Raw genomic sequence first — 288358 nt, 5'->3', positions numbered from 1 at the left:
TTTGTCAAGCCCAATTGAAAATGTAAGGCTTAATGAAGTGTTGAGAAGGGGAAAAGATTCAAATTAATACATGTTCTTTTCAGCTGATGTCATTGCCAAGAATTTAGAAGTTTCTCAAATTTTCTTTTAATATAAGTAAGTAGTTATCCAAGGTCATTCCCATATTGATATGGCACAGCCATATCAATATCATTGATATGTCACTATCATTGATAGTGACAGCCATTTTAGCAACAACTAAATTTGTGACATCTTTTTAACTTCTACAGTTATGCTGATAGCCACTTTGAAAGAGAAATTATCATACAGAAGTTATTTGTGGTCTACCTCAAAGCTAGGTTTTAGTAGCCTAAAGCAGGAAAAGGTAAACATACTGCTAATGAGTAAGTGTGTGGATGACACAATATAGGGAGGCACAAGGATAAGCAGAACACAGTGGGGGAACAGAATGTAAAAGACAAATGTAAAAGACCTTGAGATCTAAAGGAAGTGAAATGAGATCAAAGATAACTAAGAATTGTATCACTATTTGTAACAGTATCTAAGATTAAAGTTAGAGAAATCAGATCAGGATCTGCTATGGTGAGATATGGCTGTGAAGAAAACATACATAAGGTATATGTATTGGGCACATTATTTCTGTCAGAGAGAATATAAAACATGATCCTGTTGTGCAAGACCCTGGCACAGTTCATCTGAAAAGCTGTGCACAGTACTAATTTCCTACAAGAAGTGTGAAAACTCCAACAGGTTCAGAGGAAATTTACCAGTGTGACCTAGTGTCTAGATCCTACATTTTCAAGTCCCTATTTTGCAAGGGTACCATGTCAGATACAGACAAAACTGAAAAGGTATATCATTGTTCATATACCACAGAAGTAAATTATGAGAAGAAAGAAAAGTTATCTAAGGTAGCAGACAATTCTGGCATGGTTTCCTGCAGATGAAATTCAGACCAGAAATTAGTAGAAACTGGCTTCTTGTAAGAGATAATGAGGTCTGGTACAGACTTCTATTAAGCATAAGGATAAAAGAAAAGAGAGAACTGCTCTGAAAATAATTTTTACTAGCTTTAAGAAAAGAGTTACAAGGTGAGGTTTTATCTGGCAGCTGATAATTGCAATTAACAAACTAGATCTGGTCACTCCCATTTTCTGTATTCTTAAAATCTTCTTGCACTTAAATACATTATCTTGGTTCTTGTATAAAATAAGCTGAGCCTATTTGCATCTGCATTCACACTAAGAGTGAAGTGTAATCATACTTGTGGTACAGATGCTTTAAGCACAGCAATAACTAGTTTGCAGAGCAGACCCTCAGGAGTTATTAAAGTTTGTTTAAAGACTTCCTTTCAACAATAGGAGTCTCCCTAGTCCTTTCTCTTTTCCTGACAGAAGTTAATATTTACTGAAAAGAACAGGTTAAAAACAAACAAACAAACATATATATGTATATACACTATATTTGCTTTTAGACTTCAGACACATTCAGACTTTTACTGTAGGTATGTGTGATTCATTCTATGTGGAAACCAAGGCAGTTACAAATGTTTAAGTGGAATCAGAGTAAGCTGTTAAAATTCTTATTTATTCTTCCTGTTTTGTATTTTTCTCAAAGCATAAATTAAGTGACATTCTGAATGAGACTATATAATGCTGCTCTTTGTCTGTGAAAAGACATTCCTCATGTTTTGTACAGTGGCTCAGAAAGCCTAATACCTGATGCATTATCCTTATTTCACTATGAGGATGTACATTATAAAATGGTTTTAGGTTGATCTTCAGAATAATTCTACATAGAAACAGCATTAATGAACTGTCTACCATCTTTATCTGTCATTGTTAATACTTTTCCCACACAGTTCTTGACTTCCCATCTGGCATTTCAGTATCATAAACATACTTTGCTCTTCATAATACTGCTTGCATATCTTCATATATATTGTACATTTCAGATAACAGGATACTTACACCTTCCTCTTCAAAGAGCATTTTAATGGATTACAGAAAGTCTCTCAAAGCCACTGGAGTCCTGCCAGCATCTTTTAATGAATGAAGGGCCCTGTCTCACTGTCTACTGAACTTCTGGACACATCTGCAATTTTACATTTTACACTGAGAAGAGACAGCTGAGTATGTTAGCAGTACTGTATTTGTCAGCAAGAAATCCCAAATACACCAGCCTGCTGGCACCAGAAGCTGGATTTAGACAATGGCCCAGTAAGGATGGATTTAAAAGACAGCAGAAGAAATCCTTTTTCCTGTATTTGTTAGCTGGTTGCTTGACTGCATTTCAATACACAGATTTCAACTGAGAGTGAAATTTAAAACATCTTGATTATATTTGTCCTGAAAATACCATTTCATTTCCTTCAATGCTTCTTTATCTAGAACCAGTGTAAATCTTGAAACAGGATTCTTTGCACAGATGCAAACATATCTCTAGAATGGAAATAAGTGTGGAAATAATCACACATTTTGGTATGTATGGATGAACGTAGCACAAGTATGACTTACAACCCATGTGTACATTTGGAAAACTGTTTTTCTTAGATATCAAGAGACACTGTAACTGTCTCCTGGGAGGCTGTGTGATCATACATGAAAAATGGAGTTTTCTAACACTCGTTCTAAAAAACCCCATCTTGTGTCTGAGATGAGTGAGACAAAAGTTGACCCATAGTTTCAATACTGGGTTTTTGAAGCACATCATTGTCTGAAGAGAAAGCACTGCCATCTTTCTCACTGAATATTTGGGCATGTCATTAAGAAAATCCTTGCTATATTGCACCCTCAGTGGTTTTGTAAGCTGAGGAAACTACATAAAGCATTCTAGAAACTGTTTATGAAATGTAAGGGAATGGGTAGCAGAGACAGGACCTTGAGACTGAATATGGTCTGGTATGGGCTTAAATTCTGGGTTGTAGGAGAAAGTCAGGAAAAAATATATGAGGAAAAATAGCCTCTGAAGAAGCAGGTGCTTCTGCTGGAGTATTAGAGCAGGAGCCTGACCCAAGTGCGACCTGGCCCAGAGTTTTCACCTGGCTTCAAAATTAATAAAGTAACTGACCAGACTGGTCTAATAATTTTATGAAGTGTGTGGTGTCCTCTACTGGTGAATCAAAATGTTACATGGACATTTGCACATTCTTAATTGTTACAACTCGATATTTCCAAGAAAGCCTGGCTTTTCTTTATTATTATTATTATTATTATTATTATTATTATTATTATTTTTACAATCCACAAACCAGAGATTGAGGTTCTGTCATGCTTGTTATTTCTCCCATAAGGTAAATGTAGTGGTCCATTATTTTATTGCTACTAGTCCAAGGGGTTCTATTTCCTCAACTTGATTTGGATTTCACATATATCTGGCCAAAAAGGTGGACACTCTTTTTTATTTTATTTTTTTTTGTGTGGTGCACAGAAATCGGATCCTTGAATTATTTCAGAGTACATCTGATATTCCCATGCCTAGCAGAGAATGCCACACTTGTTGCATTTTTATGTGTTCTGATAGATCATGAAGATAATGTAGTAAAGACTGATTTCAGACGATTTCCTGAATTATTCTTTTATTGCAAAGAATTTGTGTCTTGCTAGTATGAATTCATTTTGTACTGCTTACCTGGGCATCTCTTGTAAGAAGACGATTTCATATTCAGGTAGTTCTTACATGGCCTATCATAATTTATTATCAATGAAGCAATAGTTAATGGGCATTTAAGAGGAGGTTACTGCTTGTGCTCAAATTCTATTAACACTTTATTTGTTCCTTCATTGCTAATTAATTTGCTATATCTTCACAGAGATCTACTATAATGCAGTAGAAGTTCAGCCATAACTTCTAAATTAAATAACGGGAGGTTAAATAAGCTGTTGATTTTTCCTTCTCTGATAGGGCTAACTTGCAATAAAGTAGTAGCTTTTAATTTTATTTTAGAAGAGCAGTATAAATGTAAGCAGTATAAATAAAGGACTGACAAAATGAATGACAGGTGTGACATGAGACAGGGGACCAGAAGTAGAGCTTGTTAACTTGTCTACTCTTGCAGAACTGGTTGAAGTACGGGGGTTTTCTAAGGCATTTCCTTGAGTCTTTCAAGGTCTAAGATTTCAGAATTCACACTCTGTTAACACTAGTCACTGTGGCCTCATGAAAGACATACAGGTCTGGGTCTCATTTTCCTACTATACAAAACAAAAGTTGGAGCTGATAATAGATACTTCTTCGTAAAATTTTGAGATTTGTGAAAAGCATTCCAATAGGATAGTGTAGTCTTACACAAAAATTGACTCATTTTCTACCATCTACACTTGGTAGAAAAAGTATTTTCTTATAATTCTTTGCATATGTCTGCATATAATCAAAATTATATACAAAATATTATATATTTTATACATATAAGCCTGTCTCTATGTTCTCAATACACTGACTTACTATCATATGTTTATTCACTTTCCTGCATGCTGCATTCATGTCGTTTTGAAGTTTCTTTTTATTTAGAAATATTAGAGCTTCAATTCAAACATTACTATCCCAGCATTGTAGAAGGAAGGGAGAGCATAAAGGAAGGCTTGAACTACTTTTCACCAATAGCTTGACTGGAATATTGAGCCCTGGCCACTTGCTTTATAGGAGCTTCCTGGGTATATGGAAGCTCAGATGAATCAATTACAGGTCATTGTTTGAATTCCAATTATTTGCATCCATGTCCAGAAGGCAATTAAATGGCATTCTGGTGACCTGGATACTAGCTTTAAAATATATGACTTTTCCTTCACAATCTCTCTTCTCCTACAGTGTCTCCCTTTTTTTTTGCCCAGTCATGCCTAACACTGCCCTGGGAAACTAAGCTTCACATCAGCCATGCTACGGAGAAGGGTCTGGATCAGATGGTGTACAGACATCTCTCCAGAGTGATATTTTTTTGGTGGCAATTTTGTTGACAAAAGAAACAAAACGATGACAGAGCTGGGAAATTATGTGTCTCAAGGAGATGATGATTTGAATCACTAGTCATCAGCTTAAGCAACATCAAATTCATTTATAGCAGTCTCCAGCCATTTCATAGGCTGCTATGTTGCCAGTTGCTCAGCTCTTCCAGATGGCTTGTGTTTTCTGTTCTCATGTCACTGTCCTCTCTTCAATATATGGTGCCTACAACAAGACCTGCCATCATGGCAGGTTCTCCTTCTCCCATCTTTTCTGGAGAGGAGAAGGATGGACAGTTGGCAATGCCCTGTTGTGATACAGGGAGCTGGAAGGGTGAGTATGCTTGTGTAAGCTTTCATAAGTAGATATCTTCCTTGAGTAATTTCCTAAAATGCAAGGTCAGGACAAAAGTCCTGAAAAAATGAAACACACTCCCTGCTGTGAGAGCTGATCATCACCGTCAGTCATAGTAGTGTCAGTGAAAATATTCCAGCTCCTTTGGTGTGATTGTCAGTCTCTGTTCAGCTTCCAGAACCAAACGTAAGTTTGTATTGGCAGCATGCCCTACCACAGATTCCTTCCCAGGAGGCAAGTCTTGTTAGTGTTTAACAAAGACACCTTTTCGCAGTTTCAAAAATTCTAGTTTACAATTAATATTTATGTTTGTAACCAAAGCACAGATAATCTGGAGTTGCAGGACTGGATTACTGCAATAGGGGTACTTGTCCCTTGCCTTCAATCTTCCTACTCCTCTTGCTTTCTTTCTGCCTGCTCTGAGGCTCATCCAGCCCCTCTGTGGGTCAGTGCTTCTTGCTAGAGATAACAGTAAAGTATTGAGTGGCTTTTTGCTGACAGTGAATTGACTCACCAGAAGATGGGCCAGTTACTAGCGTCAGTTCAAGGGAAGTAGAGTCACCAGGTCTGGTGGAAGAGCAGGAGGACACCATTCTGATGCATCCAGCTGGGGAAATCTCACCCTGAGCTCTGTCTCCTATTTCAGCAATGGTTTTGTCAAATTTGGTGACAGAGCTGGGAAAGTCTAGGAACAGCAAGTATCTAATGCAGTCCAAATTGTTTTTGATGATGTTTTTTCTTTCACAGTCTACAGCCTGTGCCATTTCAAAAGCTGATGGAGGTTTCTGTTGTAACCTGTGCCATGTTCTAGCATGAAGAATAACAGGTTAACAATGAAAAGACTGTATTATTCCATGCAAGAAAAACAAGGTAGTTGAATACAGAGCTGAATTTTTCCTCCCTTTTGCATTCCAACATTGTTCCTTCTCAAGAAGAGGTGATAGAAAACAGTGTTTAGCTTGATTTCCTCTGAACAAAATGAAACCAAACCTGTCACAGAAGAATAACTCAGTGCAATACTGATAATAATGAGGATGCTCTGAAGAGCAGAAGTCTCTCAATCACAACATGGTCCCAACTGAACAGCATTTTAACAGATACTGCATTGTGAATTGTCTTGAGAAAAGCCTTCTGGCCAAAACATTGACATTCACAAGCAGCTGCTGTACTCAGAGAATGTAGGTTTTAATTATCTTGGGTAAAACAATCAGTTGGGAGTGCAAGGTAAGTTAGACTCCTGAATATTACTGATCACCTGGAAAATCACAATGAATGTATCCTTTTCTTCTCAATCTACCTTTCAGCCTGCAGCTCATTCCCTAGGCTGTAACAAATGCATTATGTTTTGCTTAGCAGAGCAGCACTGCTAAAGAAAATCCATGAAATTAAACTTGAAAGAAAGTGGATTACCTGAATGAAAAAAAAAAAAAAAGGGTATTCTATTGTTATTCACTTTCTCTGCATTCATTTCCTGTGGATTTAATATACTTGTCTGTGATTCCCAATGAAATAAAATTGTCCATCTACTGATCTCTTCTCGTCAACAACTGAACTTCCACTGTTGCTTCTTGTAGTTTTCTGCAATTTTTTTTAGACCATCACAACACCATACCTCAGATAGCCCGAATCATACACACTAACACTAAGTCTGTACATACATTCCCTATTCCTTTATTCTCTCCTGCTAGATCCTGTAAACGTCCTTCTCAAAACTGCTAGTAGTATTGCGTGCCAAGTCCAGAGCTGCTTCTCGATAAATTCAGGTCAATGCTGGTATAGTAACACCGGGTGGCAGCAGTGGGTTTTCAGCCAGCAAGTTGAGCTGTAGTGATACTGTTGTCTGAAGTAATGAAGACATAGAAATTAATTTTGTTTTGATTTCTGAGTAGAGCGCTTGACATGTTATCCAAACCCAAATTTCTTCAGTTTGTCATCTGTTCATGCCTCACAGTCCTGGATTCCTTCTTTTAACTTGACCTAACATTGTAATTGCTGTAAGAATGACAGACTCATCAGGGTTTAGGATATGGAAAGATGCATGGCCTATGTATCATCTGCTGAGAATTTGGGATTGTTGCCAACACTTTGTAGCTGGAGGAGAATTGGGCAGTGATTTGTCTTTAGGGCACATGTCATGTTTGTCCTGATCTTTGCCCCTATTTAACATGTCAGAGTTGTGACAAGTATAATAGAAGAAACCCTCTCAGAAACATATTTTGCAATTACTGCAAACTTTACTGGGCAGATGACAGACCTGGGGAACAAGCTGCCTACTAATGTTTTCTTCTGACAGGAGGTTTTGTTCTCGTGACGGGTCCCATCTGAGTGTGCATCACCTGGTTCTTGGGAGCAGAGCCCAGGGCAAAGACAATTTGTTGAGCTGTTTTCTTCCTTCTGTGGGAGATTAGGGTGAGGTCAAGCTCCAAAACCAACATCTTCTTACTTTGTCTGACATATGTGCTGCCTGTTGCTCTGGCGATTCCCAGATACAGTTTCTTTTTAACCTTGTAGAGACTGAAATATACTTCTTGCAGGAAGACAAGCGAGTGATGTAGAGTTTTGAGAATGTACACTTCAGAACACATCTCATCATTGGTCTTAGCTGTGAGAATTAGTGAAATGCCCTCACAAAGAAGGACTAGCTTTGCTTTCTAGCACTAGCAGTGCAGCAGCATGACTTTATATATTATTTTAATTTTTCTTCTCCTTGGGAGTAGGCAACAGTTTTCCAAATGTCTTATGCTCTTTTAGTCATTCAGACTTCCATCTTTCAATGAATTAGCTAAGCTAGCTCAGTGGAGTACCATGTTACCTCTTGCTTGCTTTCACTGCTGATTAAAGCCTAACCCTGCCAGCACCAGATGAAATCACTTATGACTAGGACCTCAGAAAAAAATATATATATATAGATTTCATTGTAGCAGACTTCAGTTCGTGCTGCAAACTTCTCTTTCAAATTCAGGGCTTCTCATGTGGTCAAACTATAACTCAAAACCCAATTAAGGCTTGTTTGCAAAGGCTGGTAATATGTCCATTTGCAGTGGAAACCTATTTGTTAAACAGCTGATGTCTTGAAAATCTTACACTGCCTTCCAAAAATTTTTCCTATCTTACTTTTTCCCCAACAGTCATTGGAACAGAATCAGTGTGGCTGAGTTCGTGGCAGTGCTGGTAATCCTAAATCCTAAATGTCTTGGAATTACATATAATTAGGTGCAATATACATAAGGATACCACCGGTGGGCTTTGTGATTTGACTACTTATACTAGGTCAGTGCTCAGATGTGCAAGCACCTAATTTCCTCTAGCAGCTGTTGGGTCATAATGAATAAAAGTAAAGATGAAGTCAGTTGTTTTTGTCAAGCATTGAGACATAAGTAAGATTAGAATACCAAACTGGACATGAATAAATCAAATTTATTTGTTTTTTACCATTAGCTAAACCACAAGTACCATGAGAGTTGGAGGCAGCTCCACATGGGGAAACCACTCCTGCATATCATGACAAAACAAGGGCTGAAAATGGGTTTTCATTCCTAAAAGAATATGAATATATATATTATACAGTACAAATATATATGTAATATATAATATGTACATAATATGTATGTAGTCAGCTATATATTTGACTCAAAATGGAAGACAATGTTTCTCCCTAGAAGCAACTGCAAACCTCGCAGAATGCGTTAGACTGTGTTAATTTGGGGTAGAAAGGGCTCAGAAGTCTGCTGTCTTTTCCATGGTGCTTTCTGATCACTGTTTTCTACCCTTTGTAGCATGTGCACTGTGCTCCTCTATGCTGCCTCCATCCCACCACCATGCCACCTACTTCAGGTCAAGCCCTCCCATTCATGTCCCCCCATGAGGTATCCAGAAACATCCAGTGCCATGCTCCAGCCCAGCACCTAACCCATTTTGCTGGTGGTATCATCAGCCCCAGCCATCTCTCCCACAATCATCTTTCTTCTTAATATTTCTCTGGGTTTGCCTACTTGGGTTTTGCCCTACTCTGACTTGCCCCTACCATGCTTCTCCACTGTCCCTACAGATGGTGCTGTCACTTCTGTGGTGTGAGTTATTCTGTGGTCCACACACCACTGGCACTGGGGTCAGCACTGCCTTGTGAGGTGGGAGATGGGGCAGAGCCTCACTGGCAGTGGAAGGAGAAGGACAGCTGAAGGGAGGGGGAGAGTTGGGTCTTTGGTGGGCTGGGATTAGATCAGAATAAACTGCTTCAGAATCAACTCTAAATCTCTTCTCTCAACACCCTCAAGTAGCTTATGCAGTCAAAACTGCTGACTGTTTTTAGCACTGAGGAAGCCACATTGATCATCTGTAATGCACGTTTACATGAAAGATATTTACACAGATGCAAAATGCAGCAGCTCGTTAAATAATTTTTCATCACATGTCACTTATGGAGCAGAAGAAAATTTGGCTGCTGCACAGCAGTTTCTACTGAAGTGGCTAGGACATAATACATTGACATTCAGCTGAAGCAATCAGCTTGAGAAATTTTGTATTGAATGTATTCTGAAGAGTAATTAAGCTTCCTACAGTAAGCAATGCTTGTTAAATTGGGTGTTACTACTTGTTACTTAAAGCAGATAAGGCTACATTGTTTTAAACAGCCTGTCTTATCTTCCCTAAAGAATGAGATTATCTCCTCTGTCTTGTTCTTCCCAGTCTCTCATGAAATATGCTTGAGTGCCTGTCCCTCAATCTGTTTTTCACATGGCCTTCCATAGTAATGCTCAGTAGTCTGTAGCTGTCAGAGTAGCAGTGAGCCCATAAGCAGTGATGATATTCTGCCATTATTCAGGGCCCATTCTGCCACTGTTGCTCACACGGTTTAGTATCTCTTGTTACTGGAAATTATGGGACTGTCTACCTGCAAGGCACTATGTAGAGGAGTAAGAGCAGAAGAGGCACTGAGACAAGGGTAAGATATAGGCACCTTTATAAAAGCAAGAGGACAGAGTTCTGCATAATTTACATGACTCATTTGGTTATTCAGGGCGAGGAGAATGAAAACTTGATGAAAAGGGGCTTGTTGTAACCTCCAAATCTCATTTTGTTTGTATAACTACAACGTCTAGGACCCACTGTTATGGTCCAGGACCAGAGTGTGTATAAAAAACAAACAAAATTAAGTTCACTGCTTCTCCTGTAAAACAGTTGTTGCTTTTTTATAATGCTATGTTAATGTGACTAGAATTTTCTCCATAATTTGAGTTTACGTTATGGAACACCTCAAAGCATAAATGACACTGTTCTCGATACCATGCAAATATGTATCATTTAAATGTGCATTATTTGCAAGTCCCAAAGGAGCAATTGAGTCAAGTAAGCTAATTCTTCTGAGCAGGATTAGTGTATCCCATGAGAAGCCATGTCGCATTACAACTGATCTCCTCTGTTTTTTTTTCTAAAAATTCAGTCACTGTGGTTTCTAGGTACAGTATGCGATCCATTTTCTTACATTTCAGCACTGGGATAGCAGTCACTGGGGAGGGTTTTTAATCCCATGACTTTTATTAAAACACAAGAGAAGAAGCATAAACCGCATTATTGCTGAAGGAAGTTGGTCTGCGAAGCTGAATTCCCACATGCATGAATAAGTGAATTACAAGTTAATCTATGTGCAAAAGAGTTTTAGTGATCTCTGCCTGCCTTCTGTGATTTCAGGTCTCCCTGGAAAAATGAACCAAACAACCCTACAAACACATATTTTTCCGCTGTCAAATATTTCTCATTTCTAGACAGAGTCCCTTGGCACATCAGTAACTTCTTTTTCATTCTTCAAGTGGATTACTGGTCACTTAGGCAACAGGCACAATTTCCAATGAGTGAGCAGACTTGCCATGAAAACCCACCAGTTAGTCAGTGAACAAGTGACATCTCCATGACTAGTAGAAGAAATCTCCATATGATCTCCTTTACTTACAGCTTGACAGAAGCTGCTAAACCAGGGAAGATCTGTAAAGTAATCCAAGATTATCAGCAGATTAAGACAGGCACTCTGTGCAGCAATTCTCAGTTTGAGTGTTTGTCATCATGTTAAGCTTTTCCAAAGTGTAAAAGTAACTGGAGGTCAAACTGACATCCTCTTTTGGCAGTTTGCATGCTTGCCCCACAAATCATGCATAATGCTTGGCTGTTCTAGAAACTTCTTGAACAAATAATGCAAGCATATTCCATCTATCTGTACTTTTGTGCAATCTCTGATATGTTGGTCACAACAACACATTTGCATATGACATAAGTTTTCTCTCCTTTTTGTAAACAAAAGCTAAATTATTCAAGAGATTGTGAGTGCAAGTTCCTTGAGAGAGAAAGGTGTTCATATTTTTTTTTTCCATTTTGAGTTTTCAACAGGATTTCCTATTTTAGTGGCATAATCTGTCCCCTATTTTTTTTTCCCAATAGGCCAAAAGTTTAGATATTAAAGTCATGGATATGAAGAAGATGAAAAACTGCTGTAGTGAGCCCTGTCAGGTACTGTCCTATACGCTGTGTTTTGGACAATGTCACCTTATTGCTCCGTTTCCTCCCTGTCAGTTGAGCACTGGAAGAGGAACATTCTTGTTTTGTTCTTGTTATTGCTCCAGCCAGAAATATTTTGCAGGAGAAATTAATGCTCACTAAAGTAATATTACTAATGACTGGGCTTCCAGTCTTGAAGCAATGTTAGTGAATGTGTTGGATGTGCTGCTTCAGCGCACCCTTACATCTCAATGTGTTTACTAGCAAATATTCTTTTAACAAAATTTAAACTATAATTCTAAGAATCATGGCCAAAATGATTCAGTAAAATTTATGTTTCCAGAAGTCTAAAATTCAGCTGTGGCCTATGCAAAACTCAGTCTTGCAAACTTTTGTACAGTTGCTTCTTACGTACTTCCACCTGTTGCTGCTGCTTTTAGGAGAAAACATTTGATATCAAAGTGGAACCGGGTTTGTAAGGATCACAATATTGCTTGCATTTGTCTTTCTTTCTGTCAATAAATAAGGTAAATATTATGAATGACTATTCAGGAATATCTGTGTCCTTTTTCTATCACCTTCAGAGGTTCTTTGAGTAGGGTGTCATCACTGACTGCAAATATCCCCAACCTGAAAACTTAGAATTGTTCACAAACAGTGAACAACTATTGTGTAAATTTGGCCAAATATTTACATGGATTTTTGTTTGTTTGTTTTTCTTCCTGTCCTTTACTGTTAAGGCAGTGAATGAGATTTTCATTTCCCTTTAGAGGCAGCGTGATTCACAGACATTTGCTTTCCAGCCCTTGTAAGGCTCGTGCTTCTGCTAATTGTATGAATTTCAGTCAAATGTTCAGAGGGAAAAGGATGGTCTCTAGACAGCTGCACAGAGGAACCTGAGACCCTAGATGAAACCTAATGCAAGGGCTATAGTGTAGATTGGCAATGTTGCTCATTAGCAAATTGCTTCTCTCTAAACTAACATCAGTGACTCATTTAGGTGAATACATGGACTTGTGAATTAGGTGAATACATGGACTCTACGCTCACAGAAAATATTGCACTAAATGAGATGTGATCAAGAAATATCAAAAAGCCAGAGACAGATTCTGAAGCTCAAGGCCATCTCAACTCATGCGGTTCTGGAAGTTTGAATGTGGAATGTTATACACAAAGGAGAAAAAAAAATCCCTCCAGAAATTCCCATAGTGTATGACCTCTTGGCAATTTTCTCAGTTGTGTTTTGTCATTAAAAATTGTCCCTCAAACTGAAATTTGTTTCTGCTTAGCTTTCACTGGAACCCAGCATGTAGCAGGTACCTCTGAAAGGATCATATCTGGGGCCCAAATCCTCAAAATATTTAAATGCTTAGCTTAGCTTAGCTTACCTTGCTTAGCTTGCCCTTCATTCTTTGGGAGATAGCTTCCCAAATACCTTTAAAAACCTAGTCCTTATACCCTCACATTTTTGAAAAGGCTAAAGTCCTGTACAGGACTGCATATGAAAACTTTTTGTACTTTTGTTAGAGTCAGAATAAAAAATATAGGCAATCCTCAAGAAATATAGGGCAACACTTCATAAAACGTGCAACACATTGAGAAAACTCCCCAAAGTATTATTATATATGCTAGCACCAGTAATGTCTGTGCCAGACAAAAAAACACAGGCCAAAATAAAAATTTGTTTAGTGCTTTCCATCCGCCTTAAGGCAAGTATATATTCCTGTGGTTTTGCAGCAAGGCCTCCCCAAATGGTTAAAAACATGAGCCTCAGAATTGCTCTTAGGCTCCATTATAGCCCTCTGGGCCTGACAGAAATATCTCAAAAAGTGCAATTCTGTAAGAAACAAACAAACAAACAAACAAATGTGACGTAAAAGTTTTACATGAAGAGGATAATAATTATGTTGAGTAATACCCACTGTGCTAGACACTTCACTAGATACTTCATAAGAGGAAAGCCTTTGCTCCAAGGAGCTCACAATCTCATAATTGCATATTCAACCTTAATGTTTTATTTATTTCCTTTGTTTGGAGTCATACTGTGACTTTAAACATTTGCTCAACATAGTTGGATGTTTGGGGTTAGGGTCTGAAAAATATAAATATGCATTTGAACGATAACAGTGCTTTTAGTGTGAAAGCTTTTATCTCAGACATTTGATAATAATTGCTCTATAAATAAATATCACAGTGCTAGCAATTTAATCTGGATGATTAATTTGTGGGCTTAGCTAATTAAAATTCACTGGCCAAACTACATCTTGCATATATTCAAGTCTGCAAAAAAAATAAAAATATAAACAGATAAATAAATAAAAAAGAGCAACTGGACAGAATAACAATAATTTTGGTTTCTCAAGACACTGACTCAGGCAGTGCAGCTGATCACACTGGAAAATCAGGGCCAGAGTGGACTTTGAAGGAACTCTGTAATGCTAAGGCAGAAAAACTTCTGTTACGCTGATATTTCTTGTTGTTGAATGCAGAACTGTCCTTTGGGTATTATTAAACTGGAGACAAACACATCCAAATTTCTGCTATAGTTCTCATACAGCAGGGAGCACAAATTTGGTTCAGGGCCTCCTGCCTTTATGTGTTTTTCTGTTTAGATTAAGGATAACAGAACATGTTAAAGCATTAAAATAATTTGCATCATGCTGTCTCCTTCTGCTACTAAGAGTTTTATATCTTGTTTCACCTGCTTCCAAGCCCACACGTAAGACACAGGTCACTGCACACAGCCCATGCTGAGGAAGGCATGCCACCACGATGAGGGATGAGAACTGAGACATTCGGTCTTGTCGGTTGATAGCAGCTACCGCTGTTTCTTTAGAGCAGCAGCCAGTGGAGTACAAAGTAAGCTCTTGGGAATGGCAACCTGGTCACTGCTTATGGCATTCCACACAAAAAGGTTTTTTCTAACTTTAAAAGTCCTCTCAGTCCTCTAACAAGGCCTTTACAATAGGTCAAAGTGGTTCTGGGGTCAACTGAATTTGTGCCCTACGGGATAGTTTTCTTCTCAGGTGTGTATTCTGGTCAAATCCATAGGCATAAAAGGTATGTCTGCACTGCAGGCATGACATTAGGAGGAGTCGAGCTGCAGGAGAATGGCAAATAAACCTTAAAAAAGCCCCATGCAAAGCCCCATACTGTCTTAGCTGGACTGCAAGCCAGCTTCATATCACCAGTTTTGGGCTGTCCCATTGCACCGCAGCTCAAAGACCTGTCAGGCCAGGAGCTGTGCTAGGCACTAAGCCAAAAGTACAGAAATCCATCACACTTCAGTATCAGCACTATCACATTTCAAAGTCACTATGTTGCTAAAAAGCTTTCTTTGGAGACTTTGTTTTCTGCATAGTAGTTAAGAGGAGAAAAGACGGCTACCACGTGTCAGCAGGTGCTGTTTAGCTGTCAAGCATCTTCTCTGACAGTCACAGTAGGGTATTTTGAACTCCTGAGTACATCAGAAAAGACCTTACTGTAGACTTGGGAATAGGGGACAAAATGAAAGGTGGCAACAGACAGAGCAATGAACACTGGAGCACAGCTCTGGGAAGTCTGGGCCTTGAACAGGGTTTCAAGTGCAACCTTGTTTCTATTACGATGGTCCCTGGTTTGGAAACTCTTTTCCGTGTATGCCTTTTCCAACAAAAGTGCACATGAAAACATGATTGTAATTTGAATACACCTTGTTCAAGCAGCCGTTTCAAGGATGGAAATGATCAAGTAACTGTCAGTCTCTGAAATATGTGATCTGCCGATTAAGCAATTAAAGGAAGAACTCCCTAGATGCTGACCAGTGGGTCAGGGGTGCTTGACTAAGGGGAAGAAATTCCTGGCAAATGTGATGCCACTCCCTGTGGGTTCCCCAAAATACCACCTTCATTTTCACAGTTAAAGACTGAAAACAAAGATTATAGAGAAGCTTTGGCAAAACTAGAAAAAGGCTGCTGAATATTTGGGTTAGTTTAATTCAGAATACAGCATGCCATAGAACTGAACTCTATAACAGAGAGAACAAAACAATTATTGAAATTTTGTTGGACCAACACATTTCACAATTTACTTGTGCTATCACAGCCTTTTTTATGGTAAGGTTAACTGCATTTTAATTTAGCTTAATTTGCCTTAGTGCACGTAGTGTATCCACAGCTCTCTCTCTTACATGCAATGGCTGATGTAGAACGTGGAATGCCTCCTTTTTAAAGTGGTACTCCTTTTATGCTGAGCTTAAACAAAGCACTTTATCCTAGCTGAAAAGTAAAGCTAAGCATTCTTTTCTGTATTTAACTGGTAACATACTTTGACCAAGATGGAGGAAAAGACTCCATGTGAGGGAAAAGCTCATGCTTTTAAGGGGTTATGACTCAGAAGCTTGTATAATGATTAGGATATTGAACTTGCAGATGTGTGAAAACTGTTCCCCCCCCCCTTTTTTTCCCTATATTTGAATATGTATTTCTTCATATTACATGATAATTACATTTAATATATTGCATATTCTAACTTCATTACATTTCCTCCATAATTTACAATGTAAAGGATGAAAAAAACAGACACAATATATGTTTAAATACACAAATAATGGATGAAAATAAGACAAAGAACTGATGTGATTTATCTCATAGATTGTCATAGAAGAAACAAAAACATAGGACTCAAAATTTCAGGATAGTATAAATTCTACCTGCCCATGTAATAAACAGTGCTCTCTAATACATATGTTTGCATAAGTTTTTATAAGAGTTGTATTGTCAGTTGGAAAAACAGTTACTGGATGTTGCCCAATTCAAAGTGTATTTTGAGGGAGTAATATTTTGTGTCATAGTATTTCAGAATAAAAACTGAGAATTAATACACTGTTCTTGTACAAAAATCACATCTATGTTGTATGTGGATTGAACAATTAGATAACAATAGATAACATTTTAACAATAATAATTAACTATTCATTTCATTGCTATTAATAGCTTAGATGTTGCATTTTATGTCCAGAAATGTCTTAAACACAAGTTATATTCACCAACTGTGTGTTTTTGACAGTTTGCTCTGTACCCTCATGCTGATTCAATGCTATTTCATGAAGAAAATATGACTACACTGGGAGCAAAACTTATGTTTTGTTAGAAGGGAAACCAATATTTAAATTAGTTCATAAGCTCAACATCAAAGAACAAATGCTGCATATAATGAGTTGCACAATAATCTGTGTATGCATGCTAGCAACCCTAAGAACAATTTAAACAAAGTAACTGCAAGACATAGGTTATAATCTCTCAGTACAAGTGCTTAAAGGAATGGGAAGTGTTTTCAAAACCTACAACTGATTTGTAAAACCAATATTACAAAACAAAGTGCGTGTGGGTGAACAAACGTTACAGACACTCAGAAACATAAAGCTGCTTTAAGCAGAAAATGATACTTGTGGGGAAACTATTGTCGAAAGAGTCCCGTGGTTTTGTTATATTTCTTTGTTTAATTTGCAAATTCTCCAGTGCTGTGTGTCTTGTAATTTTGCAACTGTTAAAGAAATTGTACATGACCAAATGAGAAAAATCTGCCAAGAGCTCATGAGTGCATGTTGATTTAGATTGAAGGCATAGATTGGCATTTTCTCCTTCATTCTGGTAAGGTTCTTTTGATAACTCTTACTTAAAGAATAGAGCAGATTATTAGATATCATATTGTGAATATTAAAATTATATTACAGCATACTGCATGTAGAAGTTGAGTAGAAGGAGAATTAATTAAATACTCAGCAAAATTGAAATTAAGGAAAAATTCAGTTCACAAGCATCTAAATTTTGTTTCAAAAGAATTTCAAACAGAATATGGTTTATTTTCAGGATTCTAGAATACCTCATCAAATCACATTTCTCCAGCTGTGGTACTGTTATCTTCAGGTTTAGTCTGAGCACTGATTATCCAGCTGAAGGAAATAACTTCGCTGATATCATTTTGCTTATTATGTTGTATGGTGCCTTAAGGATTATTTTTGGCCTGATTTCTTGAGGAAAGATGGGATCTGGATCTTGCTTTCCATCTCTTCTTGAGTAACTGTTGAGTTCCCAAGACATTTTCAGGCAAAATTATTAGAGGTCTAAAGATTAGTTCCTGTGTGTTTCCTAAATGGAGCACCCTGGGAGAGAAGGCAGTAGTGGGCGAGGGGATGGACCCAAATGAAGGTCCAGGTTGAAGAGGCAATAGAGCAAACTTGGTAGAGGTAGCTCCATCAAGAAGCTGCCTCTTGCTGTTGCAATGACTCTATTGGCAGCCTGGCCTCTGCATGGGAGTGGAGAAGGAGGGCATTGCCCTTTGGGCAGGGGAGAAGTGGAGGGCAGCCAGGTGCCTTGTGAAGTCTGGGTTTTCTGCAACAACGTGAGGTGCTTCGTAAATAATGTTGAGGAGTGCTATGGGTATGGGAGTGCATGGGACGACATTGGGAGCAGAAGAAAGGGAAGAAGTAAATGGGGAGGAGAGGTTTAGGACAACAAGTCACAGACCACTGGGCTTCACTAGCTGCACTACAGGCTTCTGCTCTTAAACAGGATGTATTTAGCTGGAGAAACTTTTTGTACATGTACAAAAAGGACATGGCCTGTATGACTGGGATAATTAACACATGGACAGAACTCTGGGGGACAGGATTAACAGGACCAGTTGCACTGGTGCTGGCAGTGGGGTGATGTTTCTGCTCTGCTCTAACAGGCTTGGAAGAATTCAAATGTGAAGCATCCATAGGTTAAGGTGGCCAGGACTCATTCCTGTTTGTCTGGCTCCTCTCTCATGTGATGTAGCCACCACCCAGTAAGGCCATGAAGCATCCTTCTCCTCTTGACCCAGGGCCAAATACTCAGGCTGGGGATTTAAAGAGAAGACCTAGTAACAGAGAACCAAGTTTACTTCCTTCTCCATGCTGACAACCTTATAGCTGCCATCTGCAAACTTTCAATACTCTCAGCTTTATTAACTACCCTTTCTTATCCAGTGTAACTCAGAGATGGTGTCTCCTGGTCCCTCAGATGAAAACACTGAACACCTTGGAGCCTTTGTTAGGGCTCCTGGCATTGCAAGTTACAGACTGGCAGTAATCCCATTTTTGTTTTTAACATTTGTTATTGAAGTATTTGTTAATGGACCTATCAAGTGAATATATTTTAAAAGATTACCTGATCCAGAAATATCAAGAGTAAATCTGATTCTCTATCCTTGTAATGTGAGCCCCAGCATAGGGTGATCTGTGCTTTGCCCCTGCTCCCAAGGACAATTTCTGGAGGACAAAACAATCTGGAAAATATTGTGTCTCTTCCTGAGTGAATGCAACTAACTTTCGTCTCAGTCTTCCCTTAGGTGTGTATCCTTTGTAGGTGAGGTCCCCAGAGCTAAGCTTTGTTCCAGCTGACAAACTGATTTAGTAATATGGCATAAAAATACCTAAGCTCACACTTTGGTCTCTGATAGTCATTCATCTGTTCACACAGATAGGAAAACACCTGTAATTACACCAGTAATACCATATTTCCTTTAGACCTTTAAGCTCTTGGAGACATTGGCTTATGTGTTCTAGCAGTCACAGTTTTGGTCAGTTGTTTGAGGAGGACAGAAAGGAAGAGGAAAATTGTTTTTGTTGTTGATGATTCTTCCTATTGAAGTAAATCCCTGGTATTTCTAGCAATATTGTTCCCTTGCAAGTGTTTTGCTTACCAAATATGAAAAGTAATGTTCTGGACAAATAGTGGGGTCTTTCTTTGCACTGCTTTCATTAGTAAAACTTGTACACAAAAAGTATAAATGGTCAAATATCAAATGGTTCAACTTCTTTTAACGAAGCATGGGCATTTTTAGTTGATGGAAGGGGAAAAGATTATATTTCGGTGTTGTCAATCTCAGATTGAATATAATCTTACACTTCTCTTACTTTATACGATATAAGCTTCATTTTTATTCAGAGTGAATATATATATATATATCTCCACTGGTATGAAATGTGTGATTATTTTCTAAGTCATCCTTTTCCTAGGTACATATGCACACAACTCCTGAAATGAATGTCAGTGCGTCTCCAGTGGCATCACAGGAAATTTGAAAGCTCCATCCCTATGGAGAAGTTTACTTTCTTACTTTTCTCTGGCAATGAGTCTGTGCAGTCTAGCTTACTGAAACCTAGAAGAGCAGAAAGGTATTTCAAATCCCAGGCACTCAATGAATGAGATGTGAAATGAATTTCATGTGGATCAGCCCCCTGGAGGCTTGTCACAATAGATAAGGCAAAGTGGATAGATGCTGCATTAGTTCATGTGTGCTTCTGAGTAGCAGAGCTAATAACTGAATCCTAATTTCACTCCAGGACACAGGGCTACTATATACTGTCCTCCTTTGATCTCTTCACCCTTTGCAGCAAACTAGAAAATATAATAACAAAACTTTCTAGATACATGCAGGAAGGAAAATAGTAAAATCTTATAAGAAAACAAAACAAACAAACAAAAACAACCCACCTACACACAAAATACTCCACTAGCATTTATTATTGACCCCTTTAAAAAGAAAGGTGCCAGACATACTTTTTGTTTTTAACTCCTCTGGATATCTAACCTTCTTTTCAACGGTTTGTATGTGGGATAGCAGAAAGAAAACACTTCATATGTGACAGACTGTGCTTGTGTTTTACATGTCCTTCCATTTAACTCTTATCGAGATGATGATATGGAGACACCTGAGCTGATACTGGAGTTGAAGAGCATATTTTGTTCAGACCACAGTGACTCATTTACCTTTTCTCCTTGATATATTAATTACGTAATGTATGGAGTATTGTTGAAGTGTTGCTTTTTACTGGCTTTCAGTAGCTGGGTACTACAGAGGCTGTGTGGGGACAAGAAGGATGAGATGTACTATTTTAGGACATTGATCAGGGAGTCTGAGTGTGGAAAGATGAACTACCATGGTTTCTGTTGGCAGTTGTGTCACTGTTGGGTCTTCCAAGTACCCTTTTCCTTGCCTTCCACATTACCAGGTGGGAAGTGCCACTCTACTACTGGGATCAAAAACTAGCACTGTGGCTGACCAAAAGATTTGGTTTAATATGAGGAAATGTCAGGGAGAATTAGCTGGTCCAGTTGTTCCTTCTCATCTCTGTACTTAGTAGTTCCCTCCAAATCATGCAGGCACACTGTAATCCCAGGAAACACCCAGGAGCAGATCTGTCTGGTAGATGATGCTTCCCCAGATTCTTTTGGTTGCTTATGCTGTCTCTGTGCAAGTCACACACCATTCAGCAGCCCCAAGTGGCCCTTCACCTCTTTGAAGGGAAAAATAAACAAATGCTTACTGATGTAATTTTGGATTAAAAAAATAAAAATAAAAAAAAATCACATGCATTAATTTCTTATATTAATAATTTTCTAAACATTCCATGTGAATTATAGAAAGAAACTTTCTGTTTTATAACTCTGTATTTGTTCTTTTAAATTTTTGTCTTTGATTTTTGTGTTCATTCCAGGGGTTCTGATTCACTTCTGCATCATGCAGAAAAGCCTAACACAGTGTAGACTGGCAGTGATTTTAGATTGTTAGGTATTTTATAGCTCAGCATTATGGCTGAGCAAACAAAGGGGGTATAGTGAATATGTTATTATTGCCTCTAATCTAAACTCCCAACAAGTGACTACCAAGAAAATCACTATCTTTGCAGTCAGAGATAAAATTACTTTACAAACCATCACCACTTTTGACTGGCTTCCTGCTCTGGTTGAATAAGTAAGGGGGGCACAACAAGAAAGCTTATCACCTCAATGTATCTTTCATTTAATATAAAATCTTCAGCAAGCGGGTTCTGGAATAATCACAATGTAGATACAAATAAAATTACTTTCCAAATCATTTGCATCCATACAAGTTAATAGCCTTGTACTTGAACCTTTTTTTTTCTGAGTGCTCCCTGAAAGAGGTAAAGTGTGTTCTTTGACTCTGAATAAAAGCACAATGAAAGATGATTAAACACTGATTTTTAGGTAAAAGAGAATAACATATAAATGGAAATCCTCCTTGCTCTTAAGGGAAATGAGGTCTGAAACACTTTTGAAATCAAGTTCTGAAATCAGAATGTTCCACTAAGACGTAATTTGAGAGATGAACTACTTGCTCCGTATCATCAGCCTACTTTATTGATAATAAAATGATGACATTATAGTAGCTATTGCTCACAATTGTTCTTTGGTATTACAATGTTCTCATTGCCACAGGCTGAGAATTCCCATTTCAGCAGCAGTACTCAAATCTATTTTAATTCTTGTTCTGTTAATCATTATTTCATTTTCTTTCCTTTCTTTTTCTTTCTTTCTTTCTCTTTCTTTCTTTCTTTTTCTTTCTTTCTTTCTCTCTCTCTCTCTTTCTCTCTCTCTCTCTCTCTTTCTCTTTCTCTCTTTCTCTTTCTTTCTTTCTTTCTTTTCCTTCCTTCCTTCCTTCCTTCCTTCCTTCCTTCCTTCCTTCCTTCCTTCCTTCCTTCCTTCCTTCCTTCCTTTCTCTCTTAGATTGTGTTAAAGGACAGGTTTTCTCTGCCACTAACTTAACTTTTGAGTTCATTCTCTTATGAGATTTCATATTGTTTATTTCCTCTGTTTCACAGAACAGGTAGAGTTTTGCTTGCAAAGCTTCCAAGCCTTTATTTCCCAAGCCATGAGTTTTCTAGTACAAAACCACAATCTAAGCTCCCATACCTATTTCCCATATAACTTAATAACTTTCATGGACAATTTCTCTGAATAAGTAACAGTTGTGTGGGTAATTCACACACATCTCAATTGACAAACAGTTTCTGGAGTCATCCATCTTAAAAACACATGAAAAATAAATGCAAAGACCCTGCCAGTGACAGCTGTAGGAAGGGCTTTTGTCTGCGGTTATACAAATAGGATTTTGCAATATATGAATTTTCCTGTAAAATTGCTGGGTTTTATTTTTTTAATGATTACTTAGGCTCTACAAATTGGACATAGAGATTGGTTCTTCCTGATTGCTTTTTCTGCAGCCCAGCAGAGACAGTGCAGTCAAGGCAGAACCACAGGAAACTGCTCTGTTAATCCCATTGGTGTTTGGGGTCCCCAGACTAGTGCCATTAGTAATGGAGGAACCCTAAGGTTGAAGCACAGTGTTACCCCACTCTGTATAAGGAACAGTCTATTTTTCAAAATCCAACCTTATTTTTGCTTACAGTGTTAAGGACACAATTCTTGCAATTCATGGGCTACAGTCACAGTGTTTGCCTGCTGGCGGAAAACACAAGGATACATGCAAACCTGCAGTAACTTGGGTGCCTAACAGCTTGGAAAATGGCCATTCACTTGTCAAGTTCTTTGTGGAAAGCATCTGAAAGCCTTGTCAGCCACACTTTGTTCTCTAATGTAACTAATCTTGTTTTATTGCAGCTTTCTCGGACAGATAGGTACAGCTCAATTTGGATTGTGTGTGTGTGTGTTTTTGTTGTTGTAGTTTCAAGTTTTTTGTTGTTGTTGTTATTATTTGTTTTGCTTTCAGCACAAGCTACCATGTCACCATCTTCCTTTCCCATCTCCAGTGTACAGTCTAAGCTTACTGGGATAGTATTTGTGGGAACAGAAGGATCATAAATAATGTTAGTGGTACAAAACATTTTACCTTGCCAACAATGAGCTAGAAAGGTTTGAACTTTAAATCAAGCATGTGGTGGTAGTATAGAGCATGCATGCTGTGCAGGATGTCCTGAGGGTTTTAAGATCAATTCAGCTTTGCTCAGCCATGTCAACAGCAACTGTCTTAAGATGCTGACATGGCTCAGCTTGATAGGTTGAAGAAATTTAACTGCTTTGATAAGGTTAAAGGAGGAATCCAGACAAGAACAGAAAACAAAACATAACACTGCTTAGAAGCTTGACTGCACACTGTAGCAACCCGTTGACGACTGACAGCACAACAACTGCAAATTACCTTTCCTCCAGAAAAAAAAAAAAAAAAAGCTAACAAGCCTTGTGTTAAAAAGGAATCAGTCGGTCTCTACAATCTTCCCTGCTCTATCTGGTGTCAGGCAGTGACACCAACAAAACCAATTACACTGCTGTTCTTCTCTGCATCACACAGCCTGTCAGAGTTATATCCTGAATTTAAACCTTTCTATTGGATAAGGTCTCAGCAAGTAGATGTAGGGCTATAAATTTATTTATTTATTTATTTGTTTCTGCAGGAATAAGGCAATGACCTGCTTCAAAATATTTGATAGAGTTTTAGAATAACATTTGAGGCCCATTTAAGTCAGTGCAAGGCTCTTCATGCTAAGACCTTCAATAAATTGGTCTCAAATGCATTATTGCATGTATGCAGTTCAAGTCTGCTCTTCAATGTTTTAAAGGCTTTATCAATTAGGTATCTAATTGCTTGCTAAATTAAAGTGGTTGAGGGGGTGAGAATGAGAAAAAAGTATGGAGAAGGGCTAGGAGGACCTCAAGAAGTCATTTTTAGGGAGCTGCAGGTGTAACTTAGCTTGGTGTAACTAGCACAGAACAGTGGGCAAAGTTCTTGCCCTTCCAGACACCAAAGTGTTTTCAAAGTGTTTTCAGCTTGTGCTTTTAGGACTGGACTTGATAAAATTCCATGGGGAAAAAAATAAATGTGATGGCATAGATTCAGGCATGCATTTTAACCTGCTTCAAATAAGTCTATGATATAAAAATCCCTGTGAATCTAACAACCCTAAGTAACTGAAAATATAGATTATTATGTCCCAGAAAACAATCCAAAATGTAAGGCTAAACTATGGATTAGAATTGAAATGCATGGGATCATGCAATGGTATATATCATTAACCATTATGTTTCTAGAAGCAGCCAAATCCGTGGCATTTCAGAGTTTTGATAAGATGACATTAGTAATGCTGATACATAGCTTGTGAGAGTGGTTCTTTTTCTGATATGAGAACATCATGTAGTGTCTTTATATTTAACTATCAGACTAAATTTAGAAGTCACAGAGCGTGCATCTAGCCTATTCAAGCTAATTTAGATGAAAGGGTTTGGCGGCTTGTTTTGGTTGCGGTTTTTGGTTTTTTGTTTTGTTTTGTTTGTTTGTTTGTTCAAATAGAAAACACTGCTTATTGCTTTCCTTCAATGGGTACCATGGTGCAGGAGATCGGCATGGTGCATGCCGAGATTAAAACTTTTACTTAATTTTGATAAATCATAATTTGGCTGTGTTTTTTTGTTTGTTTTGTTTTGTTTTTGTCCTGGTTCCAGTTAGGACAGAGTTAATTTTCCTCCTAGTAGCTGGTAGGGTGCTATGTTTTGGATTAGGATGAGAAGAGCGCTGATAACATGCTGATGTTTTACTTGTTGCAGAGCAGTGTTTACACCAAACCAAGGACTTTTCAGCTTCTCGCTCTGTCCTGCCAGCGGGCAGGCTGGGGGTGCAGCAGGAGCTGGGAGGGGACAGACCCAGGACAGCTGACCCAAACTGGCCAAAGGGGTATTCCATACCATCTGACGTCATGCTAAACAATATATAGGGGTGGCTGGCCGGGGTGGGGGGCGGGCTGCTCGGGAATAGGCTGGGCATCGGTCAGCGGGTGGTGAGCAATTGCACTGTGCATCATCTGTTCCGTACACATTATTATTAGTAGTACTATTATCATTATCATTATTATTATTATTATTTTCCTGTCTTAATAAACTGCCTTTATGTCAAACCACAGGCTTCACTTTCCCGTTTCTCTCCCCCATCCCAGAGAGGGAGGAGGGAAGGTGAGCAAACAGCTGTGTGGTGCTTAGCTGCCGGCTGGGTTAAACCACAACAGATTTTGTTTTGTTTTGTTTTGTTTTGTTTTGTTTTCCTACTGGAAACTTTGAAGAAAAGCAGATGTCATTGTGTCCCAGAGATCCAAGAGAACCATAAACTACAGCTAAAGAAGAATTAGATTTGTTAGAACAAGTCTGGGGGAATATGGTCCAGAAGGAAATGACTCTTTTTTTGTTGTTGTCTTCAGCCTAAAAGTTTTTTCATCTGCTGATAGCCAGAGCACCTTGCTTCCCTTCAGAAAGCACACTGGGCATCTAGAAACAGGTGCTTTGATAATTTGAATGATAACCTTGTCACTACTTGAAGCAAAGAAAGAATAAAGCATACACAACTGTTTTGGGGCTCATAGCCATTTTATGGAGTTCAATCTATAGGAGAACTTTGCTGAGATGCCACATTTCATTTTTGTAGAGTAGTATTCTAGGCAGCAGGAGGGTTACAAGGCAGGACAGAATGATGTGACCTCATCTGCTGAGGTTCTTTTACTAGTTTTCTAACATTTCCCTATAATGTGATTATAGTTAAATAGTCTGAAGATCAGTCATTCCAACCCAATAAAACACTGCTGTGACAAGCATCAGATTTGTGTTTTATTGGGTCTTCAATTTCTTACTATAGAGAAAAAGAAAGATTGAGGAAATTGTCATTAGTCCAATTTTCAGCCTTTTGTTTTACGGGCTAAATTCTTGCTATTTCAGCAGAAAATCAAAATAATATGTTTATATACTGGTGTATTACATTGTTTTTGTCTGTATGTAGTATATATTTTCATGTTGACTTCCTACAATGTTAACCATTAGTAATAATAATAATAATAATGTAATTATGACTGAATGTGAACTCTTCAAGAACATTTCTCTATAGAAATATTATATTGGTCAGTGCTGCCTTACACCACTGAATTCCATTGAAACTCTGCCACTCGTTTTGTGAACAGACTTGCTTAGGCAACTTCATTGCTTTACATGTGGTTTTTCTCCTGCAAAATTCAGGAAATGATGTTTGTCTCTTTTGGTGATGCAAAGTGCCACACTGGAGCTAGATAATGTTTTCGCAAGAGTAAAGGCTTGCCATTTTCACACCTGAGGGATTCAAGGTGAAGTAGAATTTAAAATGCAAAAATGGACAATAATTTATTTAAATTCATTAACAAAAATATAAGATGCAAACCTGCTGTCTGGGTTTTATTATTAAAAATAACTGTTAGAGATTGTATGTAGAGCTGATATATGGGTTATAAAGTGCTTTAACCATGAACACTGGGAATTTTACCTGGGATCCTAGAGATGTGCAATGGGCATTCCTGCTTCTGAAAAGAATTTTTTTCTAGAATTAATCCCAATTACCTTATCTCTATTTGTGTGATTGTATAGAGGGATAAGTGCATGTACAAATATCAAAATTAAAGGCAACACACCTTTTAACTTTGTTTTGCTTTCATAATCTTTTAGGTAATCCTGGTTTATTTGCCCAATCCAGTGCATTTGTATGTCTCTTGTACCACTTCTCACTGGAGTAAGACAGTGGTATCACAGCACTGACATTTCCCATTAATTGCAACAGAGAGGCTCTATTAGTATGTTTGAAAATTTGCTCAATTTTACAGGGTCCTAGCTTTCACTTCCATTTATTTAGCTGAATGTACCTCTTCGCTTTTAAATTTACCAATTTTCTTATTTAAGTCAAAATTTCTTCATTTTAAATTTATCAGTTTCTAGGTTACTTTTGTTTGATGTGTAACCAAATCAATGGTGTGTTGTCAGAAGTCCAGGTTATTTAATTTGACATTGTACTTTGCCTAGATTCTACCTCTCCTCCCAAGTTATGTCACTGTTTTGAGGAGACGATTTTAAGAGTGTCTTGAGCTTTCTAGCACAGCAATTGTTTTTTTTCAGATGATGCAGCATACCTCCGAAGGCTGTGAAACTGCCATTTAAACAGGCATCAGCTACGTATGTACCCACAGGCAACAAAGAGCTTTATGAACACTGTGGTTGTTGCATGTCAGATAATATATCCAGGAGGAAAACAACATGAAAAGATTGCTTAAATGATCAAAACAGAAACGATGAATAATGACATGACACTGAGAAATTCTGAGCATTGAACCAGTAACAAAACACACATCTCAATTTTCCTCAAACAAAGCCTGTCAGAAAAACAAAGCAAGTAAAAACCAAGTAGCACAGACAGGTCTTCTGTCTGCAGGCTTTGGTCCTTTGCCTGCTACTTTGAAGAGAGAATTGCATAATAGCTTGTATGAACTGTTAGCATTTTAATTATTTAAAAGGTCATCAGTGTGTGAGAGAGCTATGCTAACAGCTAGAGAATATTTTTGAAATCAAATAGAAAAGACAGGAACAAACTATTGGCAAACCTATAAAGGATAACTGAAGTGGAGGAATACACCTTACAGGAAAGCCTGCATGAAGACCATTGCCCCATTCACTTGACTCTGGTATTGAATAACTACATAGAGAATAAACATGTTAGAGTCTTAGCATTCTTATCTTCTCACTTCCCTTGTTTTAATTTTATCTATTCATCTACTGAGTGATTCATTAAATATCCAATTACCATTGATAACATTAGAATCTGCACAATGAAGTTTTTTTTTCTGAGGAGGAATGATAACCCACAATTTTGACTTGTGGAGTAGCATCTGCTACTTTTAAATGGAAACTGCGAGTCGGTTATGAAAACAAAATATTTTATACCTCTAAGAAAAATACAACAAATAAAATATGTGTTTTTGTTTTGTTTTGTTTTGTTTTGTTTTTTATGACTACTAAGTGGGTTGGAACCAGTACTGACACGTGAAGTTTCAATACATGTAGAACTGAATTTCCATATTGCTATAGACTACATGGTAGTCCTCCTCTGCAACTAGGCTGCCTGCAAGGATATGATCATATTTTATAACAAAACTAGTGCAGTCTGATACCCTGAAATACTTTAAGACTACAGAGAGACAGTAGTTTATGTAGTGCTTTAAAGGGTTCCTAAAGACAGTGCAAGCAGAGAAGTATTAGAAACTCCTTTAAAATGTGAAACAGAAGTGTGGTATTATAGTCACAGTTTCAAGATAATGCTGATTGAGTATATATATCTATGGGACTCCAAATTTTTCCTTTCTTAGCAATCCCTGAAAACTGGATTTGAACCTTTATTTGGAATACCCTTATGACAAAAACACCATTTTACTGTAAGGGTAAAACTTAGTGCATTAAATTAACTATATTTTCCTAAAGCTTTGGTATCCCCATGTTTTGTACAGTAACATTACGGAGATTCAAGCAACCAATCTCTTACTAAACTCATTCCTGGAGCTCCTCCAGAAGTCTGGGTGTTTGGAGTAATTGCTTTGGGTCTGGCCCATGGAACTGCCACAGTAAAGCTTCTCCCTGTTTTCTTTCAAGGATGTGTTCCTGAACAAGGCAATGGCTAGCAGCCTAATGGATAGTGGAGAAGTATTTTCTGTAAGAATTAATGTAATAGCAGGGGGGATGCATAGAGAGATTTGAAACTGTGCATAGTTTAAATACAGAGGGAGAGGAAACATGACATGGAGGATGGAAAGGCAGGAGCAAGGTCATCACCTAGAGGAAATGCTGGCTTCTGAGCAGCTGGCTTTTTGGAACAGATCACTTCTCTGAAAGATCTCAGCTTCTTCACATTTAAGACTGAAGCAGCATAAATCTAAACTGTAAATCTTTCAGGATGAGCATTCGTGGTGCCTCTAACTGCATTGTTAGATTTTCATAGCTGTCATCATCTTCTTCAGATGAGCCATAGTTAATTAAGAGTAAGGGACAGAAAAACACGGTAATTATGATGGCTAGCAGAGCATAGCATTAAACAATTGGTAACAAATTCAAAAATGACAATGTGAGAGGCAACCGGTAGTGGGATGCTGTTGCAATGCAATCACCTGTCTGTGCTTCTCTCCCCAAATGTAAGCATATTAAAAGCTTTATTTTGCTACTGTAATTGCATTAAAGAAAATTAACGATATCTGCTCAGGGAAGAAAATCAGTTCACCATCCTTTTAAGTCAGAGAACCTAGCACAAGTAGCTTTGGTAGTCTTCCACTTTAGATTATTCAGAGTGATCCACTACAATATTTCTCTAGGACTTTGTTTTGGAGATCCTCCCTTTTTAGACCTGGTGGCTACCGAAGAACCTTTGCAATGGGCTTGAACACACAGATCCTACCAAGGCTTTTGGGGAAATACTTGATTTCTCCATCTGTTAGGTCCTGGAGAAAATCTAAGGTGGAGGTTTCATTGGCAATAATCCCAGTAGCTTTGTAAGATTTTTTGGACATAGGTTTGAAGAGCAGGTTGGTGTGAGTATTGTAGGTAAACAATGTGGTATGTGGTAAAGAGAGAGTGAGGGAAGGCTGTGAATGTTACAGGAATGAAAGGGTGAGGTGTTGGAATTTGTGAGAGCTCAGACAGGAAATATAAAAGGAAAGAAAGCTTGATTGTTAAATAGTTCTGGTTTGATATTATGTTGAGCATCCACATCTAATACTCCAAGAACGTGTCCTGCCACTTAATTAAAAATTGCATAGAAGGCCAGAGGGGTTTTGCTCTTTCACTCTCACTGTTTCTCATTAAATGGTCCATCAAAAGCTACAAGAGGAGTATAGAGGTATTAATTTCCTTACAACTCATGTATGCCTTAATCTTTTTATCTCAGACTATTGTTGTTAGGACATCATGATTTTTTTTTCAAGGTGAAGCTGCCTTACAATGACATTTAAAAGCAGCCATGAACTCCTTCCATTTCCTCTGCTAAGCAATCTTACACAGCTCAACAGGGTCAATGTGGTCATCTTTTCCAGGCTGTAAAAGGAAGCTTGCTGTGCATGGATTTTCTGCCATCAAAAATGAAGACTTTGCCCCTACATTAGACTGCAGAGCAGGTGCTTTATGCAGCTCACCCCATACCTCCAAGCCTCAAAGCAGTGACAAGACAGGAGTGCACCACAGCTCCCTCCCAGCTGCTGTGTTCTTCCCTGAGGAAATTAGGGCAAGGAGAACAGTGCACACCTGGGATGCTTCCTGACATGGGGACAGCATGCAGACAGTGCATATCGCACATCCCATGGGACAGACACAGTGGTGAGCGAGTGCACCCTGCACTGTAGTTGTGTCCCCTGTGGCTTCAGAAGATTTCAGACTTCTGTTGATGTAGCTTTGCTATTTAAAGATAATATGTTCTTAGTGTCTGCATACTTTGTCTTCCTTCCAGCTTGGTCCACTGGCAGACTTGTGTTGTGGGAACTTGATCCTGTTCTGCAGAACCAACTGTTCCAACAGCTAAATCATAAATCACCTCTTATAACCTGTGACCAGTGCCCTGTGCTTACACCCTGTACCCACCAGTACCTTCTTTTCCTGGAAACTGTACCATCTGTGCCCAGCTGGGCAAACAGCTCCTCTGTCTCCTTACGCTTCAGCCTACCATTACCTAGAGAGCAGGATCGTCCCTGCTAGTACTGTGTCTCCTGCATTTCATAGCCCATCAGAATCAAGTAATAGATAAAGAAGAGGACATGCCTCTCACTTTGTACTCATAACAACAGAATCTAGGGCAGAAATAGGCACTGGAATAGAAAGACTTGCTCATCTGCAAACTACCAGAGAAAAAGACTGACTAGATGTGCCACCCTATCACTATTGCACAGTCTTGCAATAAACATTTGTGCCAGAAAAATATTGTTTTCACCAGCTTTACTTTTTAGACTTAAAAAAGGAACAGCAATTTTTACACAGAAAAAGATTCAGGTCTGAAACAGGTATTTGTTTCTTGAAATTTCTGTCAACATCTGTATTCCTGCTGCAGCACATACAACCAGTACTTCTCATGGAGAGAGGTCAACTATTATCTACAAGAGTTCAGAAATGGAATATGTTGCAGTAAAGGGGATGCGGAGATATTAAATAGTATTGAATGATTGTACATGTGTTGTACTTTTGCAAAAAGTAATACAGAGTAGGCATACTCACCGACAAACATGTCTTGTGGACTTCCTATGTGATGGAGATAATTAGGAAAAACTGGGAAGCAAGAAAATTAATGACTGATCAACTAACCTACACATTGCTATCCAAATGAATTATTTAAATCAGAGTCCCACTCAGTGCAACAGCTGCTGGTAGTAACTATTTCCTACTCGGCTTGCTGAAGCTCTTGGAGGGCTTGGAGGTTCAGAAGTACCTCCAGAGCTGGCACCTGAAGCAATGCCACTGCCAGGCTGTGCGGCTGCTGAGTTACTCGGAGCCAGCAGCCTGGGACATGATATGCGCAGCTAGGTCACCTGTTATTCAAAGCAAAGCACTTCACAGCCAGCCCTGTTTTCTGCCTGAGAACAACCTCTGGAGCACTGAGGTAAAAGCATGGTCTCAAGATGCTGCTTTGGTTCCCAGGTTCCCTTTGGGAGGCCAAATTAGGGACCTTTGATTTTTATTTTTGTTTCTAAGCAACGCTTTTTTTGAGCAGAGTGTCTTAGTACATCACAGGCTGTGAAGGTCTGTGAGCTAAAAAGCTATTCTTAGTCCCGTTCTACATAAAGTAAACTGGGAAAACAAAAAAAAAACAAAACAACAACAACAACAACCATCCAACCAAAAAAACCATAAGGGTTTTGCTTAAGAACCACATGGGAAATTTAGAGGCAAAATCCAAATTTTCAGGATGCCAACACAGCTGCCGTAGCACAGAGCCCATTTTTCTCCTCACAAATTATGTCCAGTTCCATGTCTTTACAACCCACATCTTTATGCAACAAAAACTATAGCAATCAGTATAAAATGAGGGTGTTGTAAGCTTTGGGAGGAATTCTGGCTGTTGGGACATCAGCTCTCTGCTCCTGGCTTAGCTGTGAACAGGCTTTGAGCGGGACTGGGAGGCTCTGGTTTCTACCTTTAAAAATAAAGGATATCTCAGTGGCATTTTGCTGTTGGATAATGCTTTGAGTTTTATAGATGGAACGTTATAAGGGGACGGTATATTTTTCCAAAAAAATGTTTTAATCTTGTGGTTTTATCAGAACAATGTATTTGGGAAAGGAATTTTTTACATTGTGCTTTGAAATTTTTTATGTACAAGGTTTTGGATACTGGAGGGAAGAAATGAAGACCACAAGTGTGTGCACAAGTGAGGGCCAAACCCACGATCTCTTGTTCTCTGCTGTCTTAAGGGTCAGTTCTTTGTTTGTCCTGGCAACATGGCTGCTTGTAAATTTGATAATAAAGTATGGTACATAGAGGCCTATAATTCTGTTTTGGACTATTTTTCACCTTTCCCCTTGGTCACAATAATTTTCCTTGACTAACAGAGCAGGCAATGACTCATACAGTGCAAATGAATAATACACTGTGCCGTCAGCCATTTGGTATGTCTGCCAGAGAGAAAAGTCAGCTTTTCTTTACTTTCAGCAGGTAAAGGAACCTAAGTGGTTTTACATCTACATGCGCACACCATCTCCAGAGTGAGAGAAAGAGAAATATAGAGCAGTTTGCTGCTTTCCCCCCAACCACTTTAATTTAATTTTCCTTATTTTTCAACTGCTCTGGGAGAATTCTCTCTCTCTTTTAATTCACAAGACTCCAGGGTGCACTCACATATATCTCTGTGAATGATTCAGGCCAGTAAGAGAAATTAAATTTAAACGTGGAAAACTAACCTTTGGGTAATACCTTCCAATTGTGGTAGTGGGTGTGTTTGCCTGATGCTTCCTGTGTAGTGCAAAGAACTGTCTGATGGATTCATCCTTTACAGAGGCTGCCACCAGTCATAATGGGAGTGTGTGTGCTCTTTCTCATTAGGAAATTCATGTAGTAATCTAGTAAGAAATCTCTTTATTACATCTCTCTCAATTTGCTCCAAACTTTTGCAAATGCAAAAACTACCTCAATGTGCAAATGTAGTCAAAATCGAACCATCTCCACTCAGGATTTTTATTTTGAGAAATTCCAATGAAATAAATGCTTCATCACTTTTTTTTTTTTCTTTTTTTTTTTTTCCTTCAGCCAGTTCTATTCCCTGGTTGTGTGTTTCTTCTCTTTCAAAAGCAATATGACATGAGTCCTGAAATCCATCGCACAAGATGACACCAGTGATAAACATGGTAATTTGTGTGGAGGGAATGATCTGAGGATACTGTGAGCCTGAAAACTCATACTACCCCATCCACTCTAGTACTGCAGTCAGAGTGCAGAACTAGATTATGGGTACACACTCCATCATTTCTAAATACAGCATTCCTAGTGGTTTGATGCTGCTGACATTTCTGTCTGTAAGCGTTGCTGACATGGCTCATCTGCAGCAGTCTGTAAGAGCAGAGGATCTGGGACCTGTCCTCAGTTCAAAAACCTTTTGTTATCTGTCACTTGTCACTAGAGTTCTGTTAATTTAGTCTGCTGTTAGTAAAGAGTGAATTACTTTTGCTCATTTTTCACCTGTAGTTGGTGTGCCTAGTACAAAAGAATAATGCTTTCATCTATGTCCTGTAACTTTATAGCTGCTCATTTTAGAAAAGAGTGGGGATATGTTAAGCTAACCATGGTGCCAGCTTTGAGAGCTGTAGATTGGCTCAGATGTTATTTTTGCAAGACAAGATCCATCACAAGCCACTCTTAAAAGAAATCTTTGAGCATGAAAATTTGCTGCAACAGTGTTTAGCCTGTAGCCAGAAGAAGCTTATACTTTCACAGTCCTAATTTAATTTTGCCCTAACATGTTTATCCTTGTCTGGCTTTCTCAATAAATTCCTAGCTGCTTCAACTGTGCAAATTTTTCTTTACTGATGGACACAGGACGGTGCTGCTATTGAGATGAATAATCATTAACTGTGGAGGTGGCTTGGGTAAAATAAGAATCTGCCTGAATTTTCACTCAGGTACTTTCACTCCAAGTACTTAATCTTAAAGCTACCTTCAGGCAGACTTCTGTTGAACTCTGGCTCATTTGAGACCTATGTTTCCCATTCGATCTTGAAAAATATCATGAATTTCTCTCGTGTTGCTTTTTCGTTTCCCCTTTGACTGAAAACTCTGAATCCATCTGTTTCCTTGTGTCTCTCTGTCTCGCTCATAACTCTTCTTTAAGTTTCCATATAATTGACAGTCTTCCCATGGACCTTAGATGCATACCTCTTTTTGTTGTTGTTGTTACCCAACAACAGGTTAGGTTTGGAGAAAGATCTGAGTCTCCCGTCATCTACTTGACTCACCTCAAATGAGCTGTTATGTTGAAAGCTATCCTGAGGAAGTGTTTAACTGAGCTTTGAGCATTTTGGGGGGTTTCATAAATACCTATGCAAACAAATAAATGCTTGAGCCTATTGATAGAATTGCTGCCGAGGTTTCCAAAATCAAATACTTTAAAGAAATACCTGACTGGGTGACTGTCTGGGAGAGTTCTATATAAATGTTACCTTACTGTCCTCAGTTGCCTGATGATGTGTGGAATATATCAACTACATATTTCAAGGCCCCTGACATGCCTAATGAATGGGTGCACTAAACTCAGACAATTAGGCAGGATCATCTACTGAAAATAGTTTTTATCAGTAAGATGTTTGCTGATGTATGGCAGATGGAGGCATTTTGTGAGAGACTCTGGTGCTGCAACTATGTCCTCTTGTAGTTTTCAGTGCTCCTTGCAAGACTGGGGTCTACCAGAGTCTCTGGAGTGATTTGGGGCAAATCATGCTAAACTTCCCACAACTGCCTGAAATGCAGAGCCCAAATTTTCTGTGCAGTCAGTGGAGAGGGGTGGTGATTGACAGCTCCAAAGCCAGATGTCTGAATATGAATAATTCTCGGTATGTGTTTCTCACTTCCTGGGTGCACAAATTTAGCCTCTGAGACTATTCCTGGCCCCAGCTTAAAACTTTTAAGAGTTGTTATCAGAACGAATAATGTGCTACATAATGCTAAATCCTGTGAATAATCAGACTTGTGAATTTCAAATGTAACTCAAAATCAGCAGAGACAATTTCACATCAGAACAATTCCACATCCACCTCCTTACCTCTCCTGGAGGCTGTGGAGGTTAAAGAATTGCTACTCACATGTGGCAGAAATGGGCTCCACAGAAAATCTTATGCTGAAATGCCCACACCTCTAATCAGAAGAACGAAACAGCATGCAGTAAATGAATCATAGGACCACGTACTGCACGATACAGAAAAGGAATATTGTTTATTTGCTACGAGGGAGGTCATGTAGCAGGAGAGTGCAGTGGCAATGGAGTTCATGAGCTAAGTGAGCCATGGGCAGGAGGCATTCTGGCAGGCTTGAAGGGATGCAGGGAGGCAAGAAGGGATGCAGTGCAGAGGGACACTCATTCAGCAGTGGCAGATGCCTTTGCCCAGCATCCATCTGCAGTGAAGGTGGCGGTAGCAGCATTCACAGGACATTATGGTCTGGGTGGGTTCACAACTACATTGATAAAAAATTATATGGTCGACGGGTCACTTAGGGTAGGGGTTAACAGATTTGCTCTACGAGGGTACCTGTCCCAGGGCTTATTATCTGTATCTGGAGATGACAGAGTGTGCTCTCATCAAGTTTGCAGATCACACCTAATTGGAGGGGACCAGCTGATGCATTGAGGACAGAGCTGCCCTCCAGGGAGACCTAAACATGCTGACAGGATTCTTACAAAATTTATCAAGGACAAATGCAAAGCTCTGTGTCTGTGAAGGAAGAACCTTGGGACACAGTGCAGGCTGGGGACAGGCTGCCTGGGACACAGCTCTGCAGAAAAGGACCTGAGGGTCTGGAGGACAGTAAGCTGAGCATGAGAGCAGTGTGCATTGGCAGCAAAGAAGGCCAAAGGTGTCCTGGATTGTATTAACTAGGGCATAGGCAGTAGATCCAGGGAAGTGATTATCGTCATCAGTCATTACACTACATTTAGAGTACTGTGTCCATTCAAGACATTGATAAATCAGAAGGAGTTCAGCAGAAGGTGAGCAGGACAGTCAGAGCTTGAGCACTTGCCCCATGAGAGGCAGATGAGGGAGCAGCACTGGCCCAAGCCTGTAGAACAGGAGGCTTTGAGAGCACCTAACAGCAGCCCCCAGGACCGTTGGGAGGTTACCAAAAAGGCAGTGCCAGGATATTCACAGCACAGTGGGAGGACAAGTGATAATGGGAATATGTGGGAACAACAGAGATTCAGACTGGATTTAAAGAAAAGCTTTTTCACAAAGAGGGTAACCAGGCAGTTGAATATGTTGCCCAGAGAAGCTGTGCGGTCTCCATCCCTGGGGGGATTCAGAGTTTGATTGGATAAAACCCTGAGCAACCTCATCTAGCCTTACAGCTGACCCTGCTTTGAGCTGAACTGAAGACCTCCTAAGATCCTGTCCAACCTGAATTATCCTATTATCTTGTGACATGACATAAGGGATGCTGGAGAATGAAATGGCATTGAATAGCACGTACTTGGGCATGTGAGTAAATAAATAAAAACTCACTGAATAATGATGATAAACCAAATTACTAAAGAGCTTTTCAAACACTGAGCACCATCAATGCTGTGCTCTGAGGAAGGCCTGGGTCCTATACAAAGATACAATGTGAGGTTGTTTAATTACTGGCTCATAATGAGTATTACCAAAAGAACAAAATTTTGATTTCATAGGGAGTCTGAATTTCAACATTTCCTGACTTTGTGGAGCTTGACTTTTCATCCTTACTGCCCTTTTAACACTGTTTTCCTATAATACACTATAAACAACAATACAAGAGGTTTTACACTGAAAATATGTTTAGATGTTTTTTTTGTTTTGTCATTCTGCAAAAGGTTCATCTCCTTGACAGATTGTCACACTGATACGGCTTGCTTTCTTAGCACTTAATCATGCATGAAGCATAAACAGGGTGAAGGGTGTTTCATTTCAAAGTCTATGAATGGTAATCTTGCTGGCTGCTGCACTGGCCAAGTACATTAGGATGTTATGCAGTCTTTTGGTTCAAGTGGCAGGCATGTAAGTCCCAGGAGATAAATGTCCATATTTTTGTATCCTCATGTTGGTCTCTGCCAACTGGACCTGTGTCAGGCTGTTTTTGGATGCTATCATCAACAGATCAATGCATCTGTATTCACACTCACATCAGTCATCTTTTCTATAATGAGCTAAGTCCCAAAATCCCTGTCTACAAAAAACTCTCGTTGACATCATCAGGAGGACTGCAGGATTTGATAAAACTGTTAAAAACAGGGAACATTTCAATAAAACATAAAATACTGTTCTACCATTAAATATAGAAGACAGTACAGTAGTAACCCCTACCTAAAGAAATGTACCATGATGTTATAGCTATATACATCTTCTATATTTCTGTACAGCCTCTGCTACTGGTAACCCCTGGTCATCTGGGTCCAATCTGTGCATGGAACTGGCAAAACATATTCCTCTGGCTAAGAATGTAGATATACAGCATATATGAACTGTTATATTTCATATGACTACTTTTGAAAGCACTAAATAGGGATTTTATGTGTGTGCATATACATATACATGTAAATTAAATCAAGAAAATGTTGACTTATGAAAAGTAAGTAAAAATGTGAAGGTGAAAATGCAATCTGTTTTCTAGTGCACAGTACACTCCTGTCCTGCAAGATAGGCATATGTCTGCTAAACTGGAACTACTGCATCTTTACTGCCATTTCTGGTACTGCTTATTCATCTGCTATCAAAGAGCAACAGCAATGACAGGAGCACGGTTTGCAGAGTTGATTATTATAAATTATCTTCCTCTTAGGTGGCAGAGTGTCCTACCTATAAAAAAAATACATACACCGGGAAACATTATTTGCATCACCACCTATCACAATAAGATCTTTCTGTTTTTAGAAATAAGATTTTTAATAGTGAGTGTATTAGTCTTTTGCCAGAGTCTGCTACAACTTGTGTTGGACAGAAATGTCATCAGGGAACCAACCTGTACTTGGAGGACCTAAAGCAGCTGAATAGGTCCAATGCGATTGGTGTCAGATGTCACAAAACCTTTGTAACTGAAATTTCTGATATTCTGGTTAAAATGGCACCTAAAAATAGTATAAAGGCAGCTTTGCTATTTGATTTTTATTTAACTGCTAAGATTTCTGAAGTTTTAGTGTCATGAAACTGTAGTTGGTCCTTCTTATATAGCATCTGGTTTCTGACAAGGCCAGAAGAAGGAACAAAGTTGGAATTTAAGAACTCGCATTTTTCTAACCTAATTGCTAATGGCAGAAGATTTCTCCCATCAGTAGAGAAGTACACTAGTTGTTCAGTAGCATTAATAACCATTCCCTGTCACTTTAGACTACATTTTCAAATCTGACACTTACTTCTGACAGCTGGGATCACTGGTTAAGGAGCAATAACTGTTGCAGTGATGTGACCATACAGTTCACTGGCTTCAGACACATATGCATGTGCAGCAACTGCCATCTTAACTGTTAGGAGGCAGTGAACAGACCGTTTCCAGCCCTAAAAATATAAGTCTCTTTAGCTTAAACAGAAGGACTACATACGGCAGATAGAAAATGTATATAATCTAGAGATCAGGAAGAGAAAGGGACTTAAAAATCCAATATCCAGAAGGTAACCTGTGGATACTTGAGTAGTTTTTCTTAGAGTATGGGAATTAAATGGTGATTTAGTAACATTATTTTTAAGGCACAATTTATTATAACAAAAAAATCATGGCTGAGTTCCAAATTATATTTCAGGAGCTAAACATTTTACCTGAGAACAATATGTTCTTGTTCTGAACACAAGACATATTTATTTGGTTTGCTCAGAAGTGTAGATATTTTACTGCTTATCTCTATTGAATAACATGTTTCATTTAGTACTTGAAGAGCCTACTTGCATGTAAAATTGAAATCTAAAACTGGGTTCATGAGCTGCTTGGAATGCAAAGATACCAATTTTTCATGTTCATATGCCAACTGGAACACAAAAAGATGCATTTTTGCATGACAGGTGCGCGCACGCAAATTTAACAGAGACACCTTAGGCCTCATACTTTCAATAATTTGGCAACTCTTCTTTGGAAGATACAAACTAGACCAAAGCTATCAAATATCACAGGGCAGTGAAATACCATCTTGTAGTTTCCAGTGCTGAAAATACTCTCTTGAGGTATGTGCATATCCTGTAAAAGAAGTCGTTTGTCTCTACATGAGTTCAGTTGACACATTCAAGTGAGTTGAAAGGTAGGATTTATATACAAAGTTATTTCTTCTGATAATTCTTCTAATGAATTTTAAATGTACTTGGACTGTTAGGTAATTTACAGAACTACAATATACATAACATAGTCTTCTGTAATGAGCAAGTATGCATATTTTAAAATGTTAGACCTAAAAGTGCCTTCAGAGCTTCACTGTTCACTGAGATTATTCTATTGTTAGAGTTTCTAGATATTTGCATGTCATGGGGGATTCATGTCAAAGGAATAAAGGAAAAACACTTCTGACTACAGCTGATCTTTTTGTTTTTCTTCAGAGGTAAGTAAACTCAGCTGAATCCCAGGCAGTGCAGTACTCCCAGCACCATCCTGGAGTTCTTAGGGCAGGTTAGGTTACATTGTCCTCTCCCTCCAAGTTGTCTGTCACTAAAAACTTTAGGATTTCATGGGGAAAAAAAATCATTTCCAAGATGAGCAGAAGAGGGAAAGACCTTGTGAATAACACTTAATAGATTTATTTTATTCAATAAAACTCTACAGTTTCTAAGATTTCAAAAGTCAGATCTGAATGAAGACAAGGTAGACACAACTTGGCAAAATGTATCTCTGGCTCCAATCCCTACATTGAATGGCAAGGGTATAGATGGTGTGGAAAGGCCTAGCCTGAATGGGAGTGGAAAGGTATAAGGGATCCCTTACTTTGTATTCCCCAGCAGACAAATTTATAGCAACGCTTGCACCCTACTAACTGTGTGACTTCTTTTGGTGAAATGGTCAACCAAGAAAGCCTCGATGTTCTCATACTGCACTTCACAGTCCTCCGAGAGGATGCACTGTGCAGAGCTGTGTGCAAAGAATTTTATTCCTTAGGGCTATTGCTTCACGTTCTCTGCACACTCAAGTGAATGACAGTTTTTCAGTGCATTAGTCACATATTCTAGCTCTCCAGTGCTCTCTTTTTCAGATAGAAATGTGGACTGTTAGATCAATCTAGATCATATTTATATCACTCCAGAGCCATGGTGTGGATGTTAAATTCTTCACGCTCCATCTAGCACAACTCACACATACTGCTCAAGAAGTAATGAGTCTTAAATGTGGTGTTTTCTCTTCACTGCAATACTAGTCAGAAGGGGAAGGATTTTTCTGATTGACAGAGTAAGTGTCAGAAGTTGTGTGAAAATGCGGCAGACTCTAAATGTGGCACTCAAATAAATCTGGACCATAAGATCAAAATTCACTCTTATTCATATTTTACATAATGAGTTGAACATACACTTTTTAGCTTCATCATTAGTTCAGGGCCTGTAAGGTCTTTTTAAAACTAAGTAAAAAAGCTGCTGGGTTTATTGGAGAATTTGCTGGGCAAAATCCTCTGTTGTACAAGAGGTCAAGCCAGATGAATGCGGTGGTTCTCTTTGGCTCCAAAATCAATAACTCTTTGGAATTATTGCAAAGACTTGGTGTGCTACTGCCAGCTCTTCAAAAGAAAAAATCTATTTTCTGTGTCCTTATACTCACCCTGTCCACTTTGAAATTATACTGCTCATTGACAGAATTAATGCAAGTGCAGTTTCCAATTTAATTGAAGTAGAATTTTTTTTCAGTGTAGAAAATACAATTCTTTGTAGTAACTGATTTGTTACGAGTAAATAAAGGGTAATTATGTAGCCTGCTGTTCATTATATTACACAATCCATTTAAGTTCCTGCACTACAGATGTTTAAGTCTATACAGATGCTTGGCAGCAGACCAAGAGCATATTTATTGTATATCTGCAGCTAGCAGGGACCAAAGTCACTAAATCTGTACAATGTGGTAAGAGATCACACAGATTTTCTAGCTGGTGTCCAGCATTTCATAGATGCTTTGTCATGGAGCTGCACACAACTTACTTAGCCCAGTTTGTGAAGGCATTAATTAGCTGAGGGAGAGCAACCTACAGATAAAGCTAGTCTTGCTTTCAGATGCAAGCTCTGTCTGCAGCTTGTCTGTGTGCCTCAGCATTAGAGCTCCCTGCACTTAAAATTTGGATGCCGGTTTTTCTGTTAGTGTCAGCTGTTTGAAGGGAAGATTTAGAAAGGAAAGCAACCAATGTAAAAGAAAATTCATATTTTAGAAAGTTTATCTTTGCCTATGTTAAAAGTGAGGATATGTACAATGACCTGTAAAAATATGGCAAGTAATGACAAGGTCTCAACTGATATTATCTATGGGAAATAAACCCCTGAAGAAGTCTCATCTGGCTGTCAAAACTAGCCCAGACATTACACACATGGCTCTTACGGCTAAGAACCTGGAACCAGAGTGTGCTGAAGTGCTAAACCAGATTCTGACAGCACTGGCATCTTGCAGGACAGAGAAAACATTTTTTCTTTCATTTCATTGCATTTTTTAGTTCCATTCAGTGCGTATGTAATTCAAAACCTGGGAAGCCAGCTGGGAATTGAAAAAGCATAGAAGCTGATATTCCTCTTCAGATCTCTCGAAAACTGGGAGGGGAAGAGAAGGACTCCTACTACCATTTCTCAAAGTCTGGTGAAATTGTGACTAGAAAGAACTACTACCGTCTAACTCACTAGTAGATATTATTTCCCATGTTTAAAAAGTCAGCTAATTATAAAAGTGAAGCTATTTTCTCCTTTTAAAGAAAAAAAAAAGAAGTTCTCAGTACATTTCAAGTAGTTTTTTCTTCCTTTCTGTGACTTCTAATTGAGTTCCAGTTGTTCTCCATATGAAGCTTGGTCCAAATTATCAATAAGAAAGGAACTAGCATCTGGTAAATAAGAAATGAAGTGGTTTCACAGCTTGTAATATAATAGAAATACTGGAGACGGAGAATAAGAGTAAATACTAAGCTGCTTCATTGTTTCATTCAGGAGGGTTTGACTTGTGATCTGCAAGGTCTGCGCAGTCTGCCAAGACAGTTCCTCTGGCTCACAGCCCATCCCTCATTGCTGCCTTTCCTAGTGATTTCTCAGGAGAAACCTGCAAGGCAGATGAAATATATGCTCTGTTGGCAGATGCCTCTTCCAAACTACCCTCTTTCCTAGGGATGCTGCCACTGGGTGGGTGCACATCCAGGTGTGTTGCAGGATAGGGACTGACGGGACTTGGAGAAAGGTGGCAGCTGAGGGTGCATGTCACCATTTTACAACATGTGAAGCTCATGGTCCAATGGGACCCAGATCTCAGGTGCCCCGAGGAACCTTTAATCAAAGTGCTAGCAAGCAATTATGTCCGTGTTCATAAGTTATCCATACCCTCATGTTTCGGTCAGAAAACCAGCCCATTTCCAAGCAGAGAACAAAATAATGTAAAATCATTGATTTCCTTCAGGGGATTTTTTTCCTCTGTGTGTGAAGAGGTTCATTAGGAGATTGTATTACTTTTAGCATATCTGAATGAGAATTTAGATTCTTGCAGCAGAAGTGCCAGCCATGAGGTAGAATGAGACATGTTGATTAAAGGGACTCAAGAGAACAAAAAAAGTATTGGTTTTTCAGAGGTGCAAATTGCAAGTCAGATCATGTCAAAAAGCTGCTTGTCTGCACTGTTTATTGCATAAGTTTTAAACATCAAAATTCATTGTGGAAAACTGGCAGATTACTGGAGCTCTGGCAATACTTCGGACTTCACAGTTTTTATTCATTTCAAGCTGTTTCTTCTCACTATTATAAAGGTTTTCTAGATAACAAGAACATAGCAATAGTATGATCGTACTGGCACCACTTAAGTGACAGACAATGTCTTGACAACAAGTCTTCCGGATTTTAATAGAACCTAAATGGGCTCTACTCTGTACAAGGCTATCAAAAAGGTCTTGAAAAAATCTTCTTTGCTGATTGACAATTTTTTTAAAAAAATGTCTTATGTATAAGAACAAAGATATAATAGTAATTATATTGAAATGTACTTTCTCATTATATTTGCAAACAAGTTTCCATTATGATATATGCTGGGGACCAATTCTGTAAGTTAGATAGACACACTTGAGAATCATGACCTTATATCCTCAAATTTCCTTAGGCATACAAATTGTATTACCTAATTAGGCTTTTGTGATGAAGGAAGGGGAAATGCCTCTGACCATTTGGTAGAAGAAGCAGACAGTTAATGTTGAGGTGGAACAGTGATTTATAACAGCAGAAAATTTCTATTCCCTAGTATCAAGCCAGTGCCAAGTGAGGGAAATTGCTAGAAAATAATATTAAGCATTCATTGAGCATTGATGACTTGGGGCTGGGTTTTACTAAACTGTTGATCATCTCCAGCATACTTTATAGATTTTCATTACATTGTAGAGAAAGTAGTTTCATTATCTGGCTCTGTCATTAAAATTATCTTCATGTTATAAACAAGATAGATAACTCGTGCTAACTTTGATTTCTGAAAGCTAAGGAGCAACTCTTCCCCTTTCAAAAGATTTGCAAATACTTCATTATGTTCCTCAGATGGAGGGTCATTGTGGGAAGGGAAAGGGAGATTTCAGAGCATGTACCATTCTGCTTCTGGCTTCCTGGAGTTTTTGTCTGCTGTACTCATTTTTCTGACCTTAAACCTCCATCCTGGAGACAGTGGAAGCATTCCTCTTTGTTATTAGAAAACCTAACCTGTCCCAGCATCATCTAGGGCAGCGATTTCCAAAGTTGGTGCACACACCTCAGAGAGAGTGGAAGAAAATCCAGTGGGGTGAGGCAATATTTTTTTTTCAAAAAATAATATAAATAAATAAATACATTTTAGAAATTGTGTTTATTTCATCTTTATCTAATCTTCATGTTAATTTCTATTTCTGTGTGTGTTTTGTACTGCACATAATATACTAGTATAGGAATACATGTATATAATTTATTAATGAGTATATTTATATCAGGGTACATGGTGAAAAATCTGTTACTGATACTGGTGTATGATCAGAAAAGTTTGGAGACCACTGGTCTAGGGCCATATATCTTTCAGGACTTCCACACCTGCCAGTATCTCATCTATTTTTTCCTGCATGTAGCTGAAATATAGCTAGAACAGCAAGGATTTTCCTCACAGTGCTTCTCCTGTGCCAGGAAGTCCTCTGGGGATTCTGCTGGAGCAAAGAATAGTTTGTTTCCCTAGCACATACTGACTTTCACAACCCAACATTTTGAGCAGGGTCTGGACCAAATAGAGGAGGAGGATATGGCTGCAATATTGATAGCTACAGCACTGCTTCTTCCGGGCTGGTAGATACCATGTGCTGTGACTGTTGGAGAGTTGTCAGCTTACAAGTAACCAAAAGTGTGAACATACTACCTCACTAATCACATTGCTCCATTTTTCTTTCCAAGCTATTTGGTGAGTTTTGCAGACATGGTTAAATATTTACATTCCGATGAAAGAAGTGTTGGGTTTTTGTTTTTGTTGTTTGTTTCACAGGATAGGGAAAATTCAAGGAAAAATTTATCCTGTTGTTCACAGGATAGGGAATGGTTACCTGAGAAGGTTGCAAAATGATTTAAAATAGTCAAGGAGGGATAAAGACATGATCAGAAATTTCAGTTGAGGGATTAAGAAAATGTGACTCAGAAATAATCTGACAGAAACAATGCTGCTGTGAACGAATCCACAAGTATGGGACATGTAGAAAAGGACTTGAGATCAGGGATAATGCCAATATATAGACAAAGGAAAAGTAAAGGGACCTGATGTATCTAAACAATTTCTATATGTTTAGGCAGAGACTTTCCACTTCTGATTTCAGACAGACACGAATGTTGATATTTCTTGCCTTATGTGTTTGCTCTGCCATTATTTCATTTTTCTTGATCATCAGTCACTAGTACTACAAAAATTACACCGTTCAGTTATCACTATTATGACCTGATTTTATCTATAGTACCGTGATTTGTTTTTATGTCCATTTTAATACATAATAATTGACATCTCTTAAAACATAATTTCAACTGCTCATTACAAACACAGGAAAAGTGTCAAGTGAGTTATGCATCAGTGGATGACGTGGTATTTCAAAAACATTAAGCTGTTAAAATAATGAAAAACAAACAAACAAACAAACAAACATGAACGAGAATTTACATATAATATCTGAACTTAAAGGGATTTGTGATCAGGCAACCAATAAGGAATAGAAGGGGCTTCAGTATGGAAACGTTTGTCTAACTTTTGCAAACAAAACACAGTCTAAGGTGTTTAAAGTAACAAGGTCAGTGGTGTGAACAGAAAATACCAAAGTGGAGAGTTGGCAGATCCTGTCTCCTTGCCTTTAGAATGAGGGTACAGAGCCTGATTCTTCATTTTCTCCTATCCAGGCTTGCTGATCTGAGAGCAAAATGCTAAGTAGGAATAGTGTTTACCAGCCTGTGGCAATGCCAAGGCTGCGGGTGGGTAGGAGCAAAAGGCAGAGTGCCTGTGGTGTGTTGCTTTACAGCCTAGACCTATTGCAGGCATGTCAGTTGAGCTCCAGATGATGCACACTAAGTCCCTGCCTTGCAAGGCAGCAGGAGCCACTTGTCTTTGGTGGTGAGAAAGGCAGCACTGGGACAGGCCATGGATAACTAACACAACCCACCTGTTTAACAGATGGAGTTAAAAACAAGAGCAAACTTCTCACATGCCTCTATATGGTCACGTGTGTCGGCTCCTAGTACTCACTAGGGAAGGCAGGGAGGGCAGCTGCAGGAGAGCACCATCATCAATCTCATCATCCATCTGTGTTTGCAGGCTTTTATCTATTAGAGGATGAAGTTTATGGTGGCTATAAAACCCCGCCCAGAGCTAAAAGGCAGAGCACGTATGGTAGGCTGGAAGCCATTCGTGGAAGCACGCATCTCACATACAAATGGTTACTCAGAATTGAAATTCTCTTTCCAGCTGCATCTGCTTTTTGAGGCAAGAATGTGCAATTTTTATAGATAGCTATGCAATGACATTGTTAGAAAATGGGCATGATATAAGTAGCATGTGCCATAAACAGTCATTACTTCCAGCACTTACTGAAAAAATACCAATATTGACAAGGATTTGAACAACTTCAAAAATTAAACTTAGATGATGAAGGCCTTAGAATGCCATAATAACAGCTCTTCCAAAAGCCATATATGATGGAATAATTCTCTCAGATGTGTTACCCAGTCATCTGGACATGCTGCTAAGTATCAAATACAGCACAATGATATATCTTTCTCTCTCAAATCAAGATTATTCCTTTTATGAGTTCCCTCTGGCTATGTCATAATGTAATTATTTTGATTATATTAAAATTTCTCACTGAATGTTGTTTTCTCATGCTGCAGCTATTTACAGTCATGTGGTGAGATTTAATTTTCTTTACAAAATAATTCAAGAAGGATAAAAATAATTTTAAATAAGCTTGTAAACTCATTTTCATTTGCTTCTGAAGTATAAACAAATATTTGTTCAGCAAAAACATGGTGTAAAAATTGAACTTACCTGGCAGAGACAGATACTTTAAATAAAAGAAGAAATATTATTTTGAATTCAGCACATTCCTGAAGCTTCAAACTAAAGAAAACGCATTTCCTGAAGTTCCTTGAATTTTCAGCACTTTCATTCATATATTTGATTTTAGAAATATAGTTTCTTTCTAAAAAATGTAAAGGGTAAAATCAATGGGGAAGGTAGCAACACCATAACTAACAAGTGAGAAAAGATTTTCACAAATAGTTGATTCTGCAGTCTTTCAGGATCAATTTTCCAATTTCCTAAATGTTTACAGATGGGAACAAGCAATAGCTTCCCTGGTTATTTTATTTTGTGCAGTTACATTATTTTGTGAGCAAGTGATCATTTCTGTTTATCGTGAAAGTCTTTGTGAAAGACTCATCTTTAGATTTTGTATCTGCCTCACTGAGCTGCCAAATGCCCCCTTGCAAAACGGAGTTCGAGCATATTGTAGCAGCCCGTTGTCCTACAGAAGTAACAGCTAATGCTTTAACACTACCATCTGTGCTAAGGCTACATCCACGTTAATATAGTAAACATGTCAAGGACATCCTCACAATGCACTTTATTTGTTCATATACTCCTTCTGTATAATTTTGACCAAAGCAGTGCCAGTCTGGGGTCAGAGGACAGCAAAGGCCAGGGACTGTCCAGTGGACATCAAATGGGCCCATGCAATGTAGTGGAAGAGAATTTAACTATTAAGGCACAAACTATGCAATGACATTGCCTGCTGGGCTAGAAAACAGGTACCATAACATTTTATTTACATGCTACTAGGCTACCATGATCTAGGTGTTTAACAGCACATTGACCAGTATGGGCCAGGTTCTTTCTGTCACAAAAAGGTGTGTGAGCCAGCAAGTTTTGAAGCACACATTTAAACTTACACATTGCTGACAAAGCTATACTTTGACATGGCTTGGCTAGTTGAGATGCCCAAGGCTAAAGCATAATGTGCCTATATACACAGGCGTTTGACAATGCATTAATTATTTGTAAAATATAGTTACCATTTTGGGATGTGGTTTAAGAGAAGGTTGCTGGTATTTATTACAGGAAAATTATATATATATATTTTTTTTTTGGTTACTTCCTTATTTTTTGATTTTTCCCATCTGTTTTAACATGCAGTCTTCACGTTGTCTGCCGGGTTGAAAAGCAATCAGCATCTGGGTTGTTAATACAAAAGCAGGGCAGGATAAAACAAGGTGTCATTGCTCCCTGGCTTCCACCTTCAGGCCTCTGTGTGTACCCTCACACTCAAGAATTTTTGGTCAGAATTTCCAAATTCTGTTATCCCTCTTTACCCACCCCATTTTCAACACCCTCCCATGGTTGTTGGGGCACTTGGCTTGTTGCCCCACGGTCCTCATCAGCTGCTCCGAGAGCCTGCCCCAGCTGATGTTTGCCTTCTTACCCACCTGGAGCCCTTCAGATGTATGCCATGAAACACACACACAGTGTCAACAGGAATCCAGCCTCTTCCAGAGAGGAGGAAGAAGACGAGGAGGCAAGGAGAGGGAAACACGGCCTTCAGCCCCTTCCCCAGCGTGGTCTGGCCCAGCAAGGCTGCTGTCAGCCTCCTGCACTCCCCTCCTCCGTGCTTCTGCAGAGGCTACATGCCAAACGCCTGCAAATCGAAAAACATTTGTTCTGTACTATAAAAACCAGTGGCTAACAGCTGCACATGTTGTCTCCAGTGTTGTAAACCTGTCATCAGCGCTGTATTGTTTACATATGGCTACAAGGCCCCGTAGCCCAGGATCCCCGCACAGTGCAGCGGCAGCGGAGGTTTTCGTGACAGCTGTGTCAGCTGGAAGCAGCACAGCCAGCTTATTTGTTTCGGCAGAAGCCTCAGTAACCCCCACCCCAAAGACACAAATCAGGTTCTTTCATTTTTTTAATGAGCTCACTGTTAATAATAGCTCGACAGCAGTGCAGATACTGGAATGGAAATAGCTGGCATTTCCCTAACAAGGCACATAATTCTACGAGAAATAATGGATTTCAACTGAAATAGTTACAGCCAACCAGGCAGCACTTAGAATTCACGACCAAGTGTCCAAATGAAATCAAAATCTGGGAAACATGCAAAGGTGCTAATTTTCTACATCAGTGGAATTTATCAAGTTCCCACTGATTAATATGAAAAGTTGTTGGGTTGTTCAATTGATAGAGCTTTGTTTTGCTTGCACAGACATCTGAAAGACATTGATTTAGATAATACAGGAACTTCTAGATTGGCAGAATGCTTTTAAAACAGTAAATCAATTCTCTCTGCATTATAAGTGGCAGTTATCAAATAGGGGAAGGTTTTTTTCTTTTTTATTTTTTTCCTTTTTTTTCTCCTTAGTAACAAGTTTCCTATGTATTGAGGTAAACAGAAGTGTTTTTATTTATTTATTTATTTTTAAATATATATATATACATATGAAGGCTTTTCTTGAAAAATCGGAATTTCATAAATTGTTTCTTCCACCATCTTCTGTAACATAAAAAATATTTATTAACCTTCCCTGTTTAAAGGGGTCATTTATCCAGGATACTTCGCATAGTATGATTTGAAGTTGCTTGGCAAGAGGGAAGGATAAAAGAGCAATACATAAATAAGCATTCACTTCAGAGCACATGCCATTCCCCATAACTCACTGCATGTCCCCAGATCATTAAAACTGAAGTTAACTTGCTTACCTTCATGTCAGGGATTATTTCAGAGTTACTCCTTAGGTGTAAAAGGGAAAAGCACAGGCACATGTTCTCCAACTCTGCCGGTGTACATTTGCTCCAAATGCTCCAAATTTTGCTAAACAAAATCTCCAGTCCTTTTGTGATGGAATAGACAGAGGAGTCATCTCATAGTGGAACAATGTCAGATTGGGAGTAAATATCATCAGTAATTTCTGGACTGAAGTGTCCTCTCTTTGCTTTCCAAGGATTTTATTTTGCATACCTTCATGACCCTTAGGCCTATTGACAACCTGTAATGAAAAGCTGCAACATTCCCAAGTTACTGTCAAGAAGAGCTGGTGCTGGTACCCGGCACAGAATGGAGCAGCGTTGTGGGTGCCCACGTGGGTTTTGAAAGCACTATATGCTGCTAATGCTTTGCTGATGTGATTTTTTTGTTTTGGTTGCTGGAACAGATTTGGCCAGCAGGCACTGGCTTGGACTCCACTGCATGGTGTCCACAGTCTCTCTGAGCGCAAGCCTTTAGAAGAAGTAATACCTGATCTTGCAGTGAGCTAAAATGTCCGAGTGAAGTGCAAAATATTTCACACCTCAGAGGTTTGCGGCACCTTGCACCATTGGGGTCTCCTATATGTCACTTCCCCAAGCACTACTAATGTTACCCTTAAGCATTACTAGTGCTGCAGTTATTTAGGAGGGGATACTTAATCACTACCGTAATAGTCGTGTTTTGATGGTCTCTACCAATTTGGGCTGTGAAAGCCTTGGTTTTTCAAAGCCCTGAGACTCGTACAAGAAAAATGCACACTGAAATGTTGTAAAGGTGCTAGACAATTTCATTGCTAGGAATGACAGAAGTGTGCTCTGCAGACAGAGTTCTTGGATAACGTTACTCTATTTGAAAAGGATGATTTGAGGCAGTTGTTCTCCTGTAAGATCATGCTTTGGAGCAGGTCTCAGACATACTGTCTGATTTTGAGGTGATCCTATGCAGACACAGGAGTTGGACTTGATAATCCTTGTGGGTCCCTTCGAACTCAGGATATTCTATGACTCTGACTGTAGGTCAAATACCTGCTGAGCACAACTGTGCTGGGCAGCCACCACTCCCCTCCAGTGGACACTCCACCAGTGACATCTGTACACTGCGGATGGGGGCTCATTGTCCCGATGGCCAGTGTTGCCTAGGAAAAATGTCAGCCCTCACAGTCATCTGGACAGAACACTCCCTCTATCTCACTACAGTCACTTTGGGTGCTGCTTTGATTAGTAGTCCCTGGACCGATGGGTGGTCACCATGCTGCTAACTATTCTTTAGTCTTCATTCTACCCAAAGGGCATTGATTCTATTTTATCTAAAACATTTTATTTGAAGGTTTTGCCTTTAAACAAGGATTGAAAGCAGCAGCCTGAACTATCTTTTAGTCTTATGTATTATAGATTATGCTAAATTAGATAGGATTTGAAAAATTACCTATAAATTTCTCATAATTATTAATCATTATCCAGAGTCCTTCAGCTCCCACAGGATGATCAAAGAACATTTGTTGCTTCTGTGGTGTGTTGCTAGACACTGGTAAAGGTTATGGCGTTTTCATTCAATACTTCTTACTTTCATAACATTAATAACAAAAACAGGCAACGAAAATGTAACATTTTTAGAATAGATTTCATCCCCTATTTCTATTCATTGGTTTTATTGAGAGCATCACATGTCATCTGATACGGTCTGGCATTTTAAAAAGGAAGATGACATTCTGGTGTAAGGGCACTAACTAATAAAATAGTAAAATAGCATCGTGTTGCAGCAGATATATACACATAAGCATTTCTTGGAACTAGCTTTACTGACCAGCCAATGAAAAGGGAATGAATCTGATTTATTATTTTATCATTTCTATCTAGGAATGTGTACATTAGTCTTTATGTGAATAATATATATAAGTGCCAGGGCACCTTTTCATACCCTTAGTAATTAGCTGTTGCTTGATGTGAAGCTATAACATTACTTAAAAGCAATTATAATCTATCATGTATTGGCCTAATCCGAGATTTAAATTTGGAGCTTTTTGGCAAGAAGGACTACAGCTTTATTAGTTGGTTATACTGCAGCTGTTCCACAAGGAAAGCCTAAAAATTTTCATGAACAGATTTTGTTGAAAGAAGAGCATGAAAGCATAGTAACAACAACTGTAGTTGTGAAAAAGACACACAGTTTTGAAATTTTGGGTACCCTCAAAATAGCATCAATCATTCTTCTCCAGAAAGAACATATGGATTGCAGTAGATGTCACCTGTTTTAGATGTTAGACTTGAACAAATACGGAATTGTTTTTTAGGAGCCCTTATAACATTGAATTTTTGAATATTCCTCTTTTTCTTTTCTTTTTTCTTCTGTCATCATTTATTTTATTTTTTTTCCCTTCAAAATCCGTGGGGCCCCACAGTAACATACGGCATAACATTTTTATTGTGATTTTTATTATGGTTAATTGTGTATAACTCTGAACCATGGCCCTCCATTGAACCAAGGTTTATAACTAGAGTTCCAATTTTTGAGATGTTATTAAAATTATTGAGATTCAGATAAGAAGAAAAGGATCAATTTTTGCAAAATGATTACAGGCAATTTTCAGGCATCTGTGTTTGTATTTGAAGCATAAGTACACACTGAGCTAATTACATGAATTGCCTTAATCAAATTCAGTCTTCATGGAACTTGCAAAGGTAAGTTCAGCAATCGAAAATGAAGGATAGAACTGAAAGTGTCCTAATGAGGATGTGGATAAACGCGTAAAGCAGGAGTTGCTGATGATGACTTCTGAACAGTCTTGGGCATTTTAGATGGCAGAGCTGAAAATTATTGATATCATTTAAAAGTTTTAATGTAATTTAAATATATCATTGCAAAACTGTGACTTTCTAAAATCTCAGTGCTACTGGAGCTGAACCAATGAGCAGAAATATGTTGAAATGCCACAGTGATTTAATTGCCTCTGACTAGATGTTAAAATGGTACCCAAGTCTATAGCACCAAGAGGTTCAGTACTAGTAAGTTATAGTAAATGAAATCTTGACACTTGTATGTCTTTTCTGGTGAGGAAACAGACGAAGGTGGACTGGTATGAAGTACCATTATGTTGCTATCACCAGGGTTCAAAGAGCTGTTTATTTCTTTTAAAATAACACATCCTTTAAACACAGTGATACAAAGCTCTGTATAATCCAGATTTCTGCCTTCTGTGTACATTGTATGTGTTAAGTCCTGATTTGCTGTCAGTTTGGCTTGAATAGGTGTGGTTCTGAAAAAGGGTCGTGTGATCATATGATTGCTCGCTTTAAAACCACTAGTAAATTGTGTAGTTTTTCTCTGTTCTCAAATTGATAAAGCCTCTCATGAGGCAGAAAAAACAAAGCTTTTGATTTTTCTTTCTTTGTACCCTTGTTTCTGACAAGGGCTTCTGACTTTGTCTTGTTATCCTGTTTTCCTTTGTTGTTTTTTTTTGTTTGTTTGTTTGTTGCCTTTTTTTTTCTTTGGTCTGAATTACACTGTTGTTTTTGTTGTAATTTAGCTGAATTTAAGATCTGATTTCATAGATGCCACCAAACTGGCTGAAATCTCCAGTTCATGGGGAGTGCAGCTGGCCGATACAAAGGTGCTCTATCAGTATTGATTATTGTAATAACAGAATATTTTTCCAAACAAATAGTGTTAGGGAAGACCGAAAAATTAGGTATAGTCAGATCCATAATTTGTCTGATTAGAAGAATAAGTACAATCTAGTGGATCATATGAATGTAAGGTTTTATTTTCAGTGAAATATGCCATTAATACTGGTTTAATTGTGTCATATATAGGGACAGGACTGGTATTTAAGAAGCTGAGTGAAAAATACCAAGTGAAGGATACCTGTTATCCTTCCTCTCAGGCAATGCTGGCAGAATATGTAAGAAACTCTAATGTAATGTAAGAAACTCTAATCTTGAAATGGCTGTCCATCTTGAAATGGCATGTTAACAAGAAAAGTTTTATTGCCTATACCAATAGATATGTGAATTTGTGTTGTGTTTGGCTGTAGTTACAAGCTGTGTGTTGTTTTTCTTGGCATAAGGAAAATCCACCCTCTGGAATGTCATTGCTTGTCTGCACACCACTCCCTGACACACTCTTGTGGCTCCTTTGGTGATCTGCTGGCTTGAAGCAAGGCAGGGAAAACATGGAGCAAGCACATAAGATATATGTAAAATAAACCTAAAATCTTAAGACACTGAAATCAGCACTATAATTGTTGGAGTCCACTCATTCTGGTATCTGAAGTCTGCACTTATAAAGCTGGGGTCTCAGAAAGCTGTGCACTAAGAACTGTGAAAATGCAGAGATGGGCTGCCCCATAACAAAACAAAACTGTGGGTTTGGAAATAAGGAAATATCAGTTCCCCTTAAAAGGTTATACATGTGAAGGTTTCAGAGGAAAGATTATTAACGATAAATCTTGATTTGGAGGTTCCTGTTCAAGTTTCTGACCCGTTTTATCCTTCTGTCCATCATATATAAAGAAATATCCATATGAAGATTTCTTTTAAATCACAATAAGAAAAGGATTTTCTTAACTTAGTATGTTGTCACAAGCACAAGTAAACCAATGAGGAAAGCATTCAGAGCAAAAATGAGCAGGTTTGTAAAGAGCAGAGCACAGAAATTCAGACATAGCCTTCTAGGAGGGACAACGCAGATGAAAAACTTGAAAATGTTTTATGATGAGGGTCATGAAAAGGATTTACGGCAAATGCTGTCCATGACAACAAGGATGTACAGGTACAGTGAGCCAGAATGTCCCTTCTCTCAAGCTTTCAAACTACATTTTAAAATATGTACCCTTACTTTGAAGTAGTTCTGGAGCAGAGACTAGATTAATTTTTGAAGCTCGGTGGTCTCCCTTGTTTAAAACTGATGTTATTGTATGTGCCTATAGGCATAGCTAAAAAAGTTATGAATCAGTGTTTTCAGAAAGTTATGTAATGAGAATGACAGCTGAAAAGAATGTGTTAAAGTCCTTTCCTCTTTGTGCAAGGCTAAGCAACTTTGCTTGTGATCATTTATTTAGGTTGTGTCATGGGATTCAAGTTAAACTCAGAACCTTTGACAAAGCTGGGTGGTTCATATGTTCCTCAGAATGTCTGCTGTTTCTAATCTAGATGCTACCATCTGGGCATGTGAACAAGAAAATGCACAAGATCTTTGGTGAGCTAAACCAAGTGGCTCCTACACCACTTTCAACAGCAAAATATCTGTAAAGTGAAACATGGTGAAGTATGCAGTTGCTTTTTCATTTAGGTTGAATGGATGCATACATTCAAGGGATGCACGCTATGGACCATACCCTGAAGTGAGTATAACATAGCAAAATTCTCTGAAGTTGTCCAGCAGCTGTTTACAGTGTCAGCAGTTTTCATGAATTTTTAGTCATCCTTTCCTTAGGCCTTAGCTTGAATGAGAGCTTCCCTGAGGAAAGATCTGAATGTGGTCTTTGCTAATTAAATGACAAGTCATTATTACTGTGAGACATGTAGCAAAGAGTTCTCAACATTCTGACTTCTTTAGAACTTACACAGCTGTTGCCTCTCCACATGTTTTCATGCATATACATAAATATGAGTATTTGTCAGAGTCCTGCTCTATAACAAGGATCAGATACAGAGCAAGACACCCTGATGACGTTTACAGCACTGCTAATTTCCATATATCAAGATCTTGTTGGGTCCTAAGGAAAGCTTTTATGGAACCAATTCTTCTCACCCTTGAAAACTGCACGTTAATTTCTGGCCAAGATCAGGGACATGCTGATGTAAGGAAGACTCTGAGACCAGGGTGAACCAGGTGTTTGGAAAGGACATGATCAGTCTGCTTTTGCTTAACCATATCACTGCTTTGGATGCCTTCCTGTCCTACTTTTCTTTCTTTAGGTTGATGGCATACAAGATATACTGAAGCCTTTAGCTTGATATAATTCCTGTGAACAACTTACAGTAAAGTTATTATGTGTTTTTTGTGTGTCCTGTTAAAAAAAAAAAAAAAGTAATAACACATTTTCAATGTGTCATTAATTCAGTTTATTGTAACCATAAAACGTATTACTAGGAGTAGTATTAAGTATATGTTTTTCAACCAGTTTTTCTTACTACAGAAATAATGCTTCAGCAAGACTAAATTTATTCTACTTCGTGCTTCATGCTTCCTGCACATTCATTCTTCTGCTAATATAAGTGAGGAAGTTATGATGCTGAAAGCAAAACTTTCACCCTCTGATTTTTCACTCTGAAAAGGCTGTTTGATTTAGTTGCTGTCTTCATTAGTGTAACTGAGAAAGGATTACAAATGTGAAAGTTGCTAGCAAAGGGCAAAAGCATGAACTATTCATAAATCAGTAAAGGCTTGAGGACCTTTAAATTATTTATTTTTAATTATTATAGTTAATAATAATTTAATGTAGCTAGAATAAATTAATTGATTATTATTGATTTTTTGTGATGACTTCAGAACAGAGAACTCTCACCCTGGCTTAACAAATTGACTGATAAACTGACTACATTGTTAAGCATTAGCCTGGAAGTAACAGATAAGAAAGCACATGCTTTGTCCTCTGATCAAGCAAGTTGTCAGTCAAAGTTGCAGAAATATAGCTAAAGAGTTTAAGAACTGAGGGAATATAAGTTCAAGACCCAGGAGGGGAAACATAAGACTAGACAATATGCCAATTAATGGAATTAAACTGCAAAGATTTAAAAGGGGTTTCCCTCAGGAGACAGCATGAAAGAAAAGACAATGGTTAATTCAATAAGGACAAAAGCATAAATGAACTAACTATGAAAAGATCAGAATATTTACAGATGATGGTGTCTGAAGAATTAAGGAACACTAGCTTGCAATTACTGTGAATTTATTATGCCCCAGTAGCACATTCTAATTTGGTCTCCTCTATCCTCTGAACAAATATGCTCATCTTAAAAATCCTGAGCAAAAGAAATAATCCCTTTCTAGTTGCAGTCAGACTATGAAACCGATTATGATCAGCAAAAATTCAAAGACTATAAAAAACAAAGCCAACTTCACTGAAGTTTCCTGTCCATCATCTGTATCAGCATTTGCAGGCTTCACAGCAATTTAAGATGTATTTTAGCAATGTTGTGTTTGTGAAGCCCATGAGACTTACAGGCCCTTATGATTCCCTTCCCATGCAATGCAAATCAGAGAAGGATAAGAAGAATGTAGAAAGTTCCCTTCCCATGCTGGACTCTGACAAGCATGAGTCTGAAGGTGTTCATGCAGACAGTGGTTGTTCCTCGTGCTGTGCCTCTTGCTGAGGAAGCTGAGACGTCTACCAGCAAAGAGACCTCACAACCCAACAAGAGATGTCTTTCAGAGGAGCTTCACAAACTGTGAGGAACATGTCTGCTGTTAATAAATACCTGTGACTCGCAAATCATATTTTACCTTACACATTGTGGAGATATATAAAATTAGAAGAAGGGAAATAACAAAAGTAAAGTAGGAGAAAGTTTTAGTATCTCTGTGATTGAGAGTCAGAGGGCTTCAAATATTACAACTTTACAGAACTGTATGCTCAGAAATTTGCATGAACCAAAATCCTTCCCAAGGTGAAAACTGATGCCTAAATATTCAGAAGGTCCCACAAATACAGTGTCCCAGAGAGCAGCCACATCTTTCAGTGAATTACAAAGCTCTGAACTGACAGGGAGGCTCAGCAGCCCCTCCAGGACAGAGGCATATGTTGTAAGTGAGCCACACTCCCCTGTCACTCCTTTTGAAGGGGAAAAGCTTCACCCCTTTTTGCTTCTGGCTTCCTGGCCTATGCCATGTCAGGCTGGTCCAAAGCAAATCAGAACTCTGAATTACTCATCAGCATAATGCTAATTGCTCATCTGTGTGTTCTTAACTGTGGTACTTGCTTCACATAGGAAGGAAACTGTTAGTGAGGTGGCCCCTCAGCTTCAGTGAAGCCTCAATTTTAGAGAACAGGACTGTGGAATTTGGTACAACAGAGATGGCTTTTCGGCAACTTCATCTTTGCTAAAAGCAAAGACCAGGAAACCAGCATCAGGGGTCATCGAAGACTGCATTCTCTTCAGTTTGTGAGTACCTTTCTGTTTCCAGTTTTGTAAATTACAGCTCCACAGAATTCCAGAATCACAAAACGGCCTAGGTTGGAAGGGACCTCTGGAGGAGGACCTTCAGACCTCTGAAGGTCTTCTAGTCTCCCCACCCCCTGCCTGGCAGGATCACCTAGAGCAGGTTGTGCAGGATGGCATCCAGGTGGGTTTTGAATATCTCCAGAGAAGACTCCACAGCCTCTCTGAGTAACCTGTCCCAGTGCTCTGACACACTCACAGTAAAGAAGTGCCCCTCATATTCAGCCAGAACCTCCTGTGCTTCAGTTTGTGCCCTTTGCCTCTTGTCCTGTCGCTGGGCACAACTGAAAAGAGACCGGCTCCATTCTCTCAACATCCTCCCCTCAGATATCTGTACACATTAATGAGGTATCCCCTCAGTCTTCTCTTTTCGAGGCCAAACAGGCCCAGCTCTCTCAGCCTGTCCTTCTAAGACAGGTTCTCCAGTCCTCTAATCATCTTCGCAGCCCTCCTCTGGACTTGCTCCAGTAACTCCATGTCCCTCTTGTACTGGGGAGCCCAAAACTGGACACAATACTCCAGGTGTGGCCTCACCAGGACTGAGTAGAGGGTCAGGATCACCTCCCTTGACCTGCTGGCAACACTCTTCCAAATACACACCAGGATACCTTCTTGGCCACAACGACACATTGCTGACTGATTGTCAGCCTGCTGTCCACCAGGACTCCCACGTATCTCTCCACAGAGCTGCTCTCCAGCAGGTCACCTCCCAGCCTGTACTGGTGCTTGGGGTTATTCCTCCCTAGGTGCCGCTTCCCCCTTCACTTGCTAGAATGCAGCTTCTTTGCATTTGATATCTAGTGAAAAGGCAGGAAAGTGCAAATTGCCTGAGGTCATTCTGTTTCTGTGGAGTCAGGAAATCCAGATATGCTGGCATAGCAAATATAGACAAGTTTGTAAATGCTAGGAGTTGGAAATTTCATGTTGTTGGGCTCAATTTCCTTCCATGACAATTCCAGGAACAGGGGAGTATTTCTCCTGCAGTAATTAACTTATGCCTCTCTGTACAGGGACAAGCAAAGAGGAGGTCACACAGTCCTAGGAAATCCTGTACTGTCATAAGCAGATACTTTGCCCTCACATTAGGTTTTTCTCCATTCTAACAACTATACTTCTTCTACCACTTCCCCAAAAAGAATTGCAAAGCTATTACTCTGTTTTATGAACTAATCATTTGCCAAATTAATTCCAATAAATCAAATCCCTACTGAGTCATGTACAGAGTTGTGTAGGTGGATGGTAGAAGAGGGGAGCAAGAAATATTGGCACTCATAAATTTAAAAAAGAGCAAATTGATATTTTTTAATTTGTTTAAACAAAAATTGCTCCCTAGATGGAACACTGTGTGCTGTGTTTTGCCTGGAGCAAATGTTTATGGCTGAGTTATAAAATAGAAGTTTGTGACATAGCACTGCACATGCACATACAGACACATGGACACACACAAGCCAGCTTCTGTCCAATTGCTTTACATCAGATTAAATCTCTGCTGTCTCAGCTATTAGTGGATGTCTTGGGAGGCATCAGGTTTGAAAAGGTCCTTCATCTGAAGCTATCTTGTGTCAGCTTGTTATGATGATGTGTGGCATGCTTTTGTTATGCCCTCCATGGCACATATCAGTACTTCAGGTAACAGCACAGGGAACGAGAACTAGAGTAGTCATGTCCAGAAGAGATATTTTAATGGCAACTCTAGAAGGAGAAACAGTGCTTTGATTTATCAGAATCAAGTGAGTGCTGAACCTTCTCTTGGCTGCGTATCTTTATAGACAGTACTAACTGAAAGAACACAATAGTCACTGGTGTCATTCTGAAGGGACATGAATAATATAAGTAACATCAATAATTCATCTTATTTACTTTTCCCTTTTACATCACCTACGGAGAAAGTGAAGAGTTATTGCTTTTACAATTTTTTTTCCTAATGTATACTGTACAGCAAATGATCATTACATGGAGCAGTGCCAGCCTGTGGTTCTGCAAATTGCAAATGTTGCAGAAGAACGGTTCATCAGTTGTCTTGGTCAGTGTTGCAAAACTAATTTTCTTTTTATATTGAGAGAAGTGCTTGTTGCTTTGACATAACATAAGCTGTTTTGCCTGCACTGTATAATAATGAGTTTAGTCACTAAGGTATGATCTTAATAAGCAAAACAGGCAGAATAATAATACAGAGATTGTGCTGACTGTGGCCTCCATGTAGATTTTGAACCGCCACTGGGACTGTTGTGTACATAAAAACCTACGCTGTAAAGGGGAGTAAGGTGGAGACTGTCTTACTCTAAAATTGTCTCTTGAAAGCCACAATGTTCAGCTTGTGCTTAGGGGTGCCCCCTTCCAATAAGAGGAGTCCGCTTCCACCCCGCACAGAATCATGTGTCAACTGGAGGACAAGAAATGAGTGAGAGTCTTGCTGTGGGGAAAGGCTCTTCAAAGTAATTTGAGGTTGTGATGTGGGCTGAATGCAAAGTCTCTCTGACTGACAGTCCTATTACCACTGATGACTCTGGATGCCAACCAAAACTTCCAAGTTAGGTCACTGAAAAATATTTATTTCCTTCTATCTTTCTCACTCACACTCAGGCATACACATTCAGTTTTTAAGAAAATTCAGCAAGACACCCCTCTGGAGGTATGTCTTTGGGATCAGGTCACAGTATCCTTTAAAAATGTCTTGTTCTTTCCAGGGAATTCATCTTATTTTTAAATTCTTTTAACGGTAAAATGATATTATTTACTATTGATAGTAAGGATAGCACAGGCAGCACCAGAGAAGACAGGCCTAGGAAAATCCCTGGTACAAATTCAGGTAGCTCTAAAAATGAGAAGGCACTACACGAGTGATGAGGATACTTTTTATTTTATTACAGATGCATTGGACCAATGTCTAGGACATAAGTTTCACTCCAAGAGAATTTTGAAAATGTGTTTTTTTTTTTTTTATGGAAGCAGAGAACTTCAAAATAATTTAAAAAGGAAATGGTCTCTTTTGAAGTGAAGTGTATGAGTTGTTCAAGATGAAAACAAAAATTCCACCCACCCAATAATACTTCATAGGAGATACACACAAAACCCCTCACCCCCTTGAACAAGATAAGTAGCATGTGATATTTCCTCAAGCTGCTACTTTACAGACCTCTCCTCTGGTTCACATAGCTGTCTTCTTCCTTCTGCTCACCAAACGCAGTGGGCGATGTTCTCCAAATGGAATGGCTGGAGCCCAAGAAACCTAGCAAATGGATTCTAACAAGGTAGATGGCCAAGAAACCAGGTCTCCTGACAGCATTTCTCTTTGATGGCAACAACATGGAACCTGAGTTATGAGGCCAATTTTTGTACCTATCTACAGGGAACATCAGTCAATTGGCTTTTTCAATTTGCTGAGGGCAGGAGGTGATGGTCTTTTTGCATGCTGGATTAGTTTTTAAGTTGTTCTATGTAACTGAGTGGTGTGACTTTCCTGACTGATCTGAAAACTTCAGATCATGACGTTTTAAGCCTGATACTCAATTCTCTTCTGATTTATGTTAGAATAAATCACAATTAAGTCTAAACCTTTAGTATGGTAAAAGGCAAACCAAGTTCAATATATGAAGCGTTCTGCAAGCATCGTCCCAACTGCAAATCAGTTCTGGTTCACATAGAGCCCCCCGGAATAGCAGCTGAATTACAAATCTTTGTAAGTACGATAGTGATCAGCACCCGCTCAGAGGCATAGCAGTTGCCAGTGCAGTCTTTCTGTTCTACAAATAATATGTACTCATAAATGCATGTTCTCCTCTCCCTATTGTCAAAGGCAATGAAAAAATGAAAAGCAGTGAATTTTCATCAGTCACTTGCATCTTGAAGCCTGTTGCCAAATGCCTGTCAATCAGTTCTGGAGTGAGGGCAGGAAAGAGGAGCTGTCTGGCATATGGGGGAGCAGATGGGGAGAGTGGGCAAGGAGCCACCTACCCCACCAAAGTGCAGGCAGCAGCCACAGCTGCAGGAGGACTGCTGTCTTCTGGAGGCCAGAAGTTTTGTTGGCTGTGCTTTTTAGAGTTGCTTTTTTTTTTTTTTTTAATAGCAGATATGGGCTTCATCACCTTTAGCACAGCCTGTTCCACATTTCTTTATGCTGGGTTTCCAAGGGTGTTCTTCTTTGCATGGTAACTGAAGTCATTGCTTTCAGCATCCATTACAGGTGACCAAAAAGAAACAGAACTTGCTTGGAGTTAGGACTTTGAGAAAGCTCTCCCCACTGCTCTCCTTCCCCCGGCTTCATTTATCTAGCTGCAATAAAATGGTCTCTCTATCAGGTTTACACCCTCCAAACCCTTTCTCTACTTAGCAGTTTTTTTGAGTTAAAGAAGGCACCACGACTGAAGGATAGCTGACAAACAAAAAGACAAAATAGTGAACAAATTTAGCTCATTAAACCCTAAAAAATATATCCACTGTGTTTGTTTCTGTGTGTATACAGTCCAAGAAAAGACTGTAGTTCCCTCCCATGTTTGGTCCCAGAAATTCTTTACAAAGTTTGTTTATGTCTTGTGATCAGAACTAGTGGTCTCAACCCTTAGGCTATTTGTTGAATGGATCAATTTGTCATAGAACTCAGTCTTCTGTGTAAACAACATTTCTTGTGAATTTTTCTATTCACTTTAAAGGTGTATTTGTGTGTAGCAGCTTTAAAGTGTTTTCTCAGCACTTGTGGTTAATAGAATTTGATCACAGCAATCTGTAAAAATCAAATCAAACACAGAAGAGAGTGTCAACACAGCGATGTTTTAAAATGTGCATGTATACTCAGCAAGGTTTGGGGAGGGAATTACTTTCTGGATAGTGGGGAGAAGGTGAAAGAGGATGTTCACCTGCTTTTCCAATATCTCTTCAGCTCCAGAGTATTTTGTAGCCAAACACATGAGTCATAAAACACGTGGCCAGGATGAACCTCAGAAGACCCTCATCTCCAGTTCTTCATTTCAAAGACTAAACTACAGCAGACAGGTGTTCATCAATCCCATTCTTGAGATATTCCAAGAAGTTTTGCAACCTACAATCCATTTAGTCCTCATATTCCTTTAGACCCTCTCACTTCCTTAGTTAGAAAGTATTTCCTGATGTCTAAAACCAAATTTCTTCAGTTAAACAACTGCAATTAAATTGCTTCAAGTTGCATATATTACATCTTATCCTACCCCCAGTGGACTTAGAGGACAGCTTTTACTCTTTATGATTGGTAACACATCTGGAAGTGCTTCCCCTGTTTTCTGCTCTGTAGACTAACTAACCCCAAATCTTCTCCAAATGCCATCATGTTTCTTAGTCTTCTGGTCAGTTTTTCTTCTCTCCCATGAACTGTCTTTACCGTGTCTGTCTCCATCGTAATTGTGGTACCCAAGTTGGACATAGTGCTTTAGCTGAAGATTTGCCCAAAAAAGCTGTTATAACTTATTTAGAAGTAATGACATATTGAATCTTTATGACATTCTTAGTATAAATAGGATTTATTTACATCATTAGTAGAAAGCTACTGCAGCATTGCAAAACCAGTTGAAACCAAATATTCTAAGTAAATTTCACATTATATCTTCCATGTGAGGTAGTTGCAATGCATTAAAAACTGTCATGATCATGTATACTGAAGCTTGTACTATTAATAGTGTGGCAGCTGAGAAAGAGTATTTCACTAATTTTTCTCCAAGACCTTGCTTCAAATTACCCACCAAGAGTACAGTCTTCGGCTGTCTGAAGTCCAATTTACATGGATTTAATTCTAATTAAAGAAGAGAACCCAAGTTACTTCATTCCTTGTCTTGAACTTTGTGCCAGTATGTATATTTGCAGGTTTCCAGCTATGGTTTGTATCTGGCTGTATGTTAATGATGCTACAGAAACAGGTGTATTGAGCACTGATACAAGTTGCAGCAATGGCAAAATGTATTTTCATGCCTTTGGAACAAAAGGTTTCAATATTTTACTTTTAAAACAAGTCTTTTTCATTGCAGAATAAGTTCCCTTCCCTTCCCTTCCCTTCCCTTCCCTTCCCTTCCCTTCCCTTCCCTTCCCTTCCCTTCCCTTCCCTTCCCTTCCCTTCCCTTCCCTTCCCTTCCCTTCCCTTCCCTTCCCTTCCCTTCCCTTCCCTTCCCTTCCCTTCCCTTCCCTTCCCTTCCCTTCCCTTCCCTTCCCTTCCCTTCCCTTCCCTTCCCTTCCCTTCCCTTCCCTTCCCTTCCCTTCCCTTCCCTTCCCTTCCCTTCCCTTCCCTTCCCTTCCCTTCCCTTCCCTTCCCTTCCATTTCCTTTCCCCGGGACCATCTTAGAACTATCTTAAACTGACAGTCAAACCCACCAAAGCCAGTATCCTCTTGAACTATAATGTCCACAGCCTCAGTTTGCCATTTGGCTTTCTAGCTTAAAATGTTACCTACCTAACTGTCGATTTAAGCTAAGATGTGAGCTTTTGGGAGTGTGCATAGTGCTGGCAGCAATTCTTGTTTTCCAGACTCTGCCCTCAGGTAGTATCCTTCATCAGAAAGGTGACCCAGACAGCTAAGGAGGTACACTGCAGCAAAATTTTTCGAGGGTTATCTGTCAAAGTCCATTAGAAACATGCTTTAATATCTCACTGAACCACATTTAAAATCATAACTGAGCATGAACCTCTAGAACATCGTTTCCTCTGCAGACTTCTGCTATTTCTTACTTAGGCAAGACAAAAAAAAAAAAAAAAAGGAGTTTTCATACAGTACTTGTATTTTTCTGCCCCCAGCCCAAGGCTGGAACATAAAATGAAAGGCCAACAGCAAGGAACAACTGTTCTTGAATGTCTGAAGATTCATGTTGAACATACGGCTTTCATCTGGTTTTGTTTTCCAGATTTTTATTCTGCATAACAAAACAAAAAAGCAAAAAAAAACCAGTGCATATATGCACATGTATAAGTAATTGTATAAAATCATCTATAATTACAATGTTAGTGTTGCTTGGAAATCAGCAGCCTGAAATGATTGTCTTCTTTCATTCACTCTGTTTTTCTTCCAAAATGTTAAATGTTTATCAAAACAAGGGTAAGAATAACTTGATTTTATGCATTACTGCTTCTCCACTAGTACTGATGTTGACGTCTCTCAACATTTATCACCTTCTTACCACATCTTTCCTTTTAATATTTCACATCATAAGACTTCATACAAAGGCACAAGGACAAATAAATATTTTTAATTTAGTGCTCTCCTGAGTAAGCTTTATGATAGCATTTTTGAGTGACCTTTTCTGTTAAATAAAAATCATTTCAGGACCACATCTTATTTATTACATCCATAAATTCAGATACCAAAAGCTTTTTTTTTTTTTTCATAAATTTTGCCACAGTCAGAAATATACTTATTTAGATATGTAGTGGTATACTGGAGTACACAGTATTACAGTACACAGTACTACATGTGGGATAAACAGGAGCCAGCAGTATGCCCTGGCAGCAAGGAAGACTAACAGCATCCTGGGCTGTACTTTACAGAGTTTAACAAAAGGTATCACTGAAAATTATTATTTGCTCAGCACTTGTTAGACCATACCAGGAATAGTGTTTCCAATTTTTGGTCTCCCCATAACAAGAAGGATGTTAATACAGTGGAACGAGTTCATTGGAGGGCCCCCAGTCCAGCCCCAGTCAGGGTCTGGAGCACTCCCTCCCTGAGAGGAGAAAGGGATCAGGGCTTGATGGCTTGGAATGACTTCCAGGGCACCTAGCAGTGGCTTCCTTGTACCTATGGGGAGGTTATAATAATGACAAAGGGGTTGTGCATGGTGGGAGTATGAGAGACAATGGACAGAAATTAAAACAAGATAGATTGAGATGTGATATAAGGAAAACCTTTTTCTAAATGAGCACAGGCAGGCAATGGAATGGGCTGTCCAGGGAAGCTGTGCAGTCTCCATCTCTGGAGGTTTTCAAGATTCACCTGGATAAAGTCCTGAGCAACCTGGTCTCATCTCACAGATGATCTTGCTTTGAGCTGCTTTGGCTGGACTAGAGAACTCCCAGGGCCTTTCCAACCTCATATTATTAAGACATTCCCATTCTGAGCCTTGTATGCATCATCTTTGTGGTAAGCTAAAAGGTATGTCTTGAACTTGTGTTTCAAGTGATTGAAACATGTACAAGTGTGCCATACCGATAACTTCCAGAATACTGAACATTTATCAGCACTGTCAGAAATGGTAGAATGCAACTCAGGCCATTTGTGGATAGGTTGTTCTCCATCAACAAGATGTCCTCTATTCCTCTTGTTGTACCAGTATTTGCTCATTCCCATCTCACCTGTCCCCCTCTCTGCTGTGCTGGCTCAGTTGTTTATTCTGCCAAGTAGGAAGCCACAGCAAAGAACACATCCAGTCGAAAAGCAATAGGCCAAAGTGGGATTAAAGGATCTTTAGGAGTGGGTTATTATCCTGAAAAAGATAGTAAGAAACATTTAGGCTCTGGTGTTTCTAGATCTTGTGTAGGGTGTGTGTAAAAATAGCTGTTACTTATGAAAAGTTTAAAGTAGGAAGGATGGTACTCAGACAATATGTCATTAGTGACATGGATTGACATGCAATGAGAGAACAAAAAGACTAGCCCAATGGAGTTAATGTAAAATTGTCAGGCTAACAGCTGAAACCATCACTTTCAAATATGACTCATAGCCCAAACAATTTTATTTCCAATAGGGTTAGTAGATAAATCTGACTCACCCTCAAAAGGGTTTGCTTTACAGGAGGAGCTATGCATTATCTTGAGATGAATTTGGGAATATATTCTCAAATTCAATGCATTTATAAATAATGTTGAAAATACAGTGAGCAGTGAAGTATAAAGTTTGCTGATGCTAAGAAGTTTTTCAGTGTTATAGGGAGAAAAGAGATTAGGGGAGTGTCCACATTAGCCTTTTAGTTTTTATCAGGAATGTGCTTTTGAAGCAAATTTTATGATCCTCAATTACTGCACTGTACTTGCGTTGTCAGGAAGTCTTTGAGTGCACAATCTAGATTGCAGCTTAGGAGAAACTTAGCTGGAAGGTGCACTCTGACTAATTAGTTTTCCATCCATGTGTCCAGGCTAGTTACAAGTATCCTCCCTTACATAAACCCCAAAATGCATGTACTGTGGATTCTCAGCATCATCTGGTTCAGCCTAAAATTGTCTCATTCCAAAATGTGTTCCTACTGAGCTGTACCGCTTACTAATGCACACATATTGTAGATAGAATTGCAGAGGAATATTATAAGATTAGACAACAAAACAGAGTTGAAATTCAGTTTAGATAAATACAGAACAATGCACTCGAGGAAGGTGGGGAGTCACCCCAGTGTTATGTGTAAAATGATGGTCTCTCAGCAAGATCTTGGGGATATGCTAGATCCATGAAAAATTAGCTAAGTGGTTCTTGTAACTCAAAATGGATAATCAAAGGCAAGTAACTACCTTTCTGTACAGGGAATGACAGAGTAGTCTAGGAAAACAGGTAAAACAAATCAAATCCACAACATTCTGACATGGCTGACTCAGAAAGGAAGGACAGGTGTTGACTCTTCACTGACTTTTCCAGTAGAACTGTCAGACAACAAATGGAACTAAGTAGGAGCCAGGTTCAAAACAAAAGGTGGTGATTCTTTAACCATTAGAAGGGCACTGGTGGAAATCATGTGGGTACAAAATATTTTTTCTTCTCTTGGTATTTTCTTGTGCCCACTGCTAGGACCAGACTGCTAAACTAGTTGGACCCACAAGCTGAAATAAAAAAGGTAAAGAGGCAGGTGAAACTGAAAGAAAGTGTGGGCCTAAAAAACCCTGCAAATCACTGTGTTTTAACCTTCATTTGTAAAATTGTCTGTTCCACAGTCAAAATCTCTTTCTGTCATCTCAGCAAGGTCAGTAACAAAGTACAACTGGAGTAAGAATCTCAATGACTCATTTCATTATTGTCATCTTGAACATAGTGTGGTTTACTTAATGCTTTTTATAACTATGCATTCTTGGTTGATTGCTGTAAGTCACCAAGAGGAAAGGTAATTTTTAAGGCAATGAACCTTTTTAAGCGATGTTTTGCAACCTGTATTCCAAGTCCAAGAAAGCCTACTGTTAGTAGATGCTTAAATCACTATATAGGAATGTTCTCACCTTCACTGGAATGCTTTTAGGATACCTCAGTCTGAAAATGACTCACTCAGACGTTTAAAGGGAGATCTGTTTCTCTTCAGTTTGGGTCCTTGAATACTGTTAAGGAATAGCCAGCTTCAAGAGTAGCTTTCAGTCTATCAGACTTAACTCAGAGCTGGTGGTGATCAGAAAACAAGAATAATCTGTGTAACATAAAGAGAGACAGAATGACATTTAAAGACACTTCCCCCTACCAAAGCAGAGTGCCTTCCTGAGCACTGTTCCCCTTAAGCTGGTGGGATTTGATTTGGTGGGAGGGGGAAATGTCAGGCAGGCACTGATAATAAATAAATAAATAATATATATATATATATGTATACAATTGGAAGATGTCATTTGCAGGAAGCAAAGAATTGAGCTCTTCAGGTGCCTTTCAGTTTGTGCTGGCTGAGAGCACCAATTGTCTGCTTGTTTATGTACTGCATTGCTCTTTCCACTTCTTTCTGCAGTTTTGAATATATGCTTTCCTGGCCTTGGAATTAACGTACCATCTGAGGCATGGCAGTTCTTAAAAGTGGAGCATCTCTCACTACTTCTGCAGCATACATAATTCTCCTTGTTCAAACCATCCTGATAGGAGACAACCGAACATAATAGAGTTACCCCAGGGAGGAATTTGGCCCATTAAGTCTAGCAAGACCTTATGGTCCATCAAACACGGCCTTATAAACCCAAAAGATAAAAATCCACCTGTATTTTATCTTTGCTTTTTAAGTCTCATATTATAGGTAGCTGTCATTTTACAGCTGCCTATTCAGTTGATTTACGCTACTTATATTGATGACTTTAGCACTTTGCTCCTTTTGTGTGAAGGAACTGGACTGAGATGCTTATTGTCTACTCACTGCTTTAACAACTTCAATACCATAAACTATGTGCAAGGGCTTTGCAGAGTCTGGCATTTCATTTGCTTCCAGCTGAGTGCCCCGCCTTGTGGTGCATTTTCTCAGCAGCTTGAACAGCCGTGGCTCACATTACAGGGACAGAGTCAGAAGGATTCAAAGGGGTCCTGAGTGGAGTACTCAGGACTCCGGTAGCTTGTGAATAAGAGCCTTAGCAGAGTGAACTCCACTGCAGTGGAGAGTGTTGACAATGAGACATGCGTGATTCTGTATTGGGTTTAAGTGGCAAGGTTTTGGAAGCAGGGGAACTGTAGGAGTGTCCTCCTTGAGCAGAGCCCAGCAGCTGTCCCATGTCAGATCAGAGCCAGCTCCAGCCGGCTCCAAAAGGGGCCAGCCGCTGACCAGAGCTGAGCCAGTGAGCGATGCTGGCTGGGCCTCTGGGAGAACATATTGAAGAAAAGGAAGAAATGGTGCAAAACAGCAGCTGGGAGAGGCGAGTGAGAAAAGTGAAAGAAACAGCCCTGCAGATGCCGTGGTCAGTGAAGAAGGAGCGGGAGAATGTGCTTCAGGTGCTACAGCAGAAGTTCCCCTGCAGCCCATGGGTCCCACACGGAGCAGATCTCCACGCTGCAGCCCGTGGAGGAGCCCCCGGTGGAGCAGGTGGATGTGGCCTGGAGGAGGCTGCGGCCCATGGAGAGCCCCTGCAGGAGCAGGCCCCGGGCCGCAGCTGCAGTCCGTGGATGGAGCTTTGCTAGCCATCAGTGTGAGACCACCACAGATTCTAGACAGACAACTTTATAATTGGAAAGAGATGCTAATTTGTACCCGTTGAAATGGAAGTTAAAGTGAGCTGAGAATGTTCTCAGTCTTCATCAACTTTTAAGCGATATTTTTGAAAAACCCCCTAGCAGCATTTTTCCTGAAATGATTATGAATTCTGTGGACATATTGCTGCTTATAGCCAATCTTCTTAATTAAATCCTTCTCAAGTGCTTGTGGCATACCAAAATCCAGAAAAAATGTTGTGTTATAAAACGCAGGACTGCTTGCACGCATGCATGCGTACATCAGAATGGAAATTCAGAAGCCCCAGTAAAAAGAGTACTTGTATCGGCATGTGTAATGTTCAGAGAAGTATAACAATGGCAACTGCCTTATACTGGCTCCTTTCAACAGCAAGTGACTATCCAACCGCCACTGTAGAAAATTAGCTGCTGCACCTTGTCATTTTACTCAGTCTTGCAATGACAGACCTCAGTGAGAACCTGCGCTTATGTGAAAGCTAAAGGCTAAACTATGCAAAGATAATTTATAACAGGAGGTGACCTGGGGTCTGACTAATCATCTCCTTTCCTTCTCACATCTGCTGTGTAAATTCTAATAGTCAATAAATCAGTTAACTGCTAGATATGACTGGAAACTATACTATGTCCCCACACCAAGGGCATTAGGGTAGCCTACTTTCTCAGTTCTCACAGAAATCTGAAGAGAAATAGTTCCCTAATAAAAGTTGCAAGGGGCCCTGAGATCAGGTTGGTCCTGGCCAGGCTGTCCTGCAGGGCACCTGTGGGTGCCTCCCCACTGCCCCAGCAGGACTGGGTTGCTCTCATCCACACAGGCTGGGAGCCAGTCCCAAGAACACGCTCTAAGCAGGATACTCTTGAAGCTCTTAAAATAGTAGTGTGTGTTCTCATATTAGTATAATTTACTTGAGGCAGTTTGCTCCAGCACACCCAAACTTAGATAGTGTAGTAGCACAAAGAGTTCACCCACATAAAAAGCTCTCCCTCTGTAGTGGGGCATAAAAATGCAAAGATTGTCTGAGTGCATGGCCTAAGAACAAAGCTCATGTAGCTCTTTTTTTTTTTTTTTTTTTCTGGAAGTTGGTGCATAAGGAAAAACTTCTCAGTATGTAAAAGTGGTCTTTTAGTTAAGGTTGGTAACAACTCCAAATTGGTATCTGGCTATGTAGTTGTATGAATTTATGGCAAGAATGTGCGGTTCCATTATGAGAAATGAATATTGATGTCTGTAGTATATAGAGACAAATTGAGCTCTAATGATTTCCTAATAAAGTAATTTGTTCATAGATCACAAGAGGATACAAGCAAGAAATTTTTAATGGTAAGGCCAAGGTAATTATTTTTCAGCATCTAATTACACCTATACAACTGATTTGGGCTACATTTGCTGAACTAAATGATGATATAGACTGTCCCACTGAGGTTCACATTCACCATTAAAAGCCAGTTCCCGGCCTTTGACAAGAGGGTAGAGCAGCTCCTGAGAGGTAGTTTAATATAATTAGGAGGATATTATGTTTACTATCCGCACACTGCACTTGCTTTAGATTAAATTTGACAACTGGAGAAGTAGAGGGATATTTTTCCCAAAATTAGTCTTGTCATCTCAGATCAAACTTTGCCTGCAGTTTATTCTCTTCCCATCTATAACATGGAGCTAATGAGAAGGAAGAAGCCCGTACAGGAGTCACAATAACAGTGTACCCTTGGTGTTACTAGAGATCCATAGAGTATTGTGTGTAAAGTTTGTGGAAACACACACGGAAGGGCCAGCCTGGTGTATTTAAACACACAGGTTGGTATTTTCAGTACACACCTCATGCTTCACAGAAGTCTTTAAGAGTTTTGGTCTGTGTATCTGTTGACAGGCTATTGAACAACAAACTTTTCCTGTAAGTTTGTTTCTGCTAATGAATCCAATTTGTGTTTCATAGTACGAACAAGCCACTTAAGCACAGCTTTTTAAGACTTGTCGGTTGCTTTTGCTGTCTGAATAGTCCACACAGTCCCATGGAGCTCTTTTTGTTCTGAGAAGGAGTTCATACATCTTCAAATGAGGGGAGCAAACACCATTGTGTACATGAGGGTAAGTGCACTTTGAGAAATACTGAGTTTATCCACTTTCTGCTCTTCATCCTGGAACATCAGATGAACAAATTTAACTATGCTGTTCTTTATTGCAATGCCTTGAGGGAAAAGGGCAGTGAAGGAGCCAGCAGATCTGACGCAGAGTGAGACAGAACAGAACTTTTCTTTGGAGTGGAACTTTTCGAGGCAAGGTGAACAGCAGGAGATGGGAAATTCAAGATAGTTTAATGACACCCAGCAAAGAGGTTTTCAGCAAAAAAAAAAATCATGTAGTTTTTTCACATCATCTTGAACACTTGAAAGTTTCTGAAGCCAAGGCAGCAAGATTCCCATGGGCCATGTAAGAGCACTGACAAAGGAGATAAAAAGAGCGTGGTCTGATGGGAATTATTTAAATGAAAAGACTTATTCAGTAAAACATCCACTTGTTATGTTCTCTCCATCTACTCTTTAGGGATCTATTTCCCACAAGGTGTTCTGGTCCTTTTCCCTAAGCACATCTCCTCTGCGTAGGAACAGATCCAGACTCCTGCCTGTAAAAGGGAGCACTCAGAGTGGTCCTTTGGGGATGAAGTCCTGCTGGTGAAGGTCTGCAAATCTTCTCTACCCTGCCTCTTTTCCTCTGAGGAATCACATTACAGCTGGTGGCAAGGAGAAGAACATTGTAGAACTCAGCCAGCCCCTTTGGTAGGTGGACAGTCCTGCCTCGGTTTGGCAGTAGGCTCTTTCACCTTCTGCAGGCTCCGCTGGAAGATGGTCCACCATCAAACCCAGAGGCAGGTATAGCGTAGGTCTTCCTACCAGCAGCCTGTACAGAGCAGGTCTTTGTCCCAGTGCCAGTGCCTCTTCTCACACCCACTGGTTCATCTCTTCATCCTAGTCTGCAAAATAAATTTCCAGGTAGCTCCTGTGCTGCTGCTTCCTCATGAAGAATTCAGCTCCATCCCCAAATCAGCCTCACTTCCCACGATAATCTCCATGAGGATTATCTGAAGAGATAGAGTCAGCACACATTAGGAATATGATTTCTAATTTAACAAGATTTTAAAACATTTATTTCCATTACTCAGTTCAGCATTATAAGCATGGTCTATCAGCAATGAAGGACAATATGAGCTAGATATTAAAAGGAAAGGCTTTTCACTCTCTATACAACTGGTACTGCAGGGTGACATTGTCACCCTGTGACACATTTTATCCTGTAATGCTGTTAAGAACAGTATCAAAATACATTATTTGCTTTTCCAGTAGCAGTCACATAAATTAAAGATGCCCAGAAGCAGCTTACATTCATATCTAGCAGCTTTGAAAAATGATCTAATTTTGATTGCAGGTAGTATAACAATCTCTTTTGTGATAGAATTCTTTATTTGGTATTTTTTCTTCATTCTCCAGCCTCAACTTTTGTCAGGTACAAACACTAATAACCAGTTTCTGTTTACCACATTGATTCTATCCAGAAAGAACAGAACATGGACAATTAATAGAACAGCTTAGTTTTCCTGTATTTTCAATGCAATTTTGGATCTGTTCACTTAAGGAGGATATGGAATTGACTACCCTTACGGTTAACATTTCTTTCCATCCAGGAGAACGTCTTTCTATTTTCAGTGACGTGCCTCACACTCCTTATTTGCAAAGTGTTAGTCATGTGACAAGTCTGCTGTGGGATTTTAAGTGAGATGACCGTCTTAGCAAATGAGCTAAAAGAAAAAAAAATGTTTCTTTTCGTCAGGTTAGTTAGACCGTCTAGTCAAATCTTTATTTTAATTGTTTTTGCATGTTGTTTTTCCTGTGAGTAGCAGGAAGAAACTTGCCCACATCTCCAAATCCTCTGGTTAAAAATGGGTAGGTCTGTGACATCTTACTGATATGAAATCTGCATAAATATACGAGGCATCTCAACATTAAAATAAAGAAACAGACCCTAAATCTACAAGGAGTAATATATTTCAGTCATCATTAAAACGTTGTGTCAAAGATTGGTATATATCTCCTTGAGGGAAGATCTGGATGATTTAGTTGCGCATCTGTTATCAGACTTCTTAAAATTCTGATTTATTTTCTTCATAAAATAAAAATCTCCTATTTTAATTTTAATTTTGGAAATGCCTTTATGGGCTCAGTACACGACATCTCCCACTACAAATCATGTTTAGTCTTTCATTCAGGACACATCCAAGCAATTGCTTCTGCTTTGTCCTGCTCTCAGAATTGATAGTGCCTGGGATGGATCTTTTGTTTTATCAGATGGATTTAGTAGCAGACTGGAAGATGACTGTTCTATGTGCCGACACCTTCCAAGGTGTTGAAATTTGTCTTTATTTTGTGTCAGTCACCCTTAGAACAGGGTAATCTGTGCTGTGGGTAACTTAAATACACGGCTGCAAGCAAAACATGAGCCTGTAGCCAGCCAATTAGTCCAACAGGCAAAAGCTCTGGACCACATCTCCCTTCAATCCCCGTCTTCCCATAACCTCACAGAGGCAGTGTTGGGCCAGCAGCCACTGTTTTCCCACCACAGCTGCAGGCTGGCAGGACTGACACCCATTGTGGGCAGAAATCTGCTATTCACCTTCTCTTAAGCCCTTTTCCCTGGCACCGATGAACCCTGGGAATAAGCATGCGTTGGTGGCTCCCAGATGTGTCTTTAAAGCAGACAAACCAAAAGACTCAGACGCTGCTCAGAGAACAACTGATGTAAATCAATGTGCACTGATTTATAGCAGCTGGGGATTTGGCTCAGGAAGGCAAGCAGTCGTTGATGGTATTGTGAAGGTGAAACTGCAGACAGAGTGAGGCCCACCACATTTATTATGTACGATTCTGGGATGCGAGCACTGGTTTCCTCAGAGGGAAGCATCCTGGTCAGCCAGGTGCAAGTGCTGTCTGGAATTCATCAGCATCTGAGAGCTTACAGCCCCGTACTTCAGTGCTGTAAATCAAAGGCATGCACACTAATGTTGAAGAACATTGTGTGTGTCAATTCATTAGTCAATGGAGTGGGAAAGATCAGCGTATCAGTCATGAAGATATATGAAGTCTGCCTCTTAATGATGTTAGCTCGTAGGCAGATTGTGATGGAACCTTTGTGGCCTGATGACTGTGTTTAATATGTGTAATCCATACCTCAATAAATCTGTGGCTGGCAAGAGAGCACAGCCGCTTTGTTCAGTTTATGGAAAGAAGCACACTAAGCACTGTGGGCAGCATTAACATTTAACAATGTTAGGCTTGAATATAGAGACTCTCTTTACTGGAACCAAATTAAAAAATAATAATTACCCAATGAAAACAGTCAGTAAGGGTTTATCTGCTTTCCAGGGCAGGGTAGACACCCATCAGATCCCATTATTGTTGCAGTCACGTCAGTGTCTGTAGGACTTGGATATTCCACAGACCGTGTGCAGGATTAATCAGGCTGGAGTTTGTCCCTGCTCAAGGTGGAGCAGCTCAAAGTGCAGGCAGGGACTGACTTGCATCAAAAATGTCATACTGACACATTGCTGAACAGAAAAAAAACAAACAAACAAAGAAAAAATATAACATAATACAGATTTAAAACACTGTTCATTCCAGAATGTATACTAGGAAAAAAAAATCATCAAAAGAAAAAGACCTTGCAGAAAATCTACTTATTTTTAAATAACTATTCTTCAATATTTTAAGGACCCTAGCAAGTGCCAGATCCTCAAATGAAGTAAATGGACTCTGCCAAAGTAAATGAGACAGCACCAGCGTGTACCAACAGAGGACCTGGCCCTGTTCAGTGCTCTACTTTCTTTCTGCTGTGGTTTGTCACTGTAATAATGTGAGAAGCTCTGATTTACCTTTGCTTCATCCTGTTCCCACATGAAAACGTAGGAATCTCATTCCAGTTTTTAGAGGGCATGTGTGTTCAGGAACAGCTCTCTGATAAAGCAGCAGTAGCAGGTGGCAGCAGCTCACCCACCCACGCAAGCTATCTTCAGCGACTGGAGAGCCAAACAAATTGCACCACTGCTAGGACAACAACAGCACACACAGGAGTTAAACTGAATGCAAGAATGAATTGCAAGTGTTCTTTTAATCTCTGTATCATAAACAGCCAGCCCTGGTTCTGCTTTGCAAACAAACAGCAGTGAAATAGCTGGAATAGTTGGGCCTGAGCGTGAACAGCTCATTAAGATTGACAGAGGAGACCATACCCTTCAGAGAGTATGTTGTGAATTTCTGGTAGTCTCAGAAAAGTGCATGGCATTTGGTTCAAATTTATGAGAATTTTTCACATCCTTACAGATGTTAGCTTTTTTTGTAAACAAAGATGAAAGCAATCAGGCCACCAGAAAAGCTAATCTGGTGCACTACTGAGTACTGGCTGAATCTTGCTCCTGGACACACATTGAACCTGAAAGATTTTTATTTTTTTTTGGTTGAACTGCAGAAAGTGTTAAAATATTTCTGTGAATATGAGGTAAGCTGACTGAACTTCAGAGCATATGAAAACTCCAGATAAAGGTATGGGGACTTAGCTGACAGCACTGAAACAAGCTTATCAGCTTCTGAAGGTGTTAGCAGTAATTTTAAATACTGCCATTTGAGTGACATGGAACATAGAGCTGTACTTTAAAATCTGGATAAGAAATATGCTTATAGAGCAGTGCCTTTTTTTTTTAATTCATTTTGTGTGTCCTGTATGATATTCAAATACTATATTTTTTCATATATATGTTTATATATATTCATGACAAAGAAAAACGAAACCCAAAACTTCTCAAATGCTAAACAGCATGCATAGAAAGCTAAGTCCCACCCAGAAAAAAAAAAAAAAAAAAAACCCTGCTGTTTATCAATATTTTTGCCTGGTAGCTGCAGTTTATGATGCTTATCCTTCATTTCCTGTTCTAAATTGCAGGACAGATTATGTGCATCCAGCATTTGACACATTTTACCTTACAAGTATCTACCTTTATTCAGGTGACATTATTCCTTTAAACCATACTTGTATCAGTGTGAGGATTTAAGTTTGCAGCTAAATTTATGTCTGCTTTGTGTCAAAGCAGTCTCGTTGATCATGCAATCAGGGAGAAGTGCTGTTACAGGAAAGGGTGACCACCTCCGATTTTATGTGCATTCTTCAAGGTGGGTTAGTTAGAAGACAACTGATCAGTGATGGAGGACTTCATTCAGCTGACATTCATTTCGGTTTGGACAGGGAAGTTTCATGCTGGCAAAACACTGAGGTATATACAAAGAAGAATTTCATACTTACCATTATGAGAAGAGAGAAAGGCAGAAAGCTTAGACAAAAATCTTTCTTCCTCTGCAACAGAGAAGGTGCTTAGTTTCTGTGAAGAAATGAAGACAGTGATTTACTTAGGCTTATTTATCATTTTCCAGATCTATATGTCACCAGTACTGTTTGAAACAGAAAAATTGTTTTAGATATTTCTCTGCAAAATCCCTGTCATTTTACACCACAAGAACAGAGCTATTTTGAGTCAGAGCAAAAGCTGATCTATCCCAGTATCCTGTTTTGACAGAGGACAATATTGGATACTTGGGAAAAAAGTTTTAGAACATACAGTAATGCTTATCGTCTTAATCACCAGTGATCTGCAGCTCAGAGACTTTCTCAACTACTATTTTCTGCTTGTTTTTAACACTTGCTGGACAAGTTTCTTACAACTTGACTTTACCTAATGCTAGACATGGTAGAACTGCATTTGGCATCCTGACCACACCATGGCAATGATTTCCATAGTTTGATGCATTTTGTCTCCTCTGAACCTGACATGGGGTTGTTTTGTTTGTGTCTTTTATGCTCCCATACTCATCTTTTCCAGAGTACCCCAGAGAAATGTATATATGAAGCTTTTTGGCAAGGACAGTGAACTAACTCAAGGAAAATCTCAGGGATGCAGAAGGTTTTATCATAGGAGAGCTGAATCAAGGGCTCTCATGGTGCAAGGTATTCCCCCAGAATAAGTCTTGGAGTTGGAGACCAAGAAGCCTGCACAGAAAAAAAAAGAAGAGCCAAAACCACAAGAATTCTGTGTCTGCACCAAACATTCAAGTGTAGTGATTGCTTGGGACGCGTGTGGGGGGGTTTACCAGGGCTGTGACAAATGGGGATGGCATTTGGAAGACTGCCAAAGGAAATGCAAGTACAGGATAATATATACATACTTAAGATGTACTCACAGTTCAGATTTTGGGCAAACCTAGTTTTTGCTGCAGGTGCATGGTTGGTGATCAGAAAGTTAATGCAGCAAAGCACCTCTTATTATCTTTGGCTCTCTTTTTCTAACTGGCTGTCATTCAGAGAATAGGAAGCTCAACACTGTGTGGAGAATTGTCCTCTCCACCTGTCAGTGATTAATTTCACATATTCAGCCATCAGGGACTCTGTAGGAGATTCTGGTTATTTTTCTTTCCTGTCTCAAACCAGAATTTTCTGTCTGTACTTTGTATTCACTTCTAAATGACTTTTCATAGTTTGGGTAAAAAAAAGCCTTATTATTTTTCTACTGTTTAATAATGCTTTGGAGTTGAAGTTATTTGCATTCATTGCATTTGAACCAAACAATTTATAGTTTTAATTTTTTAAATGTATTATTAATCATATCAACACAAATAATATTTGAGCAAGGTACAGAGTCTTTTTTCCCTCCCCTAAATGAAAAATGATGCATAGGTTTTTTTCACCTCTCCCCAGTGATGTGAACATGGATTTCTTATTCTTTTGACTGGCCAAGCAAGACCAGATCTAAGGATCAAATTGATGATGTTCCTCTTTTTGTCCACAGTACAAGGTGGGCAACACTTAATAACCACTCCTTCTCTGGCAATTCTTTGATGTTGCAGGCATTGAGAGGCACATCTCTGTTGACCTTGGTACAACTCGGGAAATCCTCCAGGATCCTTAGGAAATCCCAGTTCTGAGAAACCAGCCACATTGTGTTGCAGGTAAACAAATCTTTATGCTGTTTCCAACCCCTAAAGTTCCCTGTGTTGATCAGAGGCTTTAGCTTAATTTGTTTCCTAAGAGACTGTGGCTCTAACAGGATTTGTAAAAGAGCAAGGTAGTGGGGAATAAGGGAAATTGCTAAGAAGACAAAGGTGGCTGAGATCCAAAACAGAATTGGATCTGAACAGAAGAATGTTATTGGTGAGAAAGTAGCTAGAGAGGAAGAGCAAGAGGTAATTCACCTGCTAGCTGAGAGCTGAGCAAGGGAAGGGGAGAATAGGAATTCAGATGGGGAAACTGGTGGGAAAGCTAGCATCCAAAAGGTGCATGAGGAAGGAGAAATGGAGGTGATAAGGTATTAGGAACCCAGTGGGGATTTGTTGGTGGAGTAGCAAGGACTTGAATGAATGGGGCATGGGGGAGGAGTGAGGAGGGAACATAGGGCAGAAGGGGGTGGAGAAGAGTGTTAGAAAGGAAAGTCTGTCTTTGAAGGAATAGGGAAGGCAAGCAAGGACACAAACATTGAGAAAATGCTGGTAGAGGACATGTAAATTCAGAGACATTGGCATTTTACCCAGAACCACTGTTGATAGGGAGGAGGATAATACCCAAAGCTTTGGCAGCATAAAAGCTAAATGCCCACAAATTGTTTAGGATCGGTGCCCTAATAGAAAGACCTTAAGACAACGTCTGATACAGACATTGCTCTAGAGAACAGGGTAACTGATATCTTAAAGATCTATTTATAATGTGTGGAAAATGCAGCATTTTATCATGGGGGACTTCCATCTGAGTGTCTTGTACTGCTAGTCTCATGCTGCCAATAATAAAAGGTCCTTGGAATTTTTAAATGTTAGAGATGACAGTTTCTTAAATCAAAAATTGCTGTATCCAGCTCAGGGGACTTTTATATTAGACTACATCTTGAAATACAAAGAGGGATTGATTGGTAGACCAAGTTTGTTGGTAACATCTGAGCAAAGAGATCTGTAACTTAACATTCATTATGGGCAAACAGAATAAAGCTCATACTGGTAATAAACCCATTTGAATTTTTAGCTTTAAAAAATACAACTCACAAAATGTTCATTAAAACATAAGTATTATCTGGGAACATTCAAGAATATTCTACCACATATAGGAAAAACAGTCCTGAAAATAAGGGAGTATGCTGCCTAGAGGGGAAAACAATCAACCAAAAAAAAAAAAAAACCTCTGTCAAATTTATTTTTTCTAGTTATGCAGTGTCATGTATACGTCAGAAATGGAGTATTACAGAAAAGTGGAAAGAAAAGTCAAATGGCAAAATTTTAGCAACAGAATGAAGACAAAATTCCTGTACACAGTTCTTCATGATCTTTGTGACAATGGCATGACCTCATTACTAGAAGAATTTGTTAGAATTAGAACAAAAAAGACTAAAAATAATTATATTTCTCTGCATTTGGGGAAACATCCAGGTGATGCAGTCACATACGAGCACAAAATATTTTCAATTCTAACAGCAACTAAGGTTAAATGGCAGATAGAAGTAATTAATTGGCAGGACTAGGTATCTTGCATCTGAGAGTGTAGAAAGAGATGGGTATCCAAGAAGTTTTCTGACCCTGCAGAGCTGAATTGCTACTATTTTTCTATGTGAAAAGCTCTGGAAATATTGTATGGTGTAAGTTTTTAAATGCTGTATGAAACAATTCATCCATTTAATTTTGTACCTTGTTACTTCTATTGAAAGTTAACTGTATAACACAGTATTATTCTGGTTCTCATCTGTTCCCTGCTTCCATTAAGAATCTCTGAAACGCAGTTGAGAGAAAGAAATATCAGGAACCATTTGAAGATGTCTGTCAATGTTGTAGGAGTGTCTATGCTAACGAAATGCCACAGCAAGAAACCTGGTTTTACCCATGAGACTGGTAAATAAATATTTGTTTGATGTTGAGTAATTCTGGCTGGTGAGCAATTTTGATCATCTCATGGCCAGCTGGGAAGGGAACCTACTGACAGGAATCTCCCATGGGTTCCAGTGGCCATTTTCTGGCCAATTCTGAAAACAGACCACGTGCAGATCAAGGGAGAGCCTGGATTTCTGAGAACACATGCACAAAGTCTTTCAAAAGTATCCAGGTGAAAAAGAAATTGAATGAGGGACTAATGTCAAGGTCTTTGTGGATTTCTGCAATCCAGAGAAAATGTATTTGTATTAGAAAACCTATACAGAAACGTAAATTTATTTATTTATTTATTTATTCTGTACACAGGAATAGGGCTTTTAGCAAGTTTGTCTTTCTAATACTGGAAAGTCTGGGGATCCTGGTAGTTAAATTGCAGTACAAGCAACATGGATACACTGAGTGGGGAAGTTTTATTATTTGGCACTGTGCAACCTATGCTAGAAAACTGTGTCTGTGCCCAGACAGTTGTGGTTTGGGAGAGAGTTCTGGGGATTATTAAAGCACTAGAAAGCATGACTCATAGTTCAGGGTTCTCAGGTGATTTATTTTAAGGAAAGACTAATGTGGGAATTGTCCTTGGAGGACAGAAGGCTCTTTGCTCTTCAGCAAAAAGCATAGGAAGGTCTAGTAGTTGGAAGCAAGAAGTAAAAAATCTCTCTAAATTATAATGAATCAATTTACCTATGTTTGCTTGTGGATTCTATATTAATAGAAAGATTAAAAATTAAGCCCAGATCTTCTTCTAAAAAATATGCTCTGAAATACAGGCATATTTCATTGTCCCATGCTTTTGAAGTACCAGAGCTCGCAGTAGGTGCACATACTGGTTCCTTTTGTCTTGCAATTGGTGCAAAGTTTTACACATGGGAGTGCTGTGACTGAAGAAGCAGCAGAGGGAGATATCACCCCTCTTTTCCAGTGAATTTTATTTAGCCAAATGGCCAGAAGAAGGGAAAAGGATGGGGTTTGCAGGCTAAGGAAAAAGAAACAGAATTTGAAGAATGCAGAAGAGGGTAGGAGACAAGCATAGAGAGAAGAGACATTAACTTTTTGAGCTTGTATGGTTGATAGGAGTGTGAAGTGCTTGACTGGATATTGAAAAGGGAATCTTGATAAATCCAATGTTTGTTATTGAACCCCAAAATGTGATTAGGAGAGGTGATATTCTGTTAGCTCTCTCAGGCAGAGGGCTGGAAGCTGAAAGTTGGGGGGAAGGAGTCTGACAGTTTCTATGCTTGCAGGCCAGGGTTGGTATTTAAACAGGTGTAAGTTGAAATGACTGACCCTGTGAAGGTAACAGATGTACACTGTGCCCTGAGAGCTCAAGCAGAGCCAGAAGAGCTCTACACTTGTCTGGACCACCAGTCCCTAGAGAAGAGGGATTTGGGGCATAGAAGCAACGTGATTCTCTCTGCAACAGAGTAGAGGTTCTGAAAAAGATGTCAGAGACAATGGCAAAGAGAAAGATGGATATACAGTTATAAAATGTTGCTATTTTTAGGGCAAGTAACGCAAACCCTTGTCTAAGGCTGATGGGAAATGGCTAGATCACTGAGAGGAGCTGAGAACAAGTGAAAGTGAGGCAATATGACAAAGAGCAGGGGAAATCAGCTCACTGAGGGAATGAGGGTTATGGATGTATTTCTCCTAGGTGGAGATTAATGAGGACTTTGGGTTAGAGTTTGAAACTATTACAACAAGTGACTAAGAAACAGCAGAGGTAAGAGTTTGAGAGGGAGGAAGGGAGGAAGATTTGTGTCTCAGGCAGGCAGGCTGCTAGCACATTTTTACAAATGACACCTGCTCTGAGCAAGAATGTTCCAGGGGGTTATATTTCAGCCCAATCCATTCTTCTTAAAAAATACATAATTTATTCCTATAAAGGGGACACACTGATCTGATTTAATTAGGCTAATTAGAGGTCTGTGTCAAATACAGGAGTGAAGCATGTGGAGGTGGGTAGAAGGCGTAGGCATGAAAAGATCAGGGAAAAGTCCTTGTAAGCAGCATTAGTTTTCAGTCAGAAGCAAATGACAGGAATCTGGGCAATAAAGAATCTGAAAACCTGGGTGCTACAGAAATCTTGCACAGCTGGGTGCTAAGGTGCTCGGTATTAAGCCTGAGGTAGACTGAACCATGGAAAAACAATGGTTTTGCTTGAATATAAGACTTCAGACATACATGGGAGGGGATGGATTTCCAGAGATGTGTATTTCTTTCTAGTATTTCAAGGTCTTTTGGAAATGGCCTTTGGCAATATTTTTAGAGCTGAGGACAGTGAAGTAAGGAAGTGGAAAAGATGATAATACAGAAACAGGAAGGGGGAGCTGAAAAGAAAAGGGATTCAGGGGTGCAGGTCATGTGAGAGGATGGAGTCGTAAAACAAAGTGAAATTAAATAAAAGAAGTATAATATTGTAGACAGAGTCACTGAAAGCCATAAGGAGATGGCTTTTATTCCAGGAAATTAGTGGATTATCTGTGGTCTCTGAAGGATCAGAACAGTGCTGGGGAATAAGAAGCCCAAAAGGAGAGCTAGCAGGACAGCAGGGCAGGGTTTCTTATTCTCAGCGGTTCCAGGCAGGGGATCTGTCCTTCGTTTGAGAGGGAGAGCGAGATGCTGGAACAAGCTGAGTGTCTCAAGTACATGACAGGAGTGATTTAAGTCAAGTTTCTATCACCACTGAAAATAACAATTGAACTAAATCCAAGATACTGACCTCTGCAAAGGTATTTACTGCATCCTGATGAAGACTGATAATGTAGCCATAAATATAGCAAGTATCTGGAAATTCACAGTTGAGAAATACCAAGAGCCCTTGAGGCTTTTCCTCCCTCACAGTGGGTAACGTATTTCAATGAAATGTGAGAACAAAACGATGATAGCCCAAAAAGATTTATCCTCTTACTTGGGCACTGTGTTGCATACTGAGCTTGGATTCACTTCAGCCAACATTTCTGTGATATAGTGTTTCTTTGTAAAAAGAACTTTACCAAGGAGATTCAAATAGAAAATTATGCAATCAATATATCTGACTTTAAAAAGCAATGAAATAGTTAACTTGCTCTTAAAAATGTTAATATGTAGCTGTCGTGAAGAATAAAGGGACAGAAAACTCTTTATCATTTGCATTAAATCATTCCTAAACTAAAACAGTAGAGGCTGACAGCCAATGTGATCACTTTACTCTCTTGAAAAGAGCAACTTTTTGCCATGTTTAACAAACAGGGAAGTTCAGCTACCTGAAGTCCTGAGAGGGACTGAAAAAGGAGGGTGGGTTTAAAGCACAAGGCTTTACACCCAAGCAGAATACTGTTTGTGCCCATACTGTTTGTGCCCATGGAGCTGGAACAGAAGACAAATGTAAAATGCTGCCAACCTCTCCCTTTTGTTTCTTGGAAGATTTGAATAAGCAGCCACAGAAATGGGCTCCAGATCCTATTGCACTGCAACCCTTCTGTACTCGCCTTCCAAGAGCATTTAAGCACCTGGACTTTCCCTGAGAGAATGGTCATCCTAAACAAATTTTTAGTGCCGTCCTCACTCTCCCCCCAAAATCTCAGCCGAACTATATTTTGAATTATATTCTTGTGCTGAAAGGTGTTAATAGCCATAGTCGAGTGGGCTTTGGTCTGTAGAAAATTGACAGATTTGAAGCAGACAGGTGTGCTAATCACACAGACTGGTGCACCACAAAGACGGGTGTGCTAATAACCCAGACTGTGAGGAAGGATGAATTAAGGTTTGTAGTTTGATAACTGAAAATAATAGAAGCCTGTGTCTAGTAGTTTGCGTGGCACAGAAGCTAAATCATCTAAGCTGTTTGTAAGCGCGAAGCCTAAAAGATTTATTGGGCAGACTATGCAGAAGGTGATGGGAAGGACAAAAGAGGCTGTAACATCTTTCAGAGAACCGGCATAGCCCTAAGGTGCGGAAAGAAATCCTGAATAAATGGCTTGACAGGCTTGGAAATTTAACACACCCTCTTTTCCTCTAAGCAGCAGAACTTAGTGTAGATTACTCGACATAACCTGAATTGCTACTATTGCTACTATTGCTATCCAGTGCACAGTTGAAGCTGTCCAACACCAAACTAGCAACTGTTTATTCACCTACTTAGATTAGTTACTACATGAATTACACATTTGGGGCATGTTTCTCTGCTGAAGAATGAATGAAAAAAATTTGATGAAAAATTGTTATTAAGAAATCTTATTAAAAGAGTAAGGTAATGTATCCATTTCATGGATAATGTCAAAATATATCAAATAAAATAATGGTTAGTTGTTTCATAATTTGTCTTATTAAACTTCTGAGTAAGTAGATGAAGTTTATATGCAACATAAACTTTATGCAATATGCATCACTGGTGAATCAGCGCTTCAGTTGAGACTTAAAATATTGAAATATTTAGGACAAAAATAATTACATGCTTACTGTAGTTAATATAAATACAATGCTGACAGTATTCTTCTGATTTTGCCGCTACTGAAAGGACATCTGAAAGTTGTTGAAACAAATTTAAGGCAATGTGGGGAGATGGGATTAGGAAAGATATTCATACTTTGAAACTTCCTTGCCATTGGGGTTTCAATGGAAATTTTCTCTCCGCCAATTTAAGCTAATATCTCTTTCTTGTGTAAGACAGAAGGACATCAGTGTTGCTGAGTGTGTGTGGCACAGTGCCGTGAGGACCAGATAAGCTCTTCAAGACAAGTAAACAAATGACTTTCTGAAGTATGCACACATGAGCATTATCATCCTTAAAAGCTGCATTAGATTTTCAAATGTATCATTTTGCTTGGCAGTCTGAAAAAGTCGTTAGAGAGAATCTCTACATTAGGAAGAGGGAACAAAGAGCTTGGCAAAATTTTGAATATCAGTGTATTTCCTTTGATTAGAAAGCTGGGCTAGTTATGGGAGAAAAACAAAGCTTAGTTTGCCTTCTAAATGGAACACATTTGAATATACAAAATTGATAGAATTTGGAGAAAAAAAAAAGATTGTATATAATAATCCCTTATATAAATTTGTAATATATTTTAATTTGTAATATATTTTAACAATTTTACTTGTTTGATTTGAATCAGTTGAATCAATTCTGATTTTGATATGGAAACTTTATTCACAATGAAAGCATAAAGAAAGAGTGAACAATTCAGAAATACAGGATTTATTACAGATTTCATCCTTGGATAGTTTTATCTCAAACAGCATCATTTGTTTTCTACTCATTTTCATTTCATGCCTAGCCAGAATGAGACAGATTGGTCTCTGCCTTTATGCTTTTACTGACAGCCCCAAGCCTGCAGCACAGATAGGCTGCTGGTCCCTGGGTAACAAGTTTTTAGATTGGGGCCAGACGTGCTGGGTCTTTAGAGCACAGAATGAAACACAGTTCCTTAGTCAGCATTTTGAAGCGTGGAGAGGGAGGTGGGGATGGAGGGAAAAGGGGACTTGGGTGTATCTTTATTTTTGGAAGGAAGCAATTCTTGAGGTTTTTAATCACTGCCATTTGGCTTAACATGGCTGATTCTTCATGAGGTTGTTTTTGTGCTCCTTAAAGTAAAGGAGTAGAGGATGCTTTAAAAGACGAAGTGAAAATTATGTTGTTTTCCTGCCCCAGATAAGATGCCCAAAATTGTCTGGAATGAGCAGGAAACCTCCACTGGATGTCTTGTGTGAGGATGGAGATGAGCCTCAGGGCTTCCTGCCTGGGTAGATGTAACTTGTGAAGATGGATGCTGGATGTGTCTTGAATTGAAGCTGGACGTGATTAGCCCCGTATAGGCATAAATAGCACCTTAGTGCTAACCTTATCATTTGTAATTGCTCTTCAGACTTTCTGAAGCCATTAAATGAGACTATCCTTAGCACAGTATATATAGAACATATACTGCAGGTATATGCAGCACATATACTGCAGGTCAGACTGCATCTCAGCCATTTGTGTACCATTTTGAATGTTTTAAAAAACTGAGGGCAAATCTCCAGCTACCTGGTCTCTCTCTCTCTCTCTCTCTCACCCACACACACCCCAAACCAAACAACAAAAACAACAACAAAAACAACAACAACAGCAACAAAACAACAGGCAGGGAAAGGTCTTGCCTGTTCTTAGACAGACTTTCATCCATGTCAGGCCACTTCTAGTTCTCCTTGACTTTTGGGCTGAGGGACAGCTGCTGTGCTGCCTGATACCAGTCTGCATTTCACCCTGCACAGCAGTAGGTCTGAGAAGAGGATGCCTCAGTTCCTTCCAAAGGCTGTCATCAAAACTGAAAGGTACTTTCTAGTGCACCATCGAGCACCGCTTGTTTCCCTTACTCATGCCAGGACTCCTCACTGCTCTTACCAGCCACAGACTTGCTGAAGAGAATGGAAAAAGCCTGTGTAGAAGTTGAACTTGTATAATGACACTGGAGCGTGTTATATAAACCTCGGTACAAAGAACTTGTTAAAATGTACCCAAAGGGTAGAAAAATATTCCAGATCATTTATTCAGACCTTGTTTCATGATCACGATCGTTTTTTTGTAAAACCTCTGGCAATATTTGAATTTGATTATACTAGAGCTAAAATTTCACTCCTGTTTATGGCTCTTCCTTGCTTCATGCATTGCAAAGCTCTCCTTTGTGTTTTCCATAGCACGCATAAGCAGGGACGACGTGATCACTGTGCTGGACAGCTATTCTCCTGCAGCGAAGGGACAAGACCATGCACAGCAGCCTTTTGCCTACTGGTGTGATAACAGAGATGATTAATCCTTTCTCCCTGGGTAAGATTTTCTTTCTGTAGCCATGTGGCTGCCTGACAATGCACAAAAGCAAAGCAAATTGCACTTGTGAACATACTTGCTCCTGCTGCTTCCCAAGCACACACATGTTTCAGGCACCCACCCTGCGCTGTGCACGCTTTGCAAACACCTTCATACCTGAGCTGAGCAGGATTTGCCGGGCTCCTGAAGGCACTGAAGAGAGCCTTCTGCGTTTGGGTACCGCACCGAACAAGCGACTTTTTCAGCAGGCTGCGTTAGGAGGACGCCAGTGACACCTAGCGTTTGAAACGAGGCACACAAAAACGCCAACGAGCCCGGCGGGTTCCCTCGCAGAGCTGCGGGCGGCAGGCAGCGAGGCTGGTGCTGAGGGGTCACCTCCCGGCCCTGGGGACGTGGGGACAAGGAGCAGGGGGCAGCAGGTCCGGACAGCCTCTCTGCTCCCCTGGCCCACCCCAAAACGTCTCCCAGCCTATCTGCTCGAACAGAGAAAGTGTTTGGGAATCAATCGCCCCAGAGAGCGAACGAGAAGCGTTGCAGGGGTGATCGCAGGGTGATGGCAGCTTTGTGTTCCTCTCCGTTTGCATCCTCCGTTCTTGTCTGAGCTTTGATAGCTAATAAAGCAGCAGAATATTTTGACTTTGTACTGTTGTGCATGCACCAAAATGCAATCTGGTAACTGATACCATCTCCGTGTACACGTTTCTAAACTAATTGCAGTGGGAAGGGTATGAGAGGTGATGCACTGTAGCTTAATTTTAACAAGGAAGAAAAGACAGTCTCTGAAAACAGGATACAATAAATTCTGAAATAAAATTCTGGCTCATCAAGGAGCTCAAAACTGGTGACACACTGCCCAGATTCAAGGGAAAGGGGAAGAATATTCCAAGGGCATTCGATATCACATAGCAACAACAGTTGTAAGCTGATGAATTCAGTGTTCCTACAAGTAACCCTGGCAGTCAAGCAGCTCTTGCAGATTTTTTTTTAATGTTTGGTTTGTTAAAATTCCTGTTTCTAAAAATAAGGATAAAATGGGTTGTGAGATCATAAACTGTATAAAAACGGATGTATGCTTAATGTTGTGCAACAGTTAAAGAAGTTAGCATATGAATAACTAATCACCACTGCAAGTATCTCAAGACATGATTAATATAAAAATACTGTAACGTTGCTGGTAGAAATAGAATATCTGCTTGAACTATACACAGATGTTTGACATTTCTATCCCTTTAGATATTTACCAAATTCAATAAAAAAAAAAAAAAGAAAAAAAAAAAAAGTAGTAGTAAAATTAGACTGAGTGAAAAAATTACTGTAAAAGTAGCAAAATGGACAAGCTCACAGGCTGGTTCATTACGAAGGATCCAGACCAAAGTTTAAGGCTGTTGTGGCTCCCGCAGACTTGAACGCATCCATATATGATTAGATTACTTCAAGGCTTCAGAGATGCAAAGCGTTTCTGAATCAGAGGCAAGCTGAAGATCTGGTGTCTTACATTAGATGAGCGTAATATGTTTAGCGCTTTGAAAGTCATATAAAGTCACTAGAGACTTCCTGAATTACCTTTTGGAATAAATTCAGCATCTGTGTTTTTTGATAAAAGAGTGACATAGATGTCTGGAGCTTCTGAAGGTGGGGATCGTCAGTGGAGGTCATTTGAAGAACATCACGGGACACAACATGAAATGACTATGATGATCCTAGGAGGTACACCGGGACCTGAGAAAAACCTTGTTTGAGGGACATAGCATCTGTTCCTGAAGTAAAGCAATGTTGTTGTATCAGTGTAATATTTTAGTTTAGATTGCTGCTGGAAAACTGCTCATCATGAGTTAAGGCAAGTTTAATGGAAGTGTGTACTTGAAATTGAAAGGGCATAAGTAAAGTATATTCCAGAATACTACTCATTCAGATGGAGAGGAAAACAAGCCACTGCAAGAATTAAGATATAGTATGGATACAGAATTAAGCCAACATTGTCTATGCTGACTGGGTGGCTATTATGGACATTGAATTTCAGCAATAGCCTAAGCAAAACCAAAATGCATCCATAAATGTTGGTCATAAAACCAAGTGATATTTCAAAAAGTGTTATTTTTTGAATGACTGTATTTCCAGAGATATCCTCTCAATTCTGTTAGGTACTCCCAGGTGAAAGAATTAGAACAGGTAGAAATTTTCACTGGTTCTGTTCTGTGCTTAATAGCCATAATGGATCCTTATTCAGTATGCTCTTCTTTGGGATCAACTGGAACAGAAAGGAAAAAGATGCTGACAGGTCTATAGTCATTATATTTTTGTAGAGTTCCCTCATTTTGATTACTGCTGTTACTCTGATAATTTTCTGAATATCTGAATTTTCAGATATCTGAAACAAAATTGCAGTTCTCTGCAGTTCAAGCCAGTCACTGTAAGGCACCACCAACTTGGCATCACTCTCAAAAGCTTTAGTTAAAGTGATGATGACACCTATTGTGTTCTAACTAGCAACACTTTTATGCTTGCTGTAAATAATTACTTTCATTAGCTGTTTTCTCGACCATATATCATTGGAGAAAGAAGCTGCACGCTCTAGGTCTTCACGCATATTAACACTGATTTACTGTTTCACCTTCTTCACTTGATGTAAGAATAGTACAGGAAGAGTTTACAGGCTTTGATTTTTTTTCTTATTTTTCTTATTTTCTGTGTAACTTTAGAGTCTGACTCTAGTGACTTTGGGGATGGCTTTTGCATTGTCTTCATGTGAGCAACATTTTTGTAAGGGTCTGTTGGCTAGATTCCCTTGTGCAGCATAGCTTTTTGCACTGCTAAGACAGCAACAAGAAGCTCTAATAGGACCACAAAGTGCTAGCAGAGAATCCCCTAGGATAGGAAAGTGTGCACAACTTGGCTCCAGCACTGCACTTCTGAATGCTTCCATGTGGATAATGGAAAGAATATACCTCAATGCCAAGAGAGGACACACTGGAGATGTGGCAGAGAAGACTGCATCTCTTAAGGAACTGCACTGAAGGTTATGGAACAGAACAATTTTCTGGTGAAGGGCGTAACACTTTTTTTTTCTTTTTTTTTTTTTCAAGAGTTAGACAGTTGAGAAAGATTGAACCGCATGAAACTTGATCTTGAAGTCCCTCTTTTCCTTGCACTTATCTTGTGGAGCCACATCCTAAGTTGAGGATGCTGTTCCAGGTAACTTATTCTCCCTGTTTGCTATGCAGTGGTGTTGGTACTCATCTGATCAGGTTCAGGAGGAAAATTATCCCTGCTGGTGCTTCTTCTTCGTGTCACTGGGAGGTGAAATGCACATCTATGTCAGTGCAAGGGAGTGCAGAGGGGTGCAGCTGGAGAGGGCATGAGAAAAGAAAGGAAGACCGGGCTATAGCACCTCAAAGCTGCTATGAAACCACACCCATGGCGAAGCTACTGACAAGTCTCATGACTATTTTGGGCAGAATGTAGAGCTGGGACGGCATAATGCAGACACTACCATGCCTTTTTGTCATATAAGAAAAGAGCATCCAGCCCTAGGTATAATCTACTGCTCATATGTGAGATCTGAGAAGCATTCAAAGCAAAGTAACACGAAGTAATTCTACTAAATGCACTTATAAAGTCACTCAGTATCCATTGTATACAGGTTGCATGAAGGCACAGACTTCACATAGTTTTTTCTTGGTTTGTGTATTTATGGCAGATCTGTCTTTATTTTTCCGAAAAAAAATTATTACAAATAAGATTCTTACGAATCAAAAATATTTGGGGGATTTTTTATTTTTATTTTTATTTTGGTGGGAACAGGTAAGAAAATCATTTCTAACATATGCTTATCTTGACAGCGTCACTTTAATTTGCACTTAATTGGCTGTCTGAAAGGCTGTTTCCATGACAGCACAGCAGATATACAGTAAGGGCACTTATAAACAGTGATAAATAATGGATCATTAGATTTCAGGGAGAATTCTTCAATAGACTGTTGCTGCTTTTTACATTTGTTGGGTGGAGACAACACATCCACCACCATCCATGACACTAAGATAAAAGCTGTCCAACTTCCAAAGACCCCGTATGCTAAAAGACAACACTTGCTACCTTTGAAAGCAGGTCAAATACTGTCTTTAAACCACATTAAATTACCTCTTCTGTTAACTTCCTAACTACAACAATCTACAATTCTGTGTCTTACCTATACTTGTCAAACCAGTCCTAAGTCCCCGCCAAGCAACAGTGCTTTTGGGGTGGAAGTGGCTTCTCCTGACATACTTTCTAAAATATTTCCAGCCATGCTCTCTGACAGAGAGAAACTCTTACAGAAAGCGATTTTTCCCTCTGGTTCACTGCTCTGGGTTTCGCTGTGTAGTCTATGTGGAAAGGTGTTGGGACCACTCATTCTGCTGAAAGCCATCAAAGAGGATGCTCTCAGGGGGACACAAAAGTGGAGATGGTAGCTGTCATATGCAAGGTAACCCTGGTGCCTCGAATAGTGTTTAACCAAGATCCACTTTAGCTCAGCCTTGAAACATACACAGATGTAAGAAACAAGCCTGTAATTGCCATTGCTCGGAGTAATGGCAGTTGAAATATTGCTGTTTCAAAGGAGGTTTGATAGTGCTAGATGTGTCCTAGTGCAAAATTTAAATACGTCTGTTTTGCAAGAATTTAGATTAGCACTGCAGAAAAAGATCTGATCTCTTTCCTCTTGAAGTCAATGACAGTTTTGTCAGGAAAAGCGAAATCGGAGTTTTCTTCTTGTTCTTTCGCTTTTTATGATAATTCTCTGTTTTAATGAAACCAGAAGAGGCAGTGTTGAATAAAATATTAAAATAAGAATAATTATCTGCTTGTTTAGACAATCTGGAATGCAGATTGAAACAGGAAGGTCATCTGCCTGCTCCCAAGTTTTGTGGAAAGATTTTCTGAACTTTGCCATATGCCAACTATGATACATTTAAATTTCTAAAAAGTAAGTGCTTACTGCTAAGACCAACTAGTACCCTATCAGAGAATGCCAAATCTTTGCTACAACTCTTGTAAGAAAATAGTGGTTCTTAAATGACTCCTATGGCTTACCAAGACTTCTATCAAGCAGACTTTAGGCATATAATTTAACATACTTTTATTTTGGTGGCAGTTCTAGCTCAAGCAGCCTTCATAACTTTGCACCTGTGATCAATCCCCATTCCTGCTTCTCCCACCTATTCTCCAAATCACAAGGCATGATGCTCTGTAAGACTGCATGTTTAATCAAACCAGAGATTTAAGCATAACATTTTTTTTAATACACACTGGTTCTCATCTCATCAATTGCTAGTAATTGCAAATATCAGAAATTTCAGTACGTGTCCTGTCATTTGAAAAACCTGTTTCCTTCAAAGAGAAAAATGGACTTTTCTTACACTCAGACTGAAGGTAGCAATGCACCCAAACACTATTCACTTTCGGGGGTTAGGCTGCTGTGTAACCTAGTAGCTTCAGAGAATTTTGTTGAAAAATTTTTCACCTCTTTAGGAAGAAATCTTTTTTAAGCAATAACTCTCAGTTTGAAACACTGCTTTGTTTCATTTTATAGAATATATGACTCCCAGAGAAGATCAAAGATCATTTCTGTCCTCTTCTGAAGCACTCAGTGGGTGTATGAATCTACAAGTCTGTTCTGCAGTGGAAATGTAACTGATAACTTTCATGCTCTGGCACTGGAACTTTTTCAGTGGAACACTGTGCTGGCAACCAAGATAATACTGTGTAATAGAGATGTGTGGCATTTCTCAATCATTCGTATCATACAAGGCAGAGTGATATACTGACATGGTGAGCCATCTGTGCTAATGCCGATGATGTTATTAAATCATTCATAACATTTCACAATTTTTATTGGATCATTTAAATTCTTATTTTTGGCATAGAATGTAGATTTCTTCCTCTAGAAATATGAACTCAGTATGCAAATGTGTTTGCCCTGTTTCCTAATAAATTCATGACTTGGTTGAACATCCTTACAAGTGCTGTGGCTCACGAAATTATGTCCTCAGATCTTGATAGTAGAAATAGAGAGCCAGATTCTTGCCAGATTAATTGATTTGTTCTTAGCACACATAGATTTGATCTATCTATTTCTGCCCACTTGTTCTGTGCCTACAAGATGTGCTGCTACTCACAATTCTACCCCATCCTTCTTATTCCCACTGAGGAAAAGTATTTTTCTCTCACATTTTATATCACTTACTAGTAGGAATATTGCCCCAAAATCATACTGTAGCTGCAAAACAACACCGAGGTTTCAGTGGTCACCATCTTGTCATGCACATGGCATACTCGCTGACCTATTTATTCTAGGTGAGAGCTAAGAATACTGCTAAGTGCACATCACACTGGGCGCTGTGCACACACGCAGCATGCCCTGGAGACCTCACAGCTCGGGTGAGAGTGCAGCTCAGGGCAGGAAGTCGGACAAACAAATGGAAAAATGGGGAAAGAAAATGATGAAGTTACAACAAAATTATTCCACCAGAAATTTTCATTGACTACCTGCTTACACATCTGAGAATTGCCATGGAGACACTGGTGGCCTCTGCATAATTAAGGCTGTATTATGATTTTCATTTGAAAGAGAACAAAAATCTTTTTCCATACAATTTAATGATTATGTCCCAACATAGTACAGTAAACCATCCTACGATAATCAAATTTTTCTTGTTTGTTTTTAAAGATTGAATAACCTTGCAGATGAAACAGAAAAGCATATATGTGTCTGTAACTCCCTTATGGAAGTATAAAATATTCAACATCAGGACATGATGTTTGGCTAGCTAATGAAAAAAGATATCTCACTTCACTGTCACAGGCAATTTGCTAGAAAAAAAATATGAGCTGTAGGTGTTTTGTATGATTGCACCTTTCATGAAAGAACTGTATATGACCTGCAAGTGCATAAGCCCTTATTTTGCTTTGGTGCAGTCCCCTCCAGTCTTTTGAAGTGCCTGTAAATAAAAATAAAACATAACTGTGAAGTGGGAGTGGATGGAGAATTGTCACTGTATAGATTTTACACCTGCTTTCCAGAGCATACATGTAATAAAGGAAAAGGGACTGTAAGATCCCCTAGGCTCATCACATGCTTGACAAATGTTTGACCACATTCAGTGCCCAGGGCAACATGCATCTACCCCAGCAGAATAGCTTTAAGTCACTTTACTTGTATCAGCAGGCTTGTGAAGGGGCTTGTGCAAGGTTCAAGATCTGTCTGTGGCTCCAGACTATGTATGTGAAGCACGCTGGTAAGTATGGCTTAGAAGCGCTTTATGTCTGTACTTTAAAGGGCTGCAGCATTCAATCATGTTTTAAGAGAATAATCTCTTCCTCCTTGAGAAGGTTACACTTCAAAACTCAGGTGTGCAGGGTCTTCTCACTCTGCACGGGCTCCTCAGAACTGCAGGGATGAGTGATACGAACACAACATTTCAGAACAGCTTCAAACACAGTGCAGCACAAATGGCATGTTGGATCATTGCAGTTCTTCCAGAAACCAAAAGTAACCACAAAGAGAGAGAGAGAGAGAGAAATTTAAAACAACAACAACAACAACAACAACAACAAAACTCTCCTTTAAACTCAGGCCCTGTACAGCTTTCCTGATGTATAGCAGCCCGCAGACCCCAGAGGAGCAGATAGTCCTTCCCCTTCCTTCAGCCAGTGGAGATTTTTCTGACCAATCGCCACACTTTTTACTCTTAATTCAAGATTATCTTCCTAAATGTCAAATACGTAGTCATTTCACAAAGAATCTTGTTTCAGGCTGAGCCTGCTCTGTTTTAGGGGGAGGGGAAGGCTAAAGAAAGGAGGAATGTCAGAAAGACAGGAGGACATTGAGACCTTTAGTGAGATGTGACACAGCTAATTTGTCTGTGATGGTTCTCCAGGCTATGAGCTGAACAATGCCAGCTTGCAGGGTTTGCCCTGACATCACCTCTTCAGTGAGAGGAGCAGTGTAGCTCTGGAAGTCCCTGCTGGCTGAGATGATTTGGTCTCTTACATGGAAGCACTTTCTTGTCTTCCTGCTAGGAAATCCTAATGGAGCTGCCAGGGTCCCTTTTGCTTTTAAACACCTCTGTTCTGAGAGACGCCCATTGTGCAGGCTTAGAGATACAGAAAACCTAGAGTGCTTTTTCACTTTTCATAAACTAAAATATTTGTGAGCATACAATACAGCTGAGAAGACAATGCAGTTTGAAAAGCGCTGCTCTTTTGATCCATTTTTTATTCCCATTTCACCAAGCACAGAAAATTCTTCATTTTGACTTCGTCCACTAACTTTACAGTGCCTCATGATGTTAATTAATACTGCAAGAGGCTAAACCTCAGGCTGACTGCTTCACATGTGGGAATTAGTTGTGTGGGTTTGTGGAGCAACATCTGCCCTTGAATAGATTTTTAAAAAAATAATAATTAAATTAAACAAAAGAAAAGCGCTAAACTGAATCTGTGCCTAAATGATTAATATTGCTTCATGTTTAAGATTTTTTTTTCCCAGCCTATTTTGTTTAATGATTTTCAGCTATGAATATTGCATGTCCTTCTGCAGTTAATTATTTATGCTGATGAAACATGGCACTCTCTGTACCCGTTTTGGATTCTGAATGGAGAGCAACATAGTTTCTAGATGGCTCCTTCTGAATAATGATGGCTTACAGAGGCTTCTTTTATCAGAGGCAGGGTCATCCTCAAGCCAGCTTAAGGAGGCTTGGGGTTCACTAGCAGAAACTTTTGTGACAGCAGAGTCTTCACTGCTGGCCACCAGCTGTGCATGCCAGGCTGCCTGCCCCGTTCTTCAAAGAGCCTGGCTTCAGAAATCCTCTCCTTCCTGGTGGGAAAACTTTCCCCATGAAAGATTAAATAATCAGCAGGGTTTGTATTTCAGAAGTTGTAGTGCTTCAGGAGTAGTTTGCATCTGCACAGGATTTGAAACTGAGCTTGGAGTCTAGCTTAGTTGAACTTTGACATTTTGAGCTTTCATTGTCAATTAGCATGAAAGTGGTCATCAAATATTGAAGTCCTCCCCGAGCTGGAATTATCTTTTTTCCACCCGACTCTGATAGTTACTGTTTATGGATATCTTTGCAGCAAGATATCCCTCACTCCATAAGCTGATCTAGGCAAGAGCTTTGGCTGAAAAAAGTCTGTAGATATTCTCTATGCTACTGTGTCATTTTAGTCAGAGAAATTTATGGCTGTCCTGAGCCATAAGACCCCTGATTTACCAAATCCCTAACACCACTTTTGGATAAGTCAGGCCTTCAGAATTTCCTAATACATCAGTGGCACTTAAATAGCCTGAATGATGAGGAATTTTATGAAGAATAATCCCTAGAGAAATTAAGCTTACTTTGACCAGCCTGACTACAAGGTACCATGGTAAACCAATCCCACTTAGAAACTCTCAATGTACCTTGGCATTCAGGGAAGCACAGAGAGGTGTTACAAGCTTTACAAACTCTAGCTATTAACTACACATGTACTGCTATTAAGTAAAGGAGGATCCTTCTCCAGGGACAACAAAGAGCTATTATAAGGAATGAGATAAATGCTTTTTTTTACTGAACTCAGCAGTAGGATATAAAAGTAACATTTGGTAGGATTTCTCTAAATTAGTACGGCTGGTACATCGACTGTGATTCATACCTCTTTAGTTAATCCTTTCTGGTGGTGAATTTGGCAATTCTCTTTAGCAGCCATAAAACGTGGGTGCTGCGAAACTTGCACAGATGTTGTTAAGCGTGGCAGCTGGAAGTAGATCCAGAATAATACCAGGATCTCAAGCACCCATCACCCCCTGGACAGAGGACTGCTGAGAATGGCTCGGCCATGGGGGGACCACGTGCCCAGCCAGCGTACCAGCTCCATCACAACTTTGCCCTGAGGTTCCTCTGTGCCTGCCCTTGCAGGGGCGCCACTGACACATTTGGCTCTCTGTGTCCTCCCTCTCCTTGTCCCACCTATATGGCAAATGGCCTTTCAAGTGCTTGCTCCCTAAAAAACACATTCAGTGTTATATAAAATAAGTATAGCATATCAGCAAGAGCATTGTGGATGTCCATTTAAGATATGGGCTAGGCAGAAAGGATCAGGAGAAAAAGAGACAGAGATGTCTCAGGTGAAGGGCTTGGTACTCTGCCTGTAGACACTGGCATGCATTCAGGCTTGGGCTCCTGGGAGTCAGCCAAAATTGTGCCTGTAAAACAAACTCCAAAACCTGTGTTATTCTACATGCATCAACTATTCATAAGGAAGTCTGTGAATATTCTTGACAATGTTGTGTGATTTTTTTCGCTGTACAGAAATTGACGTTATTAAATAATTGAAAGAAAAGTAGCAAATCATGACGGTGAATTCTGTTCAGATGAAATTTTCAAAAACACCTAAGAGTACTTTCAAATATCATTTTATAATCCCCTACTTTTTAACAGGGATGCTTAGGTTGTATGAAGGTTTGTGCTAACATAAGCTGTACTATTTCCAGTACACTGATCTAGACAATTCTGAACTAACTCCAGAAGCAGCGAGTGCCATGTAAACATATTCTCAGTTGCTTTTGTACATTTCCCCTAAGTCTCTTTTGCCTTGAAATTTTCCTCTTCTCAGGATTGTCTATGTTTAAAAAAAACGTATTTTCAGGCTCCTAACAATGACATCTTAAATAAAATAACTTCCTGTAATTCTGATAGCAGCTACCATCCTTATTTCCATAGCTTTCATCATTCATCTCTAATCCTCTTTCTTTCTTGCTTGTCATTATTTGTCTTTGCCTTTATTCTTTCTGATCACTATTGTTATCCAATTTCCTTCCTTCTTTCATCTTTCCCCAACTCCCACTGCATTTGTGTCCTGTCATGTTATAATTTTGTTTTTACTCCCCATGTAGCTTTCTATCAAATATACAACTTTGTAACTGACTTTACCTTCATCTTCCTACCTTTTTTCCCCTTTTCTTAGTCATGCTCTGGGGATCAGACAAAGGCCAGCAATGCAGGCCTTTCTGTCAATGCAGGAAGACACTTCTCACACAAAATCCAAAGAGCACAACTGCTCAATCTGTTTCCCTGATGAATGGCAGAACGGCCTTTGGCTTCATTTGTTATTCATATTAGGCTGAAGGCTCTGGGGGACAGCAAATATCTCTTACGGTGTAGTATGCAGTGCCTGGAACACTGGGGCTCTGATTCTAATTGGGGTGGATGCTATTGAAGCAATAATAATAATCTCAGAGATTAGGGTCTGGCCTCACCATCAGGCTTTGGCTCACTCAAGTGATGGAAGAAGAGCTCAGAGGAGCACCTCTGCTACATTGGCTAATCAAGCATTTATTTATTCATTTACTTAGACTAGTAAAAAAAAAAAAAAAAGAGAGAGAGAGAGAAACCATAAATGACTCCAGGAGTCTTTGCCATACATTAAATTAGTATCAATGTAATGTCTAATGGTCAGGAGCCAATGTCTCTACCACCATCTCAATAAAAACAGAACTAGGAAAAAACAAAATCTCTTCACAGAGATTACCCTATCCCAATAATAAGAGTTAGTTAGACGTGAGGTCCATTGCATGACCTCATGCTGTGTTAGAAGGAAGGGAACAGAGGTGATCAAGAAAATGTTTGATCAGCTTCTCCCACATTATTTCCATGCTGGGCTGTGTCTGTCTTACTCAATTGAGTTTAGTACTTCAGCTCACTTGGCTACATCTGACTTGCAGCCATTTCTGAGGGGAAAGATTGTTCTCAGGCCTGCAATCATACAAAACTGAATAAATCTTCTGAATATATGAGGGAATTCCCCCTTCTCCCTTTTCTACTTCCCAGGAGGAATGGTCTTCTAAGTTCAGAGATACACTCTCAAACTGATAGGGCATGAATATTTAATATGCTTTTTGTGGAATTTAAGAAAATGGAAAATGGGTCATTAGCTCCAATTGCATGCCAAAAAAATGCTGTGATACTGAGTTACTTGACTGAAGTTCTCAAATACAGATGTATTTGTTTTAGTTGTCAAATATGGCCTTACTGATTTCTTATGCGGTTCCAAGAGAAAGAGATCATGTCTTCCTCTTGAGAAACACTTGTCCTGACAAAGGTGTCAGGGTCAATTTACTTCATTCAGTTCAGAATGCAGCTCTTTGTCCCTGAAGCCGTTCGCTCAGCAGAGACAGACAACTCCAAGATGTTTCTTGAAAAAATTGAACTCACAGTCTATGAGATTGGGTACAGACCTGTCCTAGAATACTCCCATTTGGGATGAAATCCCACTTGCCTTTTCCTGAATCATTCTTTTGACTTACTTAGGTAGTGTGAGCAAGACTAAGATTTAGAAAGTGTTGCCCAAGCAGAGGGCCAGCGCTGAATCTCTCACGCAGACCAAGTGTGATATCCAAACACATTGGATCACAGGCTCCTGTATATTAGTAACCACCAGCTGTGCTTCTCAGTCCTTCTCATTCTTGCTCTTTCTGCAACTCCATCACTTTCTTGTCTCAAAGGAAAAGAGGAGTGTTTGCTTTCAGACAGGTCAGGTTTCAAGAGGTTCACTCTCAGGTTGCCGAATTGTTCTGGATATTCCACAGTCAGCAGAAACCCTTTCTTCCTGCAGACTAACACCCCTACCCTCACTGACACATTTCTATGAATTATACAAGAATAGAATGACTGTGTAGATAACTGTGAGTGTATATGGTTGTATGGGTGTGTAAGTGCACCACTATATCCCGGTATTCATGTAATGCCAGGGCCGAGCTGGCAAGTCCTAAAAACTTATGGTTTGATTCTGACCTGATAGCGGTCTTGAAACATTTAAAGATTTTTGGGGTGCCAACTTAAAGCACATGAATTAACTGACTGAGGAAGTCAGGCAGTTTCCCACTGTAGTCAATGAAAATGAGAAGCCATCCCCAAGAGAAGCCATCCCCATCCCCAGTACAGCTGTTTGGAATAGCTCTGCAGATGAGAACTACCTTTATGTTAATTCCTCTGTATTCACACGGACTTATGGAGGCCAGCTGCATGGCCCTGCATTGGAGCTGCGCAGAGTGATTGCCCCCAGCAGCAAGGAGGCACAGCCAGTGCAGCACAACTGAGGTTAAGCACAAGCACGCCGTGATCCTAGTGGTCTCTGCACGGGAATCTGTGAGCTCCTGTCTGGGAAGAAGGCAGGTTGCATGCACAGCGAGAACGGGGCAGCTGGGAAGTGAAACAGATGCTTGCCTGTCATTTGACCTGGAGAACACGCTTCACTTTACAGTGCTCATAAGGGGGAACTACTGTTTCCTCTGCCAGCTTTGTAAATCTGCTTTCACTCAGAGTGCATGCTTGATGAAATTATTTGTCCTGTAATGAATACCAATTTAAACTTCTCATGCAAACTTTTGCACGTCTTAATGCATGGCTTTTTATTGTGTCTATGCAAAAGCATCTCTTTGTATTGTTTTTTGTGCAGCACCAAGCACCAAAGTGCTCTCAGCCTGGAAGTAGGGTTCTTGGGCCCCCAGTAATGAAAGCAAAATTAACGTTATTTGTTTTGTGGTATTGCCTCTAGGCCTCAATCAAAAATGACACAAGACACCAGATGGATGCAAATACACGGGGGAAGCACAAGACAAAACATTTATTCTTTTAGTAAGCACCAGCCACAATGCACCAGCTGCTTAGGTATTAAATATTTTGTAGGCACTATTGTATAGATATAAAAATCATAATAATTGTTGCTATAACTTAGCATATGTGAGAGAAAAAAAGATTTTTTCTTGCTGTTGTACCATGGGACTGGAAAAATGTGGCCATTAAAAGCAAACACCTCTGTAAGTATAAGCATTCAGTCATTCTTCAGCTGTAAACATTACATTATCCTAGATTGAGTCGAAGTTGATGGTTGTGTTCTCATTTAAAAGCTGATAAATATCATATTAGAATTTTGAGATGAGTGTGTCTGCAGTATACAACTGGTTACAATTTGCAACGTTGGCTAATTTTACATCTGTTCAGATATCTAAACTGTTCTGAAAAGAAAACTCACCCCTCCCTAAAATGCCCAGAAGCATATTAAAGTAGGATTGGTCCATGAAACACATAAAGAGGAAAAGGGGATGATGAATCTCATATTAGAACAATATTTTAAAGATAAACTTATGAAAATGTAGAAATCATAACCATAGATTTTATTATTTCAATAAATATATTTATTGATTGTTTCTGAAGCCTGGGTTAAATAGGAAAAAATTACATCCCAAGCTTATAGCTCATATACCTCTTGAATGGCTTGCTGGTTTTTCCGAATGCATGGAACTATTGGGAATATTCCAAATGAACTTTTTTCTTTTTTTCTTTTTTTTTTCTCTTAATTGGAAAAGTCAGAACTGAAATTGTTCAGGGCACTATCCCAAGACTGATTAAACTTTGCTCAGAATGATTTTCTCAGATTTGTAATCATATTTCTGCTACAACTGAGGGGGAAGAAACCAGTGGACCTAATTTCACTACTTCTTCCATTGTCAAAGTTCCATGCTGCATGCTGTGTGTGGTCCTTCAGGCATGACTATGGCATGTATTACTCCCATGTCCAGAAGTTAAACTGAAAGTTATTTCTCAAAAGTACATTCCTTATTACGGAGAGACAGGGAGATTTGGTTTGAGTCAGATTCATTTAGATATAAAGTAAATATTTTTCCTAGGTGCTTTTGCAAAATTTGCTGCCCAGTTATTTTGTTCAAAGTTTGAAAGTTCCATTAACCACTCTCAAACAAACTTTATAACTAACTTTTTTTTTTTTTTCATCCAAGGTTATTTTTATTGTCTTTTTAGTTTGTTTTTTTAAGAGACCAAATATATTAATGGAAAGTTTTCCCCCTTACTTTTCAAGGACATTGCCAAAGCAATTTTACAGGAAGAACATGAAACAAGTGAAAACACATGAGAAGGGAGTTTATGTATATAGTACATTGTCTGCTTGGCAACATACTTAAGGTTTATTCCTAGTTCCAACTATTTCTTTCATTTTTTCATGAGGAGGGGAAGAATGGCAGCAATACTGATAGGTCCATGGAATTGGTTCCATGTGTGTTAAATAATCAGGAACAGATTACCAACTAATGTAACTAACCACCAACTGTAACAAAGGCATGTCAGATAAGGAAGCAGCACTCTAATTTTTGCCAATGTTAGAGAAATATGAGATTTGGAACTCCTTATAGTTTTTGCTTTTTTTTTTTTGCCTTCATCAATACACAATAACTATGTTTCAGCTATTCATTCTGTGTTTTGACAGCTGATCAAATCTGTAGAATACAATCCCTACGTATATGAATTGTGTGAGATCCAGATTACTTCTCTATGTAAAAGTTTTGCTATACACTCTTTACTATTCTCATTAGCTTGTTTTTCTTCTGCAAGTGGCTTATTTCTAGGACAAATGGAAGTAGTGAGACCCTTGGCTTGCTCCCAATTGAAGGAATGTTTGTGTAGTGAATATGCAATTTATGAAGCATTTGTAAGTACTTGAGAGTGAGCATAAATTTTAATAAATCCTTTTTCCAGTATATGTTTTTTTAAACTTCTGGTCCTGTAGCCAGACTTAATATGCATTTTAGAAAAGCTAAAAGTTGAAATATCTGAAGCCATCCCTCATATAGCTTGTCTTGTCTCTCTTCAGGATGAAATCTAAACTAAATTACAATACACTGGCAGCACCTTCCTTTGAATAATTGTCCACCTCAGTGCTGAGCTTAGTCTGGAAAGACGTTTATATAGACAACTATATTCCCCATCACTGCAATCTGAAAAGTACATGAATTAACCTCTAATTTCATCATATGTTTTTGGTGACTGAAGTAAATTACTTAATTTCAGTTTATGGATTAGGATATCACTGTGACATGTCCAATAGATTTACAGCCTTGTTGTATACTGAGAAGGGCATACTGTTGCTCACAGTCTGGTACCTTTTCATGGACTAAGAGCAACTTTGGAATGTTGACCATCTTCTGGGCTCTGAACAGCCTAAAATGTCATGATCGTTGAGATGGTCAGACTCAACTCCTTAGACTTTTCCTGGCCATGGTGGACATTGTCCCTTCAATGAAGATGCCAAAGCCTTCAGCAATGCTATTCAATTTAGTTTACCACAGGGGGTCAGTAGAAATCAGTGAGAAATATTCCCTTCTTCCTCTACCCCAGAAATCGAAATGCTCACAGCCACTGTGCCATTCCCTGTTAATTTCAGGAATTCAGTGAGGGAAAAACAGATGTGATTGTTTCTGTACAAACAGACGGCTTTTACCACTAAAATATATGAGTGGTTTCCTAAAATTGCATAGAAGTTTGCTCTTGATCAAAGCTAGCTGGGGTTTAAAAGATTGTATTAATTTGTTTTTCCAGGATAACTTTTTATCTGTATTTCTTCATTACATTTGCTAAAATAAGTGTTTCAGATGTGGCATAGACCTATAAGATTTACAATCAGGGAGCAGAATTTCTGTTTCTTCCAAACTGTTTTGCACAGAATAATTTTTCTTTAAAAATTAATACAGTTAAATTGAAAAGAATATGAAAATGAAATTAAATCATGCTTTCTACTAAGCTCCATGCAAGTAAGAAAGTTGCAAGCAATTGCATATATTTTCCCTTATCTAATCCATTTCTACTCTGTTCTTGATTGCCCCATGAAGACCATTCGTCACATCTGTGCTGTTCTCTCTGTATCACATTCCTTTCATCCCAAATGTTACTGTGGAATGGTAAAAAAAGAGATCACCGGCTTGAAGTTTGATTCTCTGTCATTTTTGCAACAAAGCAATACACCTAAGGGAGCCTTCCCAACGTAAATTACAACAAATTAAAGACCTGCACGCACCACAGTAGAAACTGGCATCTCATAAACTTTACCAAATGCTATATGACCATTTTCTTTTAGGCAAGTATGAGGTCAAGCTGATGTCAGTTAATCTTAGACTGCAGCGGTATATTGGGTAGTGTTCATGGAGGCCTTGAAATTCCTCTTAGTTTTTCTAGCTGCAGCCATTCATCCTGAACAGTTCAAACGTAATACTAATGAGATAATGCTGAGAAATAGATTGGAAAATATTCAGATTTTAATTTATTGAGACTATTGCAGTAGAAGGGTCAAAATATTGAAAAAAAAAAAAAAAGAAAAAAAAGAAAAAAAAATCCAGTGGTTGAAATTGTCAGGGAACTATGGTTTTGTAGATTGAGTCATTTGCTAGAAATATTATTGGTTTCACTTGGCTTCATTTTTATGACAGAGACAGCGTAAGTGGTAGAAAATAAAACTAGATGCTTTTTTATTTTTTGTCTCCAGCAAATCGGTTTGGCCACTCCTGTTGCTGTTTGAGATAAAAGTTTCACTGGTATCACTGTAGAGGGACTTCACTGTGCTTTGTTCAGAGTTAATGTATAATGAATGTATGTTCAGCATGGTGCACAGAAAGAGTATATACAGTGAAAAAAGGTTAATTTTTCATATATATTGCAAAAGCCAAAGCAATATTAGTCTTTTAACTCAGGCAGTGATATTCCCTAAGCTTTTCGTTGTTAATATGTACTGCAAGCAGTGGCTCTGACATGTTTTTATTTTGCAACAGTCACAATTTGTTATGACTATAAAATGCATACCCAACAAATATTGTTAAAAAAAAGTAACTTCAGTTGAAGAGTTAAAAACCAGTAGATTTACAGTTGCTTAGGCAACTTTAATTTTGCTTCCTTGCAAGCCTGTTCTGTGAATTGAATGTGGTGGAAATTCCTTCTGAAAACGTAGCAGAAATTGGTCCCCCTCTATTTCGGAGACAGTGTGCAGGGCATACAGTGAAAACTGTACTGTATGTGCACTGCAACATGCATACCAGCCAATGGCAGGTGGAAGAAGTGGGATTATTGCAGTGGGTGCTGGTTACACATGCTGCATTTAGGTGAAACCTGTAAAAAAATCTCTTCCCTTTCCTGTTCCCTAGGGAACCTGGAGAGTTGCTGCCTTGGACAGTAGGAAAGGAAAGAAAAAAAAAAAAAAGAGGCTCAGAATTACCTGTAATGATGGAGACCAGTGCTGCTTCTGCTCCATGTTGTCTGCTCCAGACAGAGGTATGGGAAACAGAAGCCTTGTTTTGGTTTCAGGAGATGAGGAACTTGAGATTCAACTTATCTAACAGTTTCTTGGTGGTTACTGCATAGTGATAGCTGTCACATCAGCATTAGTGTAAACACACAATATTTATGTGTTTCTTTATTCTTCTGACATGCAGTCAAAACCTGAAGAATAAAAATTTATGTGTGTTTTAAGATAATAGATGTCTTTGCAAACTCAAAATCATTTTTTTTTCAGGTACCAGAATTCAATTCCTGTGTGTCACTCTTTGTCATGAGGAGCTGATCAAAGCCATAGGGTTCAGAGAGTCCTCTGAGGAACAGTTGTGTCTGGAGTCCTAAAGAAAGATTGGACCCTAAATGTGTTGTTGCTGTAAATAAACATTGCAAGTGATAGTTCATGAAGTATGGACTGAATAAACAAGATGGAGAAAAACTATTACTACCCTCGTGCAAACTTGGAGAGCTGAAATACAGGTAATGACTGAATGGCTTGCCTCGAGTCACAGCAGAGCTAGAAATTAAACCTCAATGTCCTCAGTCTCCTTTCTGTGTCTTAAACAACCTGTCTTGCAGCAACATCATCCACTTACTTCTGCAGTAGTGATTAAAACTGACACACGGGTCCTGACAGGTCTACCTTCCTGAGGACTGATATTGTGCTGGTGTACACAGGAGGAAAGGTGGGACAGGGCTCTGACGTTCTGGGTGGTGAGAAAAGAGCTCAGGTTGAAATCTTCATAGGGGCTGTGAGGTGAAACAAAAAGGGAAAGTTTATACTCAGTAGCGGGGAGGGGGAGGAAACTTGGTTGATAAATACAAATTTAAGACATATTTAGAAGCTGGGTATGCAAGCTGAACTTTCCCTGGGGCTAATTGCTGTAATGGCATGTTAAATAAATCCTTTCTAAACTTGGCTGTAGCACAGGAATGCTGTTTAATAATGAAGTGCTCATGGACAAATTCTCCGAAGTATTAGGCAGAAACAGGCTTTTATTTAACATGAATTGTAGTATATGTTTTTTCCCATCTACCTAGTGTGGCCATCACAAATCAGATCATTTTTTTCTGTTAATCTCAGAGCTGCCTTCTCCTTATGCTGTCCTGGTTAACCGTAAATATAACACCTGTTTCTCTTTGCTCTTTTTGTATAGCTCCCTGACAGATACAGAAATGTTCTTTGTTTTTTTACTGAGCAGTTGGTAACTTGGGCCTTTCCTTTTCCATTATGCATGTGCTCGAGACAAGGCAAAGCTGCTGGGAAATGGAAAATATTTATGAAAGAGTAGTCTCCGCGGACAAGCCTCTTGAACAAGGGTATTCAGTTGATGAGTTAGAACAGCCTGTACCTCACTTAAACAGGAACTATAGCATTTCATAGTGAGGAAAAGATAGGAGAAAAAAAACCACCACCAACAACAACAAAAAAACAAACACAACAACAGAGGAGTAAAAGATATTTCTAAAATCTAAAACATTTAAGCCTGAGAGTTTCTCTCAGTCTATGTATATAGAAATAGCTAAATACAGTCATAGATTTTCTGTCATGCTTAGCATATGGGCAAGTAGTCCATACTGAGAAGTACTGAGAAGTAGTCCAAAGGTTCAAATGGTTGATTGCACTTAGAAAAATATTTCAGAATGTTACTGAGCGGGTTGACACTTCAATGGAAGGGATTTTCCCACTCTTCTCTGTGCTGGTGTGGCCTCACCTCGAGTGCTGTGTGCAGTTTTGGACACCACAATATTAGAAGGACATTAGAGACAACTATTAGAGAGCATCCAAAGGAGGGCTACAAAGATGGTGAAGGGTCTGGAGGGCAAGACATATGAGGAGCAGCTGAGGTCCCTTGGTTTGCTCAGCCCAGAGCAGAGCAGGCTGAGGGGAGGCCTCATGGCGGCCTGCAGCTCCCTCACAGGGGAGCGGAGGGGCAGGCGCTGAGCTCTGCTCTCTGGGGACAGCGACAGGACCCGAGGGAACGGCATGGAGCTGGGACAGGGGAGGGTCAGGCTGGGTGTGAGGGAAAGGTTCTGCACCCAGAGGGTGGTCAGGCACTGGGACAGGCTCCCTGGGGCAGTGGTCATGGCACCGAGCCTGCCAGAGTTCGAGGAGTGTTTGGACACCACTCTCAGACACACAGTCTGATTTTTGGGTGGTCCTGTGTGGAGCCAGGAGTTGCACTCAATGATCCTTGTGGGTCTCTTCCAACCTGGGATATTCTGTGGTTCTTTGACTCTATGATTGACAGTTTCTGTACACAGATAGGTTGGAAACATATCAGTATCATCCTTTTTCTGGGGTATTTGGGGCATTTCGGCTTCTTGTCTCATTAACAGGATCAAATAGATGACTGAAAGACTGGTAATAAAATTCTGAAAACTTTGAAAATGTTTCAGTTTTGAAGGAAATTAAAGTAATGATTGACTTAATGAGAAATCCCTAGGTATCAGTTACAAAAACACTCTAGTGAAAGGAGGTTAATCATTCCCAATTAATCCCTATTCCCCATCTCTACTGTGGCAATTGTGCTGGTGCAAATTAATAGAGTCACTGTTTTGAATGGGTAGCACCTCTGTAGACTTTATAGGAATTAAGAAGGAAATCTGCTTTTGAAATGTAGCTTCACAACCACACATGATGTAATCACAGTGGCGTAACCTTGCATACCCATGTCTTTTAGTGTTCTGAGATGCCTTTTCTTCAAGTAAATATAACGTAAAGTTAGGAACGTATATGTCTACTATGTGAAAAATGGTTTATATATTTGGTAGCTTTTTTCAAAAAGCATACACAACATTTTATTTTATTATTTTGATAAAACATTTCCTTCAAGTATTTTCAAAAGAGAACAGAAATAAAAGTATATGATTCTTCTAAGTCTTAGAATAATGTGTTTACATATTAGGGCATCTATTTGGTAGAAATCAATATCTTTTCATTTCATCTGGGGAAGAATAATATTAGACACTTGTTGGTTCTTGGCATTCTTAACACTCTGTTTGCAAAGGGAAACAAAGAATTTTACAGCTGCTTCCAAGAGAGCATATTATTAGATCTTAGTACTTAACTGCATTTCCTCACAAACATTGATTTGCTGTTGTTATTGTTATGACTGCATCCAGGTGGTCATATAGTTTGAAAGAAATATGCAATTAAATTGATATCACAAAATTATACTTGATTTGTATCTGCCTAGGTCCTGGACTCAGAAGTAAGTCATTTGATTTTCTTCAGAAATGGAAAACTCAATTTCCTCTTATGAACTCCTCTACTGTTAAAAACCACTGAGAGTGATAAAGCCCGAGGCTTCTAACCTAGAGGCTTCACGTAGGGTGGCTCTTCTGGGTTTTCATCAGCTGCCCACAGCATGGGAGACATCCCATTTTAGATTCCCATGCATATCCCAGAAAAGTGCCATAATCACCTGGCTTTGTTTGGTGTAGACGGGAGGACAAGAAGGGAGCATGAAGCAGAGGAGCTGGAGGAAGGCACTGTCCCACTCTAAATGTTCCCGTCAAAGTGATTCACAGCAGTCTGGGCACCCCTCTGTGAGCTGGAGCCTCAGGTCCCTTGATGAGATGAGGTACAGCGAGGACTTAAGCCTTCCTACTCCACCCTGTCAGCAGGGGCTGTAGCCAGTGGGTAATTGTTTGTACATGTATTCTGACCAGAAATTCTTTCCACATTGAAACTGTATATACACTATTATTGAGAGCTTTCTTTCGCAAACTGATTTTTCTATTTTAAAAATGGCTTCCTCTAAACATTCTCAGCCAGCTCCACAGTGTATCTGCTGAAGACATGACTAGATACACGTTTTTCTTCAACGTTATTGGCTTTGTGTTGTTTTTGTTCTGTTGACTTTTTTTTCTGTCTGATCCAATGTCAAAATTACAAAGTCCATGTGATGTGAGTATTACAGTGTCCCATCTAGTACATATATAGAGTGTGATTTTCAGAACATCAGGTCCATGGTTTCCCAGCATCTGGAATGTGCAGAATTTTTGCTGTCCATTTGAGCTTTTGGACATTAGTTACTCCATACCTTTTTACAGCTGTTACAGAAAGGGCATGAATCTTAATTTTCTCTAAATAACATCGTGGATTTAAATTCAACAGCGACAAGAATGTGAGATTCCTTCTGCAAAATTTGTTCTTACACATTAAAACTGATCACAGTCAGCAGAAAAGAAGACTATTTGTCCAATAAATAATCATTAAAGCTAGATCTTAGCTATGTGGTATTGGAATGACAACAGCCTACTCAGATATATGTTTACTGCGTGTTGTCTCATCTGCTAGCACAGGACATCTCCATTAACACTGAGGGGCAGTGGAAGCCCTTGCATAATGAAACTCTATGCAAAATCATTTATTTTGTTCTTGCTGTGGGGATATCCCCCGCTGATTCACTGTACCCTGTAGTGCCACGTCTGGACACTTAATGGTCCATGAGCAGGGATGGGTTATACAGAGCCTCTGGATTGGTCAAACCTTCAACCAGATGGGCAGTAAGTTCGATCACTGCTGCTTATAAGTCTGGGACCAAACTTGGAGTACGTCATGCTGCCTGGCAGGGCTTTAACTTGCAGACTTAACTTTACTCAGGAGAAAACTATGCCAGATTCTGGCCTTTGAAGATTTCGGTAAACTTCTTTTTCAGGAAAAAAAGGGTTGCCAATTGGGATTTTTCATGACATGTCTGCTTTTCAAATATCTTTGTGAAAGGGGCTTGGTTAAGGGTATTGCTGGGGGAAACTAATTATAATTTTCAAATATGTTAGACTTAAATAAACATTTAATTAAAGTGAGACCAGCTCTTTCAGCCATTGCATATCATCTCCTTTTTGTAGAGTTGGGGAGTTCTGGGGAATTCCTGATACTACATATTTTTTTTGACAGTGTCAGCAAATTCTTCAAACTAACCTTCAGTACTTCCTTTCTTTTCTCTTCCCTTCCTCCTAACTCCTTTTCTCAGAGACTTTAGCCTACTTTTTAGTCTCTTAATTTTCCATTTTCCCTTTATTTCTTGCAATCTCCAATCTCCTTCTGACCTTTCCCTCCTTGCCCATTACTCCCTGATCCCTTTCCCGTGCTTTTCTTTTCCAGTCTCTCTTTCCCCAGACCATCTGAAACTCACCCACAAGCAGCGTTATATCCCCAGTAGCCTCTCCCTAGCAAAGGAGAAGAATGCCCTGAAACATCAGCTCTCAGCAGCTGGGAGCATGTCTTTTCATCTCCTCCTTGATTTCCATCATCCTTATCTAAATGTCTATCTGCCCTTGGTGGCAACAGATGCTGTATCTGGGCTGGCAAGAAGCAGAGTGAAAAAGGAAGATGATTTTGTCACTTGTTGAGCAGCTCTGCATGGCTGTCAGGCAGCCAAGGGACGTGGGGTGACAGAGGACTAGACCAGGCCCTTGGCTGGGGGGGCACCTCCTACCTGATGTGCAGCATACAAAGATGTGTTCCTACTGAGGTATCATAATGCTGTTTTTATGGCATTATCAGCATTATAACCATGACAGAGCATGCAACATTAGATGCTGAGTGCGAGTCTTTGCAGTTATTAAAAACTATAAATATCTTCTATAAAAACAAAGGGAAAATATTAGCCACACAATGTTTTTCTTTCAAAAACAACCAACTGACCCTAGTTTGCGCCAGGTTTAAAGTTCCCCCACCCTCCAATATAATTTAATTTCACATTGCCTTGCTTTTCCTCTGCCTTTTTTTTTTTCTCAAGGACTTCCAATGCTTAAGTGTGCGTGCTTGGTAGGACATGATTAAGGACTATGATACTGCACTGAGATAAAGTAAATGTAAACAGTATTTTCATCCCCATTTTGCAAAGGGACAAAGAAGGTATTGTGCATTAGCTTGTGACACTGGCTGATATTGGACATGCATTAATACACTAAATTGTCACTATTTTTTACATCTGCAACAATACAAGCAAACATAGCTGAGCAGATGTGTTCAGCAACTACGCACACTTGTTAACTACAAACAAATAAACAAAGCATAACTTTAGCCATTCCTGTAGTTTTGTTAGTTATGGAATTATTTACAAAATAAAAAATAATAATTAAAATAACTCTGTAAAAAGCTCCAATTCTGTTCAAAAGACTGACCAAATTCTTATACACAACTCCCATGCAGGCTTCTGCTCAGACTTGTTCTGTTTCTCCATGATAAACATAAAACATGATTTTTCTTTTTCTACTTTAAAATATACATGTTGTGCAACAAGCTCTTGTAAACTTTGCCTATCAACCTTAACTTCTAGGCCTTTCTAACCATTAAATATTGGATCTCATAAACCTAGTTTACCATTAATCTCAACATTCTCTGTTCTTTTACTCTAATTAAAGTCTTGGAGACATTTTGCTTTCAATCTGCAGGTATTTTGTGAAGACCCATCACTTTTCCCACCTGTTGATTCATTCTCAAAAGCAGAAGGTCTTTTTAAATTTTAATAACGTAGAAAAGTTACCCCAGGAAGATTCAGCAGTCTGAGGATTCAGTGACAGTCTAAATTAATTTGGATCAAGCAAGGAAGTGTTTTCTGAGCACATCACGATAGCCAGCCTGCTTATAAATTCTGTTTCAGCTGTGAGCAGATTTTTTAGTCTAGAGGCATTTCAAAAGAAAAAAAAATAGATTCCACTGAAGGTAAACAATTTCTAGGCTTTAAGAAAAAAATGTAAAAACACATTCAAAGTAACAGATTCCTCAATAGGTTACAATTCTTGAACAGAATTGGAAAGATAAGCCCTGGTGAGATCACATTCAATGTCTTTTATGAAGTGGATTTGATAACATTGCTCTGAATTTTGAAAAGTAAATAGTTACTTTATTGGAGGTTTGGCCACAAGCACCTTTATCTTCATTTCCATACAGGCACAAAGATTCTTTAACAAAAATGATTTGGTGATAATATTTTAGCATATATATCTTTATCTATAATAAATAAATAAATAAATAAATGAACATAATACTCTTCATGAATCTTCTTCACACCATGAGACAACTATCAACTTGTATATAACTCCTGTCCCTCAGATGAAGATTAAATTCTGCCATCTGTTAAAATACAAAATGTAATGTGGTTTAAAAAAACTCATAAAGAACAAGGCATGGAGCTTAACTCGTGTTTTTCAGTTTCAAAAGTAAATTTATCTATAATCAATGTGGGGGGTTTAGTCACATTCACAGCTTGTCAATTGAATGAAAACAATCATTTCAATTTTCTCTGCTATCTAAACATCATTAAAATACAGATTCAGTGTTCTGTAAATGGAATCAAATTATTTATTATACCTATTAATATACATATGATTTATCTTGAATTGCACATATTGGTTATTATGTAGTATAAATGAATCACTAAATATATAATATATTGTATTACTTTTCCACTGATAGAAAATAATCTTATACCTGACATTTACCAAACTACAGAAATTTGACACAATAAGCATGTCTGGAAGCATCTCCCCTGTCTGATCAAATCACTAAATTAAGGATGCAATCATGTAAAACATCTTCTCCTAGTTAAAATTTTCATCATATTCTAATAGACATTTTATATGTCATGTCCATCATTTGGAGAGGATAATTTCCATCCAAGCCATGAAAAAAAAAAAGAAAGAAAAAGAAAAAGAAAAAAGAAAACATATCTCCTGTATTTAGTAATTTAGTAATAGAGGTCTTCATCTCACATAATCTACTTCTTGCTATTAGGAATTCATGCATATGAGTAAAGAGTAGCAACCTTAAAGTATTTTTAAACTCTAAATGTCTTCCCCAAAGTAAGGAATGAATAACTAATGGGATTTGTTAAATCTTAAAATATGAATAAAGATGCAGGGCTTTTTTATGTGGAATTAGATCTTGTAAGCCATGTGTTTCTCTGATTTTTATATCTTTCATTTTTATCATAAAAGTTCAGAGAATATTATACCTACCTCTGAGGACGTTTTGTTTAGCTCTTAAGTGTCTACATTCATATTTCACTTGTAGAGCTTTTGAAAAATATTGCCTTCAGCTATATGAAAGCTGAAGTTTTCTTTGCAGCCACAGCAGAGTGGTGGCCACAACAGCAGTAATGGGAAGTTTGCTTTGAGTACTCCACAAATGCATTTCAGTCCTCAGCCTTCAGGAGATACCATGTGCAACAACCCCTGTCCCCCGCCTCAATTTTGATTTGTCTTGCAAAGCTGTTAATGACACTATTATTTGTGAGATGGAGGTTTTAGACTGTGAACACTGTGCTTTTACAAACAATTTTTATCTAATAACACTTGCAGTAGCTGCCAAACTGCACTAAATTTGCACTGGGTTCTCATGGCTGGCAGCAAAGTATCTCAGACAATGTTCATGTGACTCTAAGACTTTGTACTTAAAATAAAAGGTAATGTTGTCTAAGTTTTGTCTTAGGCATGTGTGGTAGTGGCAGATGTTCTTGGCAATTGTTAAATGAGCTCCAGATGGCAGCTTAGAAGTTTGACCTTAAATATTTTCTAACCTTCAGCAGTAATTTTTATATGAAGAGATGTGTAGATGCATGGCTTGTTCAGTTTTTCTCCTGGATTCAGACTGAAGATAAGATGATGAAAGGTTCACCAAGAAGATGGATGATGATATTGTCTTGTCTTGAATTCATTGCAAGTGAAGTTTGAAGGAATCATATTTTCACCATTATCAAAAAAAAAAAAAAAAAAGGTAAAGAAAAAAGAATTTAAGAGGAAAGAAATAGTCCAGTAATTTTGTTCACATAGAAACTCAAGTAAAACAAGTTTCTGTTTGAATCTTTTATTCATTGTTCGATAAAATTTCATCTATTTATGCAGATTGTTTTCTTTTAGGCTGTCCAGAATAAACCTTATCTTGAAATGTTTATCCTAACAGGGAACAAACCACTCAGCTTTCAGGTTTAAATAACTCTTTTAATTTGATTTCTCCTTCAAAAGGTGATGTATATATATGTAGATTATTTACTACTCTCAGCAGAGTAATCACCAGCCAATTTGCCAGAGACTGCAAGGAAATTTATCTCCATGGAAAGCTTTATAATTTAGAAAATAACATCTAAAATCACCTAACTTTTTTTGTCTACTGGAACTGTTCTTTATAAATGCAAAGATAAAGGAGGATAACTCATTGTTCATTTCCTTATTAGAAAAGAAAACAACCTGTTGTTGCAGCAAAACTTTTGCATGCCACTTCCAGAGTGGGTGTATGTATTAAGCAGGCGATTTTGAATGCACAGTAGGCATATGCTGTGAAATCACGTTCTGATTTTAAACTGTTTTTTTTTTCATTTTTTTCTTCTTTTTGCTCTTGCACACCTACCATTCTACCATTTACACTGAAAATTATACTCTGAAGCTGCATCCCTTCTACCAGAGAGCAGATACAAACCTGCCTTGGTGGTCCAGAAGTGCAAGGGAGAGCTGTGTGTCTCTGTGTCACAGTGCAAGGACAGAGCAGTGGATGCACATCACAGCTGGGTTCTGCACACACTGGTTCCCTCCCATGGAAATGACGGTGGTGGGAGAGGACAGGACCATGCCCATGTCTCACCCTGACATGGGCTAGAAACGCAGGAGAGTTGTGTCCCTGAACAGGCTACTACTGTGTCCAGTAATTTAGAAATAGCCATCATAATAAAAGCATCAGATATGACCTGGACCTGTAGAGACCTTGTCACTTCAATCAAATTTAGTACCAGAACTGCTACACTCAAAATATCAAACTTTAGAGGGAAGAAAATGAAGCCTAAAGAAGGCCTGCATGTTCCAAAACTCTTCCAGGCCCTTTTGAATGAAAAGATCTCTGAAAATATTGGCATGGAAATATTTAAAGTCTGCCATTGATCATATCTTTGATCTATAGATAATTCAAGAAAATAAGGCCTGATAACATATCTTGTTAAAGCTGATGAACATAATCAGCAGCTTTCAGCCTGACTGGATATTGAATGCTCCTTTATATAGCAATAACTCAAAAGAGTGGGAAGCCATTGCCCAAAATAAATGGAAATAAAACCATGAGGCCAAACAGGATTCCCTAAAGCTAATTGTAAGCCAGTCAGGCTGCAGTATTGATTTATGCAAATGCCTATGTTTGTATAAGGCAGAAATGAAGACAAATAATGGTGAACACAACTCCGGGAACAGGCAGAGAGCTTCAACAACAGCCTTGGGTTTTCAGACAGGGCATCACAGCTGTGTGTAGTATCACTAGAAATGAACTGCCTACTTATTGGTGAGGTATTTTGCCCCATTTTGGTGGTTTATTTAGCCAGCACCGATATGACTTACCTGTCCTTGGCATGTATTACATATATTTTGGAGAGGGCAGATGCAGGATTTTCTTGACTTTGGTGTAATACACAGAAACAATTGAATTTTTATTTTAAAATACTAACTTGGTTAATGGATTTTATCACAGCTTGCTACAGACATACTCACCATTGGGTTTAAAATAACAAAACCAACTGTACTTTTCTGCCTGTCCTCCGCAGAGATGTCACAAAGTGGAGCCCAAGGCCAGCTGCTGCTCTGAGTGAGTGCAATATGAGCTGAGGGCAAGCACAGCTTGTGCAGTAGGAAGGAAAAACAATTTCTGTCTATTTCAGGATGCTGTAGGATGGAAGTTTTTATATCGATAGTCATGATGGATTCATTAAGTGTAATTTGAAACCAGCCTGGTACAAAATTGTCCAGAAGTCTGTTAAAATCAATGTAATTATGGAGTGAGCAATTAGAATTCAATTGGCAGGGAAAGCTGCTGATTCCTAAAAGAGAGAAATCAATATATAGTTTGGCAGAAATCATAAATTGTAATGGCTACATTCTGTAAAATTAGAAGGCGACCTGTTTTATTCCTTTAAGATTATCAATTAATTACATCTTTCATTCACACTCCCTCTTTGGGTCTCTACCCAGCACACACAGCTCTCCATAGCTCTTTAATTGTGTTTTTTACATTAATCGTGGAAATTTAGCTCATGATAAGCAATTTTTATGTTCTGATCAGTTTTGGGAAAATGTCAGTTTAAAACAAAGAGGCAGAGATGGAGACAGATTTCTTCACGCAAAGTGAAAATTCACTCAGGCAGATTGCTCTAATATTTATATTAATCGTTAAAGTAAATACAAAGATTTATTCTGAAGATATCATCTCACAAAACTTGTTCTGTTGGTATTTCAGGAACTTGGAGCCCGGTCTATACTAAAACTGCATAAGGTACTATAATGGGTGTAGTGGTGTGGAGTATCTAAAATGGCTAGCACCTCATGGTAGAAATTTAAATGTTTTGAAAGAAAGAGATTAGTATTTAAGTACAAAGTATGCAACTTCCAAAACTGTTAAAATGGCCTTCTGAGATTTCAGGGAGAACAAGTTGAGAACCAGATGTCACAGTGCAGATTTGACACAAAATTTTGTCTTTTTTTTTTTTTTAATACAAATTCCCCTTAAAAGCACCAGAAAAAAATGTGAATTTATGTGCAAGCATATTCTACTACCTGCCTTGAGCCACCTCTTCAACAATGAGCATTAACAATTGTAATAAAAGCATAGAGAGAAAAAAAAAGTGAAATCATATGGAAATAATTTGTGTTACATGTCTTTAGCCATCTCATCAAAGATGTGCATTAATAATTTTAGGATGCTTTCTTAGCAAGGCCCACCAATTCTAGTTGCTGAAATTCAGCTCTGGAGCATGAGAGAAAATGAAAAGCAAGCAAAAAACTTTCTGGGAAAAAAAAAAAAAAAAAAAAAAAAAAAAAAGCAGGAAAGAGAGGAGAGTGACCTAAAAAATGACAAATAATAGATTTTATTTATGTGATCTGTAGGCGATCCTCAGTTCATCTGCACACGGTCTTGGTTACAGAGCAAAATACCAATTTCTCAATCCTGCAAACTGAGCTTAGCAGCTAGTCCATCTGTTGAGCTATAGTAGCAGGCAGAGGCTGTACTCTACTGCTGGGTGTTACTTGTATCCTGGGTACAGTGTAAGGTTATAACTGCACGCAGTGACCTCCTTTCCAGCAGCCTGCATGGGGATTTGTAGCAGGGACACCCAGAGTGAGACATTTTATAGCTGGGGACTGCCATCTTTCCTTCGCTCCCTAGGGACAGCGGAAAAAGAGTAGTGGGTTACAAGCGGGAACTGTGTTTCTGTCCTGGGCTGGTCCAAGTCTTGCTTTTCTTTAGGCCAGAGTATTGACCATTGCTTCTTTCCAGCTCATCAGGCTCCTATTCAGGTCAGCTGTGTGACTAGATGGTCTGTGGAATCATGGGGAGTTATTGCTGGTCCCAGGATACCCTGATTTGGCATTAAGAGTAAAGCATTTTAATAATCTAGTGTGAATCTCAGACTTGTGTATGTCTTCAGCTTCATCCTGTAGAGAAGCTCTTAAACTCCTTATGAGTCTCTGCCATTTAATATTACGGTAGACAGGCTCAGGTTGCAAAAAGGAAGGTACATTGGCACCAGACTTTCTTTTTTTATCACTGCTAAATATCAGGCTGACAAGACTGATAATCTTCCCTGATTACTTCCTTCACGTTTTATTAGAACATGTTCCTGCATTCATTCAAATATTTAATTTCGCTATTGATGGCTGCTTCCTAAAACATAAACAATTCTGTCCTGGTTTGAAAAAAAAGGTTTATATGATATCCAATAATTGCCTTAAGTGACGGCAACCACCGTTACTAGCTCAATGCATTCTCCAAGGTTACTGGACTCAAGAGCATTTTAAACTACTAATTGTTTTTCTGCATGCTTCTTTGTTTTTCCCCTGGTCTGATAATTAATTTCTTCATTCCTTCCTCAGGTTTTCATGTTCACACACTAATTTTCTTCCTCAAGCTCCTGAAATGCTTTTGCGTGCCTTGGCCTTTTGATAGAACCACCATCCTCCTGAGCATACACCAGATTCTGAGGTGGGGCTCTGCTAAATACGGTGACCCTATTGCTGCCCCATCAGCTTCAGCAGAGTCCCTGCAGATATATACAAGCATGGCTAGATGTGGGGTTGGCCCTCTAGCTATTTACAAATAAAATACCCTTTCCCTTGCAGTTCCTCCAAGTATGTAGTACTCGATCGGGGTCTGCTAACGTGTAATGGGAAACTCTAGATTCCTAACGCTGGCTTCCTGGACAGGTACTGTTCCCTAGAGAGAGAGACTTTTTGCTACTTGAGCAAGGGACTGACAAGAGCAAAAGGGTATTTCTAAATAATCATAGCATCACCAGGACTTATACTCTCCCTGAGAAACAGTCCTGGAAGAAATAGATAGAGATCTAGACAGGCCTGAAGTGGAGAAAGCAGTGGCTGTCAGACTCTGTGGAAATAATGTGACTCATCCTCTATGAATATGGACGAGGGTGTTGGCTGGGATAGTGAGAGTGAGCCACAGTCACCAATACCTTCATGACTCTCAGTCCAAAGTTTTTGGCAGCATTAACATGAGAGTTACTCACACTAATGCAGGAGAACCTGTACATGCCAGAACAAAGTACATTACCAGTGCCCATTAGCAGCTGTTAGTTGGTAAGAGGATCTTACTCTCCCATGACATGTGTTCCCCATGTTTTGCAGTAGCTGTATACTTGCAAATATTTACACTGATTTACAATGGAAATCAGAAATGTGAAATTTGTTGACCCACTCTGGTATGTGATTAACACCTCAAATTCAAATGTGCATATCGGTTTTCCTGGAATACAGGTTATTACCTGTCTCATTTAGAGGAAAATTTCACATTATGAAGCATCAGTCTTTGTGGGCCTGTTGACTAGGAGAAAGCAATCCTGTCTGAATACACTTACACCCAAAGGTACTGTACATGAAAAGGATGGAGAACTCATTTTATCTGTACACTTCAAGATATTAAATTGCCTGTAGTTGTTGCAGCTTTTCCTGTCAAATTATCCCATCTTTTGGTGGTGGTGATGGTAGAGGTAATGGTGGCAATTCTGGCTTTCTAACAATAAGACTGGGAAAAAAAAAAAAAAAGACCTTACTGAAGCAGAAAGTGTGATTGTAACAATGCAGAAATGAAAAAGGATGCTCAGGGGCAAGTGTAACACCTGAAAGGTGTTGTAACTCATTTATTGAAAATGACCAGGTTTCATACTACCATCATCTTCTTAAAAGATTGCATTCAGTCCTCTTTGACAGCTTAGAGGTCTCGTTTTCTATATAATGTAATCTTTACAGGCAGCTGCCAGAGAATGCAGTGTAATGAAGGCAGGAGCTGAATACAAGATACATTTATGTCATAAGGTGAATTTCATACATGTTTTTGAAGTCGATCCATCCATTGCAAACCAAGATCTGATATAGCTAAATGAGATGCCCCGTTTTGCTGGTAGCGTGGCAGAAAGGAAACCTAATCTGTAGCTTGCAGCCCCAGAACAGCATTGCAGCACAGCACATACACTTGCTGGGGACAAGACCTCTTTTGCTCCAGCTTCCTATAGGAGATACCTTATATTCAAAACCATATGTCAAAAGTATGTTTGCAGGCAGTCAGAAAGAAAAGACGATATGAAGACAAACTGCCCTCTATCTCATTTACTATCGCTTAATTCCTTTAATAAAGCATCTGTCCCCCTACCACCACCCCCATGCAAATTGGCAGTTGGTGCTAGTGAGGCTGGTGATTCAGTGGGAGCCTGAATTGTTCTCTCTTGTTAGTCCCTGGTGATGGTTTTGGGGGAGCCCTCTGTTATTTCACAGCTGGCAGCTAGCAGCTGGCTAGTTGTTCCACCTGGAAGAAAGAATGTGGCAGTAACTTTCCACAAGTCCTAGGCTGCGAAAGGAGCAATCACAGGTGCAAACTCTAGGGTGGCCTGGGCTGCAGACACAATAGGTGCCAAGTTCCATGTTATGGAGCTGTGGGCTATCAGATTAATAAATCCAAACTACAAAACAGAATGCATTTGGCTCTGCGTGGTGCATGGACTCTCTGGCAGCAAGGTGCCAATGGGATTTGCTAATAATGCTTTTTTTCTGTGAGCTACCAATCATATGGGATTTTTTACAGCAGACAATTATGAAAATCCTGACTATTTCCATTTGTTTGTTTTTGAACACTCAGCTTGGCAGTCAGTTTTATTACATTGACACAAACAGCAGGTGGGTACCTAACATGAATCTGATGTCAGTGAGACAGATGAAAGAAAATAAACAAACATTCCTGATACTTTTATTCACTCATGGAAGTTTAAATTGGTGTTGTAATCTCAGTTCTTTTGGGTTGACCTGCAAATTCAAAACAAATGAACAAACAAACACAAATAAGTCAAAAGAGTATACAACAGCATGTATGTGTGTGGACAAACATGTTGGTCTTAATATATATGATTAAAAATAGGTTTAAGATAGATGCAGTTGGAAAATGTGGCCAATAGTGATCCACAAATATTCAGTTGAAGATGCTAAGAGTGTACAGCGACCACATTTCTTCTGGTTTCTTCTTGTCTAACATGCAAGTCAAAAATCTTCAATCCCTGCTGACCAAGAACTTCGCAGTTTATAAACAATACAATAAATAATGGTATCTGTGTTTTAGTTCTACAAGTACTGTCAAATAGTTGCCACTATGTTTGTAAAGCTTTCCTAAACAATATATTTTGTACCTAAGCATTTAGCTTTAAAGGGATAATTATGATGCAGAGCATTTATTTGTAAAACAAACAAAAGAATAAGCTGTTTTGTTTATTCTTTAACTGTTTTCTCATAGTAATTACGATAATCCTGAAAATTACAAAACAACAAAAACACTTAAGCTCTTCCATTTCCAAAATCAGTGAAGTTCCCAAGCATATTTAAATAAATAAATAAAAACCCAAGCTAAAGTAAATAATAATAATGCCAAGCTAAAATAAATAAAAACAATCATTCCATTTCAGATCTGGTGTGTACTAGGAAATTCACCCAAGAATATTCTATAGTTCCAATGGTAGTTAGCAAGTGTTTAATTGTGCACATGGTTATTTTTCCAATATGAAGATGAATGCTAAAATTATTTTATATTCTCTCATGAATGAGATATTAGATCATATTTCCCTTTCCAGATATGGAATAACAGTCTGTAGCAAAGGAAACACTGCATGAGTGCACTTGTGGAAGGTTGTAATTTGTCCCAAGTTAATTATCATGTATTCTTAAATTTTAATTTCAAGGATGGCAAGATGGAAAACTGTGATACTGTCTGGAAAAGGTAAGTTCAGTAGTCAAAATTTGGAAGAAAGAACTGACAAGGGGAATGGGTCATTCAAAGCATCTTTGAGGAAACCACATTTGTTCTATAGGTAACAAGGAGATAAAGAAAGAACATTGCTTACACTGAATTCATGAATAAGAGAAATTCACTGCAGAATTCAAAGTTTCCTTAGTAGGAAATAATGCTTCACCATGTAATAGGTTACCACAAAGAAGGCAGTGAGCTATTCTGTATCCTTTCTGGGGACAGAATGAGAAGAAAAGGGCATGAAATCAGTAAGGGGAAAATTTAGATTTGGTTGCAAGGAGAAGTTTCCTAAAAACAAATAAATAATTAATAATAATAATAATAAAAAAACAACCTTTCTGAGGAACCTAATTAGTAGAGAGAAAATAAGCTAAATCCTGGAGAGCATGATTTATTGAACTGAGCAGAGCCAAGGGAAATTACCAGGAAACCTGTGAGATTTGCTAAGACTTTATGATCCTGGGGCATCACCTTGGTGTTCACTTGCGCTTTCTTCTACAGCATTTTGCAATAGTGGAGCCTGAAGGCAGGAAATATGGCTGTGTGTGTGTGACAGGATGGAAATCCCTTAGGTTAGAAAATTTTCTGCCATCACTCGTGCTTCCAGAATAGCTCCAAGCTTAGTTCCCAGTCTGAGCTGAAACAGCTCTTTCCAAATCTCCTCTGCTTCAAACACTCCAAGATTAGAGACATATTTAGTTTTCCCTGGCTACTATTCCTTTTAGTGCATAAAGTAATGGAAGTCTTGATTAAACTGTTATGAAGATACAGAGTTTAATTGTCCATGCATGCTGCTGACCCTCCTATCTATCCAGTCTCCCAGTCCTGAGGTTTTAATATGTGAGGGTGTTCACAGAACCAGAAGCACACATAATTCTAAACAATGATCTCTCTAGGAAGAGGGATAAGAGCATGAGACATGCAGCTTTATTCAGCACCACATGATGGTCAATTCCATCAAATACTGCCAACAGAACTAGCAACATTAGCATAGTAATTAGTCTAAAAGTTTATAGCTAAAAGAAGATGGCCCACCAGAGCAATCACCATTGTCTCAGTGTAATATCTCCATCTAAAAACCCAGCTGTGAGAATATTTCTTTGGCAGAATTCAGGCAATAATAGGCCCCTCTTGCTTATGCCCCCTCAAAACCATTTTTTTTCTTTGTTTTATATATATCCCAACTTCTAGCTAAAGGGAAGTGTGTGATGAGTAATTAAATTGCTTCCAAATCTTAGGCTAACTAGCATGCATCCTACATCCAGTATGGTGTATTTACCTTAGTTTTCCTTAGACTGCCTCTGTAATAATACCTTGAGGAGGTGCAAAGGCATAGTACAGTACAGACACTTGGCCACATATGAATCATTACACAATGACCAAACATTTCAGACGAATATGACACTAGATTAAAATAAATAAATAAATAAATTCTGTAGTTTTCTTTTGGTCTCTCTCCTGTACAGTGTCTGGATGTCAATCTGCCTAGTCTTTATTTTCCACCCTCCTTTGCCCAAAAATTACTCAGCGACTTTTTTTCCTGACATATATGAATACTGTAATGTCATAGTTTGCTCAGTGTTTGAATCCAGGCTGTCAGAATGGATTCAAAATATATCCATTGGTCCTAATAAGCAATGTAAACATTCAACATGTAGTACAATGCTAACACTGGTAAAGCTAACTGTGTAGTGTTTCATTTCATTCAATCTTCCTTTATCTGTGCTTCAGCTGCCAGATTGTCATGTCACCATATTTCTGCTCTTTATTTCAGGTATTTTAGGATGGAAGAGGAACCATAACACTGGAATGACATATTTAATGTTATGGTGTCTTGTTTCAACAGATTGTGAATCACTTTGGAGGCACACTCAGTTGCATGTATCAGTTTGTTTCTCTGTCGATTTATATAGACAGCTTGTCAACAGATGTTGAATCAGTGCAGAACTTTCTTCTACCAAGACAGCTGTTGGGAGAAAGAGGATTTTGTTTGTATCACATTTACGGAATGTGTAGTGACCAAAGCATAATACTCAGATTTTTCTTCTCTAAGTAATTATATAAAAGACAATAAAATTGCCCTATGACATTTTTTAAAACTGCATAATGCCTAAGAGCAATCAGTTGTAGCTGAGAAATACAGATTCTACAGTGAAGATAGAGACTATTTGTTAATGTTCTACCAGTAAAAATAAAAATAAAAATAAAAAAAAAGATTAAAAAAAAACAACATATAGAATGCATCCTTTAAGATCTTTACAAAGGCATTAAAATCAGACAGTTAAGAAATTCCCAATTAATTTTGTGTGAACACCACAATACCCATAACTGAAACACCAAAGAGACTGTCTCCCAGTTAGACACTCTAACAATAAGCTATTATTCTCTAGGAGGTACCACAATCGAGCATTATTTCAGAGAACAAAGATAAACACCCCCCTTTTTCTAGAAGTAGGCAGAATAAAAATTATGATGTTGCATAGCTTTTACAATCACTGTTCAAAAGACCTGGAAAAACAGTTCTTTCTTGGAATTTTCTCATGAAAATCATGAAGGCTTTCAGTGGAATGTCCTTCTGTCACAAACCTCATTTCAATAGAAAACCAGCCTTCTGATGCTTGGTAAGGACCTCATTCATTCATTCATTCATTTGTTGTCTGTGATTCAGTAGTAGGGTAGCAATCATCACATCTCATTTTTGGAGTGAGAGAACTAATTTTTGGTGAAACTGTGACCTCCTGGTTTTCAGATGGTCTGTCCAGGAAGACTGCATAGGATAACATGGGTAGGATGGTACCACAGGAGATCTGTAATCCAACCTCCAGCAAAAGGCTATGGGATCAGACCAGGTTGCTTAGGGTTTTATTTAGTCTTATGTTGAAAATCTCCAAGGATAGAGACTAGAAAACTGATATATTCGATCTAAATTGTACATGTATCATATAATAATATGAGAATATAGAAAACTCCCTGCTCACCAGTGCTAGCACAAGGGGATGAAGAGAGCAGGAGATACTCTTAACCTTCCTGGACACACCTGTGCCTGGACGACCTCGCCATCCTTTTAAATACAGAATGGATTCCCTTTTTTCAAAAAATCAATTTTCAGGACATCCTAAGGCACTTTCCAGCAGTGCAGCACTTGACATGATAGTAGCTGCCATTTGAAGAACATTTTAGAATTAGGGTAAGATAACGCACTAGCCTTCAGTAAAAAGATTGCAACTACTGTTCTCTTTTGGCCTTCCTTTGAGACAGGAGCCCGTTAGACTTAAATAGCTTCCCAGTTAACTCACTGAAGTATTTAAGTCAAATTATGTGTGTTTTTATTGTTGTTTTTTCTTTCTTTCTTTTTTTTAAAGATACTTCTTAAAAATGAAACTTTTTAATAGCTGAAGAACAGGAAATTTGAATTGCTTAATATTTTTGAATGAGTACACAACTTGTTTTGAAAGGCTTTGTTAATTACCCCAGCATAGCAGTTACTGAGCAAATGAATTTTATACCAAGTTTCTAGCAGGGTTTTTTTTTTTCATTTTAAATAAACAAGCAAATGCCCCATAGCAATGCTTACTAGAGGCAAATTTTAGCCTCCTAACTGAGAAAAGGAGAATGTTGTAGGTGGTATATTTCTAGCTAATTAGCTGAAAATTAAAAAAGCTCGAGGAATTAAAATAGAACTACTTGCTGAATGGTTTATGCCCTCGAGTAAAAGACACCTTCATTATGATAAAATGCTTTTAATCACCAAAGGTTTCTATAATCGGCTCTATATCGATATACAGCACACATCGCTGAAACATGCAGTACTGGTGTGGCCCATCCTGAAATTCAGTGAGGTAAATGATAGTGGCACTTGGAATGAATTTGCCTAAACTAGAAGTATCTGAAGGTCTAATCCCTCCCCTTTGGAAAAGGGGATCAGGCCAAACACACATTTTTTTCACATCTGATACCTGAGTCATGCATTTTACATTAAAGTTTTCTTAAAAATAAAAATTCATGAATTCTGACTCTTTAAAATTTGTATACTTGTGTAGGTGGCTGAGCTAGCTTTGCTAAAAACTTTGAAAAATGTGAACTGGAAACCTGAGCTGCATGGAAAGTTAAGTTAGAGCAAGGGATTTCCTGGCAGTTCACAACAATGGCACACATGGTTTCTGTCTCACGTCTTATGGGGGAATGGTCCAAACACCCACAGGGAATATGGGGGCTAACACGGTATGCACCAGCAGCCCAAAAAGAACTAGCGAATGTGGGTAACTCTGACCTGATCCCACGCCAAACTTTCCTCCGTGGCTGTCCCTGTTGAGCACCATGTTTTCTATGAAAACATAGAAAACGGTTTATGCCCTCAAGTAAAAGACACCTTTGTTATGATAAAATGCTTTAAATCACCTTCATTATGATAACATGATTATTTTTATGAAAACATAGAAAACATGCTTAAAGAGTCTACTTGGTTTTACTGTAAGGATGTATTTAGTTCAGCAACATGACCTGTAATTTTGGGGAGGTTTCATTTTCAGTTCAGAACCTGTTATCTTTCTCCTGTAACTGCACTGACTACTCATATTACTGTGAGTAGGCATCACCACCCAACCACTGTCCCACTCCCATTAGATGATTATTTTGTTACTTTAACCGTTGAGCTGCCGTCTGCAGGAAACATGTATAGAAGAAACATGCAGAAACCTGAGTAGAATACGTTTTCTGAAGCAGTCACTGGCTCTGTAGCAGTCCAGCTGACTCAGACAGACTGACGCCACCCTTTTGTAATTAATTTCTTTTTTTTCTATTTGTCAGGCTTCAGAAGGTGCTGATTACATTTATGCAGTTAATAAGCTTCCTAATTCAGTGTCTAATTTCACCTGCATGTTGAATTTTTAATCTTGTAAAGGTTCTTAAATACATAGTTGGAATATGTCCTCTGCACTGAAAGAACCTGTAGTGGAACAAGTATATATAAACTAAAAGTACTTCTTTTTTATTGAATTGTAAAATGAGGTTTGGATTTATCCCAAAGCGGTTAATTTATTCCTTTAACTGAACAAAAAAAAATCAAGACATCTGATCTTTTCAGTGTTATATATAACTTTAATCAGTTGATGGGTACAGCCTGTGAGTAGATCAATCTGAAGAAATACGCTTGCAGCATGTACTTATTGAGTGAAATTAAATCTACAACACTCCTAAGGTTAATCTGTATACCCTTATTAGAAGCTTCAATGACCTTCATTACAATTTTCAGAGTGTAATACCTTGGGAATCTAAAATTCAGGAGGCATGTGGTTTTTCTCTAAAATCTCACTGGCCGTGAGTGACTAAAAGGTATAGAATTTAAAAGTGAGAATGCATTTTTTGTTAGGGCATAGTTATCATAGCATTGTACACCTGTCAGGTTGCCTAAAAGGGGAAACATGCTCAACTCTTGAGAAATTGCAAAAAATTGGCACATTCTGCTGTTGAACCAATTTCCATCCCTCCTCCCCCTCTGTTTATTTGTACCAGGGAATCAGGCAAGCTGCAGGTGTGGCAGTGCAAGGGACTGCCTTTACTTACCAGAACTTTAAAAGTGGATCCATGGCTAGCTTTAAAGGATAAGGAGGAAACATCTTTGCTCTCTGGATTTGCTCTGAGCTGCTAGCCTCTATAATGAACTGTGACTAGGGAGGTCCTTAAGTGAGATAAGAGATAAAATTTACAGTACTGTGGGTGAGGCAATATGTACTCACACAACTCAGACTAAGCAGGAGCAGGCTGGCTTAGTGTCTGGATTGCAAACCCATAAAGAACAACGCTGTGCACAGGTCTTGGCTGCCTTTGGTTGCTTCAGACCCTGAAGCACTTTTCTGTGAACATGTGTTATCCCCAAGGTCTAAGCTCTGGTTGGGGTAATTACACTCTGCTTAGTTAACCCCCACTGGAAATCAGAGCAGCACACAGCTCTTTATTACCAGCTCTGAACCACTGTCTTGAGCTGGTTGGTGATGTTCATCTTCACGTCAAAGGTGGTTGTGCTTGGCTGATTGGAGAAGTGATCCCTGTGTACTAGCTGTAACAGCACATGAGATGGTTTGATAGCTTTTAAGATAAAAGATGTTGTGTAAAAATGTGAAGATATATTACTGTTATACCAAGAAAGGGCTTGTGCTGTAAGCGAGCAATGGGTCAGTAATACAGAGAGTATTTGAAAAGCAAATGCTCGAGTAATTCTAGGAACATGCAGTCTAGCAATGAAGTGAAATGCCTGAAGGGGAGAGATGTATAAAAGTGGCTTGAGAATAGCTCTGGAAAATCAGAGCTCCTCTGTGTTTACCCCATTACAAGCAGGAACTAGAGCATGTCCTTGAAAATACGTAAGTGAAGCAACGTGCCTGTTAAAGAGAGACAGTATCATTTGTCTGCACGGCTGGACTATTGTCACAATAAGCTGATAATGTTTGCAAAGCACATATGAAGTGTTAATAAACACTAGTTAAATATTTTTATCTATCACAGTGTCTCCCACAGATAACAAAGTTTTTACTTTGGAATACTACCTGTTCGGTAGCTAACTCCAGCTATGACTTGCCTCCACCTGGCAGCTTAGACGCGTTTATTTGCTGGCTTTGGGAGAGCCTACCTCTGGATATTTAACAGCAAACAAAACCTGTTAGCCAAGCGCTTAATCTCAGGGGCGTTCTGAGGCAGGAACGGCGAGAAGCTCTTCGTTTAATGACACAGGTTTTGCAGACACACCGGCGGGGGAGGGGGCAAGCGGGTAAGCAACCGCCGCATTCACCTGCCCCCGCAGAGATTCACCCCCAAGGCACCAGTGGGGTTCCCCCTTCAGGCGGGAGCCCCGCCCCAGCCTCCCCATCCCCAAAGTTTTGCGGTGAAAGTTTGTGCCTCCCCGCCGCTACGGGAACGCCTACCCGTCCGCGGCGGCAGGAGCGCAGCGCACCGAGGCGGGCAGGTAAAGGGGATGGCGCGGGGGCGGCCGGGCCGGGCGGGGCGCGGCGGGGCGGGGCGCGGCGGCGGCCTCCGCCCCGGTCGGCGGGGCGGGTGGGCTTGTCTGGGGGGTTGCTTCCTGACCCTGCAAGCAGCCTGTTTCTGAGCGCGGCGCCCTGCTGCCGCCCAGCCCTGGGGTGCCGGGTGTTTTAGTAGCGGGAGGAGGCAGCAGACAGATCGCGGCCGCCTCGGTATGTTTTCACCCTGGGGGATGGGGGTGGCCCGGGGCGAGAGCTTGCTTCGTCTGCTCCGGGTCGACCGGGGCGCCTCGCCTTCCCGGGGCCGCCTTGGTGGTAAGGGGCTCCCACTCACGGGACCGGCCGCCAAGGGCTGGCTCCCTACGGAGAGGGAGGGTTGCGGGTTGTTGTAGGAGCCCGGCGCTCTGGAGCGTCCCCCAGAAGTTCAGTGCAAACCCATTACTCCTCTGCCGCGGTACTGTGCGAGGGAGCGCTCCGCAAAAGAAACAACTTTTCTGCTGACTACTCTTCTTCCCTTCCCCCCTTCGCAATCATCACACAAGAGAAATCGGGAATTCAGGGCATATCTATTAAATAAATAATAATAATAAAAATATTAGTAGTATTGTCTGTGCGTTTTCAAGCAGTAACATGAGTGATTAGGGCAGGCAGACTGCTAGACTAGCATGCTGATAACACTTTGTTTCCCTGCAGTCAATAAACAAGGTCTTATAATTTCATTACATGAAGGAAAAAAAGAAAAAAGACTGTTGAAGCCATTTTTTTTTTTTAAACTACCCAATCTTAAGGGGGAAGATGGGGGGGGAGTCCATCTCCAACCCTACTTAGAAGATTCAGAGACATCAAGTTGCTGTTTCGCAAGCTCTGTTTCTGTCTAACTTTACATAATCCAGGTGACTTTCACAGGACTACTTGCTGAATTCAAGCTGTCCTTCAGGCAAGTGAGAGCTAAGCATGCCGAAGACATCTTTGTGTGCTCAAGTACAGTAGGTGCAGTCATGACTGGGAGCTATTGTGGAAAATGATAAAGCCTTTTTTTCTTTTTGAAGTGAGAAGGTGTCCTGGTCTGCAGAACAAAATCATTGGTATTGAGTGTTTTGGTAAACTGGTAAATTTCTAAACCTGTAATTTTCACTAATACTGGAGTGGTTTTGTTCTCTTTAAGCAAGCAAAACTTTTCACAAAGCTGATACGTTAACCTACATAATTGTGTGTAGGACAGCTCTGCATTTATCTGTTGGTAACGTGAGCACAGCTTTTGTTTCTTGTGTAAAATAAAAATATTAGAACTGCAGCTTTATATTAACTGCAAGCTAATTAACTGGACAGTTACTGTGTGGATTAAACTAATATGGTCTGAAGTTCGAGAGGATTTAAGGTTGACAGGTAGGACCAGGTAAACGTCCATATTTCTGCATGATCTCAGAAGTAACGCAGGTACTATGGACTGGTTTCAGTCACCTGATACGAATCTTATGGAAATGTTTAATGGCATCAGAAACCACTACATGCTCTGTTAGTAAAACAAGTCTTGTTTTTATATATTACTTCATTAAGAGTTTTTTCTTTGGAAAAATATCGACAAGGTAATAAGAAACTGGCTTTAATATATTAAAGTGGCCAAATTGAAAGCAAAACATATTTACTGTGCCATATTATTCGTTTTGTATAACATATTGTATGCTGTAAAGTACATTAATAACGAAACATAATTGCTTTAACAGCATTGAGGTTTGCTGTGTAACAAGGGAGAGTGAAGTAGAAAAATGCTAAATATGTGCAACTTGACTGGTGGGAAGCTGCTCTGGTGATGTTGATGTTTGGAATTTCCTGATTATTCTCGAAACTTTAATTTTAAGATTTTTTTTTTCTTTTTGAAGGGGCTTTATTGTTTCAGGATTTTCAGTGGGTGAGGGAAGGATGCTTACTTTAAGCCGTTTTCTTCTTTTCAAAGAAGTCTGTACATATCTTCATACAGAAGACTTCATTTTATATAAATATATATATTTCAGATTTTTCATACAGCAGATTTCATTATTTTTCTTACAGAACTCTAACAAAATTCTCTTAACCTGATTTGCAAGGCTGGTAAGTAGTAATCTGTTATTGCCAGTGGTAAAAGTTATGCAGGCCAGATGGTGTCTTCAGTTACACTTGGATACAGCCTTCTTTTAAGTGGCTCTGGAGGTTGAGGAGTTGCAGAGGTATGGAGGCAGGGCTGATGCATCAGTGGCCTGACTGTTACATCACAAAGGGAGACACTGGTTATCTCCTTTTGAGCTACCAGGTACTGATATACTGGCTGTCATGAGGTGGGAGAGAAACTCATCACTGCGCTGCCCTCTACTTAGCCCTTGTAGTGAAGTCTGACAGACTTCTAACCTTTTTGACCCCCAAATAGATTCCTATGGATTAAAAGGGCAACATTATGAAATTTTCTTTTTTTTTTTTTCCCTCCTCACTCCTGCAAATTTGCTCAGCAGGACTGTTTGGTTACCTTGATTTGATTATGCATTTAATCCAAATTTCTCTAAAACTTTGACTTCACCCAACCACTATACTCTGCATAACTTGCTGGAGAGAGAAAAGAGCAAATATTGTATATTTATTCCTAGCAACCACTGGGGTAAACCAGAACAAAGAGTAGCACTGCCTGATATGAGGAACTGTGCAAGCATTGTTAACAGCTAGGGCTGTACTTCATGTTGTTGTGAAGCCAGAGAGTTGAGGTGTGAGGAGTGGAAAGGTGATCCGGGAGGATATGCGTGAAGTAGGACACAAGCTAACAGATGAGAAGTGAGGGAGGAGAGGGAGCGGTGAAGTGAGAAGATACCCTTGTATCCTTTCACTGACTCTGCTGAAAGTAGCCTGGGCGAGTGTCCAGCAGGACATTCCTTGGTGCAAAATTATCCTGCCATGATACTCCTGTGGAGGCATCAGGAAATGTGTTGCTTCTTGGGAGTAAAAAGAAAAGAAGGAAGAAAAAAAATGTGTGTGGGCTGTGAAGGGTTGCAGTAGCTTAGTGTGCTTTTTCTCATTTTCCTTTTATTAACTCAGGTGTGTCTACGGAGATGCTGAGTGAGTAGGAATTTGTGGTAACCCACAGTAATATGAATGCTTTGACCATTATAAGGAGCATCTATTTATTCACTGCTGGCTAACCACTAATCATGATCATCCTTTTTCAGGTGAAGGAAAAAGGATGGAGGGGAATTAAAAGAGAAATAATACATTGCCTCAAACTACCTAGAAACCCTTCTGTCTTTCATTTTAGAACTACATGATGGCAAGGGGAATAGTGTCAAGGAAATATTAAGTTAGCCAAATATACTGCAACCAAGAGCCACTGGTTTTGTGTGGTCTGGAATAACAGGAAGCCAGGAGTGGTATTTGAGTGCTAGAGATGCACCTCCTCAGCTGCAGGTGTATTTGCTTGCCGGGTAGAGAAGGGTGAATGGTGTATTGAAATAAAGAAGCATGCCAAAAGCAGGAGATGAACTCTTCCCCTTTTTTGGGTGGCTATGCTGTTTCATTTACTTGTGTTGGCCCTGTGCAAGAATTCGCACCTTTGAACAGAACCCAAAACGTGAAAGGGAAAAATGCAGGGGTTTTACATTAGTGGAATGTGGATTCCTGAATCTCTTAAATTTGACAGTGGAGTTAAGCAATTTAGCCTCAGAAGTGAATAACTATGAACTTGTCAAGTTTCTAATTTTTGCTGCAAAGAGCTTTGTGTTGCCAACTAAAGCATGTACTGTTGTCTGCTGTTCTCTCTCCATGCATGATAGGAACAGTACGTAGCAATCTCTCTCAAAAAGTTGAAAGGACTTGAAATTTTAGGGTGTAAGCATCCCTAAGATGTTCCCTTTGCAAACTTAAGTTGGAATGGCACATTGGGGTCCATACTTCCAAAGAGATGGTTAAGCTAAAGAAAAACTTGATTTCAGCATAGCTGAGAGAGTCATTGCAGTTAGGCTGTATTAGTTTTCCTGAAGTAACCATCCTATCCAGCATGTCAAACTATTGCCCAGTAGAGCCATCTTGACCAGGACTGAGGGCAAAGAAAGATCTACAGCTTAACTGGGATGCTGGGCTTCCATGTGGATAGGATAGATCTCCTCTGAAAATACTTAGGTTGAAAGCAATTGATTGTTTGCTCTTCCCTCGCAGCCACAAAGGAGCATTCATCTTGATTAAAGAATATTTGCAGATATTTCCGCTTTGCCAGGATGCCGGGAGTGTTTTCCAAGACCGTTGCTTTTTAATGCTGAAAGAGCAAATTTGTCAGCGTTGCGTGGCCATTTTTCAAGTTCTACTAGAAGATTGTTAGACTCAGACTTTTTTAATGCAGCTATCATTTTTTTCATATGTGGGTTACAAATCACTGTATTAAATAAATTAAACTACTTATTCAAGCTGAAAAGCCTTTAAAAATATTATAAGGTAGCAGAATAGGTTCACATTCTCGGTGGGTTTGATCTATTTAGAGTCTAACCAGTGCTGAAGTAGGTGTTCTTATTTAAAGCAAATCTTAAAACACAGCCAATGCATAAATAATAGTTTCATGTAAATTAAATTAAACTAATTGCAAGAAACATGAAAACTTGATACAAAGATAAATGTAATGGCTGATGGTGGAGTAGGATGTTTTTTCTTCTTAGTGTTCTTTTGTAGATTAAAGAAGTATTAAAACAATTTTTTTTAAACAAACTTCTATCCCCTCAAAACAAACTATCCTAGTAGAAAAACATCTATTTTTCATATTAACAGATTAAATGGCTTGCTACTGCTCCTGATTTTTACTCTGCATCCAAAAGATGATAATGCAGGGCTTGCAGGTGGTGCTGCATGCAGTCATGATGGTGTTTGGGCAAGGTCAGCTATATATCCTGTGCCAGCACGTGTCACAGATGCATATAATGGGTGGTACTGCTAACAGAAAAACTGTAGGCACCTGGGTAGGGCTGTAGTTTGGTTAAACCAGTGCTTTCCCACTTCATTTGTCAGTAAAGTTTCCATTCCATTGCTTTGTGGAACAATTTTTAGCTGGATGAACTTTCTGGATGTTTCTGTGCGGATGTGTAAGCCCCGGTGCTGGCAGAAGGGGCAGGGCAGTCTGGGTTGATGAGAGCAAGTGGCTGGCAAGAGCTGCAGTGCCAGCCTACGCATGTTGGGAATGTTTATGGAGCTGTGTGAGATGCTGAAAGCAAACTATTGTCCACATGGCCTGAGAAAGCATTTCTTGCACACCCAAGGGCACCAGCGTTTAAAATAGAGCTGAAAATTCAGGTGAGAATCACATGTAGTCAGAGATGAAAACAGAAGTGACAAAATCACAAAAGTGGATTTGTTTGGAAGTATTCCAGTATTCACTATGGGTGTCTGGGTCACCTGGTTTTTACTGTAAGAGAGAAAGTTATGGCTCCCAAACAGCTTTCCCAAAACAAACTCATTTCCATTTTCTAGTACCTGCAATTTAATTTTCCTTTCAAACCTGCATGTCTTACTTATCTGGCCTTTTTTCCTAATCCAGATGTTGTCAGTGTTCTGTTACATGAACAACATAGCTTTTTGTCTGGGGAAAAACAGAAGGGATTTGAAATTCTTGGTCCTTTGACTAAAGGTTCTTAAAGCATTGCTTATGCTGGAAATCTGCTGCCTCATCTTCAGAATGATTTCTGAAGACATGCAAGCAGCGTATTTGCTACAGGACTAAGGTGAGGTGCAAAGAATGAGAACAAAGACCTGAGTAAACCTTTTAGCCTAGATAAGGAAGATTGCAAGTCTGAGAATTCTGAGGTTATTGCAGGAAGAGGTTCAGGTGGTAACAGCCAAGGAAGAGCTGGCTGGAAGAAGGAGGCTCCACTACCCCCACCCTTGCAAAAGGTATTTTACAGAGAATTCCCCAATCATTTACCTTGCTTTTGTCCAATTTTCCCTGCTCCCTTCCAATTCTGCGCATCACAGTAAGAGCAAACAAGTGCACGTATGTAATGTGTAGGAAATCCTATCTCGGGAGAAGGAAGGCAGAAAACTGTATGGGATAAAGCTCCTCTTCGCCTGCCTGCAGTGCTTGAGGTTCAAACCAGATACTTCATTACCCATAGCAAAAAAACTAACAAAACAAAAAAAACACAGACTTCATACAGAGCATTTATATTCTCTTAATGTCTGGGTATCTATCTTCTGCAGTAAAATCACATATAAAAAGTGATAAATTCTTGTAGCTCAGTTTTACACTGTCTGCAGGCTAGTTCATGCTTCACAAAAAATGTGTAATTTTAATGGCAGAGGGGGAAAAAAGTTCCGTAAAGTTTCAGGTGCTTCTTTGTTGGTCTTGAAATCTTTTGTCTCTTAGAAAAGGTAGTTCCTCTGTTCATTCAGCAGTTATTTTAATGGGATTCCCTGCTAAGCCGTATGTGTATTTTTAGAAATTCGACAATTATAGATATGACAGTGCTGAGTTATTTAAAAATACAAATTTTTCACGTGGAACATGCCATACTCTTAGATTTCAGAATAACTGTTAAGTGTCTGCATTTTAGTTTTCTGTTTACTTGAATGCACGTGTACTTCCATTCTGTTCTTTTAATGTATTTCTCTTTCAAATATTTTTTTTATATGCTATCTTCCTTTAAAAGCTTGACTTTTTCATTGTGTTCTTTGTTGTAGTTTACCAGACACCTCTATCAGATGCTCACTTACAGGAGTGTCCAATTGTGTCGAATTTCAGTGTTTTTTTTTTCCTCTTGATGTGCAGGCTAGCTTTAACAGCTGTTCTTCAGCTTCTAGTAAATTGCTTTCAAACCAAACGCGTCCTGATTCAGGTTAACAAGTTGGCTTTTTTTATGCTCTGCAGTGTCTTCTATATGCTGTTATAAACTGAGTTTTATGGTCCGTTTATGTCAGATGTAGGGTGTTAACTAAATTACTTCCTTCTAGGCTCTCTGCTCTTCAAGATAGTAGTCATTTTGGCAAGATCATGTTTACAATGAAGTTAGTGGGAAGAATCAGGTTCTTGACAAGTCTTTACCACAACATAGCTGGATAAAATGCTGATCAACTAATTCCCCAAGCATCTCATGTGGGGGCATTAACCTCTCTCCATTATGGCAGTGGGTGATGTCCAGTGGTGTGGAGGTGGACTGGTATCTGTAGCCACTTCAAGAGATTTGCTTAATTCCCGTCCAGAGGATTTGCTTAAGTCCTGTGTTGACATCATCAAGATTGTCAACAGAAATCTCAGCATGGGAAGTAATAGCATGTAAGAGCTACAGCTTGCGTACAATACACTGTTTACAGAGTCTTTGGTGGAGAATAAGAATGTAACATAAGAACTAGATGCATCTGTTATTATTCCAGGTCAGAGTCTCAGGGGAAAAAGTTCACATATTGAAGAAGATGCAGATACACTGAAGACTTCATAAAAGTGAGCCATGCATCCTTCTGAAAGCTGAGAAGTAGCCCTCTGATAGGGTCATGAACCTAAGGCAAGTCTTTGTGTCGCTACTGATGTTTGGAGTAGCTGGTCTACTCCTCTTCATGTATCTGCAAGCCTGGATTGAAGGACAGCATACAGGTACAGTAGGATTTTGGTTTTCTTATGTGTTTTTTTTTTTTAATGGGGGTGGGGAGGAGCAGGGGTGGCTGCTTTTTTTTCCTCCTGGTTAAAGTAATTGTATCCATGGCTTGAAAAATGATTGACAGACTTGTTTTAATAGCTATACTTCATGTATGCATTAAGAAGTAACTTGAATCTCTTGGAAAGATGACCCCAGGTGCCAAATTGTGCTATCAACTTCATTTGCAAAAATAAGTGTTGCAAAAACATACTGTGTCCAAGCAAGTCCACTTCTGAAATAATTCTAGATGCTGATTTTTTTTTCCTGTGCTTTTTTACCCATTTTATGTTGTGTGGCAAAACAATTTTTGAAGAATTATTGTAATGTCTTGTAGATAAAAGTGGGCTTCTAGGTAGCAACACTCATACAGAATCATTCTAACCCAGTCTCGTGGTGGTGGTGGTGTTGCTGTTAAAGATGGTTAGATACTGGATTTACGAACTTTTTATATGTAGCATCAGAGGCGCATTGCAACTTCAGGTAAGTATTTATTAGCATTGAATAAGGGTTACACTTCTGAGCTGAGTTACCATTGTGGCAATCTACCATGCTTTAGTTTGCCCCACGGGATGATCTAGATCCCTTTTTGAATGAAATGAGAACAGATGATTCACATCAGGCCCCACTGGATGCTCAGTTGACAGGACCAGTCCATAGTTAGTCTGACGTAAACCTCTATGAAATGTGTGTTGGGTGAATATCTGTAATATCGTCAACACACAGTTTTGCTCTGCAGATCTATTCCTGTTGTGCCACCCTATTTCATGGCCTATCCTTGGTTATAGTTCTGTACTTGTTTTGCAGTCTTTCTTCAACCCCCTACCCTCCCCTCACACACACACCCTCCCCCCAAAATATGGAATGATCCCAGCTTGTTAAGAAGTACTGACACTTATGTCCTCTTGTCTCTATTGCTCAACTTCTATTACCTCTGTAAAACTCTAACTTCATAATATACTGATGCCATTGTGAAGAAATACATTTATAAAACAACATTAGTCTTTTGGTTTTATTGATCTATGTTTTTATTCTGCATGAGCTGCTAGGCTCTGTTTTAGAGCAGGGAAGGGTGGTGGTGATGAGGTTCTAGTGCATTATTCCTGCAATTATTTGATGCTGATCTTGACTTTATTTTTTTTTTAACTAAGTGCAGTGTTCACAGTGTTCATATCAGCTTGTTAATGTTTCTCGACTGATCATAGAACCGTGCAATATCCAGAATTGGATGGGACCCACAAAGATCATTGAGTGCAACTCCTGGCTCCACACAGGACCACCCAAAAATCAGACTGTGTCTGAGAGCACTGTCCAAATGCTTCTTGAACTCTGACAGGCTCAATCCCATGACTGCTTCCCTGGGGAAGCCTGTTCCAGTGCCCAACCACCCTCTTGGTGAAGAACTTTTTCCTAACACCCAGCCTGACCCTCCCCTCTCGCACCTCCATACTGTTCCCTCAGGTTCTGTTGCAGTCACCACAGACCAGAGATCATAGAATCATTGAGGTTGGAGAAGACCTCCAAGATCACCTTGTCCAACTGTCCCTCTACCACCATTATCACCACCTAGACCATGTCCATAAGCACCATGTCCAACCTTTCCTTAAACACCCCCAGGGACAGTGACTCCACCACCTCCCTGGGCAACCCATTTCAATGCCTGACAACTCTTCTTGAGAAGAAATATCTCCCCATTTCCAACCTAAACCTTCCCTGCCACAACTTGAGTTTGTTCCCTCTAGTTCTGTCGCTAGTTACCTGTGAGAAGGGGCTAACCCCCAGCTCCCCACGCCTTCCTTTCAGGTAGCTGTAGAGAGCAATAAGGTCTCCCCTGAGCCTCCTCCTCTCCAGACTAAACAACCCCAGTTCCCTCAGCCGTTCCTCACAGGACTTGTGTTTCAGGCCATTCACCAGCTTCATAGCCCTTCTCTGGACGTGCTCCAGGGCCTCAATGACTTTCTGGCAGTGAGGGGCCCAAAACTAAGCACAGTCCTCGAGGTGCAGCCTCAGCAGAGCAGAGTACAGGGGGATGATCACCTCCCTAGTCCTGCTGGCTACACTATTCCTGATACAAGCCAGGATGCTATTGGCCTTCCTGGCCACCTGGACGCACTGCCAGCTCGTGTTCAGGCGAGCATCAATCAGCACCCCCAGATCCTTTTCCTCCACACAGCTTTCCAGCCACTCTGCCCCAAGCCTGTAGTGCTGCATGGGGCTGTTGTGACCAAAGTGCAGGACCTGGCACTTAGCCATGTTGAACCTCATCCCATGGGTCTCTGCCCATCAATCCAACCTGACCAGGTCCCTCTGCAGGGCCTTCCCACCCTCCTGCAGATTGACACTTCCCCCCAGCTTGGTATCGTCTGCGAACTTACTGAGGATGCACTCAATTTCCTCATCCAAGTCAACAATGAAGACATTAAAGAGGATGGGCCCCAATACCAACCACTGGGGAACATGACTCATGACTGGTCACCAGCTGGATTTCACTCCATTCATCACCACTCTCTGGGTCTGGCCAACTAACCAGTTTTTAACCCAGCAAAGAGTGTTCCTGTCCAAGCCATGGGCTGCCAGCTTTTCCAGAAAAATACTGTGGGAGACCATGTCAAAGGCTTAGCTGAAATCTAGGTAGACTACATCAACAGCCTTTCCCTCATCCACCAGGCGGGTCACCTGGTCATAGAAGGAGATGAGGTTGGTCAGGCAGGACTTGCCTTTTGTGAGCCCATGCTGACTGGGTCTGGTCCCCTGGTTGTCTTGCATATGCTGCGTGGTTTAATTCAATATGACCTGTTCTATCACCTTTTCTGGCACCGAGGTCAGGCTAGCAGGCCTGCAGTTCCCCAGGTCCTCCTTATGACCCTTTTTATAGATGGGCATCACGTTAGCAAGTCTCCAGTCATCTGGGACCTCTCTGTATGACCGTGACTGCTGATAGATGATGGAAAACAATCACATCTGCCAACTACCTCAGCACCCTTGGGTGGATTTCCATCTGGCCCCATAGACCTGTGACAATCCCAGTGGAGCAGCAGGTCTCTGTTTCCACCTGACCTGTGAGGGGTTTCCTCTGCTCCTCGTCCCAGATTTCCAGGTCGAGAGGCTGAGTACCCAGAGGATAAGTGGTCCCTCTAGTGAAGACAAATGTAAAGAAGGCATTAAGAATCTCAGCCTTTCCCGTATCCTCAGTAGTCATGTCCACTCCCTGCATCTAGTAAAGGATGGAGATCAGCATCTGTCCCTCAGCTCCCCTCATGAGGAAGCTGCAGTCCGCCATGAGGCTTCCTCTCAGTCTCCTCTTCTCTGGGCTGAACAGACCAAGGGACCTCAGCTGCTCCTCATATGTCTTGCCCTCTAGACCCTTCGTCACCTTAGTAGCCCTCCTTGGGATGCTCTCTAATAGTTTTATGTCCTTCTTATATTGTGGTGTCCAAAACTGCACACAGTACTTGAGGAGAGGTTTCACTGGCACAGATCAGAGCTGGACAATCCCTTCCCTTGATGGCTAGCAATGCCGTGCCTGATGCACCCCACAGTACGGTTGGCCCTTTTGGCTTCCTGGGCACACTGCTGGCTCAGAATCAACTTGATGTCAACCAGAACCCCCAGATCCCTTTCCACGGGACTGCTTTCCAGCCTTTCATCCCCCAGTCTGTATGTACAGCCAGGGTTGCCCTGTCCCAGGTGCAGAATCCAGAACTTGCTGTTGTTGAACTTCATGCAGCAGTTGATGATTGTCCAGCCCTCTAATTTGACAAGATCTCTCTGCAAGGCCTCTCTACCCTGAAGGGAGTCGATAGATCTCCCCAATTTAGTGTGGTCTGCAAACTTACTTAGTATACCTTCAAGTCCTGCATCCAAGTCATTTATGAAAACTCTGAATAGAACCGGCCCCAAAATGGATCCCTGTTGCAAGTAATAGTGTATTTACAAGCTTATATTAACAAAACTGTTAAAAGAGTTAAATTGACTGGCATTGGAAAGGTTCCCATGTAATCACGTGTTGACAGGAGGTTGTTGACAGAAACAGAGCTTGCAGTGGGAGTCTGCCTTGAAAAATCTCTGCTGTTGTTGGGTATGTTAAGGGCAGATATCCTTGCTTTCAAGGTAGTTCAGGAATGTAGATGATGACTGTAGATTATTGATTTATTTACTTGCTGACATTCTTTACATTCCTTGCATCTTTTGTCCTGTAATTAACCTTTCCTTCCGTGCAGTGCTCCTTGTTACCATTTCTCACTGTTCCCTTCTTCCCTCCCTTTCTCTCTCCATTTTCATTTTCTCTATATGTACGTACTATTAAAAAGAAAAAGCGAAAAACAAAGGGAAAATTAGAAGATACCATGTTCTTTTAGGCAATCAGATGCTTTCTTTGGGGACTTCTCTTTGATGTATTGTCATAATCTTCATCAGGAGAGAGGTTTTCCTTGTATACATACATCATTTCCATGTGAAAATATTTCCATAACCAAATAGAAACTATCAGAGAACAACAGAAAGGGTTAGTGAGCTTAAAATGTGACTTCAGTTTTGAGTACCATTTTATCTCACTGGACTGCTTTTGACAGCACTTCATGAGGATTCAAAAAATGAATTTTGGCACTCTTGGCAGTGGCTAGATCATACACATCAGAAAGAGCATGGAGAAAAATCATTCTTTGGTGTCTGCTCTTGCGTGCTTGTCTTCCAATTTAAAATGTAGAGAGCCATTCTTTTTTATTTCAAACACCTGTATCTCCTCTAAATATTCTGCAGCTCAATTCTCTCATGATTTTTCTCCCCCTTTTCTGGATGCTGCTTTAAGAGTTTCTATGAAATAAAGCATATTTGCATATTCAGAATATACCTTAGTTTGCGGGTACTCTCCTTTTCTGCTGCGTTTTTCATATTGCCATGTGTTGTACACTGTAGCTTTTTTGAGGATGAGCTGTGTCTGGAGAATCCCAAATTTACAAGCATCTTTATAAGAATTTTATGTCCTCTTCTATGAATTGCTAGTTGTACAGCTGTAAGACAGTTCTAAGCTGCAAGTGGCTGAGTGTTTGATTTGATGTTCTACTAAGAAGTGGAAAGTGCTCCTTGTTGTAAGTGCTCCAAGTCTTTGTTGTAAGCGTAGCTATTTTTGTTTTCCATGCTCAAGACCAATAACAATCATGTTTGCGTTTGGTTGTTGAAGCATGGAAAGCTGGCTACCTTTGAGTTTAGGAACGTATGAGTTTTGCACCAGTGAGTTGCTGTTGCTTACCACTTATTCCTATGAATGTCTGACTTTATAAATCAAAATCATTGGAAGAGATGCTAGATTTTAATTGATTACTGTTTATAATGTTCATACTTATTTCTTAGGTTCTCCTAGTTGTGATGTAATTCCCAGTCAGATATAGATTTTGTGGGGAATCAGAAAATTGTACAGTAATATGCTGTTCCTCATTAGTGTTCTTACTATTGTATTAATCAATTTGCTTTCACACTCACCATTTGTGTCACTACCTTTTGTCTTTCTATCTGTTCATGATTTTTCACACTGGACCTCATGCCACTACTTTTTTATAGTTTAACTTCTTTCTCTCCTTTTGTTTGTCTTCTTTCAACTTGCTGTTCACGTGTCTTAAGACCTCTGCTATGATTTGATTCCACTTTTTGTCTTATGTCCTTGTAGATCTGGTCTTCTCTAAGCAAGTGTTTTTGTTTGTTTGTTTGTTTGTTTTCCTGATTTACTTCTGCAAACTTCCCTCATCACTCACTTTTACCAAACCTATGAATCTTCCATCCTGTCCATCTACTTCAGATGTACCTGTAGGCTCAGCACAGCCATATCTTCTGCTCCTTCCTACTGTGCTTGGGCTCTTCAGGCTAATTCTGGTCACAGTCACCATCTCTACCCTTTCTAAAAAACAAACAAACAAACAAACATATCTTGCATTTGTAGATGCCTAAGAAGCACCTCTTAGTTACATGGTGGTCCTTTCTGATGGTTTTTTACAGAGATTAGCAAACTGAGAGAACAGCCGAGTTCCTTGGTTTGGTACCGCGCATGGAGCATATAAAGACAGGAAGATATAACCTTACTTGGATGTTGCAGAGTTCTTTTGTTGGGCATCTTCAGTTCACCTCAATGGAGTAATAGCGAATAGACTTCTCAAGAGCGGTTTGAGACATGGCTGTCATCACATACAGACTTTATTTGGTTGAAAACTTCACAGACATCAAAGTTGATAATGTAACATACATTTATGTTCTACCTACAGCATATATGTAAATATATTCATTTATATATGTTCAAATATAAAAATGAAATTGGTATGAATTCAATTAAATCTTACAGCTTTACTAGACAGTTTCCCATACTGTTGTACATTGTTCACTAAGAGCATTAAACACTGTGGCATTGATGAAAAAGCAATTGCCATTTATTGCATGTTTAATAATTTCCAGCAGTATTAATCTCATACAGGGGAGGCAAATTTATGGGTCTTCCAGAGTTGGTGTTGAGTTTTATATCATGAATCACTTGAATTAGGGTGTGTGAGTGTGCAAAGCACACTTGCATTTTATTCCTTCTATGTTAGAGATGTGAATTAGTCTTCTAAGTTAGGCATTCAGATGTACTTCAGAACTTTTTTGGGCAGCTGATGTGATTTGCTATGGCTGATTACTACAAAATAATCACAAAAATATTCGGCAATTAGACCTGTCTGCTGTGTTTTGTGGTTTTCTTTTTTTCTCCTCTTAGTAAATTTCATGTAATTAACTGTTGCGAAGTGTGCATATTAACTCTATGATTACCAGGAACTACTTCAGTGTTTCATGAAGTGCAGTATGACTGATAATTCATCTGAAAAAGGCTGCATTGCCCCTATCGTCCCATAGATTTCTAGTTCCTGAGTGTGGGAAAATCTGTCTCTTCTTTTTCCCAGCAGCTGTGTTTCACCTTAGGGATACTAGTTTTCCTGTGCATGCTTTCTGCTCCCTTTGCAGGGTGCAAGTGTGGTTGTTTTTCTTTCGATTTTGCTCAGGATCTTTGCAGCACTCTGTGGGTGCCCAATCAGCTTTCTGCAGCCTGTGTGCTTTACTGATGCAGGAAAGTTTTGTCCTTTGAGCTCCTGAGTAGCTTCAAGGAGACCCCATTCCTTAGGCCACAGCTTTTATTTCTGTGAACAATCTGAAGAAAGTTCACTCAAATTGTCTTTAACAATCCCATTTTAAGAAACGTTTGACATTCCATAAAGCAACATGAGCTTTCTCAGTTCAGTCTGCTGTTGGTAGCTATCCAAGCTCTATATGTATTATTTGGCATAAGAGGATGGGCTTTCTTCCCTACTTTTCTTGACTTGGTAATCCATGTGATATCTTGGGTCATTTGGTTAACTCAGTGAGATACTTTGAGTCCGTCGAGCTTCTTCCTTATCTTGACACTCAAAGTAGCAAGTGTATGCGTGCAACATATGGTAATATTTAGTCTTTGCTGTTTGTGTGGATTTATATATATATAAATTTAAACCTTGCCTAAATGGAGCAACATTGATGTGGCTTACAGGATAGTTCATACCTAATGAATTGCAGAGGCAACTGTTTACTTGGAAGTCATAGTTTTGCCAGAGGGTCCTCAGTAAATACAATATACTACAATGGTTGTAAATGGAAGAAAAGGACTCTGATCAGTAACAGATATTAATCATGAGTAATCTAGTTGTTTTAGTAACTGAAATATTTCTGTTACAGAAGTCTAGGGTAGTTTGCCTGAGGCTTGCTAACAGTTGAAGAATGCCACCAAAATGGGAAAGCAATTCTTCCTGGTTTACAATGCCTAACTATCAGTGAGGCTGTTCTAATAAGGCTGGGTGTGTTCAGGCTTTACTCTTCTCATCAGAATATATGGTCTTCTCTTTGTGTTTCACCTCCCCCTCCCCCCCCATCATTACTGTCTTGAAGCACAAAAGAAAGATGCTTCTTGGTGAGTGGTTTTATTGTTCCTGAAGTCCCAGAAATACAAAATTTTAGTAGGTGAATTTTCACTGTATAGCCTAAGAGTTGTCATTGTTCCCTACCTCCTTAAATGGGTTTAAGCTATATAGAGAAAACAATTCTCTTTTGTGGGGGAACTGTTACTTCGTCATACCATTGTGATCTAAATATACAAGTAAAAGCTAAATATCAGAAATCATGGTTTTCAGAGTTAGTGATTATGACATCTCACCCTATCTTCAGCAGCAGCAAAACAGAGAAGTTTTAAGAAAAAGAAATTAAAATTTCACGTTGCAGCATATAACATTTAAGACCGTGTTTATCTTTTTGTGAGGATGTTCTTCCTAAGTCTGGCTGTTTAGTAGCCCTCAGCATTGTGGGTCAGTTCATTTTACTTTTATCATTCCTATAGCTAAGTACCATCTAGTTTTATACATCATGCTTCCTTAAAAGAAATCCCTGCTGTGATTTTTTTTTTCTTGAGGGTGTCATGGAAGAAATTTTTGAATTGGTGGTAAGTTTTAATCCTTTAGTATTTAGCTTCCCTGTTTCAGTGGCATGAAAGAAACTAAACAGGATGAGTTTTTTGGGCCTCCTCTCAGTTGTATGTTCAATAACATGGTTGAGCAGAAGCTGATGACATTTTACTCACTGTGTATAAGCTTTTGACAACCCACCCGTACTCATTAGTACCTAGCCCACAGAAGTCTACTTCTAACAATGTGTGGCTAGTATCTTAATGGTACTGAGAACACCTTGAAGTATTCTTTCTTAACTGTTCTCAAGCACTTGTGCGTTGAGAGCTTTGTGTAATCATCTGTTTGTAGGTATGTAATTGAACTCACTTCAGAATTTGTGCTATAACTATTGCTGAGAGGGGCTTGGGGGTTTGAGATTGGAATGCAAATAAAATAGGATGTCCCCTTTCATAGGAATGCTAAATATCTCAATATATGCATGTTGGATCTCAAAAACGTAGGTGATCTTCGCACTGTTTTCCAGTTATTCAAATCCTTGGAACAGAATAACTAGATGTGGTTTTTCATGGAGTCCTTAGCAATCATTCTTTTTGTTACGTAACTATGCTGTTTTTTTCTTTTTTACACATTATTCAATTTCTGTGTAGTTGTCTAACAGATTTTCTGTTACTGACTAAAGTTTTCAGTTATTGTCCACAGTTGTGGCTGTTTATAATAGCTTCCATTTCCAGAAAGCCCTTTTCTTAAAACGTGATTATTCAGGAAATGAAGCAATGGAGTCTTGTCTCTTCAGTGCACTGATTGTATGATGCAATACAATTCAAGATACACTTATAACCTTACAAATCAAGAAGGCTGGAGAGAGAATTTTTTAGTGAAAGTTTGAGAGATTTTTTTCTGTTCCTGACCTTTCTGTTTTTCTGAAGTGTGCTGCACACTTTCATAATAGTAAGTGGTTGCCATCAGTACATTTAAGGCTCCTTATCTCTGTCTGATGTTGAACAGCTTTGATTTGTCTCTTGATTACAAACAGCCCTGTTAGAGCACGTGATCTGGTCTCTGTAAAACTGCAAGGGAAACCTTTCGTTTCTTAACAAAGTAAAATTAGAAATTCTGATATTTTTAAGTGTGTGTGTACATATATGTTTGTATATTTACTTTCAATATGCTCTTTATTTCCCGTATTTGTTTGGGATTAGAGACTGTTGACAGGAGACATAATTTAGACAAAAATCTTCTCAGCATAGTCAGATATTTGGGATGTGCTGGGATCAGAACTGTTTTGAAGTTCAGTCTTGAGAGCCCTTGTTTCTGTCTTTTTGCTTCAATTTTATTTATGGTGTTACTGTAAACAGGTTATTTCTATAAGTTAGGGGTAATTGTTGATAATCTAGCAGCATCTGTCAGAAATAAGCATTTAAATATCAGGGAGCCATTTCAGTGTACAAGGGATTAATGTCCTACATATCACATGAAGAAAGAAAAAAAACTCCTTTTTTGTTGTTTTTTTCTTTAAAGAAAAGGAAAAAATGGTTTTATTTTTGGTTCTTTTATATTTTTAAGAGCAATCATCACGGCAAGGCAGCATGGTGATCAATTAGGCTTTCAGGTTTGGGTCCCTGCTGCCTCAGACAACTGTCTCACATATTTTTTGTATTTTTACTGCATTTGTGTTAGTGGCATATTCAAAGAAATAATGTTTCTACATTTCTATAGTATTTCTATGGAAGGCATTTTATAACTATCAGTTTGAAACCTGGAAGATTCATGTTACATCTGCATGTAGTATTTTTCTTCTCAGCTCATCCAACCTTGAGCCTTATGGCTGTATCTGTGGGATTGAATGCTGCTGTCTTTAGGCACACAGGAGAGTGTGTAAGATACTACCAAATGTTATGTTTAAAACAACCACCACTGACAACAAAAAAAAGAAACAAACTGCACCTACAAAAACTCCAAAGTTTGTTCTTTTCTATTCAAAATCAGTGTCAGGGAGCAAATCAGCTTAAAGGCTCTCTTTGTAAAATTGTAAATATTCATTAATTAAGGGGACTGCAAAATACGCAGCATTTAAAGTATTACCCTGTATATAGATGAAGCTGTTCTCAGGCACTCATCAGCTTCACTTGACAGGGAGTACGATCTTGGGCACATCCATTTGGTCTGGACTTTGACTGGTTTGGTCCCAATTTGGTGAAGATGTGCAGCAGCATCCTGTACTGCCTGGAAAGCCTTTGCTCACAGCAAGTGGCAACAGTATTTTGCAACTCAGAAAACATTATCTGTTACAGTAGGTCTTTAGGAACTCCCACTCCTTCCACTCCAACTCATACCCAGCAAAAATGATTGGTCCTTACCATGCACACTCTGAGCCTCCCCATGGTAACAAAGTCCAAGTGTGTCATTGACCTCTAAGCAAACCTGTGTGATACCTGCTAGCAAAGACAATTTGTCCCTCGCTCCTTTGTTGTTTCAGATGATTTTGTGTTGATACTGACTGTAAAGCTTTCCATCACATGATCCTGGCTGAAATTCACAGTGCACAGCTCTAGCAAAATCAGGCTGAATAGGCAGTTTTCTCTTAATCCTTCAGCTTCCTATAAGCCCACTTAACACCATCTGCAAGGGACAATGACAGGACAGCCATCAACATTTCTGAGGGATGGTAGAGATCTTGGAAGTTTGTGAGATCAATAAGGATGCTAAGCAAAGTATATTCAAGATTTCACATCTATTTAATTTTCCTTTTTAAAGGTTTGTAATACTTTTAAGAGAAAAAAGCCAGGAGAGGTAGTCAAAGCTAGACATTTCCAAGCTAATAATAGTGGAAAGTGATGTAGAGACAAATGATTTAAATTTAAATGGTTTAAATTTACTGTGTCACACTCTTTCTCTCTTATTTGTTTATTTATTTATTTTATTTATTTAATTTGGCTCTGGGATGCTGCAGCTTTTAGAAGCTCATATCTATGACATGGGATATGGGGTCAATGGAGGCTATGGTTGTATACAGTTTAGTTTGTGTGTACAAAACCTGCAGTGAGCTCAGTAAACAGGGTGGTGGGGTGGGGAGGAGAGAGAGAACTAAAAACCTACCGTCCTCCATTCCCTGTTAAAAGTGCATTCGCTTATATGGATAGGTATGACTGTGTGTCTTATCTGTTGATGATGTTTCATCTAATGGCACAGAAGGTGAAATTCACCCCTCCAGGAAGATCTCAACTCTGACCTGTCTTGTTCCAGCAAGTGTTGTCATTCCATGCCTAGACATTGCCCACAAAAGCTATGAACCAGTGAGGTTGATTCTTCTGACTTTCCCTGGACCAGTTGGATGTAAATGGTGACAGGTACAGATCCATCAGCAGGCTTAAGAAAAATCCAGTAGGGTCTCTGGACTTCTCTTAGATGCTGGATTAAACATTCCATCAATGTTCTTTTTCCTTTCAAGGTTTGCTGTAGTAGGTCAAAGACAACTGTGTCATTTGCTTGTGGTGTGTCCTGTACCCCCCCACCTCCCCAGAGTAACACTCAAACATCACTTCAACAGGCTGCGGAGACTGATTTGTTTTCTTCTCTCTTTACCCAGTCCTCCTTTGGTGTCCTATAGTGGTGCAACTGAACTTGGCCATCAAAGGTGATTCTGATGTTTGTTCTAGGAATTTTGTCTTTACATTGTGTGCTCGATAACAAAAATAAAATATTTTCACTTTCTGCCTTAGTAATAACTGTTTTAATTTTTATGTATATATGTCCAAGAAATTCACAGGCTTAGGAAATTTCTTCATGAGAAGTGGAGATGCTTGTCTCCTGGCAAAGGCATTCATTACCCTAGAATGTAATGGATGATGGCCTAATAGCCACAAAATTTGACATGCACCTCAGGGGACTGCTTCTGCATGTCATGGACACTGGGAAATATGCAGAAATGTATCTAAAGATCAGCAGCCTAAGGTTAACAATAATTTGAACAAGTATTAAATTTTACTGTGAGCAAATGCCAGGTGAAAGAAGAGGAGGTGTTAAATGATTTTATACTTAATGTGATTGGAAGGGACCAGGTCATTTCAGTACCCATTACAATCTAGCAACAAAAGAACTTGTCCAGCTCTATATGTGTAAGGGCATAGATGAAGAAGCTGATAAGGGTTTGTAATACTTTCCACTATAGATATATTATAATCTCAGTTCTTAGAAACAGCTCAAGTGAACTGTGATTATCTCGAGTCCTGCAGCTGTGCCCTAGGTTTGTGCATGTTGCCTCTTGGTAAATTTGCAATAGAAAAGAGCGTTGGGGGTTCTTGCTTTTGATTATGATCAGCCAGAGAGATGTGCGTGAGCTCTGTTAGCTGCGGCTGGAAACACTCGTTTGTATTAGGTAGAAACAGGGAAATATCAGTGCCTGATACATCACCATTAATTCACAAAATACCTCTGTTAAGGAAAGAAAATTCATTTGATAAGAAGTAATACATATAGTAAGCAGTGTGCACAAAGACAGTTTTATCTTTGAATTTAGTTGTATTTGATGTTCTTGTTTAAACTTTCAAAGGGAGCAGACAGACATGCAGTTGTTCCTGAATGTTTTTTCTGTTGTCAAAATCTCATAGTTTCTCTATCTTTTCCATCATTCCCGCTCTCACGCAGCTGCTGATTGTTCCCAAATACAATTGCGTTTGAGCTGGCAAGCCTTCATGTGAACAAGCATCTCACTTTCTTGGGTTAGGATAGGAATCTTGTCTCTCCTGGTACAGAGACCTGCTTGCTGTGGCATGCGAGTGGTGTTTTCTCTGCATAGCTGTGAGTCATGGTGCAATTCCCACCATCCTGGTTCACTTGGGAAGCTGGTTGTTCTTGGCAGCCTTTCAGTAAGGCTGAAAATAGAGCAGCGTGTGCGCGATGCAAGCTGTGTGGGAGGGTCAGCTACTCCGCTGGAAGGGGCACTACATCAGGTACAGTCTCTTGAAGGGCACGCAGAGTTAGCTGAGTGCCAAACAGCTGTTGTTGATGCGGATTGGCTGGGGAAAGGCCACCCTCTTTGTAGAGGGCTTTGGAGGCAGCAGAGTAAGAAAAATTGTAGCTCTTTTGTTAAAGGATGGCTACTTGGTGGATGAAAGTAAGAGCTCCCACCACTAATATCCATGAGCCCTGTTACTTATCAAATTTATTCTTCTCAATCTTGACCTCACAATGGTGGCAGCTGAAAGAGAGGCTTTACAGAAGTGGAGTCAATAGAATTTCACTCTTCTTTCTACACTAATATAAACAAAATTATTTCCTTATTCCTGAAAAAAAAACCTTTTAGTCGCCAAACAGTGCAGGGTAAACTATGTTGCAAAAATATTACTATAGTCTCAATACCTACTGCAGTCTATTAAAGAATTAGAGTACACTTTTGAAATGAAGCATGGTAAAGTACATGAAGGAAGTGCACATTGGTGCATTAGTATTGTTTTTGTTTTTCTTTGTCTCTTTCTCGCTACCTCTCCTGATGCATTGATGTATTGTATGCCTTGTCCACTACTGAGATCTAATGGTTTACAAACTGTTGACACTTGTCATAGCACTTGAATTATGTGTAAAATGTAGTCTGTTACTTTAAACATATTATGTACATAATTCATTAAATGTAATTGTTTTAAGATGACTCTGCAATTGTGGTCAAGAATTACAGTATGTTTTCCAGGAAGCTCTGCTACTCTGTTCTTGATGTAGGGCCAAAGAACCAAGACTTTCCATGAACTTCTGCTTGATTTATTAGCCACTTAGACATGCTCAAGCTGAGTAGTTCTGCAAAACAGTTATTAATGAAAGCAACAGAAACTTGTTTTTCTCAGAAACTAAACTTTGAATAGGAGTATAAGATCCTCAAGATATCTAACCTTCTCTGCCTCCTACCAGTCCCCTAAGAGTATGTAAAATGCTGACACTGGGAAAGAAACAAATCTCTATCATGTTCTGTGATGGGAGGGAAGGACACAGGGCAGGATGGTTGAGAGAGGGACTAGAATTTACTTGTGTGCTTCCTTTATTTTTTTTTTTTTTTTACTGTTGCTGTGGGAGCTGCTGAATTATTGATGCAATAATAGAGTCCTAATCACTAAAGAAATTACTTGTAGGAGCAAAATCATTAGGGTGAGAGTTGGCTGACTGGCCCCTGATTAACTGATATCCAGTGAAGCAACAAAATGTAAAACAGATGTTTTTGTACGAGAATTTTGGTGTTTTCTTTTATCTCTTTGATCTCATGTCAGAGTTTTGCTTACTTGAGAGTGGTGGCAGAGAGAAGGAGATCATAAATGTCTCAAAACAAAAAATGAAAGCCAACAAAAAAATGTTCTTGCTCCTGACTTTCACATTAGTTTCATTACAGGAGGGAGGGGGTAAAGGCCCCAAGTGTATGTGAAATAAAAGAAATAATGACGACAATATGATTTACATTTTGGATTTTTAATTTATTTTGCTCTTACAGATTTTCTGTTCTAATTTTGCACTTCAGTGTGCCTATTTTGAAGATAAACAGGCAGATGAGACTGGGTTTATGTAGTCTGAGGTAGTTGCAGTGAAGTATAAATACTTCATGGTTTATTTAACCTTTGAGCTGAAATTCCTTTCTGGTAGAATTAATCTGCAAATAGCTGAGGTGCGCTCCCTCTTAAGTTATGATTGATCATGCGGTATAATGAAACTCTATTGGCATCAGGTTTAGGACTGATGTACATATAAATATAGCGCAGATAAAGTTGCCAGATGCTGTGACTGATGCGTGGGTTCAAGGTACTCCAGGCAAGTTGAGTCAGCCTTGTCTCTCTGGATACCAAACTACACATACTATGTGGCTGGCATTAATAGGTTGTAAATGAAACTTAATTTAGATCACAGTTAGGAGTCAATTTAAGCAAAAACTATTTTGTAATGACCATATTGCAAATAGTTGCCTTTCTTGAAAGCTAGTGGTTAATCTTGGTATTTTAAGTGGGGTAATCCTCATAGGCCAGTAGCCACATAAGACATTCATGTTAATTACTGGGGCAGTCATCTGTTTATTTTGGAAACTTTTGCTATCCTTTCAGCATTCTTTTGTTCCTGAAGACCAAGTATTTTCTCTGGGTACTAGTACTGCCAGAATATCTAACTCCAGAGCTGATAGCACAGCACTTTCACTCTGACCTCTTCTCCTCTGTTTTCTTTCAAGAACAATCATTGACTCCCTATCTTCTGCTATCATTGAGTGCTGCAAGAAGGAAGAATAAAAAAACTGCAAGGACCAAAGATCCAAGAAATGATCAAAAAGACTAGTTCATCCTGTTCAATAAGTTACTTTAATTTGACATTCGCTAACAAGTGTGTTTTAATACTTTTTACTGTCCATGGTAAATGGGAAAAACAGGAATACAGGAATTGGGAAAAAAATAGGAATATACAATTAGAAAAATGAGGGAGATTCCAAAAATGGCAGTGAAAAGTGAATAGTTTCTTCTATTCAATGATAGGAAATGAAGGTAAGCCAGATACAAAAGTTTATTTATTCTAAATTCTATTGCAACTTTTATCATAAGAGGTATGCTAAACTTGTTTTAAACCATTACATTTTTATTGTACATGTTAATGTTTTCATGATTATATATTACTTTGGTTCAGCTATTTCTTGGCATTTCTTATCACTAAGATATTTTTGGCCTCAATTATGTTCTTTCTCATTCATCAGTCATTGTTAAATTCTCTATTATTAAATCATACTTCAGTGACTTCATTAAAAAAGGCCGTCATCACACAGTCATAATGGGGGGTGGGAAATGCAGAATTAATATTGCAGGTGCCTTATGAATAACCTGGTCAAAACTGTGTATTTGCCTTGAGAAAACTTCTGATATTGCAGTTTTTTTCAGCTTTTTCCTGCCTTCCAAATACCTAGAAGAAACTAATGCAGCTGCAGTTTATGAAGGTATACAGTGGAGAATATGTAGGAGTATAGTATTTTTTATGGTGAGAACTAATGTCTTCCTCATGTTAAGATCACGCTGTGCCAAAAAGGTCTGTGCTTCAGAGAATGGTGCTACTTATTAAATATTAAATGGTGCTACTTGTACTGATAATTTGTATGATCAGTAAAATCAACAAAAAAATTTTTGGTAAAAGCAATGCTGAAGTTTGACCAATTATAAGCGCTAAACTGTCTGCTCCTGCGAAGTCCCTAGCTTGCATTCTAAATAGTGTTTTTTCTTTGGCTTCTGTTGTTTTCTTCTGATGTGATAATACACATGTACCGAATGTTTGTGGCATGGAGTTGATGTTATGGGGTAGTTATATTGCTATATAACAGTCACATCTTGCTATATTGCTATATTCACATATTTGCTAGCACATATTGCTAGTCACATAGCAATACTAGCACATATTGCCAGTCACATATTGCTATATATCGGTCACATTTTGTCCTTAAATAAATAGCAGTAAAACAGCAAATAAACATGTTTGTATTTAATATAATGCCAAATACTCTATGGAATCAGAAATGTTCATTTGAAACTGCACCATCAATGAATGTTTTCCAGCTATTAATAAAATATTTGTTGTGGGGGATGGAGACCTAATCTGATACTGAAACATCTAATAGAAGCTAACGATAAGGATTTATGTGTGGAGGCACTACCTCGTAATGGTACTGTGAGCTGGGGAAAGAGGAGTGCTGAAAGGGAGGGAAGGCAGAGCCTGAAAAGTTAAAATAGGTTTGGTGGTGTGTCACTCAGTCCTTGGGGAAAAAATACCTGAGACTGACAAACTAGGCAGGTCAAAGACAAGCAAAAAAGCCCAAATCTGATTCCCATAAATTTTGTTTTCAGAACAGGACAGTTTAATCCAGGGGCTCATAAATAATCATTATAATGAGGAATGTTTGTGGGGCACCATAACTTGGTCTTAAAATATTGTGCAGTTATGAATACCAGAGATACTGAGGGGAGACATTTAGGCAGCTGCAAACCTGAAAGCACCAAGTTTCAAAAAGAAATGTTACTTGAGATAAGCATAGGGTGGCAGAGTAGTAAGGTGATCATCCTCCACCATGTCAGGCATACCACGTCATGTGTAACTTCAAGTACCTCAAGTAGGGACATGATAAAACCAATTTGATTTGGCAGATAAGAAGAAAACCTAAACTAGCTGAGGCCCAGAGGTCTGTCTATGTTAGCATATTGTCTCTACTACAGTGCCTAGAGCAGACTATATAAATAAGGCAAGTTTATAATGATAATTCAGAGAATTTTCTTTGACCTTTCTGATTTATTACTTGGAGACTTCCTGGATTGGAGATGTGTTAAGTAGCCCTGTATTATGCTTTCTTCCATGAATTTGTACAGTGCTATCTTGACTGATGCCTTTCCCCTGTGATTCCTGTGCTGAAGAGTGCCCAGCTTGAATGCGTTGGGAAATCCTAGTAGCATTTTTTATATGATGCTGATTAATCCTATGGAAATATTTACCAGAGCATGATATCATTGGATTACTAAAAAATTTTCCACCCAGTATGAATGTGGTTTACTAATCTTAAAGTGTTAAAGTGACTCCTGGGTGACTGGCTCAGCAAAACATCCTGGCTACTTTTTTACTTCCTTGTTAATTTTCAATATTTTTCTCTAGCAGAAGCAGTGAGTCAGGAATGGTTAGCTGTTTCACGTTGGATTTGTACCTATCAAAGAATTAACAATAATTTTAGAACGTTGTTCTCTATTTTGGGGGGGGGGGGGGGGGAGGAGATACCTAATTAAGTGTACTCCTGGCTGTTCCAGGATTGAGTTCCCATATGTGTAAATAAACTGTTTTTCAAAGAGAGACTTATATAAGAACAGGTTACAGAATCACAGAATGGTTGAGGTTGGAAGGGACCCCTTGAGATCATCCAGTCCAACATCCTTTCCAAGCAGGGTCACCTGGAGCACGTTGCACAGGACACAGATCTGATAGACATTTGGGTGGGGGGTTGAGTGTAAAGCACTTCTTCCATAAGATGATGATTAGCATTTCTTCAATATGAATAATAGATAGAACTATACTTCTCTGCCAGTGGGATCAGTAACTCAAATAATGATTAGTTTTTAATTAGATGGATATTTTTTTCCATGCTTTTAACAAAACATTCGTATTTTAGTGCCTAAGATTGAGAGGGAGAGAAACGTGAGGATTTTTTTAAATATAAAACGTAAAGTATTCTAAATGCTGCATTTGTTTAATGTTGCTCATACAGCAATTACAAACAGAGATGACAGTCCAAGTCAGGCAAACCATTTGCTGGATCTGGATAACAAATAGAATAGCAGCATAGCTTGCTTTCATTTTTTGACACCATCTAGAATGAAACTGTAGTGTATCAATCAGATGCAACACCTTTAGAAACAGAATTATGATTAAACTGTTTGTGGAGCTACTGCCACCACCTTTTCCACTGCTTGGAGGAACTGACCTGCTGCCATTTCATCTCAGAAGAGCTGTCTGTCATTAGTGGGTATAGGTATGCCACTTCACTTCTTCATCTTAGAGAAACTGAGCGTCTGACAGCAGCTAGGGTGTTTTAGGATGAAACTGCTGCCTAAACATTAAACTTTAACAGATGAAAACTGAATTTTCCTGTCTTATCTGACAATTAATGAGGAAGATGGCAGTAATGTCAAATGGCCTCTGAATGAACTTTTGAGACGTGAAAATGCATGAATGGAAAAATAACTTTAATTTGAAGCAATGTAGTTAAGCACTGATAACAAACAAATTTTTGGAGGGGAAAAAAAAAAAAACACAAACCTGGATGGGGCAAAGAAGGGCTCTAAGAGATTATGCTTAACACTGAATAGATGCGAGTAACTAATTTTCATAGAAGTTTTCACTTATTTTTCCTGTTAATTTTTTAGAGTAATTTTGAAATTACTTAAATTGCAGACTTTTTTTTTTTTTTAAAGCAAATGATTTTTGTTGCATCACAGAAGAATAATGAGTAAATTAAGGTTAAGGTTGCCTGAAAATCTTTCAGAATACTTTTTGCTGGAAAATATAATTCTATCAAAGTAGGAACTAAATATAAATAAAAAATATAGATTCTTTCATGTCTTACTTCAAAGAAAAATGTAATAAAAATACAAATTTAATTATTTAATCTCTGAGTTTGCCTTTTAAGAAACCTTTTGATTGAGAGCAAGATACGATGTGTAGATAAACTTCCACATCCTGTTAAAGATGAAATAACTACAATGTTGAAGTTTCCTTCAAAACAGTAATTGAGGTTTTTACACAAATACCTTTTGTAACAAAATCCCTAAAATGCATTTGGGTATATAGGAGATACTGTATAATTTGAATTTAAGAGTGAGAAGGATAATACATCACTTAATTTCTTTGACAAATGAACTTTGTTTAATTAGCTACAGTACTTCAGAGACTGTTAGCAAATATTTTGCTGTTTGTCTCCTAAAGTATGACTTACTGTAAGGAGACCTTGCAACAGCAATCTACTAAGTTTTCATTTAAGATGATGAGACCTCAGAATTTCATGAGTAAAGTCTGTCTGTACAGTTTATTGAGGCATTAGCTGGAGAATCTGATAGATACTCCTATTGTTCATCGTTAAACTTGTGTTGTTGTTTTTTAATTCTACAAAGTTAAATTTTCTGATAGAAACTATACAGTGTATGCTGTTGGAGCTGTTAGATAAAGGTTGCATTCCTTCTAAATTCAATTCCTAAAAGTAAGAAGAAGGCAACATTCAGTCACAGATGAAATAATCTCCAAAGCAGAGCTGATCAAATATTTTGAAGCTTTTAGAAAGTAATATAAGCCTTCCTTTTCATTTATGCGATTTTGGTTTGGAGAAACCTTGTACTTATAACAAAATATATCCTTCTTCAAGAATTAATTTTCTTTTGGAAGCAGTCCCTGAAGTCATTTTTCAGTAACTGTCTGATTAAGAGATGCAAGAATATGCATTTGATTGTTGAATCTCTGCTAAAGAAGCTCAAACATTTAGTTTAGTGTAAATATATATGTGTGTAAAAATCTAGCTTTCCTCATAGCACGAGGCAACTGTTTTGAGGATCACTTCTAACCTGATAGGCTGTCTGATAGAAACTATCTAGTGGATAATATACTGAAATGGTAATGGCTCACCATTGAATATAAAATAGCATTTCAGAAGACACGGAGCATCATGTCTTCTCTTATGTGTAATGCAAATGGATAGGAGAAAATGACATATGCAGTTGCTTTCCATTGATACAGTGACAAGCAGTAGATGGAACTGCAGGTTTATGCATACTTCATACTTTTTTGCCTGACAGTAGAAATGCCAGTATAAATTTGACTCCTCTATCCTTTAAATTGCATAATGTCAGTCAGTAGTAGCAGTGGTTTATGGAAATGAGGGTAATGTCAGCTTACTTCAGTGTTATGCTTTTCATGCTTTAAGCAAATAAGACCACTTTCATAGCTCATTTGTGGTCTGAAAAGTTTGAGGTGTTTTGGATTTGAGTAGTAAAGTATTGTAACACATTTCCCATGTGGTACTGAGCATGACATGGCTGTTGCCACTAAGACACGTGACTGCTCTCAGCCCTTGATTGTAGAATCCCCAGATGAGCATCTCTGGGTGCCTTTGGGTGTAAATAGTCCTGTAATGAATGATGCTGCTCTCCTGTATCTGCTCAGGTAGGTACTGATCCTCCTATATGTCCTAAGTTAAAAAATAAAAAGGGAGACTTTCTTCAGCTTTTTAGCCCGGGACGTCAGTAGCTCATGGCTAGAGTCATTTGATCCTGGTTTAGTTGGAGAAGATCAAAATAAGATTTGCTGTACTCTGTTTAAAAAAACAAAAAACATGGTTGTGACCCCTGAATAAAGGAAAAGTTTCTTATAGGTCTAGGGTGTCTTGGGGAGGGTGTTGTAAATTGATCATGGAGCTTAATCAAGAAAGATGTAAAGAGGTTTCAAATCATGACTTTCACATTAAGTGTAGTCACATCTGTCATGACTTATAGGAGAAAGCTAGAGACAAGATGTGTAGGAGAACATTTCTAAAAGAAACTTGGGGGTCGATAGGGTGATTTTGCTGACTGCTGTGATTGGTGGAGAGGAGTACGCTTCCTTTTACCCTGCAAGATAATTTGGGGTTTGGGCTCTTCTGCAGTGAATTGCCAGTGAGGCTGGTGTTACATACTGGTTTGGACTAAGGCTGTGCCAGAGAGTTGGTAGTTCTTGTTGTTTGCAGTATGAGCAACTCAGGAAGAGTCCTCTGGGTAAGGCTGAAAATGGGCTGAGAGCAGACAGATACAGAGGCAGGTGAGTTACTAGCTTAAAGTTTCAAAATAACATTGTGTGGTTGTTTTGTTGTTGTTTTAGTTTTGGTTTGGTTTGTTTTTCATTTGATGGATTACTGCTTGCAATTAAAAATTATCCTTTTCTGAACATCTCCTTTGGAGCCACTGTCTTTCCAATGGCTTTAGAGAGAGTCTAGAAAGAGACTGGTTTCTTCTGCCTAAAATTAGGCTTGTGAATACCCCCCAGAGATACTACAGTTTGTGTGTTCTCTGTATAAACATTTTAAAGAGGGTGTGCAAAGGAAATCTAGCCAAAAATAGAAAGGAGGTTTCATGTTGCTTGGTTATATAAAACTGCAAAGGTTTGCCAGGTTCTTCTGTGGTTACACAGCTTATTTAACCCTTTATATGGTCTGTAGTTCAAGTTTATGTTTTTTAAGATCATTTTCAAATGCCAGCTCAAGAACTGAGCAAAAAAATGCAAATGCTTCTCTGTGAACAGTGGGGGAAAAATAATGCAAATTAGATCTGATACATGAAATACTGTGAGAGGGAATATATAGTATGCTGCATCCTCTTTCAGCCATTAAGCACTCAGGAAGTTTCTTTGCGTTTCATGAAGGTGTGCGGTTTTCATCTGATGTGCAGTGAGCTTACCTGGTAAACAGTAAATCAAGAGATTTACAACATCAAACGCTTTTACCTCCTCTCATTGTTCGAGGAAGGGTGACCTCTTAACCGAGGACCTTAATAAGGTGGGTGATAATACATTGTCTGAACTTAGCCTAGATTTCCTACAAAACCTTCTACCTTCAAAACCTTCAAAAATCTTCTGTGCCACAATTCACTGTCTACAAAGTGGGATCGACACCAGTTCCTACTTTACAGGATTCCTGTGGTATTTGGATCTCATGCTAACTGGGACATACCATCTTAGGTTCAAGGGAGGTTTCTTTGTTTGTTCTTTGCAGCCCTTGCTTACAAAGGCAAGAGAACTTCTTCACAGATTAATTTTATTTCCTTTTTCCCATTTCTTTTTGGTAACTATGAAAATCCAGAGTAATTTTGAATGAAGAGATATGATATTTTGCTGTTCTTCACGGTTTATGCTCTGCTTTCATTATTTACAAAGTTCTTATAACCAATTCATTTATCTTATCAAAATGTCTAGTCAGATAAAAATGATTTCTTGTGAATTATAATGGCCAGTGTACAGTAGCTCTGGTTGCAAAGCTGACAGGTGGTCCATAAGATGTAACGTATACATATTTTCTTGTTTAATCTAGTTTAAGAACTGCCAGCCATTGCTATGCCAATATGAATATTTATTTTACTGAGTTTAGAAGCCAATTCTTTTCACCATCTCAAATTTCCTGGTTCTATATGTCCTTGCATATTTAACCCAATAAAGCCTATTAATAATAATAATAAACAAACTTACTTTGCATTGCATGATTTTAAAATATTAAAACACACACACACAAAAAATGTCTAATAAATTTTCAAATAGACGTTCAATAAATGTTATGTCAGTATCTGTAAGCCACTTGCCTTTAACTAGAGTATAAATGTATTTAAGAACCAAAAGGAGAAAAATACAATTTATTGTTCCCTAGCCATTTAAGCTGGAAAGCTTATAGTCTTGTATTCCAGCATCATCTGCCTCTGAAAGACTGATGTTTCAATGCTGTTTATGTTAAAGGTATTAATGCTAATCACAGTGGTCTAACAGGGTTGTTTCATAAGCCTTAAATATTCTTCTTTACATGTCATAGATCTATATTGTATGTTTAGTTTTTTGGGAGGGTGGTGTGATACTAATATTTAAGCACTTCGGATCAGGTAGATTGTCCTCATAGTGTCTGAATACTTCTGCATATAACAAGTTTTTACCCTGTTCTATTTCCCTTTTTGTTGCTCAAAAGTGAAGTAGATATATTTTTGATGATTTTGATCCTAATAGAGAAAAATATATGGTCTTGTTTGTGTCTTCTACACATTTTATATGTAAACTGGTAACTGGATTGAAGGATTGTTCTAAAGGGGCAAAGAGCAGAGCAAAGATCGTGGAAAACCTTGCAGTGGTATAGATGATCATTTGTATTGTTTAATAGCACAGTTGGATAATTGCTGTGGATTCTTCAAGACAAAGCTCTTAAATTCTCTATGCAATATCCAAAGTACCACCCATAATTCTTTGAGTATTATTTTTATCTGTTTGACAGATTCTTTTCATTCTCCCATTCCTCTTCAATCCCTGAGGCAGAATGTTTTTGGTGTTTTTTTTTTAAATAATTTTCATTTTGACAGCTATGTATAATAAGATATCTTAAAGTAGGAGAAGAAAAAATATTCAGAACCAACAGACACTACTTAATAAAGAAGAGTGAGTTAACTTAAGTGTGTTCGCTGCTTCTGCTTTTCTTATCTGCACCCAAGAGCCTCAAATGAACTTCTACTTTTATGTAAGCGTGTTAATATTTTACTACTAGGATATTATTTTGTACCAAAAATTCTTTAAAAGAAAATGTTTACAATGCAAACTAAAGTGAAAAAGGAGTCCGGTTATAAAAAGTAATTAAAGTAGGGAAAGTAGGGAAAAAAAGGCATTCTTACTATTAATCAAAAATACAAAGCATGGCTATTTGTACGTGTCCTCTTGTGCTGCCCTGAAAGGGCATAAATACCGTAGTCAGAAATACCATACTTCTTGCAGCAGCAATTCTGTTTGAACAGGACAATTAATTCTGAGTTTAAATTAAAAATAAATGGTATTTGGCCTCTGGAGGCATTTTCCTGTTTGTGGCTTTGGTTGCTAGTTCTGGTATCTGGCTTAGTGATATAAGGTGGAAGGTCTTTTTTAAGGCTTTTGGTTTCTTGCTGGCTGAAACTATAGATTTTAATGCCCTCTGTCCATGGGCACTGAAGTTTCTGGGAAATCTGTACCTAGAAACCATTATCAAGATAAATTTACTTACGAAGTTACAGAACATAAAATCTGAAATGATGCAGAGGATTTGCATACACGGATCTTGATTAGGAGTAACATTCTGCCTTGAATGTTATTCTACTTTCTTTCTAATGCAAGCCATTTCATGCATGGCTTAAGGTATCTGAGAGGTGTGCAACTATTTTATAATTTTGAAGGTCTGCGTTGTCCTCCCAAGTGGGTAGCAATACAGAAGGACACTAGGAGCCTAGCAAATGATTCCATCTCATGTAGGCAAAGTGGAGAAGTCATTTCTACAAAACCAGGTCTTTTCATTGTTCAAGAAGAACTTAATAGCTCTGCATTTTCTGCAGGTAATCCCTGCAGCTCTGCATTTTCTGCAGGTAATCCCTGCACCTCGCAATGTGGAAATAAAATGTGGTGAGAGATGGGCAGGGTGCCCCCCCCCCCAACAAATCCCAGGCCTTTCTTGCACATGTTGAGTCCCCAGTACAAAGCAGAAGGAAAGCTAACTGTCCTAACTCAAAATGGGCAAACAGCAACAGCAGTTAATTTTGGCTAAGAGATTTCCATTAACTGTTTGAAACAGCTGGGCTATGTTTCACTGCTCTTTTGTTTGGTATCAAGACATACAGACAGATAGATACACATATGTGCATACTATTATTTTATGCATAGTTTCTTGTCCCTTTAAACCTGTAAATGCAGTAGGATCTTGGAACATTGGGAAGAGAACAGAGCTAGTTAGCCTACTTGGGAGGTGCCCCATTAGACCTGCTGTTCATGAACAGAGAAGGACTGGTGGGAGATGTGGTGGTTGGGAGCTGTCTTGGGCAGAGTAACCATGAAATTGTAAAGTTCTCTATTCTTGGTGAAGTCAGGAGGGGGTCAGTAAAACTGCTGCCTTGGACTTCCAGAGGGCAGACTTTGAATTGTTTGGGACACTGGTACAGAGGGTCCCTTGGGAGTCAGTCCTTAAGGGCAGAGGAGTCCAGGAAGACTGGACACTCCTCAAGAAGGACGTCTTCAAGGCACAGGAGCAGTCTGTCCCTGCGTGCCATAAGATGAGCTGGCAGGGAAGAAGACCAGCTTGGCTGAATGGAGAACTTCTGCTGAGTCTCCAGGAGAAAAAGAGAGTTTATGTCCAGTGGAAGAAGGGGCAGGCAACTCAGGGAAAGTACAAAAAAGTTGCTAGCATATACAGGGAAAAAATCAGAAAGGTTAAAGCCCAGCATGAGCTCAACCTGGCCACTGTGGTAAACGATAAATATATATATATGTTTGTACAAATATATTAACAGTAAGAGGAGGACCAGTGAGAATCTCCATCCCTTACTGGACGCAGTGGGGAACATGACTACTGAAGATAAGGAAAAGGCTGAGGTTCTTAATGCCTTCCTACATCTGTCTACATCTGCTCCACCTGGACTGTCACAAGTCCATGGGGCCAAGTGCTGAGGGAGCTGGCAGATGTGATTGCCGATCTGCTTTCTGTCATCTGTAAATAGTCATGCTCAACTGGAGAGGTCCCAGGTGACTGGAGACTTACTAATGTGACACCCATCTATAAGAAGGGTGATAAGGAAGATCTGGGGAACCACAGGTCTGCCAGCCTGACCTTGGTTTACCCTGACCTAGGGAAGTTTATGGAAAAGATCTTCTTGAGTGCAATCACACAGCATATGCAAGACAGTCATGGGATCAGGCCCAGCCTGCATGGGTTCATGAAAGGCAAGTCCTGTCTGACCAACCTCATCTCCTTCTATGACCGGGTGACCCGCCTGGTGGATGAGGGAAAGGCTGTTGATGTAGTCTACCTAGACTTCAGCAAGGCCTTTGACATGGTCTCCCACAGTATTCTCCTGGAGAAGCTGGCAGCCCACGGCTTGGACAGGTACACTCCTTGCTGGGATAAAAACTGGCTGGACGGCCGGGCCCAGATAACGGTGGTGAATGGAGTGAAGATCAGCATGAGTTTAATTTTAAACTTCTGGTTGGTTGGTGGTTGGTTGTCTGATTAAAAAAAATAAATAAAAATAGTACTCTTTGCTCATAGGTGTTACAGAAATAATGAAGTTTAAAGTGCTTTTGTTATTCCTAACAAAACCAGACAGCAAAAAAAAATGGAGAAGCATTTAACCATAGTTGCTTTGTTATATTACATTTTTTTATGGGTTACTGAGCTTCTCTGTAAATTCATAGGAGCATGAGGGTGTATAGAAGCAAAGCAATTAAAATGCTATTCTTGTTCCTCGGGTCTCTAAACATAAGTAGTTTATGCATTCAGTATTTTGGGATCTTGAAAATATATAATTTGTATAAAACATCTTAGCAGTAATTCAAGCTTTCCATAACACATAAGGGCTTTCTAAATTAGTTTAAAACTTATCCCTGTGTTTAAAAGAAACCTGAGAAGCAAAATCCAACCAAGTTCATATTTTCCTATACATGGAATGTAAAATTGTTAGATTTCTAAATTCCTCACTGGATGTTGGAACCTCTGATTACAAGTGGGTTTTTAAGCCTTCCCTTCCCTTGCCCTTAGAAAGAAGATGGTGGTATATTCCTTTCCATTTTGGGGAAACATCTAAGCCAAAGTATAAAATGTGTCTTTGTTGATGTTCAGTTAGTGTTTCCCTCCCCTGCATCTTACTCACTGGTATGACTTTGATAGTTTGTTGGGGACTAACCATATTGAATAATTTGATTCTGATTTTTACGATCTTGCAGTTGTATTTTTTTTTTGCAGTATTTTATTCTTCAGAGTTGTTTGTTCCTTTTGTTTTCATGAGCAGCAGTAAAAATTCTTGGCTTGGAAAAAACTGCTGGACATTGTGGGAGTTTGATAATAGCATCTTCCTACACTTGGCATCTTTGACTTTCAGCAGTTTCAAACATTACCTTAAGGCAGGTATTAGCAACATGGATGTTGATTCTTGAAATTTGCTTTGAAAGGTACTGGTAATCAGGCTGGGTCCTATTTTGGTGTTTTTCATTTAGTAGGTATGGTGATGGTTGGATGTTATGATATGGTACTTCCTAGAAAAAAATGACAACTTTTGTTCTTTTTACCTTGTTATTTCTCTGAATGAATTACAGAATTGCTACGGGGGGGGGGGGGGGGGGGGGAAGTACTGTGAATCTGAAATGCTATAGAGAGGGAGGGTAGTGGGAGAAAAATAACACTGCAGATATGACTAATTAAATTAGTGATCTGTGCTACTTTAATAAAAATTTTGAAGATGTATAGACCATACCATGACCTTCATGTTTGCAATTAACAATAACTGAATCTAAAGTGTGATTCAAAGTATACCCCAAGATCTGTATGCTTGTATGCTTGTACTGTACTCTAGATATATATAAAAATAAAATAAAATAATAATAAAAAACTTTTTGCATTTATTTTACTCTGTGGCACAGTTCTCTTAGAGTCCTTTGCCTCTTGATATCAAATATGTTTGTAGCTTAAATTATGATTGTCAGCTCAGACTGCAGTTATTCTCATATGAACAGTGTATGGCAATCAGATCCCAAATACAGCATATTGAGGCCAGATCTCTGGAGCCAGTGGAACAGGGGTTCTTTGGACAAAAAGCACCGAGGGATGCTGTGAGGTAGAACTGGAATGGAGTTCAAATGGAGTGTTTTCCGAATGAGAAGACATATTTTGTGAGGCATGAAGGTAAAAAAGGCCGAGAAGGACAAACTAACTGTCTGAGAGAAATCCTTACCAATTAAGGTAGAAGAAAAGCTCAACTTTCCAAACTCGGAGTATGCCAAGAGTTCTGGGTTTTGCTGTAGAAAGATCATAGACTGTAGCTCTGGAAAATACACTGGAAGTATTACCTAAAATCTTGCACCTGTTGCAGAGAACTGGTAATTCTTGGGATACGTTGAGTTGCATGCAGAGCTAGCAAGATGGGCACAATTGGAGGCCCCTCTGTATGTCCAAGCAAATAGTGAAAGGAATGAACTTGAAGTGTGCAATAGCAGAAACAGGAATCTCATCGGCAAAACGTATGCACAAAGAAAAGATTTCAGTGCATCCCTTGTTGCAGGAAACTGATTTTGTTTGACTTGTTAAATGAGGAGTGTGAAGAGCAATGAAGTCAGACATATCTTGGTAGTGTCTGTGAAACAAAAGCTCTTCTTGCCCCTTAGAAAAGGGCAACTTAGAGTTTCAGCTGAATGGCAGAGAATTGAGTGTAAGGCCAGAAGTGTAATGAAAATAAGACATTGTTACTTATGTGGAGAACCTCAATGCATTAGGTATCACCACAAAATTCAATACTTGCAGGTAGGACGTTAAATTGTAGAAGAGAGCGCTAAACCTGCATATTCAGTATGGTATGAGGAGGTTGATACCACATAGCTGATTCTGTGGAAATTCAAGTCAAGTAGGTCATTCAAAATAGAAGCAACATGGGGATTATTCTCTGTGATGGTTTTGCCCTGCAGGGTGGCTGAACTCCATCATAGCCACTCTCTCACTACCCCTCCTCCTTTGAGGAGGGGGAGAAAATTCAATGGAAAGGGCTCAGGGGTTGAGATAAAGACAGGGAGAACACTCAACAATTATCATCACAGACAAAACAGGCTCAGCATAGGAAGATCGATATAATTTATTGCCTATTACTAACAGACTAGAGCAGTGAGAAACTACAAGCAAACTAAAAACACCTTCCCCCTATCCACCTTCTTCCACCTCATCCCCCCCGGGAGGCACAGGGGAATGGGGAATGGGGGCTGCGGTCAGTCCCTAATGCTTCATCCCCGCTGCCTGTTCACGGTCGCTCTCTGTCCCTGCTCCACGCGGGGTCCCTCCCACGGGATGCCGTCCTTCCCGAACTGAGCCTGCGGGGGCTGCCCACAGGCAGCAGCTCTTCAACAACTGCTCCCACACGGCTCCGTACCACGGGGTCCATCCCCCAGGAGCAAACTGCTCCAGCACGGGTCCCCCACGGGCGGCAGCTCCCCCCAGACCCCCTGCTCCTGCGTGGGCTCCTCTCCACGGGCTGCAGCTCCGGCCCGGGGCCTGCTCCTGCGGGGGCTCTCCATGGGCCGCAGCCTCCTCCAGGCCACATCCACCTGCTCCACCGGGGGCTCCTCCACGGGCTGCAGCGTGGAGATCTGCTCCGTGTGGGACCCGTGGGCTGCAGGGGGACAGCCTGCTCCACCAGGGGCCTCTCCACAGGCCGCAGGGGAACTGCTGCTGCCTGCCTGGAGCACCTCCTGCCCTCCTGCTGCACTGACCTTGGGGTCTGCAGGGCTGGCTCTCACTCATCTCTCCTAGCTGCTGTTGCAGAGCAGTTTTTTCTCTTTCTTAAATTTCGGTGGCCCTACCAGTGTCACTCTCTGACTCGGCTCTGGCCAGCAGCAGGTCCCTTTTGGAGCTGGCTCTGATCTGACATGGGGCAGCTGCTGGGCTCTGCTCACAGAGGCCACCCCTGCAGCCCCCTGCTACCAAACCCTCGCCATGTAAACCTAGTACATTCACTAATCAGAATAGTTGAGTCATCTCATTAGGTGAAATAGTAGGTGAGGTCTATTTAGGTTTTTGAAGAACTGAGACTCATCAGGAGAGAAATTATATTTGTTAGCTTTAAATTACCTTTGCAGACATCATTGCAGAATACTTTTTTGAGTTGCTGTTGCCCATAAATGGAGCAGTTTTATGGGGCTGTATAAGTTACTGTAATGTTCATGGGGTGCAGAAAAATCTGTCTAACTGCCTGCAGCAGCATTTCACTGGTTTGGTTCCCATGTCAGGGAATGTGGTATTTAAAGAAGTTTTCTTCTGAATGGGGAGGAAAGGATCTACTATTTTCTCTGTATTTTATTTAGGGCTTCTGAGGCTGGAGCAAATGTCTTCTTTACTGAATTTGCCCTGCGTGCTTTAGTTGGTTCCTTATAACAGGGTGCTACCTTAAAATACTACCAGTTGTAAATACTGTCGTGTAAATAATAGGAGGGAAAAAAAAAAAAAGCAAACAAACCACCAAACTAGATGATAATTGTTTTGGACTTTTTTAAGCTATTGGGACCTTCAGAAACAAGAGAAATTTATTCTGTTGTAAGCCTGTGAAGAATTCCCAGCTGTGAGATAAAACAGCAAATTTCCACAGAACTGGCTGAAGGTAATAGAACAGCTAAAAGAAATTAGGTAAGAATACTGGAGTGAGATAGCCTTGCTTATCAGCAGGATTAGTGACTGAGCGGGAAGAAGAAAGAATTAGTACAGAACAGCAGTGTATTAGCAGAGAGGTATAATAATTTGAGAACTGGTCTTAATATTTACAAAATACCTCTATTGTGGCAGACTTAACTGCAGTGTTGACTTCTAGTACTAGAGACACACTGAGACTTGCATGTTAGAGCAGGAAATGCAGGAACAAACTGATTTATGAAATTACATCAAGTCTCTAAATAAAAATTTGAATTTGAAAATAATTTCATTTTATAACAATTACGGTTCTGTTGGGCAGTAGCAAAATGTGTATCACTTTTGTGTGTGTGTATGTGTTGTGTTCTCTGTCTAAAATAACAGAAAGTGTATAAGGAGATAAAACTTTCAATTCAGAGAACCTTCCTCCAAGACCCTGAAAACAACTTGGAACAAGGTGAAGTAATTCTTCAAAAGTGAATTGCATTATTCCTTCTTCTAGGACAATGTTCTCCTCACACGATGGTGTGGAAGGTGGTGTCTGCACAACCCAGCAGTGTATTGACACAACAGGATTCAGGTCTTTTGTCTGCTCAGTTGCCTTCCCCCTTTGAGCATGCTGAGTATTGACAAACTACTGCTTCTTGGGAAAACAGTTTGGGTACACCTCCTCTTTGAAGTCTTCTCAGTCTCTGCCACTCTGTTTTATTGGTGAGACAGCTAACAACACTATACAAAAGTATGATAGCAGGAAACCAGTATTTTAGTGGATGAGTTAAAGATAAAAAATCCGTATGGGAAATATAAGGTTGTCTTTCTGTAAAGAAGTAAGCCCTTCCCAGTAAAAGCTATGTTTAGCTCTTCCCACCCATTAAGCACAGTGCTACTCTGTGTGAGTAGCCACTGACAGCATTTTAAAATTTTGCAACATTTTAGCCTGGATACAGGCTAATTGTCCACTGTACTGACAAGGAGACTGAATGGTTCTTTGGCTGTTTTTAAGGCCTAGCTGACCTATCCAGCACAATCTGGTGGGCTCTGCTGATCTATCTGGTATAATCTAGTGGGGTCAATGGGTGAGGTAAATGGGAAGGGAAGGAGAGGGTAAAAAGAGGGGTGAGCTATCAAGTAGTCTTCACTAAGGACAAGGTAAGACTGGAAACCTGTGAAAAGAATGTGAAATGAAACAGATTATCTATACTCTAAGGGTTTCTCTGTGTTGTACAGAAACATGCAATACTTGCTTCTGTTAAATGCTACTAGAACAGGTGTGGGATGGTGTCTTAGTTCTCATATTTCATTGTGGTAGTCTTAAATGAAAATATCTTTTATTTTGCCTGAATAACGTCAGGCAATATTAGTCCACTATTGCATTATTATATGCCTTTCTTACCCTAGAACATCAATGCTGCTTTTGTCATCTTGTAGCAAAATATTTATTTATGCTCTTGATTAAGGCACCAGGACATGTGGAGGGTATATTTCACATGATAAGGGTGGCAGATATGACTGCCAGACCACCAGGCATGGCAAGGTTTGTTGTTTTTTTCCCCCCTACTTCTCATGAGATGTAATTACCAGAATGCATTACCGGATTCAAAACTAAAACTATATTTTGCATTCACGGCTATTCTTTTTAAATCCCAGAAGTCAGATAGTTTGGTATACTTTTCCTGTATTAAAACTGACTGTTGAGTTAAAGATGAAAGCTCTTATCTTACTGTATCTCATCTGAAGAATGATGGTCTTTTTATTCTCCCCAACCCACCTGAAATCTAAAGTATAAGGGAAAAGTAACTTGGACTTCAACGTGGAGTTAGTACTGCTACAAAATATTAATATTAAAGCAGAACTACCAAACTGGAAAGCACTGTCCTGTAAACTTAAAGGAGTGCCAGGTTTGATCTAGTTTTTTCTCTCTGCATGAATGTTTGATCTTCTAAATGAAACTGAACCTCTGCTTCCTTAAATGAATTTCGAAAAAAAACCATTGTAATGTCATTACAATATATTTGCAAGATTTCAAACCAAATAGATCTTCATTGATGGAATAGCTATCTGGTACCCCTAAGTTACCCAAAGACCAATGCCAGAGGTACAGGTCATCATCAAATATGACTTTTAGTACAGTATCAGGGATTACTTACGTATAAATTTTTGATTAATAAAGCATTCTAAAGTTAGTAATTTCTAGCCTTAAAAACATTGAACTTCTTTATTATTTTTATTTTATTTAAACTTTAATTAGTGATACCTTGATATACTAGTATATAAAACAGTTTTTATTTGGGGCAAGTCACTTGTTTGATTTTGTATACACTTAAGTACCTTCAGGCTGCAAATCTTATTTAAATACGTATGAAGGGTGCAAAGCAGCAACAAGGTTGTTTGGACCTAGATACTTGGCAACCACAATGTGCTCTAAATTGTATTCACAAATAGTGACTTCACTGTGTTGGAGACGCCCTGGGCTAACTTCAAGCTAGGTAATTTGTGTGTAAGTAGTAGTCTTGCTGCAGCATCATTATTTCATAGTAATTTAGGGCTCATGATGTACGCTACTTCCCAGATCATGTGGTAGACATAATTCAATTCCCTTGTAATCTTTCAGTCCTTTGAAATTGCTGCTCCATCTCTGTGTTTATCAAACACAAGAATTTTTGAGCAGCCAGAATTTTTTTTCCCAGTTCAAGACAACCAATGTGTCATAAGCTACTAAGACTATATTGCATCCTCTTCATCTTTCCCTAATAAAATAAATAAAACCAACGAACCAGAATTTTACAGGGCATCATTTGGTCTTCTCCGCTAAACAGTCATGGCTTCGTTCCTTCTGGTCACTTCTGCAACATGGAAGGGATGGAGCCTGGGAGGGAAAGCAGTTCCTTACTGTGTTTACAGGCAGCCAGGCAGCTTTGTGCAGACCTTGAATGTTTTCACTCAATGTTTCAAATGTTGTCAGTATCCAAAGTAAAAAGTACTACCTCTTTCTGTGTTTTTCATACTATTTGCATATGAGAATTTGACCATGAAATGAGGTGAATGTTGCTTCAACTGTAGGCACCAAACATAGCCGAAGTCAAGATGAGGTGCTGTGAACAAAACTCCAACTTCTTGCTGTTGATGCTGAATTTGGGTGCCTGTAAGTTACTAGCAGTTTCTGAAGCTTCTAAAAGTGCTTATGCTGTCATGTTCAGGACATGTTTCTGCATATTCTACAGTCATACCTTGGACCTCCCCAAATACAAGTGGGAGAATGCTCCTGCTATGGTGAGTTCTCAGTTGATGAACTTAAAGGCATGAAGTCATTATTGCTTGATCAAGCAAACAAAATTCTCTTGATGACACTGCTGGCACTAGCTTAGTCCCCAGCGTTGCCTATTTGGCTTCATCTCAGCCTTCTCACAGGAAAGCATGACTTAGGAATCTTAGACCAGAACTGGTGCCAGAAACATGCTGACAGGCTGTTACTTTTGTTTTGGGCAATATTTTCTTGGTGCTTTATATTAAGAATAAATAGAACTGAACATCGATGGAAACAACCTCTACTTTTGTTTCAGACTAGCTGGTGGACACTTCAAAACCCCAATATCACATATAGCCCACTTTTTAAAAATCTCTGTTTCGTCATTCAAGAATTCAGTGTTTAGCACTTCTGAAAATGCTGAATGCAAGCTTCTCTACGCCTGTAAATGTATATACAGTAATATCTTCTAGAAGTATTCAGCATCCATTTTTTTCACATAAAGAATTGATAAGGGCTTGCATTTATAACCTGGAGGGTACCAAAGCAGGAGTGAGGAAGTGTCACTGTTGGTCTCTGAAGGTATTTTTTTTTCTTTCTTTTTAAATGATTCTGTAAAAGATGAAGACTACTCTTATTATAGCATTGATGGTAGTGTTTGCATCCATGTGTGTTCCCTGTGATAATGATAATAGTAGTATCTAAGCCAGAAATCTGCACTGAAAATTCCATAGCACTGGTTACTGTCACTTTGTCAAATTTCTATGTTCACGTTTAGGCCAAAACTTCACAGGCAAAGGCTTATTTTCATTAGAAACAGAGAAGATTTGCAGGTCTACTCTGACATTCAAAATTTTGTCATTTCAGCAGAACGCATGAATTATGATGTTTGGAGTTCCCAGTGTTGCTTCTTGAGTGATTTAAGGGCTACAACCCAAATTTCCAGATGCACATACTGATTCTGTCAAAACTGATCATTCTGTCTTCATGGACGCAAAAGGGTCCTTACAGGGATGGAGCTTATTCACATCCAGTTGAATTACAGGGAGTATCAGCACTCCAGAGTTCTTGGGAATTTATCCAAGTAGCTCTTTTCTGTAAGCCAGTCACAATCACAAAACGGTTGAGGTTAGAAGGGACCTCTGGAGATCATCTGGTCCAATTCCCTGCTCAAGCAGTGGCACCTAGAGCACATTGCACAGGATCATGTCCAGAATATCTCCAGAGAAGGAGACTCCACAACCTGTCTGGGCAACCTGTGCCAATGCTCTGTCACACCCACAGTAAAGAAGTTTTTCCTCATAGATTCCTACATAGGAATCCTTATATTGCAATGGAAAATCCACTCAGTAAGAGTGGTATATTTCAGCTATGTATATCAGCTTCACAGCGGAAGTTAAATTTGCTGTTAATTCTGTGTAGACAAGCAGAGGCAGAGTGGAGGGGAAAATGGACTGTCTTTCTTCATGTTAGCTAACACGACTTAAGCTGTAGCATAGATGAGACCTTTTGCAGTTTTTTTAGATGAGGCAGCAGGCCCTGTTAAATACTGTAAGACAATTGGAGAATTTCATCCTGCTGTCTTGGAGTAAAATAATGATGTATTGCCTTGTTTGTGCGAGGACTGTGTTTCATGTTTTCCAGTTCAGCTGAACTACTACTGATACTCATTAGGTAAAAAGAGCCATTTAAGTTGTATTCCATTAATGGGGCTCCTTCACCTCTTTTGTTACATAGCACTTTGTAATATGTAACTTAAATACCCTTCAAGACATTAATAAATCTTCATAGATGTGACAGAGTGGGATGTCTATGGAAATGAGTGGCTATGTTTACACGATAACCCTCAATGGGTGAATGTGAAGTGGGCAGGCAGGTGTGAGTGAGTTGTTTTATTTGATGAAATGCGTTTATGAAATGAATATCTTGTGGTGTGATCTAGTAAAGGCATAGAATGAGTATGAATTTTTATGTAGAAATGTAAATCTTCACATAAGCTTATACCAGTAAGCATAAACAGTATGCTGATTTACTTAGGCATATACAATATTTTTTTTCAAATGTTATATAATAAATACATCTTTGTTCATTTCTCTGAATGTTAGCTAATGCTCGCTCCCATAGTTGAACTATTTCTAATGAAGACAATTGGTATCTTAATAACTCTTCCAGTAGCTATGAGGCTGAACATTTAACCTTGATTTTAATTCTTATTGCACATCTCTGTTATACAAAAGGTACGTGTTCCAAATGAAGCTGTACTGTGCAAACCATAGACTGTGCTGTTTTTTCTTATTTATTTCTTGCTAATCCATATTCTGTTATGAGAGTCTTGTGGTTTTGTTTTGTTTTGTTTTTTTTTAATGCAGCTATTGCAAGGTAGTTTTCTTGTCTCAAGTCTGTGTGTTCCTCATGGCACTTTTTAACAAAGAGAAACATTAAGCTTAAATGAACATCTCCAGGTAGCCTAGCAACAGGATATGATTAATAATACCTTTCACCTAACTGTATGCAGATAAATGTCTGAAAGTGAAAGCAAATTCAGAATTGGTTGGCCAGAACCTGGTAGTGCAGTGAGAGAGAAAAGGTAAAATGTGATAATATTGTGTGATCTTAGTTAAAAATACAAGGAGAGAAAATAATAGATATATTTAATGGTTCAGATCTTCCTTAAGGAGCAAAATACAGAGCAAAACGGCTTTTTAATTTTTTCTTTCTAACAATTAAATGGTACACTAAGAGAAAGTATGAATGCCCTTGCTTCTCATTACTGGTTATCATCACTAATTTACCAGCCATGTTTTTCATATGTGAGAGATCAGAAACAATCAGTAGTAATTACTAGGCCATCACCGCTAAAATGAAATGTAGTATAAATGAAATGTAGTATAATTTAATATACGGTTAATGACTTTATAGTATCATACCAGTGCTTTTAGACCTGAAATGGTTATTTGTACTCAGTGCGGTACTTTAAAATGTATGTTTATGTATATATACACACACAAAACTTTGGACATAGCATTAAGTTTATAATGAAAAATTTATTGCAGAGGAAAGGAGGAAGAGTTGCTATGGACATTGTGTTAAATGGCAGTGCATTATTTAGCCTTCCATATTTTTTTTTAACAAAAACCCAAATTCCTTCTTTTGTATGTGTATATATATATACACACACACACACATATATATAAAATTAGAGATACTTTTCATGTGCTCAAAATGTGTCAGAATCTGAGTTGGCCACACGCAATTCATTCCCATTTTATATTCTTTCTGTATAAAGAAGGGACACTGTGGGAGTACAGTGAATATGGATTCATTTAAAGCTCATTTTGTAATAGCGGGAAATTGCTATTTGTATAGGAGTAAAATGGAGTAATACATTTATTTATATGCTGAATGTAGAAGATCTAGTTATCTTGAGACAATCCCATGGACTGGCATAAAATCATAAACATTTGCCTTTAGAGAAGAAATAACCTCTTACGATGCGGAAGCACGAATTTTTGTCCTGTACTACAAAACCTGCATAACCTGCTTTTTCTATTTTCAAATTACTTAATTATACCGATCGTACACTATCTTCTGTGTGAAATCAGTAGAGCCGTTCTTTCCAGTTCATAGGATAGTATGTATTTATATTTTCTGTTCAATGACACAGCGAACCTTTCCATCTGTTACAGAATTTTAGAGGAAATATTATGGAAAGTTAACTGCTGATAATACTCCTTGCAACTGTCTTGATGCATTTTTCATGGGCTAACATCCATCTGCAATCATTTCAGTCTTCACTTATTTTTTTTCTTTACAAAGCTTAATTCTTTGCTGTCTGGCGGGATTCCAGTTTTTTTTTTTTTTTTCTGAAACAGAAGGAGAAGGTTTCCTGCATTTAATTGGGAATTTCCTTTTTTGTTCATATCTGGTAGCCTACTGTAAAAGTATGAGCATCCTTTTGAATTAGGAAGCAAGTCTATTTATGAAGTTCTGACTCTCTTTTCTGAGAAAAGTTGCTGCCAATGCCTGCAATAGCTGCCACCACCACTTACTGTGCAAAGATGTCGGTGTAGGTGTGTTATGGTGTTTGAGAGATGGGTCTCTGCCTCGTACCTCAGAGGGTTGCCCTAACCATTGTGAGCTGAAATGCCCTCCTACAATGTGCCAGGACCCGGTATTTGTTATCTGTTAGAGCCAATAGTGTCCCCCGCTGGAAAACTTTACTACTGTAAGGCTTTCACCCCAGAACCAGCTATGGCCTTGGTTAACCAGTGTTCCTTCTTTCAACTTTTAGTCTTCACCTGAATCACTCTCGGTCTCAGCCAAGGCCAACAGCTCTAGCCTGTCCTGTAGCACCTGCTGCATTTCCTCACCCCCCCTCTTGTGAACATGTCACTTGGTGTCTCTGCATCCATCACAGTCGGGGCGTTGATGGGACTGTTGTGGAAGAGTAGGTCTGATCACCTTGGGCTTGTCACCATCAGGCTTGCAGCTGATAACTGTCAATTTACATGACAGGACTAAATTATGGGACAAAAGGTTATTAAGTGCTGCATTGTATCACTCCTCATGTTTTCTTGGATATGAAACTGGAAACCATTGATCCTTTCATCAATTATCTGCAGCTACCTATCACACAGTAGGCATTCATTTTCTTGCCTGGTATTCATTGTAGCGTACTGTGGGCTGGCAGCACGCTGATGATGCAAATGTGAAGTCAAGTCCTGTGTTTTGCTTTCTTCATTTAAACAACACCCAAACCTGTCATTCTGAGGGGTTCTCTAGCATGTCTCTCTAGTATTAGTGGAAAGAAGAATTCCTGATCAAGAAAAAAATACCATCCTTAATCTTCAAGTCTGAGACTCCTCTTTTTGAAATTACTGTAAGCTGTGCCACTAATTAACCTGAGATAAGATGACGGCCTATTTTCTCTAGTTCTGTTGAATGAAATCTCTTTGGATGTCTGCTTGTAATCTAGCCTAACTGTGGTTATGCAAATAACTTCCGTTACTTTCACTTCTCTGAAATAGCAAAGGCTGTCCACGGAACTAGTTTGACTTGTATCTCAGCTGATTATTTATTCTGAGAGAATTACAGCTTCTGCTTGCTGAAGGCTATTCATGTAGCTGTTTCACAGTTCTATTTACCTTCTAGATTGAGTTAGCTGTCTTTGCTTGGGTCTTCTGTCCTTAATTACATTTGTAGGATTTTGGTTGAAAACCGCAAAACAAGAAAAGAGTGAAACTACAGTTGGACTGTATGTGTAAAATTACATTTTCAGCTCATGGAAGAGATCTTTATTTGGGGTATGTAAACTTAGATGAGATCAAAAGTGATTGTTTTCAGACAAACTTCATTTTCCAACCAGTCAATTTTAAGATGGAGTATTAGTAACAAAACAGCTGTGCACTACAATTTTACAAATGCATAAGATTTTGTTGTATAATTCAGCTCTGGAATATAGTATGGTTATGCAAAAAAAACAATTTTGGAATGAGAAATGGCCAGTGTTGGGAGGGAGGGGGAAAGGTAATAAAGCTTCACATCAAATAAAGCCAGATATGAAAATCTTCCCATGCTGTACTTTTCCATAGCTCATAGTATTTGAAGAGGTGGATGCAATAGTTCTCAATGAAATAGACAGTAATAAAGTTCTGTGTCCCCTGAGTAATTACTAATGAAAGAGTAAGTACATGGGGTTTTTTGCATGTTACCTGTCTAAATTTTCAAATGTCATTTGTGACCTGGAATGTCTCAGTCAATCTATTGTAACTCAGCTGCACCCTGTGTAGGAACCTCCTCTTGAAAGTACTGTAAATCTTCCCTGAATTTGAGTCAAAAAAAGTAAGTGTGTAATGCTGAATCTGTTCTGGCTTTAATGTAAAGCATAGCTGTGGGTCTTTTTTCTTTCAGAATTCCAAGGGGTGAGGAAATCTGTTTCTCTGAAAAATGTAGGGGGAATGATGAGTATTTTTTTTCATTTTCAGAGTGTATGCAGAGTGTGTCTTTTGCCCCCTCTGCTCTCTACCTCAGCTGCCAAAATGCTTTAGCATCCATCTCTGACTAGCACTGAAGTGCTTCATACTTCCATCAGTAAAACAGGTGTCCCCATGTTCCAACTGTAAATTTGACCGCTGTGTTGCAGAATGCCCTCAGGATCCTATGTTGTTGAGAAGCTATTGCATCAGCGAGGAGATCCACTTTCTAAATTGCTTGTTACTGGGTAGCATGACTCCCACGTTCCTTCTGTCTCAAGTAGCAGGAGACAGAATTAGAGCAGCTTACCTCCCTAATATCTGTTCGAGGGTCCACTGGTGGTGTAACACTTACAATGCAATCATTAATCTTAATATTTTCATTCTTGTGGAGATCGGTGACATTCACACAAGTCTGAGCAAATCCATTTTATTCATTGAACCCCATTCAGCATATGTATAGTGTTGGTGTATGGCCTTGCAGAATTTTCAGTTTCCTGGGTGTCTGAAATGTTAAATATTTCTTTCTTTTTCCTTGGACTAAATAGAAGTGTCTTATTTAATACAATAAATTAAAAAAAAAAAAAAAGGAGAAAGAGAGGAGGTAAATACAGTGATTCAGATTGCGTCTGTTTGCAATTCAGGCAGAACACTGTTGTTCCTCTTTTGTCACATCAGCATTTGCTGAATTTCAGCTGTACCATGCTCCCTTTTGTTTGGGTGTATTTTTCTCTAGATCAGCCTATCTTTATTATGTTTGCTTTTAATATTATGATTTCTTTTTGTCTTAATATTGAGAGCCAGATCGCTTCTGACTTCATCTCTTCAGTCTTTCTCCTCTTCCCTCCTCAGCAGTGGTCATATATTTCATTTGCTGAACACTTCCAATCATTTGTTCTTGGTGTTGACAATCCATCTCTTGTTCAGACAATGTAACTGGCATATGACAACATCATCCTTCCGCTGCCAACAGAAGAAACTCTTTAAATAGTTTCACATGTAGCTGAATTGGCAGATAAAAATTAATTAATTATCTGTGTTGTTCCTTGGCCATTTGAGAAGCAGCAGCATGTTACCAAAGTATGATAACGGTGGGTTGGTGTTGTCCTGGACTATTGGGTGATAATGGGGTTTTTAGCAGGTGTTTTTTTTTTTTGAGAGTGGTTGTTTTTTGCTGGGGAGAGTTATTTTGACTCAAGGAGAATATGCTTAAGGAAAAAATGTGCTAGCTGTACTCAGTAAGTCTCAAAGTCTGGTGGAACTTTCAAAATGCCATAAAAATACAGTTCTCAGCTGTCAGTCTTATTTGAGTGAGTAAAGATTCAGCGGACAAAGTTGACATGCCTATTTAAAACTAACAGAGGCCCCCAGTTCTTCTGCTTTTGATCTTTTTTGGTGACTGAAGAACCTCTACTTGGTCTGCAATATAGAGAATAACATCTCAAATAATTTATGACATTTTCAGGTGCAGGGGGGGTTATGTGCTTATAAACTTAGTAGTCAGGGAAGAGTATGAAAGGGAGGTCACACAAGAGGTCATCCTCCCAGGGAATGGCAAAACCAAATCTAAGGAACTCAACAACAAATAATAAAGAGAATAAGGAATATGAATGAGTTCTGGTCAAGAGGCATAACAGAAAAAGGCATGAGAAGAACTGGCTTGTGCAGAGTCAGGCATGGACCTCAGAGCTCAATGTCAGTGGTGTTCTTGCCTCCTCCATCTGCAGGAGGTAGGATCTCAGAGCTAACAAATGAGGTTTGTGAATTGTTGTAGTTGATTTTTTCCTTCTGTGAAACTTGTGCTTAGCTTGTGACACTTCAGTAGACCCTGAAGTCAAGAGGGACTTTTCGTGTGATTAAAGTTAAAGGGAGTGCTGAAGTGCTCTGGTTGGTTGATTTGTGCTCCTTGCTGCAGAATTGAGTTTTAGCACATGCAATATAGTAAGGTCAGAAGAGGCAGATTTAAGAAGAGAATTTGCTATACCTTGTCTTCCCTTTCTGGGCTTCTTTCCATGACCTTTATCCCCGTGGTGCAGACATTTCTTTTCCCATAGCAGGGTCCATTTTTTGAGAGTGTTCTGTGACAAAGTGGAAGAGTTAGTGAAATTGGAACCATAAAAAGACACCAAATGGTAGATGCACAGAGAGGTGGACTAAAGAAGATTATTTTCCTCAGATTTAATAATGGAACCATAAGCAATAAGGCAGATAGGCTTAGAAAGGATAGATCTAGCCAGATTGCTTTTTTACTTTTTGATAAGATTATGAAATAAGCAGATGAAAGGCAAGTGATATAATATGTGCATTTTAGTAAACCTTTTGATACCATCTCAGCAAAATATATATGAATAACTAATACATGTTGGCTTGGATAGAAACATGGGCATATGGACTCGAGAATAGTTGAAGGACCGCAAATAATGAGCAATGATGAATTGAGTCGGGATGAATTGCACTAATGAGACTCTGCAGGAGTCAGGATTTAAGCCCAAGTTTTAATCTTTAACATCTTTATTACAGCATCTTTTCAGCATGCTGTTTATACCCCCCTGACCCTTGTCAAAAATGCCAGCAAGGCAGAGAAGCAAAATGTTGGCACCTACTGGGATTAGTCCTAGGCAGAGCACAAATTCAAGTGTATGTTGGAAATACTCAGACCTCAGAAGTAAGGAGGCTAAATAACACTTTCCTTTTTTTTCCCCCCAATTTATTTTAAGAAGAGAGAATGAACTTGCTACTAATGCTTATCACCACAGAAAGCTGTAGTGAATAGTGGATTAAACGACTGAATGACTGAGGAATAGCAGCAGCTGGGTGCCAGGAATACTTAAATTGAAGGGAGTTTAGTTTTCTGTCAGAGTTGTGTAGCATGTTACTGAACACCTTCCTAAAGAAAATTACTTAAAGCCTTGCTGCCAGAGACATGCCTTGTTGCAGTGGAAAAAAACAATAAAATGTGCCGAGTGATAGAAGGTAGTCTGCATTACTTCTGTCTCTGTAGTCTTCGTCTACAGGTCTAGCCCCTAGACACCTGGTTGACAGAGCCCTATATAGCACGTGCTGCTCCCACCCCATACAGTCCTGGCCTCCCTGGCAGCTCTGATGCCAGTAGGTATGCCACCCTACAGCACCTCCAGGTGGTCTTCTGGTGTCTACACCTACTTCCCTGAGGACTTGCAATTAGAGGGGAAATGTCAGCATGCAGTTAGCATTTTATACGCATTCTCTGCAACACAGGAAAAGTGCTAAGCAGTGTTATGAGGAATGACCAGGAAAGAGCTTAGGCTGAATAACTAGCACTGGAGAGCTGTTGCTCGGAGATGTTAACACTAATGAAGCAGTATGTCTATGATGATCCCATACTAAATGCTATCAAAGCAGGCAGGCATGAATTAGGCCTGCTCAGAATTCTTTTGTCAGGATATTTTCAGTGAAAAGTGCCTTTCTTGTTAAAATCAGCACTCCTGGAAGAACTTTTTTTTTCTTGATAGGTTGTCACTGAGTGTTGAAATAATTATTCCATTTTTTCTGGAATTTGTTTGTATCTTCAAAATATTAGTAGGTAAACTAATAATTCACTTATAAATCACGTAGTGAGTGCATAACGTGAGGTGAATGCATACTAGTGTGTTAAAAGTGATTTAGAAAAAAATCCTGTGTGAATCTGTCAATGATACAATAATTAAAATAATATCGATTTTTTTTTTTCCCCAACATAAATCTGTCCCTCTTGGATTGTAACAGAAGGTTATCAATTGCACATAAAAAAAATGTGTACAACTGCAAATGATTTGCCAAGAAATAATGGAAAACTGAAGTTGGCGATAAAATTTTTCTTAACATTTTCATAGAGGATATTGTGGAAAAATTTTTGATTTCTCAAATTTCAGTGCCTAGAAATGAGCTTATTTAAAGTTTCCTCTGTAGATTAAATGATTTATGTATCAACCAGACCTGAAATGACTGTTTTAGTTAAGTGGGCATATAGAATATCTTGTCTACGTATTGGGAAATAAAAAAGACATAAAAGGACATGGCAATAGCAATATTTTATCTTGAAATGAAGACAGAAAAAAATGGTGAGCCAGTTGAGGCAGAAATCTGAATTCCCTAAGCATCTTGAGCAAATTATAGATATATTATTACAAAATTCTTCAGACTAATTTTGCTATTCGTTTCTTGTGGCAGTTGTAATATACATATCAGCCTAAATAGAAAATATTGCATCCTGTATGCAGGCAGTAAGCAATTAATAGCATTTCAATACTGAAAGTTTGGCAAACATGGTTAATAATTTTTCTTCAGTGAGGAAATGTTGCAGGTTCTTTCTGCCACTTCTTGTAATTAGGTCTGTATGAGATGTAATTAAGCCCTATTATATATGTCTCACACTGCTGCTGCTTGTCTTCTTAAATCTAAATCTAAGCCAAAAGAAAAACGAACTGTTTTCTTGCTTATCTTTTAGGTTGAGCTGGAGCAGATTTAATACAAATGATTATGAAATTAATCAGATGTGAAAACAGAGCTCTAATTTTGTGTGTAGCTTGAATTTATGGAAAAAAAAAAAGGAAGAAAATACAATTAGAATAGTAAAAGATGGGAATTGCATATAGATTATGCATCACTGTAATGCCACAAGGAAAATAAATAATTAGTTTGAAAGACTGGCAGACAGTGACAACTATTTTGTATTCGGAGTATATCTGGTAGTACTATACACATCTACAATTTCAGTTGTGAAACAATTTGTTTGTGATAATTTACATTGGCACCGTTAGAAACTGTTGTTTGATGACTTTGTGATGCGAACAAAGTGGTGTCTAATCCAGTAAATTAGCGTGAACATTCAGTTTTATTTTTCACAGATATTAAGCCAGTTATCATCTACTGTTACACCAACAGTAGTGTAACTGGTGTGGTCCTGTTCTATATCCAACCCTTGCATCTGTCTGAATTCTGTAGGAAATGACTACCGTGTCTTATGAATTTGGTACTGCATTGTGTTGTCTGTGATGCCGTTCAGCAAACAAAGTTCTGCCTTTCTAGTTTCTGAAGGGACTGAAGCATATATTAATGCATAGACTAGTTCTTCACCTCTCTAAGGCTGAAGACGCTTCTGAATGAGATGCTGTTCATGATCAGCTGGAGTTCTACCATACAGACGCTGATGGTCAGTGTTGACAACCTGTCTTGAAAGCGCTTTGGAAAAAGTTCTTCCATTTCAGTTTTACGTAAAAAGTACTGGCTGGGTTTATTTTGGTCATGGTTATTAAATGAGAGGTCACAACATTCAAGAGGAGAACAATCCTCTTCCTTGAAATAAGCTATGTGAGCATATGAAATAGTGTTTTATGTTAGTGTAGAGCTGAGCCTAGCTAAGGGCCACAGTCCTGAAAAGTGTCATGACCCATGTACATCTTTCCCCTGATCCGCCTTCAGTCATCTGGAAGGCACTTTTTTCCCTGGACACCCTCCAAGTAGCTCCTTCCCCATCCAGGGACAGCATTGCCAACTCGACCCTACAAACTGCGCTCTCCCAACTACCTCTAGGTGCCTCTGTGACTTGGATTGTGTGGTGATAATCAAGCCATTTGTCTGTCCTGCCCCATTTTCCCCGATACTAAATTGACTGGTTTAACTGGTGGCTAGTTGGCTTCCTTAAAGCAAAAGAGATTTTATTCAGAAAAGAAGCTTTCAACAGAAGTCCTGTAAATAAAATACAAGAGCCAGTCACCTGTCTTTCACAGTGGGAGAATTAATTAACACATTAAATAATGTATGTCCTCATTGTAGACAACTCTGTTGGCTATGGTAGAAAACCTGCCTTTTCTGATGGCAGTATCCCCAGCCTCTACTGATCACTTGTTTCTGCGGTAACTCATCTCCTCCAGCCATTTAGGCAGCAAAACAGTCACTAGCAAGCCCATGCAGCTGCATGTAACACTTCTTATGAAATTAATGCAGTAATCTTCAAATGTTCAGTGATTCCACTGCATCTGTCACATAGTGCCCCTAGCCACGCTGTATTGTAAGGGCTTAAAAATAATATTGAAAATGTGTATGTCAGGCAGCCACTAGATGTACAGACTTAGCATAATTCATTCCAAGCAATGAAATGAGGATATAGGATAGATCATGCAGTAAAATGGGAATAATCAGATGAGATTAGACCCTTGATACATAAAAGCATGAAGCCAAAACAACAAAAAACACCAAGTATGATACCGAAAGATTATTTGAGGGCAATACTAAATACTGTTTTGTACATTCATATATAGTGAATATTTGCTTTAGCAATGGGAAAGCAGTTAAGATTATATGGATGAGCAAATACTTTAGATTACAATTAAGCTTCCATTGCAATCAGTTCACTTTTCTATTTTGTGCATTGTCTTTTTAAATGCCCATTAGTTAAAGAAATTGAAGAACAAAAAGAAAGAGGTAAGATACAGTAATTTTTTCGAACCTGTAAGTGCTTTATCTTTTTCATGTCAGTGTTGTGGTTTTTTTTTCTTGAATCCTGTAGGGGCAGCCATCCCCAGCTCAACAGCCTTACCTGTGTCTGCAGTTTTGCCATTCTTATCTGGAACGGTTTTAGCCTGTGTGCTTTCTCACATCCCCTTCTCACAACTCAGTGGTTTTCTCAGAAGTTTGAGCCAAGGTAACACAGATGTGTGGTTTCAGTGCTGGGCCTGGGATCACAGGCAGCTGGACCCCAAGGAAGAGGGTTGCAGTACTCAGGGTAGAAAAAACATCTTCTCAGGCTTCAATTCTCTTGTTGCTAAAATACAAGTAAATGTAGAGCCCTAGAGCAAGTCAGAGAACTTTCTGACAGAATATTCTCCTTTGGAAAGAAATGCTGATCCAGTGTAACTGTAAAACTGTGTGTGGGAAACAAGGTTTCAAATGAATTTTCTATTTAAATTCATTTCTTTGGAGAACTGTGTTGACATTACTGTTTTGACATCTTCTGAATAAAAGAATCCTTTTTTAGTTATTCTGAATTTGTCAGAGTCCACAGCCTAAGAAAAAGGCTAAAATGTTTTGAAATTATTTGCAAAAAGTGCCCTTTAGTTATAAAATCATTGTATCTTAATCCCTTCCTGATTTGGAGGAGAAAAGTTTGAAAAACCCAAAATATTTTCCCCCAATATGAAAAGTGTTTTCTACTTAGCTCTCAAGGCAACTGAAAAGTAGGAAGATTCTTGATAATGTATATTTGAAATACATGAAGAAGTTTAATCTGGATTTTTGTCTAGCAGATGAGAAGGGATTTTGAGACAAAATTTTCTGCTACCTTAAAAAAGAAGGAGGCATCTGTGTCATGTATATGCGAACTCCAGGGCAAGGAGGCTCAGAAAGTGAGGGGTCTTTCTACTTCTTATGTACTGTCCACCATCTTGGTTTTTTTTTGTTTTTTTTTTAACGGTTTTGGGTATTTATTCTGTTTTTACAAATTTAATTATGCTTTTAGGCTTGCTTACATAAGGAAGAAGAGAAAACTAGGTCACCATGAGTCTGTTTATCATACAAAGACTAAACTTTTGGAAGAGGGAAATGGGCAGAAAGGATTGGCAGATTTGGACCTGGAGTCGTGTCCTGCATTTCCCAGCCAGGTATTTGGGGTTGCCTGGCCTTTTCTATGCTGTCTGACTGAGCAAGGCCCATGGCCATAGGGGTCCACAATGGCATTTGCAAAAGGAACTGGATTGTCTGTGGTAGGGCTCATGATATGCAGGTGAAATCACTTAGTACAAGTCTAAAGCTGTCATTCTTTCAGGGAAAAAAGCAAACCATGTTTTGTTGAAATGGTACCATGATACTACGTTTCCCAGATAAACCAATATGGGTTATTATTCCAGACAACATCAAAATTAATTAATCACGTTTTTAGTCTCCAAAAGCTGAGAAGGTGCACACCTTTGGTGGAAAAATACACTTATTTGACTTCTTTCAGAAGTGTTGCCAACCCAGACAGAATCTAGGCAAGTTTGAAAACTGGTCTTTAAGGCCATCCTCTATTTTTGTAATCCATGTGCATTCGTGGAGTCTGCCTCTTAAGATGGAGATGTTTTTCTGCTAATGCGATTTACTTTTTTAAAATAGTTAAAGGAATTTTGGTTGTGGTATAAGAAGAATACTTTACTGAAAAGTTTTGCATTAAAGGTCAAGTGCTAGAGTTGGTCTGAAAGAAACTGAGACCATTTGCATTAGCATCAAGACAGTTTCTTAAAGCAGCTTCTCTGATCTTTGCACCATTTTTGAGGACAGTTACTTGAAAAAGGCATTCATTCCTGATATTAAGACATAAATTTCTGATACTACTTCTACTTGTGGCCCCAAAATTATGCCTCAAGAAATGATGCTCTCAGGCTAGCATCAGAGAACATTGGTTAGAGTCTTGGTCCCATGCCATGTGGAGGCCCATGACTCTTCCGTGGCTGCTGCCCAGTTAATAAGAGTTCAGGAGAATATAGGGTGATCCAATGGTGGGAAACGGCAGACCTACAGGCCCACACATCTCTTCATATGGTCTTGGCAATTCAAACAGTCGTGCTTAGCTGAACAGTCCCTTGGCCACAAAAGGATCCATGTTTGGGTAGCTCAAAACCCTTGCTGGAGGCTCTAGGCAGGTCATATAGCCTCTCCTGTCTCAGTAGTGGTTTGTCAAGGATGGGTGCCACCCTGTGTCTCACATCTTTTCCCTTAGACAAAACCAAGAAACCATTCAAACCAGGCCTGGAGTTGACCCCATCAACATTCACTTATAAACTCTGTTAGGAAGTTGCTGAGATCATCTGGTTTTTTTGTTTGTTTGTTTTGCTTAGATTTTTTTTTGGGGGGGGAGGGTGATTTAATATTTCCATTCCTTCTTACCAGAAGGAAGGAAAATTTTCTATCACTTTATTGTAATAGCTGTACTCTGGGCTTATAAAATACTGATCTCTGCCTCTAATGGCTAATACACACAGTAGTTTATAGGTGTACTCTAAGGTAACAAAGCTGAATATTTCTGTTAAAAACATGGCCCTGGAATATCAGATCTTGCAGTGGATACCTCTTGTTGATGTGTTGCCCCTGGTATCACATTGGAGAAGGAACATCCTAAAACTCTTAACATTGGACGAAGAATTTCTTTATCAGACTAGTAAGAATGACAGGATTTTTCCCCCTCATCAAATTGACCTCTTTCTACTTTCTACTGTATCTAAATATAACTCCTCTTGCTTTTCTGAGTTAAATTATGCACAATTACAGCAAAACACTGTTCAGAGTTTTGTCATGCATAATAATTTCATGATTAGTACCTAAGATGCCTTCACACTTGGATATTTACAAGTTGATTAAATACTTTGGTTACCTACTTGGGTAGCAGTTTTTTTAAACTTACAGGATTTTGGAGAGAGGGGTTCATGTTTCTTTCTAATAATCTCACAGTGCTGTAGGAAAGGTAAGAACATGGGAACCTTGACTGCAATGATGAACCGGGGAACCAATGCAGCCAGCAGCTTTTCTTCTCAACTTTGAATATCTGGTGCAGCAAACCCCCCCCCCTGGTACCTGAGGTCCTCTGCTCTGCAGTGGCTGGACTACGGCTGTGTTGGGCAATGCTCAGAGGTATCTATACTTTATGGTAGTATAGGATTGAAAAGGAAGAGTGGGCATGATACAGCAAAGAGGAAGCATGAGTGCTCATTCATCTGTTGCTGTGGGAGCTCTGGGGATGCCACGGCTCTTCCTTTTGTACCGCAGCATGGAAAGGTCTGCGTTAGCAGGTGGGAGAGTTTAAAAGACCAGTGTGCTGGCACTTATGAAATGTACTGCTTTATGAAAGTGCCAGATTAGCTCTTAACTACAAAATCCAGAAGTGAAAGCCTGTTTTAAAACTCCATCTTTTGCTTTCCTTAGCAATGGCTACAATTCAGGCTTGAGAACTTCTTAGCCCTCCTGCCTACTGGCTCCAGCAGTTCCACGTGTTTGCTTTCTTAGGAAATTAGTGTCTCTCCTTCCCATGGAAATATGTAGTCATTGCTGTTTAAAAAGAGAAAATATATAAGAAATAAGTTTCAAATTTGAGTGTGGTGTTGTTTTTTTTTGGGGGGGGGAGGGTTGGGGTGTAAATTGGGCTGATACCAGGCTGTATGTGTGTGTATGTGTGCTTCCATCTTCTTTTCAAAAACAAATAGCCTTTAAAGACTCAGGTTTTTAAAATTTCTCTATCTTTCCGTAGAACAAACGTCCTTTCCACTGCGTATGCAGGGCAGCATCAATATTCTGTACATTATTGTGTTTATGGATAGTTTGCTATTGCAGAGGGAAGTTCTCAAAGTGTTACTACTCCCCTTGCTGGTGTATGGTAGTAATGGCACTTAAATATCTGGCTTTCCAGCGGTAAACTGCTTGCTAGTTGAATAGATTACGATGATTTTATGGAGATATAGAACAACATTTAAGAATAAAAGTTTCTGTCTCTTTTCTTATACCATGTGACTAATAAGTGAATAGAATGAATTTCACTTGTTTTTGATTTTACGCACTCATGGACCTCGGGCATGTGTAAACTTGTCAACATATTTTTCTTGCAGCTGAAACTATTTAAGTAATGGCATGATAACTATTTTAGCTGGTTTGTTTTGAAAAACAATTTGTTCCCCTGAATGAAAAATTGAAAAGGCCTCTAGAAATTTTGGTAAATATTTACTGATATTGTGTTAAGGGATAATAATAGTAATTAGTTTTCCAAGACTTAATAGATGGATTTTTTTTTTTTAAACATAGTACCATTTTTTTCGTGGCCCCATTTGACTGATGCAGATTAACTATTACTGTGACCCCACTTTAAGGTAAACTCAATTTTTTGACATGCAAATAGAAAAGTCCACATGGTTGTTTCGCCTCGCTGTGAAAACAATGAACCATAGTTTACAGAGAAGAGGTGGTATAAAAGTTAGACTAGGTTTTTAGGGAAACAGATTTCACCATGAACTTATTTATTTATTTATTTTGAAATAACTTGCGTAAAGGTAACAGAAACAGAGCAGCACTATGTTTCAGAAATTCATCTGCTGCAGCCCAGAATAATGTTCTACTCTTGTATCTGGTGTTGTGCTAGAATAACTTTCACGTGATTTTACATAAGCAGGATGTAATTTGGTTGCTTGTTTGTCCAACAATAAAAGGCCACGTGGCCTTTAAATAATAAAAGGTCAGACAGAAAATCTGTTGAGTACAGTTATCTGGTCTTCAGCAGCTACTCAAAAGCAGATTGCAAGGGAAGAATGGGAGAAAAAAAAAACAAGGGCTTGTGGTCCTGTCCCCCAGTTCTCTCCCACTTTCACTTAGGTAATACTGTAAGGCGATTTCAAAATTAATTAAAAAAAATTATCCTTGTTCTTTGGAGGGCAAAATTGAGGAGCCCCTAAAGCACGGCTTTAGGAAAGGTGTGGGTGGCTGTGCGTGTAACGCACACATGCTCTAGACAGCCATATAGCCCATACAGTGAATTGGCCCCTATAACATAGAGCCTAGACTTGCAGGGTGCCCATGTGTTTCCAAGGGGGTCTTGTTTGTATTGGTTTGATTTTTTCATTTCAAAGGGTGGATGTGTGTCGGGAGTAAAGCCCCAGTGAGTCACTGAAACATGTCAGGAGCAGGGAAATGCCCTTTGTCCATGCTCATTTCTGCAAACAAAATCGATTCAAATTAAAATTGGAGTAACGGGGGACCTAGGTCAGGGACCTGTGATGACACCTCTGACTTGTGAACACAGAGCCTGAGATGTAAGATCTGAATCTCAGCCCTTTCATTTACGATATAATGAAATAATTGATTTCCTTCAGGGTGCTTTGTCACCTTTCATGTGGACTGCCCAAAGGCTGGGAGGTGTTCTAGCCACGTAATGGCTGTGGAGGTGCCTGGCAGGGAGCTTTAGTGGGTCAGAACTGGTGAAGGTTTTTCAGATAACTTGCATTTGCCCAGTGTGAATGGGGGGGGGGGGGGGGGGGGGGGTTGTCCGTCACTCCATCCTGACACCCCAGCAGTCTGTCCTGCAGAGTGCACTGCTCTTGCTATGCTTCTTGCTTCAAGCAGTGGATTTCCCTCTGAGGACCAGGCTGAAGCCCATTAGAGGGAGAGTCTGTTCTTTATGCCTGTTTAACAGCAGGAAGTACATTTTCAAGGCATACGGTTAAAATACAAGTTGAGATCTTTTTATTGTTTTTTTTTTTTCTTTCTTCTGTATGGCGTACTGGAAAAAATGTTTAGGAGATCTGTGTCTGCAAAGATTTCAGTTTGAATGGACAATGTTGCCTCCTCTTTTAAAAAAGAAAAACAAAAAAAAAACAACTTTTTTAATTAAACCCCCCAAGGCTAAATATGTATAGTTGAAGGCACTATGGGATTATAATCCAGAAACACAGAACTAATTTCCTTGTTTTACTTTTAAATTAGTTTTTTTTTTCTGTTAACTAAAATTGAAATGTTTCAATTATGAATAATGCCAGGAAGAACTAGCACACTTGAGTGGGTTTAATGAATTGCGTGTGTTCTTGCTGCTTTGTGAGCGTGTGCATGGCAGTGGAGTTTCTGAGACCTGTCACTTAATATATACTGAAATGCATGTTTTATTTATGATGTATTAATTTTAACTATCCCAGCTTTTTTGTTTTATGAGCAGGGTTTCTGTAGAGACCTAAGATCATTTTAATATGTTCAGAAGAAATTTCCACAGCCGCTGAATTGGAGAGCTTTATGTCTCATGAAAGTGTAAGAGTAGCATGTTTCTTGTCTGCTTTTATTAGCTTTAAGAAGGCACTGGATTTTTCTAGCATGATTGAAAAAATACTAAAGGGTGATTTATTCCTTTCCCTGAATAGGCTGCTAGTCTGCACTTACAGTCCATGTATTATATTGTCTATACTATCCATATTAGCCAGTGTCAAATATGAAGAAATAACAATGTAAGCACTCTGAGAATAAAAAAAAAATAAAACTTGAGAATAGGTACTAACGATAAAAACATTCCCTTTTTTTGATGGAAATGTAAAAGGTTAAATTGTAATTTAGAGCATCTTATAACTGGTTTCTGTTGTTTTTAAGTAAGCAAAATTTCCTTAGGAGTTTTGAACTTGCTTCAGTACATTTTTATGTTGTCTGCATTTGAACAATTTGTCTCTTTTGCCATGTCTTTTTAGCTTTATGAGCTGTTCTTTTTATTCTGTTAGAAATGCTTACTAAAAGGCTGTATTTTAAGGCTGCAATTTAATGTTCCAGAAGAATATAGGAGTATTTTTTGACTAAAACCCCAATATTACAGTAACTTGTGAGCACACAGGAGAACTGCTTTTTTAGCTAACATCATTGATTATGAATGCAAAGACAGTGAGTGCAGCAAACCAAATTAATGTGGTAAGGTTATTACTTCATTAGAAAAAACAGAAAAATGTATTTCATGCTCATTAAGTGTGGAGGGGAAAAAATGTTTTCACAGAAGTTACATCCTCTTAAAAAATAAAAAATAAAAAAATTAAAAAGCATACCAGAAAACAGTATTATTTAAAGTAGTTGTTGGTGATCTGTTCAAAAATTGCCCAGAGCTGTTTTACAAACTGAAGTGTAATTGTTGCAGTGAGATTCTCCACATAAATAAATAAATAAATAAAAATAAAAATAAAAAGCCACCAAAGGCTACATTTGATAAAACGGGAGAATTCCTATTTACAAAACAGCAATGAATAGCTTTGAAGCAACATCTTCAGATCTGGTCACCTGTGTATAGAGTGTGCATGGTGTGTGTGCATGTGTGTGTACACCCAGTTTTAATTCTATATTAAGAACAGTTTGTGAACCTTCAGCTTTCACCTTAACGAGTAGCAGTACAAAATGAAGCCATTGGTGTGCCCACCTTGCAGACATCTTTGTTCCACATGTGGGTGGCTGTTATGGGGAAACCGTTTCCCTCAGGGGTCTGTCTTAGTACTGGTGCTGTTTAATATCCTTATCAATGATATAGACAATAGGATCAAGTGCCCCCTCAGCAAGTTTGCAGATGACACCAAGCTGACTAGTGCAGTCGATACAACAGAAGGAAGAGACGCCATCCAAAGGGACCTGGACAAGCTTGAGAAGTGGGCCCGTGTGAACCTAATGAGGTTCAACAAGTCCAAGTGTAAGGTGCTGCGTCTGGGTCAGGGCAATCCCAGACATGAGCACAGACTGGGAGAAGAACTCACTGAGAGCAGCCCTGCAGAGAAGGACTTGGGGGTTCTGGTGGATGAAAAGCACGACATGAGCCAGCAGTGTGTGCTTGCAGCCCAGAAGGCCAGCTGCGTCCTGGGCTGCATCAAAAGAGGGGTGGCCAGCAGGGTGAGGGTGGTGATTGTCCTCCTCTACTCTGCCCTTGTGAGGCCCCACTTGGAGTGTTGCATCCAGGTCTGGGGCCCCCAGCACAAGAAAGGTGTGCACCTGTTAGAACAGGTCCAGAGGAGGGCCACGAAGATGATGAAGGGGCTGGAGCACTTCTGTGAAGAAAGGCTGAAAGAGCTGGGGCTGTTCAGCCTGAAGAAGAGAAGGCTTCAGGAAGACCTCATTGCAGCTTTTCAGTACTTAAAGGGGGCTTATAAAAAAGATGGAGAGCAACTTTTTTGCTTGGGGCTTTGAGCAGCCTGGTCTAGTGGGCGGCACCCCTGCCATGGCAGGGGGTAGGACCTAGGTGATCTTTAAGGTCCCTTCCAACCCAGGGCGTTCTGTGATTCTGTGATTCTATGACTGGTCTGAGCTGGGCTTGAATGTGGGGTGAGGCCTTTTGAGAGGCAGGCATTGCAGGGCTAGCTCAGAGTTAATTCTTCTTTCTACTTATGCAGCATCACCACTCAGTGACAGACAGCTCATAGAAGTGTATCAGTTCATTGGCTATTGTAATTTGACTCACCACTTTTTTGAGTTATAGGAATACATTGAGTTATAGGAATTACATTGGCTTTGATGCTACCTATGCAGGAAATGACTAATTGAAGCATTTGGAATCATGTTTTGAATAAATAAGTCTGCTTTTAACCTAACAATTTTGTTTGTTTATTTTTTTATGCTTGACTGTTTTGCTTCGTTTTCTTTAAAAAACCAATGTTTGAGATAGGCTTGGAAGTGTCTGTGAAGTTATTCGTAATTGGACATTGTCACTAGGGGGCAGTTAGTCACACAAAATTAGCTGTAGGTGTTTGGTTTTGTTTCTGTTTTGTAAAAGTTTCTTCAAAATACCTTTTAAAAAATCTGTTGATTTTTCTACTGATTCAAGAGTATGAACATATAAATATCTGCTAATACAGAAGAGTTTCAGGACAGTGATCTGCAGTTAAACATTTCCTCTGGGATAGGGGATAAAGGGTAAGGCAAAGGAGAGGCTACAGTCTGCAGGATTTAGCACATAATACACTCAGGCTAAAAATATACTAAAAGGCTGCTCAATTAGTATTAATTTAATTAATAAAAAACGAAGTGGAGCAAATGATCGTATTTAGCAGCAGGGGAGAAAATAATCACAAACACAGTTACATTTCTTTTGAGTGCTAAAACCTCTCTGCTATAGTTTTAAAAAGGCAAAACCTCCTTTTGTTGAAAATCAACAACAACAACAAAAACCACAGAGCCTTTATTCACACATACCCATCAGGAAGCACCTGGGACGCCCACTGGAGTGCACAAGGGTTTAAAATACTTGGTGCTTCATGGTGTGTCCCATCTGGATTCACTGTGTGTCAGTGGTTTGTGTTGTTGGACCCCACTCTACCCAAGTCGGCTTCTGATGCGATGGTTAATATGCATTGGAGGCCTGGCCATACGAAGGCACACTGGCAGCTCACTGTATACCAGTAAGTTGTCTTTGTGTCAAGAAATGCTATGTTTTACCTACCAGCTGCATGCCTGTGAGAATTTGCCACAGGACTTCTTTTCCCCATACCCCTCTGATGGGTAAACAATCACAGAGGGCTGGAAAGTGCCCCAAGGGGTGTCCCAAGCCTGTGGCTTTGCTGTACTCTTTCCTGGCTGTTACTGCCAATCACAGAGAATGAAGAAGGCACTCGGGGACCCTATCTGCCAGGCCAGTGTAATGTTAAGGCGTGCAGAATGCAAGTATTAACTTACGCATGCTTTCAGCGGGCACGGCATGCAGTCGTATTGCTGTGCTTCTGTGTTGTAGGGCTTGTTTGTCAGCGTTGTCCTCAGCTCCTCGCCAAAGCTTGCTATAGAAGGCCTTGGTCTGGTGTTACCTGTTTTTATTTTAGCTGCTATTGGCAGGCTGACAAGTTGAGTTGTCAAATGAATCTGCTGTAGCGAGAGGGGTGTCAGGGGTGAATGAATATGCCATATATGCGAACCTGAATGAGACCAGGAGCAGGAGGGGACAGTAATGCCAGACCACTGGTGACAGGGCTCTGGGGAGGGGGAGAAGCAGTGACAAGGACCTACCGTGCTGGAAGCATGATTTATTTATTTTATTTTGCGCTGAATTGCCTCACATGAAGTCTTTGGAAACATGTTTCCAACAAAGCTTTGAAATTCAGATGGTTTCAAAAATAGGTAGCTAAATATCTATGTGGGCATTTATGTTTCCCTGTATCTCCTGTCTCCTTTGAGGGAATGCTACTGTAGTACATTTTGGAAGACCCCCAGGTGGGACATTAATGTTCCAACAGGTAGGAAAGACACAGGAAACCGTGACCATGTATTTTAGAACCATTGCCTATGATTAAGGGACGTGCATACCCAAAGCTACTACACTGCCTTTGCTTCCATGGATTTGTAATCAGGTCTTTCTGCAGGGGTTTTGTCCCTCCACAATTAGACATGCTCACACTTTCTATTCTGTAGTTCAGAGGGAAGCAGCATGAAAATCCAGAGGTTACTGAATATGTGTACCCTCTAACAAAAAGTGAGAAAATAGATATCCTGTAGATTCTCAATAGCTAAGGAAATTCAAACAATTATCTTGAGCACAATTTGGAATTAAAAATGCAAGTCAGCCATGATAACAGTGGATTATTGTAATGTTGTTTAGGCTGGGCGACGAGTCAAGGCTATTGAGACAAACTTTTCCTGGAACTCCATTCATGGTGCTGGCTATATACTCATTAAAACTTTGTCTTTTATGGTTCAATCTTATCTGTGCAAGCATCAGGATCTGCCCATCTGTAGTATGTGCCAGGTGCTTGGATGGCCCACGTAAGTGTTTCCGTGCTGGGATTGTATTACAGGACCAGGATTTATGGGCTGAAATTCCTTTTTCTCTGTGTGTCATGATGAACTTCACTGCAGCATAGCTCCTGCTGCATTTCCTGGAAAGATAAGGTGGACACCTGAATTCACAGTCCCAATGATTGAATGTTATTAAGGGAAGCTGAAAATTAGGTTTCGTAAAATATCTGCACCACTTGTAATGGCATTCCCTTGTGTAGCTTACAGCCTAGAAGGGAATAGCACTTCTGATTCTAGTAATTTACAAAATAGATTATGACCAGCTTAATTGTGAGGCCGAGAGAATTTCAAAAAATCAGAAAGTGAAGTTCTGTATGTTTTTTGCTTCTCATGCGTTTTAAGCAAAGCAGGTAGAGGGCACTAGGTGCTAACATTCGGGCTATCTGCTCCATTGTACTGGTCCTGGACAAATCACTTTGCTGGTCTTCAGCTGTGATTGTAGGTAGCCTGATTTTTACATTGGAATAATCTGGGAACACTCACACAATCTATTAACACAACTCAGCAGTTGGAGCTGTAACATCTTAAACTGCTAAAAGCGGGCCTCCTGCTAGGACTTCAGCATGAGAATACTACAGCCATTGATTTGGGGGTTGTCCATGCAGGTGAAGTTTAGAGTTGACACCTGGCTTCGACAACTGAGACATTTATTGTTTTGTGTGGATTTTGTTTTTCATTTTGAAAATAAATGGAGAGGCATTATTTGTCATGAAAATGGAACTCTAGAGAGTTTTCATCCTGTAGAAGAAGGAAAGCCATAGGAGCTATACTGTATGAACAAAGCTTAATTAAAATATAATTGTATTTAATCAATGCAGTATAATTAGAGGCAGTGTTTAAGAGTTGTTATGATTACTGTTGGGCTATTTGTATTCTTTAAATGGATGTCTGTTTTATGAACAAAAATCCACAACAGCTCAGTTATTAAAAAAAAAAAAGTCTCATAAGTTTTTCCCTAGTGATTTTTGTTGAGTTCCAGGGGAGCAGAACCCAAAAAACACCAAATTGACAGGTGGTAAATATATACCTGTAATGCCTCCTAAACACGAAGTTTCCAGTGTGTGACCTAGGAGAATGGTCTGGTGTTAGCATGTGGCTTAGGATACTGCAGTTCAACCCCCTGCTCTCAGTATGCTTTCTGTGTAACTTTGGAAGTCACTTTGGAAGTCTGTGTTTGTTTATCCCTAAGCTTTGCACACAGAGCATAATACTTCTAATACTCAGTTTGTCTTTCCTTCCTTTTCCTTGGAAATTCATTTAAGCACTCAGCTCAGTGAGAGAGGTCAACACCATCCTGCATGAGGAGAGCCTGGTGGTAGGGCATTTCCTCAGAGCAGGAGGCCATCACTGTGCCCTTTCCAAAAAGGAAGGGTGTAAGCTCTTCCACATTTAAGGTCTCCCATGTGTGCTTTAACAAAACTGTAGGATCAAAAAAGAGCCTTGTGCTGAGACCTTGTGCTGAGATCTTGGTACCTGAAAGCAGAACAAGCAGAGAAGGGATGTTTTGTTTGTGGCATCTAGAGGAACTTTGGTATTTCCACGCTGCTTTACTGCTCAGCACTGACAGAGTGTAAGCGAAAACAGCATAGTAAAAGCGCTTCACCTGCATAGGGATCAAGAACTGAACATGATTTCACTTGTCTGGTATACCCCACTGTTGAGAGCTGTATGAGATACGAACTTGACTTCACTCATGTCTTCCCTGCCTGCCACCACCTGGGCATGTCACTAAGCTATGTTGGACCTGCCAATTGAAGGTCTCCAAACTCTGAAGTAGTTTAAACTGGGGCCTTTTTTTTTTTTTGGCCTTGTGTTGTTGCACATGAAAACAGCAATACTAGGTCAGACCTGGTCTCTGTCTTGCTCAGTATCCTGACAGCAGTGAAACCTCCTCACATTACTTTCCCAAACTCCAGCAGTTTGTGTTTCAGGGACTTCCTGCGCCAGAGGTGGTTTCTGTTTGCTTATCAGCCCCCAAAGGATTTCCCGTCTCTCAGCTTGTTCGCTTGTCCCCTGAATCCATGTAAAGTTTTAGCAGCCGTAACATCCCCTGGCGAAGAGTTCCCGAGTTTCCTTTCCCAGTTGCGTGGAGAGCTGCTTCCTCGTGTTTGTTTTGAACCTGCCATCTGCCTGCTTCATCCGATGCCCCTGGCCTTGTGTTAGAAGAGGCAGCGAACAGTCAGTTCTGATTCACCCTTTCCATGTCACTTATGATTTTGCAGATCTCTATCATATCTCCTCTGGATCATTGTTTTTCCAGGTTTCATAGCGTTGCTCCTTGTAAGCCACTCTATGCTTTCAGTCCACCATCTTACCCTCTTTTTTCTATGCCATTTCTGTCTCATCCTTTATAGGAGTTGAAGGACCACAATTGCATGTAATATTTAAGACACAGGTGTGTGTATACGCTAACACAACAGTTCCTTTGTTTTTCCTGTAGCCTTCAATTTGCTTTCTCTAACTTGTGAGCACATAGCTGACGTTTGTGTAGAAGTCTAGCCACCCCAGTATCTCATTCCTGAGTAGCAAAGAGTTCTGAACTCAGCGCATCATCCACCACTCTTTAAAGTAAAAATGTTTTTCTCTGCCTTGCATCAATTTGCAGAAATTGCACTTCACATGTCACTGGATTACTTACTTACTCTTGTCCAAAGCTCTTTAGCCTCTGTCATTTCTACACCTTACTCAGGTGTAGAAATAATATCAACAGCAGCTGTGGTCATCTCCCTGTTCAGTCCCTTTGTCAGGTGATTTTTAAGAACATACTGAACATCTTTGGTCCTTTCTCAGCCTCCTGCCGGATTCTGCTTCTGACTTTCTTCCATAGTGAGAAATGACCTTTAATTCCTATGCTCTATTTGCTATCTTTTAAATATTTTCCAAATTCATGCAAAAATATTCTCTCTAATTCTGTGCCTGTTAGGTTACCTTAAGAAATCTTGTGTGAGAGATTATCAAATACCTTTTGGAAATCCAAATAGACAGTGTGTCTGAGTAGAGAAGAAAAAAAAAAAAAAAAAAAAGGCGTCCCATACGATGCAAGCCCTGAAGGAAAATAGCAGGCAGTCAAGAGACTTGTTATTGTTGCTCATCTGAACTGTTCAGTCATTTGTGACAAATATTGGTATTCTGGTGCTGATGGTTCAGTAGCAGCTGAACAGATGAGGACTCTGAGGATGTGGATTTACAGCAGGTTTATGCTGATCCACGTGTGAGCTTCCTCAGAAGGGGACTTCTCCTTGCCCCCTCTGTTATCCCCAGCCACGCATCTCCATCCGTACAGCCCATGTGGCTTTTCTGAGCTGATGTGATTAAAAATCAGCCTATTAAGCAAGATGAGGATTTTTAGCTGAGTTGGGTCTGTGATACGTCTTGACCACACAATGCAAGGGCACTAGTGCTGTCATAATGGAGGAGGAAAAGCACATCACTGTGGCAAAAGCGCTCTCCATTTTTGCCAGGCTTGAAGCAGTTTAGACCAGTCATGAAACCAAACACTAAGAAAAGTTGTGGGTCTGTAGTTTGTCTCAAGGGGTAATTTTACTAAGATCATTTGTATATTGAATACTAGGAGGTGGTTGTGTGATGCTATTTGTTTTTCCTTTTCCAGCAAATAACTTGGCATTAATGGAATTGATCCCAGCTTCTATTATTACAGAGACTGTGACTGTTGTAATTTTTACTATACTGGGCTTAACTTTCAGGCTATGCAATAGTAACCATAGGCGTCTGTATTTTTTTTCTGTGATTCTGTGAGGTAGTTGTGTGTAATCCAAGGGGGTGAAAAGTGTGGGCTGTTGAAAGTATGGACATTACTGATATGTTTGTATGAACAGAAGAAATCTGAAACTCTGAGTTGCTTGCAGCTCTGCTATTCCAAAGTTTCCACCTATATACCTAATTAACTATCTATTTAAAAATGCTGCTCACTCCTCGAACTCCCTGCTAGCAACATAAGGACACAAAATTAATTTTTCTGAAGATTTGTTTCTCATTATACCTGCAATACTTGCACTTAGCCTTTATACTGTAAACAATCCCAAGTATACAAATCACTTTAATTATAGCAAAAGGTCAATATGTTTGTGATGCCCAAAAGTTATTGGGGTGTGTGTGGAATGCTCAGTTATCACATTTTCTTTTTTAGATCCCCTAGAAGATAGGAAATTCAGCCCTGTAAAATTGGGTATTTTACTCTTCACTAAATATTTAAGTAATATCAATTGGAGCGGCTTTAGTCCAATATACTTTCTAATCTGAAGAGAATTTTTCCACATTGCCTTTTTGTTTCTATTCACATTCTTTAATTAGATTTTATAAAAAGAAATGTTCAGTTATATAAAAAGTAATAATAAGCTGAATAGAAATATGCCTTTTTTCCTTAATCTGTGGAAATACAGGAAAACCTTGCCCCTGCAGTTAGCAGTAAGCCAATAATATGTTAAGTTTTGTTGATAATCAGACACAATATTGACTGAGTTCCCCTGCCAGAAGGAAAGAGAAATGTCTCATCCTGAGTGCTCAGTTCAGTAGAAAGTAGTAATTCACATGTGAATAATGGTACCATATTATGAATATGTCACTTAGCACTTGCTGAAGCTTACTTGGTCAGTAATTCATATTGCTGATTCATGTCAGGCACACAGGATTTTTTTTTTAATGCCTGAAAAAGAATACAGTTCACTGGGGAGATGTGAAACGTAAAAGTGGTGAGCTTTTTCATTCATAAAAATATTTTTTAATTTAATTACTTAGGAATTCTCAAAGAGCTCTTTACACTTTCTCATCTTTGCAGAAGATGCATTAATCTTGCCCTCACTTTGGGTTACTGTCACTGCTGTCAGTAATAATGCACACCCATGGTCTGCAAACCAGGACTGTGTCACGTTCTTCTTGTAGGTCTCCATAAAGCTGCACCTGCACCTTTTATGGATGCAAATTGTACCAAGGTACCGGCTTTTGGGTACGTGCATATGGTCCTTTGCAAGCAGCAGTATTATTTTTGGGGGGGGGGCAGAAAATGCGTGTGTGTGCAAAACGTGCAGGTGTGGTTTTAAAGCCCACTTGAGAGTTTCCCTTCTGTGTGTGAAAAAGGTGCGCTCTACCTGAGAACAACTCCTTAGCCTCTGCCTGAGTGATCAAATTGATACAGTGCATCATTCAGGCTGTCGCTATTGGGGTACCTCACAGTTTCTGGGCACTGGATATTACCTTACTGCAGTTATTTTTAGTCTCTGTTTAATTAAAGGAAAACATCTAAGCATGTTTTCGGTGACATATGTGAGATCAGTTCTTATAATTATTTCTCCAGCTGAACTCGCTTCATCACCCCTGCCACTTCCCACTTTTGAGCACTGCCAATACCAGAATTGGCACAGCAAGGATGGCACCTAGAGGGAGTCACAGTGGGGATTTCTAAAGTAAGCAAAAGCCTCCTGCCAAAGCAGGGTATGGTGCTGTTTGTAAGGCTTGGAGCATCAGGGTATTTCACCTGCGGGAAAGGAGGTGGTTGCAATCACCTACAGTACATACAATATATGCTCAGTTGCTACTTGGCTAGAGAAAGTTAGTGCTAGGGCATATTACAAGCTTGAGCTGCAGGTTTATCTTTAAACACATTAATCATACAAGGTTTTTGATTGTTTGTTTTTGGTTTTGGGGTTGTTTTTTGTGGTTTTTTTTTTCAAAAGCCAAAATATGGTCTCATGTAGCAGTATTATATCCTTTGCAGACTGGGCTTCAGAGTTGATTTCGGACTTTGGGGGAGGTCATCTCATAAGATTCTGATTAAATAGCTCTCTCATGGGAATTTTGTTTGACCTCTACACATAGATTATTATATAACTTTTTTCCTAGTCCACTATCTTTCCAATACGGAGGATACAGTTTGAATTTTCATGTTTGAAGAACATGTTCAGAGAACATGGCTGAAATGTTTTTATATGTCTATGGAAATTTTCCTGTTGAGGTTTTTTTGTACATCATTATGGGCTCTTCTTTCAAGGAGCTCCTTAAAATATAACCCATCCACTATCTTAAAAAAATAAAATAAAATAAAATAAAATAAAATAAAATAAAATAAAATAAAATAAAATAAAATAAAACAAAACAAAACAAAACAAAACAAAACTAAAGCTGCCTCTGAAGAAAGACTGGTATAGCTGTTTAATTTAGCTCTGTACTCTTATGTTAACCTGAGAATCTTACTTCTTTATAACAGTAATAACTGAGCTTGCATGATCTTTTCAAAGGATGGAGAAACTGTTGGAAGAGGGGGTTTTACAGTGCTCTAGTTACCAAGAGTTGACTCAAATTACAATAAAAAAATAAGTAGTCTTACTTGGTAATATAACCTTATTTGGTAATATTTCAGTAATGTAGTCACAAATGGCAAATGTTAAAACCGTGTATTCTCTTAATAATTCACATATCAGAAATCAACTACTTTGATTAAACAGTGTTGTCAAACTATCCAAATCCATTTGAGAATCAAATCTGCAGCAGTGGTTGAGCTTCCCACCCTCCTCTCTCCCCAGCTTCTTATGACTAGCACAAACCTGAACCTGTGTGCATCTTAGATTCATATTATATTCTCAGTCATGGGTGACCTTTAACAAATGGCTTCCTATAACTATAGTTGAATTCAAGCTCTAGAGTTGGTCGTGAAAGGTCATATTCTAGTTATACAAAACGTAGATAAATTTGTACTCCCTGAAGCAACTGATTGCTGCAGGTTTTTGTTTTGAATCTGACCAATCTAAATGCAGAGCTGTGCATTAGGAAAGGTTATATTTGAGGTTTATTTCTTTTCACTTTTCTCCTCCTAGTTTTCTCTAACTATAAAATCATCCTGTAGATAATTTTTTAGTTTTCCAGTTGTTGAGGTTCTATTTCAAAGGGCTCCTATTTCACCTTTTCCTTTCCCCCCCCGTTCTTTACTCATGGATTAATTGCAAATTCTCATGCATGTAATCTTCCTTACAAATGTGAGCACTGTCTTTCTTTAAGTGTCACATTCTCATTGGGGAATATTTTGCTTTGAAATGAAATAATTTCAGTGAAGTTATTTGAGGCCAATGTGCTAAGAGCGTGCCTTAGAATGGCATATTTAGACCTTAAACAAAGAAACATGGCAGATTCAAACAAGTACAGTTTGTTTATGTAGGCATAACTCAGAATGAGTAGTAAATTGAAAGAATATTTGCTCTCATCACCACTGGTCACTTCCTGGCCTTATGTTGCATAGACAATTCATCTCCTTTTTATTTCTGAAATACAGAAACTGTAGACTAAAACTTCCCATGGAGACTTTGCTGTGGGACTCTACTTTGTAATTAGTGCCAAGAAGCTGGATTTTTCTACCCCTGTTTGGGCTTGCTGCATGCTCATCTTGCATGCCATTGCTTCTGATTCAACCCAAAGAAGCTTTGTACCTCTGATGTTTGTGGTGCAATGGTCCCAGCAGGTGAGTCAAGAAAAAAAGGAAAAAAAAGAAAAAAAGAGGCTCTGTGTGCATAACCATGTCGAACTTTGTGTGCTGCTTGCCTTTGGTACTGTTGCCTTCATCTTCATATACCATTTCCAGACCATTCTAATTAAGATTGGATGGGCATGGTATGCTTCACAGCTGGACTTTCACTCATTTTCACTACAAATGAAAGATCATCAGCTGACCTTTTCTAATGTATGCCACACTGGACGTCATGAGTCCATATGGCTTTGCCTCAAAATAGTTAATCTGACTAAAATTTTAAACTGTGGTCACATTCCTTGTCTGGGTGGGGACAGCCATATGTTCTTAATGTGAACAGAAACTAAGCAGGAACCAAAACCAAATCCAAACTACTGTGAAGTTTTAGCTGTACTGTCAGTGCAATGCAAAGCTTCAGCTGCCTAAGGCTGTAACAGGATATGTTAAACATATAGCAGTATGTCTATAGCTCTATTTCTGCATGGGGTACATGAGTATGTACAAGCATGCACTAGTTACTCTTCATGGTCTTTTCCTTCATGACAGCTCTTAGGTTGCTGCTCACATAGTAAACGCCAGATAGTTTCCCTTCAGTGGAAAGAAATCAAGGGGAACCATCTCTCATTTAGTACACACAAAAAAAGAGACTTAATATAGGAAGCTGCAATGGACCAGCTGACAGGTGGAAACAGATTGTTTTGTGTCAAAGCCCAGAAACCTACTTTGTGGAAGATGATCGCATAAGCAATTGAGCTCAACACTGGAGTGTAGTCAGAGAGACATTTTAACAGATGGTGATCGATGCTCTAGACGATCAGTATATAAAGCACTGTACATACCTAGCAATATGAAAGTGGAGTCTGGTGGTCCATCTGATTGAAAAAGCAATGAAAATGAAAAAGCAATGGCCCATGCAATGTGAGAACTGAGGCAGTTTTTACCTGTGATTTGGAACACTGTGATGGAGTTTGAGGAAATGCATCTGCTAAGCCGTAATTAACTGATCTTTGCTTGCCTAATTGAAGATGAGTAGGATTCCATGGTTTGCTCCATTTGGTTCCTTAGGAGAGCAGGAATCTGAAAAACTTGTGAAGTAGTTAGATAAAAAAGAAAGCTTTTCAAAGCAGTTGCATAATGAGCTGTAAAACAAAATTGAAACAAACTATTCTTGTTGCTGGATACAGGATGAATGCCAAATAGGCATTCAAAATAAATATACAATGTTGAGCTGGAAACCGTCCAAAGCATGATATCAATATTGTGTTGATCTTAAAACCAAATACGTTGTCTGGCATGTTTCCATTATCTCAATCTTCCATCCTTAAAGGAACAAGGTGACAAACCTTTACTTTCCATTTTCCCAGAAATACAAAGCACAACCAGATAGGAGAAAACTGGTGGACAAGCCTGTTTACCAATTATGTTAGTGGGCATACTGGTAATTCTCTATCATTTGAAAATATTTGTCAGTGCTGATGTGGGAGAAGGCAGGTAAAACTCCAAATCTTTAATTAACTTGTTTTCTAATGTCTCCTTGCCATAAGTACAGATACACAGTGTTAACCAATGCAGAATTTGGCCCAAGAATGTATTTGTATTGCACCCTTCCCTCTTTTCTTATGCACAGAATTAATGAATGAAGGTCCTCAATCCTATTAAAATTAATGTTTCTTTGTCAGACCAGGAACACTTTTTTTTCCCCTTTTTTTTTTCCTTTGGGGTTTCTTTTTGTTTTGAATTTGTTAGGTGGAAACTGAATGGTGTATGTTAATCAACACAAGACTTTTGACTACTGGAGCTTGCGTAAATGTTTAGTTTCCCAGGGTCCTTTGAACCTCCAAGAGAACAGTTTTGCATCCTTATTAGAGACTGACAATTAAAGGTCTGTTTTCGTATCACAAGTAATCATGAAAAATTAGCTGGGGAGACCTTGGAATGCTGTGAGAATTTCAGTGTTTTGAGATGGCCAACTTTCCTTCGTTTGCTTCAATCAGTATCAACTTGAGTTTCTTTTTATGTTTCCTACTGCCAGGGCAACTTATGAGTTGGCATTGTGACAGCTGAGAAGGATTATGCAATACCATGAAGATGTGATTAATACATTTTAGGCCACCATAATCATATTCAGTTGCATAATTATCACAGAGGTGCAAAAATAAGCAAAACTAGGTTTTGAAGGCAATGCTTTAAGTTTCAGTTTTCCAAATTCCATATTCAGAGGAAAATATGATGTGTATCTGAAGGAACTGCATAGCTTACAAGTCCTGGAGATTCTGCAGTTAATTTATAGGAAATGTATGTTTTTGTCCTAAATATTATAATCTTTCTATGCCAAGTTACAGGCTTTCTCAGAAGATAATCTGTTAGTGCCACACCTCCTCAGTTAAAACTCTGAAACTAAATCTGAGTGTTTCTTCTTCAGGCTCTGGCACCATTAGAAATTGCTGCAAAAATTTGTCAGAAATGAGTGGTTTGCTTTCCTTTCACTGTTCTGGTAGGTTAGGAAACCAGTAATGAAAGTGGCATGGATCATAACCAAATAGGTTGCATATGTGTTTATTTAGGTCTATAGAAATAATGTAAAATCCAAAGCTGTTAGTGTTTCTGTCACGAACTGGAAAAACAAAATTAAATTGATATTAGAATATCAAATTCTCTCCTCAAAACTGATTTCCTTGTAGTGCTGTTCCCCTCATACCTAAGTGAATATGGCTGTTTCAGATTATGAATATGACTGTTTCAGGGCAAGGCAGAGGGTCCCCCTCTTGTTTAAAAAATAAATCAGTATTTGATTTTGGGGAAAAAAAAAAGAAAGAAATCCTTTGTTGCTAGGACTTGTAGCAGTCATGTCACATAAATTGGCAGATCTGTGTATTTAAGGGATTTTACACTAATTAAATGCAGTAGTAGTCTTTTGCCTTTTGAAATGAAACCTTTTTTTCTTTTGCTATATACTTAGGGAACAAACGTGCTGTCAAAATTCCTAACGTGTCCAACTATTTGAACATAAGAAACAGCATCAAGCTGTTATTTGTTCTGATGGAGTGTGCTCATATTTCTAATCAATCTTTTGTACCTGGTGATGTTAATTATATTTGAGCTGGAAGTAGTTTAACATTAAAAGGAATTACAGCAGATTAATCTGTAAACCTGCACAAATATCACATTCCTTTGTGTGGAGGTAAGCAGGGCACAGTGTGCATAATTACGCGTTGTTCCCTGTGTAGGTTGGGTGAGTAAGGCTGAGGAGTTGGTGTTGCAGTTCCTTGTGACAGCATCAATTACGACATGCTCTTGTGTCTTACAGTGGTCAGTTACATTGGAAAATGTACACTGTTCCTTTCAGTAAGGTAATCTTCCATATCATAAGAACAAGTAAGCAAAACATTGAAAAACCCACCTTGCTCTGGAAGCAGGAGTCGGTGTACTAATTAGTGGATGGAAATACAGAGAAATCTTTTAAAGAAAGTTTGCTGTAAGGTTCTTATTTTTTTCTAAAACAATACAGCTTGAGGTCAACCCAAGAAAGCCATTTATCTCAATCATCCAAAACCACATAAAGGTAGTGTTTTCCACTTTTTGTGATTGGAGAGACAGAAAAAAAGAAAAAAAAAAAGTATCACTAAAAATTATTTTGGGAGGTTTGTTTCTCCACTTCTGGGTTTCAACAATTGTTTTGTCTCAGTTGTACCAGTTTAGCTTCAGTTAGAGTGGCAGGAGAGCAGAGTCTCAGCAAGTAAGAATTCCAGTTGGTACTGGTAAATACATGTCTTCTGATGCAAAACATCAGTGGAGTGTAGTTGTCTATGATGGAGATCGTCTGATATGCTTGCATTGTCAAGGCTGGTCAGATAGCACTACTCAGCTGAGGTAGGAACAGTTTGCCTTGTAACATGTAGGGGGGAAAAAACGTTTTAGGAGCAATACAGGATAAGAACAACCCATTCACATTGCAGAAGACATCTCTTGGACTACACTGACTACCAGCTGAGCAACTTTCTTACAAATTTCCAGATGGCAGTAAATTCCCCAATTAGTTTGATGTTCATGCATCCATTCATCTTGTACGAGCTGCTGTCTCACTGCAGTGGCTCAGGAAAAGCTGTTGTAAATTTTGAATTTAGTGTTGAAGGTCTATGGGTAATGAAACATCTGGCAATGCTCAGGAATTATGTGAATGTCATGAGCCTAATGCAGGTGTTACCTCTGGGACTGACTGGCCTGTTCTGACAGTTCTGGTCTAATTGGTGTCCCGTTGCCTCGTGTCCTTTGAATTTGGACCTTTCTCTCTAATGGGGCCAGAGAATGATGACAGTCATAACAAGTGATCACAAAGCACCTAAACAGAAACATCCTTCTCAACATTATGGGTGCCTAAAGTAAAACACAGATTAGTGACTAGCCATTCTAAAAGTCATTCTAAAATAAAAATAAAATACAAAGCAGGACAGACAAAATTTTGGTTATTTCAATGACAAAGCCTTCTACTGCCCTACTGTTAACTGACAGCTGAAAGCGTGAACACCTTTCAGTGCTAGAGGTGTTACTAAGTTGTGCCTTTAAACATATATATATATATTTATTTTTTTAAGCTGAATTCTGGAGGGACATTTTTATTTAATAGTTGCTGTTAATGAAAGAATGCCCATTTTAAACTTAATGATGATCTATTACAGTGAGGAAGGGGGAAATAAAAGGCTATTCTATTCATGCTAAGGAAAATGAAGGTGTTGTTTCATGCATTCATGTTTTTTTCCACTTTTTTGTAGCTTTTCACCTTAAAACAAAAGTACAGTACACATCAGGACTTCACAGACTTCCTGAAATAATGGTGCCAATGTATTTGCACCCTAATTTGCAGCATCTCTGTTATTACAGATCTTGGCCTCTTCTGAGCATAACTGCTGACTATACCAAATTCATGTAGTTTCGTGATGAGGACAAGGATCATCTAGTGAATAAATGGAGAACACAGTAGTCAGTTTGCTGTTGACCTTGAATTTGATCTCCTTCTTGTCCTTAACAGCCTAGTCAATCTCTGTCCTATTTAACCCATGTCATCATTACCAGTATATCATGCAGACGCTTTGGCAACTGCCTTCTCCTAGATACTGTTGTATTTAAATTGACAAAAATAAATAAATAAATAAATAAATAAAGAGAACTAAGAATGAACAAAGAAAGAGCTACACAAATTCATCTTCACTTTTTCCTTAGCCATGTCAGAAGTAGCCAGACAGGTCTTTCCCAGTCTTTGTGTCCATTTTTATATTTGCTTGAGGTAGAAACCACAAGTTTGATTGATAATGCAATTTGCATCTTGATGCATCACTGGCAATACAATGGCATGAAAGGCTACTCTCACGGAGCGCACTTTTCCCTCTGGGCTGACTTTAGAAACTCATTGATGTCACTTCCTTCCTCAGTCAGCAAGTGAATTTTCACTAATTCTCAAGACCAGCTGTCCATGCTGTCAACAGAAAGTTATTAAAATTCCTTTAAAGTGAATCAAAATAGCCTAAAAACAAATGTACTGGGAAACAGGAAAGCATCAGTATTCAAAGTCCACAAACCTTTGAGCAAAATAGTGTTGATCTAACCAGAGATTTCAAACACTGTGCTTTCCTAGCAACTTGTATATGATAACAGAATGCTAAAAACACATATTCCTTTAATCTTCTATTACCAACAATCTATTTGGTTAAAAATTAGTTACATGATAAAATTCCATTAATTCCAAAGATGATCTCAGTGAACAAGGGAATACGTTTTGAAAATTCTCCTCTAAATTATATGGGGTTTTTGTGATTTTTTTTTTTGAGGCAAGAAAAAAAATGTTTTTTTTTATTTATTTATTTAGCAAATGAAAACACAACAGAAGCAGGCAGGAAATAATTATCATAAGAGACAATCTTATAATATAGCCTGAAGTAATTTTCTTTATCTAAATTATCTATAATGCTTTCCTTGAAAATAGGAGAATTCTCAGCAACCAGTAGGGAAGAACATTTTCCTTTAATTATTAGTGTGTTCTAACATTTAAAATATTTTCATCTGATTTTAAAACTTCTATCTTGTGCCACACACATCAATGCAAAGACACTTAGTTGAAATGGAGCATCATTTCTAGTGCTGAAGGAGGCAGCCATCCGTGCTAGGCAGAAACAGGCTGCCCTGACAGTTAATAGTGATACTGACAGGTTATAAACAGTGTCCTATCATTATTACTTAAAAAACACTGTGGGTACATGTAGCCTAGCTGGATAGGTCAGTGCGAAATTCCTGATTTTCCCTGATACGTGTGGATAGTCTCCAGTAGCAAAGGGAGGGTAATTGATACCAGCTGCCCTTTTGACAGATAGTGCATGGGAATGGTAAATGAGGCAAAATTACTGTCCCGTTTGATCTAAAAGGAAAGAAGAGGTTTGAGATGGCACTGCTGTGAGGGTCCCAGATGGCTCTAGGAAAGCAATGTTCTTTCTAGGCTTTCATCATGTCTTCAGGAGTACGCTCAAGGACGTTGCAGAAGAAGGCCAGGATGAGGGAGCGGGACCGTAACTCAACTCATCACTTTGGGGATATTATCAGGATAGAATTTCTCCCTTGAGCCAGCTGGCGCCTACCCTCAGTCATGACACAGGCACGTAATTTTATCTCAGGTTAACAGCAGAAGCTGCTTTTCTCCTCTGATGCTCAAATCCTAAGCTGGATGCTACCAGTCTCTCAGGCACGTATATGTGCAGCAGTACATCTCACAACATTAATTAAGAGCTTTGTAGAACGTATTTGAAATTTGTTGCCTTCATTTTGTATGTTGCAATTCCTTGTGGGGTACCAGATTAGTAAGACTGGATACCTATCTCAATCTTATTTTTATGGTATTTTGCTTAAGAGGAGCTTGTTTTTTTCCTTTTCCTTTGGATTTCTGTTTATAAGTTTCAAATCATTTGTTCATGTTAAACACTATTTCTTAATTACGTTTGATTTTTTTTTGTTCCTGACTTTACAGTGATTGTTGTGTATGTACATTATCATATTCATTAAAATATGTACAAACTAATTATTTTCTTTCTCTTTCAGCATCTGAAGAAAAATTGCAACAACAGATAACTAATCAGGTACTTTCACACTTCCATTTTTTGTTATTTAATTTTTCATGTAGAGAAACTATAGAAATTACAAAGAGGAGAACTTCACAGGACAGGCTAATATTAACTATACAGGTACGTTAAGGGCCACAGATCAGATAATTTCCTGGCTCTGCAGATGTGTCAAATTCACATGAGTAGCCATCCTCAGATATGCCATTTAAGCAACTCAGTGCATCTGCTTAGCAGTTGTTGATTGTGAGGACAGAGCCTGCCAATACTTTGTCCACTGGTATCAAACTTTGTAGCACAGTTATGTTATACTTTTTTTTTTTTTCCAAGTGAGTGATACTTCTCGTTTGCTAGTATTCCTTAAAAAATAAATTAATTAATTAAAATAAAATAAAATAAAATAAAATAAAATAAAATAAAATAAAATAAAATAAAATAAAAAAGGAAACTACTGATATGAAACATTTCATGTGTTTCATATCGCATACTGGTATGAAACATTTCAATCTTGTTTAGGTTTTCAGTTCTGCTGTGTATTTTCATGCGGCTTCACTAAAGTGGGAAGATGCTTGTGGAGGAGTTTTCTCTGCTGTCTTTATCACTGCATCAGTTGGAAGTAATTATATAGAAAATAGCCTTTACACATTCCTATTCGTTATCTCAGCATCAGGAAAAGTATATAGGAATTATGCTGAAATAAAATTTCCCTTGACCAGATAGAGAGGAGGAAAGGCATAGGTTGCTAAAGAATATGCTCTTCCTGAATGGAAAGACAGGACTTGTACAGCAGTGCTGTGTTACTCCTTATTCACAGTTTCTTGTCCTCGCACTGAATGCTGTTATCTGGATGGCACATAAATAGGTGTTTGTATTGTTTGTGAGATTTATTTCTAAGTCACTTAAAAAGCAGTCATTAGAATGTTTATATTCCAGCAATTTCCCTCCATTAACTATTCTTCCTTCCAAGCCTTAAGCTGATGCATGGCGTCATACCTCGCCGTTATCTGTGAACTGACCACCTAGATGGGGACTGGCTACCTAAGGCAGTCGTGCACAGTCTGGGTCCAACAGCATTCCCCTCTGATGGCACAGCACTGCATGGATGTCACTGTCACTTTCAGTCCCTTGAGCTGGCACCACTCCTGACCAAGTCAGGCCCTGAAGGTCTGGAAGGTCACAGGGAGCCTGGTCATGAGATGTCAAATAGTAACCATTGGTTTGTTCCATCAGAGCTGTTCCCGTTACCTTGGATAATTGATGGGCAAACATATTTAGCCCTGAATTTAGCATTTCATCAAGCAAAGAAATACATATATATATTTTCTAAATAAACGTAAAAGTGTTCTGAAACTTACTGGAAGTTTTGTGCTTTGGCTGAAAGTTTATATCCTAAAAACAAGCCTAATTAACTTTTATAAACTAAATTACATTTGAAAATTAGCCTGAAATGTCTTGCAAGAACACTTTTGGGAGTCATTATTGGCCAGAAGGGGGGGCAGTTGTATTTTTAAAACAGCTTGAGGCTACGTTGACGGGGATGGCTGACTGGAGATCTAATTCTGCACGTTTTCCCTGTGACAGACCCAGCTCAGTGGAGGGCATTGCCCTTCACTAAGGAAGGGTGTACTGTGATAAAAAGGACATTTGTCGTAGTTGCAAAAGGTGTATTTGGTACCATGCTTTATGTACCTGGTCTGGCTCTTTTCCTGCATGCCATTGCCTTCTCCTCGAACTGCTCACAAGCTCTGTCTCTCTACAGTTAGCTTAAGAACATGTTTTCCAGTAAAATTTCATTGCTTTCATATGTGAAGGGTGTACCCAAATAAAGCTGTGAAAAGTTGATTTGGGGATGAATGGTAGACACTCATTTTTATACGGATACTAGTGAAGCTGATGATGCCCAATTCTGAACTAACTTCCTTTGAGCCTCCAATAAAATGGAAAAGTGTTTTAAATTAGAAACCAATTTTATTTTCAAGTTCACAACTTAGGATGCCATTGCAGAGGCACTGCATGTATGATTTGAAGTAATATTACTTCAATAAATAGATTTAAACAGAAGTTGATCCTAATGGAGGACCTCCCCTGGAAGGATTCTGTTTATTCCCAATACTGAACCAGAAATTTTGTATGCAGGATAAGATATTTACCCCTGTAAAATCCAGTAGCTTTCTTTAAGTCAGTGCAACAGCTCTGAGTTAAACTGGCTGCCAGAATTTTAGCGAGGGAGAAGAGGTTCTGCAGAAGATGGATGATGTTACAACTTGACAGGAACAGTAGTGCGAAGGGGCAAAGAACAGGAAATGTCTTGTTGAGAGGTGACTGAAACAGGGAAGGGATGGGGAAAAGATAAAGCTGCTTGTCCTACTGATCTCCTGCTAGGTAAACCCCTTACTGTTGGTGGGGATGTGGAACCTCTGGCATCTTAAAGACCGCTGTCTCTTTGTGGTTCTTAGCTCCTTTTAAAGTCTAAGCAAAGTTTTGTGAAATATAACATAGATATATTACCACAGTATTATATGCTTCCAAAACCCCTAGTCTACAATTACCACTTTTACAGTCTCTTGTTCGCTTTGATCATGAGGCATTTGCTATTTTTCCTTGAGCACCCTTTTGTGGTTTGTGTATATGAGCATGCATGTTTGTTTAACAGCAGCGGTCAGCTACCACTCTGCCTGAACCGGGTCATCCAGGCTTTTCAATACCTGTTTTTAGCTACCTTTGCAACTTCAGGGTAAATGCTGGCACTGATCTACAGCCTGATTAGCTGTAGCATAACTACTGCTAAGGGAAATGTAAGGAAACAAGAACAGACCTTGTGCTTCTAACTGTGTAACTGTCTTGGCTAAGAAAACATTACAGACTGCCAGTCAAAATGTGTCTGAAGGCAATCCTTTATGTTTCATCCTTGCCACTCAGATGGATCTGTGTTGTGGTCTTAATACATACTCCTACATGTGGTTTTGCCCAGTGCTTCCCAGAAGCTCTGAAGGACTATCAAGAATATGCGTACTTGCATTTTGAATCTGAATGTGTTTGCATGGTCGCGAGTTAAAATCCCTTCTGTGTTTGTCTCTTTTGCAGTGAGGTAGCTGATAGGGTCAGGAGGCTGGTGGGAATGCTCCGCAATATGTCCCATTGTTTTCCTCCCTGGGGAGCTCTCTCAAAGCAAGCTCTCTTGCAGTGGCATCTCCTTCTCTTAGCCTTTGAGCATCAGGGAGGGTTTCCTTTTCTGCACATTGGGATGGGGAGACACAGTAACGCAGAAAGGGCTTTGATGAAGCAATGTACCTGCTCAAGCTAGGTGTGAACCAGGAGTACCTGTACATCTGCTGAAGTGAAAAGGTGAAAGAAAAGTCAAACAGACCTCTGTTAAATGATAGTGTAAGATTGTTACACAGACCTTGTTGGGGAATGACCTCTGCTTCCTTCAAGTATCCATGTGGTGTAAAAAACTTAAGCCAAGATGAGCAAAAAACTCCACAGTTCAGTCCAAATTCCTTTATTTTCCTTGTGCAGTGCTGTGGTCTATGTCAATACTCTCCCCTACCCCCTTCATCCTCTTACACAATCTAGCTAACAAAAGTTCAGTCTGTGTACGCTGGCTTCCACATGCTGGTATTTTGAGGTTGTCTAATAGGTATGTCCCCCTTGCTCCTGTTTTCCCATTTTGGGGTCATATTCCTCACTGTTACTTCATTCCCACAAAATTAAGAGTTTGAAAATCTTCAAGAAAACTGATGCATTTAGCCCACCAAACAAGTGGAACACTTCTATATGCTTCATAGAATCACACAATAGTTGAGGTTGGAAGGTGCCTCTGGAGATCATCTAGTCCAACCCCTGTAATTCAAAGCAGGAGCAGCAAGAGCAGGTTGCCCAGGACCATGTCCAGTTGGGTTTTGAGTATGTCCAAGAATGGAGACTCCGTAGCCTCTCTGGGAACCTCTTTCAGTGTTAAGTACCCTCAGAGGAAAAGTGTTATCTTATATTTAAATGGAGTTTCCTGTGTTTTGGTTACTGCCTGCTGCCTTGCGTCCTGTCACTGTGCACCACGGAGAGGAGCCTGGCTCTATCTTCTTTACTCCCCCTAGCAGGTAATAAGTGATAAGTTATCTTACCACACAGTGGTAAGATGCCCCTGAACCTTCTTTTCTCCAGACTGAGTAGACCAGCTCTCTCAGCCACTCCTTATAGGTCAGATGTTTCAATTCCTTAAATATCTTTGTTACCCCTTACTGGACTCATTCCAGTATGTCTCTTTTATGCTGGGGAGCACAGAGCTGGACACCGCACTCCAGATGTCTCACCAGGGCTGAACAAAGTGGAAGAATCACCTCTCCCAGTCCGCTAGCAATGCTTTGCCTAATTTTGCCCATGATGCTGTTGACCTTTGCCATGAAGGCACATCCATGACCAGGACCCCCAGGGCCTTTTCTGAAGCTGCTTCCCAGCTGGCCATCTCCCAGCTTGAACTGGGGCATGGCGTTGTGTTTCCCCAAGAGGTGCACTTTGTATTTCCCTCTGTTGAATTCCATGAGGTTCTAGTTTATCCCTTTCTCAAGTCTGTCAAGGTCCCTCCAAACAGCAGCACAACCTTCTGGTGATATCTGATAGGAAAATCAGACAGGAAGAATTGTTCAGGTTTGCCCTGCACATAATGTATTCTTTCTTCCAAGCTGATCAGGGCCGCTCCTGATACCATTCTTAGTGCTCTTCAAGTTCAGATAACACAATATCCCTTCACTTATGAAATAATACATAGTATTGAGATGGTGAATCTCAGAAACATGAGGGAGTACATACTATTCAAACAAGAACAACAGACACTTTTATTTGAGAACCTTTTCAGTATGCTTTTGGAAGAAACCTTGCTTGGGCTCTATACACAGGAATATAAATGCAATGTGTGAAGATAAAAATATCCTCAGTTTTGTGGAGTGATCCTTGTGATAAAACCAAGGATTAGAGAATGCAACAGGCTAAGACTAAGGTTGGACACTGAGCACAAGTAATGAAGTGACATGAGGTTTGAGCAGTGAAAGTCAGAAAGGGCTGGGAAGTTGAGTTGCAATCCTGACTGACTCTGAGTTTTCTCTCTGTCCCTTCTCACTCTGTAAAATGGCAAGGTTTTTTAATGTTAATCAGAAATTAGGAATTACAGTTTTCACATGGGGTAGGCAATTATTATCTTGCCATGTTTTGCAGACATTGAAAAAATGAAGTGTGAAGGTCAAAGGACTTTCTCAAAGTTACAAAACCAAACACTGAGGTTCTGGCCCATGCACCTGCCCTTAACCATAGCACAGTCTTTTCTAATCATTCCTCTGCTTCAAAGAGGGACAGTGGTTGAACTAGTTAGTGTTTGGATGGTGCACTGATCATCTGTAACACTAATGGCATGCATACCAAGAGGACTGCTAGACTAAAAAACTTCCACAGAGTTTTTTCTCTTACCTGTGATAAACATGAGCTAGTTTCCTCCTGTAAAAATAGGATGTTACATTCCAGTTAGTATGAAGGAGCATGCAGCAGATAATTCCCTTTGTAAATTCACAGCCTATTTATTCCATGTTAATTCATGAATGTAATCAATTCTCAAGTATTATATTTTTTTTTGTAAAATTGAACACATAAATTTATTTGAAAGTATTATGAATGTAGGCAAACACAAATTTGAGATATTTGCCAACCTAGAGTGTAATATATATACATATTTATTTTTTATTTACCAATAAAGTCATCTAATTTGAATGAAATGCTAATTGTGATTGAAGGGAAAATGCTTTGAGACCTCTAGAGATTTTACTGTCTCTTCCAAAGCAATTTGGGGGAAATTGAATTCTTCATGCCTGAATATACATTAATATTCTTCTTAACCTAGTTTCATTTGAAACTTTTCTTACTGTTTCCAAAAGAGCAAGATGTCTTGTTTATTCTGGAAGATAAGTGTGTTTATCTGCAGACGAGATGGAAACGGATTCGGTTTACCAGCAAAAAATCCCTATGGATCTTACCACAGCCACTAATGTGAGAAATATTGCCATGTATGCAGAGGCACAACATTACATTACAGGCCTCTCTTCTCAAAAGGGATTTTTGTGGTGGTGGTGGTTTTTTTGTCTTTTTTTTTAGGGGGGGGGGGGAATACCTTTTTTTATTCATCTTCATTTTCACATGTCTCTAGATGTAAATGCTGTTGGCACCCTGGGGAGACCTGTCCAGTCACACTGCCAGGTCATCTCCTTGTTAGTCCTCCTGTGATAATGTTTGATGCCAAGGCCAATTTTAGCCAATTTCAACATGATTACAAAAGGAGCTCAGCAGTGTGAAGGGGGCTGGCTGGTCAGAGGGGAAATTTTGTCCTTGCTGGGGGGAAATGCAGAAGGTCACATCCCAGTTCTGTATCCATTTCAAGAGAGGGCAAAGGGTTGGCCAGCAAGGAGTGCAGGTGGTGAGCCACCACATTTATGTTGACCACTGCCAGCGGTTGGATACAGGCAAGAACTGGAAGTGCTGTCCTGGGAGAGGATAGGGAAATATGACTGAAACCCCCACAAAACTAGGCCACCACTTGTCTTGCTGCCTGTAAGAATGGCTTGTTGAACAGCTTGTTTGTAGCCTAATGTCTGTAGATGAAGTAATTCCTTTAAGTAATTGGTGGAAAGGATTTGGTACCCAACTCAAAGCCTTTTGGGTTTGCAATCACGTTGTTTCACAATATAGCACATGCTCTTTGCCTCATTTTTATGCCAGGTATCTTAACGGGCATCCAGACTCCACATTTGCCTACTCAGAACAAACATCTAAGCAACTATTTAAGTAGCTACTATCTTCACTGTAGTTCATGGGGGCAGGTTAGGAAGGACACTGAAGTACTGAAATTCAACCCAAGTCCAGGTCTGTGACAACCTCTGCTCATTCATCATCTCGCAGTGGAGGCAGCTGAGCCTTTGTTCCTCTGCGGGTGCAGATGTGCCACAGTGTTGGCAAGACTAAACCAACCTTGTCACTTCTTTTCTTGGTGTGGTGGGAACCCACAAATGGCCATCTTGCTGGGAAAGCTCACACCTGCCAGATTGGGCTGCATAAGGTACAGGTATGCTGGGAGATCTTAAAATGACACTGGGATATCTGTGAAAACTGAGTCAGTCCCTGAGATAAGGAAGTCCATGGTTAATTTTCTTCCTCTGCCACAGGAGATTCAAGACTACAGCTTCTGCTGCCTCTAAAATCTGTGTTGTATCCTGCAGAAGTAAACGAGGGAGAGAGGCTCACCCACCTTACAGCACTCCCTGGAGCCAGGGTTTCAGTCCAAGCTTGCAGATCTGGCAGATCTCCTGAGTTAATGCCCAGCAGTTAGATCACTCTCTGGGTGAATAGATGGTGAATCTCCTCATGGGGATGGTGCCAAAGGGAACCAGGTTTTCCTGGTGCAGGGTGGGTGCTGGTCAACAAGTGCCATAAAAAGATGTTGGTGTCTAACCTCAAGTGTGAGCCCTCTTCTTTAGGGAGGAAAATTAGGGAGGAAAATAGATGTTGTTTCAAATATGAAGTATACTTAAGAATGCCTGTCTGGCTTAAAATAACTATTTATTTTCCTCTTCATAAAATGACTGTGTATGTGACTTACCACATACTTGGAAATAACGATTTTGAGAATTGCATGTCAACAAAAGAAACCGTTTAGATTATTTGATTTGCTTCTGTGCTTTAAGTTATGAGAAAGTAGGCACACTAACATTATTTAATGAACTCAAATAAGAGACAATACGTAATATTTTGAGATTACCTGTCATTTTCAGATTTAAACTTCCTACATGCAAATAGTAAGCCTACCAGTCAGTGGAACACAAAAGTCTTTTATCTAATGTTCTTTTTCATAAAACAAGTATAATCTTAATTTGAGTCCATTGTGAATTTCAGGTTATTTAAGCTGCTTTAGTATGACATTGTTCTGTACAGAAATCAGTGAGAGCTGAGTGAAAATTTCTGGTTACTGACTGAAGTGGCTGACATCGGTTCTATTAAGAGTCTACACAGGAGGAGGACTGAGCTCAGAAATAAATAATGATGGAACACACTGGGCTACCTATTCCCAAAATGAGTGTGACTGCACAGGAATGAGGCAGGGCTAAAGATGAGCAAGGTTAAATGGTCTGTGATCTGAAATTTGCCTTTTACTAGCAGACCATTTTAGCTAAACATCTAGAGACAAACACTCTGTGTAAACTGGATGCAGTCTCTGCCCAACCACAAGCTGTCTGGGCTGTAATGTCTCTGTGCTTGCTTACAATTCTGTAAAGTTACACTGGGAAGAACCAGCCCCATGAAACTGTTGTCAGAAAGTCATAGTAGTAGCATCAACATTGCACTATACAGAGGCCAATTTATCACAACTATGGATCAACCCTGACAGTGGTTTCTTTATTAGTAACAAGGGTGAGTGCTTATTTTTGTCTTCAATACTTGGTTGCAGCTGTCTTGGTGAATCTTTAATCTGTCACACAAACTTACATGGCTGTGTTAGTTTCTGATAACCATGGCATTTTAATTGGGACTTTTTTGTTTTTATTAACTGTGCCTTGATCTTTCTTATCCATCCCATTTTGAGCATGTTTTGGAGAACCCACATGTTTTGACTGTGAGGATGGAAACAGGAGGGAATTAATTCCAGATTTGAACAAGAATTGGCAAGTAAAATTAGAGATTAATTTCCTTCATCCAAGCTGCTGACCATATGAATCAGCTTGCTGGAGTGTCTGGTGCAGACTGTCTTGCCTCATTACCATGGGTGACGTTGTACTTTCTGTACTTGGATACAGGAGGCACAGAGAGGAGGGGAGCCCAATGCAAAGCCTTCAGTAGTGTATCTGTGAGGGTCCTGGGCACAGACAGATGGTTTCCTCCTGTTCCCTTACTAAATGGGGACAGGGCTACTACTGTGGTCTTGATAATATTGCTATTCATCTTATAATGTTGGGCCTCTCCACTTTCCCAATGACCCATGGGTATGAGTTGTTCTCCAAAACCAGCTCTGGTCTGGTGGTGTTCTTTAAGTTTTTTCCACATCACCTCATTCCCTGACACCAGGCCACACCACATTAAAAAAAAATAAATAAAAAATATTACCCTCTTCCCTTTTCTTCCTCACTCACTTTGTCTGTGCCCTTGCCACAACTCTGAGTCACCCTGCAGTGAGATGCCTAGCTTTCTGCTAATGGATTCAAGGGGCAATAGTCACCGATTCAAAAAACTGTTTTGAAAAGCAGCTCCCAAAATGACTGGTATCTGTTAATTAAAACTTAACTGCAGTATTTCTTACTAAGATAAGCTGTTCTTATTTGTATCTGGCTTAGTGTTCACAAGTACCTCCTTTAAACCTAATTGTGTTTCAACTACAAAATACAAAGTTTGCTTCTTTATTAGTCTCTGCAGGAAGCTGATCACCTCATGTACTCATTTCTCTTTTCTCCTTTCCCCAAAACTCATTCAGTAATCTTAGAGGTGATTGGTACAAGTATGTATGTTTTAGGGATATATATAACATAGGAAAACATTCTGTCTATTAAAGTTTTGCCTGTCAGGCTTGTGTCTGATGGCTCCACGTAAGAAATATTCCTAGAACTTAATCCAGATGAAACATTAAGCTTGCTGCTATTTTGTGACCTTTTGAGAACTTCAGGGGCAGAAAGAACTATGAAAGTTCAAAGCACAATTGTTTCATTCTTCCTCTTCCCTAATGGAACTGTGTATAAACCATAAGGTGACATTATGCATCTCTGACAGAAGGACTTCCACTGAACTTTCAGTGTTCACAAGGAATACATACATCACCTGTGGCTTGTGAGGAATGCAGCAGTGATGATTTGTCTGGAATAAATTAGATAAGCCATAAATTCATTACTTCGCTGGGAGAGGAGTTACTGGTGCCTGTCTCTGGAGTAGCTGTTCTAAGCACAAGTGATGAATCAAGAGGTTTATCTGCACTGCACAGAAGGCAAAGCATCTCATCAGCATTTCATGTCACTTGTGGCCAGCCTAGGTAGTTTCTCCAGTGGGAGCTCCTGGAGGGTTTTTCTTAACTCAGCAATGTTAAACTATGCAGCTTCTATGTTATGAGAAAGTTGTGGGCATATTTACTGGTTAGGTGGGGTAGCACTGCAGCAGAGGAGTCTGGCCATTATGAATTATGCTTTGTAAATGCTCTTCTAACACAAAGAAGTTAAGGATATTCCATTCTTTTGGCAGGCTTAAGAAAACTTGCACGTTCATGTATAAGTATAGTTCTACAAGTTTTTACACTTAAAGTGAGGTATTAACAGCTGCAGGCTTCACTGGCATGCTGGAGATGGAGTCATGCAAAATTTTCCTCATATTTCAACTACATAACAATTCTGAATCATCTACCACAATCATGGACCTCTAGTGAAGAAATCCTCCTAACTGTACCCAATTATGTGGAAAACTTGATATATTAAGCAATAAAAAAACCTATATGTTACCTTTTCAAGACTCACGCCTACCTACAATCTGAGTAAGAGGATATTTCTTTTAAAGTCCTTCAGTATTGAAGCTGACTGCATCTAAAGACCTAAGTTAAGAGACTGATCTTCCTGTGCTCCCTGATGAGTAAAGAGTCAGAGAATTAATCAAAAATGAGCCATGTCTCTCTTTCTGTGTCCGTTTTCTACAGAGGGATCCTAAAGAAACAAGTAAGGGTCTGAAATTAGGTTGTCATTGTAGTATAATCCCCACGTAAGAGGCACCATAAAGATATAAACAGTGAAATAAAATGTTTAATGCTTTCAGTCCATGCTGAACTTTGACACTGCCTGAGCGTATCTAGTACCAAAGGACTGGGATGTAAGCAGAGATGTGGTAAATACTCCAAGCATGTACTTAATACTCCTTTCGTCTCATCTTTGCGGGGGGCAGGCTTTGCTTCTCATGGGTAGGTTTCTATAAGTATGTACTGCAGAATCCCTGCCTGGGGTTGATCAGAAAACACAAATGCTCTGTCCTTCTAAACAATTGCTTTTCATAAATTTCATCAGGGAAAAAAAAAATAAATAAATGAAATAAAAAATCTTATAACCTGCTTTTGTCTTAAGGAATGGAGATTTTATCATCTTGGAATATGTATGTGTTTGCAGAGCACCCATATTAACTGTGCAGTATAATACTGCCGAGAGAGTCCTGAGGACACTCAAATCCGCAGCAACCAAGTGCAAACCACAGTGGAAAGCAAAGTACAGTGTGCTCCCAGGTGACTTGTGCCATTGCTCCTGAGAAGCATCTTAAAGGACTATTTTAGCAAGCATGTGTTAGGACAGAAGAGATATTTGCTAGATGTTGAGAACCCATACATTACGAATGCCCACAATGTAGGTATTTAGTAGCACAGAAAAGCACAATAGAATAGACCATTTCTTTCCTCCTTTATTCTCTGCCCTATGTTTTTTATTGGGCTCACTTAATTTTATAATTCTTCTTAGTAAAAATGAAGATCCAGCAGTAAAACGTTTAGGAAACAGCACTGTCTGCACTGTAGGCCATTAAATCTTGGTAAATCAGCTCTGGAATACCATCCTTTACAATACATCTTTTTTTTTTTTTGGGGGGGGGGCGGGAGGGAGTGGCAGGATGCTCTAATTGCAAACTGTCTAGGTGAGATCCCACCAGTGCATTGTAAAACTACCACAAAGCATAATTGGGTGAGTCTTAACTATTCTTGGCAGTAGTCAGTCTCTTCTAACCCAGTAGCTTATGAAGGTATTAAAGAAAAGGACAGCTTCAACATGTGTAAAAGAAGGTATAGGTATTGGCTAGTAATTTCTACAGTGAGAAAAAAATCTTGCTTGAATGGGGGACGAGCAGGGAATCTCCAGCAATAAAAGTGGCAGAAAAAATCCATGAACTCATTAATGACCTCAGAAATGCCTTTTGTTTCAACTGGATTGTCTGCCAGTAGCCAAATGCTAAACTAACACTGTGTTAAATACCTTTTTTCTTTGTATTTAGACTAATTTTTAAATCTCTCTTCTGATCCTGTCTAGCTAAAAGGAGACAGAGGTTATATGCATACTCTTCTAAATTAGACTCTTGGCCATTTCTTAACTTTCTTTCAAATGTGTTAATGCAAATGAAGAAAAAGGCACTCCGCATAATTACTGGCAAGGGTGCAACACTTCACTGGCTTTTAATTCTTGGATGAAATGTGCACAGCCTGCTGTACAGGTTGTCAGCATGTCTCAAGGACAGACTCGCTTCTATCCAAGGTGACCATGGAGTTTTTCTCCTATGCTAGGCAGCTAGTTCCCAAACATAGCTGCTCCTTAGAAAGGCATGAATGGCCATCCCTGTGTTTGGACACTTGTCTGAAAGAGTTTGGTAGGACTATTTGCGTGGGAATGTCTGGATCCAGAGTTAGTAACTGCTACAGGATTATCTGCTTGCTGCCCATTGTTGGTGTATGTTCAGGCATGTTCCAAAGTAATGGTGCTCAGCAGCTCGTGGACTGAACTGTTAGGAATGTAGGTATAATGGCCACATGTTGTGTTTTTGTTTGTTTGTTTTAGTTTTGCTGTTGTTGTTGCTTATTTGGATTTTAATTGTTACTGGTTTTGCAAGTTTCTAGTCTTCCCATTCCTGATTCCAAAAAAAAACCAGTCACCAGATCATGGAGACGTTCAGACCTTTAAGGTGTCAAAAAATGTGAAAAATCATTGGCACCGAGAGGAAGCCAAAGAAGACACCTAGTTTTGAGTAAGGCTAGTATCATAAAACATTAAAGTCCTTTCACAGCATGTGGCTTTCAGCTCTCTCACCCATATAAGAGCAGTAGCAGTTAAATATGCCAGACTGCTAGGCATTTTTGTTTAAGAAATATGGCACTACTTATTCAACAATTAGTTAAACAGTTAGTTTCTCAAGAAAACTTTCTAGTTAAATGTCTCTCATCAAATGCAAAGCATGATTCATCCCTTCATTATTCTTACCTTCATTAGCTACTAATGTCATTACGTAGGCTGGTGTATAGGCAGGTTTGGTAATTTTTATTTATTCATTTATTTTAGTTGGAAAACTACTGTGGCAATGTGACAGCCATTTATGCCTTTGAAAATTATCACTATCTGTTCCCATTCTTAGAAGCAGCAAGTTACAGCCAGCATTTACTGCAAGCACACTATCCCTTGTGGAGCTTATAATAACATTTATTAGCCATTACTGTTGTATTCACTACGGGATATGTATCTCAATGAGAAGGGGAAGTGGAGAGGGGAAGCAACTAATAGTATTTTACATATTTAGGTAATTTTTTTGTCCTCAGAACTTCCCGTGTCATTGTTTTTCCCCTAGGTCTTTTTTTTTTTTCCCTTCTGTTTGGGGCTTTTTTTTTTTCCTGATAGATTTCTTCTTTTGCCTCGTCTTGCTTGGAGGGAACCCCTTTCAAGTGACTCCCACTGTGCATATGTTCTTCCTTTAGGGTGTTACCTGAGATTTCTCTGAATAGTTCTGCCCATCCTTCTCTGAAGTCTTTTAATCCCATGAAAAATCCTTCAGTAGTGGTTCCTACAGCTGCAGTCATGGTTTCTGAGACTGAAATGCAGTCCTCTTCTGGTATCTCCTCCAGTTATCCTCTGAGGTTGGTCCTGCATCCCAGGTGGACTGTTTGAAATGGAATAAAATGAAGACCACACACCTTTCAGTCTTTCGTCTTTCATGCTCTCCTGGTGGAATCAAGGCATCTTCCACTGGTTCAGGATGGCAGACTGAATTCAGGAAGTGTATGGCTCTGGAGCGCATGGCTCATTTTTGAAGCTTTAATTAGAAATTCAGATGGTTAAGCATCTTTTCCACAAAATATCTCCTGAAGTTGCCATTAACTGTGATGCTAAAATTACCATTAGATTCATAGGCATCTCCTGTTTTACTACTAGCACTACCTGCTGTTATTATACGCTGACCATTCTTCTGAATTCTTTCCATCGTAAAGCAGAATGGATAAATCTCTAGGCACACGTGTTTCTTCTGTTTAAAAGAATGAAATATTAGAAAACAAAACTAAAAATTAGATGATATTAGAAAAACAGACCAGGCCAAGTTGAAAGAATTCAATTATCCTTTTGCAGCTCTCATAACAGCAACATACACGCTCTCTTAGATGTATTAGTGCTGCATGGCTGTCCTCTTTTATTTGTTTTCACCAATGCAAAAATCATTTTACTCAGTTCAATGAAAGCAAAAACCTGATAGTCAGTGGTTTTTGGCAGTACTGAATGGCCTGATCCCCTGGGTTTGTTTTTGTCATTGGAAATTACTACACAGCAAGATAGGCTAACTTTTCTTGGAACTGCTTGTTTTTCTGTAGGCTTTATTTCAGACTGGAATTCAAGTTGTGTTCTCTGCATTACTTTTTTTTTTTACATTATTCCTCTAAATTGATAACAGCCTTATTTATTTGAGTCAGCCTATGAACTTTCCCATCCTCCCAAATACACACTTAGGGTCTGCCAGTCCACAAATCAACTTTCCAGTAAATGTTTAATCAGTTTATGGCAGAAGAGTCTTTTTGTGCAAGTTTCCAAAAAAGTTAGACTTAAGAAATCAGACAGTTTGTGTATGGGTGTCCATCTAACTGTTTGGCTATGGTATTTCCATAGGATGTTTAAAAACCTATTGACCAGCATCCCCTCTCTGCAGAAGTATAGTGAAAATAGTAGGTATATAAATGTTCCAAGGCTGCAGACTTGCCTGCTGAAAGGAGAAAAGCTGTACAAGCCTTAGCAGACACAGCAGAATACACCCAGGAATAAGAGAGCAGAAATAGCTAAACTGCAAGAAGGTGTTCAGTCAGCTTGCATGATAATTTGGAGAATTTGCCCACAAAACACAGGTTTGAGATTCGCCGTTTCTGCAGCTCATGGACAGCACAGAAACTGGGAACATTAGAAGAGATGTCTGGGAGGAAAGTCTCATATTTTCACATTCTTTGCAGGGTCTCTAGCTGATGTTTAGTTAGTTGATGTCATTGATGTTGATGTTTAAATAAGCCAGATGGAATAAGCACTAAAAGCACCTATTTTGCCGTATTGGCTGTGAAAGCAGCTAGCTCAGGTGCAGATGTCTGTATGGCAAATATGTGCATGCAACCCAATGCATGCCATTTCCATGATCGGTCTGTAGGGGGAAAGGAAGAGGACGTTTTTGGAAGAGGGATTTTGGCTGTTCCTACACCCCACTCAAACCTACCCTCCTCCAACTATTTAGGAGCCCTAGTTTGGTCATGGGGAGCAAGTGGTCCTGGAGCCACTGGGGCTCAAGGACTGCTCCAGATCCCAGAATATGTTCCAGCAGTGAGCTCAGGTGTGCCACGCACTTTGGAAAGCTGTTGGCAACATTAAATTCGACCAGTGCTGTCATGGAGGGAAAATGTAATAGGCATAGAAAAGCACCTGGCCACCCCTACCTGGACTATCAGTCTCCCTGTGTGAACGTCTTCTGATTTCTTAAAAGGTCTGGTATAAGCTATTTATTTTTGTAGGAAGACCTACTGTGCACTGTCAGGAAAGCTTCAGAAGCATGTATTTCAGTAATTAGCCCAGCTTGTTGCTAAACTAGTTGTATCGATCAACTGGTTTGAAAGGATTTGCGGTACTGATTGCAATGTGACTGGGCTCGGCTGCGCTGTTGCTGCATTGTAAGCTCTGCTTCTTTTGATGTTTGCAGGATTTCACGTTCTCACCTCCAGGGACGCAGAGGAAAGTGGTGCAAAACGGGCACGTCCCTCCTGGCCTCAGTAGGCAGGAGATGGCCATCTTGGGCAGCAGGCACTGGCGGGGGAAGGCCGACCCTTTTGGTGCAGTAGCTGTCTCCTTGGTGAGCAGACTGTCTGACCAGCAGAAGATCAGCGAGCCACCTCTCAGCCAGTTCAGAGAAGTGTATTTACCACCTGCAGTACGCCCTCTGAACAAGACTTTGGTCAAGGGCGATGAGTGGAAGGATGTGGGTAGCACCCAGGAAAAGCGCAGGTCCTTCCTGTATGAATTCTGTAAGAAATACAACAGCAGGAAGAAGCTGCGGACGCACCTGGTGCACATGGTGTCACGAATTTACGTGGAGGACAGGCACAAGGTCCTGTACTGCGAAGTGCCGAAAGCGGGCTGCTCCAATTGGAAAAGGGTCCTCATGGTGCTCAACGGACTCGCCACTTCCGCGCGCAACATTTCCCATGACGACGTGCACTATGGAAAGCATTTAAGGAAACTGGACAGTTATGACCTAAAGGGGATATACGCACGTTTGAACACGTACACCAAGACTATATTTGTACGTGATCCTTTGGAAAGACTCGTATCTGCCTTCAGGGATAAGTTTGAACATCCAAACAGCTATTACCATCCGGTATTCGGGAAGGCAATAATTAAGAAGTATAGACATAACGCAGATGAAGAGGCATTGAAAACAGGATCAGGAGTTAAGTTCAAGGAGTTTATCCAGTATCTGTTAGATTCCCATCGTCCAGTAGGAATGGACATTCACTGGGAGCAGGTCAGTAAACTCTGCTATCCCTGCCTCATCAACTATGATTTCATAGGAAAGTTTGAAACCCTGGAAGAAGACGCCAATTACTTTTTGCAGCTGGTAGGTGCTCCAGCTGAGCTAAAATTTCCCAAATTCAAAGATAGACATTCCTCTGATGAGAGAACAAGTGCAGAGGTAGTGAGGCAATACTTAAAGGAATTGTCTAAGGAGGAGAGACAGCTGACCTACGACTTCTATTACTTGGATTACTTAATGTTCAATTATACATCACCGATTGTATAGCACCAGAATAGCTTCAGGCTTCTATTAGATATTTGTCATTTTGGGATTCAGAACAACTACCTTGATATTACCTCTGAAAGGAAACAAAGTAACTGCTAAGTGGAGTTGTCTTGACTTACTGGGGGTTTTATAAACTGCAGTGACATCAATTGACATAAAGTTATAGGAAAATGCACAAAAAAGACCTGTAAACAGCATAAATTGCACTAAAATGCCTGAAAAAGCTGCTTTTACCATTACAGATTATATTGTGGAAGTGGTAATGCAGCCAGCTGTTGCATTAGCCTACCTAATGTTCTTTTAATGGTTTAAGAAAAAAGCATTCAGAATAGCATGATTTTTTTTTGGTGTGTCTGCTTTAGAAATTGTTTTTGAAACTATTTTTTGAATGTATTTTTTACTTTCTGTTGCTTATTAATAAAGAATCATTGGCTAATTTTCTAAAATGTTTGCAGTGTTCTCAGTTGTAAGAGTTGGTTGCTTGACTACCATTAGACTGTAGCTGTTTTTAGACCTGATTTTTTTTTTTTTTTACTGAAGGCTGGTTTTGAATACAAATACATAAAACCACAAATAACACAGCAACTCAACTTTTCAGCACGGTAAGTTTGGGCAAGCCTGCCATCTGAAGTCACAGTTCACTACCCCATTTTGACTGATGTTCTGTAAACAACACACACGAGCCTCCTTTCAGAAAACTGAAATGTACATTAAAATTAACATCTTAATTTTACACTGGAGTCCACTGCATGATGCATACCCTTGTCCTGGTGTTCAAGATAGTCTTTATTTTTACTGGTGGGGCAAAGTCTTAGCGTGGTGGCTGTGAGACATTATAATGTCTGTACCAAAAAGCAACTTCATTGCTACTGCTGTGACTGCTCTTGGTCTGCCAGTGTCCGATCATCCATCCAGGTCCCAGCAATTTGTTGCACAGAGGGTGCATATACCCATCACCTACCAACCCCATGGGCTGCTTTTTGACCCCAGAGCTTCCTGAAGTCACCATTTTGCTGTTCTTCCTGCCTTGTCAGCACCTAGCAAACCCCAGGGGCGGGGTGGATGCTGCAGTGTTAAATGGTGGATGTGTATTGGTGGTTAGTCCTAGAGGCAGTTGTGTCCAGCGTCCCACAGTCTTGGTTATAAAATGAAATCTTCTATTCTCCTCCTCTCTCTCCTCCCTTAAGTGCTGTGTGACCAACACGTGGTCATTCTTGCAGTCCACAGCTGCATTCAATGTGGCCAGAATGTCCTAGGAGGAGAAATCGCTGCAAAATGAATAGAGAGGAATCCCTATGCCCTTCCAAATGGAGAAAAAAATAAAATAAAATAAAATAAAATAAAATAAAATAAAATAAAATAAAATAAAATAAAATAAAATAAAATAAAATAAAATAAAATAAAATAAATAAAATAAAATAAAAATAATAAAGACACCTATTGTTTGTTTTCTGGAGTGATTTGGAACATTTTGCTCCAGCATCTTCATATACCAAACTGTAGAAGAAAGAAGCAGTTTGGCAGGAAACAAGCAAGTGAAAAGTCCTTCTCCTATGTTCCCGACAACTGTTCATGGTCAGAACTATTGCTGTCCTTTCCCTCATCTTGTGCAAATGTATGGCTTCAGTCCTTCTGCAGAATTAATTGTGGGACACACAGGGAGAGAGACCATTTGCTACATAACTCCCACTGCTTGTTTCTGCCTCAATTTCCTTCTCAGAAGAGGAGGAAAGCCACTTACAGCCTCCAAAGTGCCAGCACATAGCCCCACAGGCTCTTCTCATCTCTCCTCGTGGCAGGATGAGCTGCGCTAAGGACAGAAGGTAAAAGCAGGCCTGGCAGCCAGAGGCAGAGGTGGTGCTGTATGGGGCTACCAACACCTGCAGCAAAGCCAGCCCATTCCCTGGGGCTGTGGAGCAAATCTTCAGCGTGAGGCTTGGAGAAGTACAGATGTTCATCACCAACGAGGACATCCATGGGTGCCTCAGGGAGATAAATGCACACGGTGTTACTCGTGTGAGCCATCATTGTGCCTCAGATGGTCCCACAGATGTTAACACCAGAAGTGTTTTGCATGGGATGTCTGACCAATGGACCATCCTGATGCATGCCTTTCCTCAGGTGAGTAACATGTCCGTAAATCTCCCCCTTTACACTCAAGATGGTGTCTGATTCCACCTTCTCCCATAGAAATCCCTCTGTTTTTTCTGTACGGCTGAGGGCTCGGCCCAGGGGCCCGTTCTGGAGATGCGGTTCCTTGCCAGGCTGATGGTCTGGGCATCATTACGCTACCGCCCAGGTGCCCTTGCATCACGCCAGCCACCCTTTACAGAAAAGCCCTTATTGAGTAACATTGAGTTCCCATGTATCTTTACCGAGCACAATTGCTTTTTTTTTTTTTTTAATATATTTTGGCCGTGCACTTTCATGACTGTCTTGAGCAGGACCCTGCATTAAGACATTTAAGAGCAGTTCCTGACAGAATTTTCATTTTGTGTCATCCAACCTCCAAATTCATGTGAAAACTGCCTTTAGATTTCACTTGGATTTGACCTTGGTGTACAAAGCATCTTTTCTACTGACACAGCAATGCTCTCTAGATCCTCTGCTCTTTATAAATATTGATTCCCACCTCAAATCCTGAATGAATCTCTCTTGCCATGTAGGGACTTCTTCCAGGTCATCAGGGATGTTAAATAAAAAATAAATATACACCAATATTTTGATACCCTTATATTTGCTTTGTCTTGTCTGCTGCAGATGTTTGTTAATTGTTAATTTACAGAAAAAAAAAAAAAAGCTTATGTATCAATATATTCCCCAGACTATATGCAAATAAAACAGTTTAGCATCCTAATAAAGAATGGAGATGAATTCATGTATGTTTTGAATGAATTCTTTAATTCAGAGAAATAAATAGTAATACATTACAAAGTCTCTGAAGAACTCAAGTTTAACCTTGAGCTTGCTTTAGTGACAAACTTCAGCTTATCTGATCAGAGAATGAAAGAGATTATGAGGAGGGGAATGTAATTGTATTGAAAAAAATGTATGGTCTCATAAGATTTCATATACTAAGTGGTCTTAGATAAAGCCATTGTTTGAGTCAAGGGGGGTGAAAAAAATGTTATTAGCAAATGTTTGGTTTCTGCAAATGAGAGAGAAAATGACATTGATTTGCATGCATCCGTGGACATAGACATCAGGTCCCTGGGTTGTCATCTTGAAAATCTGGTATGGTTTGTATTTGTGATTTAGAAAGGGAGGACACTACTTAAGGCCTTTAAAGTGTGTATGTGCACAGAAGTGTAATTGTTTGAGCTGCACTGTTGTTCTATGGCTCTAGTGAAAGTAATTCAACTTCTTTTGTATGCTCAACTTCAAATTTCATAGCCCCTAACTGCACTTAAAAACTCATTTTTTGAAAATCTAACCCAGACTTGTGTGAAGAAGAGCCTCTCCACAGTCATCTTCAGTGACCTAGGGGATTCAGATGATCTCAGTAGCAGAATCTAGATTGTACTTTGCCTCATTAACCACATTTTGAAAATCACCAGCCTGCTTTGCCAGGAATTAAGTTACATGATTTAAAATTAACATAAGAGTTTAGCATAATTGAAGTGGGACTGTGATATCTGACTTGTGGGATTATAAGAGATGAAGGCATAATTTGCAGCATAAAAGATAACCTCTATTTTTAAAAGTAAATTTTAAAAGGTCAAAGTGTGAAGTTGAGTTTTAGTTTAGCTTATATTTTCTATGACTGCTAGGTAAAAACAAAAGCTGAAGGTCATCCACTGTAACTTACATAAAATCCCATCTCCACAATGATGCACAGATGTTTGTTTTGCTCAGAAAAAAGATACAGAACATATGCAGAAGAGGAATGAAAACACACTCCACAGCATTCATTCAGTGCAATTGCATATATACTAAAGATCAGCTGCAGCATGCAGAGCCTGTTTTACAGGGCTCCATTACAGTAAATGCTTTTTAGTTATGAACATATCTTCATTTGCAGATCTCTAAGCACTGCTGTAATGCAGGTCAGTTGTCAGCGTAAGTCAGATGTTCCATAAAGGCATTACAGCGAGTCCATGGCAGGGCTGGAGCGGGAGGAGAGCGCTCCCTTGGCTGTTTGCTCTGCTCCAAACATCGCAGTTGTACTTCCCTCCTGAAACAAAAACTTAATTTTGGGAAAGTAGCATTCCGTATTTGCCTTTCTTCTTAAACGAATGCATGTTAATTTGAAAACAAAGGAAACTTCACAGATGTGCATTCACAAATTCTTGGTGTTTTTGCCCACATGAGGCAGCTGCCTCTCTCCATGAAGGATTTGGCCTGCAAAGCTGAGACATCCATCACCCCTATCTCTTCTAAAGCTAAGCTGTTGCTCGCTGGCAGTCAGAGGTGTGCAGCCACAGTGCAATCAAATATGACACAGCCTCCTGAAATGTCCTCTGGTGTAACTCCCCCAAAAGGCCAAATTTATTGGAGCTACTCCTGCCTTGGGCTATTCTATCTCGGTGATGGGTCATTGGAGATCACCACTTTAATTTTAAATGTAGTTTAAATTTAAATGAAAATTACAATATGACACTTTTCAGAAGTCTGAGAGGAAAATATTTTAATAGACCTCTGTATTGTGTATGTAGGTTATATATAAAAGTCTTTGTTGTACGTGCCTTCAGGCTAACCATGCATCAGATAAGTATTTTTAACTGTACTGTTAATACCAGTTTATCAGCCATGTAACCTGCTGTGATGCTTTCAGAGCTAAATGAATCTGGCCTTGGAACCTAAAGTCTGAAATCAGGCCATAAATTGTTACACTTCATAAAAAAAAATAAATATAGATGTACTTGTCCTGTATCAAGAAATTAATTTACAGTTCAGAGGACAGGACAGGGACACAGAGTACTGGGGGATGGAACTGACTTGGCAAAGGGAATCTGCCCATAGCCCCAGATACTTGGGACTGATTTGCCTTCTGAAAAGTGTATACGTGGGTGGGTGGAGGAAACAGTCATATTACTTAGTTTAATGAGAATGTTTGCAGTGAAAATGGGTGGGCATAAAAATATTTATCTGGGGGGAGAACTGCTAAGCTCTTGGCTCTGTAGCTAATTGCAGGGAGTTCATCAGATTCCTGAGGTATAGCTCTGCTTGTGGCTGCAGTATCAAACTTGGACTTCAGACACCTGGATTCTCCTCCAACTTCTGTAGCTTCATGGACTTGTCGAGCAACCTGACCTGCTCTCTGCCTCAATTTCCCCATTGGTAAAATGGTCCTGTAAATGGGTGGTAATTACACCATGAGTCTTCTGCTAAAAGTATTGAACTCCGTGCTTTAACAGATGTGTTTTGAAGTAAGGTATTAGTATGGAATTTAGCTCATAGGATGTTCATGCCCTTTCTTTACATTTTTTTCCCAGTGGACTGGAGGAAGCCAGGGACTTCCCAGATTTGTTCCAGCCAAGAAGTGCATCATTCAGCTCCGTTCTGTGCAGTTGGCAGCCTTAAGAATGCAAGCTCTGTTTCAAAACACTGTGCATCTGTCAAGCCTGCCCAGGCACTGCCTCAGCATAAAACCAGTGCCAGGTTGTCTGACCAGAGGAAAGTGCCCCTCCGGTTCCTTTTGTACAGATGAGAGCAGACAGAGACAGGCTGAGAATCTTGCTTTCTCATTTTATTTTGAGCTCAGTTTAAGAGAAGTTATTTTATTCTGGTGCAATAGCCCTAAACAGTGCGATGCTCAACTTAGAGGTTCTGCAGAAGCAGAGGAGATATGTGAGCACCGTAAACAACATTAATCGTAGAATCATAGAATCATAGAATGGCTCAGGTTGGAAGGGACCTCAAAGCTCACCTCATTCCAACCCCCCTGCCATGGGCAGGGACACCTCCCACCAGACCAGGTTGCCCAAAGCCCCATCCAGCCTGGCCTTGAGCACCTCCAGGGATGGGGCATCCACAGCTTCTCTGCGCAACCCGTACCAGTGCCTCACCACCCTTACAGTGAAGAATTTCCACCTAATGTCCAGTCCAAATAACCCCTCTTTTAGTTTAAGACCATTCCTCCTTGTTCTATCATTATCTACCCGAGTAAAGAGTCCTTCTCCATCTTTTTTATAAGCTCCCTTTAAGTACTGAAAGGTCACAATGAGGTCTTCCTGGAGCCTTCTCTTCTCCAGGCTGAACATCCTCAGCACTCTCAGCCTTTATTGATGGATCCCACACATGTAAGCAAGCTCCTTCCTTCTCCCAAACGCTATCACTGCATCACCTTGCACCCAGGGCCACGTTCCCCCAGCTCCCTGAGGTTCTGGCAACCCTTGAGACAGCCTCCAGTTTGCCTGGCTGCTAGAGACTCTCAGGATTACCTCCCACTAGCACAGCCACTTTTCCTGTGGCTCTGTGGAGGCTACTAATAAGGTGGAGACTGTATCGACACAGAATACGTTGCTTTGTCTTTAGAAAGTGATGTGATTCACAAACCTGACAGAGGAGAAAGAGCCCCCTTTCCTTACAAAGTGAAACAGAAAAACCGTAACTATCATAACTATCATCACTTACATATGTATGTATATATATATAAGTATAAATATGTAATTATTTCTGCCTTTCCTCTGTCTTCTCACAGTTTCCTGCCTTCTTAAGTATGTCAGCACAAACAGGTGCACCAATTGCTGGTTCGCTCTCAGCTGTCAAGCATAAGCCAGCTCCAGCCCAGCACATCTATGTTACCGTGGCACTGAGGCTGCACTAATAAGCCTGCCTGAGAGTATGGTACTGTCAGTCACCATCTGTGCACACATAACCGTCTTGGTCTTATTCATGTAGAAATTCCTCCCATGTATGTCAGATTTTCTCCTCAAATTCTTTCCAGAAAACAGTTTCCACGGAGCCTCCCAATTCTGCTCATTTTTCAAGATTTGCAAATGAAGTGTCCCATAAAATTTGCATTCAACAACATTCTGGGAAGTGATGGGTAGGAGCAGAGCAGTTTTATCCAGGCATCACATAGAGATGTAAATTAGCACTCAGTGGACTGTAAATACATGTCACTAGGATATTAAATGCTAAAGGTTTAATTTTCCCAAGCTAGTTACTTGGGTGTAAAAACTGGATGTAGGCAGACTAGCATCTGCCCATTGAATTATCGCTTTCTTAATAAAAACAGGCGCTCATGTAGGCAGATCTTTAAGTTTTAGGATTGAGTTATAATTCATCAGAAAATGCTGTGTGTGTGTGTACAGACAGATGAGTTCTCTATCGAAAAGTTTCCTTCCTTCAAACTTACACACATGCGTGTATTAATGCATGCATATATTTTATAAATGCTTGTGAACACGCACATAATGTATATATTTGAGAGGCATAACATTTAGCCAAATGCTTCTCAGTGATGATATTGGAAGATATTTAGCTTCAGTTCTGCATTTGACCTTAAAGATCTTAAATCTGTATTAAGAGATACACTCTGTAAAGAAAAAGAGCTCCCATCTATTGGCTTGGGATGTGCTGACAGAATTTGGATTAACTCTATTCCCATCTCTGAGTATAGCAGAGAATGAATATGGTAGCATTGTACATGCAAAGGTATTGCATGCTGTATAGGCATTAAAACATTTTAATAGTGTGTTGTGGAGCCACCAAGTTATTCCAAATGAACCTGAGCTATTCACAGGGACTGCAAGTTTACCTTTTGCACAGGTTTTCTTCTTACTTCTTTAGCTTGCCCAGAAGAGGATGCTGCCAGGTCTGAGGGACTGCAGTTTGTGCAGCTGCACCTGGTTCTTATCGTGGGTAAGGCTACAGGTTTTTGGGGGGAGGTCCTTTGGTGGGTAACTTGGGAGGAGGGGAAGTGGACAGGAGTATCAGCATCTTTCTGCTTTCAGGAGTGTTCTGGTGGCATCACCTATAACGTACTCTGAGACATAGACACCAGTTGTCACCTTTTCTGTGACTTCTGCTATTGTTTAAAAAAAGAGAGAGAAAAAAAGAAAAGGGACAGAAGGAAAACCTCTAATGAGAAGGGGAAATGTTAATTGTGGCTGGAGGTGACAGTGCACAATAAGAAATTTTGCTGCCTTGCTTTTGTATCTCTGATGAAAGTACCCTAAGAGTGCAGCACAGCAAACATTCAGCTCTGAGGGAGGATGATGTTTCCAGAAATCATCCTGATCCCTGCAGGTCCTCCTGAATAGCAGGGAAAATGCAAACACAGTTAGACAAAACTGTTTGGTGTCTCAGCCATGCTGCCAACAGATGCTCTTCTCCCATTTCTCCCCGAACCTTCCCGACTGCCTTCAGACAAGGGGCTACCAGGTAGGGACCAGGCGGGCCCACGATCCCGCATTGCCTGTGCATGCAGAGGCTCCGAATGGAAGCGTTGCTACCAGCCAAAAACCTGACTCACAACTGGCTTTCTGCCTTGCTTAAAAGTGCTGCTAAGATTGAATTTTTCAGGTTAAGCCATTGCACATTAGGCTACTCCATCCACGAGCCAGCGGTTGGAGGCTATAGGCAAATCTCTTCAGGTCTGAGCGAGTGCTGCTGCCAGACAGACCACGAGGAGCTGCAGATGCCTCCTCTGAAAGGCAGGTGCCCCTAGGGGAGCCCCCAAAGTGTGGCTGGAGAACCCACTTCTTGGGTAAATGTGCCTAACAGCTGCGGACAGGGTAGCAATGTTCAGTATGAAAAGACAACCCTAAATGTACTTTAACTGGAAGCAGCAGAGGCTACTTTGTCAAAACCATAACTTTCTGAGCAAGCCATAGAAAAGGAGAGGGAATAATTCAGGACACTTGAGAGATTCTTTCTAGCATTTTCAGTTTGGCTTTTTTTTTTTCTTCCCCTCCTGCAAGCACTAGGGCATTTCTATAATTTATTGCAATTTACCAAAGGAAAACAAGCTCTCCCACTGACATCTTTATAGCTCAAATCTGTTCTCTGTGCTGTCTTGGTTGCAGAACTGGGCACACGCTGAATGAGAGGAGTGAGAGAAGCTGGGAACTCGTTATGTAAAATCTACAGTAACCAAGCTTTTCTAGTGCTATTATGCCCTGACCCCTTACTTTGGAGCAATAACAAAACCACTGAGACTGGACAATTATAAGGTTTCCCAGGCTCTTTTTTTCTTTCTTTCTTTCTTTTTTTTTTTTTTCTTTTCTTTCTGGCCTCATCACAAAACCCAGGCAAGTCAATGGTGTGCCCAAACTTCTGAAATGGTCTAGGTCTTTTGGTATATCTAATGAACAAAGAAACAGTGGGGAAATATCTCTGTTTTATTTATTATCTGAACAGAACAGTAGCCTGTCTACAACAAATTCCTTGCTCTACATCACTGAAGAAATCTCTGACACGTTTTCTAATTGCTTGATATTTGGGCTACACTATGATCCTCATCGCTTTTATGTTCACTTTGTTTTCTGCATGTGGTTTAAATTCTTGACACTCGTGTGTAACTCAAGTAATTATTCTCCCCTCTGAGACGATATTTGTTCCATTTCAGCATTGACACTTAAGTAAAAAATAAAAGGGCTTTCTTGTCTACAGGCTTCTAGGACTTCATACACACATTCTGCCTTTTCGCGATGTTGGAAACTGAGTCATCTACAATTCCACAGCTATGCTATCAGCACTTTGTGACAATGCATTTGGGATCAGGATGAGCTAAACCTTTTAAGGATGAATTACAAATTTCCAAAACTGAACAGCAAAAACTGCATTGTGAGACTGCATGGAAGTGCCTCGCTGTGCCATTCACACAGATACGTTCAGTTCACAAGTCTAAAACCATTTTCTAAGAGCCCCTTCTGCAAACTCCACCCTGCAGGACTGAGGAACAGTTGGTGTGGTTTTCTGCCCCCTTTTACACCCCGAGGAACGAGCGGGCTGGCGTCTCACCGATGATGGTGCTGATGAGGCGTGTAGCTGAAAAGAATCCCTTTCACTGGCGTGTTGGTTCTGCCGTGCTGCTGGGAAGAACAATCTGCTCGTGTCAGTCAAGTATGCACGATGAAACTGAAAATCCGATGGGTTTGGAGGATGTTAAACGTATTCAAAAGGGGACATATGAAACCACTAACCCCTCAGAATTTCCTATTTCAGTAATGCATTCTTAAAATATATATCTTCTCTGTATGCATTCTTACAAAAATAGATACGATTTTAACAAATATTTTTTGGCATGTATCCTTGAAGAGGTAGGATTAGACATTTCTACCTCCTTTTTAAACACTAATTTAATACAATACCTGCCTTCACAAAAATAATTCTCTCCACGAACCTCACACAGTTCCCTGCAAACAGTTTATAGCAGGGCTATAAAGGCTAGCCAAAGCATGGGTGCAGGAAAAGAGATGACTGATGATTATGGAGAAATAAGCCTTGCAGAATGGTGTCAGACTAACTGTTCTGTATTGATGTCTGCAAACAAATCAACAAAATATTTATTATCCCCAAAGTCTTCTGGAAAAAAAATGTGTTTTGGTGCTGTTTTTAATTATTTACACAGCTTACTGCTTTTTTCCTCAGTTGGCTTGAAAATTGGCTTGTCCTTCTATAGGAGCCCACAGAAGGCAGTAGTGGAAGTTATACTGGAGAAATATTGTTTAGAAAGTAACAGGAGTTTCTTGCAAACAAATACAAGGAAAGCCCTGTGGCCCTCTGCTTGATTTCATCCAGTCTTTGCAGATTGCATCCACCACTCTCCCTCCACCCCTGTGGGGTGCCAGGAAACATGCAAACACTGGGCTAGAGCTTTGGGTCTCAAAAGACGGTTTGCTATGTCTGCATGTGCTTCCAGAGCACATCCACTGCAATTCAGCAGCTGAAGACAGAATATTGTTGGGTGATCAATTTTCATATGTTGGCCAACCAACCATGCACCCATGCAGGGGCTATAAGCTGGTACCAGTAAAGGTGAAGGTGGTGTCAAGATGTGTTTATTTATTTATATTTTACTGAGCTGTATCTCTATTATCTTTGTTGGTAATTCAGCCAAACACAAGAATCTTCAGAGCAGTACAGCTTCTGTCATAAAAGAAACTAAGTAAATCCAATTCCTCAGTTTAAAAACCTGTTAGTCCACTAAAAATGCAGCATCTGCATCAAAAGTTATTAGGCTTCCCTATTTTTTATTATTATTTTTTTTAAGCTGTAAATGTGAGAAACTGTCAGAAATGAAACTAATGTTCTACAAAGGATTTCAAGAAAAACATGCTGTCAGATTTTCTTTAGAAGCTTATGGACAAAAGAGCTTGAACTTGTAAATATTCATAGTCAGACCCTGCTCCTCAGATAGTTCAATGAAAGAAGAACCTTTGCATTGAGGAAAGATCAACATCTTCACTTGTCCTGAGGTGTAGCTTTTAGAAGCTATTATTATTGAGGGGGAAGAAGAAGAAAGAAAAAAAAAAAAAAAAAAGAAAAGAAAAGAAAAGAAAAAAAACAGTATAAAATACATAATATTAAGAAGACTGTTACTATTGTAATCTGCAAAGACAGCCTGAATGATCTGAAGCAAAATTGTCTTTTTCAAAACATGCTGCATAAACCCATTCACGGCATACATTTCCACTAAGTGTATAAATCCATGAATATGAAGCTATGTATGTATTATCGTTATATTATTATAGCAGATGGCTTGGGCAAAGAACAAATTCCCAGCAGTGGGGCACATGTCAGCTATCCAATGCCACCAAGTCTTGGTATTTCCCTCCACAACCACCACCCCCCCAAAAAAAAGAAAAAAAAAGTCAACACAGGATAAATTCATTTTTAAAATTACACACTGGTTGACAGAGGTAGCTGCACTGAGCAGTGTGTTTGTGCATTTCTAGAGGCTTTACCACAATACTGAGTGACATTTGTTTAAAACATTACCACTGTACATTAGCCATGGAGCATTAAATGGATTCAGACCTAGTCGACAGATCTCTGAAAGTACTTAATGGACCTGTGTAATGGTAGCTGTTGGCAGGGATCTGAAGGGATTGCTGTAGGGCCTCATGTGCTTCAGGGGGTTCCTCAGTAAGTAAATCTGAAGGTAAATATAGAATCACTGCCAATTTAGTTTGAACATAAATCAGTATGTTGAGAAAAGAATGGACAAACAGAGCACAGTGAATTGTTTTCTAGTTTTATCCCTGTCAGACAAGATGTCTTCCAATACAAGAACATGCAAAATTTAATGTCTCAGAGTGAAACAAGCCTTATCTGCAGAATGATATCTATGTCCTGAGAAGGACAGAGGGGGCTTTGTGGAGGGGTGAGGAAGAAGGCTTTCTCAGTGTGATGCTGCAGTAAGAATGGCTCGTACAATTCGTAGGTGTGCTACAAGATGTGTTTTTACTTCAAAACATGAGTGCTGGGAGTCCAATATTTAAAAAGAAAAAAAAAAAGTATTTTAAACAGCATGTTGAAAAAGTAGCAAAAGCAAAATCAAGACCTGAAAAAAACCTGTTAGAGTAATTTCTTTAGAGTGAGAGCTCAGCCTGCTTAGCTTCTCAAAAGGATGATGAAGAGATGACTTGCTCACATTATATAACTATCCTCATGGGAACAAAGTAGAAGTACAAGAGGCTTTTTAATCTGGGAGAGAAGAGCATAAGAGGAACCACTGTATGGCAAACGAATTCATACAAACTCATTTTAGAGAGAAAGGCCATTTTTGGTGATGTAAATGATTAGTCTGGGGAATAAACTGCCAAGGGAATGGGTAGATTTTCTATCCTGTGAGTTTTCAAATCAAGCAAAGACGCTTTTTGTAAAATGGATTTAACCAAATGTAAGTTATTGAACTGTGTTATGAAGTGAGATGTGATGGTCTATGGTATATAACATTAGCTAGAAAATGTTGTGTTGCTGTCTAGTCTTAAACTGCATGATTCTTTGACTCTTGTGAACAGAACCTTTTAGTTGTGGCCATATCAGGTAGAGATGGAAGTAATATAACAACTAAGATAAAAAGCACCTTCAAATAAACCATCTTCTGCAGCTGGCAAGCAAACTTCTCTCCTGGAAACCAGATTCTTGCTTGAGTGTGCTTCTTGTTTCACAGATATTGGAATTACATGTCATAAAAGGCCTTTATGATGTAGGTCTTTACGATAAAGGTTTATGATATAGGTCTTTATGATAAAGGTCTTCTGGTTAGTTATAACTTTGTGGGTGTGGGTTTTTTTTGTTTGTTTCTGTATTTGTTTTTTTGTTGTTTGTTTTGTTTTGTTTTGTTTTGTTTTGTTTTTTTAAGTAGTCCTCTTTGTTTTTAAGACTAGGTGAAAGAAAAAAATCAAATACACAAACGATATCACTTCTACCATGGCTCAACAGCTGATAGGATCAAAAATCATTGAGGATAACAGCTGCACAGGGAAAGAGAGGCAGAGCTGTCATGACCTTCATTTCTGAAGGAAATTAAGAGCCTGGAGTGGTGCTGAGGGAAGAGGTTGAGCATTTGGAGATGAGGAGCTGATAAACAGCAGCAGGACTGTGAAGGAGAGCAGCTCAGATCAGCCAGGAAAGCATGGCTGGATACTAAAGAACATGCAACAGTGGGGTATACAAAGTGTAATACTACTTTTTCTGTGGCTGATAAAACCTGTGAGAGCTTAAACAAATTTCAGCGTCCCACCTAGAAAAGTTAGACAAATCTCTTTGGCCCCACTGGGTGCAACTACATGACCCTCAGCACACAGCCCATCAGCACCTTGGGCTCTTTCTCCCTCCCAGCACAGGTCATTACCTCCTTCCTTCTCCCACATTTTCAGTCACCCCGCTGGGATGCTTCCCACCCACTGCTGCACCCCCACGAGTGCCCGGGGCTGCTTTTCCTCTCCAGCTCATCAACCCGTGGCTGTGTGTCTATTCCTACATATTCCCAGCAAAGGGCCTGTCCGTGCCATGTTGTAATTAAACTACTTCTAAAGATGGAAAGCCTCCAGGTGGTTCCTATACTACCTAGATCACAGTTTTGCTTTTCCAACTGTAATTGCTGCTTATTGAGCTGGGGTGGGGAGCAAAGAAAAAGCAGTCGATCCAAATCGTCTCATCAGGAAGGTAATGGAGCAGGATGAAGGAAGCGCAGCAGTCATCCAAGTGCACAGCTTCTTGTAAAACCTTTATGAAAAGCCTGAATGAATCCCTCAAGTGAATGGCCATTTTGTCCCTTTCAGTTCTCCTTCTCCAGCATGGGACTCAATGTGCAGCTTGTGGACAGACGGATTCCACAATAAACAGAGAAGGAGAGTAAAACTAAACCCTCTGGAGCTTGGCCAGCAGCAATGTCAAATCTCTTGACTGATTTCCCAGTGAATTCTTGCTCTAAATGTCAGGAGAACATAGCCCTGCAGCCAGATCTGGACCAGACTGATACCAAGGCGTGACAAAATGAATGACCTAAGTAACAAGATTACACCACAGGAAAATTAAAACTTCAGAAATGTGCAAAGATCACATTTCAGTAAGCGGTGCTTTATGTAAGATCCTTTTAGTAGACAAAGCTTAGCCCAAACTTATAAAACATAAAGTGGCGGGGGGGGGGGGGGGGGTGTCATTAGTGGCAACAGAATGAAATGTTCGGTCCAGCGGTAAAGAAAGTCGGCGTTTCTGCAAGCGCCAATCATTTTTGAAAGGCTTGCAGCCTGCTTTCAAGCGCTCTTGTCAACAGGAGCCAGGGAAGGTCACAGGAATTTAGTCTCCTAGGAGCCTGTGCCACTGTGGAAATGGCAGCTAAGTCTCTCCATCACTTCAGGCACTTCTGAAAATCGTTCTTGAGGCTCTCCTGCAAGTGACAGCAAGTGTCCCTTTCGCTCTGGTTACCTGCTGCCTGCTCATGCTCACAGGGCTGGCAGGAACCGGAGCAGCCTGGAGATCTCTGATCTTCCTTCAGCTGCAGCTGAGATTGGCCTGAGGGCTCAAAACACATTGGAAAGAGCAAGAACACCCAAAGAAAGAGGGTGGTAGGAGGGAGAGCGCATTTGGATAAGCTTCACTCCCTTTGGATACAGAAAGCCTGAAGTGGTGCTGAGAGAGGAGCTCAGCAAGCTGAGGAGCTTAACGAGAGCAGCATGAGGGAGAGCAGTCCAGGTCCTCTGGGTACAAGTGAAACAGGACCTTGGTCACTGACAAAGCACACAGTGCTTCTGAATTATGCCTTTTTGCTGTTGTTCTGGATTTTCTTCTCTCTGTTTCAGCCTACAACCCCCTTGAGGCAGATGTGATGGAGCTGCCCAGGATGGATATCCATGGGACTCACCATAGGAGTGGAGGGACTCTTCCCACGCTGCAATTCAGCGAGGTGACAGTCTACTCCAGGGAGATTTTCTGCCTCTCTCCCTCGTATTATTTTAGCTGGAATTATCTGTTTGCACATTCCTCTCCAACCTCGGCAGAGTGCCCACTCCTCCACGACAGACCAATCCAAAATCCCAGACCCAGCACGCTTCAGCTGTCTGGGAAGTCCTTGTTCAGAAGGTGGATGTGCCTTACGTGTTGCAACATCTTCTCACCATGGCTTACTTTCCTAGGGAGATCTTTTATTCATGATGCCCTAAAAATAACTATAGAAAGTCAGCTGTAATGTTCAGTGAAGGAGAAGCAGAGGCACTGTGAGTTTCTGCTGCGTATTCCCCCCCCCCTTAGACAGGGATTGAAAGTTAGCTCAAATTTAAAAATTGTCATGTATATTCATTTGTGGATTATTTCCTTAATTGTGTTTAGCACAGCAGCAGGAGGAATGTTGGAATGTTTCATCCTTGGGCAGAGGTCCAAACCAAGTTGAGCCAGGTTTTAAAGAGATGAAAATAGATAGGGGAGGAAGAAAAAAAAATAAAAAAAAAATCTATGTGGTCCCCCAGATCTCAAGAATGGCAAATATATCACACATTTATCCCTGGATGAATTGGGGTTGCTTTTCTCTGTTTTTCAGTGCCACCTCAAGGGATGTCTTCGTTGCCTCTGTGTTTTCAACAGAACATAGTCTGTTTGATCAGGGCTGGCACCGTGCAGTTTGCCCCAGGTTTGTGCCCAAAGCATTGCCTTTCTCTGTTTATGTGGCCACAACCTTTGTCTAATTCTCCAGAAGACCTATTGCAGTGAGAATGGTAGCAGTGACAGAAGCTATTAACGTTCTGGCTTCTCCGTGTGGTAGGGATCTGCTCCGCCGATCACAAAGAGCAGATACGTGCTGTCCACGAGAAAAGGAAAAACAATTATTTGTTTTGCTAAGTGAATTTTGTTTGCGAATAAACTAATGGGCCACGAGAGCCCAGTCTGCAAGGTGCCAAAGAACAAGCGTGCTGTCAGGGCGAAGCTGTGAAAGCAACCTCAGCCCTGGCTGGAAACAGGCAGCTCCAAAACTGGGAAGAAATTTGAGATTTCTGTGTGCTCCTTTTGTGGCCTTTGGAACAACAGAGAAAAGGATATGTTAGAAGTATCTGTGGTACAAAAGGCTGAAATAATCAAATAATTAATCATTAAATGCAGGTGGTAAAAGATGTGTGTGATACATTCAAGTAAGGGAATCCACAGGTGTTTGAAAGAGAGCACTAAAAAGAAGTTTTTTGTACAGTAATTCCTGTTCAAAGGGCAATAGGGATGAAAAACAAAAAAAAACACGTATGCAGAGGAGCATCCTAACTGAAGTGCTTTCACTGTGGACAGCAACTCCTGCAGCCTCAATGTGAAAACTTGTCTGTGAGTATATGAAGTATACGACAGGCTTATGTGCCCGTATGACAGTATTTGGAATTGAAGTTTCTGGAATCACTGTAACAGGCTGTGAAACTGCCTGAAAAAGACTGAGAAACCAAATGCACCAGAGGAAGGAGCAGAGCTGTGTGATGATGCCTGCACCCCTTCTTGGCTGAGCGCAAGACAGCAGCAAATGAGGCAAAGCTTGAAAACAAGAAAGTCAAACATCCAGCCAGCTGTTTTCCTTTGTCATCAAATTGTGAGTGCCTCTTGGTCCCCTTTATGACTCTGCTCTAAAGAAGGGAATTGCAGGCAAATGTGAGAGAAACACCTACATTTGTACTTTATGATCACCTGGTACGTACCATTAACTCCGATCTGTATTTAACACATAGGCATGAGTTCTTTATTGCTCGGTGTTCAAATTTGTTTAGGGTATCCTGAACTGATAGCGTTACACATTAGACTCACTTTTTGCCCATGTAACTTGTTGCCTACAATCTCCTAGCAGAAGTTAAGAGAGGATATCCGTGGTTTTCCATGGTTTCCACATCCAAAGTAGTTCTTCAGCTCTTGCACTGTTTTCTAATGTGCAGAAAGATTGCCTGGCACAGCGGGTATAGCACCGGCCAGTTGATTATTACATCTAATTTTGATTCTTTCTCTGTTGCCATATGGGTGTATGGCAATAGATGTAGTTTCTCTGTGCATGCTGTTTTAACCTGGTTTAACCCCTGAACAGCATGTCCTTTAAAACATTTTCTATGTAACTTATGCACTGATTATTTTACTGCATTCAAAGGTCAAAGCCACCTGGAAAAAAAAGAAAAAGAAAAAGAAAAAGAAAAAGAAAAAGAAAAAGAAAAAGAAAAAGAAAAAGAAAAAGAAAAAGAAAAAGAAAAAGAAAAAGAAAAAGAAAAAGAAAAAGAAAAAGAAAAAGAAAAAGAAAAAGAAAAAGAAAAAGAAAAAGAAAAAGAAAAAGAAAAAGAAAAAGAAAAAGAAAAAGAAAAAGAAAAAGAAAGAAAAAGAAAAAGAAAAAGAAAAAGAAAAAGAAAAAGAAAAAGAAAAAGAAAAAGAAAAAGAAAAAGAAAAAGAGAAAAAGAAAAAGAGAAAAAGAAAAAGAAAAAGAAAAAAGAAAAGGGGATTTTATAGACAGATACTTTGTTCGATATTCATGCCTGCCTTCTTCAAGTGTCAGGTTCTGTGCAGTCTCTAACAAAATAATCCTGCCTGGAAACTTGGGTAACTTTACTGATGGTCTGTTTTCGTATAGCCTAAAGGGCTGTTTTTTCGTCAGATTTTTCTCATGCTATGGATGGGTTGGGTTCCTCTCAAGGTGAGAACCACCTGAATTGTCTCACCGGCATCAGGGTCAAGAGCTCTTTTCAGCGGCCCCCCGCCGGCTTCCCACACGAGGCAAAACTTTGCTGAAGGCAGCAGATTAACCCCTCCGCCCCCCTGGGAGCCAGCAGGGTCCCGCTGAGGTATGCGGGGTGTTTCACACACCTAGATCTCCCCACCTCACAGCGCCCCGGACTCGATTCCCGCGAACCCAGCGCGCAGCGGGAGAAGAAACCGCAAAATCTCCCACTCGGACCGATCATCCCCAAACCGCGCAGCCCCCCCCCCCCCCCCCCCTCGCGCTAATTAATTAATCCTATTCCCACGACCGCAAGCGCCCCCTCTCCGCCTCGAGCCCCCTCCCGGCCGTCGGGGAGCAGCAGCAGGTAGGGAGGGGAGCGATTGGGAGCCGCGCCCCCCCGCCGGTCCCCCCCGGTCCCCCCCCCGGGTCCTCCCCCGGTCCCGGCCCCGGCCCCGGCCCCCGCCCCGAGCCCCGCGCCCCCCCCGGCCGGCGCCGCAGCTCCGCGCGGAGGCATGAGCGACCGGGCGGCCGCTGCGCGCCGCGGGTGAGTGCGCGGCCCTCCGCGGGGTGCGGAGGGGGGAAAATACGGGGGGGGTAGGGGTGGAGGGAGGGGGGGAGGAGATAAAGCTCGAGAGGGGGCTTGGGGAAAGTTTCGAGGGGGAAAAGGGGAGTCCCGGTGGGGATTCTCTGCGGTGCCAGGGTGCGGGGTAGGAGGGCGGAGGGGGGGGGGTATGCATCGTGGGGGGCTTGCACGGAGCCCGGCCCTGTTCCCTGAAGGTGATAGCTTTCAGTCGCCCTTGGGGTTTGAGGCTGGAGGTGCCGGAGGGCTGCAAGCCGGCGCTGTTCCGCGCCCTACAACTTTTATTCGCCGCGATCTTGCGCTTGCCCCCCTCCCCTGCCGCCCCCCTCCCCACAAGCGGGTGCCCGGTGTCCCGGCGGGACACGGCCGGCACAGGTCGGGGGGGCCCGCGGATGCCCCCCAAAGAGCCGCAGATGCCCCCCAAAGAGCTGCGGATGCCCCCCAAAAAGCTGCCGCTCACACGGAGCTTGCACCCCAGGCAGGGTCGCTGCAAGCCCCCCCAGCTGCTGGCCCTGCTCCCCGCAACCATAGTAGTGAGGGGAGGAAGAATTTGGTAAATGCCGTTTGACATTTATATGGATGACAGCGTTACTGCTTACGCTGCTATGGCTTCGGAGCTGTAGTCACTCCGACGATGTCCTGGACAACAGTGAGTCCTGCCCGTACCCCAGGCTCCTTTGGCCCTGATGGCAACGTGAGCTGTGAAACCCACCCTGCACCCTATCAGTCTCCCGTGTGGTCTAAACCAGAGGATTTCAAGTGAATCCATACAAATTTAATGTGCGACCGGAACACAAAAGCATCGTTCTGCTTTTCTATTTTGTATTTGTGTAAGGCAACGACGAACAGCAACTACTCCAAAAATTGTTTTGCAACTTCGATGGCAAATCTTAGTGGCTGGAAAGTCACGTTTCAGTTTTAGAGCTGGCAGCCATCACCATCTCATCTCGAGGCTTTAAATTAACTGCATGCAGAAAGAATAGTGGACGTTGGAGGCGGTATTGATTTCCAAGTTGCTTTTGGATTTAAGTGAAAACCTGGGCTCAGGGCTAAAACACAGTATTAAGCTTTTATTAGCAGGTGCGCAGCTTGAAAGAAAAAAATTTGCTGTGACAGCTGGGTGTTTTGCTGGGTGTTGAAATCATAGAAAAACAGACTGCTTCAGAAAAACATTTCTGTATTCAGAATAGGTGTTTAGATCATTAACTATCAAAGTATGGCTGGCAGTACAGTTCTACCATTTTCATATTTTCCATGCAGTGTGCTATTTAAGAAAAATAGAAACTTTCTTTATTTCGATGAACAAGGTTTTGTGCTTTTAGACTTGATGATCCTTATGGGTTCCTCCCAACTCAGGATAAGATTCTGTGATTCTTTGATTCTATGATTCTATGATTCTATTGAGTTATGCTTTTGACTTATATCCAACATTTCTGCATTTTCAGGGCTGTAAATAATATTGACTGAGTTGATTGTACATGTTCTCATAGGGTCTAGCAGTATGACATGGGCCCTCCTTAAGTGGTAGCCTGGACAGGCCCGTCAGCAGGTCAGCAGAAGTTGTGATCTACCGGATCCTCCCTCTGTCACACATGTGCATGCACCACTCATTCACTCTTCCTGTGTTCTGGGACTTTCCCCAACTGGAAGGAAGCTAACTACACAGTTTTAATACCCAGTACAATCACTTTTTTCTTTCCACTCCTACAAGATGAAGGGATGTAGCTAATTTGCACATCTCGCTGTTCTCTGCATACAGAAGGAGATCGGTTGGGCACTCTTGGGACAACGAAGCCAGGAGTCACCATACCCCTCTCTCACATTCTCCAAAAACCTACGGTCCCCTCACTCTCTTCAGTGGTAGGAAATTTTACAAAAGTCTGGAATATAACACCAGGGCTTGAGTTTTGCTTAGAAAAAGCAGGTGCAAGCTAAAGCTCAGGGAAACCCATGGTGCATCTCAACTGAGATGGGTGTGAGAGGGTATGAGTGCCACTTTCCTTGCCTGTGCATCCAGGTTTCTTTTCCATGGACACCAGGATATGCCTCATCCCTGTATGAAATGTTCATCCAGGACAAATCCTGTGACGCTGACCCCTTCTCAGTGTAGATGCAGTTCCTGTGTCCTCCTGAGGCCACTGAATTAAGTTGTTAGTAAGGGAGTAGCAAGGTTGTTGGAGGTAAGCTATAGACAGTCTTTAGGTTGCAGTGAGAATCTGGGCATAGTGTTCAAAGACAAGGATCCCCAAAAAGCTGTGTACTTTAGCACTGGGGGAGGTGGTGAATTTGGAGCCATTTTGAACAAAAAAGCCTGATCTAGGTAGCTGGTCATTAACTGGCTGCTAATATGAGATCTTACAAGTCCCACTCAAACTTCAGAGTCTGTCAGATCACTTCACAAGCACAGCCATTTGCAGGAAATAGTGTAATTCTTGTTCTCTTCTGAGAGTCTAGAGAACTGAGATAGAGTACAAATGACCTACCCAAAGTACACAGTAAATTAGCATAAGAAATGAGACAAGGAAACAAATTATTTGCTCCAGTCACAGGATTAAATTGCCTTTCCCTAACTCTCAGCAACTGTTAAGAAATTCATGGGCCATTCCTCTTGCAATAACTTGAAAAAGCTAGACATGCATTTTATGCTTCTTTCTGATGTAAGTGGTATTAAATATGCATTGTAGCTCAGTTACCTTAGATAACTGAGCATAAATTCATCCATCTTCCACTTGAAATTTTGTTCCCAAATGTAACAGCTGAATATTCTTTCTTTTGTTTTCTGGGTTTTTGTTTTTTGTTTTTTTTTGGAGGGGTTGTTTTTTTTGCTTTTGTTTTTAAAAGAAGAATCTTGTTAACATTCCTTAGAAACTCATTAAAATGCTTCCCTTTTGGCTTATTCTCCTAATTTATTAATACCACAAATAACTTTTCTTTGGTGACCCACTTTCATAGGTATCTGAGCATCTAGCAAAACTGTAACTCATCAGGAAGGCTGCACAGACTAACGAATAGCATTTCCAGACAGGGGAAAATCAAGACGTTCCTTTCTTTACCACATGCAGTTGCACACACCAAATGTACAGAAAACATGTTTCTATTCCACTACTTAACTCTGCACCCTTAGCCTCTAAAAAGGACTTAATTGACTGCATGATTGATTTAAAAGTCAGAATTTAGGATTGCATCTATTCTCCTGGCTGGATTCAAATTTTACTCTATGTCCACAGAGAAGAAACAGATTTTTGCATAACTATAAATTGAAGTATTGGTTTGTGTGAGTGTTCAAACAAATAGACTTTCTCTTACAATTCCCAGAGCAACCTCCTAACATTACACTGTTGTAAAAAAATATTTGGTTTTGACTAAGATACTGCTTTTTACTGAAATATTGTACCTGCATTGTGAAAAGTACACATTTTCTTAGAAAAAGAGAATACCCACTGATTTAATGAGCATGATGCTTAACAGGCCACTGGAAGTGGTAGGGCTTTGCAGACTCTTAGGCAGAAGTCAGCTAGTGTAGAAGATTACACTTATTTTCATTCTCATTTATTTCAAAAAATATAGGGGGGTTCTTTGCATGAACCAAAGCTATAGGGACAGATTTATCACAGAGTATGACTAATTACCCTATGTATCACACCTGCAGATACTCAAACACTGGCAGTATTTTAAGGGCAGTCTGCTTTGACAGTGCACACATCCGTGGTTGTCCCAGTCCAAGGATACTCAGCCTTGAAGCCTTCCCTCCAAAGTCTGCCAGATAGCAACCTTCTAACAGGAGAACACAGGAGAACATTATTGCTTGACTTCTGATGAAGACTTGTTTTCCTTTTCAGTAAGTGTGGACGTCTGTGCAAGTGTGAGAGCATCATGGTAGCGTTTAAAGGCGTCTGGACACAGCCCTTCTGGAAGGCTGTTTCAGCAGAATTTTTGGCCATGTTAATTTTCGTCCTTCTCAGCCTCGGTTCCACAATCAACTGGGGTGGAGCAGAGAAGCCCCTGCCTGTAGACATGGTCCTTATCTCTCTCTGCTTTGGACTCAGCATCGCAACCATGGTGCAGTGCTTCGGGCACATCAGCGGTGGCCACATCAACCCTGCTGTGACCGTGGCAATGGTCTGCACGAGGAAGATCAGCCTCGCCAAGTCGGTCTTCTACATTCTCGCCCAGTGCCTGGGAGCCATCGTGGGGGCAGGCATCCTTTACCTCATCACACCACCAAGTGTGGTGGGAGGCCTGGGAGTCACTATGGTAATCACTTCTGCTCCAGCTCCTGGAGTAGACTAACTCGGAGCCTAAGAAAATATAATCAGTGTCACACAGAATAAAAAGAGCTCAAGTAGACATTTTAGGAGCTGGTTGGTTTATTTACAACATCCAGACAGGGTTTAAAGCTCTCCCTGGGATGGCTTTATGCAGCGCAATATCTATAGCTATTCTTTTTATACAAGTTCTCTTTTCTAGAACTTCCCCAAATCTGATGACAGCAGGTAATGTTAATTTACATACAAAATTTAAATAATATATGCATGAAATGCCATTTTCATATGGACTGGGGAGGGGAAATTAATTCTATGCCATTATGATGGGGATTGAAAAAACATCAATTTAAAATGACATACTTTTGAAACAGATTGTGGCTTAGATTTCAGCTTTGTTCTAAACTAATAAGAAATGCCATCAGTTAGCCCTGTTGCAGGACTTATTAAAAATGCACTTGAGCCGCACACTGCTTAATTTTTAATTGAAATTTAAATTAATTAAGTCAGGGCTAATTAATGAATTTATAATTGAATAGTAAATTACAGCGCTCCCAAGAAAAAAAATGGTGAAGGGGAAGTGCAGCATTTGCAAATCCCTGTGTAAAAATAAACTACACTTCTGCAGTCTAACTTTGAAGTTCTTGTTGGATGTTACTGGCAAGCTGTCTGTTGTCAGTCCAGCTATAATTTTCCATGGCTCTCAAATTAAAAAAAATAAATAAATGGGAAAAGGGGGGAGAAGAAGGGTGGGAATCTGCACCTCCAAAAGTTCATTGTTGTCTTTCACTGTGTACTATTTAGGAAGTCACCAAAAATATAATTCATTGAAATATAGTCAATGCATGTGGTTGCTTTCTGATTTACAAAATTGCTTTTGCTTCATCTCCGGTGTTTCTTTCTCTTCTTCCAGGTACATGGAGATCTTTCCGCTGGCCATGGACTCCTGGTGGAGTTGATAATTACATTCCAGCTGGTTTTTACTATTTTTGCCAGCTGTGATTCAAAACGAAACGATGTCACTGGTTCAGTAGCTCTAGCAATTGGATTTTCTGTTGCAATTGGACATTTATTTGCTGTAAGTTAATGGCTTCTCTTTAAAAAAAATAGAGCCTTTGTCCCGTTATGTCTACTTCAGACGTAAATGGAAGCTTCTGTAGACTTTATAGCTGCTATAGCTGTATAGCTGTTGTAGTTTTTATAGGTCCATGACAAAAAAACATTGGAAGTAGCAGGAGGGTCCTCTTGGGCTGCTGCATCAGAGATTTCCTGCCTGTTCTTATGATGGCTTTGTTAATTTTGTGATAAGACTCTGGAGAGTGACAATACCTACTGTCAGGATTAGATGTCTTACAAAACCAGGGTGTCCCATAGTGCAAGGACTAAAAGAAATTGAATAACTACCTTTGAGACTCTAATAACAGGTAACATTTTGTCTCTACTTTAGATCAATTACACCGGTGCCAGTATGAACCCTGCTCGATCATTTGGACCTGCTGTCATCATGGGGAAATGGGAAAACCAATGGGTAACTCTGCTTTCATGCTTCCTTCACCTTAGCAACAAACAGCTATCAGGATTTTTCATACATCATCTGCCTTTAGTTGTCTATCCTTGCACACCCCATAGAGGCATCACTGAAGAAGACAGGTGCTGACTTGCCACATGCTTTAGAGTAATCTTGCTGCTCCCCTGGGGCCGTAGTGTGGTACACAGCACACTAGAATAGCATTTTGCTATTCGGGGGTCATTTTGTGGAGGTAGTAGCTGTGGTAGAAAGGAAATCATACAAAAACTTCAAAACAAAAAAAGCAATCCAGCGGGACGGAAAGAATTGAACTGCTAGAAATAAAAAAATCCTCCGAGGCAGATTGCAACCCCCCCAGTCATGCTGATGAGAAGTTATGGAAGTAATTCTGTTGGCTTCACGTCTCACCTGGTTCCACGGCAAATTGGGGCAGACATATACAACGACAGCAGAGACCCTCTGCAATCTCTTTCCAGGGAGACAACCTGCCTCGGCAAATGCCCGCACTGAGAGACAAAGGAGTTGCAACCTGGTCTTTACAAACTAGACCAGATGTTACCTGTTTTGATTTTTGATGAGAAAGCATCCCCTTAACTACAGGTATTTGTGCAGGAAACAACTTGATAAACAGATTGTGAGTGACACAGCCATTTTTATAGCATCCCACTACTGAACTTATCAAAAAACAATTAATGTTTTATAGGGAGAGATGGATTGCAGCTCAGCCTCCCCTAATTAAAGATAAGGAAAGCACTTCCAGGGACACTTTCAGTACTAACTATAAGATCTGCATATTACAGTGCATATAAGGATTTTCTTGATTTTTAAAGTATGGAGCCCACATTGCTCCCACTGCAGCTAACAACAGAGATAGCATTGTCTTCAGGCCCTGAGGCTCCAGTTCTGCAAACACGATGCCATGTGTAACTTTGCTCCCAAGAGTTATCCTACTGAGGCAGATCTACCCAGTTATCAGTGAATGGCTTGTTCATACAAAAAACTGCAATAGTTTTTCACGAGATTAATTATCCATACTCTGAGGGAGCCTGTAATTTACCACTAAAGCTGTAAACAGTAAGCAAATGTACTATGTAGAAAGTTGTAGGAGAAGCTTAGCTGCTGTCCTGGTCATTTGGAAAGACGGCCTTTCTCTCCTCCTTCAGAGCGGTGACATTAACATGTCATTAAGAGAAGTCAGTGGGCCTCTTCACCTACTAGTGTTACAGAATTGCTGCATGTTGTACTGAAATAGCTACCCTACAAAGTTGTGTGTGTCATTTGCATATGGTTATACAAATTAGATAATCAGATAGATGGCTGCCTGTTGGGTTCTGCAGGATCAGAAGTCAAATTTGGACTCTTGGAAATGTGAGTCTGAAATATTGAAACAGAACTGCTTGTATATATGCATTAGGATAGGTTTTGTTTCCTTACACGTTGATCATCATCTTGGGTGAAACTGCAGAAAGAAGATGTTTTTTACATTGGTATTTATTTGGTGTGTCATCTGGCAAACAACACAAATGCATTATCTACAGGTGGAAAATAAACAATGAAAATTTAGAGAAAGCTTCTTGGAAAGAGGTGGATCAATAAAAGTTGACAAAACCATTTATCTCTGAGGCTATGGGCTTGGTTCTCAATCACCTTACTCTTGCTAGTTTAAAAGAAAAGCAGAAATACTAGGGAGTATTGCTGAAGTGGGCAAAATACCTGTGAGAGAAGAGAGACAGGGAGGAGGCAGAGAGGGAAAAAAGGCTACATGGAACTAGTGCTGTTAACTGCCTAAGAGACTGCCTTTTGACATATTTCATACATCACTTCAGAGAATTCACTTCACTGTTGAGCTGCAGGTCACCATCTGTGAAACTCAGTGCTCCTAACTAGAACCTAACACTTCTCTGCCTCATAATCTGGTATGTGGGCAGATTTCATCCCAGGCCATGAAATCCAGTGAACTATATGGCCATACATTTCTGGAAAGCAGAGTTGTTTTAAATGATTGGGCTAGAGCACTTCATATAAAGTTTTCGGAGTGAAGTCTGTAGTGACATGATTTCCTCTGAGATCCTGGCTTCTTTCTTTGCTGTATAGCTTAATGCCTATGTTTTTCCCACCTCTCTTTGTAGGTTTACTGGGTGGGACCAATAATAGGAGCAGTCCTTGCTGGTGCTCTTTATGAGTATGTCTATTGCCCAGATGTTGAACTCAAGCGCCGTTTTAAAGATGTCTTCAGTAAGGCTACCCAGCCATCCAAAGGGAAATACACAGAGGTGGATGATAGCAGGAGCCACGTGGAGACTGATGACCTGATTCTGAAGCCTGGCATAGTTCACGTGATTGATATTGACCGGGGTGAGGACAAGAAGGGAAGAGATCCGTCCAGCGAGGTGCTGTCTTCTGTATGACTAGCAAGGAGCACTGAAAGCAGAGAGCAGCCTGCTAGCATGTCCACAGATATCCTTCCACCTATTAAAGAAACAGATCTCCTCTAAACTGAGCATCTACCATTTCTTAAAAGGTATGGTATGGGCAGCTGCATGGTAGTGACATCATCAAACCATACATCTGCTCAGTTGGAATATTAAGCCTTCACTATAATTCTGATTCCCCATGAATTATTCCAAATTAAGAGTTGTTTCTACTACTTTCATTCTCTTCTTTCTGGAACAACCCCAAAGTCAAAAAAAAAAAAAAAAAAGGAGTTGAAAGCATTCTCCTCTAATAAATCAGTCAACAATGAGATTAAGATAGAGATGTTTAACATTCAGATTGACAGTTAAGACATATCAGGAAAAGCCTATAGACATGAAGACCTACTTATCAGATTGTTCTTCTGACACTTAATTGGCTGTTGTCAGCTCTCATTAGAACATCTTATCCATTAAGCTTTCTCTGCAAGGTTCAGGGAGAGCATCAACAAAATTTAAGAGTTCTATCCAAAGTCAAGCAAAGGAGTATTGTTTCCACTTACATACATCACTATTGCCTTGCAAACTACCTCTGGAAAAAAAATGGTATTTTAATAGGTTTTGAAAAAAATTCTATCAACCCATCAAATTTCACTCATATGATTTCCTGTATAAATATATTACCTTCATCTCTTCCCAGGAGTAAAAGTGCTGAAATTGAATGTTGAAGTCTACTGTAATAAGGCTGCAAAGCATTTGACTGTACTTCATGCTCGCCCATGTCATTGTCTGTCTGGTGAAACATTCTCCTGGGGTTTGACTATTGACCATTTAGTGGTAGCAGACTCTCAAGGTCATGCAAAGAATATAAAGGCTTTCCTGTTACTTAATAACTCAAATAAGAGATATCAGAAGAAAAGAAGGCATATCTGTTTTCAGTGCACTTGTTCAAATACAGATTTCTGTGCTAATTTATGTAAACTAAAGGTTTAAATTACTTACCTGCTTTCTTACAAGATGGTTGGAGATCTGGGTTTTTTTAATTTATTAGTAATGTAGAGGGTTTTTAACTTTTAACTGTATTGAAACACTGATTGGGAAATATTTTTTTATAACAGATGATAAAAATACGACTGCTTTTGTTTTTCTGTTTTAGCTGATGCCTAACTAGTTGAACAAGATCTTTGCTTGTTCCACTGCTCATACAGTCTTAATTAAACCTCCAGCACCTTCACCAGCTTCTTTATTTGTTGTTAGGAAAACATGCAAGCACTTGCAGGTTTTTTTTAGGGGGAAAGGGTAATGAAATATTTTCAGTAATCAGTCTTTCCCTCATAGAAGTATTTTGATAGACATAATCACCCCAACAGGACATTTTATAAAGATTGTACTGACTTACTGCTTTTGCTACTGATCAGTGGTTTTGAGTTTTACAATATGCAGCTGCCAAGCAGTCAGGAGCATTACATTATTACTGTAATTGTATAGTTTTATTTTGAAATTGAAAAGCTACTCCTGCCTACTTAGCAATAAGAGGAAAAAAAAAAAAGCATTAGTCCTGACAATGGGCTGTAATAGACTCTTTGGCTCTTTGACATACTCTACATGCAATTTTTATTACAGGGAATGAGATGATTCTAGTGAGATAAACCACTGCTAAACTCAAGTCTGTGCACTTTGATCCTAGGGCAATTCTACTATCCCAGCTCACCAGCACCGTGTAGCCCCAGCAGTACCTGCAGTACTGTTCTCCTAGTTTCACACTTTTCTTGCCTTAAAAAACGTGTTAGAGAGTGGCACAGGCTCCCTGCATTGAGCGTGAGATTTGTGACTCCTCCATGCATTGCAGTTGGGCCACAGATCTTCCTCTGCTCCCCCTGGACACAGCACATGGCACACGTGCGCAGGTCAGGGCTTCCTTGGGTGACCCTGGAACAGCCCTGCTCTGTGCTCATGAGTCCTCCCGCTCTCTGTCATGTACCTGTGTGGAGTCTGGTAAAACAGCTGATATTTAGCTGTGCCTCTGACACAGCAACAGCATCACGCTTTAAGGGCTTGAGTACAGTTAGGGAATTGCTTGGAAGAGACAATGTCAGATCACAGATAAGAGCCAAGCAGGAGCTGAGTAGCACTGGTAAGGAGCTAAGCCACAGCAAGGACTGAGTCTCCTGGGGAAAGGCACAGGTGTTCAGACTCCTATATATATATATATATATATGTCTCCTCAGATAGGCAAACATCATGCTAAATAGATTCAATCAGAAAGATTAAAACTTGTGCGCTTTTTTTTGTGTGTGTAGGCATTTGTTCTGACTTCCTTGTTTTGTCTTGTCTTGTTTTGTTTTCCTTTGTTTTATTTTGTTTTGCTGTTTTGTTCAAATGCTGTGTTTGTTAAAGGGACACTTTGATTAAACCTTTTGCATGGCTTAAGCAGATAAAGTGAAGAGAGTAATACTCATAGCACTGGTGGATTTTTAAGAAATTTTTTGCATTTTCGTATTTAAAGACACTCCTTAGAAGCTCATAATAAGTGAATTTTGCATGGTACTGTATTATTTAAATAAGAAGCTGTGATTTCTTTTATGCTTGAGGGTCCTTTACACAAATGGCATGATACTTTTCTCCACCCAGCCTGATTCTACTGCTGAGGTGAGCATAACAAGAGCGTGGCACTAGCCAACTCAATTAGGAGGATTTTTTTCCCTAGAACACACTTTATTAGCAAAGTGTGGCTACCACTCAGAACCAGTCCTGGGAGAGCACCTCGCACAACAGGAGTATTGGAGATAAGATGCCGAGACTCCTGAAAAGATCAAGGGAAAAAAGGGAAGCTGAAGTAAAGAGACCATTAGATCATAAAGGATGTTGTTGCCATGCATTGGACACTGGTAGGAAAGCGAGATATGGTAGGCCTGCTCCTGCTCCCATGGAATGAGACTCGTGGATAGGTTTGTCGTTAAGTACAATGGAAATGATCCTGAGCTATTTAGGGGTCTGATGGCTTCTGTCATGCACTTCGCTGTAGTTTTTCCAAAATAAGAGCTTTAAAGCAAGATAGTCACTTCTGGAAAGAGATGCATTTGACTTGAGGTTTATGACCCACCCGAAAGTAAACTCTTAGGTGTAGCTGCCACCAAAGCTGGTTCTACCCCACAACAAGAGATCACCATTTATGTAAGGGAACCTCCATAAGGGATGGGTCCTTCAGCATCCATTAGGACTTAGCTTTAACCTGCAGGGATATGTGCTTTTCTAAGTTGTTTCACAGTGGTATCATCATCATAAAATAGTAAAATTTTGTTAAATAATAGACTAGCATGATCTTTTCATGGATTGGAAATAAAGTATTTATTGGTTTATGTTGGTTGATAGATACCACAGTAAGTTTGATGGGCATTTCACCATTATTTTAGGGTCCTAAAAATATATGGATGAGTCTTACTCCTCCATGATGGCACAGTTGTTTAAATATTGTTATATATTCATAATATTTAATCACTGGACATCAGAAAAGAAAGGACGAAAGCTAAAGGTGGTTACACTGAGTCACACAAATATCTTTCAGGTTGCACCATTTCCAAGAAGTTTATCAGCCAAATTCGAAATATTATCATGAAAGAATGACAAAAATAAAAATTAAAAATTAAAAAAAAAGATTCCTTCGGCATTTCGAGTTGTCATAAACTTTCTGTTCTTAAAGTATATGGAATTATCATTTTTTATGGTATCATTTCATTCAGTGGAAGCAGGAGCAAGACACATCTTGTATGCAGTATTTAGGTTTGTCACATGTATTTACATATGAGTTTTTCAAAATGAGTTTTATTTCTGATTATTAATTAGCCATGGTACCTGCATAAAAAGCTAAATAGCCTTCAAATAGGATTTCCACCTTTCTAGTGCTTGGCAACAGAGCAGTTGCTGTTGTGCCCTGCAACATTTTATCTTCAGTCTGTGTAACACATGAAGGATATTATACACCATCCAGTATTTATAATCTAAATAAAATATGTGAGAATTTACATTGTGAACCTTTCTGTCTAAGGTGAGAGAACACCATACAAAATTTTCTTTGTCTCAAATCGACCTGTATCTGTGTTTCTCAAGGACTTAACAAACAGATGTGATGCAAATTCAGACTGAATTACTTATTACACAGTTACTTACATGATCTAAATCATACTGATGCAGTCTCTGTAATTTAGGACAAATGAGGTAGAGCAAACTATGCACAAGGATTTTTCCACAAGACTGCTTATTGTGGTAATGTTAGTCACCATGACATCAGAACTAATGTTGTAGGACTTAAAATTTCCTTATGTTACATTTGGAATAATCTACTGAAAAATACACTGTGAAATAATATATGATTTTCTGGTTCCCACCTGTGCTCTACTGTATCTCACACTACTGTTGCAAATAAAGTATCTGATTAAAAAAAAAAAAAAAAAAAGATATCATTTGGTCACTGAAAACATTCAGCAGTCCTAAAGATCACAACCAAAACATGAGAAAAAAAAAATCCAGAAAATAGAATATGCATAACAGGAGCCTGGAAGTGTGTGCAGCTGAGAATGAATGACTTACTGTAGAAAAAAATCTGTCAGTAAAGAGATGTGATTGCAAAAGATAAAATGTCTTTATGGAAACAAGATAAACCAACTAGAGCAAAAATTATGCTGGTGTACATACACCACCCATTGTGCTACATGGGTTTAAAACTCTTGTGGAATAACGGAGAGCTAAGGCTTTATCCAAGCGATAGGAATGACGCAGGCAATTAAGAGCCCTTTTACTATTGCATGGGTTGTGAGACCAAGCTCCCATGAGGAACTGCAGCATCAACATCAGGTCCTGTAGTGACAATGTTTTTTGTTGTCTGGGTCCTTACTTGGAATGCAAAGTTTAGCTCCTAAAACATGTATGACACTCATGTTAGGATCCTTACAATGATTAGTATGAAAACCCATCACCTGGGGGAACACCTAATCAGCAGGAAGAGCTGAGAGGTGACTCACACCTGACACCACTTTCAGAGATTTGGCTCCTGCCTTCAGCTGCTTTAGAGGTAGCTTCAGGGATATCTCCCAAGGGGCCAAAGCGTGCATGTGGCTGCATGTGTGGCATATATCTTACTGCACCTTACTGAAACGGGCTCCCAAGGGAATTTAGGCAGAACTAGTCGTTATTTTGGGGTCACAAACAGGCAGGAGCCACGTTGACATTTTGGGACTATCTCCAAAGAGGCGCCTAGGTGTCCAGAGAGTTAGACAGGCAGACAACTAACAATGTAGCTCCAAGGTTAAGATACAACAGGGTCCTGGGAGGGACAGGAGAGCAGCAGTGCAGGCAAGGGAGAGCTTTGCAGTGTAGCTCTCACTAACGCTGTGGTGTCACAGGATAACGGTCCCTGTCATACGAGGACATGCACGTAGGCTTGTGGGATCACACCGGGGCCACTGAACAGGAGTAACTGCACCGTACCAGGTGAGTGATGTCCTCACTCTGAGCTTCAGTGGGGACACAGGCTTCAGCAGAAAACTGCAGCTGTGGCCCAGTTGTCTTCTTAAAAAGAGAACTGAGAGCATAGATAGTCCCAATATCAGCTTCCTTTTGAACCTTCCTTTGGCTTTAGAGTCCCTTATCTGTTGCAGATTGCGGTGCATTGCAAATGTTATAAGCTGCTTAATTTATATCAGCCTGATAGCTTTTATCTTAGCTATTAATTTCTTTTGACCTCTCTTACCTCATTAGAAAAGCAATCCTTACAAGTACAAAGACTGTGGAATAATCTAGCAAAAAAAAGCAGTCGCAAGGTTCTTTTGAAAGGCAAACGGAACTTACATTATTTGTCTCTCACCTTGCAGTGTGAGACAGGCAGAGGCAGAGGCTTTCTCTGGGGCTCGACATTCAGGCCTGGCAAACAGAGGTCCCAGCCACTCTTCTCCACTTACCACAACAAAGGCCTTCCTCTGATGTTTCATTTACACTTCTTTTTTGATATGAATCTTCATAAAATGCTCAGGAACTCACAATATGTATAAGAGTTTATGTTAGTCTACTCTGTGTATGTGAGTGTGTATGTGAAAGTGAGCTGCACAAAAACGAGCAACTGGATTTACTCCTGGGAAAGGACAAATCAGGATCAGTGGGTAAAACTGTGGGAGGTTGGTTGCCATTTGAGATTGCTGCATGCTCCACTGGGATCCCAATGAGTCATTTGTTTCCAGTTATTTCTGAGACATATGGATTTCAGCCTGAGGAGGGGTTAGGGCTGTCTCCTACTGCCATGGACCGAACTGGGTTCTCCTGCTCTTCCTTCCAAGGATCAGCTGCCATGAGTTTTTGTTTCCACACATGAAACATTCAAAAACTGCTTGCCTTACACATTTTGGAACCTTCTAGCACTAGAATTATTTTACCATTATCCTATTCTACTTCAGGGTTAACCTCATTTCTTCTGTGGGGATTGTTGCTTTCCTTTGGACCAGCAGATCTCAGGGCATTGGAGATACATTCATTTTTCTCAGAAATTCCTTTGATAATTCCAGATATCTCCACTATTTTATTCCATTCCTTAATTACTTCCATTTGCATTGTATCTCAGTGCCTAGCTGCCTAATGATCCCATCTTCAGATGAGCATACATGTTGGTTTGGTTTTATTCCCTGCCTTCCCAGCAAAATGAGCTCATCAGAGCTGGAGCTTATTCTTCTGAGCATCCTTCCCTGAGCTTCTTCAAGGGGCTGCTTCCTCTCCTTGGTCTTGTGGCCACTCTCTGCATGTGGCAGCAGAGAAGTCTCAAAGGGGTGCTTCTTATTTGCCTTGACTTGCCAGAGCCACACAGTACTCAGGGTAAATCTTGCTTTATCTTCACAGAAAAGACAAAGTCAGTTTGCACCAGCTGAACCCAGTCTTAGAGAATTGCAGTAAACAGTGACCCAGCAAGGAAATAATCAATTCTGAAAGACTGGATTTCGGCTTGTAGCAAGTCCCTGGGCTCCGATTTGAAAGAAAAACATCAATAGGAAAACTGGAACAATGGTAGATTGGCCCTGTAAGTTCTGAACATATGCACATGAATATCCAGTAAGAAAGAGCTGAATGCTTCATGATTAAACATGACAGAGTAGGGACAAAATGAACTCTGGAGATCAGAAAGACGTACATAGATGTTGGACTCTGTTCGCCCACAGGTATAGCTCCAGAGAAACAGCTGCACAGCATCTTCTGAGAGCTGAGTCAGACCAGCTGTGCAGGCTAGGATGCACACAAACACAAATGTTTCAGACACAAGCCTTTTTTGTTTTGTACCCTCCTTCCACAGCTGCCCAGCACAGTTCAGATTTCCTGGAGGCAAACATTGCTGGGGCATAAAAGCAGAAGCTTCTGTGGCCTCCAGACTAAAATGAGAAAAGCTTTGAGTCCTCCAACCTCTTCACTTTGAAAAAGCCCAGCAAATACCATGGAAGGAGCTTTAACAGAGGAGGTCAAAAAGTTCATCTGGATCCCTCTACATCCTAGTCATTCCTGAGGCTATCCTTAGAGTACTACTCCTTAGGTTAATTTATCGCTGTGTAAACAAAATATCCCCCAACTCCTTGTACCACTAGCCTTTCTGAGTTAGAATAGATATTCTTTGGATGAGTGCAGCTGGAGAATATCTAAAGTTTATATATAGCAGCTATTGCTATTGTGTCTGAATGGTGAGGAAAAGGTCAAATCAAAATGATTTTGTTCTCTCCCCAGTTAGAAAAATTTCTTCATCTGCTTGTATTTGTGTGGGAGTTTGGTCTTTTTTCCTCTTTAAAACTATGTTCCTTTCAGGATATTCGTGCTATATTTTACCTCTTCTACAGGTTGAATCCTCAAACATTTTATAAAATTAAGTAGAACACTTCATTTTCTCATCTAGTGAAACCTTTTGTTACCTTATTTATTTATTTACTTTTTTTTTTTTTTTTCCAAAGAATGTCACTTGAGGGTGCTTTAACTTTTCTGGCTGATTGAGATCTTTGCTTTGCAAGATCTGGTGGCACTTTCCACCACATGGTCTCCATTTCTCTATATTTCCTGCATAGACAGTTGTCCCTTCAGTGAAGACCCTGTGGCAACTGCTGAGGTTTTTTGCAATGAAGCTCCAAGCACACAAATTTCTGGTTCATATCCTTCTTTTTCTTGTTGTTTTTTTTTGTTTGTTTTGATTTGTGTTTTTCTTTCAAGATGGTATTTTCCGTAATAAAACACACAAAATCTCCATAAACTTAATTTCATGATGAACCTGAATTTTTCCTGAAGTCTTTCCCCTTCTTATCCATTTTCCCAACTTCTTGCTAATTATTTTGAACTTAACATTAAAACCTGCATATCTGAGAGAACTTCTTGAGTAATGTTTCTTTCCTATATTCCATTCCATTTGTTTCATATTTTCACTGTTTGAGGGGCCAGTAGCTTTTGTGACAAGTATGCATAAACTTTTTGTGAAGGAAGAAAGCTCAAATTCTGACAGAAGTAAGTGGATTAACTGGAGTCTTAGGTACTGGAAGGAGCCTGAAAAGCTGTCATTTTATATCCCTGCAAACAGAAATTTTAGTCAACAGTCACAGTTTCAGGGATAACTGAAAATATAAAATTCAACCATGAAGTGAAAATCTAGATACTGAATTCCAGCTCTGCGGTCAGTGGATGGAAAATCCAAATCATACCTCTCAGCCCTGGGAAGGGCTTCCAAGAGATTTGCCAAGTAGAAAAAAAAAATAATAGCCTTGTACAGTTTGGGGCTGAACCATCTCAGAGGATACAACTACCTAATGATTTTAAGTTTTCTCTGCCTAAGAGCAGAGGTACTGTGTCTTCAGAGTGTCTTCATGGGCAGAAGATAGAGAGAGAGCAGGACTTCACATATCTGAACTCACCTGTGAGTTTAACACAACAGCAGAAAATTAGACATGGGGTTGTGCATGGCCCGAGTCAATGAGGAGGCAAGCTGAGGACAGGCAGAGAAGAGGACGAGCTCTTGGCAAATCAAGAAATGACCTGTGTTGCTCCAGACTGCTTCCCTGACAGCTCCTATAGAGCCATGGAAATAAAGTTCCTCCTTCTACGTCCAAGAAAGTATGTGGCAAAAGAACCTAAATAACGATAGGTTTTCCATCTCCCAGAAGGAAATCCTGTAGCACCCCATAGCTAAAACAGCTTTCAAACACTAAATCCTGCAGTCCTAGGAAATGTTTAAAATTATTTTATAATTACAATTTTATATGCATACATATAATTTTAACATTTAAAATTACATATATGTATTATATAAATATGTGTCTATATGTATATAATACATGTGCATATATTATAGATAGTTAAGCAGCTCTGGGTACCATCATGTTTCAATGGTAAACTTTAACAGGGAAGATGCGAGAGGCAGCCTGACACCCATACTTCTTTTCTGAACATTGTTATTTTCTCTCTTATGAGTGTTAACATTTCTACAGCCAACATGAAGTGTTTATTCTGCAGATAAATCTGAAAATGGGAGACTTTACTCTCACGGTTGTTACAGGGACAGCATTTTCCACATGGTTTGATTTGACATGAGGCTACAAATGCTCTGTGTAAATATCAAACTCTAAAATACCAGCACTGAGTAAAAGTAATACAGCTTGCTTTTGCTGAAACCTGATGGTTTTCTCTTGTCTGCTTTGTACCTTCTTGAAAGCAAGCCAGGTCAGGCTTCACTTCCTTCGATGGCAGTAGGTCTTACCAGACCCTTTCCTTCAGAACATCAACAGAACCAATTTATTACAGACACTTTTTTTCTTGTGGGTCCTTCTGTCTGCCTGGAACACCTTTGGTACTGAAAATCCATTGACAAAAATAATGACAAAGAGGATATTTATTTTGTTTTCCTTTTTTTTTTTTTTCTTCTTTTTTTACAGACCAAACTTTACTAGTGAGTTTGGTGCCTAAGAGACATATAACCTAGGCGTGTCATTTGTGCAGATCAACTATTTTTCTTCTGCAGGCCTACATATGAACCTAAAGGAAAGATGATGCCAAAATTACTATCTTGATCATATAATTATGCATTATGGCTGTGCTTCCCATGTCACTGCTTAATGTCAGCAGCAGGGCTGTAGAAACCTGCTCAATCACAGCTATATTGGCCTTATGGTTGATGACATGAAGCTCCCTTCCTCTTCCTCCCTATTGCCATCTATCCTGGCTGAGGATGTTGCAATGGGTGGTCTGGTATTTCTCAGCTGCCCCAGACTCACAAGTTTGAGTTTAGGGTTGAAAGACAGAGTTAATGAGCACCTTGAGGACATGTAGGTGCCCCCCCCCAACACACACAAACACACACACCCCTGGAGTACTGCATTCAATTCTTGGGGCCCCTAGCACAAGAAGGACATGGACACGTTAGTGAGTCCAGAGGAAGGTCACAAGGATGATCAAAGGGCTGGAGCACCTCTTCTATGAAGACAGGCTGAGGGAGCTGGGGTTGTTCCGCCTGGAGAAGGGAAGGCTCTGAGAAAACCTTATAGCAGCACTGGAACAAGTTGCCCATGGCAGGGGAGATGGAACTAGATGACCTTTAAGTTCCCTTCCAACCCAAACCACTCTGTGATTCTGTGATTACATAGGGAGAAGGCAAGAAAAGGCAAGGCAAAGCTTGTGTCTGCTTAGTGAAGACGAGAAGACCAGATTTGTAATGACATTAGGAAATTTTTACAATAACTTATGTGCCAAATCCAAAACATTACCATTTGCACACTAGGCCTCAGAATCAAAACAGTCTCTTTTTGAAGTCAGATTAGTTTTATTTATTCATTTATTTATTTTTAAACCTCATGTGATCATCTGTTACAACTGTGAAAGCTGGAAATTTCATGATCTGAGACTCCAGGGCTTAAAGAATAGCCCCAGACTGATAATGAAAGAATTTACTAGTAGTTTTGTTATTATACAGTTGCATTAGCCCTTGATTTTTAATGATGTTGTGTTCTGTAACAAATGAAACAGGTGAAGTGTCTCAACTGGGAGTGACTCTGGGATTAAATGCTGTCTGGAAATTGGGGTGGTCATCCTTCTCACAGCAAAGCATGGGAGCTCAAAAAAAAACCACACCTCTAGACAGCTCAAAAAATGTCAGGTGGCCTTGTCTCAGAAAATGGTTACCATGAAATGCCAGAGATGCTGCAGCAGTGGTGTTGGTTGGCTCTGTACAGTGTGATCCTGCTAGCATAAGTTCAAACAGTCTCTGGGAAAAAAAATAAAATATTTGTGTTAAGAATAAATATTGTTTTAAAAACATATGGTAAAATAAAGAGCATGAAAGCAATCGCTTCAAAACACATTTCACAGCAAGGTGTATCTCACTTTAAGAGTTTCACATTAGGAATCACACTGTATTTCAGTCCTTTTGATTCAATTTGTTGGCCTGACTTGTCCCTCAGAACATTCCTTACGTGACCCTCAGAGCTTCTGTCAAAATCCAGTTGTGAGCCAGTCTCATAAGGGAGGCAAGAGTTTATGCTGCTAATTAGTAAGGCCAACTAAAAGACGAGCTCACAGTCCCAGAGGCAGCAATAAATTGTTCTAATCTCTGTTAAGAAATGAGATCTCCTTTTTATGCTGGATGTCACCTACTCAGTCAAACTAACGTATGGAAACAAAGCTGTAATGCCGTGCTGCAAGAGTAAGTTGGTATCCTGTCCACTGACAGCGAAAATAAATTATTCAAAGGACAAAATGATGTGCTGTAGAGTCCTCATTACCAGAACTAAGGTTAGCCAATTGAAGTGTGCTCCATAAAGAAGTCAGGCTCCTTGGAAGAAGGAAAACTCTTAAATGTAGGTGCCAGACCCCCAGTCCCAGAAGTCTGCAAGTCCTTCCCTCCATCATTGACACAGGCAAGAAGAATTTTTCAACGTGCTTGTTTTTGACAACTGCATTTCCCTACAAGAATAGGCACAGTCTATGCTGACCTGCACGCATTTCCAGCCATTTTAAGCCATTTTAAAATTGGTTTTAAGCCCTTTCTTTCTGTGTAGGCTACTGTTGAGAGCCCTTGCTGTGCCAAAGGTTGAAATAGTGCCAGCGTTCCCATGACTGGCAATTGCCACTGGAGGACTTCATCACGTAGTGGGACATGTTTGCACAGATACAGTGGGCGTGGATTATTCCTACATTTTGCTCCAGATTACCCATCTCTTGCAGAGTCTGGAACAGAGCAAGTGAGTGCTTCTCAGTGGAAAGCAACCTTGGCTAAGCAGTGTGTGACAATTATTTAAACCAAGCTGACAGAGATTGTACAGATACCTTTGAAGACCATTCACATGATTACTCCTAAGGGTTTTGCTCAGGAGGCGGCAAGGAGACAAGCACATGAAAGTGATGTCTGTGACTCTTAGACTCTTCTGCAAGAGGCCTTCTGATGGTCAGCTGGATAGAAAACCAACATGCAGTGTGTGCTAAGAATATGTGACATCTGCAAGCACTAAGTGTTACCCAATTATTTTTAGGGGAATCCTGGTTAGAATATTAACACCGTAATACTTGAAAGTAGATAGTTTCATATTCCTGACAGCAACCAGGCTGACAACATTGTACAGGAGCAGTGGCATTTCTGCCAATCAGAGATGTGGTAATAGCCTTGCCGAATTATTTAGGAAGGTTGTGAGTTTTACTCTTTGATGTTTATCATTTTTTATTACACGATATTCTGTACCAGCAGGTCAGATTTCCATTATTAGGAGTTAACTGTAGTACGATAACCCGGAGGTCGGGGCTTCACTGTACTAGGAACTGCGCAAGTGTAACAAAGAAATGATCTCTGTCCCAGAAGCCTGGCCCTCATACTAGAGGGCTATTGGCTGGCCTGGGGATAAAACAAACAGCCCTGGGGAACTGAGGGAACTTGAAACAATGCAGAGGCAGCCAGGAAAACAAGGATCACATCGAACCAGGTGTGAGCTGCAGGAGATTCTCTTCAACTTTCTGAAATGCCTCACTAATACAAGAAATCTTCCACTAGATTGTACTTATACAAATGTGTATAAAGTGTACTAATTGGACATATACAAGTGTGTTTCAGATATACATTAGAATTTGGTATATTTCCTGACTTTCTAAAAAAAAATGAAAGGGAATGACACGGAATATATGCGGACTTAGTGTTGAAAAAAAAAAAAAGTTATTCTCTATCATTATGTCAAGTAGCATTTGGATACAAAAGTATTTCTTCACTAATGGGAAGAATTCCTGAATACTTTCTGGATACTTAGCATAGTTACTGAGCAGGGAAAAAACTGCTAAGTCCATGTAGTATATCCCTCTGCCAGAGCCTGATTATTTTTCACAACTCATGTGTTAATACTTTTCCATCCTACTTGCAAAAGTACTTTGGTCTTGATCTGAAAGTCAGGATTAGATTTTTGGTAGCCTCCTCTTATCTCCATTTTGTTATATCTTGTTTCTACTGAGCTACAGTTTTTCCCTACCCTGAAAGTTTATGGCCTTCAGATATTGTAGTTGTTTTTTTGTTGTATAAGGCCTGGGACTCATGAAAACATTGCTGTGTCTCCTGTGATAAACACTGAGAGATTTATATTGTCTCACCCCAAAATAGGATGTCTGATAGAAATACACTAAGCCCAGGAAATCACAGATTCATTAAAACTGTGGACAAATACTGATTTTAAGCGCATCAGTATTGCGAGCTTTGAAAGTCTCACTTAAAAGCAATCTGAAGAAAGACTGCAAGGTTGAGAGGCAGGAACAAGAAGCGAGCAGACAAACAAATATTTGGAAACTCAATGGCCAGCCTTCTGCACTTCCTGCAGCACGCAAACACCGCACAGCCTCAGCGGGGAAGCAACTGGCACTGCTCAGCCCTGGGAGGTTTGCTGGGCTGGGCTGAAGCCACAGCTGCAGCGTGCCCTCTTATGGCCACACCAGTTGCTTTCCCTCTCAGCTTTGCTCAAGATGGTATCGAGGGGGGAAAGAAGAGGGTCACTTTGCTTTTTGTGTCCCCGTTTTTTTCTGTTTTTTTTTTTCTTTTTTTTTTTTTTCTTTTCCTGAGAAAGGAGGCGTGGGAAGAGAGTGTAAACTCTGTGCGCTGTAACGTGTTTAGAAAACAAGCTTGAAACTTCATGTCAAGATCATCAAGCAGTGCCTCATGTGCCGAAGAAGGTGAAATAGTGAACAAAACGAAAAGAGAGGCTAAATGTCGGGTTTGCCATTTGCTGATGACATGTATGGCTTTCACGCCAAGGTGTATGTAAACTGAAACTGGGTTATTGATTAAAGGCTCTGCATTTAACAGACAGCATTAGGCTAGTTGACTGAGTGTTTCTGTGCTGGCTCATCATAAACTGGGCTCTGTACATAATCATCTGTATTGCTGCAGCATTTCCACTAAGGGGCCGACTGAAGTATTGCCAGTTTTGTCAGTAGTCGATCATTAGACCTGTTCTAAAGAGCGTGCTCCCATGCCTTCCTCTCCCTTTGCATCTGGTACCTTGTTCTCCCCTGACTTTCCCTTGTCACTTCTCAAGCCTGTCCCCCCAGTGCCCTCTTAGAGCCCCCCCTGGTTCCAGAGCAGCCATCCCCCAGCACCCCTGCATCCCCAGCACCTCTCCCTCTGCCTGCTGAGGATGCTCCCACTCCCACAGCATTTTCCAACCCACAGAATCCCAGCTGGAGTACTCTGGGACTCAGCTCATCCCTTCACACCTTTCGTATCACGACAGCCACCTCAGTCTTGATTATTTGATAGCACCTCTGCTCAGTGAATGTTTAAAAACACACAGAAATCCCTGAGAGCTCCAGGCAAGAGCTGTGACTGTGGCATCGATGCCTGCAGTGCAGTGACTTGGCAGTGCCTCAGAGAAGAGGCATGGGGCAAACTCTACCTTTCCCCAGTTTCCCGGTCAGCCTTGGAGATCCAACATATTCTGACCACTGAATTTTCCAGTTTCAAAGCTGACCTAACCCACAGGAAAATAAATATATCTCCCTGTTAGACTCCTGGCTGCTCCACCAGAATAAATCCTGGTGCCACAGGAGGGTAGGCAGCAGTCCTTGCAGACAGCACTGCATGCTCTGAGCGCAGACTATTCCTGGGATGACCTGTCATCCTGGGGTGCAGGTTCATAATGGTGCCTGGCAGCCATGCACGCACACCCTGGTATTTCTGATTGCAATGTGTTTGTGTTTCTACTTTCCCTCTGGCTCATTGCCTTTTATATTTACTTCAGCGTGCCCATTCACCTTAACATTAAAAAAAAAAAAAAAAAAAGCAGTCCAAACACTTTTTCTGTAGATCAGAGAGCTTCTGCTGCAGCTCATTCTGCTGCAGTTAACCTTCCTGAAGTCTGTCCTTCATTATAAAAATGTACGAATCAGACAGTTCCAATACCTCTGATTACTGATGTTAACACAGATGATATTTAATACAAAAGGTGAAGGTTGTTTTAGAAACTAGAAACCTATCTGCAGGCTTACTTCAACTGAACCAAAGCCCACTGGAATGGCTCTAAAAACATAAGATAAAGCTATCTGAAATGTCACAATTATCTTGGTACTGCTTGCCTTAGAAATGAAGAGAGCGAGGTTAGAGAGTTTCTAGAGTTATACCACTTCTGCCCAGCCCCTGGGAGCACAGCTCAGTGACCCTTCAGTGTTTCTTTTGTACTTTCTCTTTGATGATTGGACAGGAATTTTGTAATTAAGACAGCTTTTGCTGCATTGTTACAGTTTTCCATGCCATAAGAAATGCCTTTTGTGGTTGACAGGGAGCAAGGATGTCAGAATCCGACCTCTCTTATTAATCCACACAGAAGCATTGGAGAGATTCACTGCCTAGCATCATGCCCCCAGTGTGTGTTTATTTATTCTTCAAGCCTTGCATTTATTTTATTGTTTACAGTAAGGTTCATGCTGTGGAGGAAAATTCTGGTATGGAAGCTCTAGGAGGAACAAAAGGATTTCTGTGCCTCTGAGGTGTTCATTCCCATACCCACAGCATGGTAGGTAGCGACCAAATGCTTTGTTTAAATAGGAACCAGGGAAGGATCTTGAGGGCTACAGTGCTCAGTCTTTTACCATCTCCAGTAACCATAAAACGTAATGCTTTTCACCCAACACATCAACCTTTCTGAATGTTAGGATAAGTGGCTTGTCTGCAACAGCCCTAATTAAAAGGCTGCTCTGGAGCTGACAGCTCTGAAGGCTAGAAAACTTCCCTTATTTACCTGTCTAAATTTATTCATAGCTAATCTGCACCCACCTGCTCACCAGTGGTGACTCCAGCAGTGGCTCAGAGGGGCTCTGTCTCAGCCAGGGTGCTGGTCACCCCTTTCCCCTTCTCACCTCTGTGCCAGCAGCTCCCTGTGAGCATTTGCTGCCTTCCCCAAAGGCTGTGGTTGCTTCTCCTCGTTCCTCCCTTTTAGTTTTAACACATGTAGCAAACAAAGGTGTGCACACTCGTACTTCAGACATTACCTTAAGGCTTCTGGTTTTCTTCCTTAGCTTCCCCTCCAGCAGTCCCCAAAAGAAAAGAAGGATTTGTGAGTTCTTCTTTTAATCCTAAAATGATAAAAATAATATAGACCTGTGCAAGAAACAGGGAAAAACTCTCACCCAAATGAGTGCCAATAGCTGCCAATTCTCGTCTCTTGATTTTGCTTTAAAGGCTGGGAAACTCTCCATATATCTGCAGGGATATAAATGAGCTGATACTGGATAACACTCAAATAAATATGTTCTACGAGAGTGGAAGCACATTTTGCAGAATATACATACATATTCTTCTGAAGGGCTACATCCAAAACTGAAACCAAGCACCACGGAGAAAATTGTTCTTTGTAATTCTCCCTGATTTAAGCAGAAAAAAAAGTAGAGGAAAACCAGGGCTAAGTGGCATTTGAAAATATACCAAGGTGGGCAGTACACAGCGTAAAATATTTGGACACTGCAGTTGTGCAGGACTACTGTTTTGTCTCCACATCCTCCGCCTTCAGATGCTGACAAGTTCCCAGGGAGTGCCTTGCTTGTGCCAATCCTTCTCTCAATAAAACATCACAGATATTAAAAGCCTTGGCCCAGGGAGATGATGTCTTGTGTAACCAAACCTTTGTGGTGGTATGGTGGCTCACAAACCACCAAATTTTGCAGATTAATCATCATCTAATTTTTTATTTTTAGTGGAAGCAGTATCTGTGTTTTGAAAACCAATGAAGGCTGGAGCATGCCTCTCCGTGTGTGTTCCACTTGTGTATGCATGCTTCAAGTAAGAATCTGCTCTCCCCCAAAGACATTTTGCTGTGAAAATCCTATTATAATGGATGTCTGTACATTCATGGTAATGACTGATAGTTTATCTGAGGCTACCTGTAAAGTTTCTTTCTTTTAGTAATGAAGTACATGGATTTGGCTACACCTAGAAATTAAAACATCATCTTCAGCCTCATGTCAATGGAAATGGAAATCCAAAAGGATTATTTCATTTTTTCAGTAGAGGAAACTAGAGGAAGGAAGGATGGAAGGACAGAAGGACGGAAGGACGGAAGGAAGGGAGGGAGGGAGGGAGGGAGGGAGGAAGGAAGGGAGGGAGGAAGGAAGGAAGGAAGGAAGGAAGGAAGGAAGGAAGGAAGGAAGGAAGGAAGGAAGGAAGGAAGGAAGGAAGGAAGGAAGGAAGGAAGGAAGGAAGGAAGGAAGGAAGGAAGGAAGGAAGGAAGGAAGGAAGGAAGGAAGGAAGGAAGGAAGGAGGGAGGGAGGGAGGGAGGGAGGGAGGGAGGGAGGGAGGGAGGTGTCTTTTAGAAATATTTTAAACTGTCTTTGAAATTTTCTAGATTTCTAAATTGTCTCAACATGAAGATTTCTCAGAAAAGAGGAAAATACCCTGCTATGACAGACAGGTAAATCTGATTATGCTCTCCAATGCAAAACTGAGGAACCTACAGTAACTGATTTGATTCATTAAAGTAGGGGGAAATTCAGACAAGAATGGATCATTATAGGTAAATTCTGGAACTATCATGCTAAGCAAGTCCTCTGATTTCCACCACAAAGCAGAGATGATATTGTAATCTATGACTGATCACAGCAGCGGTTTCTAAGATGTTTAAAGCACCCTTCTTCCCTTCGTTCAGCAGTTAAAAGCAAGAATAGGCTAAGAGAGTGTATGGGATATTTTTTTTTTTCTAAAGTGGGTAAATAAAGGAGTGTGGAGATGTCACAGCATCCCACTAACACTGCCCGATACAATTGTCTTCATTGCTGAGGAACAGATGAAGCCATACATGTCCTTCCACCTCTCCTCCATCTCTGCTCTGACTGGCCTGGCGGGGGGACACAGCAATGAGATTTAACCAAGCAGGATATGGGGATGGTCTAACAGCAACACTTCTGTGCTCATGGCAGGTGAATTTGTCCCACTGCAAAATGCTGACCCCAATGCCCAAAGAGTTATGTAAAGCTTGTCCACGTATCTTTCCACAGAGGACAGAATAGGGTGTACCGGCTTTCAGTGTTTTTGAGGCCACGCTTTTAACGGCTCTGAATCTCCATTTTAGTTGCTTGTGACAGCATAGGACAAACATTGAAAATAAATTATATAAATTTAGTAGTGATAATGAAAAAGGGCTGCACAAAGGGGGAATCATAGAGTCATCATAGAATCATAGAATGGCTCAGGTTGGAAGGGACCTTAAAGCTCATCTAACTCCAACCCCCCTGCCATGGGCAGGGACACCTCCCACCAGACCAGGCTGCTCAAGGCCCCATCCAGCCTGGCCTTGAGCACCTCCAGGGATGGGGCATCCACAGCTTCTCTGGGCAGCCTGTGCCAGGGCCTCACCACCCTCTGGGTGAAGAATTTCCTCCTAATGTCCAGACTGGATGCCAGAATGTTTCCTCCTGATGTCTAGACTGGGGACTGGAAACTTAGGTATGGGGGGAGTCAGTGTGCTTGTTACTGCTCTTCTCACCATGCTGAAATCACAAGAAAGCTTCGCCTGACTTTGCCAGTCATGGGTAAGGTTAATCAGAGGCGCAGGGGGAGTTTAATGGGGTGTGAGCCCCATGGGGTGACTGTGCAGAGCATTTCTTCATGTGGCAGGGCAGCCGCCTTTTCTGGCCTTCTCCCCACAGCAGGGTTAAGCCGTGCTCCAGTCCCTGCGCGGAGAATCCTGAGAACCTCTTTGAAGGTTTCGAGAGAACTGGAGTCCCATGCCAGCCTGCACTGCTGGGGAGGATGGAAAGGCATTTCCCCCCTCTCCTGCCATCCTGAATCATTGTCTGTGCCATCCTTTTGCTTTCTCATGGGGGACAAAGACCACCAGGAAACACATTTAAAAATCATCTGTGGCACACAGAAGGAGAAGAGAGAAGTTGTTGGTACATTTCAGCAAGCCTCGTTAAAAACATCTCTAGGCACTACAAAGTGCATGTTATCAATATGCATATGTGATGTCTCTGAGGCAGAGTTGCCTTTAAGGTACGTATTCAGCAGGACAACATTTTCCCATGTGAGGCAAGGAACAACAGTGAATCATATGTGTGGGAGGGAAAGGCCTTCTGGCTATGTACAGTATTTATTCCCTTTTGTGTCTTGCTTCCCCCCCTCCCCTCTTTTATTAATGGCTTTTGCAATTACTGGTAACGGAGTATTGCTAGCTGGCAGAAAGTGGTGATTCTGCAGTCGATTGTTTGGGAGATGCTGGATGCATAGGGAAACGAAACACGGCTCGTGCGTAGCTTTACGTACCCCTCCTACCCCTGAGTGCGAGTTGGCCCACACGCTGTTTGTGTTGCACACTTGCCTCCCCAGCCCAGCGCCACGTTACTTGACCTGACATAAACACATACAGATTTAGAAATCCAGAAGGTGAGGCCTGCAGTGCACGCATTGAAAATTCCTACTGAAGATGTCAGCGGGGGGGTGGGGGGGGGGGGCAGAGAAGCTGATTTAGATTTAAGAGGGAATCTAGAGAAAAGTTATCTGGAGAAAAAAGTACCTGCTCCACGTAGAACCACAAAGGCTGGTTAAAGGACTTTGGTTTTTCTTTCTCACCTTCTCAGCATCTCCCAAAGTGCTGATCAGTGACCATCAACAGATGCAAACAGTGGCATGCAGACAGTAGGCAGCAATTTTCCCATGTTTTTGGGAATAAATTGTGTCCAAGTAGGAAACCAGGGGCACGCAGCTGTAATCAAGGAGCCCTGATGCCCCAGCAAAGAGCCTGTTCTGGCAGTGGGGCGGTTATCCTCCAGCAGGCCTGGGAGGCTGGCAATGTGCTTCCCTGCTGCAAAGAGATAAAGGGCAGGCCACTCCAGACAAATGGGCTTTTGGTTGTCTTTAATAGAATTATATTGTCTAAGAAGAGCAAGGTCTGGTACCGATGTGCATTGATGCAGAGCTGGTGCAGCTGTGACTGTGTCGGACATGCAACTACATGCACCACTGGGACAAGAGTGGAGTTACGGCTTCCTTACAGTTCCCTCTTCTCATTGCCATCCCTCCTTCTTTCCTTTTGTTCCTCTAAATAAGCCTTCAGAGGCTCCTGCTGAAGCTGTAGTATCACAATGCAAGATGCTGCATAAATATAGGAGTATAAGTGACCTGATATTTTAACTCCGGAACAAAAGAACTAAGAAAGAGACACTAAAACTGGCATCGCTGAGCTGGCAGTGTTATCGTTTGCAAGCACTAGTATCTGCTGCTTCCTCTATTTTTCTCTTCCTTGAGAAGAGGGCCACTGGTGAGAGGGGAAAGGGTAGCGGGGAAAACGGGCAGGTGGAGTGAGCGGGATGAGGCTCGTAGGAAAGACTGTGAGAGGGGTCACAGGAGGGAATCGGAGCCAGCAGCTCACTGATGAGAAAAGAGCATCTGGTAAAGGAACTGAAAGGTTTTGAGGCACCAGCGAGTAGAAACGGTTGGCAATTTCCTGTCAGAATGGAAAGGATGTCATTCTTCGCTGTGGAAAATGCCCTTTTAATGACTGTCCATCAGCTAATATTTCTTTGAAATTTTCCAGTTTTACCTGACTCTTATTTTAAATTTGTGTTGGGGAGGAATTGTCACGCAGCTGGAAGTTGACATTTCTGGCAGGCTCTTATCATTCACATTTTCTACCTAGAGGCAAAGAGCGTGAGATCCTTCCAATCTGGGAGCTACAGCTGGGCTGACGGGGAGGCGTGGAGCCTGGTGCTTGCTCCCAGCCATCTGCCTGGAAGCCTCACACCATGGCAATTCTCTCCCCGTAGGCAAAAGTCAGGCTGACAAGAGCCTTTCAAGACAGCAACCAGCAAATCAAATAAAGGCTTTGTTCCTTCGGATTGGAATGTTTCCCTTTTCTTCCCAAATGAGACATGGATGTACAAACAATTTTGTGAGAAAAGTCTGACTCTATTGATGACCTTAGAGAGTACAAAGGTCCTTTGGTATCTGCTTGCCTGTGCTTCCACTGGCTATATCTCTTGACAGACCAGTTATTTTGTCCCTGAATTTCACATGGTTGCTAGCAAGACCAGCTGCCCTGAGGAAAAGGCTCTCCTGTACACATTTCTGTCCCTGGGAGCACTCAGAGACAAGGAATATGCTTGGCTTCCCCTCTCCTCTGCCTCCTCCCTGTGCCCATCGCAGGCATTTGTTCTGCTCTGTGACAGCTCTCTAGCTAACAAAATTAAGCAGGGCACTGTAAAATGAGCGCAGCCTGGCATCAACACTGGTGTATGTAACATACTGCAAACTTTACCACCTACATTAGGAAACATTAGCCAGCCTATGGAACTCCGACAGGGTCTTTTAGTGTCTCCAGAGGGCCCCACAGACCTAGCTCTGTGAGTAGGTTGACCCTGCATGCTGCTTCTCACTGCATTGCAGCTGGAGCATCCCCTAGGAAAAGATGATTTTGGTCAACTAGGTCAACTATCAAGCTTCTTCATGATAATCCTGAAAAATAAAACTCAGATGGAGACTTATTTTTCTATTCTATTCACAATACTCTGGGGTTTGGGCAACTTCTCGAATATGATAGGCCAACTGGAGACAGTCCACACAGAGAGCAACAAGAATGACTAGACGTCTACAAAACCTGATGCTGGAAAGACTGACCTGATATCTGATGGACCTAAATAGTTTGTCTACAGAAGAAGACACTCTGACAGATATCAGATACAGTGTCCTCTATCGTGGAAAGACTAAAAAATAATGGATTTTAATTTCTGAATTGCAATAACAAAATTCATATGAAATATTAGGAAAATTTGGAAATGATATGGTAGGGAATGCATTGCTAAGAGAGTTTTCCAAGTAAATATCCTTGGAGAGGAACAAAGTAGGGAAAGACATGTCAGATATGGAGGTTGATCCTGTCTTGGATAGGGGAAAGGATCAGATGACCTTTTGAGGTCCTTCTCAGCATGATGTATGTCTGTTCTGTGCTCTCTGATAGAAAAAACTTGGGTTGGGTTTGCGTGTTTTTGTTTGTTTGTTTTTTCTAGACGCCTTCCTTGGTTAGAAAGCAGATATGCAAACAGAATCCAAATGTAAAGAAAAAAAAGACAGGTAGAAGAATTCTGGGCAGCATCAGACAAACTAAACAGACTGAGTAGACAGAGGATACTCCAGTGAGCTACTCACTTATTAGGCTAAGGATCTGCGTGTATGCTGAGAGTTGTATGAAAAAAGGTTCTGTGGGTGGGACAGATGTATCTGCTATCTTGGCTTTGCCTGCGCTACACTTACCTGTGTTAAATAAACAAAGAAAGTGCTCTAAGTGTTGCTCGAAGATTGAATAATAAGTGAAACATTTCTTCTTTTGTTAGTAGCTTGTGTCCTTGCTCATTAAGTCTCAGGCTGAGCAGCCAAAGGGAGTGTTTGAGACATAAATGCCAGAGGGGACTCCCACTGCTGAAAGCAACCGACAAGCAGCTTGAAATGTGTTATTTCTATTCCTGTAAGACCATGCTGATCAGAAATATAAGCTCTGTGTCCTTTCCTCCCTGCCCTCTCTTCTCTTCCTCCTGCAGCCCCTTGAATAGCACTCGCGAAGTTCAAAACATCCCTAATCGCAAACTGGTGACCAATAAAGTGAAATTATTCTTTTGTCTTTTGCTAACTAAATTAGCAGAGATCAGTTTTGGACAAACTCCTCATTTTAGCTAGCAATAAGATGAATACAGACTTTTCCCTGCTTCTCTGCCTCTTTTGTTTTCAAATTCATTTTTTTAAATCACCTCACCAAAACTTCTGCTTCTTGAAAAATCTACCAAGTCAGAATATAAGAAAAGAAATAGGAAGTCTATCCAGATTCACTGGACCTTTCAAAACCAAACCTTTCTCTCACAAAAAAACAAAGGGTATATTCACTGCTCTGAAAAGTAACAACCACTTACACCAGACCATCGTGTGCCTTTTAAGTCATTTCCTCGTGAAAATTTCCTCTTCCTTACCGAAGTCAAATCCCTCAGACAAAGCCAAGCTTTGTTAGTCCTAGCAAGAAACATGGGTTCCTGTGCAGAGGACAACTCAAGAAAAATTTCCTACCCTCTTTTTGTATGTCTGTTAAGATTTTTAGCTCTAGCACAGCTACTAATCATAACTGCCTATCATCCAGAGAGCAAGACACAGTCTTTCCATCTATACCTGACACTTCCCAAAAGAATAATTGGAGCCAGTGCATATATTGTAAAATGTTCCCTTTGTAAAGCAACTGCATGACAGAGAGATGATCTAATGTGGACTGAGCAGTGCTGTGTTTTACATTATAACAACTCACTCCTGCAATTATTGCCAGATGTTAGCAAGCGTTCTGTGAGTCTCCCATCAAACGTTAACCACTCTTTCCAAATTCATACAGCATTCAGAAGCTGAGACTGCTGTTTGGCTACTACTGGCAAGGAAGAGAAGAGGAATTAAATAGCCTGTTTTCTTCCTTTCTTTTTACCTATAGTTACAGGGATTAAACCACTTGAGTAATAGGGAAGCCCACAATGCTATTGAGACACATAAGAACTTGATTTTCAGGTCTCCTTTGTAAATGATATACCTCAGCCTCAATAATGTAATCTGCACTTCTACTTAGTCAAGTATTTAAGCATGATATTTCACTGCTAGTGTATGTCACAATTTCTGAAAGAATGAGCATCTATGTATACAGATAATATTAATTAATATACAGATTAAGTGGCTTAATGTGTTGACAACATTCGCTAATATACTCTTATTTGCAGGCAGCAGAGTGAAATGTATTGACCACTTCATCCTGTTTCAGAACAGCTGTTGGAGGATTTACCTGCAATTACCCACTGAAAGTGAAATAGAAGATTAGTAGAAATAAGATGTCACTCTGGACTTAAGGCTCCTGTTGCTAGGGAAACCTTAGAGTTAGCATCCTGATTAGGGCAAAAATTGCTGTAACCCAGCTCTACCTTTGTCAGCATCCGTGTTCAGTACAGCTGCAGATAGCCTGTTTGTTTGGTGAAGGACAGTGATTGCCCGCTGTGATCTCCCGGTTGACCGAACAGCCCTTACTGAAGGTGCCTCATCCAGACAGCGGCTCACAGAGATGCATAGCAGGGGCTGCATAACTGAATTACACCGACCAACACCAGTGCAAGCAGATGGTGGAAAATGGAAAAGGCTGACGTAGCAAGGGGGATTAATTATGTTCCAAACCCACTACCTCCAATATCAAACAATTCATGAGTATCCAGGCACCCAGTGCTTGCCAACCACTCCTACAAGAACACATTTCATACAGGAAGAACAATAATGGAGAGGCATTAGTCAAGAGAGATCTTGGTAATAAAAACTGCAAAAGGACTCAAAGCAGTGAAGCAAGGCCAAAGAAAATGAAAAGTACTCTTACATGTTTGTGTCTGGGCCTCCAGAGAGGAAAAATGGGTGATCACGTGGAAAGTAATGGAGGTGGGAAGGGGAAAAAGAGTCTTCTCAAGGGATCATGATTTGTTACACAGTCCTTGCTAAGGAAGAAAATCCTTTGCATTTTTGGAGAGTCAAAGGAACTAATATCAGAAATCCTGTCTCTTCCACTTTCCCCCATACTGGGGAACCCCCATACCGGAGAACCCTCTCTGAAGATTCCGGTGTCTGCAGCTTCATGTAGGGGCCAAAGTGGGTCCAGCATAGCACTCCTAACACCACAAGACATTGAATAGGGCCTTCACCTGTGTAACGTCAAGAGAACAGATTTCAGACCTGTTCAAAACACAAGCTAATGCTGTACATTTGCAGAGTTTGAAAGCTGTCAAGGATCAGTCTGTCAGCATAACTGAATTACCTGCAATCAGTACTTGGCTGGATTCAGTGAAATAGATGCTGCTGTTTTTGTACTTAGAGGTAGCTTCTGCTTCAACTCTGTTAGAGGTATGACATTTAAAAATGTACTAGTTCACAAAAACACTGCTAGAGAATTACCATATTAGATGAGAAAGATCGTGGGCCATATTGTTTTTCAAAGCTTTTGTTAATATAGTGCATTAACCATCATTTCATTTAACACAAATAATGAACTTGAGCCACATGTAAATTAGAGAGTAAATTTATAAAATTATCTCATATTTAAATTACTGGTTTACTTTGTACCTGCCCTTTGGGGAAGAATAACCATCTTTAAGAGGAGAAACTGAAATTTTGCATGCTCAGATCATGACCAGAAACACCAAAACCAAACCACTTCATTAATTCTTTCTTCTTTAATGTTACCCAAGTGCTGATTTTTTTAAATTATCTGGGATTAATATCTTAAATATTCACAGACATTCTTGCATTCTTCTAACCACAACTTCAGTACCAAAAGAAACATTAGAAATGCCAGGACTGTAGGAGTGTTGAAAAGAAAATTATATTCAGAGCTCAGGAAATACAGCTTGTCTGTGTGTGCTTACAAAGTTTACCATTTCTTAGATATTTGGAGAGTTCAGCACTGAAATTTAAAGGGTGTTAATATTGGGTCTCAGGTGTGTTTTAGCTGCAATGACTTAAGTAATTACTGCTTCCAGCAGTCCACCACATCTTTCTGTAGTCGATTATAACACATTATATAAAGTATGGCAAAAAGCAGGGTGGGTCCATTCCTTAGCCACCATAGGTCACAACTAAATGAGTCATTACTCTGAAATTCTCAATGCTGGGTCTCCGAAGAGAGAACAAAAATATTCAGCATTTTGCTTAGGAAGACTCCTTTCAAGTCTTAGTAATTCTAAGCAAACCATCATCTGATTGCTAAATAATGATGAAACCAACTTATTTTATTCGCTTATGACTGTTTATTTCATGAAAATTTTCTTCTCAGTTTTTTTTTCTTTTTTTTTTTTTTCTATCAGCTACAGGTTTTGCTATCAGCTACAGGGAAGAGTCCTTACACTGGAAAATTGTATGTATTTATTTTTTACACATTTATGTATATAATTATTTCACTCTCCATACTCCAGTAGTGACTTGGCCAGTTCACAGTGGTTTAATGGCAGAAACTTTGCTACTTTGGAGGACACCAGAGCATTTATTTTCTAAAAATAATAAATCAAAACATTCTGTGTTGTAATATATTGTAGCGTATTCTAGCCATAACTGTGAATCGCTTCTGTCCTAAGATTTGAAGGTTCAGTATTAACAAAATAAGTGAATCGTACTATGTATAGACACACAACTGAAGGGATACTGTTTCAGATACAGCAAATGGATTTCCTTTGTTCTTTTCCCCATGAGTTTTCCCAATGTACTATAAGTTCAGTCAGAAGACAGACCAAGGCATAACAACTTATCAACCCAAATGAGTAAGAACGTAAAGTTGTTTTTATTACCTGCACATCATAAAATAGCACCAAGGTGCTATTCACATCACCATTATGACAGGTTGACTCCGACCAACAGCCAAACACCCACAACAGTTACTTGCTTGAGTTCCCTCTTCAATTGGATCTCTCCCTTGACATGATACTCCAGGAAATTTCCAGTCATTTTTGCTCCAAGTAGCCTTCTTATGTCCCTGCATATCATGCTGGTAAGGACAGTTCGGTGAAGGTCTTAGATCTAGAGAGTATATTCTGTGGTCAAGGGCTGCTGCATACTGATGGCCTTATGCTGGCCCCCAGCCAGATCCTGCTCACTCCTCTCTCCCACATGACAGTAGGATAACAGAAGGAAGGCGAGAAGACTAGTGTGAGAAGACCCCCAGCTCCTCTGAATGGTGCTGGACACGCTCTCCTGGAGGAGAAGAAGTCAGGGCTCTGCCTCTGAGGACACTAAGGCTGAGACAGAGACCCATCTCCTAGTTCTCATGATTGCCCTAGGAGTCAAAAGGAACACTGTGGATTAGGTTTACATGGCAAGGTTTTGGTAGCAGGGGAACTGTAGGGATGGCCTCTGTGAGCAGAGCTCAGCAGTTGCCCCATGTCAGATCAGAGCCAGCTCCAGCCAGCTCCAAAGGGACCTGCTGCTGGCCAGAGAAGAGCCAGTAAGTGAGGCTGGTTGGGCCTCTGGGAGAGCAGATTGAAGAAAGAGGGGGAAAAATAAAAATATAAATAAATAAATAAATAAATAAATAAATATATAAATGCTGTGCAGCAGCAGCTGGGATTGAGGAATGAGAAACAGCCTTGCAAAGAAACACCCAAGTCCAGCAGGAGGGCAGGAGGTGCTCCGGGCATGGAGCAGCAGTTCCCCTGCGGCCTGTGGAGAGGCCCCTGGTGGAGCAGGCTGTCCCCCTGCAGCCCACGGGTCCCACACGGAGCAGATCTCCACGCTGCAGCCCGTGGAGGAGCCCCCGGTGGAGCAGGTGGATGTGGCCTGGAGGAGGCTGCGGCCCATGGAGAGCCCCCGCAGGAGCAGGCCCCGGGCCGGAGCTGCAGCCCGTGGAGAGGAGCCCACGCAGGAGCAGGGGGTCTGGGGGGAGCTGCCGCCCGTGGGGGACCCGTGCTGGAGCAGTTTGCTCCTGGGGGATGGACCCCGTGGTACGGAGCCGTGTGGGAGCAGTGCTTGAAGAGCTGCTGCCTGTGGGCAGCCCCCGCAGGCTCAGTTCGGGAAGGACGGCATCCCGTGGGAGGGACCCCATGTGGAGCAGGGGCAGGGAGGGACCGTGAGGGAGCGGTGGAGACGAAGCGTTAGGGACTGACCGCAGCCCCCATTCCTCATTATAAAAGCTGTCAGCAGAAGAAAAACATAAGCACCCTTACATAAACCATTTTTCCCGTGTTTTTAACTCCACACGCAGATGAAGCTATGCATTACGTGCATATCCATCTGTGGTGCCTCATGGAAATCAGAGCTGCATTCCAAGTTGTACCCTTGAATAAAAGGGTACCATGTTAACTGTGGTTTGCATGATGCTTCCTATAAGAAGTTCTAGAAATTCTGCTCCTGGGGTGGCCTTAGGCTCCAGGCTGCTCACATTAGCTGCTCATATTAGAGGAATTTTCACTGTAAGAACATGAAGGAAATTCCGAAGTAGTAAAAGTAAAAAGGTACCCGCAAAACTAGGAAAAATGAGGAAGGAGATCACAACAAGACACAGAAGAGATTATATATGTCTAGAGAAGAAAATGCTTCAGTGTCTGCCCTTTAATAATGAGTAATCAAAACAGGAGTGTGATTCCACCAGAGTATTTTGGAAATAGAGCGTTTTCTATTCTAGATTAAGTTTATGGATTACTAGAACTCTAAAAACCAATGATCAGAGACAGGTGCTGTCTGAATTAAATGAACAACCATTGCACACAGAAGCAGTAACCTTGAGGAAAAACACATTTGAAAATATTCCTCACAAGCATTCATCAAGCCAGAATTTTGCAGTTCTTTTCATGTTCCTTCTGTCCAAAGCATAGCTCCTGGTAATGTCTGTCCTGGTGATGAAGGTAAGAGTAAAATTTATCTGTGCAACAGGAAGGAAAAAGACATCTTCAGACTCCTTTGAAGTTTTGTAGCCTTGTACCAATGGCAAAACAAAAACTAGAAGTGAAATCCTGATTCCATTGACATCAATGGCAAAAATCCATTAAATTTGGTTAGTTTAGGGGTTTGTACCAGGAAGCCATCCAGAGACTGAGAATACAGAATATGGGCATCATTAACCATCCCGCCAAAGCAATCCTAAGTTTAATATGTGGACTGTAATATAGGTGGGTCACCCTGCTCAGTTACTACTATGGCTGATCTAATTAGTTCAGGGCTAGTACACTGAATGCAAATGTAGGCATAACCTGAGACAGTCATTGCAACAATTAATATGAATGAGATAAACTTTCCCAGCTAATGACATTTTGCCATGTCAAAGACTTTGCTCCATAAAGAAAGCGTAGTGAGAGCTTCAGTCAAAAGTTACATTTGTCCATGGGAAGGTTCCTTTTTAAAAATCTGCTGTTTTTCTGATAGAGCCTGTCTTCCAAACAGTGGAATTTGAAGCTGAACATCTGTGAAATGAATATTTTCAGTACATGCTAATTCAGAATATGCTGCAGGCAAAAAAGGTGCAGCAGCTGTGAGCACCACAGGTTCTGGTTGGGTGCCAGTACAAGGCAGTCAGTACGCAGCAGACCTTGACCACTGTACACACTCTCTAGATCTGAGAGGACCGCTGCTGAATAGTCCTTACCGGTAGGCAGGAAAACAGCAGGATGACCACTCAGAGCAAAAATGACTGCAAATTTCCCAGTTTTCCCTTTTACAGGGGGAGAGATCCAATTAAAGAATCAGAACTGGAAAGTGTAAGAAAGTTCGTGATGATTAATCCAATTACTTGAAAGAGATACTGGAAAAGAATAAATTTATGAAACATCCACAGAAGCCAAGAATAGGCTTTGACCATTGACAGGATTGATTTTCTACTCAGCAGAGAAGCTGCACCTGGAAAATTTTTACCCTGGGCTGCCTGTATATATGTATACATATTTATATAAATAAAAGGGATGGGGAAAAATGTTGATGAAATGATTCCTGTGTCAAAAATGTTCAATGATTATTAAATGCTTGTTTATATTAAACAAGCAGCTACAGGCCCCACCTTATTTTGAGGACCCACGGTGTCAGATGTGCTATGTGGGTCAGATGTTACAGTATGTGTGATACATAATACTTGGGAGCCTTCTTTAAAAAGATTGAATCAGTTGAAAGATAGACAAAAGGTAGACAAAAGGAAGTGCTGCCTCCATTTCTGTATGTATATGGCTAACTATATTTTGGAGCAGAAGTTGAACAGGGCTGGAAGGGGTCAACAAGAAGGAAGGAGCAGCCGAAGAGCAGCAGCAGGGAGGTAAGAACCAGGCCCAGATTTGATTAAATCCAGCTGAGGCAGAAGCTGTTCTCCCACTGCAGCAGGAAGCAAAATGGCACAGTTCGCCACGAGCTTGCAGAGCTAGAAACACTGCTGATCACATCCAGTGCAAGCATGAGCAGTGTATCCTGCAGAGAAGGGAGGAGGGAAACAAGGTACCATGAGTGCCAAAACGGCTAGAAGAAGAAAATTCTTGCTGAAATGGTGAGAAGGAAGAGTAGGAGCCAGAGTTCTTGTCTTATGTCTCGAATGGGACAACTCCAACTTTCACCTTCATCTGCTCTCCATCAAAATAGGACTCTTGAGCATGTGAGATTGAGACAACCACTCCAAAAGTTCTGAAGATCATTTGGCTTTGTTACTGATCTTTTTGGGGATAGAAAGGGAGACCTTTCTTTACCTTTCCAGCCCCCTGTTCTTCTGATGGTTTATCATCATGATGCTATTCAAGCATAAGATAGTTGTGAAGAGAAGATAAAAACAGCCAGAGAGCCTACCACATGATCATGATGCTTGGACTTGTCTACGGTTACTCCTGAAGTTGTGGCCCCATCTCCTATCTCTGGGTTACCTGTGATGACCACCCACTGCTGAAGAGAGCTGGACACATGGAAGCTCTCCTTTCTGCCTCACTCCAAAAGGGTGTTGGTGCAGAGACTATAGCTCTGAAGCTGACTATCTTATATTTCAGCCTCCCCAGTGACAATTTCCCCTATCTCTACTGTTTCTGAGAGGACTTAAATATATGAATTAATGTAGGAATAAAGAGATGCTGTAGTGGAGTTGCTGAAAACAGTACTCTTTTCCAGGGGAAAAAAAAAAAAAAAAGGCACCAGCTGCAGAGGAGGCATGAGAACTGGGGAAGTGACCTTACAAAATGCACATACACACAGTACATATGTATATTCCCTCTTTCTTTGTCATCATTCTTTCGGTTAGGTCCACCAAGCAGTGTTTAGTGTACTTATGTAAGCAGTAGCAGGACTAACAAAGGCAAGAAGTAGAACACTTTTTCTTGACTGAATTAAAACCAGTCCTACGCAAACATGAGTAAAATGAATGAATATTCATGTCCTAGTTTGAATATGTGGTTTGTCAGCTATTTACCTACATGTATTTAACACCCACAGAAGGCCTAAGGCAGATGCCATAGACTTTCTTCTACTTGCTTTTGCAGAGATCTTACAGAAACCCCAAAGGAGTTACATTACTGCCATTATGATGCTATGAATGACTGATAGAAGTATACTATTCTCCAAAGTGTTGGTTGGCTTAATGTAAGCCAACATGCAGCTGGTGCATAATGGCTTGGGACTAATTCTACTGGATCCTCAGCTATGGCCTTTGGGAGCCCAGGAAAGCTGGCTTACGTTTCTTATGTTGTAATTTTCTTCTCTGTTTTTTGTGCCTCAAAGAGTGATCCAAGCTAGGTCTTGGGGCTAAATATAGTGTTTCAGTACCTATAACTAGATCTGGCTAACTGGCAAATGAGGGAAGACAGTTCTTCCTGATTCCTCCATCTTCTTCCCCCACCTGTTTGAGATACATTGGAAATTAGTTTAATCTGGATTGGGCTATTCAGCAAGAGTAATATGCATATCTGTAAACAGTTTACTGTGACTTTAGTGAAACCATTTAGTAAGTGGTTTATTGTAAGGCAGTAGCAGTTTGAATAAAACCCTGATTCTGCTAAAATTAACACTAAAATAACTTCCATATTAATTGAATTTTAGGAGAGAAAGAGAGAAATTCCATTTGTCTGCATGATCGCAGTCATGATTACAGTAAATCTACAAAGGTCTATGGCCGTAGTGGAAAGATGCCTGGTAGCAAGACACAGCCTCTTAGAAATACAAAGGAATCTTTGTCAAAGGAAGGCACATTGCAAAAATCTTTTTCTCCCCCTCCAACTCCCTCCTTTAGGACACAACATATCAGCATGATCCCTTTGTGAGAGAGATCTGTTCACCTATAGCTGTGGGGACCATTTGGAGAGCTAATAATTATTGAGACTCTTGTGTTTCTATCTCATTGTCTTATTCTGTGTTCCTTTCAAACTTCTAAGTATAGGTTGGCCTTTGATGATATGGCTATCTTGATATGACAGTTTCCTAATAAACATCTGCCATCATGGTAATTTAATGTTCAGTAGAAACCAAACAGGCTTGGTCTCCTTCTCTTTTGACTGCAAAAGATTTTCTTTTTTTCTAGGTTGCAAACTGGTAAGTGTGCTCAGAAAATACAGGGAAACAGGGAGGTGAAACTATGCTTATGTACAATTTTCAATCCGCACTCACAGAAAAAAAGAATGTAATGCATAGAAAATTTGCAATGGACTAGGTGAGTACACCAGAAGAAATGTCTTTCAGATGTGAGAGCATGGGGACAGGATGTTACTGACGCAGGAGATGGAGAGAAATGGGGATAATGCAACCCCAAAATGTTGTGCAAGGGAATGGGGTGCTCTGAGTTATGCTGGGTGCCATAGAGGGGAGAGGTAGCAGCCTATTTTGGCAGCCTCTAAAGCCCAGGATAAACATGAGTTGTTCCTGCTGATTAAAAAAGAATATTTTCTTTATGTCATTATTTTAGAGGAAATTTCAAAAGCATTCTAGAAACTCCCACAATGGTAAGGTGATCCTATTCAGTAATAGCACAGTTCTTCTGTCACTGGGAAGAACATAGTATTTTACAAGACAAGAAACTGACCAGCAGAATGGTATATTACAGACTGGAGCAAAGATTTTTTGTTACCTGAATTCCTAGACATCACATAGTTCTAAAGACAGTTGGCCTAGAAAATGCTATTATAGATTAAATCACTTAATTAAAGAACAAACAAAAAAAAACACTAATTTTTTTTACTTCAAGTTTTTAATGTTGCATTGTTACATTGGACTTCATCAACTGAGATGACAATTTGAATGGCAACTTTTCTTCCTCCCTCCCTATCAGTAAAGTGTCAGTGTCAAACTATCCTCATAACTAGTCACAGTATTTAGAATAAATCACTCAGTAGTCCATACTTTAATTCATTTTTAGTCTTTTTCCACTTCATTAGTAAAATCAAACTGTATTTCTTTGCTCTTTATGTTGGTTTGGTTTCTTTAATTTAAATAACATCTCTTCAACTCCTGCCATTCCAATGTGCCAGCTTTTAACCCAGGAGGATGGTGAAACATGTTCAGACACCCAAATATTAGCCAGATTGATCCCTTCTACACATGAAACAAGCATTCTGTAAATACAAGCCCTGTTTGTTGATTCTCAGCATCAGACTTCTCTCTTCATTGCACTAGAAATAACTTTAAGAAGATTTCACTTATCTGTGCATAATCACAAGACCTGCCCTGGGGCCCGCACAAACAACTGTAATGTTTTAGCACAAGAAAGAGAGAGTGCTGTAGGCAAGGACAGACAATGAAATGGCTTGCAGATGCAAAGGTTGTGTGGCAGTCTCTTCCAAAGTCCTGGATATCTTGTGTTCAATGTCCCTTTCCTCCTCCCGTGGGTCTCTTGTGGATCATCGCAAGTGGAAATCATGCCCAGAAATTCCCTGCTGTTCACCTTTTATTCTGCTTTTTTTCATCAAGGCCAGGTGGAGTCCAGGGTATTCTTTGACACCTGTAGTTAAACTGCTCTGAATACTATTTTTTTATACAATTAAATGCAGGTCCTTGCCTCTTCTCAAGCACTTCTCAGATCATTTTTTCACTCTCTGTAAGTATTAAGATGAATAACTCCAGCTACAGCTACCCCTCCTTTTATGTGTATAAAGAATGCAATTTCTACATCTGAGGTGTGACAACAGATGCAAGGAATTAGATGTAATTGCAGTATTGTCACCTTTAGTTAATGAAATGTTTGGAGTAATTAAAAAGTGGTAGTAGATTAGGATCACATGTTGGCTTTATTTTGTACAACTATTACGCTTGCAGCTTGACAATTTTTTGCTGTGTTCTGCATTTTGGGAGCTTAACACAGAATTAAGGGTTGCTGTTTGTAAAATCTTGATGAGTGGGTGCTATTACCCTATTACCTTTATCATGTATATTATCTATAGCACCTATATTATCTATAGCATCTATATTTTCTATACTATCTATATCTGAATTATGGTTATTATTATAACCCATTAAGGCTACGAAACTTCTTACATAAAGTAGTAGCACTATGCTGTAAACAAGCATTGCTGTAAACAAACATTTCATTTACTTCGAGGTTTGGGTTTTGTTTTTGTTTTTAAACAAAGTTCCCTAGGGAATTTCTGTAGTGTTCGTTTTGCAAGACATGCTCCACTGAGGTCCATCAGCCAGCGGGCAGGACCCGGGGAGCACTCTGCCCGTGGCAAAACACCGCAGCTTCAGAAGCAGCTGCTGAGCTTTACCACGATGTTTCCAGGCCCTCCTGCCCAGCAGTTCCCCAGCCTCTCCCGCTTTGAATGAGAAGTACCAAATGGAGCATGCAGAATAGAGAAGCCAGTCTTGGCTGTGCATCTGATCTCCAGATGGAACCTTTCCATCTATTTCCTGAAAACCCTTTCAGGAAGTGAGGCTTGAAAGGAGCAGGGAAGCACCTGCACCAAAGCTAGGGGTGAGGCATGGAGAAGACAAAGTTATCTGAGCCACAGAGCTGTTTCTCCAACTTCTGACATGGTTTTTTTATCAGTGGCAGAAGAAAGCAGCTCTCCATGTGTTTATTTGATGCTGGCTTCATCCTGAAGCTTTGCTGCTGTGCTTTGAAAAAAATCTCATCTTGGTACCAAAAGCAGAGATGAAGATGGAGCAACCTGCTTCAACCACTGCTTCATTTCCCAAGTCATCTCCTCGTCAGCTACCTCTAGATTTCCACCCGAGGAAAGCTAAGGTTCAGCATTATTGCTGGTAGCATCAGTAAAGGGTGCATTGGTTTGATGGAGCACACAGGGATATTGTTATATCCTGAATCACAAGGCAGCATTAGGTTGCAACCAATAGACAGAGCACGCTATATGTTAAGTGCAATTAAATTGCTTACTGCTGTCATCTTCAGTTTCCATTTAAATGTGTTTGCTCTGAAATATTCACACAGTCTTACCTGTGCCTCTGCCCTTCTGCCCTGCTCCATGGAGCAGAAAGCAGACTGGGATAAAAATATCATTTACCTCACCAAAAATTTATGCTTTCTGAGCTACTTCAGAGAATTTGGACATTGATTAGCTGGGAGTAAGCAGATACAAGGCTTAGGGATCTGCTAATGGAATATCAATACCACAAAGCTTGCAGGTTGAAAAATCAGGATATGCACTCAAGGAATCCTGTGGGATTGTTATGCTTTATTTTGAAATCTCATTATATTTTGGTCATGTGTATTACTGTTATTTTTAACTCCCGCATTACCCTTTTCTGAGGGGGTGAACTTTCAGTAAAATCAATGAGAAACAGAGTGAAGAGACTTGCTGATTCCTGATGAAAGGCTGGGATGATTTTCCAGTTTGGAGGCCTCCCCTTAGTGCTGCTGGAATCAGTCTGTTTCATATTTGCAGTGCCTCTTCTCCTCCCAGATGCCATCTTCTCTACTACCTTTGCCCTAGCAAGGCAAGTTGGTCAAAGAAAATGCAATAGGCTCTAAGTTTTGGCAAGGAAATAAGCATGTCTTCCTTTTTTTTTTTTTTTTAACCTTTCATCATTACCACTGCAGGCCTCCAGGAACTAGGTTGGACCTCCCACATTGATGCCACATCCAGC

General features: G+C 39.9%; 2 protein-coding genes and 3 long non-coding RNA genes across 9 annotated transcripts; 3 read left to right on the top strand and 2 right to left on the bottom strand.

Annotated features, from left to right (window-relative positions):
* Positions 1–25355: 25355 nt before the first annotated feature.
* LOC308190978 lies at positions 25356–106432 on the top strand. The gene is made up of 6 exons (XR_013947603.1): positions 25356–25375; positions 78934–79035; positions 87640–87769; positions 90853–90961; positions 105771–105897; positions 106139–106432. It is a non-coding gene; the product is annotated as an uncharacterized lncRNA (long non-coding RNA).
* LOC308190979 lies at positions 71249–90073 on the bottom strand. Its single transcript, XR_013947604.1, has 4 exons — positions 87926–90073; positions 77339–77414; positions 75373–75593; positions 71249–73076 (listed from the first exon to the last, which is right to left on the bottom strand). It is a non-coding gene; the product is annotated as an uncharacterized lncRNA (long non-coding RNA).
* Positions 106433–122409: 15977 nt separating the features above from the next.
* LOC308190976 lies at positions 122410–129155 on the bottom strand. The gene is made up of 3 exons (XR_013947601.1): positions 129100–129155; positions 127745–127859; positions 122410–124148 (listed from the first exon to the last, which is right to left on the bottom strand). It is a non-coding gene; the product is annotated as an uncharacterized lncRNA (long non-coding RNA).
* On the top strand, positions 129002–225940 carry CHST9 (carbohydrate sulfotransferase 9). 4 transcript variants are annotated; one of them, XM_080582844.1, is made up of 5 exons: positions 129199–129366; positions 136516–136732; positions 208049–208204; positions 208645–208682; positions 224397–225940. In XM_080582844.1, exon 5 carries the CDS (start codon positions 224478–224480, stop codon positions 225492–225494), a length of 1017 nt encoding a protein of 338 aa, XP_080438970.1. In that variant the 5' UTR covers positions 129199–129366; positions 136516–136732; positions 208049–208204; positions 208645–208682; positions 224397–224477; the 3' UTR covers positions 225495–225940. The 4 variants fall into 4 exon arrangements, with proteins under 4 accessions (XP_080438968.1, XP_080438967.1, XP_080438970.1 ...); XM_080582842.1 differs by lacking the exons at positions 129199–129366; positions 208049–208204 and adding an exon at positions 129002–129140; XM_080582841.1 differs by lacking the exon at positions 208049–208204 and having other exon boundaries at positions 129191–129366.
* A 17783-nt stretch (positions 225941–243723) lies between these two features.
* AQP4 (aquaporin 4) lies at positions 243724–256792 on the top strand. 2 transcript variants are annotated; one of them, XM_080582846.1, is made up of 5 exons: positions 243724–243922; positions 247978–248392; positions 249314–249478; positions 249848–249928; positions 252058–256792. In XM_080582846.1, exons 2-5 carry the CDS (start codon positions 248012–248014, stop codon positions 252334–252336), a joined length of 906 nt encoding a protein of 301 aa, XP_080438972.1. In that variant the 5' UTR covers positions 243724–243922; positions 247978–248011; the 3' UTR covers positions 252337–256792. The 2 variants fall into 2 exon arrangements, with proteins under 2 accessions (XP_080438972.1, XP_080438971.1); XM_080582845.1 differs by lacking the exon at positions 243724–243922 and adding an exon at positions 243974–244102.
* Positions 256793–288358: the final 31566 nt, after the last annotated feature.

Source organism: Anser brachyrhynchus (assembly GCF_964034855.1).
Source record: "Anser brachyrhynchus genome assembly, chromosome: 2".
In the NCBI taxonomy this organism is placed as follows: domain Eukaryota; kingdom Metazoa; phylum Chordata; class Aves; order Anseriformes; family Anatidae; genus Anser; species Anser brachyrhynchus.
Note: the sequence above shows the minus strand (reverse complement) of the source record. Positions and strands in the feature narration are given on the sequence as shown.

Excerpts from the sequence above, each read along its gene's own strand:
- CHST9 (XM_080582842.1), top strand. The coding sequence starts at position 136,633 with ATGAACCTAAGGCAAGTCTTTGTGTCGCTACTGATGTTTGGAGTAGCT. Across the intron at positions 136,733-208,644 it reads GATTGAAGGACAGCATACAG|CATCTGAAGAAAAATTGCAA; the intron begins GTACAGTAGGAT and ends TTTCTCTTTCAG. Across the intron at positions 208,683-224,396 it reads AACAACAGATAACTAATCAG|GATTTCACGTTCTCACCTCC; the intron begins GTACTTTCACAC and ends TGATGTTTGCAG.
- AQP4 (XM_080582845.1), top strand. The coding sequence starts at position 244,071 with ATGAGCGACCGGGCGGCCGCTGCGCGCCGCGG. Across the intron at positions 244,103-247,977 it reads GCGGCCGCTGCGCGCCGCGG|TAAGTGTGGACGTCTGTGCA; the intron begins GTGAGTGCGCGG and ends TTTCCTTTTCAG. Across the intron at positions 248,393-249,313 it reads GAGGCCTGGGAGTCACTATG|GTACATGGAGATCTTTCCGC; the intron begins GTAATCACTTCT and ends CTCTTCTTCCAG.